This window comes from Aspergillus viridinutans (assembly GCF_018404265.1).
Source record: "Aspergillus viridinutans IFM 47045 DNA, scaffold_9, whole genome shotgun sequence".
Taxonomy (NCBI): Eukaryota; Fungi; Ascomycota; class Eurotiomycetes; order Eurotiales; family Aspergillaceae; genus Aspergillus; species Aspergillus viridinutans.
This window is the reverse complement of record NW_025091225.1, coordinates 9,363-283,549: the sequence shown is the minus strand read 5'-3', so window position 1 is coordinate 283,549 and position 274,187 is coordinate 9,363. Positions and strand designations below refer to the sequence as shown.

Here is a 274,187-nt window from a genome sequence, read left to right as displayed (position 1 = left end):
AGTTAGTATGTAGTACCTTGAACGCATTAAGGTACTTAGTTATTTAGAGAGAGCAGGTGTCTCCTTAGGAGTAGTCTAGTTTATCTCAGTAACTGTATTCTCAGGGACAGTATAAGCCCCTGTAACTGGCTATGTATCTTTTATACTCTTGCGAAGTAGGTCTGGTCAGTTGCAGTGAGATAATCAAGTGCTAATAATATGTACTATAACAACCTCGTCGTACAAGAGGGTGACGGCAGAAACCTCAGGACAGTCTACTGCTACATGACCCCTCTCACCACAAGTCCAACAGGTGAGAGTGCAGCGTGGCATGACGACAAGGAGAAGCTAAAGACGTTTGAGGTAAGGAGGGTAGCCAACCCTGTGAGTGCTGGAAGGGGCGTATGTTCTTTAAGTATGCCTTGGTAAGCGACAAATGACTCCGATTGTGGAAGTCTGTGAGGAGGCAATACCCAACATAGTTCTTCTTGCCATGCCGGACTTCTAGCCTTCTGTCTTAGAATCTCATTCTATTAGACTACTATGTTCTGATGCCTCATCTTACAGCCAGCAGTGTCTGGGGCCTCGGGCTCCGCACTGTTGCAAAGGAGAAAGTGAACCATATCTGGTCAACCTCTCTGCGCTGCCAGGTGGAGAGGAGTACTGCCATATACACTCATTCTTGCATGGATATCAGCACCTGCTTCTAGCAGAGCCTCCACCCTACTAGGCATACCTGAGAGAACAGCACAGTGGATTGGATAGACAAGTTCCAGAGGCAGCTCATCTGCTGCTGCATCAAAAAGCAGCCTATTTTCCTACTGAATAACAAGCGCCACACATTAGCAGGCAAGTTGACATCCATGCCATATTCAATCAGGTCGCGGACCAGAGTGGCATTGTCTTGCCACTCACTGGTTTTGTTTCGTGTGGCCTCCGTGTTTTGATCTGATCATCGGTCGACACCGTGCTCGAGCAGGGACCGAGCTATTGCAGTTTGGCCGGCATAGGCAGCATAGTGTAATGGCGTCCAGCCATGGCTCCCAGACATGTTCACTATAAAGTAGTGATCATTCAGAATCCACCATACGGTATCTACATGACCAGCTTCTGCTGCGTGATGGATAATACAACCATTACTCTTGCTCCAGGCATTGAGATCCACACCAGCTTGTACCGGCGCCTGCACTATAGCCAGAGAACTATGGTACACTGCTTTGTACAGCACAGTTTCCCCGTACCTGTTGCAGAACTCTAGGCTGGGCCCATCAGGGCAGACTCCACTATCCAAAAGCAGGACAACTTCTGCGATGTCATTGCGCTGGGTGGCTTCCACTAGGACGCATTCTTCCTCTGGTCCAACGCGTGACATTGTAGGTGAGTTCAGTGGCATAATGCATGTATCCAGTCCGCCGGGAAGCAGGGCAGGGAAGTGTGGGGACGACAACTGTGGGAGTATTGATTGACTTTGTTATACTCACAGCATCTCTTATGAAAAATAGTACCTAATATCTTAATAAATGGCAGAATGTGGTACACACTCGGAACCTGAATCGCCCTTTAACTTCAGAAAGCGCACCAAATAATAAACTTCCAGACGAGAGCAACAGAGATTGCAAAGCAAGCAATTTTGAAGGGAGATCTCCCATGGTCTCCCTTGCCACCGGGAGAGCTGAGTGGAGAGGTCCGCAAACCAACACTGGATGAGCTGAAATTTCTGTTTGATTTTGAGTATTTGGTTGAGTGCCTTGAATGGCTTGCCAAGGACAATCACCACCTGGCATGATCGCATTGAAAGTCTCGAGCCAGAAGATACAATCCAAGCATGCATTGTGTGGAAGGAGAGCTTGCATGCCGCGTTGTATCGAGGCTTTCTTTCAGGCGTTGATACCAGCAGCATGAGAAGGAGAAATGGGTGGTATTGCACTTCCATCCGCAGTTTGAGTGCCCCCTAAGTCAAGTCAGGAGCAGGCAAAGCGTAGCACAAGTCCAAAATGCTCACACGCGGGATGCTACGGCAAGCTATTGCCCTTCTTTCTCTTTTCATTACTTTTGAATGAGACCTCTGTCTCCCCTGAAGCCCCTTCACACTGGGAATTCGCCCCAGCTCTCCAAAATCCATTGCACACATATACCACTTCCATATGTGAGGAAATCTCGCAAGGCCTTGGCACATCGGCGCTTGCTCAACTCGCTTTTCCTTCTTCGTTGTCGGCTTCTCCTTGAGGTTACTGAATAACATTAACTCCTGTGCAATTATACCGTTGTAGTCATTCCCATCCGGAATTATTGCAAGGCCGAAGCCAACGTCACTTAAGTCGTCTTCCGTAACAGTAGAAGAGCCCGTAGTGGTGGATAGTGTGTTATTGCAGAAGGCGTAGTTGGAATTGTATGTGAGCAGACGCGGATGCAGCAGTAGGAGTATATGTGGAAGCAGTCATAGAAGGCGACTGAGAGACCCGCAAGCAGTCATTGCGCGATCAGTGTCAGTGTGATAAGTCAGTGTATCCCGGACAATTGGCAGCGATGTCTCCACGACGATCATGGCATTTTCTTGCAAGGAATTTGCATAAAGAATGTAAAATAGACGGCTTGCCATCCTGGAGCACAGAATTCGGTCCGGATGAGCCTTTCCGAGATCCACAACGACAATATGAAGAACAATTGTGCGTGTTATTCGTGGCATTGCGTGTTGTCGACTTTGTATGGGTGGAGGTGTGTTTAGGGCGGTTTGCGGCTATGATTATGTCTGCAACTCAAAAGCAGATCAAGTCAAAATAGCTGAAATGCAGACAGGAAAGTTGACTTACATGGACACAGTAGAATAGCATCGATTGAGGCAGAACAGCGTGGTCGAGGCATTGTAGCTGGAAGAAGGAGGGTAAAGCTGAGGCAAACCGCCTGGGAGGGACTGATCGCTATAGACTAACTTATCTAATAAGATAGCCTTTGTGCCTCAGATAGCCTTTCATTTTTCGACTCAATGGTCCCGGCCATCATCCTTTTGATATGGATGAGGAATAGCCGAAATCATCAATCAGTGACACCAGCAGTGAGCATACTGAAGATCCTGTGATTCCTATCCGGATTCCCACGTCTTTGGATTCATTGCCTGGAAACATCCATTCGAGAGGACCACTCCCACATCACCTGGGCTGCTTTGGATTGGCACACGCATATTGTCCGCCGATCGCTTTTTCTCTGCTTCTTGAGAAATGCATCATACAGGCTCCATAGTGTGTAGTATTTTGTAAGACCAGAAGGGCAATTACCCTCATCACATTCATCATGAAGCTACGGACGTTCCCCAAGATGTACAATGTCTATTTCACCACCATGATTGCGACTGAGACTACATTCCTACTTGCTTATGGTAATTTTAAGAGTAATGTCATTCATTAAAACATAGAAGACTGGCTTGGACTAGACTAGACTAGAGTACATCAGGTTTCCTTTATTTCAGTGTTATTCTGATTGTCCTTCGCAGTATGAATCTACTATAGTTAGTATATAGTAACCGTAGAGTCTTGGTATGAGACACTTACCTCTTGAGTGGGAGCAGGAGCCTCCTCGGGAGGAGGTTGGGAGGTATCAGGGACAGTCTGGTTGGTCTCGGGCACAGCAACTGTGTTGTTCTCAGGCGCAGCAACTGTGGTGGTCGCGGTGGCCGCGACGACATGATGGTGCTAAAACATGTCAGTCAACTCAGTTTCATCCTTCATCCAAACAGAGTTATAAACTTACGTGTCCCACCCCACCACCACCACGACCGCCGCGGCCACGAGGGGAACGTCTTCCAAAACCTCTCTGAGTATGCCTTCGTAAGCGACAAATGAAATGCTCTAGTTCAGTCATACATACAGTTGCTATGGCTTGGTACAGAAAGCGGACGTAAAGAACTTCAGGGCAATTCCAGGCAATATGACCACGTTCGCGGCAAATGTAGCAAGTCAGTGTGCATTGAGGAGATATGATAATGAGAGCGAAGGATAATAGTCTTTCCAGTGAGAGTCTTGACAGAAATTTGCATACCACCACGCAGATGAAGGATGAGGTGCTGGAGAAAGAATCTATGATTTAGGGAGGAACGGTGTTTTTATACATTCTTACTTGGATTACCTCACTCATTGAATACTTAATCTGGGGATTATGGTTGGCGTCATGCTGCTGGTAAACCTGATTTGGTCTAGACCAGTAGGTTGACAAAATTGCAGTTGGCGACATTACATCTGAGAGATGGCTCTACTATTCATCCTGCTGTCCATGCATAAACCCTTTCCATCTGATTACAAAATTAGTACCATTTGAGAGCTCTCTTTCTGCTGGTTTTAATGATACTAAAAACACTATAGATATATTATGTTGGTGATACTTAAACTAGGGGAAACCATTTATTTTTACATTACTATTATTGTATATCCTTGGAGATTTAATCTATCAGTGGGTCCTGGATGCTTAGCATCTGTTGAACTGTCAGGGACCATAAGGGCTAACAAGCTTTCCGTTGGGCGACCTTTGTGGGTCTCATTCGTGCATGGTTCGCCCCTGAGTTCTGCGATGATAAGCTTTAGCTTCTATGTGTTTGTTTGCTACTCTGAGGTTACCAGTGTATGCTATCTACTTAGTGAACACCTCAGTATATATTAGAAAATGTAGAAAGTAGGTTTAATTATCCTTGAAGAGATCTCTTTATACAAAATGTCATACTATACTTCTGTAGGATCAGGATACTCTACAATACATACTTCCAACCAGGCCAATTTTGTATACCGTGACTCAAACTTGAGGTTAAGCAAGGGATAGGATAATAGGTATTGGGGATGCTAAGGATCCACTTCCAATATGCTCTTATAAAAAGAAGTCATCTGATTGGATCAACTGCTGTCGCGACGTCAGCTATCTACCTGACTACCTAGCCAGAGTCAGACAACTTGGCATTGACCTTGGCAAACAATAACTAAAACAACAATTGGTGCGGAGTCTAGCTCAGTCAACTTTCGATACCTTAATTTCCAAGCTAGGCTCTCGAAAGATGACTGGGCGAAGGAGGGTGGCGAATATCGTCGGCTCCGTCATTTGACCGATACCTACTGAGGGAATTAGAGCACGTATCCACACCGCAGAAGGTAACTGGCTCAGAGCATAGCTGAGCCCATTTCCAAGCTTCTCGCAAGATAACAGCGCTGAGGAGGGTGGCAATTTTCTCATCTCTATCACAAGGTTATCAACATAATCAGCTGTTACAGCTCAAGTTCGTTGGACCCAATGTATCCAGACTTTGGCTGGCTGAGCCCGCATGTTGAGAGAGATATTTCTTATTAGTCGTAGACATATTTTGGACTAGAACTCCAATCCTGAGTCAACGGACCGGCCCTCAAAAAACTGACAAGGGTGCAGATATGAACCTGGAATCTCTTTCCAAGCCGTCGCTTTGGTGTCGGTGCTGGAGCCTTATGTGTTAACCTATATGAGTTCACTGAGGTAATCACTTTCTAATAATAAATGCATTATACTTGCTAATAGCTTTAATAATTCCTTAGATACACCTTATTCTTAAACTATACAAAAAGCTTAGTAACTCTGCTATAAGCCTTCAGAGCCTGGCTGCCGCGGAGCTTGGGTATTGGACCTTTAGACTGCTAGTTTTCAGATTTAAGCTGGCATCCAGTCACATTAGAAATATATTGCTATATCCATCTAGTTTTCCATGCTTCAGCAATTCTATTACCTAGTTGCTGATCCCTTCTCCACATGATTATCTTAATGATTTAAATAAGATGACCTATAATACAAAAGCACACTTGCTAATTAGCTCACCTCGCAGTCCATTCAGATAAACTGAAGGAGACATTGTGAGATACTGATACTCAGATTTTGTCTTGGAAACATTTGTACAGAATACATTTAGACTATGCTTTCAGCTCTAATGTAGATGTATTTCAATAGCAGCGTGAGTACCATGCTTGATCAGATGAAAATACACTAATAGGATGTGCATTTCAATACTTCCGTCTTCTTTTCTTAGATTCGAACCATAGTATGCTTTCCTCAATATGTAAAAGTCATGCCTGATGATTGATGTATATATGTTCTTTTGGGGGGATATAGAGCGGTACTTAAAAATGATATCCCATGACATGACTGCCCTGTAAATGAAAGCACATTGCACGAGAGAACTATTGAATAGCCACCGGCTTCTACCTGTGCTTGTAGCTGGACAATCACGCCCATCAGTTCCTGAAGATGACTGAGACGCTCCAATCATTGAAAGAAATTTGCTGCTATTTGCCTCTCTGTATCAACTTGGTGACACTTTAAAGACTACATTCTGGAATATCATTTAATATATGTCAACATTCAATTAATGGTCTGTCCCACACCCTAGAGACCGGGACATGCCACCTCTCTCATTTATATCGCATTACATCCATTTCAGACATCTGGATGCTATACAATCCAGGTAAGCTACGGCTGGCTCATGAACAAGTCCAACATCGCCGGATAATTCGGAGTTCCCAACCCCGTCACCGGATCCCATCCCTTCGCAGCCGAGAACCCCTGCGTGCCACAGCCCGGGTTACTCCCCTGCGTGATATCATTGAACACCTCCGGATGCGCATACAGCACAGGGTTCACAAATCCCACCGTCGACTTGCCGACCGCAAGCCGCTCCTCGTTGATCCTAGTCAGAATCGCCGCAAACACCGGCGCAGCGGCAGAGGTGCCGCCAATACGCGTGGGCAAGCCCTTGTTGAAGATGACGACGTTGTCCCCGATGGCCGCGACGTCCGGGTACGCGCGTCCAATCCGGTTATAGATGCCGCCGTTCTCCGCGAAGCTGCTGTTGTCCACGCTCTCGTAGAACGGGTACCCGGGATCTGCGCGGGAGAAGTAGTCCTCGACCGCTTGCTGCTGGTAGTCTGCGCGCTGGTAGATGTTGCTGAAGCCGCCGCCGGAGGGGAACGAGGTCACGGCGACTTCTTCGTCCTTGCGGGGGTCCGCGCCGAGGGGGAGGTAGGTCCCGCCTACGGCGGTGAGGTAGGGACAGGTGGCTGGGAAGTCCGGGGCGAAGACTTTACCGTCCGAGAGACAGTTACTGGGAGTGGGATCTCCGCCCCGGCCTTCGACGCCAGAGTCGCCGGATGCGACGACCACGGAGACGCCCTGCAGACCGAGTTTCATCCACTCGTTGCACTGGCGGCGCTGGTAGGCGATGGGGAGGTCGGCCTCGGCACCGCCGTATGAGATGGAGAGGACCTTGGGGGGTTGGTAGACGCCGCACTGGAGTTGGCCTTTGTAGCCGCCGTCGGCGGGATTGGGGTACGACGGGTCTAGAGGGGAGATCTCGTTGCAGTAGGATCCGTCAATAGCATCGAGAAACGTGTTGAGAAAGCCACTAAAGTTGTAATTCGCCTGATAAAAAGTATCATCCGTCTGAAAGAGGATGGAGTTCTGCGGCCAGATGATCGGGTACGAGATTTGAAAGTCCAAGTCGGATTCGGGGCCGGCGTTGGACACGCTGGCTGGGGCTTGAGCGCCGTCGACGGCCTTCAGGATGGGGTGAGTGCCCTGAGGTATTTGCCTAGACGAGTCAGCGACGAAAGGACACAGCAGGGACAAACATACTGTGCGAAAGTTTCAAAAAACAGGTCGAGATCCTCTTGGCTATAGACATCCCCTAGATCCTCAAAAATGCCCAATTCATTGCCCTTGGTGGCCTTTGTGCCGTCGGTGATATTATATAGAGCTGAAACACAAGCAGGTGTTACTGCGAGATCACATAGGGCCAATTTATCGCTACCAAGCAGCTCGGACAACGGCAGTAGCAGCGGCTCAAGAATTGGTGGCAGCGGGTTTCCCAATGAACGCTTTTCAGTGCTCCTAGCTCTCTTGACTCCTTCCACCTCTAGTAACTTGATGCCAGGTGTGATGTAGTCGATATGCCGTTGCACTGACTGGGGGACATGGTACCTGCATGATTAGCATGCTTATAACTCAGAGAGAAGGCCAACACGTACTCCCGGCAAGCAATGTGCGACTTTCCGGTGCTTTTATGTCCATACAGAAAAAACTCGCTCCGGAGTAACCTCTCAGCTTCCGCTGCGGAGGCATCAAACTGTAGCCACTGATAATTCGCGGCCTGCGAGATGCGGTCGGCGGATATGCCCTCAGACTCAAGCCATGCCCGAACATGATCGACGGTTTCCTGGCTCGGAGCAAAGAGATCGTGAACCTCTTCGACGGAGAAATGTTGTCCATAGCGAGACGAGCGGGGATCGGATCTACCTCTCGTCAACGGCGAACACCAGAGTTTAGTCAAATCACATACACCTGCATCAACAACTCATGGCCACGATCTAGGTTCGACTGTGTGAGACCAATCCTCATAGGCAGCGTAGTGGCCTTGTCCAGCCTCTTCTCCTCCGTCCAGGAGCGAGGTAGGACAGCACGGCGTTCATGCACGACATAGTCGTTCGGGGTGGGACTAGCAAGCACGCCAGCCGCAGCTGCAGCTCCCAGAAGTACGTGTGAGAATCGCATTATTTGAGCGCAAGGCCAGCTTGTGTGTACCCAGCAAGACGACCTGGGAGACCGCTTTATATAATCTCCAGAGCCCATCTCTCCTGATCGACAACCCCCGCACGACTCGCATGTCATGCCCATCACGGATTAGACGCTGATGTTGCCTATCATGATGGAACGTTGCAGTGGGGCATAGCGCTGGCACAGAACGGAGCTAACAGAAGCCAGCACATGCTAAGATTGAGGATCAGCTTCCTTTGTCATATCGATCTGCATCAACCAGGGATTGTGTCCTACCTCCAACCCGTTCATGGCGTTGTACCGCAGCGGGGAAGGAAGGCTAGCTGAAGCTTATTACACCCCGTCCTTCAAATATCCGAGACAGCAAGCAAGACTATAATCGAAGATGCAGTCAGTTACCAGCGCAGCTGCTTCCGTGCCTCGGAGACTTGCCCAAATACTCATGTGAAGAACCCACAACCACGATCTTCATATCTTCAACGAGTTAGAAGACAGGCGATCAGGTTCACCTCTTGCGCACAGACACGAGGCAGGACGCTCTGGTTTGAAAGAAAGTTGTCCGACTTGAATGGGATATGCGGCATTGACCGTCTTCTAAATAGCCTCGGTATACAGCGGCCGCGAAGATAAGCCATGAAGAAGCACGCGCGAAGCGTAAACAAGTTCTCGCCGAGCAACCCAACGCTCCAATTGATGCTGTAGTTCAGGAGGTTCTAACTTCTCGGGTTGAACTAAAGCTCAACCCCACCGCCGATCTAGTCCGCATCCGGGGGCAAATAGGTAAAGATCGACTTGATAATCAGTGACGGTCGAAGCACTACAAGGACGGGCGCTCTGATTTGAGGGAGCAGTGTGTTGGGATGGGATAGGATTGGGGTTTAATGGGGTGCTGCACAGTCGTGTGACACTCGACGAAATACCATAAAAGTCTGGAAAGGTACACTGAGTGGATTAAATGTGGAACAATATTCATCAATTCATGTCACCATTAAATCCATCAATTCGTGCTACATGAATAAAGCCAACTTGTGTAGCGGCTTGATAGACAACGACTCACAGTATCGTGCCAGATGCTATAGAACAATTGCTCGCCAGCCGTACATCCCTGTCTTAAGGATATACTCTCGTTCCATATGTCTCTCTGACTGTTAGTCAGCCGGACAACCCGACAGTCCGACAATTGAATCCATCTCCGAGACGATCCGCCTCATTATGATGAGGGAATGATCAATGGCGAGCCTGTGATCAAAGAGGCAAATAACGAAAGAGTAGAGTGGTCAACGTATGAGGACGTGAAAACCCCGTAGAGGGGCTGATATCCATGTGATGACCCAGAGCCATTACTTTGTGGCGATTGATGAGGCTATGGCGGATGCATTAGCCGAATAGGTCGAAAGCTGACCGAATCTAGGACCTCGCATGGTATGAGCAAGACCCTGCTCACTTGAAAAGAGAGCTAGCGTAAATTGGGCCGATAGGATGGGGCAGCCGATCCCACTCTAAGTTATAAAAGGACACTCAGATCTTGTCCTAATGGGGAAACCACCGGCCAGCGAGGCCAGAGTAATAGCTGCTCACGAACCGAGCCACTTCCACAACAACTGCACAAGCCGCTTGCGATGAACCGGTTTGGCGACGTAATCGTTCATGCCCCTGGCAAGGTACGTCTCCGCGTCTCCCTTGAGCGCATTCCCGGTGAGTGCTATGATCGGCACCTCGCTGTTCACTTCACGAATCTTGGTCGTTGCCTCGAGTCCATTCATAACCGGCATGTTGATGTCCATGAGAATTGCATTGTAGGAGAGAGGTGTTTGCTTCACCTGTCGGACTGCGTCCGCGCCGTCCCAGGCCGTGTCAACACGTTCGAAACCGAGGCTTTTGAGGAGCTTCAGCATGACGATCTGGTTCACCATATTATCTTCCACCAGCAATATGTGCATGTGGGGAGCAATCCGCCTGACCTCGTCTATGGGTTCGTATGTATTTTCGGCGGTAGCAGGGGCGGCGTCCTTATTATGCGCTGGAACGTCGACACCCGACATGCGAGCGGTCAAAAAAAAGCAGCTACCCGTTCCTTCTGGGTTGGGTTTATAACCAACACTGCCATCCATCAGCTCTGCCAAGCTCTTGCAGATGGACAAGCCAAGTCCGGTACCCTGATAGCGCTTGGTGGCCGAATCCGCAAACCGCGTAAACGGGGTAAAAAGGGTGTTTATGGCATCTTCGGGCACTCCGATCCCAGTATCAGTGACTTCTGTAGTGATTATGTAGACATTGGAATCGTGCTCGTCTACTGCGAAGCTATGGGTGACCTTGACTTGTCCTTTCTCGGTAAACTTCATCGCATTTCCCACGAGGTTCTGAATCACTTGCCGATACCGAAGCGGATCGCCCCGGAGCAGTTTTGGGAAGCCCGGGGGCATGACGCAGGTGATCTCCACAGCAGGGTTCAAGGCCTTGCAATTCCGTACCACTGCTCCCACGATATTCTCGACGCTCAGGATATCCGTGTTCAGAGAGAAGGTGCCGGAGGATAATTTGGAATAATCAAGGACGTCGTTGATTACTTGAAGCAAAATCGACATGGAATCCTCGATAATGGAAGTGTATTCACGTTGCTGAGCGTCGAGCTCCGTGCTCCCCAACATGGTCAACGCCAGGTGCATTCCATTCATGGGAGTCCGAATCTCATGACTCATATTGGCCAGGAAGTCGCTCTTCATCTTGGATGATTCCTCAAAGGCTGCGACCATCCGGGCTTCAGCCGCTTTGCGCTCGGTCAAGTCGCGCGTGACTTTGACGAAACCAACGTGCCGACCGAATGAGAAGATGGGTGTAATCATTACGTTGGCCCAAAACCGTGAACCATCCTGACGATACCGCCAGCCTTCATCCTCGACTCTTCCCTCCCGTAGGCACAATTCGAGCTCCTTGCCAGGCTTGTCCGCCAGTCGATCCTCGGGTCCGTAGAAGATCGAGAAATGCCGACCGATGATCTCATTCGCCTTATATCCCTTGATAATCGCGGCGCCCGAATTCCATGTGGCAATGTTGCCCCGCGAGTCCAGCATGAAGATAGCATAATCTCGGACCGTGTCAACCAGGATCTTGTAAGTCTCATTGATGTAGGCATTATGTAGCGACTCGTTATGCGTCCTCGTGACGTTGTGTGCTTCCAAGACCAGGTTCAGCAGGGTATCTCCCTGGAAGATGGGAGCGATTTTCAGTGAAAAATAAGAGCTGATTCTGGGAAGGTGGATAGTTTCGATAACCTGGACAGCCCGGGTCGTAATCGCCACGTGCAAAGCACCGTTCAAAGTCGGAATGTCTGGCGCAGGTATCGTGGCGAGTGGAAGATCGTAGACGGAGGCTCCTAGGATGAAGTCTCGAGACTTCCTGCAGAAAGCAAGGTGGCTCTCCGACACTTCCACCACGCGCAAGGACGAGTCGAGGACGATGGTCGGTACAGGAGTGTAGCGGAAAATTCGACTCAGCGAGGAAGTGTCGTCCTGTGCGACCTCTCCGTGGGCGTCACGCGGAGTGTCACACTGTGGAGATTGCGGCGGTTTAGCTGCATCCTTATCAGTGCGCTGGAGATTGAGCTGCTCTTCATCAGGAGGAGTAGCGACCGTGGAGAGCTTGTAGGGTCGCTGTTCGCCATCCCCGAGATGAAGGTGAAGGAGCTTCTTGTCGAGTGCCATTTCGGCTAGCTGAAATTCCCCCCGCAACTAGGCTAGCGAGGTAACAGCAGAAATAAAGCTAACAGAGAACTCGCTACTGCAGAACACGCATGAGGAGAGTGTTGTTTTTCAGTTTCCCAATTCTGCGCTGTGGCTCTACCTTTTGCCTCCTTCCCCTGTGGCGCAACCGAGGGGGTTCCGAAACAGGATCGAGAACCGGCCGAGCGGACGAAGGTGAGAATTGAAAGCAGGAATTTGGACCAGTCCACTCACCCAGAAGACGGCAGATGATGGTCAGCAGATGGTTGTCAACAGATGCACGTGGAATGTGGAAAGAGATGAATGAGAAAGAGGTAGAGTGGAAATCCACAGTGACTGCCCCTCGTAAAACTAATCAAGTAGTTTTGGTACCTAGTATCCTTAACAGAGCAACTTAGTCAGTTCTGAAAGTCAAGAGGCAAATAATAATACTGATAATGATTGACCCGTGTTTAGTGTGGGTTTGGAATTGGTCAAGGTCATTCCACAGGAACCAGTTTCAGGCCTGCAGGCCAACAGGCCCATAAGTATAATATTATTACATTTACCAGTCGCATAGAGTATAGACTACCACCACCCACGTCATCGCAGGCAGCGAACTGGGAGAAGAGTTCTTACATATCTACCTACGCTTGCACCATTTCTGTCAACTGCCGACACCAAGTGACTGGCTGGAAGGAAGTTCCAGCCGGCTGCGCGGGGTCGCCGGGGGAGGCTAATGTTCCAGATTCGCCCAGAAATGAACGAAAAACAGGTTCCTGTGCCGCTATTCCAGAGTTAATGCTAGGGATCCACAATACCATGATGGGAAAGAGTCTGAAAAGAGTCAAAACAGAAATACTCTTCGCCCCCTACACCCATGGAGAGGCAAACAATTTCTAGATCTCTAGCACTACTGGTTAATTTCCTGTGTCCCCTGAACGTTTGATGCGATTACATCTGGATCATCTAGTCGACTCAAGTCCCGAAACCAGGGAACATCCAAAAAAATCTACCCATGACCATTCCACTAAACCCAATCAAGCAGTCTAGCCGCACATGAACTCGTTGGGTTCGACTACCGGACCCAATAATAATTATTATTAGGTGCTTTTTTCCTTCCCATAGTCCAACAGGCATTTCTCAGTACACTTCAAAAAAGCGGCGATATCACCCCAGCGATCACCGGGAAGCTGACACGCTGATACGGATGGCTCAGCCGATCAAGAGGGCTGACGACATGACGACATATTCTGTGTGACATTCCTTCCATACTGGACTCGGCCGAGACCTTAGAGATGATATGCACACCTGATCTCCCTGAGAACACTCCTGGTCGCCTCGAACTTTTGGTAATTTATACGGGTAGTAACTGTAAGAGAAGTAGAATATGGTCCGTGTATCTGGTTCCGCGCGCCTGGCTACTGGGTGGCTGAGTGCGTGATGGGGTGGATCCAGACTCCTGAAAGGAACATGCCAAAAGCTTGGAAGCGCTGGTTCGAGACGAGTCTGTTCGAATTGGAGTAAATTTCGTTGTTTGAGCCTGAAAAGGTGTCAGGGATCTACAATCGGGAGGACCCGCTGACGCCGAAGATTCGCGAAGAATCGCATCGACAAGGTCAGACCTAACGTGGTCAGCAGGGGTCGAACTGTATCGAACTTAGGTGAAAGCTTAAGTCGCTTGGAAGTCTGGGAGTTCATATCAGTAATCTTACTATCTTAGCCGACCTTTCATTATCGCCGTGCTGTGTGAACACGGCAACAGGATCTAGAATGGTGGGATGGAGAAATTCGGCACACTTTGTAGACTTGCACCCATAGTCGGAGCAATACTAACTACAACCTTATATTGCTCTTTGATTCTTCCTAAAGTGGTGCTCAACGATAACATAGAGATGTTATAGGATCACATTTTCCCTCTCACACTTCTCCAGCATTGTCAACAGCGCTTCCGCTATACCATACGAAAACGCATAGCCGCCTCCTCCGAATCCATAAGCTGATAAGATTGTCCGCTGTCCCAATTGCTCCGAATCCAAGCGAAATCCACCCTGCCGTGACGGTCGGATTCCGATAATATAGCTCAATGACTCTTCGGGGGGATCCGCAGGAACAATCTCTGGGGCGAGACGGTGAGCGCGCGCGATCTCGTCTCGAGCAACGTCCATATCAACCTCTGGAGACCTATATATCGTTAGCTTCCTTCAGAGCTGCATGCACAGGAACGTCACTGACAGGTTATTCGGCTGCTTAACTCCCCCTAACACTACCCCCTCGGATAAAGGACGGGGGATGATATAGGTATACTCTTTCCCATTGCGAAAGTACATTTGTCGGCACTTGTCGGTACGGTAAAAGACATTCTGGCCTCGCTCAGGAAAGCATTTATCATCCTGAACGTCGGTGAGGGTTTTGCTTCCGAGCCCGCTGGCGTTGATGAAGACATTTGACTCGGGGAACATGGCGTATAGTTCCTGGAGGGACTCGACCCGCTTTCGAATGAACTGGCCACCAAGAGCGGTTATCTGCTTTCGAAGATAGGGCATGTGACGTGTCGGATCCGTTACCAATGTTTGGTATGACCACCCGCAGTCGAAGTTAGGAGGGTATTCGCCGGGCTCAAGTTCGCGAAACTACCTCCGTCAGTATGCCGATACACAATGAGCGGGACCGTTCCATTGCCTACGTTTGAGACCACAGTCTTACCCCAGATTGAGGAGTTCTCGGATGGCGCTTCTTCGAGATATTCGCGCGCATCCACAAGGCAAACTCCCGATTCGGGGCTTTCTTGCGCCATCCTGAACAGATGACGATGCGTAACAGCTTGAAGATATCGATCTTCAGGGCTGATACCGCCAGCAGCATGCCATGTTGCTCCAGCCCAGGCTGATGCGTAGAAAATATTCTGGTCACCCGGCAGGAACTCGGCAACAACCACGACGCGAAAGCCATTCAAGAGGAGCTGTCTTGCTGTAGCGCATCCGATAATTCCTGCGCCTAGAATGATGATCGGACGTTGTGAGAAGGGTACAGGAGACGTGTGGAGACTTTGATCGCACTCCCCCATTTTGTGCGCGAAATATTTCTCGCTGATACTTCCGTAGAGGTTTGAGACTCGATTGTTTGTCACAGGAAATGGGGCAGTTCCCAAATATCAATAAGCTGGATCCTCGGAGGAAAAGGATGAGGGTACAAGAAAGCTGCCTGAAGGGAGAAGATCTTGGTCAGTGCGGCCAGGACCTGGTGTATCTGGGAATGAACCTTTAACACAAACCATGCCCCGTCACCGTTCAAATGCATGGCAGCTCATTTCCTTATATCCGCCAGCCACGACTCTCTTAGCAGAAATGGCTCCTGACATCTGCGTTGGAATCGGAGAGCGCTCAGATCCGACTGTCGGCTCTACCCGCTGGTAGAAGACGATCAGTGTTATCAGTACATTGGACTAGAGATAGACTAGAGATAGACTAATCTGCAGCCAAAGCATTGCAAGGCACGTCAACTCACCTGAGGTTTAATGATCCGACCAATATGGAAGAAACTAGCGGCCCATACCGACAGGCCGGTGGATGTTTCTCCCTGAAGACTGCGTTTATCTGAAGACTTTGGCTAAGAATAGGAGCCAATAGTTTGAGATCTACGAAGGATGGCACGGTTCCTTCTGACTCTGCGAGTCATACTGCATATAATGCTGTCTTGCGGGTGGAGGAGTTTTACCGAAACTACTCCGTGTGAAAGCAGAGTAGTTTCACCATTTTGACGGGCCAGTCCAATGATTGATCTGATTTTTCCCAATAAATATATTATCGGCGTCTTTTCCAGACGATTCTTCTCAACAATTCGATCTGGTGTCTCCTTTGACTATATACTGTAGTCTTGGTCGAAATAGCCTTCAAGAACACCTGAAGCCTGAGTAATCACCTGACTTTACACTCCTCGGTGTTGCAGAATTCACTCTGCGGATGCAAACATGATGATTTATCCATCAATCAGTCAATGGAATCCAAACCACCAGCACGCTGACTATCCAGCTTAGAATCTTTACTTGTTTTATTGATTGTGCGTTCCATATGGAGTAACTGTATTCACCTTATGCGTTAGTCTGAAATTGTTGGAAGGGCGACAGCCTAACAACAACAACAGCCATTCGCTGCATTGAACAGTGATAATAGTCAACTCTCATGCATTCTATCCCATTCCCATATACATACATCATCAACTGCATCATCTCTCAAGTCTAGGAAACAAGCTACTTATTGTGGCGTCAGATACCATGCAACTGGGGTTTCACCTACAACAGCCGATGCACCTTTTCTGATTGAACTCCACCAAGCCAGACCCCATTCCGATCAGTCAGAAGAGTCTACTATCGGGACTAGATAGTCTAGGCTGACTCCGAGCATACCCTAGTGGCATTTCCACGTTGCAGCTTAATAGAGCCAAGATATGGCTGGGATCCAGAGTCCTAATGTTGATTCGCCAGAAGATGAAAAGCTCCAATGCAGGGGATCGGTTCAGGTGGGTTTCGCCTTGCAATCCATGTTCTATTGCACACTTCCCTGTCTATATTATTGTCTCCACAGTGTTTTCTTTTCCTTATCAAGTATGACAGCTTCATTACGATCCACCGGCCAACATCTGCCGTTAATATCTACTGGTGATACGATGGGTGCAGGTTTGGTTATTAATGAGAAGTTTTGACTAGGGACCATCTGCAACAGCGCTCCATGAGCATGCCAGCGTCCTCAACGACTACGATGCTCAAAAAATTCTCCCGTATGAAGCAGATGATTCTCCATTTCCTGAGGTCCGCGCCGTGGTGCAGCCAGTTGACGACGTGAGTCTGCCTGTCAACACAGTGCGCGTGTGGATCATCGGCATCATATTCACTATTGTATGTCATACATCTCTTGCAACGAACTGTAGATCAAGTCGCTAATGCATCAGCAGGTGGGAAGCGGGTTGAATCAGTTCTTTAGTCTGCGACAGCCCAGCGTTAGCATCAGTGCTCTGGTTGCGCAGCTCGTGGCGTATCCGGTCGGCTGCGCGTGGGCAAGATGGGTGCCGCTGGGCTGGGCGAATCCCGACCGGCATTTCAATATCAAGGAGCATGCTTTGATCACAATTATGGCCAATGTTTCCTTTGGATCTGCTTCGGCTACCCAGGTGATTGAGGCTGCCGTGAAGTTCTACGGGATGCCTTCACGAGGTGGGTTTCACCTGGTACTCGTTATTACGACCCAGTTACTTGGCTTCGGTCTGGCAGGGATGGCTTCACGCTGGCTCGTTGGTCCTGCTACGATGATTTGGCCTGGGGTGTTATCAAACGCTGCGGTGCTACAGACATTGCATTCACGCAGCAACCTACTCGCGGATGGCTGGATTGTGTCCCGCCTCCGTTTCTTTCTAATAGTGTTCGGTGTCAGCGCTGTTTGGTATTTTGTCCCAGGCTATTTGTTCACCGCGTTGAGCACGTTCAGCTTCGTCTGCTGGATTGTCCCACATAACGTCGTCGTCAATCAGCTGTTCGGTCAAGAGACTGGGCTGGGGATGTCTCTTTTGACCTTTGACTGGGCACAGGTTGTTTTCGCGAATCAGAGCCCGCTCCTCGTTCCTTTCTGGGCGGGACTCAATGTGATGGGGTCGTTTGCCTTCTTTTACTGGATCATCTGTCCCATCATCTATTACACCAACACGTGGTACTCGGCCTACATGCCTATGATGAACTCCGATACGTTTGACAACACCGGCAGGCCATACCGCACCAAGTATGTCATGAATAGGGATGGAACGGTTAACACAGAGGCTTATCGCCGTTATTCACCCATGTTTCTTCCGGCAGGCTATGCATTGACCTATGGGATCGCATTCGCCAATCTTACCGGCATCTTTGTCCACGTTGCGCTGTATAATGGAAAGGATCTGTGGGAGCAGTGGAAAGGCAGGAACAAGAAGGATATCCATGCGCGATTGATTGCTGCCTACGCAGACGTTCCTTGGTGGTGGTTTGCCGGTGTGACGATTCTGATATTCGCGCTCAGCATTGTCGCCAACGAAGTCTGGCACACGGGGCTTCCGTTTTGGGCTGTTGTGATAGCGTTTATCCTTCCTATGATCTACTTCGTTCCAGTTGGGATCATCAAGGCTACGACCAACATCAGCAGCAATCAATTGAACCTGATCACGGAGTTCATTGGAGGGTATGCTTTTCTGGGACGACCTCTGGCAAACATGGTGTTCAAGTTCTATGGCTATGTAGCTGTCTCCCAGGGTCTAGAGTGAGTACGATCCCGTCACCGACCGACAAAGCTGACTGTTTAGATTTGTGGCCGACATGAAGCTCGGCCATTATCTCCACATCGCCCCACGTACACTGTTCATGGCTCAAGGATTAGCCACCCTCGTCGGAGCAATAGTTCAATGCGGTGTCACCGTCTTTATGATCACAAGATTTGACGATATCTGCACCCCAGAGGCGGATGGTGGATTCACCTGTCCTCACGGTCGAGTGACATATTCGGCTTCATTGATATGGGGTAAATGCATCCCTCCCTCTTTGTGATACTCTTACTGACAGACAAGGCGCCCTGGGTCCTGGACGTAACTTTTCTCCCGGTCAAATCTATGGTAATCTCCTCTGGTTCTTCCTCGCTGGGCCTGTAGTAATTGTCATCACCTTTCTCCTTGGACGGCGGTGGAAGTGGTTTAACAAGATCTCATGGCCGGTCGCCTTTGGAGCCATGAGTCTTGTTCCGCCTGCAACAGGGATCAATTTCTCCTCATGGTGGGTGGTCAATGTAATCTTTAATGGAATTATCAAGCGGAGAAAACCTGCATGGTGGTCCAAGTACAGTGAGTCATGTTTGCCTCTATGGTAATGCTTGTACTGACTCGCGCAGATTACGTTCTGTCTGCCGCCCTCGACTCTGGCGTCGCCGTGGCCACCGTCATCATTTTCTTTTGCATCCTGCTTCCTGCCGGCCCATTGAACTGGTGGGGGAATATAGTGTATCGCAAAACCGCGGATGGGTTGGGGACGCCTCTTAAACCCTTGCCATCTTCGGGATATTTTGGGCCACCGAAAGGGACATGGGAATAGATAGATTTCTCCGCATATAACTAATTCATGACCATCCAGCTCGTTTCAAGAACTATCAATTGATAGAAGTACACCAGATCTAAGATCAAACCTTGACAGCACGTCCCCTGACATACACCTTGGCAATATTGCGGTCATCTCCCGTCATCAAGAACTTCTCAAAGATGACCTCAATTGAATCCCCGTCTTCCACCGGCGCCATGACATCCATCTCCACCCCCTCCCCAGTCCGTACCTCCAACGCATCAAACTCCTTGCCGACAGCAAAGTTACCAACCCTCTCGTCCAGCCCACACACCTGCGCACCCCCCAAGGTCGCCAGGAAGAAACCCTCCGCCACCGACAACGCCGGATCCGCACCACGGGTCTCCGTCGCCCGCGCCGTAGACACCACAAACGCCTGCTTCATCACCTCGAGCATGGAAATCGTATGACCCCCGCCACTATCAGTTCCCAAGCCGACCTTGATGCCCCTCCGCAGATACTCCCGCACCGGCGCAACCATAAACGCCTGCATCGTCGTATTGGCAACAGGACAATGCGCCACGCCACAGCGCAGCCGCGCCAGCGTCTCCATCTCCTCCTCCTGCAGGAAGATACAATGCGCCAGGATCGACCGCTCATTCAGCAGCCCAAACCGCGCATACAGCTCCGCCTCATGCCGGAAGTCCGGGAACAGCTGCCTCGTAAACTCCATCTCCTGCTCGGCCTCGTTGAAATGCGTCTGGATGCGCAGGTCCGGGTTCGCGGACGCCAGCGCCCCAAGGCCAGAGAGGACCTCCTCGTCGCAGGAGATCGCGAAGCGGGGCGTGATCACCGCGTTGACGAGCGGCTTGTCGTCGTTTGCGTTGAACTCGCGCATCCACTGGATGAATTCCCTAGTCTCCTTGACTGATACGCCTGCGTTGAGATCGCGGTACCAGCCCGGCGCGTGCCGGTTCATGTTACACCGGCCGACGAGCGCCCGCTGGCCCCTGGCGCGGCATACCTCGGCTAGGATCTTCGTTGCGGCGAGATGCTTCGAGGCGTAGTAGCTTGCTGTAGTGATGCCCTGGCGGAGGAGCCCGTCCACGGCGGCGCTGTACATGCGCTTTGCGTACTCTACGTCTTCGAATTTTGCTTCGTGCGAGAAGGTGACTTTCTCGAGCCAGTCGAGGAGGGAGAGGCTGCGTCCTACGCCGCGCTGTGCCCACTGCGGGGCGTGGTTGTGGGTGTCGACGAAGCCTGGGATCAGGAAGGAGTGTTTGGACAGGTGTTTGACGGGGAAGACGTCGGGTGCGTAGCCATTGTCTGCTATCAACGTGTTGATGGTTGAGGGGTCGGTGTTGGGGACCAGAGCCTGGATGTTGCCGGCGATGTCGACTAGGAGAAAGGTGTTGGGGAGGATTTGGAGGTCTGTGGGGGAGAGAGAGTGGATGATTGTGCCATGGAAGGCGATGGGGAGGCCTGTTGCTGTTGGTGTTTCGTTCATTGTATGGCTGAGAGTAGCTTTGAGGTGATGATAGTATGAACGAAGAGTGTTGACGATGGATGCTTATCAGTGCGGGGCAGCTGCAGGTGACGCAGAGATCAGCGTGCAATGATACCAGACTGCTTTTTGAAGAAAAATCTAGTTGATGTCGAGGATGATTATAACTCTTTAAAATGAATATATATGTGTGCAGTATTAGCAATAACCGAGGCAAACAAAGCCATTGGTTCCGAATGATGCTCGCAGAGAGCCAGAGGTTCGTTCACTTGATACAGTTTGCAGCATGCCTCGTAAGTCCAGCGAGACGGATGTAGACGAGTATTAAGAAAAGTATTGGACTCTGCCTCATTGGCGATAAAATGAGGGATGTTGCGCGCCAAGAGCGCGGATGCAGTGATGATATTGAATATATACAAGAACATAACTATAGACTATAGGGTATAATATGTCGCCATTTCCTCCTGAAACCAATCATAAGAGTAAAACAATTGCTCTGCCAATTGGGGGTCAATCTGCCGGGGTATCCCATCAACCAGCAACACATCATCCAGCATCGGTGCCAGTGGCACCGGCGGCGGTGGGATGGCTGGCAGCGAACACGGTGGTGTAGGGGGAGGTGGCTGTGGTTGGGGATACGCTGTTTCCTGCTGCGGGTGTTGCTGCGGGTGTTGCTGCGGGTGTTGCTGCTGATATGGCATTTGGCTGAAAATCATCGAGCTTTGACACCGAAAGGTCTCCCCGAGTCTATCCACTCCCGGCCGTCGCTTGCCAAACTCCTCCAACAGCACAATCACCGCCTGGATGGCCCGGCGCATCATCTGCTCATCGGGCTGCCATAAGGGCGGCCGTCCATCCCGAAGGGCACGTGAATTTTGTTCTAGACACCAGAGGATGGTAATTCCAGCGAAATACGTCTGGCTCAGCGTCAGCCAGATCCATTTGATCTTGCCCACTGAATAGCTGTCCCAGTACGATCGAATGACCTGAATGCTAGAGTCACCACAGCTAACAATGCTAGTGGCGTCAGGGGTGGGATTGCGCGGACTGGGGCGGTACATCAGAAGTAGAGTGGTGTAGTAGAGATAATCGTAGTAGCTGGTCGAGTACAATAGTGCAGGCGGATACACAGGCGCGGCCGTGCGCCAGTCATCAAGCTCCTGCCGGAATTGAACCAGCATCACCGAAACTTCTTGAGGATCAGGAGGCGGTTGATTGTTATACACTACTTCGTTAGCCAGAACAGTAAACCGCTATGAAAGAACTCACAGTAACGATAGATCCGGGAGAACAGGCGGCGCAGCTTAACCACCTGGACCGGAATAGTCATGGTACTGCCTCCCGGCACTTCGGTCCAGTCATCGTTCAACTCCCGGGGCAGACCCACGCTGATATCCTCATCAGCAATCCCCAACGGTCGCCCCAGTGTTGACGCAATCAACCGGTCGAGATTATACAAACTCCAAAATGTCCGCTTGGCCATTTCCTCCTCCATCAGACTAGCCGAGGACCGCATCTTGTGAAGACCAAGACTGGTCGCCAGTCGCATGGCCGTCCCCAGAACATGCCACACACTAGGGCCGGTGGTCGCAAACATTGTATATAGCGCCAGACTCAGCAATGCCCGTACCGCTGCCAGGTCCTCGTTCTGCAAGGCCAGCGAAAGCGTCTGCTGACTAGCGCGATAGAACTCGCTGATCTGCGTGTCGTCCGCCGATCCGATCAGCAGCGCAATTGCTATCGTAATATGGTACGAGAAGTGATCTTCCGGAGTCGGTACTCCGCCCGCGTAGATGTGTCGCAGAAGCGCCATAAAGTCCGGTCGCGACAAGAAAGGATACTGGTAACCCATACTGTCAAAGTAGTTGCCTGCTATTCGCTCCGCCTCTTCCAAGGACGGTAAACGGACGACGCGCGGGGCCGACACTGTCGGGCGTGCGACCGACGGCCGACGGTGCTCAAGCTGGTCGCGAAAAATCTCCCCTACATTGGGCAACTCTGTTCCAAACCCCGACGTTTCCGACGCTGGCGGACCGGTCGAGGACCCTCGCCCGCTACCGGCAGGACTTGACGTCGTAGCACTCCCCGCACCGATGGAGTGTCGATTGCTGTATCTGGCCATTATGGCGGGCACCTGGTACCACCAGTCCGGATCGCCTTCCCCGTCCACATTGCTCCCCGTTGGTAGCTCAGCCACCGATAGCCCTGTCTTTTGCCGGAGGACATCTTCCAACCATTGTACTCGTTTCTGAAGGTTCTCGAGCTGGTCACGAGGGACGGAGGCGCTGGCGATCTGCGGACCGGGTGGTGGAACAGTACATCGGACCCCGGCGCGAGTACACGCAGAGCAATTGGGATATCGGAAATCGCATTTTTTCTTGCGTTTGCGACAGAAATCACACGCGGTGGAAACGCGTTTGGGGCGGGTGCCGTGAGAAGGCTGCAGCGGGGAAGCGACACTGGCGGTGGTGGAGTTGGGCGGTGGAAAAAGAGGAGGCACGGATCGAGGCTGCAACTGGGACAGCGACGAAGAAGAGGACGAATGGAGAGGAGTAAGCGGAGTAACGACCGACTCGAGACGGAATTTGCCCAACTGATCGCGAAACTCCTTGTCCCTGGCGGTCGAGCCGTTGGCCATGGTGAGGTCAATGGTGTCGGTCGAGATGAAAGGCGGAGAGAACGCTCAGACGAGAGGCCATAGCGATCAGACGCCAAGGAAGATGGTGGAAGTTTAGTGATCAATCATAAGTGACGGAGAGAAAGATTCATGCATTGTCGTACTAATATGTGTTTTGAGGGAGAGATGCTGTTGGCTGGAAGAGGAAATGGAAATGTTGCAGCGGAAACGGAGTACTCGGCGAAAGAGTTGGAACCGAGACTAGGAATGTTGAAAGAAGCAAATACTGCCAGTCAGAGAAAGATAGCAGTGTTACATTGACCTAATAACTATTTGCATTCGTTGGATGTAATTTTTTTCCCTATTGAGAATAGAATTCAATGTCGAGGCGTAGAGAATTTGATTTGGTTGAATTCGACTTCTCTGTGCATACAGACTGTCAATATATTCTCCAGCATCTTCTCCATCAATGATCCGATTCAGGAACGAAGCAAATCCACAGCCAAGACGGCGCCCATTTCTTGTCTTGAACAATCACAAGGGTCTGTGTCTGATCTGAACCAGTCAATGAATCGAAGTCGCAGTAATTTCCAACTATTCAGGCTAATCTGCCGTCAATCTGCCGTTTGATCGACCCGCTCTATCGCTCGTCATTTCGTCAGGCCCTCGAGGCCTCAACTCCTCCCTAGAAGAGTACCTTTAAGCGAGACTTGCAAATCAGGTTCTCCAGACTTTGCACGATGAGACCTCGTCTCCCCTGACTAGTTCGGCTGCCGACGGCGTTCAACAACCGATGCGGAGTTGTCCCTCGTATTCATCCGACGATCTTCTTCACTGGCCGCTATCGACGCAGGAGGTTATCAAGGTAGTATCCCTGGGATCTATTTTGGGGTGATCGACATCGTATTCGCCCTTGAATGCAGCAATACGGGCATGGAAGACGACGAGCAGAATATTCGGCATATCGCCGAGAAGAGGATAAATAGGAGTCTTTGTCCAGCAGACTAAGTCTGATCTGATCACTTTCTCAGACAGACACAATCAATCAACATGATGCTCGATCTGAAGCAGATTGCGGCCGTCCTCCTGGCTTCGGCCTCTGTGGCCCACGCCGCCGTTCAAGGCTTTGATATCTCCCACTACCAGGCCAACGTCAACTTTGCGGCGGCATATAACTCTGGTGCTCGCTCGTCATGATCAAGGTGCGTTTCTTATATACTCACTTCTATACAGATACGGAGTCCCGACCGCTCTAGGCCACCGAGAGCACCACCTACACCGACCCTTCCTTCTCCAGCCACTACACCGGTGCCACAAATGCTGGTTTCATTCGCGGTGGCTACCACTTTGCCGTTCCTAATGACAGCAGCGGCGCCGCCCAGGCCAAGTACTTCCTTGCTCACGGTGGAGGCTGGTCAAACGACGGCATCACCCTTCCCGGTATGCTCGACATCGAGTACAACCCCTATGGCGCCACATGTTACGGACTTAGCGCCTCTCAGATGGCCTCTTGGATTTCCGACTTTGTCAACACCTACAAGAGCAGCACCGGTCGGTATCCGATGATCTATACCACCGCTGACTGGTGGAACACCTGCACGGGCAACAGCAAATCTTTCACTGAGTGTCCCCTGGTGCTGGCTAGGTACTCCAGCTCTGTGGGCACCATTCCGGGCGGATGGCTGTACCAGTCGTTCTGGCAGAACTCGGATAGCTATACCTATGAGAAGGACGCTTTAGTCCATAATGAGGTCCATGGAGTGCATGGGGAGATTGTGCACCTGGCTCAATACTTCGATCTTTCTTATAGTCCTGGAGACAGTCCTAGGTGTTAGCTTTATGTAGCCCCAGACTGCCCATGGTGCACCTTACGTGTTGGATTTGTGGCGAGAGACGGCATACATGAGACACCGCGATTGTCTGATTGGACACGGGACGGTATCGAATGGATTTCTCATCAGTCTCCTCCAGGCAGACTGCCCTCGCTCCGTTGATACGATGAAGTGTGCCTCAGCATGCTGATGATCACTGTAATCCGATCACCAACCGCGCATTGTTAGGATAGTCCCTGATCCTTTGATTGTTTGGTTACAACATTTATTGCGGTAGCCAGTATAGCCAACTTGAATGTGATACGTGAATGAACACTCTCTTGATCAAGACAGACCATCCATGGACATAGGCAGTCCGTGAATGAAACAGAGCATTGTCTATGGCAACTACGTCACTCATGCCTATCTCATTCACGGTCAGCCTACTCTAGTGCAGAATAGCCGAGGTATGTAGACTGCTTCCTCTCTACCTCCCTTCTCTCCTTTGCTCCTTTGCATTCTCTCCATGCATCTACTTGACTCTTCAAACAGGCATATTGGGTTGGTTCTTTGACCGAGAACCCTACAGGCGCACTCTTTGTGGACCTGTTCCAATAACAACCTAGACACATTGATTATCGTCCCTGAGTGTGATCAAGCTAGCGACCATACCGGATGTGTCAGAGTAAGTAAAAAAGGCCCCTGTAACATCTCTCTGGCTAATGTATCAATCAACGAGGGCCCAGCTCCCTGGCTTGGTGTTGTACACCAGCCCAAGCCCACCGCGTATTTCTTATATCGTCTTTGTTTGCGGCTGTCTGACCTGGCATGTTGACATCACACTTCCCAATGCTCAAATTCAAGAGCATGACAATATATTGTCAGTTATTGAAAAGCTCGCATGCACGCGGCTGTTGTTTCCAGGCGTGAACTTGTGCCTGCTCTCAGTGATCCGCAGGGGGATTTCAAGCACACAGATGTCGAAAATGACAATGCACGGTCCAGTTCATTGTCGCTTCATGGGAATACGACCTTGCCAGGTTATGTTGGTTGGATCCTTCCTCTTTTGTCAACCTCATGAAGAACATCTTTGTTTGTCTTTCGGATGCCAGATTTCTGGACTCTAAAGCTCCCTTTGACAATGCCTCATCCTTTTAATAGGGGAATTGGGGAGCTTACTTGTGGGGGGCCTATGGGTCCGGAAACAAAGTAAAACTTCGAAACTCATCAGTCCAAGACGCTAATCTTGATTGAAGTCCCTTTTTCAACTAATTTGATTCTTTTATCCTTTTTCTTTCCTCATTTTTCAAATCAAATTTTCTTTTTTTTTTTCTCTTTCTTTTAAAGATGGTTCAAAAGACCATCAGCAAAGGAAAGAAGGTCGCCGGGGGTCGGTCTCGCACCGATTCCCGTGGAAATGAGGCAGTTGGCTTCAACCAACTATCTATTATCGATGCCTTTAAAAGGCAGAAGGTCCCATACGCCAATTCGACACTGGATACAAGGTACGTTTATTTTCATTACTAGAGTCATTTCTGCGCTTTGTTGGTTCTTTTTCCCCTTTTTCTTCCTGTTTTTCCTTTCTTTTGATGATGACTCGAAAGACCGTCAGCAAAGGAAAGAAGGTCGCCGGGGGTCGGTCTCGCACCGATTCCCGTGGAAAAGGCAGTTGGCTCCAACCAACTGTCTATTATGGAAGCCTTTAAAAGGCAGAGAGGCCCTAATTGTCAGGGACCTTCTCAGCGTTCAGTCTTACAGGACGATAGCTCCGTCTCACTCATTCGAGACAATCATTTGCAAACTTCAAGCCTTGAAACGCGAGAGAGAGAAATATCCCGGATGTCTTCTTCTCAGCTAGCTCGGCGTATGAGAAATGCCCTGGACGCAAAACAAAAGCAGGAGACTCGATGAATAACTGGGCTGTCTGGTATGACCAGCCTTTTTCATCGACCGCATACAAGGTATGTGAGCGTTTATACTCCATGCGCAATATAACAGTCGCCATGTGCTCTGTGAAAGTGTACGTTTCTCAAATTCCGTTTTATGGTTCTTATGGCTGACGAAACGTGGCTAGGTTGCGACAGGATGCTCATTATGTCGATGTGGCGGATTCCCTGGGTTGACGAGCAAGACACTGCTAGACTTCCATCGCTGACTGGTTCAACTTGGCCAGGTGTGGTATGCAACAAACCCGAACCTCAGCATGGCCAGCATGTTAATATCGCCGTCATACTGTACAAAATACCGACGGTCCATTGTCGTTCCTTTTCAGGGCAAGATGCATGCTTGTGGAAGTCTTCAATGCACCACCAGTGGCACTTCGTGAAGAGTACATAGCCACTCTTCCAAATGAACGACAGCCTGGCGTCACCTGGCCAACACAAAAAGCCTTTGAACCCGCAGAATAATCTGCATCGAGGAAGAACCCTCCCGGAAACATCATTCCTTGGGAGCCTCATTACAACTACCATGCCAGAGTTCAATCTGCAGAGGGAGCCCGAATCAAACTGATAAAATCTACCTGTCAGTAGCCCTCGCTTAAGGGTATCAGCGACATTGGATCGCCAAACACCGCTTTTTTGACTACACAAGTTCGCGGAGTTAGGAACTTTTTATCTAGCTCAACGTCGACCTCAATGAATCGGAGCAGGTAGTTTCTACCTCACCACAAGAGAGAAAGTCGGCTTTGCTTCGAATTCCATTCACTCTCAAATAAAATTACGCTTAAGCGTGGAGTTATTGTCTTCTCGGGGGTACAACACCCAACTACCAGCAAAACAGAAGTATCGACGAATCCTTCGTGATACTGGACGTTCGTCGACTTGCGTTCGATACAGTCGAGCACGGAAAACCATACCAAATCTGCACACTCAGCGATTCAAGTGACATTTACAATATATGACACGGTGAGCATCACCGAGTTCAAGGAACTCAAGAGATACCTACTGTTTTTCACATGAGACACAACAACTGCAGCCGCGTTGCTCAGATATCACTTTGTCCAGTGTGCTTCCACCACAGTCTGAGACAATGATAATCGGACCTAATGGAGGCTCTCAATTACCCTGATGATCAACACCCCTTAACCCTTTTGAAATCGAAAAGCCGTCTATAAGGAGTAGGATATTACCAGACAAAGTGCCTAGAATTTGTTACTTTCAGTGAAATGTATGATAATATGCCTAATCACAACTATTATTCAATAATGATTGTGTACAGACTCTTCAATGCAGTTATCTTATCCGAAACAGAAATACAATCTGCTAAAGTACAGCAACCGACTTAGTAAGTTTGATGAGTGATTCATAGCAAACGTGGCACGAGAGGATCCGATGCCTGGCCCCATGACCTTCAGCCTAAGGCAGTCTACCGTATACCATACTTCAAACGAGTGGAATGCATAGCACTGTTTTCATGCACCGACAGGTCCAGACATGCGGCGTCGTTTCAGCTATTGGATGCACTGGTCCGTTTTCTTCGGTCCACCTTTGGCAATTACACCAGGGTTACGAGGAAGCGACGACGAGGGCCTTGCGAGATACCAGGAGGGTACTTTTGTTGCTAGTCAGATGGCATACATGAGATTAGTTTGAGACAATCTAGATTCAGTTATCTAGAATGCCTGTTTACTGAGAATTTTCGTACCTGGCAACGTGCTCTGGCATATACATCGGAGTGGGAAGCTACTATATTGCTTGCGGGCATGTGCCTCCACTGCGACATTAGGAATCATGCCTCGGGCAATAGACCCGGCCAAACCCTTGCAGCTTTAATAGTCCAATTGGCTTGATTGCGTATACGAGTCAATCGGTCTCAGACTTTGGAGGCTATAGCAAGTCCGACACTTTCCCGAAATGGAGCTTGGAGACTCCGTTTGTACTGCTCTATCTGGCTTAGGTTTTGTCTAACGCCCTCAAGACAAGAGCATTTTCCTTGACGACGATTATATTTACTGGGTTGTTGCGATCAAGGGGCAAGAGTATTCTATTTTTTGAGTATGGAATAGTTGATGGGAGACTTGAATTCGATAGCAATGATCAATTGATTGAGTGATAGTCCCGGAACGACGAACGGATGCATCAGCTGCTCTTCATTTTGGCCCAAGGAAGAGGCATCCCATAGGCTCTACTAGTACAGTAGCATGCATCCCGTTCGTCGGCATTCCGAAATCCCATAGTGCGAATCTCGCTATATACGGACTGACGGACGCGAAATATCTACTCAAGCGGACGGAGCCACTCTGCAGAAGCACGGGTAGTCATTGACTAGGCGTTCGTATCATTGACCGAGACTTGTATGACGCCGCGGGGACTACAAGCTGGCTAATTGTGGTGACGACGGCTGTCGGCATCTATGTCTGCTCAGGCGTTTGCAGTAGAAGTGAGTCGGTGTGTTCACTCTTGCGTTGGCGGCTTTCGACAGGATATCCGGCGGATAGATGACGAATACTTCTTGACATCGGCAATAACCAACGGAGTCGTCTGGGTCAAAGTATAAGCCATCAAGTGGTAAATCAAATCAGACATGGAACAGTCCACTCGTGCTTAGCAGGATACCTAAGTTGGTTGGTAGAGGATGCTCTTACTATGTGCACTACCCAGCATTACACCAATTAAGAACAAAATTAGTCTATTGGTACTCGAAAGGTCATCAAACAGACCTCTCTGCCGCAAGCTGGATAGGGGTGGGTGGAACTAAGGCAAACAGGATTGAATCAAGGGAACGTGAAGCAATGACTATTAGCCTCATTCCGTGAATAGTAATTCCAGATACGTGAAGGAATTGCTGAGACGACGTGAATTATTAGGGTGATCTACAGATTCCACGGCGACTGTGACGGATCTTGCATATTATCTGCCGACTAATGATTTATACTCACCCACGCCCTTCTACATCTTATCATCTTTTCCTCTTCTCTCGCTCACCTCCATATCAAGAAACCCACATGATATCAAACCTGTGTCTGTTCTTAAACGAGCGTGGACTTTTTAAATCCATGTATTCTATCCTTCTTGACAAAGTGATGCGCTCCAGACAAGGAAGTACCGAAGCCAAGAGGCAAACCTCCGGGAAGATTGTGGCTTTGATCACCTTTCTCTTTGCCTTTGGCGAGGGACATGTCAATCAGTCACTCTGTTCCATCAAATCTTCAGTTTCATTAAGTCACTGTTCCTGAATCATTCTCCATCGCGAGCGTGGAACCTTCGGTTTTGTGGACATTACCTGAACCGGCCAGTCAACGAAGGTGCTTGGTCCGATTTGTGTACGCTCCGTGAAATTCTAGTTGGCCTCAGCGTGTCTGGAGGAACATACAGGCAAGTGCTCGCATGCTGATCTCTCCGGCCAATATTTTGTGCTTGACGGACGAAGTCGCTGACATTAGACATTTATCAGGATAGACGAAACGCCTCGTTGGCAAGCCAGAACCCTCGGCTCTCGACATCCTCGGATAGATGATCTTCCAAGCTGCCAGCGCTTCTGTGCATCAGCCATCGCTGTTGCGCTTCCACAAAGTGAAAGAATGTTATCCTAAGCTCGTGGATGCAAGGAAGGCCAAAGTGAAGTATAGATTGTACCCTTCATGAGGCTTATGCCTTACTAACATAGCAATAGGTCAAGACCGCGTCCTACAAAGAAGGTTGACGGCAGGAGAAATCCTCTCCACGCCAACTCTCACATTACAGTCATTGTTGCGGTCGAACCAAGGCCGAATCCACGTGAGTCGTTTCTGTTGCTGCCCAGACTGCTGTCCGACTTGCTCAAAGACTGCGCAACGTACAGATTGCAGAATATATGAAGCTGTTAGAGAGCTCGAAGGGCATCGGGTGTCGATTGATGCTCATATCCAGGCGGCTATGTCGCACTTGTGATGGCTCGGGCTTTTTGCTGCACGGCCTCGCTCAAGAGTGATTCAATCAGCTCACACGGAACTGTCAACGAATGTCAGAAATATAAAGACCCTTCTCAGCATGGTCAGGCTGGCAGTCCTGGACCCAGTAAAATTGGCCAATCTTTTCATTCTCTACTACCGTGAGATACTTTCTTCCGTTTCAACAAGCAGGGAGAGCTAACGAACTCAGCTCAATTCGTTTGTTTGAAGGAGTTCGCGCGGCATCGGTCAGTTATTACGGCGACGAATCGACAGTTGAAGGAGGGTGCTGCTCCTCTTTGTGAGCTGAAGAACTCATTTTCAACGGGCTTAGAAGACATCTAGGTACCAAGTCCGAGGATCCTGAAGAAGGGAGAGGCGATTGCTGAGGACCCCTGAAGGGGAGGATCTTGTTTGTTCTGTATGTCCACTCCTTCAATCCAGATACGGCCGTTGTGTGCGAGAATGTCCTAATACCGCAATGAAATGGATTTGCAAGGACAGCCGCAGGGATTCGAATTGAAAAACGAACGTCATCATATGGTCTTCTTCAATACTCCCCCAGCTCAAAATCCCAGACAGACACTTGTCTGCGGCTTGAGTGACAAAAGATGCCATGGGACACTTGTTAGAAATGCCCAGTGAGTTGAAGGTGTCCGGCGGACTTACCGACCCCTTCACTGATTGCTGGTCAGCACAGAAGAGCTGCCCTAGTATCGCTTGTCGATGAACAGAGCATGCTGGCTAGCTCTGGAGCGAAGCGCGCAGATGGGCAGCCCTTGAAACCGAAAATGTCGGTCTCTTGATTCAGATCAGTCGGCCCTCTTCGCAGAAATCCAAGAGGACCTAAACCAGACTGAGGTTCATAAGGCCTATCTTGGGACTATCACTGCCGACGTCCGCATCCTTGACGCCAATGCCTATGAAAACTGAGAAATTGACTGCGACCATGTCGCAGCCCTTATCAAAGGGTTTAGGAGAGGCTGTCGTCGTTACTTCAAAGAAACAAGAATGAAGGCGACGACGTCCTCTGATTACGAGGCTTATCTCCAACACTACGTTGACGGTCAGGCAGAGGGATCTGACCAATACAGACGGAGGAACTCTCACAGACTTTGTCTATCTGAAAGAGTGGCCCTCAAACATAGCGAATGATGCTATGTCCACAGATGACTCTCGATTGAATGACATCCACTCTGTATGACCCCCTCCTATTGGGCATTCCTTTAATGGAAGACACACTAATGGCAGGATAGATACCGACCTTGCCCACTGGCATTGGCCCGAATCAACCATAACCTCATTTTCAGAAGACATTCGTATCGTTATAGGTGAGCCGAATCCTTCAAGATACCTGTTTAACTTTGTCTCTTATATCTAACATATGAGATTAATATTTGAAGTTCTTCTAGGAGTAAATCATCCTCAACGGAGGGAGCGACGAATGCAGCTTGACAGTGTTACCAGCAACTTCGCGGTACACTTGCTCGCCGCTATACATCGACGACCTGACTGAAACTCAGCAGCAAATACTGGAACCTTAGCTTCCCTCCGGACAAAACTCCGAGTTTGTTCTGGCCAAAAGTATTTGGGGCTAACATGTCTCCATTTTGAACCGTTCGACCATTGCAACGAAGGAGAGGAAACCCATGGTCTGGGGCCGGCAAGGCTCCTTATAAGGGCCTCTCCCCCTGAGCCGATTTCGTGATGATTTTCCTGCATGGTCTCATGTCAGATTTGACATGAAAGCAATCACATGACACGTCCTCGACCGGGTTCTCGGTAGAGGTGCAACGGCAGTCCTTCAAAAAATATCCAGTCCGTTCACAATGCGAGTTACTTCCGACACCGAACAAGACCGTCTCGAGCCTGCAAATTCAACATCGATGATGAGTGGAACCAATACGAATGGGATGGCTTTGTGTGACGCTAGGCAACTCATCCATGCCTTCGATGAAATCGGTTGAAGGCTCTACCCTTTTCACAGCCTTAGACTCCCCAGTCACTGTTGAGCGTGCAAAGTCCAGAGTCGAGGCATGGTGCCTGAGAATGAAAATGGCCAAATGGCAGACATATCGCTTTGCCAGCCAATAGCGGGCTCACGACGATTTGCGAACACTTGTATCACGCGCGTTTGAGCACACACCAGCCAGGTAATCCGTCTATATGCCACGATAAGGTCTGTATTTGACGTCAAAATTCACAACAGTCTTCTGTCCTGACCGTCGCCCTTTCAGATGCCGAAAACCCACATAGCAGCAGCCCTCCTAGGCCAGCTCGGCTGGGATGACCCCGGCGTGATGGGCGAGATGAGAAATCTGCGACTTCCTTTACAAGCTGTATTCCAAAACACAGAATGGCTCTCGACGTGAACATGACTCGCTTGTCTGACGATGCCCTCGATTGCCAATGACTACCACTTCCATCTGTTTCCTCTTATCTGTGGTTGCTACGGGGCTCAGTATCGCATGTAATGGTCCTTGATACGGAAGGCGAAGCCACCCCAAACACCGCGCTTATCGTCTTCCTGCAATGTTTCTGACAGGACTAATCACTGGTATGCCGATTAACTGGTCCTCAATAGACCTATTTCACCCGGTACTCGAAAAATGGGCGTTATGATTCAAGTCAACATTCGCCCCTGGAAACACTAGGCCTTTTGGGGATAATGCCGACCTCCTCGAATACTCACGAAATCTTATTCATAAGATTTTCAACGTATGAGACGTTAACAAGTGAGAAATTGCAATCCACTGAGACGCTGGCCACGCTTTCAATTGTGGAGGACAAAAGAAGGAATGAAGGATGCCCGCCAAAGCACGGTCAACCGACTTTGTGATATGGTCAGTGGAGTGTTCTATAACCCCCCAGCTTTCCACTGCGCAATCCCTAGACGCCAGAGTTGGCCAGACCTCGACCATGGTTTCAACTACAACGGTTGAGATCTCCGCAAGGCGGGCCCTCTAACTTTCATCGACGTGCCTGGGGCCAAAGATCACCGCGATTCCTGACAGCGCTCCCGGATCAACTCCGACCTTGCTGCTGTGGTGTATGCTCTCATCTTGGACCTGCTTGATAAGCCACCTGTCACTGCTCTTCTGATTACGAATGTCATCATAATACAGGAGGCGCGAGCTGGTGGGATGGTTAAAAGAATCATCCCACCATGTCCCCGCATTTAATAACCAGTAAGTTATGGAGAGAGAGTCTTGCGAGATTTACGAATCTATACAGATACGCTCTTGTCATTCATAGTCTTTTATTGGTCTTCCGTGACAATGAAGGCAAATATCTCTTCGTCGTCTCGGTACGAGCCACCGCAAAGAGTGAGGAGCCCTCAAAACTCAACGCCCTCGGTCCTTGTGAGTATGTTGATTTCACTAGCATCTGAACAGCCATGTGAGAATATCTGACGTGAAATCACTTCTTTGACTAGGGAAATACCATATTTCTTCTGTTTGTGCTCTGTTTTGTACAATTTGACACCAAGCTGTCTGGATGGGTCACAGACCACACGGCAAAGACCATCCGGACAAAACACCACCACGCCGTGGCAAGGTTGGAGGCGAGACACGGTGGACATGCGGACGGTCATCGCGCCCTCATCGTGGCTGTGATCCTCCTGGTGAGGATTTTGAGAGGCTCCTAGCTGAGATGCAAAAGTTCTACCAGTCTGTGAAATGTCTTGATATTGCATTCCACAATCCGAAGATCCGTGATCGTGAAGATCTCAGTGTCATTGGGTCATTTTATTAAGGTTGGCCTACCATGGCAGCCGAACATCGGAGTTGCGCGAGAGCAATCTCTTGTTCTACAGTCATCAATGTCCCTGAAATCCAACAGACGCATGCAGGCCTATGGGAGCCTTATTTGGACCAAAGCTGTCAATTTTGCCCATGTACACATCCAGCAGTCTGGACGACGGGGCCTATATTACTTATACTGCGCGATGGTGAGATGAATGCGCCCTAATTGACGGTAGACTTGCTGACTGAAGATCTTCCTCCAGTTATTTGGCCAATCGAGTCCAGCAGTCATTCGCATGATACCACGCACGAGGTACTGTACAATATTACAGGCCCTCCTCATTTTTCTCTATATTCCTTGGAGGAGTCGACTTTGGTTTTGAGTGGGAGAGAGCTACTGGCCTAATCAAAGTAATCCCATCGGCTACCCCCGAATCCCTGATCCATGATTTCACCTTGAAGGTTGGCTCTGACCTGAAGGTCCCAATGTTACAACGGATTGCAGCGGGTGAGCTTTCAGAACTGGACAAGCGTCTGTATCGTCGGAAATTTATCAACTTGACTAAAGCTTCAGATGAGGCAATTGCGCGTAATGACTATGCGCCCTTCCGATCTCTTTTCAAGAACATCGATGACCTCTATAAACAGTATGGATTCAATGTCATTGAGGTCAATGCCAATGAAGCCAATGATGAAGAGTCGGATCCATCTATTAGCCCAACTTATGGGGAGCCTGAGGAGTTCAGCGATGAAGATGGCAATGATGGAGTGGAGATGGTAGAGATGGGAATGGTGGTAATTTATTTGGACTCCAAATATGGGCATCCACTGGACGGACCGACAATGGATAGGGACTACTACATACAAGCCAGCCAACAAGGGAAAGCAAGGCGACCAGGCATTCACTTGCACTACGACACAGTCCTTCATCGTTTCTTTAAACATTCCTTCTCCATCAAAGTTCACGAGATGCAAGCCTGTGGACCGAAAATTCTGACAAGACAAAGATGGCGAGGTCGTCAACAAGTCACAGCAGCTTCTGAGCACCCTGGCCCCTGGGCTGTGCAGCCTTCTGGATACGTATTCAGGACCGTCTCACTAATGAGAACGCTCCAGACGGATGCGACTGATACTCTGAATAGCTATCACAGGCCGAAACAAACGTCGATATCTCTGGATACATTTCTATTTCAAAGGGTAGGTATGCACCTGCAAGAAGACTCTCGACAAAGTCGCCTATCATATCGTCCTTCGAATGGCGATTGAATCGATTCAGCAAAAGCATTGGACTCAAACCAAGGAAGTCCTGAAGGTTTCCATGTCCCTTGGCAAGTTCTTGCAATTGGCCAATAGCAATGTGAGTTTAATCGATCTGAACGAATCTGACGATGCATGGCCCGGGGCATTTGCATCTGTAAGACGCCACCAAGAAGCGATTTTGCACGTCGACACGGTGACCCAGAGGAGAAAGGCCAGTCCAGTTTCTGAGACCAGGATATCCAGCCCCGAGCGGCTAAAGCAAACATTGGGCCGCACTATAGCGAAGATTGGCATTCGCAACCCGCTTCCGATTCGCCATACGCGAATAAAATGACAGTCTCGACATCTGCCATAATATTTCTATGTCACCATAGATGCACTGAAGATGGAGACGGGCATGCCGAAAGATACCCTCTAGGAACCTGGTCTATGATGAAATAACTGGGGGCCAGGCGTCGGTCCATGGCAGCACGGAGCCCACTATCATAAGTCAATTCCGACTAGATGATACTACATTCCGGCCAATAGAGGGCACAGCTGGGGAGTCAACATGGCAACCTTGTAGTCTTGTGGACGCTTTCCAGGCTCACGACTCGGTTCCGACCACCATTGTGTACATCACGATCATCCAATGATACTGCAACAGAAGGCTTCCTCGCTGTTTCTTTTGAAGCACAATAGACACATGGCGTTCGGTCTAAAAAGAAAGAAATCCGGAAGGGATCTGGGGTTTGTGACTGGTGTCTCGGTCATTGTCCAGTATTGTTGACTTTACAAGAACGAAGAGGCACCGTATCGCTCAGAGCATGGCTCTCAAAATACTAGGCCACCTGCACAAGTTTCGCAATGGACCCCACAATTCGACACTGGCCGTGCCTAATAACATGGGCGTAGATGCTATGTCATCGTGTCTACTACTCATCCCGGCGGCAAGTTTGTGCTTGCGCTCGTCGGCGATAGGAACTGGCAGAACATGGCGCTTTGCTGAGGGTTCCGGTCATTGTTGGAAACCAACGGATGGGCCAGAGCATACACTCAACGCACGGCTATCTGAGGACGCGAACGACGACCCGCTCCGCGCTTGGTATCCGGGACACCCGAACAAAGTCTTTGGAGACTACCCCAATCAAGAAAATCGTCCGGTCGTAACCCGATCGATGAAGCCAAGCTTTCTCAGCTGGGAGGAGTACGTGACTCTCCTTGGCTACGGGCTGATCTACGAGCACGAGCACGTGGCGGGGCTAATGAAGTCCCTTGCCGACTCGATCGCAACCCTGAAGGTTATTGAGATACCACGGGCGGACACCCGTCAGTATATTGGATTCCTTGAGCTCGCTGATGAGTTCTGACCTACAGCCTGGTGACGCGATGAAGGTGAACTTCAACCTGAAGTGCCAGAATCGCATATCAACTGGCATGCGTCAAAAGGCAGTCACAATCCTCCTGACTCGACCCTGGGACAAGAGAAGCGGGAATGGGTGCGCTTCGACGACGACCTGGAACGCTCGGTAATTACGATCGATGCTTTAGGTCCTATGCAGAACGCCAGGTCTCGGCCCCTGGCGAGAGACTCGCAGCAGGTGGCAGTCAACGTCTTGTTCTCCGACAACCCATTCCACTGACAGATCACTGCCCTACGAGAGCTGCAAAACAAGCGCGTGGAGAAGGTGCCGACTTGGTCGATTGATGAAGAGAGCATCGACACCTACGAGTTCGGAGCAGACAGCACCAGAAGGGGTGAAGTCTCAGAAGAGGAGCTCATGGTGCTGCTCGGACACGAAGCTATCTTGCAGAGACCGCTCTGCTTCGCCCGATGCCGAAGGATTTCGTTTCATAGAAGGACACAAACAAATCGCCGCGTGATGGCAGCACTGGAAATGACTATCACCATTTATACTCATAAATACGAAGGTTTGCACCTGTGACTTTTTGCGGGCGAAGCTGTCCTGACTTCGGCTGACCACTGTTAGCTTGAACCATCTCATACCTGCCCTGCACACTCCGAGGACTTCTACTGTCGACATACCAAGATTGGCAGCTTCAAAAAACACATCAACCTTGCCGAACAATATGTTCACCCTCATTTTCCATGAAGAGACCCATTTCGAACCACCATGGGACTTCGTGCCCGGGGCATGCGCCAACTGAACATCCTCTCAATTATTGAGGTACAGCCAAATCTACGGTACTTCAGCCTAACCGCCGCTCAGAACCAAGAGACCAAGAGACCGCGACAGAACGTTCACTCCGTAGTGGCCTCATTCGCCTGAAGAATGAGCATAATTATGCTAGTTCAAGGTCTCCGTGAGTGGTACAACAAGCTGATTCCACGTGAGTCGTTGCGTACTTGTAATTTCTTATAATTTTGCGAAAAAGCCAGCAGAAGAAGGACTCGCAGGCCAAGCACATCTGCTGTCAATCTCCACGTGAACCAATGGCTGTCGGAGGACGTGATAATGGAGTCGGTTCCTGCCAGCGTCAGGACCGAGTCCGTGACGTCGCATGGCAGGAAAAAGGACACCACAATCTGGGGACAGCTTCGCAAGATCGGCTTTTCCTCCACGGTTGTCCTCAGGGTTTGGATTGCAAGCAAAAGCTAGGAATCATTCTGGTAGGCGAGGACATCAGACTCAAGAGGAAACCAGGAGAAGAACGAGCCTCTTTGTCGGTCCCGTCTGGACTTGATACTTATCATCGCTACAGATGTGGAGAAGACCAGATTCCAACAGTCCCTGAAAGACCCATCATCGCCCGCTTCTCCCGAAGCTTCTGTCTACAAGTGGGATCAGCCTCGTCCTATCCTTCTCAAACGGTAGATCCGCATCTTACGATTTCGAGATGAGGGTCTGACGAAAACAGGCGTCTTGGAAATATTGAAGAGAGCGAAGAAGTCAGCCGGTCAACAAAGATCACTGTTCGACTAGATAGCCTCCTGGCTTATCTGTTGGCGTGAATCAGTCACTGACGACGGGACTGCACGACTGGCAATACAAATCTACACGGAACGAAACGAGGCCTACCATGCAATGGTTGGGACCTAAACCAGACCGAAGTTCACAAGGCCTACATTGGGGCTATCGCCGCCGACGTCCGCATCCTTGACACCAATGCCTATGAAAACCGAGAAATTGACCGCGACCATGTCGCAGCCCTTATCGAAGGGTTCAAGAGCTCGAAGACCTCGGTGTCGTTGATAACACCTGTCGTTCAGTAGGTGTTCGACCACCTACGAACAATAGTTATTACGGAGAAAACGGGGCCCAGACTCGAGCTGGTGGATAAACCATTTCAATGGAGGGGCTAAACTCATCATCCTTAATTGGATCCGCGCTAGTCGCAAGACGATCGAGATCGAAACGTGTGTTCCAGAAGACATACTTGCTGTTAAAATATATAATACCACTATGACTATGGATATGAGACCCTGGACTGATGAGGACCATGTCCGGACGCCTTTTTGGCCTAGTGTATTATAATTCAATACTTGCCCTCCCACCGCTGGGTCATGCGCAAACTCCATTCATTGCGATGAAGTATGCAGAGGAACCAAAGCTAGGTGACAAGACTGAACTGGGCTAAGCGGTTCTGGACTTCACGAAAGCCCTCTCAGCATAAGTTTGCAATGCATGACCACTTTCAAAGTGAGCAAAGGACTATTGAGCGAGGCGCATCTATCAAAATCTGGACTATCACATTCGTTTTCCTGTATATAACATCCAGCAGACCGTGAAGCATTGGATTGAGCACTACTAAGGACTCAAAATGTATATTCTTACCCAGCTAATATCATCTGAATAATTTTGCTTTCGCAAACGATTATCAAAGACTAGTTGAAGTCCCCTGTTATGATCTACAAAGGGATACAAAGAGCGAATTGGCGTAGCTGGGTATAGTCTGCAGATACTCTGACCCATGAAGAAGTCAGTCATGTTGGCCGTTTTTCCCGCGACTAACCAGACGACAAATCTCGAACCTTGCGGAAATACTTGTACATATATTCAGTGTTGGTCAACGGCTGGCAGGCTCAGCAGAAGATGATAATGTCGAATGCACTCAAACCATCGAGCTAAAAATGCGTCAAACAAGCCTTAGAGAACTTCCGTTGGATGCAGAATATAGACTAGAACATTCTGGCGTGCTATAAATACTGCCCCACCCAAAAAGGAAGGCATTCATAGGAAAGATAGCGCGGGGTACTGGGCGGGGCCTAGGCTGTTCCTGGTTAGAGCAAAAGCTTGTGCACCGTGCTGGTAATCCCGCTGCTTAAATCCGGCGATGCGGGGATGCCGAGGTCTCCTCCCTATCATCCATTTTGAAGCTGATTAGAAATCACTTAATGGAAAAGCCGTTGTCTCAATTGGCATTGCATTGTTACACTACCAAGCACAAAGGTTCCACAACCTTGAAAGTTTCGGACACTTTGTAACGCGGTAGTGGTTCGGTGATTGATCGTCATGATGTAATACGTAATAGGGCCCACCCACCTCTACCGTCAATTCTTAAGCATTGGTAAGCGTCACCTCGCAGCATATTCATATAAATTCTTCCATTCTCTGCGACTTTCCTAAGAAGTAGTACACCAGAATCTATAGCAGAATCAAAATGTCCACCCAGAAAGCAGTCATCATCACCGCCCCCAAGCAGGCGAACTTGGTCACCGACCGCCCCATCCCCAAGCTGCGCGATGACTACATCCTCGTCACGACATTGTTGAGGAAGTGGGCAAGGCCGTCAAGAAGCCCTTCAAGAAGGGCGACAGAGTCTGCGGGTTCGTTCACGGCTCCAACGCCGTGCAGCCCGAGGACGGCACGTTTGCCGAGTACATCGTCGCCAAGGGCGATCTGCAAATCCACATCCCCGATAACCTGAGCTTCCAGGAAGCCGCCACGCTGGGCGTCGGTATCACCACTGTCGGCCAATCGCTATTTCAGAGTCTTCAGGTTGCTTGGCCGGACAAGCCGATCAAGGACGCTCAGCCTCTCCTGATCTATGGCGGTTCTTCTGCGACTGGTGCCCTGGCTATCCAGTTTGCCAAGCTGTCCGGCTACCGGGTGCTGACGACGTGCTCGCCGCGCAATTTTGAGCTCGTCAAGAGCCTGGGTGCCGATGCGGTGTATGACTACAACGACCCCAACGCCGCGGCGGGGATCCGCAAGGCCACCGACAACAAGCTCAAGTATGTGATGGACACGATCTCGCTGGAATCGAGCGCCAAGTTCTGCGACGAGGCGCTGAGCACCGAGGGAGGAGAGTACACTGCTCTTCTGACTGTTCCCATTAAGCGCGAGAATGTCAACGATCGCTGGACCCTGGGATACACTTCCGTCGGTGAGAAGTTCAAGTTTGGCGACAAGGAAGTCCCTGCGAAGCCGGAAGATTTTGAGTTTGCGAGCAAATTTTGGTCGGTCGCTGAGAAACTGCTGGCAGAGGGCAAGGTCAAGCCGCACCGTCCCAAGGTTTGTCCGGATGGACTGAAGGGTGTGCTGAATGGCCTGCAGCTGATGAGAGAGGGCAAGGTCAGCGGAGAAAAGTTGGTGTACAATGTTGCTGAGACCCCTTGAATCACGCCTAGTGTATTTATATAATGAAGCACAACAATAATTCACATAATCTCTGCTGTTGCTAGTAAGCACCAAGAAAAAAGTACTTACTGAGAACATCCCCTATCAGCTTCACGTCCTTTTGCTTCTTCTTTCCCATCTCCAAGCACCGAAATCATCAATATAGATCAAGATATGGCAGTAGTCGGCACATATGGGCATATTGATCTCTCCCTTAACATCTTTAGGTTGGCAAAAATGGAAGAAAACAAGGTTCAGCTTTGTAGCAATGGTCTCTGCACTTCCCTTTGCACCAAGCAAACATAAACCAGTGAGTAGATGCATGTTGAAGAGAAAAATGCTTCATCGAACTGATCTGGTGATGTGGGAATGTCAGTGGTAACAGAAGCTTCTTCTTAGCAATACCCAGTAGCAAGGCTCATCGTTTGGCCTGGTGTTGATCTTGGACCTTGGGAGAGACGTGGCCGAGAATATATGTCGCTGTCATCGAGTCTGAAGATAACTTGACGATATGTCTGTTGTGATGCAGACACCATCAAACTATCCGATCTATCTGCCGTCGGGCAATAGGTAGTCAGGCAAAGTCCTCTTCATCGGAATCGGTTACCGAAGTGAGAAGTGAGAGGTGGGAAGTGAAGTGGTGATTGACCCACCCACGCCCTTCGGTTTAACAAGCCGAACATTTTCTGACCCAACAGAGTCGACTTGGACCATTATTCTCTCAACATATCGACAACAAAGTGACAAGATGGAGTCAGATATTCAACTGCGTCTACGCTCAGAAGAACAATCCCTAAGCTCTATTCAGGATCATGACCACGAACATAATCAACAGCTCCCTCCGATGGACGGCGGGAAAGACGCTTGGCTTTTCCTAGCAGCATGTTTCATGATAGAGGCCCTTATATGGGGTAAGCTCCTACTCCTACACAATCGATCACTCCTAGCAGACCTAATTCAGGTTCAGGCTTCTCCTTCGCCTTTGGTATCTTCCAGGACTACTACAGCACCCATGAGCCGTTCCAAGGGTCCAGCAATATCGCCATCATCGGGACATGCGCAATGGTACGTTATTCCCACCAACGTACAACAAAAGACCAGCCGCTAATCACCGCTCCAGGGCGTCAACTACCTCCTTGCCCCCGTTAGCTTTGGCATCCTTCTTGCTTTCCCGCGGTTACGCATCTGGGCCGCTCCCGCGGATTTTGTGACCATGTCACTGGCCCTGGCGCTCAGCTCGTTCTCCACGACCACAACGGAGTTGATCATCTCCCAGGGTGTATTCTACGGACTCGGAGCGAGTGTCGCGTACACGCCGACCATCATCTTCATGGATGAGTGGTTTGCAAGACGGAAGGGGCTGGCTTTTGGGATTATGTGGGTGAGTTTCGTCTCCTGTAGCCTACACTGTGGTCCTTTGTGCTGAAAATGGACAGGCAGGAACAGGTCTCGCGGGAGTCGTGCTTCCAGTTGTACTACAATGGCTCTTGAATACGTACGGCTACCGGGTCGCCCTGCGCGCCTGGGCCGTGATCCTGTTCGTGCTTGCGGCGCCTCTGCTCTACTTTGTGAAACCGCGAGTGCCTATCTCGGCGTCGTCCAGCATGCGCGCGTTCAACCTCTCTTTCGTTCTTGATCGGACGTTTTTGATCTACCAAGCGGGAAATATCATTGAGGCGCTGGGATATTTCCTTCCCACGATCTATCTCCCGACGTATGCGCGCTCACTGGGCGCGAATAACCTCACCGCATCGCTGACGGTCATCCTGCTGAACCTTGCTTCGGTCTTTGGGTGTGTCATCATGGGCTCCCTGGTTGACCGCTGCCATGCAACGACGTGTATACTCATCTCGACTGTTGGAACAGTGTTGGCGACGTTCCTACTGTGGGGCTTCGCGGTTAGTTTGGCGCCATTGTTCGTTTTCTGTGTGGCCTATGGCGTTTTTGCGGGCTCATTCACGTCGACGTGGCCTGCTATTCTGGGAGAGGTGCGGAGGAAGAATGCCTATGCTGATCCGGGCATTGTGTTTGGGTTCTTGTGTTCCGGACGGGGGATCGGGAATGTGGTTAGTGGGCCGTTAAGTGAGGCATTGATGGCGGGGGAGAAGTGGACGGCGGGGTATGGGTACGGCAGTGGATATGGAGGACTGATTGTGTTTACGGGTGTGACAGCTCTTTTGGGCGGGTTGAGCGTGTTGGCGAGGCCGTTAAAGTTGTTGTAGAATTGTGACTATCACCATGTCAACATCCAATGGCCCGAGATCGGAAGAGCTGCGGGGTTGCATGGCTCACGGCTATACTCTTAGCCACCACCACAAACATATCTTCAACACCTCAGTCAGCTTTGTCAAGCACCAATTGATTAAGGAATTAATGAACACACCTGCAAAATGTCCAGAATCAAATTCGCCGTCCTCGATGACTACCAAAACCTCGCCACTAGGCACTTCGCCCACCTCACCTCCCGTGTGGACATCTCCTACTTCCCCAACACCCTCGACCCGCGCGATCCAGCGCAACAACAGAAGCTGATCGACCGCCTACGCCCCTTTGACGCCATTCTCGCCATGAGAGAAAGGACGCCCTTTTCGAAGGAAAGCATCGCCGCCCTCCCCAACCTCAAACTCCTCCTGACAACCGGCAACCGCAATCTATCCCTCGATCTCCCCGCCCTCACCGCGCGCGGGATCCCCGTCGCCGGGACCGTCGGCCGACCCCCAGGCGTCAACTCCACCGTACAACACACCTGGGCGCTGATCCTCGCTCTGGCGCGGCACGTCGCGCGCGACGACGCAGCCGTCAAGGCAGGAAAATGGCAGGGTTCGCTGGGGCTCAATCTATCCGGCAAGACGCTCGCGCTGCTGGGACTCGGCAAGCTGGGCGCGCAGGTCGGGCGGATCGCGGTCCTCGCGTTCGGGATGAAGGTCATCGCGTGGTCGGCGAATCTGACGCAGGATAAGGCCGACGAGCAGGCGACCGCGCAGGGGTTGCCGGCGGGGAGCTTCGAGGCGGTGCCGGAGAAGGGGGAGTTCCTGCGGCGGGCGGACGTGCTCAGCGTGCATTATGTGCTGTCTGAGCGGAGTCGGGGGATCGTCGGGGCGGAGGAGCTGGCTGCGCTGCGGCCGGAGGCCATGATCGTAAACACGTCGCGGGGTCCGCTGATTGATGAGCGGGCACTGCTGGAGACGCTGAACGCGGGTCGGATCCGGGGTGCGGCGCTCGACGTGTTTGATCCGGAGCCGCTACCTGTTGACAGTCCGTGGCGGACGACGGCTTGGGGAGTTGATGGGCGCAGCGAGGTGCTGTTGACGCCGCATATGGGATATGGGGAGGAGGAGCTGATCAATGGGTGGTATAAGGAGGCGGCTGCGAATTTGGAGCGGTGGTTGGATGGCAAGGAGCTGCAAGTCAGACTGAATTGATCATATGAAATAATGTACATAGTGGTATCATGCATCGTTGGGCTGCATGACATGTGGGATATCCATACTCCGTAGATTGCTAACTGCCTATCCTGATGGAGTAAATCACCTGGTATGAAAGTCAATTTGAAACCTGCTAGAGTCGAATTGCATGTGGATGCTCACCGGATGGACCAATTCGTCCTTTCAGATGCCAATCAGACTGTCAGGCTATGCAGAACCTTAATCGAGCCTAATATAGCTGTGGGCAATTGTGTTTTGTAGATGTAGACAGTTGTACCTCGGCATAATAAATAATACTGACCACCGCAAACAGCTCAGTCGGACCCACAGAACCATGTTCCATCTTTCCGCTGCACAGCATTCCTCGGTAGAAGGGAGACATAGACCTATTCGAGTTAGCTAGTGCTTATATTAATGATATTAATGAAGCAAGTAAACAAATGATGCAAACTACGCCATCAGCGACAGGAACAGCGGCAGGAATCGGGCCACCCCACATTCACATTCATCTCTCGTATAAGTAGGCGGGGTACCTCACTTCCGGTTCAGGATTATTTCTGTATACCACTTGACTCCCTTAATAATTGATTCTCTACTTCTTCAATTGACATCCCCAATATCTCATCTGACAATCTCTACAAAAATTGATCCAATTGAACTTCTATATCAACCACAATGGCCCCGATCGCTGTCCAGGAATCCAACCTCACCACCACGACGACAACAACAACAACCCCCCAAGCAACCCATCCTGGCTTGATTCAAGTCAACCGCTCCCCGAAAGCCTTTGGCAGCAGCGCCTCGTCGCTGGTCTCGCTCCCGGCAGGCGCCGTGTTTGCCAAAATCACCACCGCCACGCCCTCCAAGAAGGCCTACACATCCGTCCAGACCGGCGGGGACAGCCACATCGAGTTGAACTCCGACCTGGTGTTTTGCAACCACTCATGCGACCCGAGTTTGAACTTTGATATGCACAAGATGGAGGTGCGGGTTGTGGACGAGCGGCCGTTGAAGGTCGGGGATGCGTTGACGTTCTTCTATCCCAGTTCCGAGTGGGAGATGGACCAGGCGTTCAACTGTAACTGCGGCAGTGAGAAGTGCAAAGGGTGGATCTCTGGGGCGAAGACGATGGGGAGAGAGGAGCTGGAGGGGTACTGGTTGAATCCGCATATCGAGGAGATGTTGAGGGAGAGGGACGGTCAGCTGTGATGATGTGTTTGTAGAATAGAGTAGACTTGATAGACGTTCGGGGTATATATACATTGGGATATTGGTGTACTTAGTACTGCACAGGTCTATGATACGGCTTTGCTCTTGATTGCATTCATCTTCTGATGCAACTCATCGATATGGTCCTTCAGTGATCGAATATCTTCTTCGACAGACGCCTCAGACTGATTCAGCTCCTCGTGGAGACCCTGAGGGCTAAGCCTGGGTATGGAATAGCTGGGTTTCGACGCAGGGAAAACACTATATAATTAGCGCCAGGGATGGAGATTTCTATATACCAGACAACATCCTCATTGTACATATCACATCGACACTCCATTATGCCTGCTGAGCCTTGATCCAAATATCTCTCCCCGCGACTACTGTACTCACCACCATCGCCATGCCCACCACCACCTCACTCACCTGAATCCATCCCAAAAATACCCCAGGAATCAACAGATCACAGCCATCAACCACAATCCGCTTCATTAGGGGACCAGAGCCTCCAACCTTCCTCTCCTTGCTACTCCCGCCCTTCTTCTCATCCTGCTCCTTCTTACCTGCAGAAGCAGAAGTAGAACCAGAATCAAACAGTAGACCCCACAAGGCCCCAACGATCGATAACGCCAACGCGTAGAACCAGAATTTGTAGGCCTCAACGAGAACGGGCTTATTCCAGTACACGGGGTAGACGTTCATCGCGTGTAGCTGTCTCATTAGTCCATCACCGTCGATAAACGAGTAAGACGGAGAAAACTCACGATAGTACAATCCTCCAACACAAAATACAGCCCTAAACACGTCCACCGGCCGAGTTCAAGCAGCGTTGCCGGTAACCTGTCAGCTGCAGAACTGCTACTGCTACTGCCTAGCAGCGCATACACCCGCTCGAAACAATCGAGAAAGTTAAAGAAGCGGAAGAAGCGGCGGGCTAGAGTTAGACGGAGACAGACGCATAAGTACAGATTGGTGCATTGTCTATGATGGAGATACAGGGACTAACTCAGCGCTAGTTGCGACTTGGCGGTTGACCAGGTCGTGACTGTTTCATTGTCGATGCTGGTTTCGATGACGATTGTTGCGAGGGCCTGGATGAGTCGGAGGGTTTTTTCGAGGCCTGCTCCTGTGCGTGTGAAGTTGGAGAATTGTTTGATTGGGGAGGGGGTTGAAGGGGTGGGAGGATGAGGGGCTTTCACTGCCATTGTGATGTTGTTGGCCAGTGTGATAGGATTCAACTGATCAAGATTGAGGGAAATGTTTACAACTTTATGTTGAAGCGTAAGATTTGGCTTTCTGAGCTTATCGGTCCATCTCAGACCGACAATTGTTTTCATGGCGCATCGGCATCTCCACCCCTGAATGCCGACTTGGCGCTCAGTCCACCATCTCAACTACATAACTGCATCCAATATGAAAATGGTAGAAGAACATAAGCACGCGTTTTAGTAAAGTTGGATTCGCGCTTCAGAATAACTATGTCAAATGATCATCTACACATCTTTGGCCAGACAATCGCAGTCAAGCATCTGTACATCACATCAGCAATCTACCGCCCCTTTCCACCAGAAATATCCTGTCCCAGCCGGTACCCTCCAACCTTCTCCCACTCCACCTTCTGCCGGGTAATGGGCAATTGTCTCCGCAGGTTCTTGAACGCGCCCTCCGCCATCTGCACGAACGCACGGTTGAGCTCCTCCTGGTAGTCTCGCTCCGCAGCCGCAATGCGGGAGATGATGCTCTCAGCAGAGATCGACGGAATGGAGATTTTGATGGGCTTGTTCGTGTTGAGAGCCACATTGCCATCCTCATAGTAATGCACGTCCACAAGGATCTTGCCGCTCACGGTGGTCGACTCGGTCACGGGGACTTGATAGATGGAGCGGAAGCGACCGTTCCTACAGCGCGTTCCTCGTTAGCCCATGGACTTTTTGTATTGGTTCGCACACCGACCAGAAGTTGTTTGGCGAGTAGCGATTTGCAACAAGTAGGATCGCGACAGCCGTGTCGTCGTCAGTAGGGTAGACGCCGTAGGAGCAGTTCGGGTAGTGTTCCGCAGCATGTTTAGCGAGCGATTTGAGGAGAGATTTGCTGCACTGGTCAGACCATAATAGAACCTCCAGAGGAACATGGCAACCTACATCAAATCCGCATTTTGCGATTCCAGGACATAGGATTGCGCACCAGACGCTTGCTTTGATCCAATCAGCCTCCACACGCCCCTCATTCCACCAGCAAACCTACCTGTGTTACATGATCCACCTCGAACGACGTCTGACTCTCAACATCAAAGTATCGGTTTCCTTCTAACTTGTTGAATTCACTGACGATGACCTGAGACCGATCACCTTGTTAGAATACGGCCACTTGAGGGTTGTACGCAACGTCGACCCACCTCCTGACTAGCTCCGGGCAGCTTCACGGTTGCCAATTGCTTCTCATTGTACCGTTCGAACGCAGGCGCAAGAGATGGAATAATATCCGGATCGTCCGAGGTAAGTGCCTTGATATCTGTCGTGGACGAAGTGATTCAGTAAGACGATCTGATCGGGATTGAATGCTGCTGGCCTAGGGGATTGCGGGGGAAGTCCTGCGGATAGTGGGCTATGGGAGGTAATACCAGCGACGACATCAGGGAGCTAGAAGTGCCTGATTAGTTTTGCATGCTCGATGAGGGAAACGATCACGTAGGTGTTGAATAGGTGGAATTGGATGCCTACCTCGCCTGGCGGGGCACCCTCGATGAACGAGGATGCGAGGTCAACTGTGGAACCCATCACGGCAATTTCGACTTGAGAATTTGGTGACTCTAGATCTGTGTCTAATATATTTGATTCAGACAAAAATGAACACGAAAGATTCAAGGGGGTACAGCAGCAAGAAGATGTAAACAAGGATAGCGCTGACGACAGCTCAATTGCTTGTCAGCGGAGACGGAGCTCTAGCGCGATAAGCGGCTATCTTGCACGTGGCCTGGAAAAGAGACAGCGGCCATCGTGGACTACAACTGCATCATTGCGAATGCTCTGGGAACCACATCATTTCAATTGACAGGACACTAGGGTAGAATCATATTCAAGCTAAGTACCAGGTTAACGCTAATATTGGTACAAATCCTCTCAACGCCGGGTAAAGGAGTGTCTGCGCCATTTGAAGTACAAAATGCACCACGCTGAAGAGCCAACAAGAAGGTTCAACTAGAGATTATATGGTATATACGAGTCCAGCTCGTGGTTGCAAGAGTCATGAGAATTTACCAGCCCGGATCCAGGCAGAACATTTATTCAATGCTCATATTCATGAAACCATCACTGGCTTCAGTCATACCCTGTAGACCAACGCGCTTTAGAGGCCCAGAGTGCGAGGTATTGGCCGTATTTCTCGTAGGATGCTCTCCGTTCGGTCGATCTGGGAATAGCGAGCCTAAATTAGACTTGGGAGGGGGACCCCAGATGTTGTGACCTGTATCCTTGACCGCGGGCGAATTCGGCATAACAGGACTACTCTGGACACTCATGCTCGGAGACACGGCTCTCCGTTTGAAAAGATTGGGATCAAAGTCATCGTCCCGGCGTCGTTTCCGATTGATCTCGCTCATGGCAGGAAAATTTGCGTGTGGCGTTGAGCTTGTCGATCCCGGTCGATCGTACGGTTTAGCGAATTCGGCTGTGCTAGACCCTAAAGTTGTCGACGGCGTGATATCCATGGCAATATCATCCTCAGACATGGCTGACGGCCCCAATGAACGCATAGAGGGCGGTGGTGTGCGGTAGCGCTCATCAAACGTATTCCAGAACTCTGCCCCCGCAGAGTTACGATGAGCTTCATCACTGAACTTGGGCTCATCCAGGGTAAATGGACCAGGCTTCGTAGATCCCTCTTCCGCGCTCACCCCTGGCACGGAAGGGGTGAGGGACGACAAGGCGTCCAGGCTTGGGGACGTATGCGGAACATCAGGTTCGCTCTCACGGACCTGCCGTATGACCTCCGCCTCACGCTTTGCTTCGCTGTCAATAGGAGCAGACTCCTCCATAAGGGCAGCTCGGATGCGCGCAAATGTCTTTGTTTTAGGCTGGAGATATGGTTAGCTTTGATCATTGCCTCGAGCACTACACTCACGAGTAAGCTTCCACGTCGAGTCACAGCACGCCGAATCACACCCAAAGGCCCGCTGTCTGAAGCGGAACCACCAGCCGAGCTGTGCCCGTGGCGACTCTCCCCCTCATCACTCAGATCGGACAAGCGCAAATCGCGAGTCCCAAGGCTGAGACTCTCGCGACGGGACCCGAGGCCTTGTTTCGATCCGAAATAACCACCGTTAGGATTCTCAATGCTTTTCATCACCGGCGGAGAGAGAGGACCCGGACTCTGCTTCGAGCTATTTCCACTGGCACTGCTGGAGCTGTGTCTGCTACGCCCTTTGCGAAATCGAGCCCGCTGAAAGCTCAGCAGGCTAGCTGCTGCCTGTGAATACCCACCCATCCAATCATTTCCCGGACTAGGGACGTTTCCCGCAGCAAACGGGCTTGGCCCGCCGACCATCTTGTTCGCCTGGGGGGTGCTGGCTATCATGATATCATCCCGATCGCCTATCATCGGTTCATCATCCTCCTCGCTACTGCTTGTATCTGACTCCATCATGTTCACGCTGGACACAGAACTTGAGATCGCGGTTCGGTCGGCCGGGCCCGATGTCGAAAATGGACCCATAGAGGTTGACCCTGGCGAGCCACGCCGTTGCGGGATCGTGACACCTCGGCCGCCGACCGTTGGCGACGAATCAGGAGAAGACTCCGCAATGATCGAGTGGTGTAGATTCGTGCATGCTCGTGAAAAGTCGAGTCCTCGTGAGCGTCGAGGGAGTACCGAGCCCGGGGAGCCGTAGATGTGCGACGGGTCGAGCTTGGGGGAGAGCGGGGCGCGATTTGGTACGGATGAGGACCCTGCTAGCTTCGAAGGTAGGTCCAAAGACAGATTCGAGTAGTGCATGGACGACCGCCGTGGGGTCTCGGGAGTGGAGGTAATGGAGTTGTCATCTTTGCTGGAGGGGCGCGTGTCTCCCGAGACAGACGGCGAGGCGGAGACGGGTTTTGGCGCGTCGGACAGCGAACGAGACTTATGGGAAGGACGCAGTGGCGTTCCGAGGCGACTCGCCCTGTCTCGTGCAGAATCAGTGTCGTTGCTGGATTCACTCTGCTCCTTGCTCTGGGACAACTGCTCGCTCAGTCTGCTCGCAAACGGCGGCACGGGGAGACTGTGCGACAGAGTCAAAGGAGGGGTGGACGACGTCAAATTAGACATTGAGATAGATTCGAATAGGCGTCGAGATCACGCTCGAAGCTCAGATTCGAAGAAACATCATGAAGGTTGAAGTGCTGATAGTAGGTGGTCAGGGAATCGGTCTTATGTTTGTTCGGCTGTGTGGTGTCGTTGCTAGAGTACTGCGCGGTGAGAGGGAGATAGGTCCTGCTATCTTCAAAATCAGTGTAATATCAATTGTGAAGGTCGAGAAGAACGCAATTCGAAGTGCCCGAAGAGAGGAGACGTTGAGGTGATTGTCTCTAAGCGCTGGGCCCTCTTTTCGTCTGGCTGGTCGCGCTGACGTTCCTTGACTGCTCTGGCGAATCACGCGAACTCGTGCCCCGCTTGCGGATCGGCTGCAATTGTTAGCTGAGTTAACACTCTCCAGGCACTAGGATACGAATGCAATTAAAAAGGGTTCAAGCAAGGCATTTTCAGCCAATTGACATGAAGCTCTCATCTCATCGCCTCCATTGTGGGATCGGAATCGATTTGTCCCAGAATATTGATTGTAGAGCAATACTACCCAGAAAGCTATTTGTGAATACCCATATGATGACCCTAGATTACAGAGAAAAGGAAAAGCCAAAAGAAAAGGGGAAAAGAAAGAAAGCAATCAATAGCCGACACGTGTCTCATTGCATCATATCCAGACATAATTCACGCCAGACTCATGGCTGTACTGACTGGGGCAACATACCACTCCCAATCATTGTAGCTCGTGTGATCATTTGCTACTTCCACAGGCGAGCCTTTCAGCATGTCACTATCCCGAGCTTGCCAGACCTTGACAATGACAGCCCTTGTGCGAGCGACATTCGAAACGCTCGATTCAGCCATCGCTGCCAGTGCTCGTAGAACTAGCGACCGTCCATATACCACAGTCTTAGTCATAGGATCAGACCATAGTTCGTCGCGAACTGGGTCCAATTCCACCGCAGCCACAAAGACAGGCCATGTCATGCTCACCAGGGATCGAGAATCGAGTAATTCCGAGACCAGTCGCAGAATGCGTTTCACGTAACCAATGACCAAAGGGGTGGATGGTGAGGAGCCGTACAATGCACAATGAAGATAGAGCACCGCAGCCAATCGTTTGAGCTCCGCAGCTGACTTGAGCATTTCGTCTTCGTCGTCATCGATTTCTTGTACAAGAGTCTCCAGTCTACGCCCCAGAGACGCTGCGCGAAGGGCAAACGCAGCCCGAGCGGAATCGGACGTAAGCTGCCGTCTCGTCCGGCTAAGCTCCGTGATGGATGACAAGATTGACACAAGTTCCGGGCTGCATCCCATCCACAAGTCGATTTTCTGCTCGCTCTCTTCCCAGTAATCTGTCCCGAAAAGGACCTCCTCACCGCATGCAGTCCGGCCCATAACATCCTGGAAAGCGAAGAAGAGCTCAGCAAAGCCAGAGACAGGATCTTGAGATTTCCGAGACCTTGCCAGTGCCCCCTGTTCTTGTCTCCTGGCGCGTATCAACTCCTTTGCGCCTTTCAAGTGTATCGTCCACCGCTGGTCACAATTGTCCACAATCTCGTATAGACAGAGCATCATCATAATAACCAAGACTTCAGGGTCACCCGAACATATCAACGACCCCTCGGTAGCGAGTCTGTGGCGGAGACCTCGCAAAGCTTCAGACTTCAAACGAAGGCCGACAACGCTGTAAGCCGGATCGAAGCGCGACCAATGGCATGCTCCCAGCGCTTGAATAGCTTTGAACAGGGTCGGCGACGCAGACAAGCAGAACGGGAGAATGACGGAGGCAAAAGGTGAGGCAAGTTTCGAACTGGCCGTCGTCCGGGGACACACTTGCTGCAGATAATAATCAAACAAGTGCGTCTGGCTCGACTCTGGAATATTCGGAAACAGCGACAGCGAAGCTGGGGGGCTCGACGCATCTCGCGCAATCCAGCCGTCGTCAGCAACAACCACCGACAAAGGCGATCCGACACCCCCAGACACCAACTCCCTGTCCTTCGCACGGACCAGAATACCATTCAACTCATCACAGGCAACATTCACCTGGCGGGGGTTCTCAAAGGTCGAAACACCACTGTTCAGAAACCCCCAGCTTTCAACAGCAGGATACTCGCACCACTCGTTCTCCTCAACAGACAACGACGCCGACGCCGTCCCTCGAGACTCCGTGCCAGCGGAGCGGGACTTACTCCAAACACCCGCTCGACCAAACGCCAGGCCCCGGCTCAAAAACTCCGACTCCCATTTAAGCACCAGCTCCGTGGAGCACACGAGACCCTTGTCCCGGCATCGGGTGCAAACCGGTTTCTGCGTGTCGCAGCGGACGCGACTCGCGCGGCACTCCTTGCAACCGCTGCGGGTTCGGGTCTTGACCGGACCCACACGGTCTGCAGCCTTTTTACGTGGCATCCGAATTCCGGCGTGATTGATGGGGACCCTTTACATGGCCAGTTTCATGCTGCAGGGACCATTGGTGCGTTTGAAATGAGATGAAGAGGAGTTTGCGGACTTTTCTCGAACCCCAGTGGCAAATTAAATCTCAAGTCTTTTGATCGGATACGAGGTGGTTTGAGCACCGAATAGACTTTGTCAAGGCGGTACGAGTATATACAGTCCGGCAATTCCCTCAAAAGTCCAGTTAGAGCTTAGAGTAGATGGATGATGGATGAAGGATGATGGAGCTTATTGAACATCGCAATCGGAGTCATTATTTCTGGATCGATATGGAAGAATCCGCTTCGACAGGGGATCCGCCAATGAGAGCACGGGATTATCACCCCGCGGCAATTGAGTATGCCTCAGGCATATACATATATTTACAACAGTGGCTGGTTTCAGCGTACATCGCAGACCTCAAGATAGAGCGTAAATTATTGACATGCATCATCATGCTCATGACCAAGTCCTCTCGCCAAATGTCTCATTCAGACCCAATTCTTTCCAGGGTGTTCCCTTTGCGTCAACTGTCCCGCTGTTGACGGTATTTCCCCACCAACTCAAGCTGACTCCGGGAAAGATCAGCGCGAAGAATATCAGGATTGCGGCAACAGCGACACCAGAGTCGAGCGCAGCGGATAGCACGTAGTTGTACTTGGCCCACCAGTGCGGCCTGCGGCCTTTGATCACCTGCCGGCTATTAGTACTTCATGATTTGCATCCATATCCAGAGAGCTGGAAGCTCACCTTATTGAAGATGAAACTGACTGCGAAAGCAGTTGTATAGTTGATGCCGGTCTAGCTCATATCGGTCAGTTAACAAGGACCGTATTTAGGAGACAGATCCATACCGCTGGTGGTAGATTTCCAGTGCCTGCAAAGAAGATCGGCCAGTGAATTGCATCGATGAAGCGTGACTTTGGGAATCTCTTCCGAATAAAGTACGTAATGATAGGAAGCGATGCTCCAATCCAAAACATGTGCAAAAGTCCAGAGTACCTCTGGCCGATGTTATACAGTCTCGTGGGCCCAATCGCTGATTAAACCCGTCAGTCTGTGGATGCATAAAAGAGATCGGCGAAGACGTACCACCCCAGAAAATTGCGCTGTTGTAATTGACTCGGCCTTGCGGGCAGGTAAAGTTGTCAGCCTGATCGCTTGAGCATACATCTTTCACGTTGCCAAGCATCCATATCAGAACACCATCTGGGAGAGAATGTCAACAGCAAGCGTAGAGAAATACTCGTGTCCGAAACTCACTCTGGGTTAGAGTTCCAAGTATACAGGCGACAAGCTGGGCAACAAACAACGTCCGACACGGGATCTTCATGTACAATCCGAGCTGTAGGCGATAGATTAGCAGAGTATTTCAGACGTGAGCGTCATGGGGACAAACCTTCATATCTGCACCATAGTACATTGCTTGACTCAATCCGGTGTATGCATAGAACTAAGAATCATAAGCGAGCGCTAGCAATGAGGAGTGTTGTGTTCGTATTTTACCTTAAAGATAAGAAGCACAAGGGGCTTTCCTTTCAGGGTATAACCCGAGATAATCTCTCCCAGCACGGTCAAAACATTACTGTTCAGATTGGCAACGGCGTACACGGTTCCCACGGGAATCACATAGATTGCCGCAAGGGCAAGAGTAATAAAGAGACCCCAGAATGGAAGCCCTGTGTGCCAGACATACTGAGTCATGATTGCTACCGCCACTACGATGATCTGTCGGGTGTCAGCTTCTCCCGGGAAGATTGCTATAACGCTTGAACTTACAGTCAGGATTCCGAACCACCACCAGGGAACATCGGGGTAGCGGGAAAGCAGTCTTGCGTGGATATCCTTTTTGTTTTCGCCCTTGAATGTGCTAAGGATATCCTTGCTATGGTACAGCAAGACGTGGGTGATCAGACAGCTGAGGACAGCAAAACCGAGTCCATAGCCCAAGGCAAAGGTCACAGGCAGAAAGATCGGACTGTACTCGCGATACTTGGCCTCGTCAATGGCGCCGTTCGCATCGAGAATTCGGCTCGAATTGTAGACATTGCCAGTATTGTCGTACGCATCAGATCCTGTCAAAGGGAGGTATGCAGTGAACCATGTGTTGGTGTAGTAGAGAATTGGGGCAATCACTGCATACACGCAGAACCAGCCGGCGAACACGTTTGCCTGTGCCCAGAACGGCATGACCAAGGGTGAGGTATTGTAAGCAATTTGACTCCAGTCAAAGGTGGTGGGAAGATATCCCAGTCCGGTCGTCATCCCGAACAGATTGTTCAGTACTTTGTTATCTGCAAAGTGACTTGTTAGAGGACATTGAGCTCTTTGGGAGAAACTGAGGACATACTCGGGGCGGCCCAGCAAATGAAAGCGAATGTGCTCAGTCCGGTAAAAATGTAGCCCGGAAGCCAATACCAGCAGAAGCTCCCAATGAAGACATACAAGAAAAAGCGATAACGAGAGATCCTCCATCCGTCAGCGATCGGGTTCGCACCGCTATGAAGTGTCTGAAACAGTGCAGCATTGGCTAAAGTCGAAGGCCAGATCTGGAGGTTGTCAGTCTCGTTCTCCTCTTGTGGTGAGTACTCTCCATACCATCTGCGGAGGCTCAATAATATATCGGTATGACAGACCAGCCAGGCCAAGGCCAAACAGCTGCATAGACAGCGCGAGCAAGATCTGGTAACCAACTGGGGTTGGCATATTGAGGAAGACTTTTTGTGCTTGAATGATAGCACTCGCCTACTCTTTGTCAGATCCGCTCTCTTTGCTCCAAGCTCGGTTATCACTCACCCATGACTGGTTGAAACTGAGATTCGACATAATGGTGATCACAGCATGCTCTTTGATGTTGAAATGGTGATCAGGATTGATGACCAGATCCCACCGATTGAAGAGACGGATCTTCATAATCGGCAGTGCCTTTGCGAAAAAGCACCCTACAGGGTAGCTGACCAGCTGCGCCACGAGGGACGTGATGGTCACACTCGGATAACGCATCGAGAAGAATTGGTTGACCCCCGTACCGATCTGCAAAGATGCCTCAGTCAGCAGGGACAGCATAAATCGATAGCTGATGAAGAACTGTGCTTACCAAGGTGAATACAACCCCCAGGAACCACATTCGGAATGTGTTGATAGGTAGCGTAGGATCATCGGTGTTGGGCACATTGGCTCGGACTTCCAAATAGGGCGAGTTATCCGAATCGATCGTATACTTGACCGTACTGCTTTCTCCGATGGCAATTTCCATGGCCTCTTCAGCCGTTATTGGCTTTTTTGAGACGCCATCATCGCGCAATGATGGGTCCTCAGGGCAAACTTCCACATCGGCACCCTGTGACTGAATTGGAGCCATGGCAGCTGGGTCCAACAGCGATATCGCAAGATAGTATACTTTGCGAAAGCACAATGGTGAGTGAGAGAGAAAAGGATGAAATTACTCGATGAGAATGGTTGGCCTAAATGGTGGCCATTCTGTACATCTTTATACCATGGCCCATCTCGTCAATTTTTCCCGATAGTTATCAGTCAAGATACTATATCGCGGGCGAATTGAGGGGAACCCCAACCTCGATGGAGAAAAAGATAGAAAAACTGGTACACGGAAGGTCCTACCCCAGAACTAGTTGAAGCGTTGATCCCGTCGGCATGAACCGTAGTGTGGGGAAAAGAAGCGACAGACGCCAGAAGTTCCGAGATTGTTGGTGATTGATTAGGTGCGACCAAAACCGGGTTCGACGCCACCGAACCATTCACGAGGAATCAGAAAGTCAGGTAAGGTCCAAGCGAGAGACCAAGACGCCATTTGCCGGGATGTTGGCCAAGATTATCAGCCGGCGCATCCTAAACACTTGGTAGGCTTGTCTAGGCCCTAGCATGCTTAGGTTGTCTTCACAAGTGTTGACGACCATAGATAGGGTTTCAATGGACTGATGGGAACAGTCCGAAATGAGAGCCATATTGTTATCTCTATTTGGATGTTGTATCAGACAGTCCTATCAGTCCATCATCCTTGTCAATCAATTCCAACCACAATCAATATGTGATGGAGGACCTGGTGGAGCAAGATACCATCCTCGGCCGTAATCCGAGGCCAAAACAACGGATAAGCGAATAGTAGTAATAACCATAGCCAACTTCGGGTTCAATTGATTCAGGCTAAAGACAGCTGGATCTTTTACTTAATTGCACTGGGGAGTTAATCCGAGTTATCAAGTCAGAGTGGAGTCTTTTTGGAGTCACCCGGACACTGCACGCGGGGAATTCCACGTACTCAGTGTGATTGGGTAAAGCATTATTGTGTGGTTCCAGACGGTCAGAGCCAGACAACTTAAGACACGCGATAAAGAGTGATATTATCTATAAGACAGCAGATACTTCGCGTGGACCTTCCTGCATGTAGTTCGAATACTCGCAACAGATCAACTGTTCAATGATCATTGCAGGATCTTCCTTTCGGGCGTATAAAGCTGGCCGTCATGGTGTCTGACACCCTCATTCTGCGACTGGATTGAATCAACACAACAGCCGTTTCTTTGACTTTCATAGTGTGATTGATTTCCGCAATAATCTCGTTTTCATACTCGCCAGGACAACGTCATGGCGGTGACCAAGTCATCTTCCCTTTTGATCGTGGGTGCAGGCACCTGGGGCACATCGACCGCTCTCCATCTGGCACGCAGAGGATACACAAATGTGACGGTTCTAGATCCCTACCCTGTTCCCTCGGCCATCTCGGCTGGGAACGACGTGAACAAAATTATCTCCTCAGGTCAATACAGCAACAACAAGGACGAGGTTGAGATTAACGAGATTCTGGCTGAAGAGGCGTTCAATGGCTGGAAAAACGACCCCCTGTTTAAACCATACTATCACGATACTGGACTGCTCATGTCCGCCTGCTCCCAGGAAGGCTTGGAACGCCTTGGAGTCCGTGTCAGGCCCGGTGAGGACCCCAACCTTGTGGAACTGACTCGACCGGAGCAATTCCGCAAATTGGCACCTGAGGGTGTTCTGCAGGGAAATTTCCCCGGCTGGAAGGGCTACTTTGCACGTTCAGGAGCTGGTTGGGCTCATGCTCGCAATGCGCTCGTGGCTGCTGCAAGGGATGCTCAAAAAATGGGCGTGAAATTCGTGACTGGCACTCCTCAGGGCAAAGTAGTCACTCTAATATTTGAGAATAATGATGTCAAAGGTGCCGTTACAGCAGACGGCAAGATCTGGCGTGCAGAGCGCACATTCCTCTGCGCCGGTGCCAGCGCCGGTCAGTTCCTTGATTTCAAGAATCAGCTTCGACCAACGGCATGGACGCTGGTTCATATCACTCTGAAGCCTGAAGAGCGGGCTCTTTACAAGAACATCCCGGTTATTTTCAACATCGAGAGGGGGTTCTTCTTTGAGCCAGACGAGGAGCGTGGTGAAATCAAAATCTGCGACGAACATCCGGGATATACGAATATGGTGCAGTCTGCCGATGGAACGATGATGAGCATCCCTTTTGAAAAGACCCAGATTCCTAAAGAAGCTGAAACGAGGGTTAGAGCTCTGCTTAAAGAGACAATGCCGCAGCTTGCAGACCGCCCATTTAGTTTCGCCAGGATTTGCTGGTGCGCCGACACTGCCAACCGCGAGTTCTTGATCGATCGTCATCCTCAATACCATTCGCTTGTTCTGGGCTGCGGCGCTTCCGGCAGAGGTAAGGCTTTGACCTCAAGAGATGTTAAACGCGGCAAGAGCTGACAGACTAATTTTTTTAAGGATTTAAATACCTGCCTTCAATCGGCAATCTTATCGTCGATGCTATGGAAGGCAAGATTCCTCAAAAGATCCACGATTTGATCAAATGGAACCCGGATATTGCTGCCAATCGCAACTGGAAGGATACTCTAGGGAGATTCGGAGGCCCCAACAGAGTAATGGATTTCCACGACGTCAAGGAGTGGACAAATGTACAATATAGAGATATTTCCAAGCTATAAGTGAGGTAGCAAATCTATGCCAAAAGTTCCTACCGCTTTGCTACATATATGCAAGTAGTCATTGTACATGTGCACATACCGCCAGGGTATGCATGTGCTTGCGAGCAAACAATTGTTAAGGAAAGGTGGGTGGTCGATATTTCATTTTTATGCAGGAGTATCTGAGGAAGAATGATGCAGCCGATCGTGATGAGAAGGCAGATCCTCCAGCTGATATGTTTGAGTTTCCCAGCCGCGTGAGTCTAGCCCTCGTTCTTGGATCTGTTGTTCCTCATCGCCTGGCAATTTAGAAAATCCGTTTGGACCGACGATTTCATAAGCCTCGTGCGGGGCGTCGCAGGCGACAGACCGCAACGGGGGGTAGTAGCGTCGGTAGGAGAAATGTGCGATAATCAGGCCAAGGATTGACCCGCAGGTCACATCATAGACATCGTGCCGATAGTCCTCAAGGCGCGAGATTGCAATCATCAGCGCGCACAACATCGGTATTAAAGCCAGAATGCAGCGCCAGAGATCAGCTCTAGGGCGGAATACATGCATTTGTCCTGAGAAGAACCTACATCGAGTACGAGTTAGCATCGGTAGCTTGGTAACAATCTTGCGACCGAAACTGACATTGACAGGTATCCTAGCCCGCTGAAAGAAAAGCTGCTGTGACCACTGGGGAAACTTCTCCATCCCTCCTGGAGTATGTGGTTGTTCGACTGTGTACAAACCGTCCAGGCCACCAAGGTGTTGGCCGGAGTGCCTTTCTTGGGCATACACCGCGAGATAAGATCGGGTCGGGGTCTTCCAACCGCATTTTTGATGATGTCCGTAATCAGGGATGTCAACATAAGCGCGACAAGCAGCCCGAGAATAGTCACTTGAACCTGGTATGGTTTGGGGCGGAAAATGGCCGCCCAGCAAAGCAGGATCAAAAGTGGGACGACTCCGGCATAGATAATCGACCATACTGGCAATGCATGAGCATACGACAAATCAGTGATAGACTCCGAGCATGCTCACCCACGGGGACTCTTTCTACAATGGCAAATGGATACTGTATAGATCTATTATCGAGAGAAAACATGCGATGGAATGGCTCAACGAAGAGTTGGATCTACGGACGATGAAAGCCGTTAGTAACGCAACCGTATCTCGATCTCAGATGCAGCAAGGAAATACCATAACCCATATCCCTGCTAAGCATGCTAAAGCGATGTAGTCCACTGCTGGATATGAACGTTGGCAAAAGCGAGCCACAGCGTCTGGCAATATAGTCGGCTTCGGCCCAGTACCCATGCCATTGCGACGCATCTCTGCGGTGTTCGGTCGAGTATATTACTCATAAGATAAAAGCTCCCCGCGCATGTCAAATTGCGCATTGAGGAAGGAGAAATAACGGGGAGGTAGTGATAAGTGATAACTTCAAGAAAGCGCCAGTTGGTTGTTCAAAGCACACGAGCAATCTGGCGGTGCTGTCGTCAGTGCTTAAGCACGGGCCACTGCCACCTCGGTCGAATCTCCGCATCCTCTTCAATGACCACAACCCAGCTTTCTGGCCCCGCAAGTTGCTGAGGTTGATTTCAACACGCATCAGGAGTTTCAAGCCTTGCCTTTATTTATTTTAAAAAGTTCATTTGGCGTCAGGCCGTCCTCATGGCTGAAACTGGACAACCAAGACCGCTCACGGCTTTCGCTCCGCCGCCTCCTCTCTGGAAACACTTCACACCGGACAACCTCAAAAGACTAGAGGAGATCAAAAGAGAGGCCTCGAAGGGAGAAGACGGCAAACCGCGAAAGAAGAAGTGGACTCCTGCTGAATTGCGCGCTCTCCATCTTCCACCAGAGCTCCGTTTCCTTGTGCCCCCGGAGATACCGAAGTCGGGACACTACAGCGTCTTTGGAGAATTACAGAGTGTAGGTCCACACATAGAAAGCGCTCAATTGATTCGTTACTTACCATGGGTTTCAGCTATCTACGACCCTGCCGTCTTTGCAGGAGCAGGGTATTGAACAGCTCTATCCCTCAACTCCAACCGAGACGGACCCCGACAAGCTGTCGCAACCATCTCGACCGTTCAACCATGCATACTATCTTTTGAAAATCAGCAAGTCCCTATTATTAAACTTCCTTGAATTTGTCGGTATCCTCTCGATAGCTCCGGAGCAATTCCAATCAAAGGTAGAGGACCTGCGAAACCTCTTTATCAACGCCCACCACCTTCTCAACCTCTATCGACCGCACCAAGCGCGAGAGTCCCTGATTATGATGATGGAGGAACAGCTCAATCGGAGTCGAGAAGAGATACAACAAATGGATAAGATGCACGCCGAGATCAACGGCTTCCTGGAGCAGCTGAAAGCTCAGGGAATCGACGTAGATTCTGCGTCTAAGCCAGTCGAAAATGATAGGACAAAGGGCACTACTAGCGATCAGGATGCCAACAGCTCTCGACTTGTCTGGGACATTCTGGACGGAAGGGATTGAGGCCGACAGTCGCTCCAATATCTTCCTTGTTCGGCATAAAGCACGTGAAATGGCCCAGAGAACGGCTACACGGCCTTCTCCAACTCGCTTTTAAAGTTCAGTTCTCTGGTGTTCTACACTACTGCCCTAGCGCGTGCTTGACGCTCGGGAGAAAACCGTCAACTCTCATAAACGCGCGATTGTAGCGCTGCAATTGCCAATTGAGCGCCAATGCAGACAGTTTCGGCCACCCCATGCTGCAACTCGAGACCAGCCTTGGGAAACGGTATCTCAGTGCGAATACCCCCAGAGTGTAGGCGCAGCTGTCTTCAGGAAATCACTTCATCCGGTTGTCACGTGACGCACCACTTTCTCGAACTTTAAAATCTTCCCGCGGAATTTCACCAGACATTTCCACCTTTTTAAACCATTGCAACTTTGGTCAGCATTGGATGATCGCAGTTTTATTTTATGGAGGTAGAACTGTTGGTCCAGTAATGCCAATTGCTCAAAAGTCGCTTAAGCAACTACTCATGATAAGAATTCGGTAAGCCTCTCTCTTTTCATTTCTTCATGGTCTCAAATGATGAATATGCCAATCTCTTTGTTTCAACCCCATATGAAAGTACAAAGTACTTCTTGATTCCGTCTGTGCATTATAATCTGAAATGATGCTTACGAAAGCTCGCTGTCTATACCACTCAATTTCACTGCTCGACATTGTTGATCAGTTGCTAATGTTGCTTGGTTTAGGTTTCCTGACTTTAGATCTTCAATTAGCAATGAGCGAGCGAATACAATACAAACATCGATATCTTTCCAATCAGTCGCCTTCCATATTGAGAACTACATCCTGCGGATTGTATCTGACTGCGCTGCATATGTCCAGTCTATCTCTTTCCGTTCAAAACCACGTAGCTCCAACCATGTCCATTGTGAGCCGAGTAGAATCATTGTAAACCGTCCGCTCAACCATAATCTATCAAGTCCTTGTAGGCCAGCACAAGTAGGATCTATCACAAGATCTATTCAACCAAGATACGACGGAGTTACGAGCCCTGCCCAGCGCGCTCCTTCCACGCTTTCTCAACAGCGCACGTGGCGAAGGTGTAAAGTTCCGTCACAAAATCTGCAACCATCTTCACGTGGACAACCTCGTCTATGGATATCAATTGGCGCAGGAAGACTCGTTCCATGATGGACGTTGCTGTCCGAAGCAACGCCAGATCCTTGGTGGCTTGGGGGTCCGAGGGATTCTGCAGGATGTTGCAGAAGATTGCAATCAGAGCCGACATTGGGTAGAAGATGAGGGTCCTTGGTCGAGTTAGCCCGGATACACATGGATCTATGAAAACACAGACAATGTGGGACGACTCACCAGAAAACGCCATCGACGAGAACATGCTCAGCCGACTCCAGGTAGAGCAATGTGGAGCGGCTCGCTTCGACAGAGAGAGCCAGGCTCGAACTTACTCCTTCGATCATTCCGCCCTGTCCCTGGACCCATGATTTGCACCGACTGCTGGCTTGGTGGATTATTGTCATGCAGAGGTGGTAGTTCAGCCGCAGCATGACGGAATGCATGCTGACATTTGGATCTGGGGTCTCGTGGGAGAAAGACAGGGTAGGTCTCCATTCCGGCGGGACGGACATCCTCCACCTTTCTAGCTCGTCGTCCAGTTCGCGGATCTCCTTCAGCAGCTCTGCATCTGTCTTCTGGAGCCCCCGGAACGAATATAGAGCGCTATAGGCTCGAGATTTGATGATGCTGAGGCGTAAATCGACTGGGAACATCGGATGTTCCGGCAGTTCTCGGGAATGGTGGTGAATGCCCAAGCTGCTGTACAGTTGCTCTACATAACCAGGGGGGAGCGTCAAGTCGCAGTTTTCGTCGGAGAGAACCTGTGGTTGTCCCGTGCGGAGCGCCACGTCCTTCTCGATTGTATAGCAAAGCCAGAATAGATTCCTGAGGTGCCTTTTCTTCCTGCACTCGAGTTGCTCGGCAGGGGATGCGGAGAATGAGTTCAAGGGGCCGGGGTAAGTATGGCCTCCTAACATATATACTATCCGTGCCGCAACAGAAACATAATAGTTTGCTGTACACAGATTTCCAGTCACTAGTTCGAAGAGCGCCTGTACATCCGTCAGTTCTGTCGGAGGACGATACAATACTCCGTAGAGCCACGCAGCTTGCACGGCGACCCGCGGGATCCAGGCCCAGCATGACGACTCACCATGATGATAAGTGCCTGGAGACCCTCTAAGCTTGCATCCTCCCGGAGAACCTGCGGGATGAGACATTGAGCCTTGAGGGCAAGTCCCTCGCTGTCTATCGGCGGGAGGCCAAGTGGTCGATCCTTGTATTCCGGAACCTGGAGAATAGAACTAAAGGCAAGGAATGATAGAATACAGGCCCTGACGTCTGCTCGACTGGCGCTTAGACTTGAGTGCGAGTACGCGGCTTTGATGGTGTCAGGAAATAGGATAGGATCCACAATCGGAAACACTCGTTGCATCAGAGTCGTGCGGAAGAGGGCTAAATGTACTTCAACCGCATGTCGCTCGGGAAGTTCAAACATGCTCTGAGGCAGCATGTTCGTCAAATGCCGGTTTGAGCTTAATGCTCGCTGTTTCTCCCATGGTGGGCGGGAATAACTGTTGAGTTGATCCTCCGAAATCTGTCGTCCTGTGCGTGCTTGAATCCATTGCCGGCCCTCAGGAAGCAGGAACGGGATCCTTGTCATCGAATTGATGACGCCTAGCTCCCGGCCGGCGAAATGAAACGTTACGGACGAGGAGGACACCTGAGGCTGGCTTGGAGGTGAGGGATGTCGTGAAAAGTCAAGGTCCGAGCTGCCACTTCCCGGTGACAGACTGGCAACTGTCAGGGGTAAGTTACAATATGATATATCGACATGTAGAAGGGGTGCACACAAGATTCTTTCAGTAGATTCTCCGACAGAAGCTTCTCTATCCTGCTTATTCGCTCCGCCAAACGGGAGCCTTTCTGTTGCCTGGAGCAATATTCAGCTATAGAAGCTCAGCCAGACATTAAAAATTCCCTCTACATACGCTGGTTCACTGTTCTCTTTTCGCTTCCTCCGAATCACCCGATCAAAGGTGCAAGGAATATCATGGTGACTGCACCAATTACATTGTGGTACAGCAGCATCACATTTGATCTACATCACCGTCAGTCAATACTCAGCGGAGACGGTTCGGCTTTTTCCGAAGGGAGTAATACCTTCCTCTTGTAACATGAATCGCATGCCCTCGCAGTCCGCCTCCGAGAGGACGGGGCTCCACGATTCTCCTCCTCAGACCCCACACCTGGCATGATAGGAGGATTCATCTGAGATGAGCCTCAGGGCTCTATGGGCGCACGTTAGAGCCAATTTTCTTCAGAATTTAAACATAAAAGCCAAGTCCCGCGCGAGCCGTCGGCGTCGTTTGGTGATCGAACTATTAGAATAGCGGATGAGATAAAGATAGAAAAGTCCGAATCCCGCTGACAAAGAGTCGGGCCGGAATAGAGTATCACCGCTTTAACTCCCATTTTGTTGATGATGTCGTTTGTTTACTTTATATCAACTACGAGTACTCATACTAGATGCTAATGAAATAAAAGCAATGATCCTGTATCTAAGGGTGACTGAGTGTAAAGAAGGGGGAATGGCAAAATCGGTTGTTATCAGGTCATGACCTGACTGGTTTCTCAATGACCACACCAGAAATGACCAGGAGGACGGAATATATCTTAACCAACCGACTGTTGCAGTACCGGATCATATCATTGAACAATCATCCATAAAGAGCTAAATAAAGCAGGATTATATAGGACGATAAGAAGGTGTTATGAAAACCCATGGACTTCTCTGACAACAACCATGGTCCCGATATCGAACCAGAGAACTCAACAGGTACCTTCAAACCACCCTCAAACCAGGATATCATAGAGAATCAAAACGCGCTTCTCCGTAAGTTGTCATGATGACCATTAGGCCAAATCCTGTCTGCGATCAGCAAACATCCATCATCCACGACTTATCCAGAGAATACTGTACATCTACATCACCGTGCAAATGCAGCAATCGCACTCTTCGTCCCCGCAGTCACATCCAAAGCACGGTTTCGAGACGGTCTTGATGGGTTTCTTGATGGACGACCCGGAGGCAGAGGAGGGAAGGGTCCAGTCGATGGGAGAGGAGAAAGACGAGGCGGCCATTTTGCAGTGGACGGTGTAGAGTGCTATGACGTCGCAGGTAAAGTCAGTAAATATGAACGCAGCTGTTGATGGCTCTGAAAGTAAATTTCACAATTGCAGATAGGCTCAGGTTTGCTTACTGTTGTTATTGTGACAGTTTAGCTGAAGAGGGAGAAGGCTGGAGAATCAGAATCCTAACAATGTCTAAGAGTCGGTCTGGGAGTTGGAGACGTCAGGAATAAATACCTCTGACAGGCAGCTAAATTTTGGCACTAAATAAAGATTCAATCAGATGAACAATTCTCCGTACTACTAGAAGGAGTAATTAACTCTGCCTATCAACCCGATAATTCCCAAGCAACAGGCCCGACCAACAATTTCGTCGGTACCTTACCGACCGTTGCGATAACCACTCTCCATGCGTAGAACTAGGTCGAACCATCGAAGTAGCTGTGCGCATGGTCCAGCATCCGATCGTGTCACTTGTTGACGTCCTTCTTCATCTTGCAGATCGCTACCTTATTCTGTCCCACCACAGACGTCATTGGCACCCCAGATACAAAGTACGAAGCACCTACAGTCCGGATGAGAGTTGTACCAGATTGTCTACAAATGATAAATCAAGAACAACTCATGAGGAGGGCGAGGTATATAGTCCTCTGATTAGGATAGATCTTCAAGTCCAACGATATTTACAATGACAAACTTTTCTCTCAATTCATAAATCATCGCACATATCCAAACCATGGTGTCTAATTGATTTTCTTTCCTGCTCAGGGTCTCATCATCTGGAAACAACAAGGGCGCTAACCCTCAATGCGCTCCGGGGTATCGTCTAAGAGTCATCCATAATGTCCTGCTTTTGTGGCGTAGGCTCTATTCATTAAGTATTCGGTAAGTTTGGTTGTGAAGTCATCAAGCCGTTAATATTCAGATGTCGTGCAAGGTGATTACAGCTGCTCGACCCAGGGAGCGGCGCCGGGCTGCATCTGGTTCAGCCACTTGACAAGCTCGATGAGCTCGGCACGGCGCTCGTCCTCAAGCTGGTCCGAATCGCCACAAAGGACAGACTGGAAGATGGGCAAGAACTGCGGAGTGAGTTCCCGGATGTTAGGATCTTCCCACTTGTCTACATGCTAGTCAGTAATGTTCTTGCTCGTTTCGCATGAGGCGGGATCACATACACAGCTGGCAGATCATGCGGTACAGGGGTTCGTTCTCCTCGTAGTCGTTCTTCAGGGGGAGGATGGAGACGAGAACGGGGAGAACCTCCTTGAGAGGGATAGCCTCACGGTGTTTGAGGACCATACGGCTGAGACATCCAGTAGCGTTGTCCTGAAGGCGAGAGACCTTCATCTGCAGACAGGACTCCAACCGGGAAAGGATGGTCGGGTATTCCTTTACGATCTCGGCGTCTGCGGTGGAGTGCTCGACCAGACGGCCAACAGCATAGGCCGCATTGGACTTGGTCTGAGGATCCTCATCGCCCAGGCGGTGGATGAGGAGCTTCAGGAAAGAACGAGTGAACTGAGTGACACCAGCCCCCATACCGTTGATGCACTCGGCAAGGACTCCAACGGCGGTGGCACGCTCCAGAGCCTCCGTGCTACCAGCGTAGCGCAGGATGGTCTTCTCGAATACCTTCCAGAGTTCGGCGAAGCTCTCGCCCAGAGCGGCAGCGAGACCGGAAACAACGTCAAGGGCAGTGTCAACAACAACCCAATCGAACTCAGAAGATTCCTCACCGGCCTCGAGAGACTCCTCTTCGGGGCCAAACTCGAGCTGGCAAGGGTGCTTCTTCGTGATGATGTCGGTGACCATCTGGATGACGTTGTGGAGAGTGGTCTCGTTGGCAATCAGAGAAGGACCGCAGTAGCGCAGGTTCTCAGCCATGTTACGGTTGATATCGGCGACAGTAGCCCTATGTCCAATGGTCAATACCAATCAAAAATTGACATGAAAACATTAAGAGCAGTGAAATCAAGGCCTCAGGTTTCGTTGGAAAGAATCGTGTTTCACATCACGCACGCATTTTGCGCGTCTGAGTGAGCTGGGTAAACGAGTGTGTTCATCATTGGAATCGGCATGCTTGTGCAAAGCAGCCATGCAAAAAGAAAAGAAAGAGAATATACATACCGATCATCTTCCTCAGTCCACATCTTAATGGTAGCGGTCATCAGAATTTCGCCAAACTTCTTGACCTCCTTGGCGGGCTCGACCTGCAGAGGCAGACCAGGCTTCCACTTAGCCATCTGGCCGGTCTCTTCGGCAATAGCGAAAAGCATCGCGTACGAGCGGTGCAGAGTGCTGATGGTGCTGCGACGAACACCCTCGTAAGGGTGCTCAGCCAGAGGCAGGACCTGCTCAATTGTCTTCTCGAAGTAAGGCAGGTAGGCGCTCTTAGTGTGCGTGACGAGATCGCCAATGACCTCAACGGCAATCTCCTTCTCCAGAGACAAGGGGGTGGTGGCGGTGATGTCGTCCCAAGCATCCTCGTCGTCGAGATCAACGTCTTCGATGCCGCCATCCTCTCCGACGGGCTCGTCGTCATCGTCGGCACTTGCAACCTTGACCTTGCGGCCAGCGATGATCACCTCCTGGCCAACAAGGTCCTTGGCGGCCTCACCAAGAGATACGTCCAGGTCAGTCTCGTCTTGCTCAATGCAAGCGAAAAGGCCCTTGACCACACCATCAAGGAAGGGCGCGAAGTGCTCTCCATAAACCTTGGACATGGCTCCCCAGAAGATGTAGGTGCTCTCCTTGAGACGGGAGTGGTCGAGGTGAAGTGCCTCCTCGGTGGCGCGCATGAGGGGCTCGACGTAGGGTTGGTAACGCTCGGCACCGGCGGCAGCGGACATTTCACCCATGGCGTCGGTGACACTAGCGCGCAGGTCCAGTTCCTCCTCACTGTCCTTGACGGCGGCAAACTCCTGTAGGAGGTGCATGGACTCGTCGAAGTAGGGGAGGAAAGACTCGCCGGCGGAGGAGGCAAGGGAGCCCAGAGCTCCGGCAGTCAGGCCCTTGATTCTGAAGTCGGGGTGCTTGAAGAGCTTGTGCAGGATGGGAACAAGCTCGCCCTGGTAAGGAGCGACGTCCTTCTCGTCCAAGCCATCAACAACGGCATCAATGGCACTGATACCGGCCTTCATGATATCGACAGTGGGACCATCCTCTTCACCCTTGTACTCCTGCATAGCGCTGGCCAAGTTCTTGAAGAGCAGAGGCATGAGCTTTTCGTGCTCAGCACTCAGGTCTTCAGCGAGGTCGTCGGCAAGACGAGCCACGGCGTGCAATGAGGCTTGGCGGACCTTGGGTTCGGGATCAGCGAGCAGCTGCAGAACCATGGGGAAGATGTCCTTCATCTGAGTGCTGATGAAATCAGGAGCGCCCTCGACGCACATTCCAAGAGCCATGATACCGGCACGGCGGTAGTCAGGGTTGCTGTTGTTGAAGTACTGACCCAGGGCGTGAAGAAGGGGCACAACAACTTGGCTGGGAGGTAGACTCTGGGCGAGCATATCAAGCAAGCCGAGAGCGGACCGGGCGGGAGTGATATCGTCATCGTCCGAGGAAGTGTCACCGAGCTCGGTGACGATGTGCAGGGCGGTGCGGGTGAGCTGCTCGCCAATACGCATGCCCTGGATCTTGAGCTTACGGTACTGAACGCACTGCATGAGGAAGCTGATCGCCTGAGTACGAGTATCCTCGTCAACCTCGGTGTTGGCAGCAAGCTCGTTCATGAAGATAACAAGGTCCTTAAGGTGGACAGTCAGGAGAGCAGGGTCACAGCCAAGGAGAGTCTGGAAGACCTCAAAGGCCTGCATTACACGGTCCTCCTGCTTCTGGGCGATCGAGTCCTTCAGAACAGCGACCATGGAGGGAACGATATCCTGGAAGGCCTTGACGGGAGCAACATCCTCTTCGGAGTCAAGGTGCATGGCGAGCTTGCTCAGGGCGAGAAGGGTATTGATGCGGACTTCCTCGCTCTCAGGGTCCCGGATGGTCTTGTTGAACAGGGCAAAGAGATCCGAGAACTTCTCCTCGAGGCTCTCACCTAGAGTCTCCAGAATGGTGAACAGAATGTAGATGGCCACGCCACGCTCATCCTTGTTGCCACTGTTACCAGCCTGCACCAGGAAGTTGGGCAGCTCGGCCCACTCGCCATCGTTCAGGTCGACCCGAGCGACGGCAGAGATGATCCGGGCAATGGAGTGACGGACGAGTGAGGAGCCCTCGCTCATCGTGGAGCGTAGCAGCTGCTCACGGATCTGAGGCTTCTGGGCACCCTGGACCGAAACCCAGTGCTTGTTGACCAACGAGCGAGCCTCGACAGCGGCAAGCTGCCTCAGATTGGGATCCTCATGACCGGTAGCGATCTGAATAAGGAGAACGAGAGACTCAGGCTTGTTGTAGAACTCCCGCTGAAGGATACCAGTTGCTTCCTTAACGTTTCCCTGGGCAGCTATTGCGTTCTCGTCAGCATCACATGTATCTTTCCAAAGCCACTCGCCAGGTTAATGGATGCTACTCACGGTTCAAAACAATCTGAAGCTGCTGCAGGAATCTTTGCTGGTCCATGATGGAAACTATGAATAAAACTTTGTGGGAAAAAAAAAATGTATGCCTCTCAAATGTGGTGTCACAACCCTTCTTTAATAGCAAGAAGGGATGCTTGTAGGACTAATTGAGCTGCCTGCACGGAGACAAACAGCTCAAAGGGGTATCACAGAAACAAAAGAAAGGATAGAAACAGCAAGAAAAGGAATGAGGAGTAAAGGAAAGGAGAGATGAGAAGAAGAAGATAAGAAGAGGAAGGAAAAAAAAATGTTCTCACTAAGGGGTGGGCTGTTTGGATAATTTTTCTCATGGTCCCTCCGCTTTTACTTCCTTCAGGCTAGCGGCATTTTCTATCACGTGGTCTGTTCCGCGCTGGTTGATCATAAATGGTGGAAGTACCAACCAACTGGAGTAACAGGGTCGCTGCCCAACTAAGGACCAATAGAATTTAAAATGGGGTTCACATTTCCAGGATGGTCTTGATACAGAAGGTTGTGCGTTGTCTGTCTGCCATAAGGTAGATAGCACAGAGAATGATGCCAGTAAATGTTGTGATTGACTGTCATATTATCATGTCACCATGTGTTCATAGTACTCCACTAAACTATCGTCTATCAGCTACTAGTATATAGTTGAATGAAACTCTAGAGTTTCAGGCTGAAGTATGACGAACCAGCAAGAGGTATCAACAATATTTGAGTAGCAAAAGTCATGAATTGTGGACCAATCCGGCATAATCCTATACTCCATCTTCTCTGAAAGATGCATCGATATTCCTCAAGAGAAATGGCATGGATTCCAAATACAGGGTCAAATTGCGCATAGTACAAAACTATAGGTAAGCCAGCATCATCCATACTGTGAAATCAAGCGAAAGACACGCCATGGGATCATGTAGAGCATCGCTAGAATTCTTCAGAGTCGTAGTCTTCGTCAACAAGCAGGGCGCGATAACCCCTGGATGCAAGGTTTTCTTCCAAACCACCGCCGGATCCAGGATCGGCATAACCTACATTATAGTTAGACAAGCAGGAATTTGGGGAGAACGATTCAAAAGACGCAACCGGAATAAACTTACCTTCGCCACCAAAATAACTGAGCACCACAGGCAGGAAGATGAGGGCATGGGTAGCGGCAAAGATGACCAATGCTAGCCAGACACGGAAATAGTAGATTTCAAAGATCTTGCTGCGGGTGAACGCCAGCACACACACCCCGAGTAATTTGGTGATAGTGATGCCACTGAAGACACTGCCACCCACATTGACCAGCGCAGTCCAGGATCGTGCATCTTTGCCCCGGAACTTGGTTGGGGTCTTGTCCATTATAGTGCGTGAAGGGAACATGAATGCTCGAGCAATATGGGAGCAAAACTCGACACCGATGCCGACGCAAATAACCAGGTTGACCAAGGAGACAGCGTTGAGTGACACCCCAGCAATGGCCATGGAGCCAATAATATCCACAACAATCATCACGACCGTCGCAGTTACTACCGCACCAGTGGCGACAGAGCCTAGGATGAATGACGTGATAGCGAAGATAATGGCAACAGCACAGCCGAGCAAAGTGCCTGTGAGCTGCACAATCGAGACGTACTGGTCGAAGAAGATATATGGTTTGGAATAAGGGAACACGTCTATGCCGTGTTCTTTGGAGATCCCATCCGCGATGCGACGGGCTGAGATGTACGCCTTGATGAAGTCATCCTGACTCCTCAGAGGGGTATGGCTGGTTCTGAAATGGCTCGCATTGGTCATGATGTGCTTTGAATCGATGACAAGCGCGTTACTATATGGAGCTTTGCCGCCGAGAGGGCAAGACGCATCCGTGGGTGCTTCAATCCACTTCTCTACATAGTGGATAAATTCGTTTCCGGTGGGCATGCCGTAGAGAGAGATATTCCATGCAGGAGTCCGGTCCTCAAAGCAGATCTTCTCGTTTTCCTTGCAACATTCTTGCTGGGGATTCAGCCAGTAAAAGAAGTCGTCGATCCAACTTGCGGCTGATCCCGAGATATAAGAGACATTCGGTCGCTTAGACTCCTGCTCCAAGACAAATGACAAGGAAAATTCTTCGCAGGTCGTAAACCGCCCGCAGAGCTGCTGCTGGTGGTTTCTCTCGGTCACGTTGACTTCGCGGGTCACAAAGTAGACTGGAGGACCGGTACCAAAGTAAGCATCTAGGTCATTAAAATATTGTACCAAATACGAATCACTCGGAAGAGCGATACGCTGATCCAATCCGAGAGACACTTCCGGGATCAGAGCCAAGCCAGCAGTAAATATGCCGAGGAAGACAATCACAACAGCAACCTTAATCCTGCGGTCAAGCAGATAGTTTGCATATATTTTGCGAATAAATTGCTGCGTCAGACTTTCACCCTCCTGGTCATTGTAAGGGGGTTCTTCGAACATGCCGGATGAAGTCGCTTTGCGCACTGTGATGCATGGAATGCAATCTGCACGAAGACTCTCCACCCGCCTTTGGTTCAGAGCAAGGACTGAAACAAACATCGTCATTTGTAGAATGGCATTGATGAAGACAGCGCCAGCTGCATAGATGGCAAAGTTCTTGACGGCAGGCATGCCCACAAACACACCGAGCGCAAAGGTGACCGTCTCAGTCAGGGCCGACAGGAAAATGCTGGGACCAATCCTCCCTACGGCACGGGCAACCCGCTCATCAATCTCTTCATCAGGGTGACTGACATTTATCCGCTCAAATTCATGAACGATCAGGAAAATGTTGTCCACACCGACGGCCAATACAAGGAACGGAATGACCTCGGCGATGATCAAGGTCACCCTAATTCCTGCTGCTGAAAACAGTCCTACCGACGCAGACACGGACATTAGGACGATCAAGATTCCCACGATTCCGAGCGTGAATTTCGACTGCACAAAGACGTTGGCAGGGTTGTTCAAGAGAGACTTCCAGGTGACCGTGGCTGAGCCTAGAGCAAGGGACGCATAGATAAACATGATGATATAGCTGATGACGACAATTTTCGCATCGGTGTTGCTGGATTTGTTGAGTTCCTGCTCCAGGCTGACTTCAGTGTTGAATGACACACGAAGACCACGTTCTTTCGCGTCTTCTTGAACGTTATACAACAGCTGTTTGAGATTGTTCTCCCAGTCAATGGCATCGGCCTCGCTCTCCGTACCTTGTGCGTGATTGTTCAGAACCCACGTGGTAATCAACGCTTGAGCGTCGAGGACATTGCCGGACTCTTCGTAACCACCCAGTATCATTTCCGGTCTGAGAGGCTGTTGAAAGTCAGGGAGACAGCTCGGGTCTCCAGGAGAGCTGGCACAGTGCTTAACCCGCTCTTCCCATGTGTCCGGGTGGAGGTTCCATCCTGAGCCACCGAAATAGCCTGTTATTGACTGAACCACACATGCGTCGCCAGTGGGCTTAAAGCAGACGTCATCGAGTAGTAAGCTGCGACCCGGAGAGAACATTCGGCGAATTTGAGATTCAACATCAAACCACCAGCTGAGGGTGTCGTAACTCAGAACCGGTCCATGTTCGTTGACAACAAATACCTGCTCAGCTCGGTAAAAGGGTCCAAAATTGGTATCAAAGTACTCCTTTTCTTGCGCTGCCGCCGATGTAGGGCTCACCCAGAGGCGTACAGGATCTGTCTCGACAGTGAACCGGAGCCACCCCAGACTCAGAAGGCCAACAAGCACTATGCTAGTTGCGATAGTGATGGCTGGGAATCGAGCGCAAGTACCCCCAATGCTATTGAACATTGAGTCGAGCATAGAGTTCAGTTTGTAAACACCAGAAGGTTGCTCCAGCGACCCAGCAGCATGAACAATATCGCCCTCATCTTCATACTCATCGGGAGATGGGTCTTGTAACAGCCGGACCCTCTCGGGCTTGCGATAACGCCGTTCTCTGTACGTGAAGTAACTAGAAAGGGCCACGACGGCTAATAAGAATACGGAGTAAATCAGAATGACCGCGAAGGATAGGCAAGGCAACAGACCGACATGGCAGTATTTGTCTGTTTTCACCTCTGGTAGCTCCGGGCAGACTTCTGGGCAATCAACACAGGAGCAGCGGAATGCCTCGTCAGGGTCATTGCAGACCTTCGGTTTGATAGGCAAGGCTCTCATGCCCTGATCGGGTGACGGGGGCTCTGTTTTGTAGTTGATCTGGAAAGGACTTCCAAGCAGCTTCTTATCACCCAGGAACTTCAGGAATTGTGTGTAATTCTTCGCGCCGCCGCCGATGAAGTCGATCGCTTTGCCACCAGAAGCACCATTTTTGACATTCTTGCAACTATCATAGAATCCGCTCTGGTATTCTTCGGACCAGATATTGTCAAGTTCGGTAACTAATAACTTGCCGGAGCTAGCCTTCTCGGTTTGTGTGACATTGATGAACAGAGATTGGTCCGGAGAACAGGTAAAGGTACAGAAGATGTTGAAGAAATTGTCTTTGCAGGCGGGACATGATGCAATAATGCCCTTTGCAAGCTTCAGGTTCTTGGCGAGTGCATCGATCTAAGCAGGCGAAGCACATGAGAATAGTCTCACTTGAAAGGGTGGCTTGGAACATTAACTCTTACCTGTTCTTTTTCGCAACAAACAGGCCCTTCATTCCATTTGCTACCACACAAGTCCACTAGCTTCTTTCTCACCGGTACCTCGGGATCCCTTGCAGGACCGTTATCTGGACATGGCAGCTCTCCGCCGAAGAACGACTTTTTCCCGCAATGTCCTCGGATCGCACAGCGGCCCTCTTCGTGTACCTCGGTTTCTCCTTCAGCAACGACAAGTGTCTGGGGAAGGAACGAAAGCAGGCCGAGACTCGTGAGGATCGGGGTGAAGCGAAGTCCCCGCATCGTTGGACAAAGGGTTGGTGATGTCTCCGGTGTCAAACACGTAGGTTTTTCGCGGTTTAATCAGAGCATTAGAAGGGCGACTGGTTGGTGTAGGAAGGTGCTGAGAAGCTAGATTTTATGGTGGGCTGGCCGAAGACACAGCCTTTTGAAGCAACAACTCCTCGATCAGGTGGTGTCGTGAGCCGAGGCGACGGTATAATAAAGTTAACAAAGAAAGTGCAATTCTTGAAATTAGCACTGCGCCGATACAAGTAGCAATTAAATAAAGATTAGTCTGGCTATTATCGAATGGTCTAAACGTCAAGGGACAGTGAAGCTCTTGAGAGGCTGGGGAAGAGGCGATGGGGAGATGACGATAAGGAAATCAAGGAACTGGAAGTTGGAGGAACCTCCACTAGCCGACATACGTAAGCGGAGAAAGGCTGCCATCATCCCATGAATATTGGGGTTCATCGGGCGCTAACGTCAGGCACGTCGATCCTAGGATGATCAGGATAGATTAATCCAACCCTCTACATGGTGATCGAGTATTTCATTTCTGTGTCTGTGTGTCGACCAGTTTTGACAAACTAGCTGGAAGCTCAATTCTTATCCAACATATTGAAAGAGATTTTGCTGTAGGCTTCGCAGGGGTAGACAGTAATACAAAGACAGGTAAGGTTGCTTTGTGTGTACCAGTAAATATATAATTTCTCCAATTCTAGGTACTGACTAGAACTGGCAGCTTCTAGTCATAATTCTCGTCTCAGCCATATAATGTTTTAAAACCTCTACAATGTTTTTGACTAGGTGAAAATACACAATCATCTAGCACATTGTTTGCCCTTGTCAGAGTATATGCCTAGAACACCAGACCACCTCCTATACTTCTGTTAGCACCATAATAAAACTTGGACAGCCAGATGGAAGAGATGTACCATCAACGACGATATCAGCTCCATTGATATAGCTCCCCCCAATATCACTGCAAAGAAACACCACCGGTCCCGTCAACTCCTGCGGTGACCCCATCCTACGCATCGGATTCCGATCCGCCCATATCTGCCGCCATGGCGCAAGATCCTCGCCCTCATTGAGCACCGTATCCATATATCCCGGGGAGATGGAATTGACTCGGATTCCGTATTGCGTCCATTCCGCTGCCAAGCTATTCTTCGTATGTAGCACCGCTGCCTTGGAGACGTTGTACGCGATCTGGGGCTGGGGGTAATTCACCCGATGACCGCTGATGGATGCGACGAGGACGATTTTGCCCCCGCGTCCACTGGCAATCATATGTCTGGCTTCTGCGTCAGGGGGCATAGGTCATAGAAGAACATGGTAGATCGTCTTACTTCCCCACTGCCTGTGCAGCGATCCATGATCCTGTCGCATTTACATCAATGATACGGCGCCATTGCTCGATTGCTATGTCCTCGGCTGCCACGCAGTTGACTATACCTGCAAAGCAACAGAGAATGTTAAGCTCTCCCAGCTCGTTCTTTGCCTTTTCAGCGACATCCTGCATGCCTGCCGCGTCTGTGACGTCGCAGTGATGCGTCATAATCTTCGCAGAAGGATAGTCTCTTCGAAGTGCATTTATTTCACTATCTCCCTTTTGGAGAGCCGAGGGAAGATCAAGTAAAGCAATGCCAGACAGTCCATGCTCAAGAAGGGCTCGTGCAGAGGCTAGAGCGAGCATTCCTGCTCCACCAGTAACTGGACAAAAGTAAGATATCACCTAATCTTGACCTGTGGAAATCAAAGGGGGTAGGACCAACACACTGCGTTTCCGCTCACTCTGAATCTCAAAGCTGCTCGCTCCTCCGGCGTGCTGTTCTCTGTAAATGAGGCCGGTGGAGGCATTAAAGTGGTAGCTGGGTCGATTTCTCCGAGCCGTATCCATGGCATCCTTGTCTGTACATGAGGTGTTGGAGGGAGAGGCACTTCTTTCTGAGATGGATTCATGGTCATGGGAACTACTGGCTATACTGTGATTCTGTTAGGCAAGGATTCACAAAGGTCAGAATCACAAAGGAGCTTCAATAGGAATTGCAACCTATCTATAGTCGTGCGGAGAAGAGAGGAGTAGCTTACCCCGCGCATGATCAACTCAGTACACATAAATGCCTTTTCATCTTATTATTTGCTTGATTGTATCTCTATCCTCGGACTTCAGTGCTCCGAATGCGCCCAATCGCTAAGCATTTTGTAATGTGAGTCTAGTACGCAAGTCTGCACAGTGATTGGAGGTACATGACCACTATAGAGTCAACAGCTTCGACGTATATCTCAACCTTCACGTCGACTAGGTAAGTCTACAATGGCATTCTCAGTAGCTACTTATCAAGAACAGATCTACCCGAGCAACGTACACCATCCATCTTCTCGTGTTCACTTCCCATCTACCTTCCTCCTCTTGGCCCCCTTCTTCGGCTCAAACTCCTCAGAATAAGACCGGAAGAAATCTGACGGCTGCTGGGGCTCATCCGAAGTGACATCGCGGAATGCCGTCGTGGCAACATAGTTCGTCTTACCCTCACGGACGAGCGAATAGTATTCGAGTATGAACTGAATCTCACTGTCGTCGGTTTCCGTCTGGTTCCTGAGGACCTTCTTGGCTTCGTATCTGTTTCTGTGAGTCCCAATCTCAATAGAGGATTGAGGGTGACAACTAGCGACATACTCGGAGATATCTTCAAACTTCATATCCGTTCCTAGAGCTTCGCTTGCCGCTCGCGCGAGTTCGTCGCCGTTGAGAAGTGCCGGGCCTGTCGTGTCAATCTCTTTTCAGTTGATAATGATAGCGATGGCGCCGACATACCGGTCAAGGTCATTAGCTGACCACGATGCTTATCGTTGAGTCCATGCTTTCCTTTGCCGGCGAGGACATGAGCCGCTAGTAGTGCGACGTCCTTTGCAGAGGTTTAGCCAGATGTCTTTGTGGGCTGAGAGCCAGACTTACACCTAGCGCTACGGGGGGGAATTTATGCTCGCGTCCGATCGGTATAGGGATGTATCCATCCTCCTTAGCCTGGGGGGCATACGCAAGCAAGTTTTCAGCGTAAAAGCCAGCCCTACAACGGGTATTATTAGACATGCAAAATCGCAATCCCAGGGAAGCAACATACCGGATGACGACGGGACAATGTCCCGTCATTGAGCTCGGATCCCCTTTCGTACTGAGAAACAAAGTCTCGAGATGAATGAACTCCCTCAGACGGGGCTGCTTATCACGCTCAGCCAGATCACATCCCGCAGCACTGAGGAAGACCACATTCGGCACATTGGCGCGCTTGGCGGCCTCGATGAGTTCGGCCGTGATATCGATCTTGTCCCGACTAGCTGGCGGAACCAGGCAGAGAGTGTCAGCTTTGGTGTCTCTGATATCGGCGGCAACGTTCTTCAGACGGCCTGGTCTATGGGGTACGATGGTGGCTCCCAGGGATTGTAGGTCCTTGCACCGCTGGGAATCTGGATTGAGGGTTAGGCCGTGGACGGTGCCGATTTCTTTAGAGAAGTTCTCGTCAGAGAGGAGGAGCTCGGCGATGAGGAAGCCGGTGTTGCCTTCTACGGAGGTGATGCAGACGTTGCGTGACATAGTGAGCTGTGGTGCTTTGGATTGCTGGGGATATGTTATGCAGATATACTGGTGTCATGCTGCGGTGACGCGAAAGTAGTATGGGCTTTTATACAAGGTGACAACCTGCGTCATGGTAATATAATGATTGAAATGTGCTTTCAGGCAGAGATTCGGGATACAGATGCTAGCCAATGGAAAGCTTTTCCGGACAGCTGCGGGCATGACCTAATAGCTGATTGCGGGTTCTCTAAGGAAGACAAGACGAGACCCGCATCGCTGCATGAAACTTCTTAACCGCAGTTCGTAGAGACCTCCCAGCCCAGCCAGGCAAACTGTGAACTATAAATCTACAATCCTGGAAGGCGTGCAGGGACGACCGCTCTGATATCTCCATGGAGACTTGTACGTCAATCCAGCTTCGCCTTCGCTCATGATGATTTATCTTGAGCCGTCATATAGACGAATGCCAAGCTTTGCGCCTCCCAAGGTCGCATAGCCCGTTAATGGCCATGAACCATCGATGGAAAGGCCGTAGGGAACATTTGCTGAGCAGCTTTACGCCTCAGATTGCTTTCAAAGCTCCCAACTTCATGCTCACAGACCGTATCAAACCAGAACTCAGGACATATGCGGAAGATGAGAGATAGAAGCCACAGCCTCTTTGAAAATGTTTCCCCCTTGAATGGGCGACGCATCTACATGATCAGAATCTGGCAAAGGTTGCAGATAAAACCTATGGTCCTCTGTTGCAGAAAACCAGAAGACCCTATCATGAAAAGATTGCCATTAGAATAGAGTATAACACGTGAGGAAGTATTGGAGGATGTAACTCATGGAGATATCATGTCACCAGTATCTGCACAACCACAATCTACGTACGGCCGCCTTCCTTGCCTCGGAACATCAAAATGATGATCTGCGTCGCCAATCTTCCAGTTAGCGATAGGAACGAACAGGCAGAGATAGAAATGATGTCGCAAAACTCAATGTCCAATTGATTTCATCACAAATGGAACATTGGACACTTTGTCGGTGAACAGCCAAACTAGTATGCGTCCTCATCCCCTTGCTGATACACATGGCGTGCCCTGGAGGGATCTTTGCGCATCTGTTGACCAGAGCCGGTAAAGCCCACTATTCAAACACAAATTAGCGAATTACTCTGAAACCTAGAATAATGGTGCCTTACCTCGGGCATTAACCCCCTCTCCTGTCCGAAACATGCTGTCTTTCCGGCCCAGCTTGCCCTTGCTAGCGAAATCCTTCCACTTCATCTTACCGGCCTCAAGCTCGCGAGTGGCCTTGACTTTTCGAGCCACCTTCGAAGGGCGTGCAGAGTCGTCGCCAACCTTGCTAGGTTCTTTGCGCGCCTGATTTGCCAATGCAGGGTTGATATCTGCCGCGGCCGAGATGACGCTGGAATGAAGGGGTTGTGGGGTTGGAGTCTGGGATGAAGAGTAGCCTGAGCTTCCATCAGCCTTACGTTTCCGCGAATCACCGTTGGAGATGGGCTTGATGTCTTTGGCTGTCAGATATTCAGCCGTTCCGTACGACTTGAACGAGACCAAGTAGACAGGGTTGCTAGATGAGCCTGTTATTGAGGTAATGCGCGCAGGATAGAAAGAGTTATCGCCCGAAACCCATCGTGCGAGTACGTGGTCATTGACGGAGAACGTAACCGGCGCGGGGGCCTCCTCCGGAGTTTCGGCAGTGGGCTTGCGATACCCAGACTGATAAGCAGGGTGGTTCTCTTTTGACCATTTCTCCTTCGCTGGCGGGGGAGAAGGTTTGGCAGCAGACGGAGGAGGAGCAAGCGGCTTGAGTTCGGCGATTGATGTTTCCGTGAGATTTATGAGTTCTTCCAGTTCAGTTTTAAGACTCTGCAGTTCCGTGTTGTCTGGATCTACCTGCAAACTCGATTGAACGGTTTCAAGCTGGAATAGAGAGAAAATAAGTCAGATACAGAACCGTCGCACAGTAGCTGATAATATGACATACCTGTAGCTTGAATTCCTTGACTTCTGCCTCAAGAGCTGCAACATCCGCCATGGTCGCTGAACTGAGCGCAGAATGTGATGAGGGAAATAAAATCCTAATAAAAAAGAAGTGTAGAATCTTCCCAGTGTACCACTGTGCTCCCAAAGAGCTTTTATGGGCAGATTAAGATAAATGAATGCAGCTTTCCAGATGGTGGCTCTGAACAGAGGCAAGATAGGTACAGTGCATGAGGTTAGTGGATTCTTTGCAGATAAGGCTCGCACGTGACCAGTCCTTCTTATCAAGCTGTGTGAAGATCGTCATTGTCAAGACTCAGGAGATCTTTTTGAGTGGGACGAGGAGAACAATATGCAGACAGATTTGATACTTTACTACACCTTTATCCTCTGGGCAAGATCTAACAAGTCAGATGAGTAGATACTGTAGTGATTACGGGAAAAGGTCATCACATTAATCATGGCATGAGTTCCAGATGATAGCTGGCACTACCAGTTCTCACCTGGGCCACCTCTTGACCGAAACCTACACGTTACTATCCTCTATCCTTTAATTTTATTGGGAAAAAGACAAAGGAGAAACTAACGTAGCAAGACTGTCAAGGACAAGCCCAGTTTTGGAGTAGATGAGGCCTACGGAGTACAGCATCTAGTCTTTTCCCTGCCTGGTGGTCAAGTCCTAGATAGCACTACTCCGTACCCGCCAACCCAATTTCAATTGCCACTGAAATCTTAATTGGGACTCAAATACGAGGCAGTGAACCATGGGATCGATCTATGGACATCTGTGAGAAGAGTAAGGTACTAGAGACCGCAAAGCCCGGATTCTCTGATGACTCTCTCCAGTGTTCTGGAATAGCTGGAGATCGAGATATTGCCTTCTCCCTGGCAAAGGTCGATCTTACTCTGCACCTGCTTGATGTGATGGCTTCAGACCTCAGCCACTACACCGAGTCACCGACAGTCGGAACGTTGGGATCGTCACAAATAAGGTACTTTTGGTGCAGTAGTATATGCAATGCGGTGGGAAACTGGGAATACGTCCACTCCCGATGCCTGGACTACGAGTCTATGAGTCATCCCTAATAGATTAATTATTAGCTAAGCAAGTAAGTTAAGCCTCCCTGGTAGAAAGAGCGGACGCAGGTGAGGAACACCATCGCGGAAAATAGCCAAACAGCCTCTGATTGAGCATTTCTATGGACTATCAACTGGACTAGCGGGCTGGAACTAAATAAAATGGCGCGTGGAACTCCATCGGCGCGGAGAGAATCAATATCCGGCCTGGCCTGATTTCTAAGCATCGAGTCACTCAGTTTTTCCGCTCTAAAGCAGCGGGAGAAAACAGACAGACCCATTGGCTCCCGTCCACCAACTTTCCATCGTCCAACCAATAAGGACTGTCAATAGCTGACGCCGCCTTTTGTGCCCGTTTGCCTCCCATCGTCCTTTGGAAGCACCCACAGTAAGACTGGCCTAAGGCTTTGATTGATTGTCTTGTGAAGCCGTTCCATCGCCGCCCCCCCATCCTGGAAAGTGGAAAAGATGGGCTTCGGTTTCATCCTCGTACCACCCTCCCCTCTCAGCCACATCTTTCTCACTACACCTACCCTCATCATCAGAATCCCCTGTCTCAATTCCCACTTCGAATCTCTCCATCTCCTCTTCCTGGCCTGAAATCAATCATTCGTATCCGACGACCTACTCTCAATCGGACCCTGATTTGCCTCTTTCGGCAGCCCCTCATCGCCAGCTATCAAGCGGTACCGCTCGATAGACCTGTGGCCGCGCCATTCCACCTTATACGACATCCTTCTATCTGACACTAGGCCACTAGGCCACACTTTCTGGCATAAGCTCTTGGCTCCTGCAACCTCTTGTCCTAATTTCATCACCTTTCCTTACCCTTTCGCTACTTCTCTCTTCCTCATCAGATTTCATCCAGGGGCCGATTCTTTCCTTCATATCTTCATATCTCACTCGACTCCCTTGTAGAGCGTGGAATACACTTTACTGTGTCTTTTCTGGTTCTCTCACACTCCCTTCTACCTTTACGGGAACGGAATTGATGCCTTGTTAAAGCGGGGTGGAATTGTAAGAGCTTTCGCGGCCTTTCCAACTCTATCAGCATTCATAAGCCCAGCACTCTCACATCCACATTACTTGTGCTCTCTATCGAATCGATAAACGGGCGGGAAGCCCGAGCCTTTTCTGGTTGAGGAAACACCAACAAGCTAACGAACTCAACACCGCGTTATATTTGAACAAGCCGTCAGCGGGTCAAAGTATCACTCTCAATTGAACCTGGGTCATCTTACCGTTACTCACAACGATACCCCGCTTCCCTCTCAGCTGCCATGGCGGACTACAATACTCTTTATCAACAAGGCCTTTATCTCTCCCCCGATCAACAGGACCTCCTCCTCGCGGCTCTTTCATCAAACAATCAGACTCAGAAACAACTCACAATAACGGACAACTCCGAAGCTAATCAGAAGCTCAATCACACACCCGGCCATGCTTCGTCTGGCAGCTTCAGTGTCTCTCCCCCCAGTGGTTTGGACGGCTCGGTGAATCAGTCAACTACTTTCGGCTACGAAGATAGCCCTTACCTGGATTTGAATCCCGACTTCGACCTTGACTTTCTGGGCAATGAGAGTTTGATCGGTGATCTACCTCCGAGCCTGCCTTCGACTGAAGAGTATGAACCTGGTGATAAGAGAAAAGATATCGATGGACAGGAAAATGAGAAGGATGAGTCGGGCAAGAAGCGAAGGGAGAGCGACGAGAAAGCAGCCAAGAAGCCTGGTAGAAAGCCGCTGACCTCGGAACCTACCTCGGTATGTTTCTTGTGATCCTTTTTCTTCCTTGCAGGTCATTACGTAAATGATTTGACTTTTGCGGGGGCTAACATTTTCGACAGAAGCGCAAGGCTCAGAATCGCGCAGCTCAGCGGGCCTTCCGTGAGCGCAAAGAAAAGCACCTGAAGGATCTGGAGACCAAGGTGGAGGAGCTACAGAAAGCCTCTGATAATGCCAATCAGGAGAACGGATTTCTGCGCGCTCAGGTGGAGCGTCTGCAAGTAGAGCTCAAGGAGTATCGCAAGCGTCTTTCCTGGGTAACGAGCGGCAGCGGCCTCTCTCCTGTTAATGCCATCCCAGGTGCATACTCCAAAGGCATGTATGGCCTGAACAATAATGATTTCATGTTCGACTTTCCCAAGTTCGGAGATCTACCTGGTTCGCACTTGTTCACCAATGCGCAAGCAAGCAAGTCGAGTCAGGACAAGGCGAAGGACAACCAGATAGCAGCGCCACGCAGCGAAGCTCACGTTCCCGGTGTCCTCAACCGCCACGCTCTGAACAGCTCAGGTCCCAACGGTCTTCCCAATGGACCACCACCCGTCAAGTCTACACCAAACTCGCAACCGTCTACACGACCCATCTCTGGTACATTGAACGGGGCCAATGATAACAATGCAGCTACCAGGGGCTATGCGCGCCAGGTCAATTCCTCGTACAACGCGAATACGAAGCATGCAACCCATGATACCCCTAGCTCAGACTCTCCATCATCCTCTTCAGATTCGCACCATAGCCAGTTGCTCTCTTCCAATGGAACCTCACCTGAGCCATCTTTGCACTCGCCTGCCGTAAAGGCGACCGAGAGTAGCACTCCGCATACATGCACCTATACCACCATCAACGGTGAGGAATCCTTCTGCGCTCAACTTGGTATGGCATGTGGCAACATCAATAATCCCATTCCAGCTGCGAGACAAAATAGCGAAAGCGCGTCGAACACCCCTAGCCATGCCACCAATTCAGACCAGGCACTTGGTTTGGATCTTCTGGCCCAACAGAATGGAGGTCAATTCGATCCTGTGCTGTTCGGTGACTGGCGTGAGCCGCAAGATGCTATCTTGTCCCAAGAATTTGGTACATTTTTCGACGATGCATTCCCTCTCCCCGATCTGGGAAGCCCATCCCACAATCTTAGCGAGGCGACAAAGCAACCAGTGGCGCCAAAGAAGGATCTTATCGCTGAAATCGACAGTAAACTGGACGAAGATGAGGAGGTGGTGCCTGGCGAGGACCAGTCGCAAATGCTCACCTGCAATAAGATATGGTATGCTCATTTTGATCCGTTACCACCCGCCTTTAATCTCTTGCTAACTAATTTTGCCGTAGGGATCGCCTGCAATCCATGGAGAAATTCCGCAATGGCGAGATCGACGTGGACAATCTCTGTTCAGAATTGCGCACCAAAGCCAGATGCTCTGAAGGCGGCGTAGTCGTCAATCAGAAAGATGTCGAGGACATCATGGGTCGTGTTAAATAGACGGCCTATGAGTGAAGTTGATACGACGGTGAAGACAGTCGACATCTTGTACAATTTCCGGCCAACTATATGCACATCCTTTGGCGAATCCGGAGACAGATACCCATATTAAACGACGCTGCAATTGATGTTATCACGAACAATATTTTAGGATTTAAAAGAAAGTTTGGGTGGGTTTCATGGGGGGCTCATTCTAAATACTTTACCAATCTTGAGTAATCGTTGTTACTTTGACCCCCTTCGCTTCCCTACGGCAGCTATTTCTCCTTCCGGTGTTTCCCTTTATCAACTTTCTTTCATTATGAAAATTTTCCTAACCCCGTTCAATGGCGAACTGGAGGCACGGAGTCGGGAATCATTACTGGGGCCTTGGTTTGGAAAGACTGTACATCAGCAACAACCCTCACTTCTGTCGGCCACTCAATCACATCGGGATCGGGAGTATTCTGAGTTTTTTTTTCTGGACTGGAGCTTCGGATTCATGCTTCTTAATGCGGGGGGGATTGAACCGTAACTAGTGTCACTGCTTGTTGCTCAGCTCTTGTTGCTTTGTACAGCCCCAAGCTGCGAGTATCTCAGCTTTATATGACTTGTTCTGTTCATAGCAGTAATACACGAGGAATGCATATTGAGTACTCCTGGCAAATCCTGAAATACAAGCCAATCGATCTACTCTAACCTGCGTGACTGCACAGACAAACTCATGTGCTACACAATTGCATATATAGGAAAAAATCAGGAGACTGAAGCTACAAGGGTATCGATATTGGTGCGTACCAGGAAAGACTTAGAATACACAAAAGGTCGCTGTCGGTGCCCTTTCCTGTCTGCTGTTTTTGTTATTGGTTTTGGTTTTTAATTGTTTCCTTCGTCTCTCTTCTTTCCCAATCGTCATCCGCACCCAAGTCGGCAGCTTCCCCTTTCTTGCGATGGGACACCTTCTGCACCAACAACTTCCCATACTAGCCAGTCGAAGGGGACCGATGATAAGGTCTTCTACTAGAGTGTAAGAAATGTCCATGTGCATCTCGCTCAGAAACGAAGAAATAAGCGAAGAAAAGAAGTTGAAAGGAGAAGGAAGAAAATAAAGGCTTTGCAAATATCACAAGAGAAGAAATTAACAACCATGAGAGACTAATTGAACACAACGTGCCGGGGAAATTGAAAGGTGGCAAGGAAATAACACAGAAGAACAGGCAAAGGCGGAAATGACACATTGCTCAGGACTCTCCGCCAGAGGGAGCGGGCTTTTCACTGGAGGGTGTCGATGTCGAGACCGTAGGAGAGTCCGAGGCGCCTCCCTTGCTGAAGCCGCCACGGCCACCTCTTCCACCACGTCCACCGCGGTCGGTGCCACGGCCACGTCCGCGTCCGCTGAAACCACCACGTCCTCGGCCTCCCTCGCTGTCACTAGCACCCCCGCTCTGGTATCCACGCTGGGATGCGTTGGTGCCTCTGTTGCTGGCTTGCCAGGTGCCGGCATTACCACGGTGGGAGCCGCGATCCTCGAAGAATTTCAGATTAGGTTTGCGAGGTTGACCAGGCGCGCTGGGCTTCTTATGTTCGGCTGGCTGACGGTCAAGCGCGGCCTTGGCTTCCTCAACAGTCGCGAAGGTCACAACATGATTGTACTTGCCCCATTTTTCGACTTTGAGGATCTTTGTTTTATCCTCCTCGGGGAACAAATCGCGAACCGCCTGTTCGTTATCGACATTGGAGACAAATAGTCCGTTGCTCTGCCTTTTCTCACCTCTGGGCAAAGGAGATTCCGAGGGCTTCTCTGGCTGGGCAGTGCCGTTGGACTCGACGGTAGCCGCCTTGTCCGGCGAAGCAGCACTGGGTTGAGGTGCAGCGCCAGAGGGCTGTGGAGTGGCAGGCTTAGGAATGACGGAGACGGGGGATGCGCGAGTGGGGCCCGCAGCAGGACCCTTTGCTTGAGTTTGCTGCTGGGCGGGCGCCGCAGCCCGAGTGGGCGCAGGAGGGGCTTGGCCGAACTGGGGAGGAGTAACGCTAGGGATACGGGTGGTAGTTGCTGGAGAATCTGGAAGACCACTGGCTACTGCCTGTCCGGCAGCAACTTGAGGCTTTCCAGTACGGTGAGCAAAGTTGAAGCCCTGAGCGCGCATCTCCGTCGCAATGCGACCACCCTCAATCTCAAGGACGAGGAAGCCAAATGCAGCGTCTGCAAGGTTGAAGTTCCACATGTTCTTGAAGGCGCTCTCATCGACTTGGCCCGCGGCGTTGCCCGGGGCGGTGGGGCCACCGAACGGATTTCCACCATTGGCGACAGTAGGCATTCTCTGAACAACGTCGAGAGCATTGTCCAAGAGGGTCTTCTGAGCTTCGTTGGAGGAGATAGCGGCTTCGACCTCACCGCGGACAGTCTCCCAAACATCGTTGAAAGAGGCCTTGGAAGCGGCGAGTTTACCGCGGTAGTGGTCCAGAGAGGGATTGACGGAGAACTCGTTGTAGGAGGAACCATAGCGGAAGTGAAGACCAGCTGAAATGGAGAAGTCGGCCTTGAGAGTCACGGACAGCTGGTTCAGCATCCCTTCTCGAGCAGGCGAGGCGTGAGTGACGAAAATGCGGGTCTCCGACGGGTCGTATACGCGGTTGGCTGTATCGATCAGCTCACCCATTTGAAGCAGAGTGGTCCACATGGTGCCCTGGCCACCAGCAATCGTGGTCTTGCCCTCGCCATTGTCAAACAGCTTGTGCATGACAACCGCACCTCCCAGGCCAAGCAGACGAAGCTTCACACCGCCGATATCAAGCAACCGCGAGTTAGCCTCATCAATGATGTGCAGATTGTTGACCTTGTATTCCCCTGAGCGGAATTTCTCCAGCACCCGCACGTCCTCACATGCACCCCAAACGGTGTATACGGGAACATCGAGTGTGAGCCGCTTGTCGAGCAGCATTGGAAGTTCGGAAAGGGGGAGTTGATCGGGAGTGAATCGTTGCTTGATAGACTGCTGAGGAGGAGTCTGGGCGATCGTGCGCTTTACACTTTCGGGCAGCAATGGAGAGTATTGCGCCACATGCTTGAGAGTCCTGTAGTGCGTTTTCGTACCAAATTAGGATTATGCCTGACGTCAAAAAGTCGTGGACAAAACGAAGAGCCCAACTCACTTGTCTGCAATCCGCTCAAGAGAGGTATCATCGTAGAAGCCAAAGTCGCCGGTGTGAATGATATGGTCAGCACGGGCCTGCTTGGCCAGCTCATTCAAAGACTTCAGATTTCCTGCGCAAGATGTACGTCAGTGCTTGATCTTCAGCGACGTTGTCTGCAACTGAAGCTGAAGCTCCTTCATGCGACCTACCTCTGACATCTGCGATACACAACACTCTGACGGGGCCGTTTTGAATCACCCGGCCATTGTTGGGAAGAAGAGGGGCGGCGCCAGGGACAGGACCAGCGGCAGCCGCAGCACCGTTCGGTAGAGAATAGCCTTGGGGAGCAAAGTTGTGTGGAGGACGGGGCTAGAAAAAAACAGTAGGACAAACTCGTTAGCTTGAGATCTTGACAGCGATTGCATGCGAGCGCCCTATTGAACGCGTAGCTCTTGCAGTGAGGAGCTGGATAAGCTAGACAGGGAAAGCAAGACGGGGGGAGAGAAGCACGGCGTGGGGAGGTCGGGAGAACTTACAGAAGCCATGGGTGGGAATCAAATGAAGGAATGAAGGTACGAAGAAAAAGATCAACGGTGCTCGACAAGGACGAAGAGAAGATGAAGGAGGAGGAAGAGAAAAAAAAGCAGGCCGGTGGTTCGTTTGGGGATGCTGGAGTTGGGCAAGTTGAGTCTGTTCCTGTTGCTCGTTGGTTTCGCCCCGAAAAGAAAGCCCGCCGTCACCCCGCTTATGTAAGCGCCATCGCAGGGGCCAGCGCGCCGCAAGGGATTCAGCAGTTGGTCCACATATAAAGACGGTGTTACGCTGCTACTGCACGGATTATTACCCTAAGTCTCCTCAGGAGATTGAAGGCAGTGTGCTGGAGACAAATTGATTTGTTTCGTTCAGTCTGTGTTTCTTTTCTGGTGGCTGGGTGTCCTATTCAGCCATTCTACCACCGCCTTTTCCTGCTGCTCAGTCCATTCACTGCACCTGGTTTCAGGATGCTTCGGATGCATCTTCAAGAAAGAAAAGCAGAGGAAAAAGGAGAAAATAGATCGAAGTCACCAAAAATAGTCTAATAGGAGGCCAAATGTCCATGTTAAGCCCACAAGTCGTCCAACACCTGGTCCGCTCAACGTCACAGCTCTTGCCTTTCTTCTCCCAGAACCTGCTGGCTGTCTTGCTCACTCAGGCTGGAGCTTTCCTCCAGCTCTGGTAGCCCGACCTGAAGGGATTTAGGTCCCTCTAGTGCCAGCAAGGCAAAATGCCCACCCACTGTTGGGCGCGCTCGACACAGCACTGGAACCCCAGGCGTGTTACCTTTCTCTGAGCTCGCGATATATCTATCCGAGAATGGCCAATTATGCTTGCCATTGGTCATGAATGCCCACAGGTCATCCACAAATTCGCTGCGGGTGCTGTTATCAAGTGTGCCTGCCAGCCACATGTTCCAGTCCGACTTGGCCCAGTCTTGCCGGCTGTCCAGAGGGACTCCGTATTCAGCTCTTACTGACTTGAAGAATGCACTGCTCATCTGGTGAACTTCCTTTGGGAAGGTTCCAAGGCTCAACAACACATCTGGGTAGAGGTTATACGGCGTCTTCCACGAGGATGGCTTGTCGGGGTACTGCAGCACGAAATGAGTCTTTTGCTCATCTGTCCCCAGTCCTTGGGTGAAGAATAGGTCGGCTCGTGCCTCTGCAATGTTGGAATATTCGGTCAATCCTGTTAGTTCTCCGAATGCTTTGAGACCAACCGCTGCTTTTATGGCGAGGTTGGTTTCATTCGCCAGCGGACCAGCAGCATCGTTTGAGGAAAGCTGCTCAGCGATGTCGATGCTATTTTCAACCAGATAGTCGGCATATCCTCTGAGGATGTCGAAATACTGGGCTGCCCATGCCTCATCGCCAGTCGCGCGCACATAGGCCAGGGTAAGAATCATGAGGTTGCCGCACTCCTCGATGGGCATCGGTTCCGCCTGTTGATCATCGTGTCCGACGGCGTTGGGATAATGGCTGCCCATATCGTGGATTACATACGGTTTGTGCCAGCGTCCTGCTGCGAGATATCTCATCATCGGCTCTAACAGTAGTCGGATATAGTCCGGATCCATAACCCAATATATGGGAAATGCAGGCATGATGACATCCACTGTGTTGACATTCCCATCGCTAGAGAGCTCCTTGATGAAGGCTAACACTTCGCTGGTATCGAGAGTATCGTTTGGAATTGTCAGATCGATTCCTCCGTACGCTTGCCGAGTTGACAGTGTGACGATGTCCGCGTATTTTTGTCCCGCGACCGATTTTGCTGCGGTAGACAATTTCCGGTCGAGTACTAGGGACTCACTGAGGGCATCTGAATAGTCATCCAAAAAGTATGTGACCGCTTGGTATGTATTGGGATACTCTGCCCTATAATACCCCGTGTATGCATTTCCAAGGTAGTTGATTGCCTTTTCCCGCACATATCCAATGGCAAAAGTGACTGCCCAGTCACCAGTCGCAACCCCAAGGTCATGAGAGAGTGCCACGATGTCCCTAGACTTGCATTGCTGGCCGCCTGCAGCCAGCCTGCCGGTTTTGACGAACTGTGACCGCACTTGGGCTCCATTGCCTGATGCAAAGGAAAGCCTTGAGGAAGCTGTTGGTTGCGATGCAAATATTGCCTCTCCCCACGTAGCCATATCACTACTTTCGGAGTACAGCGTAGCATTCTCGACTTTCAATGAAAACATTGCCGTAGATCCTGCTTTATTAAAATCGCAGACAGTCCCTTCAGACTCACCCGTCCATCTTCCATCAACACTCGAAAATACCTGAACGCTATTCGCATAAGTCCCAGAAACAGACACTGTCAGATAACCTATGACAACACATTAGCTCCCCTCCAGCGATCGCACAAAACACACCCACTAAAAGGAAGAGACTGCCGGAGATAATTCAACGGCGACACCGGCGAGAAGAAATCAAGCGTGACCATCACCGTTCCAGCACTGGCAGTAAACACCGAATGAGTTGCTGTATATTCCGCGCCATACATAACCGCCGGCTGGACGTCATTACCGGGGTCCTTCACGCCCATTAAACTATACGTCTGACCGTCAACACGCACCAGGACGGACCAGCCAAGCTCCTGGCCGGCCCAGAACTGTGGCTCGGCGAATGGTAACATCTGTACCCGGTCGCTCGGCATCCATGCTGAAAGATACGGATTTCTTACTGCCAGCGGGTATGAGGGAGGCAGAGCTGGCTGATGAATGACGCGTCCCCGTTGGCTCGTATAGAGCGAAGACACAATGGTGCAGAGGAAGGTGACAAGCAAAGGTGTAATACCATAATAGAGACGCATTCCGTAGACGATGTCCTGCTGCGTGGAGTTCTCAGGTTCTCAAAGACCGGGCCAGATTGGCAGCAAAGTCGATTGCAAGCAGATAGGGAATTTAGAATATATCAGTATGGGAATTCAGCACGTCAAGGCTAGCTGTGGATACAATCGGCTTGCTTATGAGATTGCGTGGCTGTCAGTACAGGAATGTCGATCTTTCAGCCGTTGATTTCGTCATTGAAATAGGCCGTCTGTTGTTTGACACAACACAATTCACAGAGAGCCGTAGGCTGGCTGTCCACTCTTCCCAGTACGAATAGTTGAAGATAATAAAAGAACTTCCAATTCGATAAAAATAGGTGGGCAACAGAAGAGTGATGGAAGATCAGATAACAGGAGCGCACTGGTGGGAACTGGGGATAGATAATGCGGGGAAAGCCATTGGAGGCGCCAAAGGAGTAAGCCAATATCGATGGAGAGAATGTCCCTGGCCTTGCTAGTTCACCAGCCATGATACCAGGACAGTCAATCTGACCGTAATTTAGCTGTATTCTAGGTCTAAGAGAGAGTACATCGGAATAGACCCTTGCCATTCCAACTAGGACACACACACGCCGGGCAACTTCAAGCTGCTGTCCTCAAGCAAAAACAATGCTGTTTCTCAGAGTTCCAATCCTCAAAATATGGACGTCCATTTGGGTCTGTATCCTCTCAGCGATGACACCCAAGAGCTTCAATCATCGATTTGTCATCAAAGCGATACAGGTACAAACACTCCCCAGAATCCGCATGACGCTGATACGTATACCGTGAGTCGGAAGTTCGGCAGACCCAAGCCATACATGTGGCAAGGTACATTTCAAGCATCCGATATACTTTCCTCGTATCTTGGTTCAATACCTACGAGCAATTGCTAGGCACCGCGATGGAAGTGGAAGACGGTGTGGCTTTGGCGCAGGCTTTGTCAAAGATTGGCTCACGCTCAGAGATCCTAGAAGCACTCTCCACCTTCGAGGCTGTGCGGATCAAAAGAGCTGGTCAGATGCAAGAAGCCAGTCTCTTGAATGGAAGATCTGGCACGTTGCAGATGGTCCTCTGCAGGAGGCACGAGACGAAGATATGCTACCGGAAAGCCTAGGGGTGTCGTTCTCTCATAGCCCCAACCGTGGAGCGATCCAGCGACACAGATGTGGTGTTACAGATACGATACTTAGAAGGGATAGACAATGCATTCGAGCGGACAAAGACTACGACTGGAAAGAGTCATCTCTAGGCAAGTATTTGACTTTGCGGGTCTATGGATGGATCGTAACGCGGACAATTGGCAAATCCAAAATTTTATTAAGATCAAATTGCAATCAAGTAGATGTGCTCAGTCCGAGGACAATTCAGATCTGGGCTCTCTCCACCCGCCTTCCAATTTCGTCAAAGTGAATCTGCTTGCCTGTAACCAGGGCTTCTTGGAGGTATGCACCAATCTCGACAGCTTTGACTGCGTTGCTCAGCTTCATCGGGAGTGGTGTGTTATCCAAGCATGCGGCGGTAAATTCATTGGCCTCCGTCACAAACGCAGGCCCGAAGCGACCTATGAAATTAGAGGGAGCCTCACGAGTAACGCCTCCAGGATGGTAGAAGTTCACCAAGTTACGCTGTGGGTTGCAGTTCACAGACAACTTGCCCTCGGTGCCGATGACCTCTGTGGTGTCTTCTTGGCCATGTGCCATCATGCGAGAGCAGTAGTAGTATGCAATCTTGCCGTTGTGGAATTCGACAATTCCAACGGCGTTGTCATAGTCGTTGAACTTCTTCAGCTCGGGCTGAACAGCGGTTATGCCATATGCAGAGATAGTCTTGGGAACCACGTCATCGCCAAAGAACCACAGAGTAAGATCGATGTCGTGCACAGACATGTCCACGAAGACACCTCCCGACCACGCAGAGTACGCGACATAAAAGCCCGAAGGATCAAGCTTATCGCAGGTCTGGCTCCGAAGGATTGAAGGTCTTCCGATGAGCCCTTGGCTGATCTTGTCGTATACGTCACGGTAGGACTCATCAAATCGTCGAGAGAAGCCGCACATGACCTTAAGATGTGGTTTGGTTCTCGCCTTGTTTACGACAGACTTGCACTAAAAGTCCAGTTTGCAGTTAGTATATGGTAGCATGTCCAGGTTTCTGCCACCCATGGGGGGAGGTAGAACTTACCACTTCAACATCAGTGGATAACGGTTTCTCGCAGAGGACATGCAAGTCGCGGTCGATAGCTTTGATAGTTTCTTCCGCATGGACAGGGGTTGCAGTACCAATAGCCACGGCCATCAGTCCTGGGTGCTCAAGCATCTTATCGTAATTGTCATAAAGGGTGACACCGTACGGCTCAAGATTCTGTCTTCCCCAGGCGATCTCTGCGGGGTCAGGCGAAAATGCAGCAACCAATTCAGCACGGGGAGTGCGGTGCAAGAAGTTGATCGCATGGAGCTTGCCCACTCTACCTAAGCCAGCCATGCCAACCTTAAGCTTCTGTACGGCCATTCTGGTGGTCTGTCTTCGAAATTGAACAATGAGTTTCAGCGGTAAAGAAAATTCACTAGGTAGCTCCTATATTGTTGACGGAAAAGAAGTCTCCAGAGCTTTGCTCATCTCAAGATAGTCGATTGAACAGGGAATTCGGCATCTTTATAGACAGACAACGACTGAGGACCCCATCGTCTCGATATCATCGCAGGCTGGTTGTGAGGGGTAATTTGAGACCAGGCAAGTATCTCCGGAGGTAGAATAATCTGAAATTAATCATTTTACTGGTCAAAGTCTCTTACGTTAATGATTGACAACGTCGAGGTCCGCATGAAGAGTGAAGGTGGAGCGGAACTTCGGAAGACTGGAGCAAACAATCCGGAGAGAGTTTCCCTTTGCAGCCGGAGACACTTGCCCATTCGGAATAATAATAAATAATTATGGCGAGGTCGGGTCCAGGCCTGGGAGTTCCCACTCTTACGCTAGGCCCGAACCCAACCCATACGGGCCATACCTTGGCGGGTCTAGGCTGGACGCGGGAGGGTCCCACAGGCTGGGTCCTTAAATCTACTGCCTAGGTAGGACTCTGTTTATGAGTTCGGATATGAGAGGACCGGTCGACTGGTCTCCCATCACCTGAGCTGTTTATTCCTCCACGTCCGTTCGTCCGTCCCTTGGGAAATCAGAAATTTGAGAACAATTGCATTCAAAGGCGAGTAAATGACATAAAGCACAGTCAACATTATCCGAGTAACTAAAACTTTGCTTCTGCATTTGTCGATCCAGGCTACGCAGGCGGAATTTATTTCTGCCCACGCGACCAGCCGGGCATCCACATATTCGTGAACTGATACTCCGTCACATAGGATACTGCCTGCTGGAAATAAACGCGGATATTCAACCCGCCACCGGTGCCCCAGTTGATGGCAGCAACCGGGCTCCCAGGGATGCTGGACTGAGCGAATCCGCCGTCATACCAACCTGAGTTAGCATCATGGATTTTCTCCAGAATACGATTGTTAGAACCACCATAGTAGACATGAATGCTGTCGTCTTCGGTAGTGATAACGGCGAGAGCAGTCTGAGGGATGGCATTGGGGACTGAGAAGCTGCCAGGACTCCAGCCCGAATTGGCATCGTATGCCATCTCAACCAGGTTGTTCTGAGGGTCCTGGAAGTATACTCTGGGCGACTTTATCAGCGGTCTTGCAAAAGCACGCAGCTAGAATTGGATGCTACCAACCTTATAGCCTGGTCAGGTTGCAGGAAGGACGTTACAGCTATAGCTGTTCCAGGGAGTGCCGCGCCCAGGTTCTGGAAAGTTTGCCATTGATTTGAATTGGCTAGACAGAGAGAACAACGTCATTTAGGGAACACGTTGCATGCCTTGATAAAGCTTACTATCCCATCCGTATTCTTGGATTGAATTATCGGGCAACTGAGCATAGACTCGGAGAGCTTGTGTTCCCGAGGCTCCCGCAAGGTAAGCGGCTCCCACGCTGCTGTTGGCTGCGACTTGGATGTTGCTGTTGGCTGACACACCGGTGTACCAGCCAGTGTTAGCGTCGTGGGCTGCCTCCTGCAGAGTGTTGTAGTTGGAGACAGAGTACACGCGGATCTATAAACGACATTAGGTTTTGTTGTGCAACTGAATGGCTAGCATCTTACACTGCCAAGCGCCAGGGATGTAGCAGCGATGGGAGAACCCAGCTTGCAGTTGGCAATTAATCTGCCGCTGGACCATCCATTTTCATATATACTCTCGCGAATCCCACCGCTTATATCCTGGGTATACACCGTCAGATCATTGCTGTCGTTGACAGCCCCTCCCAGTGCCCGCGTCATAGGTTAGTCTACCTCTTGCAAAGAATATTGAAGGTTGAACTAACGGGAAACGGTGGTCATGTTGGGTATTGCTTGCTAGTTAAGTAGCAAAGTTACCTTAGGGAGGACTGTCGTGGAATGATGGCCAGACGAAAGGAAAGATGGATTTGGGGTGACTGGAAGGAACAGTTAAGGTCCTTATATAGTACAGGCGGCAGTGAGATATCCCCTCTGTTTAGCGGATCAGACAACTTAGTGATTCAAACTATGAGTAGATCTAACAGTGATACCACACCTGCATTATCACAAGTTGCAGTCTCGGCAGAAGATCTTGCTCCTGTGGACGTTTTAGTCTCCGTGTGGATATATCGGCCGGATAGTTCGCCATTGGTGCTGTACTTGTTGGCCTTGGGGCTGGAGCTGACGTCCTGGATATGCTGTGCTCTCATAACGTCATGGCCATATACGAGCTGCAGGTCTTTCAAGGTCGGGAACTGGTATGGATTATTAAAATATCCATCATCAATGTCGTTTGGGAAGAGAGATATGGTGCCAGAAGTATTTCCTGCGGTATTTTCCAGAGCGTATTGAGGTATGTCCATTGCGTTTGCAACTGTAGGAGGAACGCAAAGCCCCGGCAGATTAAGAGAGACTGATTCAGGGATGTAATGGATGGTCTCCAACTCCAACTGGGTTGGATAGAAAGAGCACATGTTCCATAAAATAGTTTATTCGGGATGAAAATGTGAGACTTAAGACAGTAGATACATGAGCGCAAATTTAGTGCATCACTCCAACTAGTTTAAATAGGATCTGTCCTTAAGCTGTTGTGACATACGCGGAATCGTCCTCGATACTCCTACAGAGCGTGGTACTGAACTCGGACTACTGACTGGAGCACTAATCCTGCCATTCAAAGCCCTTTGCGGACTCTGCCGTAGCCTATGATGTAGTATATTTACCTAGCTATGAACAAAGAGCTGCTTGAGAACCATTGGTGCAGGAGACCTTCTATAGTGCTGCCCTCTATTGTTGGAATAATGCTACAAATATCATTTACTTTCCTTTCTCATATTGACTATTCACTGAAAGCCGCAAGCATTGGCAATAACATTCTCAATTGCATTATTCAAGCCTGCAACTGCGCATAGAAGGCGGACGACCTCGCTGTGTATACCACTCTAGATGCCATATCCGCAGACATGACACCGTGGAGATGAGTCCAGAAGCTTAATTCAGCTTCGACCAAAACACAACAAAATGGCCAATTACATTGAAGGTAATTCAACTAGTACCTTCGATACGTTCAGACACTCACATTCATAAAACCCTCAGGAGCTATTGTGAAACTCAACCAGCCAACAGCTGGTATCTTCTCTGCCACGCAGATAAGCGATGCAGAAGCCGCTGCGTCTTCCCTCCAAGTTGCAGCGAAACCTGAAGTCCGTGTCGGTTTTGGGCCGGTCAGCTTTTTTGGAGTCGTCACAGTACGGTTACAACCTTTGTTTTCTACTCTGCAGTAGCAAGCGTCTGATTTCTTCCCGCCAATTAGGTCTCCGGCTATGTTGACACTAGCACATACGAAGCCTCAGTTTCGGTCGCTGTGATTGGAATCAACATTGGCACTCTGACTGGAAACCTTGAGGACGGGATTACCCTCAAAGTTAACCTGATTGCTGCCAAGGGCGAACTCCGGTTCTACCTGAAGAATGGGAAGGAACTGTGGCTGCACGTTGATCTGAACGTAATTTTCGATGGAGATTATAAAGACGATGTCAAGATAATCAGTCTCTAGACAAAAGATTGGTGGGAAATAGCGAGGGACGGGGTCATGGCGTCTGGTCTGTTCTGCATTTGGCAATTACCGGTTTTTGGACGGGCCTCGGTATAGGTTTTTCTCCCTGGTCTGTTAGGTTTTCCCTATACTGTGATGCAAATGCAGAGGCGTGTACAGTTTTTCTGTGCCTGCTAGTATCATATTTGAGGTTATCCCTTGCGTTTATTGGTGTAAACCGTAGCAGGTTTTTTTTTATTGATTTCCTGCTTTATGTACCATGTAGAGCATTGCCTGCCCGGACACTGTCAAGCTTGTCATAGGCTATATCTGTTCCATGTAATCACCAATGCTACCCTAAACAAATAGCCAGATTAGTCTGCCTTAGCAACTAGTTCAATGAACTCTAACACCAATATTTAGCTAGTTCTATTTCTGGATCATAGTGAAAGCCTGAGTATGCATATTGGTGGGTTATCCTCTCCCACTGGGCACATTTAGTACGCAAAACATTTGTCACGGTCACTAATAAGATTTCTCTTCAAGAATGCACCAAAATAGTCTTCCAATGATTGTTTCCTAGACAGCCTCCAAAAGGATGTTTGTATTTATCAAAATCTAGTATCATTAGCCTAAAGATGTGCCAACAATGTACTCAGTCTAGGGTTACATATCCATACGAATAGTTGCTCAGAACCATCTTCTGTATGAAGTTTCCGCCTCGTGCCCTCTTATATATATAATTCTAATTCAGAATCAACCAAGGCCCGTGCTCTAAAGCGCAGGAAACGGAATGGCGAGCCAAATCCCAAAAGAGGTATCCACGGCTACATCCCACTGTCAATGCAGTCACGGCATTCCATGAGGTCTATGACACGGCGCAAAAGTGGGTCTTGGGTCTTCCGGTGACCCGCTGAGCCATGGTTCCGGCCCGGTTAGCGCCCGGCGGGTCAGCCGATCCCTAAACCAATTCCAAATTTCGCATAGTTAAGTATCGTATCATTAGATTCATTACATCAACTGCTCCATCCGGGAAGGTCACAGCATAGTAAGCACCCCAACTGGCCTGGGTCTTTTAAAGTTTGTCGGGGAACGCGGGGCCTTGAATTTCCTTGTCGCTATATTTTACTTTCTTTGTTCTGCGTACCAGCAAATGTTGTTGATCCCTGCTAATTGACTCCCTATGAGGCATATAATCTAGCGAGCAAGGCCTATGTCTAGACGATCCTTCTAACTTAGCCTAGTAGGGAAATGTACTCTGTACAATTATTCCAAATCAGTGGGATAAACCATGGAAGTAATTCACATTCTAATTGCTGCAGTCCAACTTCCGTGGAGTTCACGAAACTTTACTGAAAACAGCAGGAGATTCTTGACAGTAAATATTATTGCGAGTCAGGATTCAGTGCGTCCTCTCGAAGCTGCCGATAAGGACAATGTCTGCATGACGTCCGGAAACGGTTTGAGAAGCCAATGTGCTGACATGCTGTATCCAGCTGAGCTTTGTTTGTGACCTTGAGCTAAGTATATATAGCCACTTCAGGAGATGCATTCTAGCCGTCACTAACGATTCCTGCAAACTAACTAACCTTGAATACTGTCTTCATGCCAAAATGCTTTCCCCAAGTGTACTTTATAGTCTCCTTTTCCCCTCTCTGGACTGGACAATACCTGCCGCAGATACTCATCTCCAACTAAAATAAGATCACAACTTTTTAACATTAAAAATTCACGCAGATGTTACTCCTGGAGTTTTACCTATTTCTCACTATTTTCTGAATATTCTTCCGCTACTTGTGCAGCAAACTTTAACTTGCAATTGTACCAAGGCTCAAAAGTTGTATGATCCAGGGGTATGTCCAGTTCTGGAGCAGACATATACAACTATCATCACTGAATTCTGGGGTTATGACCATCAACCATGCATGACTCAGATATTAAGGTTAATTAAACACGACCGAGTAATCTCACTGGTTTTCTGGCAGTTGACAAGACAAATGAATTGATCGTTCTGTCATTCCGACGTTATGGCAACTGGCAACTTGACATTGATTCCAAGCATGTGCCTATCTATGCCAAGTGCATCGGGTTATTACTAGGCCTGGGTAGAGTTCTCCCAATGTATAATGGCATCTGTTAATTAGCTTGCTGCTCCATTTGCAGACTATAGTGTCGTTGTTGCTGGTCATAGTCTCGGAGGTGCAATAACTACATTCGGAGCAGTACTGGAGGAAACGCCCAATGGATCCATTGGTCTGGTAAGGATTTCAGTGACTGCAAAATAAAAGTCAAGGCTATAGTTAAATCGGTTCAGAGGTCCCAAAAGGTTCGGAGAAGTACTTACATTATACAGAACCTTCTTGGTTCCTATCTGATCCTTCTGCTCATACTCTATTTATAGTGATGATTGCCCTGCCTTTCGGGGTCAGAAATCAGAATAACCATTGTTCCTCTGCCAAACAACGATAAAAAAAGACAATATCTACAGAAATCTAATCCCTCTAGGCCAAAAGGGCATCCGGACAGTATTCTCGTCAGTCCATGGCCTTATATCCATAATATAGACACCAAAGCGTAAGATATGCGCTATTGTTATCTTTCCAATCCCAATGCACGAAGGGAGGTGAACGACCAACAGAGGTTTTTCTGCAGGTTAGATATCGGCTTTGTGTCATGTACAGGCATTCTTCCTTTCTCTTCCATATTATGAGGGGGAATTGAAAGAACAGCCATGACTATATAGTATCTTTAATGTTTCCTGACAGGTATATCAGGTATAGATGAGAAGGGCTCGGACAGATTGTAGGATGGTCTGGGTACAGTTAAGCTCGAAATTGCATTCCCCCAGACAGAATACTAGAATACACACAATCCAACACCTGACTCCCGGGGGCAAAAATTACTCCTAAGCGCCGCACAGCATGTTGCAGACACGTGGACCAACCCAAGCAATGGCCCAAGTGCTCAACCTTCGTCCTTGGAAATGTTCAGCCTTGCACCAGCTCAACAAGGCTTACCTACACCAATGTAAGTATTGTGTTTCTTTTGCGCACTGCCATAGCCATTCGGGTATTAGCCTAGCCTTGTGAGTCCCGCTTAGGTTCCAAGTCAGTCAATCTTCCGATTCTCACGGTCGCTGAGCAGCAAAATCAAACATCGTCAAATGGAAAATGGCCACAAATCAAAGATCCCACACGGATTATACTATCGGATGGATATGCGCGCTGCCGGTGGAGATGGCGGCATGCAAAGTAATGCTAGAGACGATGCATACACGTCTGCCTCAGTCCCCAAACGATCACAATGTCTATACCTTGGGAGAGCTCTATGGTCATAATATAGTGATTGCCTGTCTGCCGCTCGGCATTTATGGCATCTGTTCGGCGACTCTTGTTGCAACCCACATGCTTCACACGTTCCCCGAACTCCGGTTCACCATTTTAGTAGGTATTGGGGGCGGGGTACCGAGCGACAGAGGTCCAGATATCAGACTTGGTGACGTCGTGGTCAGCAAGCCAACAAGTACCTTTGGTGGAGTTGTGCAGTATGACCATGGTAAAGCCATCAGTGGAAATCGACTTCAGCGTACCGGTGCTCTGAACAAACCACCGTCCATTCTACTAGCAGCGATCTCGCATCTGGAAGCAGACCGTATGATCGGCGACGCTCATATTCCGCTCCATCTGGCAGAGATTATGGCGCGGTTTCCCAGAGCCTCTTACCCAGGTTCGGAGTATGACGTTCTTTTTGAACCAGAGTATCAACATATGGGGGATCCAGACGACGCATGCCTTAATTGCAGCAGAGAACACATAGTTCCCCGTCCACCCCGTTCATCAAACAATCCTCGCATCCACTACGGCTTGATCGCCTCAGGAAATCAAGTAATCAAAGACGGCTTGACGAGAGACCGTGTGGTGGGCGATCTGGGTGGTGACATTCTGTGCTTTGAGATGGAGGCGGCAGGACTTATGAACGACTTCAAATGCTTGGTAATACGCGGTATCTGCGACTATGCAGACTCGCATAAGAACAAGCTGTGGCAGCCATATGCAGCAGCGGTAGCAGCTGCCTATGCAAAGGAGTTACTGTCAATGATCCCTGTGGTCCAAATACGGACGAGCCCAAAAGCGCACACCGAGTGAGTTTATTGACCCTATATCCTTATATCAATTTATTGGCTGAATCCAGTCTTAGTGTGCAGAGTGGGAGCTTGGGCGAACTGAGCTTGGAAGATATACTGAAGCTTCCCAGGGTTGGGCCAACGCCATCGCAAAATGATATTATGCAGATAGGGGAAAGTGGACTTATTCGCCGAGCACAATTCCTTGCTCTAGCAGGACCGTGGTATGCCTCCTTGATGTGCACGACCTGCGAGCTTTTGGAAATCGACTTTGATTGCAAAAATATTCTATGGATTTGTTGTCGATGTGGGCTTGGACCACAGAGTCTCAGACTTTGTGACAATTGTGTGCAGTGTGGCCATGCCTTATGTTCTCTCTAGGCACTACTGTGCTGGACGCGGGCTAATTAGCACACCAAGACAGCCAGATAGGAAGTGGTGCCACGATTGTAACGATTGAGCCTTCTTATATATGCTTACCTCATCTGAGGAATCATAAGATGAGGGTCAGGTAGACAGTTGCTAAGCTTTTGCTTCTTTTGATGGAATCAGCCTGGACCGCCAGCTTGTCAGGTACCTCCTCAAGACCTCAAGAATACACAGAGATAGCAGGTAATGAACAAACGAGATATCACAGTGATGGTATAATTTGATTACCAGTAAGCTTCAGAGAAAGTAGCTATTCCATGTCCATTCCAAATACAGCTTAGCCTTAGGTTTCCACAGACTTCCCAGGAGCATAAACCACTATTTTGCAAGCAGCTGAATTAAGAAATGGACATGTACCGTATCTAACATAGATAGGGTCACTTTTCTGCATGATCATATGTGACTAACAGAAGAGAGTGCACATTCTAATCATACTGCTTGATTGATACACCGGCATTTCGAAAGTGTCCTTTGGCACTCTCACTTTTTGCACCAACAGCATCAATGCACTGTTGAAGAAAGGTACCAAACCCTTGGCTAGGCTCTTCCTTATACTTGACCAGTTTCTCCTAATATAACCCTTCAGCTCAGCAAAGAATTCCTCAATTAGACATAGGTCAGTCACTCCTGCGTTGAAGCCATCTGCTTTATTTTGGCTCAGTGGTGAAAAGATATATACTAAGGGCAGATTTTGGTTCTGGCCACTTATGTTCTGTGAAGTACCATTCAACTTCAAGTCACCTTGTAATTGCAGTCCAACCCATATTAACAAAGCCCCATACTAGCTACCTGGTCATTTAGGGTTACAGAATCAAATTGCACGTGCTGGATATGGGATGCAATTTTGAGCTTGGCTGTACAAGAAGGCAGACACAAGGCCTTAGGAGATTGGCCATGAACTGGGGGCATGGAGGAAACGAGCACCTAGATCTTGACCTCTGCTTCACCAGAGTCAACACAACAACTTTGTATTTTTCCACAACCTACCTTAACATTATAATGATCCATCCTAGGAGAGGGCGCCATCAGTCCAGTGCATCCTCAGTTGCCCTGATAAAGGACCTTGAACTCCTCATAGATACTCTTTTTGAAATCCTCAACTGTCCTCTTGGGCTTCCAGCTAAACAGTTCGCGAGCACGGTCCGACTTGGTTCGAGCACTTCATATACACGTTAGCGTGCACCCTCAAGATAAAGCAAAGAGTATCTCACTTGGATGCAAAAGCCAATTCCACAACAGCCTCGTTGAAACCGATTGCCTCAGCTGCGTCTTGCAACGACAGACTCCTCACCTCATCCGTCTCAAAGACACCAAGAGCCTTTCCCTCCTTTCCAATCTCTCTCGAGATATCGAGGAACGTGGTCTCTCCCGTCTCGGAACAGTAGATCCCATTCCTGTTCACTGGGATTTCCGTCGTTTTTGAAACGACTATCTTCTCCAGAATAAGGAGATACAGGTCCACCAAATCTTCAATATGGACGTGTCCCCAAATCCCGTCTCCCTTACCCACCACAATAGCCTGCTTGTGAGCAAGCGACTTCCTGATGAGAAGCGGAATCTGGAACGAGAACTTGTTAAAGTTCCCCAACCCAATGCCATAAATGATGGGATTGAATACGATGTATGCTCTCACATTGAGAGCCTCCGCAGTATTGATGATAGTCAGCTCGGTCGTACGCTGCGCGTTCGGCACCTGCGATTCTCGGCCTTCCTCGTGCGCGTAGATGTCATCCTTGTCGCTGAAGATTTGCGTGTCGGTGAATCTACCGCTGAGAGGCAAGTCCGCGATATTAGAGACTCCGGATGTCTACGCAGTTAGCCCATATGCCACTTATGTCAGACAAACGGAACCGAAGATCTCACATGGATTATATAAGTATCCTTCCCCGTTGCCTTCTTTCTCTCTCCTAACCCTTCCACTAGAGCCTTTCCAAACCCGGGATGGAATCCGAACCCAGCGTTGATGACGACTTGCCGGAAACCGAATGAGCATCCACGCTCACGAAATCGCCATTTCTCCAAAGAAGAGACTCACTGTCATTTCCGCTGGCTGCCTCCCGGACTATCTCCAAATTGTTGTAATCCGGGACTACAATGGGCTGAACGCCCAGTTGCTTGAGTGCGTCGGCTTTGTCCTCCCCTTGACCAGAGCCGATATTTTGATTTTGGAAAAAGCGTCATTCTTCGACTGGAGAAGACCAGTAAGGATCGACCCTCCGCTAGATCAATAAAATTGTATGCATTAGTGACACATTTCGTATCGAGTACAGATATGTCTATGGACAAGAATAATGTTGAGGGTGGCAGGTCGGGCACTTACATATATCCCGTAGCACCGGCAAGGAGCAAATGATATTCAGCCATTGTGGTACTCTGTATTTTAGTGAAGTAGCTTGATAGTGTTGTAGACCAATTGTTGACACAGGATATCTTGCTATATGTCCCTAGGACTTTATATACATACACCTGGCTACCTTCCTCCTCTCCCCACGCAGATCACTAATCACTGTGTCAATCTCCGCAAAGCACCAGGCTGAGCTAATCACCACCATGGGAGAAGCCCAGCAGGTCATTATTTACTAACGCGTACAAATGTAGCTATGATTACAAAGCCTTCTAATTTACTATATCCCTTTTGGCTAGAGTGCTCCATTCTGCGATCTTGTATGATCATTAATCATTCCATCTTGAGGTGAGATTAGTGAACAGCCCGAGATATTGACTGGACAAGACGACAGCCCGAAGGAGCAAACATTTAATGTCCATTTATCTCCTCCATTTCAGCAGCTGTAAGAGTAACAAAGGTCTCTACTACACCTTATATTCCAGATTAGTTTACTTCCTTCTAGCAGGGTAAATACTACATCTCCTTACCATGCAGGCTTGTTATCGAGGGAGACTGGGATGCAAATGTTGACCGTTCCCGAGAGCCATTCCTTTGGGCCGGCGACGTGGCATTTCCTTGTGTCCACGTTGAGATGGCCACCGTGGCTTCGATAATGTGTTTCTTTCTGTATAAAGTTTCAAAGTATTGGTTTTGTGACCCCAGTAACTCAATGAGTGTAATACATTAGTCTCACGCGCTTTTGAAGCCGAATATGTAATATCTTCTCTTAACAAACGACGACGCCTAAGGTTCCTTGACTCATGGTTGGCAGCATTGAGGTGATATATGAAAAGAGTAGCAGCCAGGTGAGCGCTAGAATCAGGCCGCTGGGCAAAGGAAAATGTCTCCTAAGACCATCTGGCGGTTCAAACCCATGACAAAAATTGTTTTCCTCTGTATCTCAGTAACAACTGGATGTTCTAGCTGTATATCATGATCTCATATATATTACCTTATAGGAGGCTATCTCTCATAAATATCGTTTACAGAATATCCTCGATATAAGAAATTAGTCAGCAAAATAGGCAACGGGTACACGGTACACCCGAACCCAGAGCGGGTTTCCACCCTCCATCTCAGTGGAACTCCCGAATGTCCCATCTCTAGCGACATTATAAGAATACCATCAACAACATTGTTTCGGTGTGACTACCTTACCCGACCCAATGTTGTTATTAAACTCTCTCTCTACCCTAGCTGTTCGCTCTTGCGGAAAACGGGCTTGTTTGAAAAGCGCCCTTTATCGCAGGACAAGCACACTGTCAACTGCGGTAGACATTGAGAATTACATTGGCCAGTCTGGTCATAAGTATAAAATCCAACGCGTACTTCAGGAAGAGACGTTCCCCCAACGTCAGGTTTACCTTGCCACGTGGGTTTACCTGATTATTGCTTCTCATGATTGCCTGCTTACTACTTCCCCAGCGCTGGCGACCAAAGATTCATATTGAAGTATATCCACCCAGTTAATTTCGAAGATCTCCAAAATATAAATGATACGCTACGCCGCAACGGTGCCAGCCATGTTCGTCTTGCCCAGGACACCATCCTCAAGAAGTCAATGTTCGTTTTTGAATACTTTGCGGATCATCTTCTACGCCTTGCTCAGAAGGACTTGCCCCTTAAAGTGACAAAGAGGATCCTTAAAGATGCCCTTTATGGAATTGCAGAACTCCATGATCAAGATATTGTCCATACAGGTAGGTCACACTTTCGTGGAACGGTGAGCGGCGACTTACTTTTGGGTAGACATTAAGGCGGACAATGTTTTCGTCAACTGGAAAGATCACCATGATGGAATCGTAATCGAGCGAGTGCTGATTGGGGATCTCGAAGATGCCGCGCATATCCCTCCTGGATGTGATATGATCGGGAAACAGGCAGGGAACTGGATGTGGAGAAGTCCTGAAGCCCATGCCCAAGGACGTGTTAATAAGCCCTCTGACATTTTCTCTTTTGCTCTTCTCGTAAGTTTCTACCTCAATGAGTCCTTGGCTTGTAAGCGGGTCATTCACTTACTATATAGTGCATTTTTGCGCTGCATAAACGCGTCATCTTTGCGGTTGGGGAAGAGGAGTTGGATGAGGGCGTGGATCCATTGGCCATTGTACTTGAGCGCCAGATCTCCTACTTTGCGGATGAAGACGGTCTGACTGGGCTTTTGAGACATCTTGGCGATAGTCCCTGGGTTCGCGTTTTCGAGGTAATTCGGGACGGTTTTACTAAAGAAAACCCGCGCAAACCGTTCGCCCTTTGGAAGGGTATTGATGACGATTTTAAAAGTCTTATTTGCGCCATGACGAATTTTGACCCAGAAAGGAGAATCACGGCCCACGAGGCATTGGCACACAAATGGTTTAAAGGTGTTTAAGATGAGCAGAGAATCGACCTCGTAACAGACAGTCCTATTCAACTTTTGACCTTAACTTCTCCGAAGCCATATACGGCTACTGCACTGTTAAATTAGATTTCTTGGGGCAGCGTAAGAATTTATCAAGCCTTGAAGAGAAAAAAGTCACGAACAAACAGGCAACCTCTTCACAATGGCCTCCGTCAGCGCATCAACATTGTCCACCATTTCAACTCCATATTTCTGGCACACAATCTGCACATTCCCCCTCTTCCAGTATCCCTCGGGACAAACTACAATAGCCTTTCCAGGAACCCGCGCACAGATTCCCAGCTCTAGCAAACTGACGGGTGCCTGAGTAGCGGGGTGGAAGTAAATAATGACAATATCGGCCTTGTGCTGCTTGTCGAGCTCCCACTCCACCTGCTCGCGGTAAGGAGGGAAATTGATGTCGTCGGTCCACGAGCTGTCCCAATCGGGGCGATAAGAATTGTATATTGTAACTGGCAGGTCGGAGAGGGAAGTGGAAAGGGTCTCGCGCCAGTCGCTTGAGTCGACTTTGTTGGTGGAGCCGGCGAGACTTTATGCCGCGGGGAGCCTCCTTTGAAGGTGCGTAGATGACTTGGTTCATTGTTTGGGCTATACTAAAGAACGGAATAAATTCTTACTCCCAGCTTCCCCAACATGTAGAGACAAATATGATAGGATATCTTCGCCTTCCTAATTGTTGGAGTGTTGAAGATACCAGGGAGAACAGTTAGTGTGGGGAAGTTCTGGCCGTGGTGCGGGGACAGCGGGGTAGAAGAATGTGGATGGACAACTTACAGGGCAAGTCTCTCCGTCTCCCCACTTGCTTCCTTCACCAGGCACGAGAAAGTGCAGGGCAATGGCAACCTCGAAGAAAAGACGTCGACTGATTGCTGGCTGGTACGTCCATTGAAGTTATTTTACTCGTGCGATGACGATAACTCGCTGACCACTTGATTCAGTCACAGATGTAGGGGTAAGTGCTCATCAATTCGTGCCGACCAAAGACAAAATAGCTTGCGTATTGTATTTTCGACGTACTGACTGGATTATCGACAGCTCGTCATCTAAAATGTACGTACACCTTCTATAGCAGGGAGGACGGGGCTCATATATCTAGCTTAATAGGCGACACAAAAACACCAGCCTGCGACAACTGCAGAAATGCCGGTGAAGATTGCGAGCGATGTCTCAACATTCGCTTTCGAAATGGCCTAGACTTTGTCAAGGACCAGGATGTGACGTTCCCTGAAACGGCTGCTTGGCCATCTTTGACGGGACCCAGTAAGTCAGTCTCATTGTTTTTGATTCGATTTCTGACTTGCATGGGGAAAAGTCAGATTCCACGATGAGACATGCGAGATTGAAAGTCTTTACGTAGAAAGCAATTCATCACCACCTTCTCAAGAGAGCCATGATACCCCAGGGTCGGAGGCCCACCGTCGAAGCTATCAGATATTTCCCGAAGAGGACCCATCTGGGACACAACAGAGTTCTACTCCTGCCAACAGACCAGCCTATGGTGCGTTTCCTTGCGTCTGACGGATCCTGCTCAAATAGTTCATAGTGTCGACCGTGACTAAAGCAGCTCTGAATATAGGAAGCCCTGTCACTCATCATGGACCTCCGGATGCCGAATGTTCGACAGAGCTGCGTCGCAACTCGGCTAGTTTGAGTGATTTGGCGAGGTCACAAACGCAGACTTCTCTCAGTGCAAGGGAGGCTGTCCTCTTCCGCAATTTCGTTGATAATATGGCCATGTGGGTCAGTCTTCCTAGCGATATTCGGTTCCAACTTTCTGGGCTTTTTATTTTTACGAGAAATGCTAACATACTCATAGACCGATATTACCGACCCTCAAAGACACTTTGAAATGGTGGCTCCAGCGCGAGCCCTCCACGAGCCAGTATTACGCGCGGCTATCCTTGCGTTTTCGTCCCGGCATATCAACAGACAAAGACTGGACGGCGACACAGAGTCATTGAAGTATCACAACCGATGTCTTGAGCTTCTCATTCCAACACTGTCGTGCAATGAAAATGAGATTACCGAGGAATTACTAGCCGCCATTGCAATTCTCCGTCAGAATGAAGAAATGGATCGTAAGTTGTATGCGGGCAATGAGCTACTTCCCATGCTTACGCGCATTAGCTCAGGACAACCAGTTCCATTTAACGGGAACGACACATATATTAAATACGATGTCCTCCTTTGGATCCTCCGGAGGATTAGGTGAAGCAGCCGCCTGGTTGTGCCTTCGCGAGGACATGTACATATCGCTCACGTCACAGTCGCCATTGCGGACAAATCTACAGAGCTTCGAGCGCTCGGATGTCTTTACCAGAACCGACGACTTTGCTTGGTCCAACAGGATGGTCTTTTTGTTAGCCAGAATCCTGAGCTGCGCTTTCAATGAGGGCAACCAGACGAGCCGTTCTTACGCTTCACTTAAGCATCTAGAGACAGAAGTCGACGATTGGAATGCTTCCAAACCGCAGACATTCCAACCTGTCCATTTTGTTCCTCGAGGAAAGGAGTCTGATCGACGATTCCCAAGTATCTGGACCCTATTGCCAGTTCATGGTATGTAAGCGCCCTGATATCTTGCCGTGCTCGCTGACCCAATGCAGTTGTCGGTTTACAATACTACCACATCGCAAAGATTATACTTGCTTTGTCTGGTTGTGCAAGACCGTTTCTCCCATACGAAAGCCTGCAACGATCACGGGATGTTGAAGTATGTCGACATTGATTATTGGCACATGGAAGCAAGGGCTAATTTGAGGCAGAAACTTGTCCGGGACCATCTTCTCAATGTGCTAGGCCTCGCTGCGTCGAACCCTAGAGCTGAAAATACCCTTTTCACTGCACGGCATAGTTTAGTGGCTTGTGAGTTATGCTTGCCATGTTTCCTTCTTTCCTCGCGCTGTCATACGAAACTGACCTTCTAAGGGGGTTGGATACTACGGCATAAACTAGATCAAGAAGCTGCTGAAGAGCTACTGCAATATATGGAGTTGAAGACTGGCTGGAACACGTCACACTTGATAGAGTCACTACAAGAGCAATGGAAAAATGAACTTGTCGATGACTAAATCATACACTTTGCCTTTACGCGCGTGTTGAAGATATTTATAGTAGTCTTGATGCACCTAACTTTCTCGTGACATGACCTCCAGGACCTCTTTTCTAAGAGTGGAGCGTGTGTACGGAAAGCCATCATTATTATAATGTTAAATGCAGAACGTACAAAAGGTTTAGAGAAGATCCCTTTGACTATACTTAATAAAGCATCACCTTTGTCTGTTATGCTAGTTTGTGGGCCTGAGAGGTCAAGGCGACCACAGATTTGATAAAGGCTCGCTTGAGCTCAGCGTGCCATAGAATGTTGTCTGCCTGAAAGACATTGTGTATCATTCCCAACTCACGAGTTTGCTTCTCTGACTTTGGGATCTCTCGTTGCAGCATCGGTCACGGTTGGTGCTTCGTGGTACTCGGCTTCTTGTCCCTTCAAAAAATCCGATATATTCTGCTTCACATGGGACCTCCTCCCACACCTGGAAGCCATTCCCTTTCCAACCACGGCGTAGCTGCATTCTGTAAAGATGATCTTGAACAGTAATTCATGGGCTCTGAACGCACAGTGGCGAGCCGCGCAATTACAATCAAGAGTAGTGCCAAGTGCAGTCTGAGCAGCTGTAGGAGGGATGCGTTATTGACTTACTGCTGTTTGGTGTTTTATCCCTTCGAGTGTCTATCTCTTGTAATATATGTATCTGTCGTCTTCTGTGTGGTTTATTACTTGTTCGCAGATTGGTAGTACGGAGGTGTCTGAGAGATACAAGGCGTACTACGGCGGACTGTTCAGCGCGTAGATGATGTTTACGCTGTGCTGCAGCTTCTGCCAATCACGTCGTTTAGATCCCCTGTGGCCGTTTACCAAGGTCCAAGGCTCCAAGCTACCACTTCATTGACAGCACTGCTTGTCAGCATCTTCTCAGGTGACAATATGAGAATTCGATCCTTGAATAGTTTATTCTCGGTCTCCAGAAGATATTCTTTCGGACCTGTCCACCGTCGATTCAGCGGAAAAATGAATCCTTCCAGGAACTGCCATCAAGCGATGTCCTCCTCTACTTCATTGTACTTACAGAAGAATGATGGCACCGGTGAGAAGCTTCGCTGGGGACCTTTGCTATTGAACATGCTGCTTATCATTGTATTTTACAGTCGTTGAAGCCAGTGAAGAAGATTTTTACCGATATACCACCAAGAGATGGCTGTACGTGTCTGCGAATAAATACTGCTCTTGACTGCTTATTGACTCAACAGCAGATCAAACGATACTCAAGAAGCTTCGGCGAGATATCGAAAATTTAATATCCAGGAGCTTCTTACTGTTGCCGCCCGATCAAGTGGCACAGATGCGAATACATGTACTGCACCCCCCTTTTCTTCAGCGCATAGTTTGTCTAATAACATCTTAAGGCACCCGTGTGATGAAATATCGAGAGGGACAATATAATAAAACCTTTCTGCTTACATTCAAGAATGGATCCGAAGTGGTCGCAAAGCTGCCAAATCCTAATGCAGGACCAAAGGTTCCCACTATCGCCAGTGAAGTGGCAACCATGGACTATGTAAGCGCCGAATTCGCGAAACAGAAATGCCAAGGCTAATATTGGAAGGCACGAGATATTATCGGTCTACCCGTGCCGCGGGTGCTGAGTTGGAGTTGTGACCCGTCGAACCCTGTTGGAAGTGAATACATCATCATGGAAAAGGCAAAAGGGACTCCTCTCGGCGATGTCTGGTATCAGCTCCCCAGTCCATCTAAGCACAAATATATAAGGCAGGTGGTGGAATTGGAAGCGAAGATAGTGTCAGTGCCATTCCCAGGACACGGATGCATATACTACGCACAAGATCTGCCCACAGCATATTCCAAAAGTCAGCTCTCGCTTGGTGGGGACGATTCCAAGAAATTCTGCATCGGTCCAGTGGTAGACCCAGTTTTCTGGTCTGATGGCCGCGCCGAGATGGGGCTGTGTTGGGGTCCTTGTAAGTTTCTCATCTTCCCAAATTTCATTATGTCCCTTCTGACTTTTGTGTTGTATGATAGGGCGTCAGCTTTCCGATTTTGCAACAAGTATAGGTATTAGTGAGAGAGTATGGGCACTGCAGAAGGCACGACCACGCATGAACTATTACCGCAGCAACACTGATCGCGAGATGCCTAGCGAATACATGGACCTCATCGAGAAGTATCTGCTGGTCGTTCCACACTTAACACAATGTGAATCCGAGTCTGCGGACCTTTTGCAACCGACATTGTGGCACAGTGATCTCCATCTCAACAACGTCTACGTCGACCTCAATGCAGAAACTATCACCGACGTCATTGATTGGCAGAATACAGCAGTTGCTCCCCTGGTCTTGCAAGCCAAGGTGCCTCGGATGGTCCAACACGTCAGCCCGCTTCCGCTCGGTTGGGTTATGCCAGAAAACCCCGAGGGTTACGATAACTTACCCGAGAAGGACAGACTGAGGGCAGACAAGCTCTATGAGAGCGCCCTGTGCCATAAATATTATGAAGTGGTTACCGCTAAGAGGAATCCCCGACACTATGCTGCCATAAGTCATAATGATACCTGGAAGTCACCTGTCGTCCAAACGATTAAAGCAATAACGGGGGCTTGGTCATCGAGAGAAGTTTTCAGGCTTCGCTCATCGTTGATGGCTGTGGCAGACCATTGGCTGGAACTGCAATCTGCTGTTGATTGTCCTATTTCATTCACCGAAGAGGAAAAGGAATCGCACGACGAGGAGATGGAGAACCGTGATTACATTGAGCAACTAATGGCAGAGTTCCAGGACGCGGGTATCCTGCCAGTCGACGGAGTCGTCGATCCCGAAGATTATGACATTTTGCAGAAGACCAACTACATGCAAAAGGAAAAGTTCATGTCGTTAGCAGAGAGTGAGGAACAAAGAGAGTGGATGGATAAGATCTGGCCTTACCAGGACCGTCCCGAAGAAGCGTGATTCATCAGTCTATTATCCCTCACACTGATGCCTAGAAAATTATTTTAGCGTGATTCTATGCATCTAAGCTGATTGGTCAGAATATTAATACAGAAGGTAAAATACACAGATTTCTGCCTTATAACCAATCGGCTTAGATGGACAGAATCACACTAAAATAATTTTCTAGGCATTGGTATAAGGGATAAACCTTCATTTTTGAGTTGGCGCGATGAGAACGTCCTCAAGGAATCGCCAGACTGGCTGCGCCTAGCCCATCACTAGTGGCTCATGAGGCATTTGATGATAAAGATCAAGTCCACCAAGGAATGGTTGCTTCCTGGCTGGTGTTTGAGCACTTGAGTGCATGCGCCAATCAACCCCCACGCCCGGCATGCGGTTCAGCAGGGTCTCGAACTATCGCCAAGCCAAGAAAAAGTTCAACACAGAATTTAAGACGTTGATGAGCTCCTCAACTACTAGATACATAATAGTATCAAAAAGTCCCCCTTAACCAGCCTAAAAAAGAGATTCCTTATTTCTAACCCATACCTACCCTTCTCCCTAACCACCGTAATCCCCCTAATGACCCTAATCCTGGGGTTATAAATTTGACAGTTGATTAAAAGTGATCAAAAGTATAGTTAAGACCTTGCTGAACTGCAACCCGAGATTTAGGTAGTAGCTTGGAACCTTAATAAGATGTTCTAGTCTCTAGATAACCTGAGCGGCTGAGCCCTTGCTGAACTGTAAGACGGGTAAAAGCCCCACTTGGCCACGGACCAACGCCAGTTGATAAAAAAAAAGGGGCTGCTCGGAAACTGCCCGATTTCAGAAGCCCAACGAGACAGTTTGACATGCTCAGCTACCAAGGACAAACATGGAAGTCCGGGACCTGATGCGAAAAATCAGCCTATGAGTAGGTGATATACGGAGTACAGTCAGTCAACTTTGGGCTTATACCTTGGAATACAGTGTTTCGCGCACTCATGCAGTGCTTCATTGCGTCGACAGCCAATCCTCACAGCATGAGACTTTTGAAGGAACTAAATCCCTGCTTATTAGCGTGCTATTGGGAATCCAGATTCCGAACGACCAACCTGTAGTGTCCAGTCACGACGATATCGAGTGTGGAGACGCCAAAATACGCTTATCCGGTGGTACACCCGTGGCTTGGGGCCGTGAAACACATTTGCTCTGCAATCAGATCTGGTCTGAGTGAGTGCAAATCGATATGCATGCCTGACAGACTGACAGTCGGATAAGCGATTCGCTCTTAACCACGTGTAGCCATCGGACTTGTTAAGTTTCTCCATGATCTCATTTTATACTCAAAGTGCCGTCTTGTCGGACAACGGCTGAGGAAATGGTATCCTGCAGGCTGCCTTTGCAGGATGCACTAGTGGCCGCCTCATTTCACCCTCGAATGCAAGCAGATTGCAACTGTTGGTTGGTGGCACCTGACTCTTCCTTCGGTAAACCTTGAGGCTGCGCTCAGGAACGCCGACGATCCTGGGCCTTCTTGGCAGCAGCCCATGGGAACGTCGTTCAGAATGGATTTCCTGCATTTTCTACAGTCGAACTCGACCTCTCTTTTCCCTCTCATTTGCAAATGAAAGATCAAACCGGAGTCTCCCCACCAGTTATGGCTCCTTCTTTCCTGAGAAAATTGCGTCTTCACCGCCGTCGCGATGACAACAACATCGTCGAGCCTTCGCAACCGGAAGTCCCAAAAATGCGGGGATCAACAACAGCACTTCCATTGTTGCCCACACACAACAACACGCCCGGAAACAACCAGCATGCAGACGCTTATAAGACAGAGAAGTCTGATGCGGTCTCCGGATTCCACGCTCAGCCTGCCAACGCTTCCAATACCGACACCGACCAATCCCCGCGAGACACTCAAGCCGTTATAGAGCCCAGCGTTGACCCATCAGACCAAGAACCCGCCTTCATCTGGCGGGACATTGAGCCACCGGCGGATCTCAACCCACCACCAGAATTCTTCAACTACGAACTATCACCTACCGAAAAGGACAACCCGCTCTACATGGAGACACAACGGCAGACCTCCGAGGCCGGGAACCCGCTCCCACCATCTAGCCGGCTGCCGAGCGCAGGAACAAATGCTCACTTCTCTGCTGCGCACGAAGAACGAGACGGACAATCCGCTCTGGCGCGTGCAGTTCAAGCGAAACCGCTCGGGATGTCCAGTACTTTACCCGCATACAACGACGTGAGTGGCGCCGTGATCGTGAACGACGAAGGCCTCCCGCACTTTCTGTCGCCGCAGGAGGAGGAGGAACGACAGGTCTTGCTGAGGCGCGCAGTCGAGGAGAGGATGCTGGGGCTTCCGCGCCGGACGAACTTCACCTGGGGGCAATCGCATGGCCCTTCGTAACCGTCTTATTCGCCTGCGAGATACAAATAGTCGACTTGGCTTTATCTCGGACAGACTGGGATTCGGAGTTGAGGGCTTGGGCTTTATTACGTTGACCTTTTTATCTTGCGTTGTACAGCACACCTTGGCGTCTGCATTCTTGTACATACCTTCTTTTGAATTGTGCTCGGTTCAGAGCATTCACGCGTTCGTTTACGAGCCTACGGGCATGTCGGTTGCACCTTGACATGGGAATTCGAGATAATATTTACTCTTAATATGCATTTTAACAGGAGGCTATGGCGGGATGACAATTGCTGACTTGCAAAGCGCTTGCTGGTCCCTGTAGTGAATGGAAAACTATTGACACAACGCCGATATATGTATAAACAATGTCGTACCGCTATATGCAACTTTTGATTGCCCTAGGTATATCCACCAAACTTCACCAAAAAACATCCTAGCTGCGGAACAACCGCAATCCAACCTCCTCGCGGTCCTCATCACTTTCCTCAGCAGCACTGGCATCCTCATCATCCCCCTCCCGCAATAACCCACTCGCCGTCTTCCCAAGCAAGGAGGCAAAGAACTCCTCGCGAGCGGTATTGGTCCACGTGCCGCGGTCCTCAGGCGCCATGAAGTTCTGCAGCTTCTCGTGGACGTCGAACCGCATCTTTCGGCCTTTGGAGGCCCGGGTGTCGACGTCCCGTTTGACCTTGTCCTTGCACATGCCGGTAATAGGGTGGATACCTTGACGGGAAGGCAGCTGGAGGTGTAGGGTGTCGATGCCGTTCGTGATGGCGTCGGACGACGACATGCGCTGTTCGACGAGGTCTCGGAGCAGGGACTGGTAGAAGACGGTGTCGTCGTAGACCGGTTCGGGGTCCTCGTCGGAGGAATTTCTCCGGCGCTTGGCAGCGCGGTCGCCAGTCTCTGAAGCGACCTGCGCGTCGATGACGGCGGTGATGGTTTGTTGACTACTGGCGCTAGCGCCGAGGAGCTTTCCCCGGGCGTTGGGGAGTGAGGCGGTTGAACCGCGGACCTTGAGGGACCACTTGTCGAGCACGGCGCGGCGGTGGGCGACGGCGTCGGACTCGAGATCGGTCATGCGCTTCCACAGGGAATCGGTGGATGTCTCGACGGACACTGCGGAGGGTCGCTTGCGTTTCTTGGAGTCGTCCTGGGTTTGTGCGTCCGCTAGAGCGAGGCGCAGGTCTTCGAGGGTGGACCAAAGGGCGAGCGCGGCGGATTCGGCCGACTTGATGGCTTCGCCGTCGACGTTTGTCTTGTCATCATTTCCCTTTGCGGCGATGGAGAGCTCGTTGATCGCTGTCAAGCCCTTTTGGAATTTGATCCGTGCGTTGAGCAAGGCGTCGAAAGTCGCGCGCTGCTGCTTGACGGCCCGGCCTTTGGCAGCGTCTGCTTTGGCGGCTTGGGAAATGCTGGCTGCGATTGTTTTTTGGTCGGAGGACATGAGTCGGCGCAGTTCCTCGCGATCATCGGATTTGGATGTTTTCTCAAATCGCACTCTTCGGTTGTCCGTTTGCTCGTCCTCGTCGTCGTCTTCATCATTCTCTTCATCATCCTCTTCATCGTCGTCGTCAGAGGGAAATTCTCCGTCCATGTCATCCTCGTCGAATCCATCTTCCGAATCATCCTCGCTCCCTTCAATCTCCTCAGACCCGGCGGTATCCATGCCCTCGCCATCCTCTTCGTCCGACGAAAACTCCAACTCCTTTATCTGCCGCTTGCCATCCTTTCCGGAGCTCCTAGATTTCCGTGGTCGCTCTTCTTCGCTTTCCTCGGATGCGTCCTCGTCCTCGTCGCTTCCTAGCTCGGAATCCTCCTCGTCCTCGTCCTCACTACCATCCTCCTCGTCGCTTGACCGTGCTTTGAAAGGGTCATCGTCGCTCTCGGCTTCAAGCGCGTCGCGGCTGATTTTCGAGCCGGCATATTGTTTTCCGAGGTTTATTGGGTCCTGCTTGCGAAGCCTCGCCTTTCTGGTCGAAGTTAATGCCTTGAAGACAATGATTGCGCGCGGTTGGAAATGTTCGAACTCACCCTACAGCTTGATAATGTTCTCGCCCAGCATTAGGATCAGCAGCTTCGGCACCTTCATCGTCACTGTCTGGCCCAGCGCGCTCCAAGTCTTCGGGGTCGAAATCTGATCGCAGTGTTAACCTTCATTTAAAGAAGACAACCAATTTATCGAGAACCTACCTTTAGGTGTAGGGTCTTCCAGCTCCGCGAGCCGTTCTGCAAGAGTTTTTTGCGCCATTTTTGCGCCTTGGACAAGTCGAAGGTACGAAGGTTGTTGTCAATAAGTTTTGGCCGCGATAATTTTTTATTTTTTCTGCCCGTGATACTTTTTGACAGGCGGAATGCGGTATCCGGACAAACTTCCCATTTCAGGGTTGGAGCTGGTCCGATTGGGAACGTTGCTCCAGGCGGTGTACTTTTCTCTGGCAGTAAATGATGTCGATTGTTGCTCCTCTCTGAAATACTGTATCTGCCATCAACGGCAACTATGTTACAAAAGAGACTATTTTCGGCTCTTCGAGCTCTTCAACATGAGAATCCTTTGGTAAATAGCCCCTTGGGTGACTTGGCTGGCTGTGAATATTAATGTTAGCAGGGTCTTCCGCGATCCGGCACACCACCGTCATTCCCGCGCCGCCGGGGGTTACCAGAAAAGCGCAAGATCCGTGATGTCAAAAAAGTGATTGCGGTATCATCGGCAAAGGGTGGTGTTGGCAAATCTACCATTGCAGGTATGGAATTTTTGTCTTAGGTACCATTCTGATATCTTATATCAGCAGTTGATGAACCTCTATGCGTGATATTTCAGTAGATCTCTGACTTCTCTGCGCCAGTGAATCTCGCTTTATCTTTAGCTCGCCGTGGGATTCGTACAGGTATCTTGGATACCGATATCTTTGGGCCATCGATCCCAACTCTTCTCAACCTGTCTGGTGAACCCCGCTTAGACGAAAGTGAGACTGTCATTTGAGGCACATGCCTTTGGAGCGCAAGAGCTAATGGGTGAACTAGACAACTGCCTCGTCCCTCTGACTAACTATGGCTTGAAATCGATGTCAATGGGCTATCTCCTCCCACAGCCGAAAACTGACCCGTCACAACCTGCGGGCAACATTCCCATGGACACCACTCCTATCTCATGGCGTGGTCTGATGGTCACCAAGGCCATGCACCAACTTCTCCATTCCGTCTCCTGGGGCCCTCTAGATGTGCTGGTCCTGGACTTGCCCCCGGGGACTGGTGACGTACAATTAACAATCGGACAAGAGGTCGTCGTAGACGGCGCCCTGATTGTAACCACACCACAGGATATCGCTCTGCGCGACGCCGTCCGCGGCTTTGGGATGTTCGAGAAAATGAATATTCCCGTTCTCGGGATGGTTCGCAATATGGCCTACTTTGCGTGCCCGCAGTGCGGTCATCAAACGAAGATCTTTTCCCATGGTGAAAGTCATGGCCATGGCTCGGAGGACTCGGGCGTGGTTGCCGAGTGCAAGCGCTTAGGCGTCGAATTCCTCGGGGATATCCCTCTCGACGCTAAAGTCTGCGAGGACGCTGACCGCGGAGTACCTACGGTTGTATCAGAGGAGAGTGACGAGCGCAGCATAAGGCGCAAGGCTTTCCTTGACGTTGCCGAAAAGGTTGCGCGGAAGATTGGTCTGGAGTGGAGTTGATGGTAACTGCCATGTAATCTGTATAATAAATATACCCGAATGTCTTCTTCCTATGAGATATACCGATGACCTGTTTCTTTATATTGTCATAACTAAACGTCAAAACGCCTCGCTGGCTCTTCGTCGTTTCAGCCACGAAAATATATCGATTCTGGCGCTCGAAAGTAATTACTGACGTTGACTCTCTTTAGTTCAGCTCAATCTTCACCATGCCGAACCCTACCAAGTTCCTGACTTGTCTAACCACTTATGCATAACTCTTTCCTCATCCTATGCCGTTCAGTAAACCACTCTAGGACTCATCGCCATGCTCCCTATCCCGCTCTACTGGCACCCTACAGGGCTAACCGGGGAAGTTTGCAACCGCTCGAAGATTGGACTTTCTGTGAACTTTGTCAACCGACGCCAAAAGAAGCCTTACATGAGGCCAGGCCGATCCTCCCATTGAGCATCCAACAACGGCATCACCCTCTTCGAGCGGGGTGCAATTCAAGGTATAACCACCAGAAGTGCAAAAACAGAGGAAGAACAGCAGCCTTGATAACTGGGGTTGCTATAGACAGGATCAGAAACATACAATGGATGTATATGCTGCTCACCCCTCCTAGCATCTATTCTCTTGACACCTTCCTGCCTAAGCTTTGGGCCTCTAGGTGAAGGTTCAGGTGCCTGAATATTCTCCACTTAAGCTACTAAGAAGTTACACTTTGACATATGGGCGAATAATAGTCTTAGATGGGAATCAGTCATCTAAATCTCATAATGTGTCAGTCGTACTCTTCTTCTCTCTTTCATACTCAAAGTAACTAAGATGATATAGCATCTGCTGTGCTTGTGATACAAATCTAAGACACCTTATTAGGCCAGTGTGATATGCATTGCACTCCATGGGAGAGTAGATTATCAATCCGGGAAAGGGAATATCAGGGGTACTTTTTCGCCTCTATAGACTTTTGCAACTGCAGCTCCAGTAACTTCCACTATATGCTTGTGGCTGCCATGGGAATGATTTGTTTTGTTCTTATAAGCCTCTTTCGTTATCTGCATTGCCACAAAAGTTCCTTTGAAGGAGAAATACCATACATGACTTGTGGTTCTTCGAACTGCCTGGCCTTTTCAAAGTCAACGCGAATATTAGATAAAGCCCACTTTCGAATCCATATATTACTGGCTGTAGTCTAGACCGTGTCAAAGCAGGGAGCTACGGCATTTATGATCACCTTCTGGTAAGTATCGCAAACCCCAGGCAAATCTGGAGAGTTGCACCAAACTCGATCAGATGTATCACCTGGCCTTACGCCAGGTAATTGGCAACAGTGGCTCTCATCCATAAAGCGGCAAGTCTTACGGGGCGCATATTACTTCTGGCCGCGTTGACAATACTGGCTTAAGTGCTGCCGAACGGACGGGAAGCCCTGTTTTCCACACCCTATGGTCATATGTGCTGGTTTGACTGACAATAGAGATTCATATGGGAATCCAAAGAAGTATGTAGATAGCATTGTCAACCATCGGAGTGATGCTTGCTCGAACGATTCAGGCTAATGGTATTGACTATCTGTTAATAGACGGTCCCGACTGTTAGGTGCTGCACCTAAGAAAGTCATCAATCCCCCCTTTCCTGTTGTCCTATCTGTTTTCACCTCAGTAACAGGAAATAATGATATCCCAACGAAAAGTCGATAGTCAGATATGCGTATGGTAGTTGGAACCTGAGACATCTGTTATTCGGGACTCGTCTGACCCTAGAAAACCTTTCCGGAGGAATTCATTAACCCACACCTTTGGACCTTCGCCAACCGTGGGTAGATCGGACGGCTTCTCAGGGCGAGCATGCCTCGGCCTGGAATCTCCTCGGCTTGCGTATTTGTGACAACAACTCAAGATCCGTGAAAGACGAGGACAAAGCAGTACGCGCTGTATGTTTGGATGATGATGTAGTGGTGTGGTGAATTTAGAAATATCAAAGGTGCATGTTTCGTCTCCTGATCTTAATCACTCTGCGAGGCATCCTGTCCGTGGAGTATGTTCCTTAAAAACGTAGTAACAACCGACAAAAGGGGGGGCCAGTGATGTGTCCATAGTCTGATTTGAACTGGTGAGACGGTCGAGAAGCAGGATGAAAGGCAGACTCATTATATCGTCTTCTTGCTAGAGATTATCCCATCCAGAACTCGGATTCAGCACTCTTACCTCAGTCTGAAAGGCTTTATCTTTGAGCTGTGACGGTCCACAGGCAAGTCAACAAGCTTTGGTGAACCATTTATGCTTCTTGGCGGTATTGAATTCAATGCAGCCAGGAAATTGAGATTGATTCTTTGGTTTTCTCCAGAGTTTGGCGCAGACTTCGACTGAGAACATAGTTGCAACGCCGCGACCGAATTGGCAACGAAAATTTGCCAGGGGAAGCATAGTAGAAAGTGTATTGGTTACATCCTATCGAAGTGGACTTTGGCTCTGCCAATGGGCTGTATGGCACCAAAGGACATTCTTTGAGGTTGAAAAATGAGCGCGTATTCCCGAGGCTGTGATACCAAGGTTGGACTCCGAGTCTTAGCCTTTTGAAATGGCTATATGATTGATGCCTGTTCTTAGAATAGGAGGTTTTAATGTAGTAGTCTATAAGGAGGAGTGTCTCTCCGTTGGTGTACTTATCTCATAGCAAGCCCTGCTGAACACAGTATGTTTACTATCCACCTGTGACCTTCTGCTCATGGACCGCCTAAAGCCAGATCATATAAGCCAAGAGCACATAACTCCTATTCAATGTCCATGATAGAACAACGCCAAGCAATGTGAGACGATACTCAGTAGGTGTGATACACAAACGAAATACACCATCCCCCTTAATTATAAGGTAGTTGTGACTTTCCGCCCACCATCTGTCCGTTGTCGAATTGCAGCGCAAGGATATCACGGTCTGCTGTGTCAAACAAGCTAGACACCAGGTAGCAGACTTGTGTCCTCTGATATGGAAGCAATCCACGGACAGGTCGCCCTGTCCATCTACGCGTTGGTGGATAAGGCTCAAAAGCCGATTCCACAGCTCTGTGACTCCCTCCTGCTCCTCTCCTGCAGACTGCTGTTTTGAACCCTGGTACTCAACCACAACGTGGAACTCGTCCATAAATCCCTTGCCGCGAGGATTAGGTCGAAGTACCGATCCCAGACTTGGCGAGGATCCTCGTCAATGAGCATGAGGACGACAGTCTCATCTTCTATGACAACGTCAGTGTCCAACGAGGGGAGTCCATGACTGAGCTCCTGGACCATCCTCCATAATTGATTGGGCGGGGTGTCTGGCGGAGTAGGGTAAACTTGCGCCTGGCTAACGGCGTGTAGCCTGTTGGGGAGCTGGGCCAGGTCAAAATAGGACAAAATCAATACCCCCTGAGGTTAGTAGGCCATAGCCGCTGAGGATAGAAGATATCCGCTACTACCCTACCGGTACCCTTTAACTAACCATGGGCATTTCTAAAGTATTATTCCCGTCGATGCGGTCACGAATCTGCAGCCTACAAAAATCAGCCAATTGGCTGTTTCAAACCTTCTGTGCAAACTGTAAGTAGACAAAAGCTGTATACAATCAATGCAGCCGAGGCCCAACTTCGGCCACAGTTCCTCGGCAGTTCAAACATTATATCATCTTCAATGATACTACATACACCTTCTCTTTGTCCCTTACATTCTCTCTCCCACGCCTTGCTCTTGACTCCTTACTTCTTACTCTTATCTTCATCAAAATGCCAGCCTCGTCTCACATACCTCTCATCGTTCAGCCCTTCGTCAGCGACCGGGCCAAACATACCCTCGATTTGGTATTCTTCCATCTATTTCACCCACTTTACAATATAATAACTCAATCAGGTCGAACAATTTGTCGATAATGACTGTATCCCAGCCGAACCCCTCTTTCAGGCCCAACTCGGGCAGGGCGAGCGACGATGGACCACCAACCCAGTCATCATGGACTCTCTCAAAGCCAAGGCGCGCTCCCTCGGCCTGTGGAACATGTTTCTGCCCAAGAACCGCTTCTCTGAGGGCGCTGGGTTCACCAATCTCGAATATGGATTGATGGCTGAATACCTCGGCAAGAGCAAATTGGCCTCTGAGGTCGGTCATTCTCATCAGCCCTTTCTCTGAGAACTCGGACCAAGACTAACCATCAGGTCAGGCCACGAATAATGCTGCCCCCGATACTGGTAACATGGAGGTACTGGCCAAGTACGGCAACGAAGCCCAGAAGCGCGAATGGTTGGTGCCTTTGCTGGAGGGCAAGATCCGCTCAGCCTTCCTCATGACTGAACCAGAGGTCGCATCTAGTGACGCCACCAACATCCAATTAAGCATCCGCCGGGAGGGCAACGAATATGTGCTGAATGGATCGGTAATTTTCTTTATCCTATACCCGCATATAGATGTAGACCTGTACTAATGGAAATTGAAGAAATGGTGGTCCTCAGGCGCAGGTGACCCCCGCTGCCAGATCTACCTCGTGATGGGTAGATCTGATCCCTCCCAGCAGGATCCATATCGTCAGCAGTCTGTCATCCTCGTTCCAGCCAACACTGCCGGCATCACCGTGCATCGCATGTTGTCTGTCTATGGTTATGAGGATGCTCCGCACGGCCACGGCCAGATCACATTTGAGAATGTGCGTGTCCCAGTGTCCGCCATGGTGCTTGGCGAGGGCCGTGGCTTTGAGATTATCCAGGGCCGCCTAGGCCCTGGTCGCATCCACATCGCCATGCGAACTATTGGTGCCTCAGAAAGGGCTCTTGAGTGGCTGATTGCCCGCATCAACGACGACAGGAGGAAGACCTTCGGTCAGAACCTCTCTGCCCACGGTGTCATCCTTGAGTGGGTTGCCCGTTCGCGTATTGAGATTGACGCTGCTCGCCTCATCGTCCTCAACGCCGCTATTAAGATTGACCAGGGCGATGCTAAGTCTGCTCTCAAGGAGATCGCGCAGGCCAAGGTCCTTGTGCCCCAAACTGCCCTGGCCGTCATTGACCGTGCTATCCAGGCCTATGGAGCCGCTGGTGTCTGCCAGGATACTCCCCTTGCTCATATGTGGGCTATGAGCCGTGCCCTGCGGATTGCTGATGGGCCGGACGAGGTCCATCTGCTGCAGCTCGGCCGTCGCGAGAATCGTGCTCGCAAGGACGCCATCATCGCAAAGATGGACTGGCAACGCACCGAGGCACAGCGCTTGTTGGTGGTCGCCGGGTTTTCCCCGACCAAGAGCCATCTGTAGGATACTCTATTCTAGATATATTATGGAGAAATGGGTTTACATTGGTCAATCGAATTTAGGAGCTTATAGCCTATACGAATTCTGGTCAGGTCCAGTAAAACATAATACCAACTCCTAGCACACTTTATAAGCATATGTAGGGTCCAATAATTGTCCACTTAGATTGATTGGTTAATATACTGGTGTTCTGGTCGAACAAATTATTTGTAAAGTAATATATCGGTAGGTAGCAGGGGTAGCCACTCGCTGGAATCGATCGGGATTCGGGACACACCTTTTGCAATAAAAGTAAGAGTGTCCCCCTATCAATTCCCGCCACTGGCTTGGAAATTACGTTATCACTTCCCGCCACGGAGCAGGAATTAGTAATATCAGCCTGACTTCCAGCATGCTTCGGGGAACCCCCCACACTCTCTTCTTCATCTGGAGAGGATCCTATAACAGAGCTCGCACAATTTTGTCTGGGCAGTACAATCATGCCGAAGAGACTAAACCCCGCGGCTGAGAAAATAAACAGCCAAAATGCCGGCCGATGCCGAGTGTCACGTCACCGGCCGCCAATATCTGAACGCAGGCGCGAGCAAAACCGAATAGCGCAGAGGACCTATCGTTAGTTCTCCTTTAAATAGACGAGCTGATTGACTCTTGTCTACCCCTTACTTTCTATGCACTGGTGTGACTGATGTATTGTCAGGAGACAAGAAAAAGAGGTACCTGCAGCGACTTGAAGTTATTGCTATGAGAGCGGGGACCGCTCCTACGCCGCCGTCCTCGCATAATGACGAATCACCGGGACAGAGATATCCGAGGAATGATCACAGTTCTAGGAGGAGTCCGGCGTTCAATAATGATATATGTGCGGAAGGTGGTCACCATGACCTAAGCCCTCAGCCCTGTTCCCTTGTCAATCATGAAGTTGGAAACGAGCTGGATCTTCCTAGCTGTCCATCTGGGTTTCCACGATATGATCAGACAATGGGTGAATCAGTTAATGAATTTGAACGTGGCGTAAATTTCTTGGGTGAAAATCCGGTATTTCCACCCCCGGCCGATCTCACTCTAGCGCTTGACTTGGACAACATTTCCGGTTGGAGACCGAGCAACACAGGTCATTACATTAGTGGAACTTCAGAGGATGAATCCGCAGGGAACCATGAGAACAACCAGCAAGCTCTGGCACGGTCTGCCGTTCAAGCTCCTTTCGGCTCCAGCAGATTGAGCGATGTTTTGTTGTCTGAGGATCGTGTGAGCCAAAAGTACACCCTTGAAGATATCATGATCGCGGGAATACACGCCCTCTCGGAGAGAGAAAACCAGCCAATGAGTGACACACGGCCTAATAGCCCGTCAACAACGGTCGCGGGAAATGACACTCGACAGAACCTAGTCCCAACGGCAGATGTGGAACACTGCTACATCCCGGACATACATCTGAACACGATTCAACTCACCGCCATGTCATTTGTCGCAGCATGCTTTGCCAACGCGGCTATGCTTGGGCTATCACCGGAGACTTTGTGGAGCAGAACGTCGCAGTCACCCTTTTACCAGGCGCAGATGGACAATTGTCCATTCGGAACAGTGAATACGGGACAATTTGCCCATCTCAAGCCCCTGCTTCGACCCTCTAGCACGCAACTGACCCACCCTCATCATCCATATCTCGACATTCTCCCATTTCCTGCTTTCCGAAATCGAATTATTCAGCTCCTTCAGGTTCAGCCCCCGCCCATTGACTCTGAGAGGCTCTGTCAGGATTTGCAAAGCGATGGACTCATTTGTTGGGGTTCGACGAAGAGAGATGGACGGGATACAGTAGGTTCAGGAGCACCCTGGGACATCCGAAGTTGGGAGATAAAACCGTGGTTTCTGAAAAAGTGGTGGTTATTGTTCGATGGGCCTGATGGTGAAATGTATCAACACAGTCGGTGGTGGTCTGAGCTGAGGGGTGAAAAGTCCTCATACCCTTGGTAAGAGGATATGTTCAGATAATCCGACTAAAAGATAGGATGAATAGTGGCTTTATCGTCCTTATGGATACGATGCCTCGCATACGGTCGTATATCACTCACTATTCATGATCCCTTGGTCCTCTTGCTTCGCATGTTGATGTATATACGGTTGGTTATATACTTTGTGAACGCAGTGCTAAGTGGTGGTTGACAAAATTATATACCCAGTTGACACTCATAGTTGCCATAGAATCCTGTGTAGTCCCATGAAGCAAATCAGCGGAATTCCACGCAATAGTTCGGGCCAAAGTGAAAAACCACGTTATATGCATTTAGCAGTCGTTTTGATAAAGATATCTTCTTCAATTGCTGCCAATTTATGGCTGTTTTTGCGAAGAATCGAGCTTCTGATCGTGGATGGATTCCTTTGAGCCGATCAACAAGGGTAGATTTAGGCACTGCAGCAAGCCTTGATCGAAATTATTAACAATTTTTGGTTGTAAGTAACCATGGGTTTCTTGCGAAGGTGCTTTTCCACAAAAGAGACAAGCCAACAACAGTGTACAATAACTAAAAATCAAAGATCCTTGACGGTGAGTACTGTACTGACTAGTTTTGGCACTTGAGTCTACTTTATACCTGTACAATCACTGAGCGTACAGGGTTACATTAACAACCAAACGTATAATAAATCAGAGTGGCATATGTAATTGGTTGGAAATCTCCATTGAAAGTAGTCAGGTGAAAAGGGAGCTTTTCCATCGAGCAGGCTTAGTAGTCGGCCCACTGTCATCCTTTGATCAGGAAGAAATGTCCGTCTGATGGGCTCTCAAGTAGAAAACCAGCTCTTTCATTGTTGGTTTTCACAGCTCTGGTGTATCAGCAAATGATTCATCCCACCTATTGCATCAAATTTATTAGTGCGAAAAGGAAGAACATTTCGAATGTCAGGGACTCAGGGAACTCACGCAGCATGATATCTTCCGCCAGAGACACCGGCAGCTTCGACAACATCTCGGATCTTTTTGTTTTGTTCCGGAGTAAGGGTAACGGATAAGGCCAGGATATTGGTATCCAAATTTCTCGGCTTCGTCGTGCCAGGAATTGGGATAATATCATCGCCTTGAGCTAAAAGCCATGCAAGAGCCAAAGTGCTAGTACTGATATCCATGGACTTGGCGATCTCCTCCAAAGCTTCCACAATCTTTAGGTTCTTAGGGAAATTCTCAGGCGAAAACCTCGGTAGGAAACGACGGATATCCCCTTCAGGGAAATCATTCGAGGATTTCAGTTGTCCTGTCAGGAAACCCCGTCCAAGAGGTGCATAGCAGACTACTGCCACACCGAGTTCGCGACATGCGGCCAGCAGGCCGTTTTGTTCAATGTCGAGACTGAAGGGGTTGTATTCTACCTGGACAGCGGCGATGTGGTGGATCTTGCACCTGTGGTTCCCACAACATTATTAGTGTTGAACGTTGAATTCGCAGTAATTGGTGTAAATTGTAATGGTTCACTTACGCGCGACGCAGGGTGTTCGCAGAACATTCAGACAACCCCAAGTACTTGATCTTCCCCTCGTTCTTCAGCTCAACCATAGCAGCGACTGTCTTCTCAATCGGAGTGACCTTATCCAAGCGATGAATGTAATACAGGTCAACACATTCAAGACCCAGTCTGTTCAGACTCCGTTCACAAGCACCTTTGATGTATTCAGGGTCGCTCCTGACCAGAGGATTCCCTGCGTCATCAACGCCACTACCACCCTTAGTAGCGAGGAAAATGTCATTCCGTTTTCCAGTTTTGGCGAACCATTTCCCAAGCAGGTCCTCGCTGTCTCCATACACATCGGAAGTATCCCAGTTAAGTATGCCACTGCTGTGGACATAATCCAAAAATTGAAGACGCTCTTCATCGGATGCAGCCGGCGCGTAGTACGCTGAAAGCCCCATGGCACCGTATCCTAGGGCTGTGACTTGGGGGCCATTTCGGCCAAGCTGGCGGGTGGGGAGTTTGGGAGCCATGTTGTCTTTGTGGCAATGAAAGAGGGAAGAGGGAAGATGGTGGAATATTAAGAACTACCTGCACTATAAATATTCGTCACGCTCACTTAGTGTGATTTAACTAATTCAATAGCCTTGTTGCAAGGGGACCTTTAGTCTAGGATGGAGGTCACATAAGCACCATATCTGTGCCATGGTTAATGTCTTCATTTCATCAGCAGGGCTAATAAAGGTGTGGTCAAGGTCAGTGAACCATGGGTTCATGTACCCCTGTCCTAGGATTATGTCTAGGTGTAGATAGTAGCTTACGTGAGAACATATGATGATTACAGGGGTGCTTACTTCAGCACCTTTTGCTTATGGCTGATACAAGTATAAGCAGGCAGGAAAAAAGAGTCATCCAATAGTAGGTGATGTATCTTCAAATAGGGTCACCTATCAATTCCTGCATTCCCATAACTAACATTCAATGCTGACGGCATCATATCTGCTTACATGCAGGTCAATTCTCAGCATTTTGGATGATATCATCGGACCAGAGGATTCATGTTAATAGTTATCTCCTAATTAACATGAAAGTATTAAACAGTCCAATCCTTTCTGAATAAATCCTTCTTCAGATTCGTTAGGTTCACTTGAAATTTACATATGGCCTTCTCATTCTCCCACGTACAAACAACAAAATGACCAATTTAGACGATCTGCCTGACGACTACTATGTCAAACAATCCGCATTCACAAAAGCCCTACACCGAGATATATACCATGCTATCGATCCTCTGAATGAGAAGCTCTCGCAGAAGGGAAAGGTCGTTGTGATTACAGGCGCAAGCCAGGGCATTGGTCAGAAGGTATATAGGCTTCCCGGACTCTGTGTAGCTATTATGTCCAATCCCTGACCCAATAGTTCCACAGGCATTCGCTGCTTCATTTGCAAAAGCAGGTTCAAAGACCTTATACCTCACAGGCCGAAGTGTGGCAAATTTGGAGGAGACGAAGAAATTGGTGTATGGTCTCAATCCGAATGTTGAAGTGGTAGTTAAGGCTGTCGACGTCCAAAATGAGTCCCAAGTCGCAGAGCTTTTCCACCAGATCAAAGCCAACCATGGTAAGGCTGATGTCTTGATTAACAATGCGGGGTGCAATAAAGGAGGCCCGATTGGGAGTACCTCGATCGACGGTATTTGGACGGATTTTGTGAGACTCGCTCTGTTACTGAAGGGAGTATGCTACTACCCGTTGTACTGACTGAATCAAACAGGAAGTAATGGTGAAAGGCACCCTCATGGTAACTCAACACTTCCTTAAGCTTCTTGGGGGGAAGTCATTTGGGTATATCATCAACATCACTAGTGCAGGCGGAGTCTTTTTCACACCCGGGCCGGATAGCTATGGCATGTGCAAGCTGCTGGAACTGCAAATGCAGAGGTACATCGCGGCATTGAACCCGAATGTTCTTGCAACGGCCCTTCACCCTGGTTCAATTCTGACCGAAATCACTGCACCTGCATTTATCCGGATGTCCAAGGATACCTTTGACTTGGCTGGCGGGACTGCGCTTTGGCTGGCCACTGAAGAAGCTCGATTCATGAACAGCCGGTATATGAGCGTGAATTGGGATGTGGAGGAGCTGGTGGAACGCCAGAAAGAGATTGTTGAGAAGAACTTGTTGACGATGGAATTGAAGGGTCACTTTGGAGGCTTAATTTGAGGATGTGGAGGCGAAGAAAGTGGTGTGAACAATTCAGTATATTTCCAGGAAAGCAGAAAAAAATAGGGAACCAGTGCATTTGAGGTGACAATCTATAATTTCCCAGAATGAGCCAGCAGTATGTTCATCTTGACAGAGCAGCATCTTCTTAGATAATCTGCTTCAATAAATAATCAGATATTCCTCTATATTAAGATTTAACTACTAGGGCCAGTGGTGTGTAATGAGCCAGAGTAAGCTGTCTGTTTGGGCTGACGAGAGCATAGAGAAGTTAACTTAGAAGTATACTTGTTAATAATCAAAGCCCTAACTTATGTTACCATATTACGTGAATGTCCAAAACAGTCTATAAGCAGGTATTATATTAGGTTCATTTGTCAAACTATATAATCGTCAAATCCAATTGCATTTTGAGTTTTGATAAGTACCAGCTCGTCTGAATCTTCTTGGTGGTTGTATTATACCTGCAGTATACGGAAGTTGCCTAGTAGGTATATCCTGATATGAATGTTCGAGTTCTTGTTGCTAATAAGATCCCAGCATTTGGTCCCATTACTAAAGTGCAACTGAATTGTCCAGCATGGTCACCGTTGCAGTGGCCGGTGGGGGGAGCGGAATAGGATTAGACATTGTCCAAGCCGTCCTTGACGCAAAGAAACACGACGTGATTGTTCTTTCACGGTCAGACCAGCCACACCTGTCATCTCAAGGAGCTGATGTCCGCGTTGTTGGTTATGGATCGGCCGAAGATGTCAGGGAATCACTGAGAGGAGTGCACACAGTGATCAGCTGCATTGCTGCATATGGAAGTAACTCGACCACCTCTGAGCTGGCCCTCTTGGAAGCTGCGAAACAAGCGGGTGTGGCTCGTTTTGTGCCGTCGGAATGGAATAGTGACTGCTATGATGTTGTCGATCTCTACTCTGGCAAGGGTATTGTTTGGAAAGCCGTCCAGTCTTCAGGGCTAGAATATACTCGGTTTATTAATGGTCTCTGGATGAACGTATTCGGGCCCGGCTGCGTCAGGGATGAAGAGGAAGCTCTTGGGGCTTATAAAGGGCGCCCACCATTTGCTATTGACTTGAAAGCGGGCACGGCGATAATTACAGGCGATGCGTCTCAGATGGTGGTAATCTCAAAAACGCAAGATATTGGCCGGTTTGTGGCTGCTGCCCTTGATCTACCTAAATGGGAACCTGAGAGCAGGATTGTTGGTGACAGAATCACGTTTACTGAGGTTGCTGAGCTGGCGAAATCGAGATGTGGAAGAGACATTCAAATTAAGGTCATGCCGACTGAGAATCTTAAAGGACTTCTGCGAGGTAACATGAGCAGTGATGAAAGATTCTATTATCAACTCCTTTTGGCAATTGCCACTGGCCGGATGGACTTTTAGCCTACTTTGAATGACCTCTGTCCCCATATCAAACCTGTTTCTATCAAGGAGTATCTCAGAAGGCATTGGACCAGTGATTAGCGATCTGTGTGCGGGGAACAGAGACATGGCTTTTCGGTAAAGCCAGAATAGCATATGGTCACTACATTCTTAACTAGATTCTAATGGGTTGAAAACCATAATCCGGTGGCCTGATTGTGTTTCTTCGTGACAAATGACGGGCAAAGTTGGGAATTCAACCAGTAAGTAGCCCCTATTCTTGCAATGTATGCTACCAAGCCACTCGTTCTACCGCAGGTCCCCAGAGATGGGCCATTACCGGCACCGAATGCTGCTGTGGTTGTTCGAGTTACCCTTTTCCATATCCCCGCACTGGGAAAAACGGCAGTCGAGATCTTCGTCCTTTCTCTCACCCATCCTGGAATGATGTTCCTTCTGCTCTTTGAGTAGAGATATATCCAGCGGGTTACGCTGGACTAGCAGTCTTTTCGCCGCGAAATCCGTCCACCAGGAATCATCGTGATCGCGTCTATGCGGAAGTAAATGCCAGTCAGACATACTCCTCATTTCCTCGGGGCTCAGGTCTAGCCACGCGTACAGATCCTGACGCGCAGTCGAACGCTGCTCTCGCTTTAGAAAATCCGAAGCAAGTCTTCTAGACCAAGCCCCGTCTTTGCCTCTAACGAATTCAAAATCTGAGGGCCACTCAGATACCGTCGCTCTCAGATATGTCCCCACCCAGCAGGAGTAGGAGGACGGGGCATCTCCGTACCGCGCCTGATGCCACCATTTATATAACGTAGAGTCGTCACAGCCGAAACCGTAGCAGATAAGAACAGTTGAAAGAACCATAATCACCACCACGTATAGTTGGGTTGCTAACTGAGCCATACCCAGTGTGACGATATGTACGCAAAATGCAACCCATCCCACCCATTGCGCCAACCGATAAACCCAAGGTGACGATGGGGTGGTGTCTGTCACAAATACTGGACGGATGAGGTGCTCTGGCATAAACATCGTCACGAGTCTAGAGTCGGGCAAGTCGATAAGAACTTTGACGAGTTCCGGTCGCCATTTTCTTGAATCCTTTTCCGGCTTAGGAGCGCTGCGGTCGTTCTTGATGTTCTTTTCCCATTCTTCCAAGGCCCCCGCGAATGTGGTAGGAAGCGGTCGCGCTGCTTTCACTTCTCTATCAATCGCATTTCGATGCGATTGTAGTAAATAGGACCGGACAGCTGTCAAAAAGACCAGCGCTGTAGCATTGGCAAACCCATACCAGTCGCTCGCAAGTATAGTCATCGCAATAAGTAGGCCAGTCACGGCGAAGGATATAATAACGGCGACGATGAAATTTCCCCAGGATTTTCGTGGAATCGCCTGGACTTCCCAATACACCAGGCTCCGTGACCTTTCAAAGTCCTGCGTTTGCATCCACCTCGTGAACCAGGAAGCGATGTTCCCTGTGACAATTCCGCTGGAGACATTGTATAAAGTGAAAGACGCTTGTTTGGACCTAAAACGGTCACCTGCGAAAACGAATCCTGCAAGTAATGGCATAAACTCCATCCAGTAACTCGGTGCTAATCGGCCGACAGAGGTGTTGACTTCGTCTGCACCGAGTAGCGTTACCAGGCCTAGCGCATCGATCTTGAAGGGGGCCCATGAGGACAGCACTTTCCACGGATATATCATGATGTGTGTCTTGAAACAGTAAATTATATGTAAAACAACAGAGAAGATCACTGATTAAGGGAGTTGTCAGGATCAAAATTTCTGCGAGATTGTCGTGCGGCTGTGTTCTTTTGAGGCATGAAGGTGAGGGGCTGAGCAGGCACCCAGGCTGATTCTTTATTACATAAGAATACATGTCTATTGTAAAATGTTGAGTTGCAGAATTTCTGTGAACACAATTATTGAGAAAATCCATTGATCGAGGCGATTAAAAGGCGATATCAGAACCAGTCATGAGGGAATTCCAAAGCCTGAGTGTCGTACTGAGAGGTTATGTGATGAATATCTTAAGTTGTACTGGTTTACCCACCAAAACTATTGTAGAGAATGCATACTCAAATAGACAAATCAGCCTGACCACTACAGTATACCTCAAATGCACACATTGTCATTCCGGCCGGGCAAACAAGGCATAGATAAATAAATCAACGAAAAAGAAATGAAGCATTATATGTTTTAGCATGGGATTGAAGTGATGATGTTTTCTCAGGCATGTTCAGCCTGATGCTATGAATTATCAACAGCAGCATATTGATGGGACAGTCATGCATAGCCTTCATAAGAAAGTTCTGCCAGGCTCATAGGCCCTTATTCATAAACCACAAGATCCACCTTGCTACGTGGTTGCTGCAGGCTGCTTATTAGGTTTATTATGTTGGTTAAATATGCGGGGGTGTCATATGGGGAACTCACTAGCAGCCTTGTGGCAGTGTCTAGAAGGTTATTCCATAATTTCTGCTTAACACTAAACAAAATCACAATAAATTCTTTGGTATAGTGAAGACAGCAATGGTGAAAATAAAATGCTGTAATCACTGTGTGATGCATAATACAAAAATAAACAATCTTGACAGACTGCTACTTCTGAGCGGCTGCTGGATTACACAAAGATGGAGGGGATCCTCAGCTGAGAGGATAGCAAACTGCATATGCAGATGACTGGCGCGTTTTGGTTTGGATGGATGTGATTTTACATCATTGGGCACTTGAGAACCCACTGGCAAGGCTGATCGCAAGTAAAGCACATGTCGCATGTGCGGGATCTTTCTCGGGATCCTTCCGTTCATATATACCTTCCATCTAGCGAAGTACATATTGTATTTTATTTCAGTCCTATATCATGTCAAACTTCGATCAGATCGCCCAAGGTACCCATACCAAGAGCCGAGAGCAATTTCTTTCCACAAAATAACTTCGTACGAGGTTCGAAAAGGGCCAGTGTCAGGGCCAAACAGTGGTATATCGGATTAGATAATGGCAAACGCTTCGAAATCCTCTCGCTTTGTGCCTCGCCCTTGATCACGCTCAGCTTGTAAATATTCTCCGTCCATAATGCCATGTACATAGCTATTGGAGGTAAAGGTTAGAATGTAGAGCTGGGAAGTGAAGACTAAGGAGGCAAACCTTTGGCCAATGAGGAGATGGCCCTCATCATACTCCCGGAGTACAAGTGGAACTGCGGCACCCAGGAGAAGAGCCACTTTATCACCAGGACGCATATTTGGGTGACCGACTCCAATGTAACCTTTGACGGTTCTGAACAGACTGAGGTTGACACAGTGGAGGTTGATGTTGGTGAAGCTCCCCATCTCAGTAGCCTCATGGCGGAGGAAGTAAATCAGCCCAAGCTCGTCTTCGGATGTCTCGGGAGGAAAGCCACATGTAATCCCTGCGGGACCAAAGATATTGTTAGCCTCCTCATCCCCCACTTGAACTGGAATTCGAGTAACGCGGTAGACGCGCTCGTGTGTGTGGGTAGAGCGGTATCGGTCTAGGAAGAGTGTGCGCCAAAAAGCCTCACTGCGAGATTGCTGGGTGAAAGAGTACTGTCCTTCAACATTGAGTCGGGCAATAGTCTTCCACTGTTCAATGATAGCTACCTGAGCATCGTGGGCGTTTTGGTTTGAATTTCCGGGATCTGCAGGATTATGGGTCTTAAGCGCCGCCATGGCTAGGTCCCAGGGCTTGCCGACCTCCTCAACCGTGTCGACAGTCACGCCATGCGCGTGAAGTATCTCTCCATGTCCTGAGAACTCGAATGGGAAGGGCGACGGATTTTGCAAGCTGGCATTGAAGACCTGTAGGCTCTCTTCGGGGAGAGTGCCTGAATCAACAGACTCGAGGCCTGGTTCATGCTCACTAATGCGGGTTTTTGTATACCAATTTAGAGTCTTGAACTGGGAGAATTTGCTGATCCAGATTGAATTCAAGTACCAGAGTTGGGGTAGCTTCCAATTCGGAACCCACGAGGGACAATCGAGATCCCAGTCTGGGGAGTGAGATCTGGACTTTGGGACCAAGTAAGAAGGCAGAGATGGCCTTGCCGTCACGACGTCTAATCTGCGGTCTGTCTCAAGGAAGCTCTTGGCTACATTGATGAAGAGCTGCTTCACATTGATAGAATAATCGGGTTTGAACTGGACCCGTTCGGGGCTGTTTTCCGGGAGTAGGCCGATCAGAGCAAATACTTTATCGCGAGGATCCGTGGCATCAAAATTCGAGGTAAGAGAGAGTAGATCGGCCATGGAAAGTCCCCGAAGCTGCTTCGTAGCTAGCAATGAACTTTGCAAGAAGAAGAAAGCAAACGTACTGTTGGCCAAGAAAAGCAACTGGGCCTGGGCTCGAGCCCTTCGTGCTTCTGTGGTGAGCCCACCAGTGTGGTGTATTCTCGATCTTTTCCCCTGACGAACGAGCGTGTAGAGAATGCCTTGGAATATTGGCCAATCCATAGATCTGGGTCCGCAATGTAACGTGATTTTCTTGGCCAATATGGCCTCTTGCAATACCCAGACTCTCCTCCACCATGGCCGTCTGAGAAGTGTAACAAAGGCCTCGATATCTTCGGTGTGTTCATTCTTCCACTGCTGTGGAATAAGAGTAGGGTCCTGCGCAGCTCTTGTATATCTATCGGCGACGCTCTCAGTAAGGTAGGTACCGACGAGCTGAGAGGGTATCTTGTGAGGGACCCCATCGCATAGAGGGCAGTAGTCCTCGGGCTGGAATGGGAAGTCGAGGAAGTGTTCGGAGCGTAACAGGCTGTCCAGCTGCTTGGAATTCTTGAGAGTTAATTCCGATTTGTCGAACAGCCTTGCGCTTGTATTGGATTCCCGCCCAATCCAGACGACAACCCCGGCGGCATTGCGATAGGTCGTGTCCATCCGCTTGACCTGATCGGTCCGCTCTTCTACATTGGATTGATCGATGCAGATACCGTCAATCCACAGGGTACGAGGGTCCTCTCGTCGTCGCAGTTCTCTCAATGCTGCCTCGAGGTTTTCCCGGATGGGAATCATTTTCCCATTCAGCAAGATGTTCCGCGTCGACCCGGGGGCGCCCCAAACATACGAGAGTGCCTCATATTCCGGCGCAGAGGTACGGTCTACCTCAAAGAGTGTGCATTTGATCAGTGCGTTGTAGTCATCGCTCGCTTGTAGCGTGATGAGTCGTATGTTCTTAGGATCTGCGAGAGAGGAATAAATGTCGAGCTTGATGAACCAGGGTATTTGTTCATTTCGCTCCTTGTAGTAATGAAGGTCTCCCAGGATGATTAAAGTACGCCACTGCTTTGGCAACTTCCTGACAAAGTGATCAATGAACTTTCGCCTTTGGACCTGCGCAGGCTCTGTGCAGTCTTTCGACTGCCTGTTCAGGAACATTTGGTGCACCACCTTGGAGAAAATAATCGCTTCATATGACACTCTTTCCTGGCGACGCATGTCACCTTGCTGAATCACTACCAGACATTGCGGTGCGTGGTGTGGTCGAGGCTCAACGCGACAGCGAGAGCCCGAGGGCGCGACGAACATGCCCTTAGGATCGCGAACTGCCGACCAGTTGCTGGCGAAATCATCCGTGAAAACTAACGGAAAGACACGATTCCGCCACATCTGCTCGACGTCCTCATCTCTGGGTTCAGGGCCCAGTTCGCTCAAAAAGGGCAGCGAGTAATCGTTCGACATTCTCGGGGGCACACAGGGTGTGAATTCCCGAGATGGAATGAGGTAGAAAATCTACTCAGGTCTATCCCGGTGACAGTGAGGGTTTTGTGTGTCTGGCTGAGAGCTGTAGTGAAATCGACCTGTGTCGTAAGCTGCGTCTACTACATTGGTCGCATCTGACTTGATATGGTCTGTTAAGCCTTGCATCGCCCCCTTGACAAGCTTGCTATGACCCAGGCAAGGTGACTAAGAAAGCCAATCAATAACTAGAGATCTTGGCTTGCCTCAATTTTTGCGGCCTAGTCAACGTTTGGGCGCTGGAGGACACGGCCTGGCTGTGCATGCAGCCGGGCTGCTAGGCCAATCGCCCGGGCACAGCCCACAGGGATGTGATATGACCAGGTCCAATCGCCATACCCGGGTGAATTCGAGGTGAATTCCAGGAAATTTTCATCGTCGATCATTAAAACAGAAGACTTATAAGGCCAGACGGACTGTCTCTGTCTCTCTGGTCGCTTGCTTCTCACACATCAAGGTTGATATTCGTTCCATAACTCGTCGATTCAACCATGTCATCCCAGGCTAGCAGCGACAGCTTCATAGACGATCTCGGAATTCCTTCTGATACAGGTTCAGCGTCACTCTCTAACGTCCTGAATACCCTACGACCTGTGGAGAAACGCGACTCGGGATCTACGGTTCCTAGGACCACGGAGCAACAGTCGTCCGAAGGCTCTGAATGCGCCATACAGGTATTGTACGAGGGCCCTCCCAAATGCCAGTGCTGCAAGAATTGGGTCGAGGAGTATCCCGATGATCTGCGCCGGCAAGTCGAAGATCAAGCTGCGATCAAACAGAAAGCCTTCATCAAACGCATGCGAAAAAATCACGATGATGGTAAGCCGCTGGTTCTCGACTCCATCGTGGTGCAGAGCTCGTCTCTGAAGAAGACGCTGGGCGAAGTGTTTGATGGATACAAGGGTATCACACCATCTTTGAAGAAGGTGGTTTTCAAGTCGCCGTTCCATCCTTTCTACCATCGCTGGGGACTCTTTACAGAAATCGTAGAGCGCCAAAAACGCGAAGACACGGCGAGTGCTGCTTATTCTGTACTACTTTACAACGAGCTACAAAAGGAGCTGGGCGATGTGATGTCTGAAATTCATGATCATATTCACCACGGTGTCATCACGTATCAGTTGCTCTGGGCACTCTTCGAACCCGGCGAGCTCATTGTCGCATCCAAAGGTGGACACGAACGATTTTATGTTGTCCAAGGCTGCAAATACAACGCCAAGGATGGCTATCTTGCCGTCACTGCCAACTTTGTCGATTGGGATGGACGGCGCTTCGGATACGCGAAAGAAACCCTTGCGATCTGTGAGTATCCCGGGACCCAAGCTATCACCAGTTTGAGTGCATACCCTGCAGACCTTCACCCTTCCCAAGATGAGGCGCGAGTAAAAGCCATCAATCGGGGACAAAAATTCAGGGATCTTCGTGGTTTCCAATACAAGGCATACTCAGGATTGGTATGGTTTGAATACTGTGGAAGGGAGTTAGAGTGCAATGTATGAGCGTCATGTTCCCGCATCTCAGTAGACTGCTAACAGGGGCTCTGTGAAGATTGACGGACGTATCGTTGTGGACGCTTCATCCTATTTCCATGCCAATCCCGACGAACAGGAAACTCTCGGTGACCTCGACTCCGAATCAATTGCGCCGCAAATGAATGTCATGGAAGAGACGCATGTGGATGATGATGATGATGACTATGGAGGCTGGAGATGCGGTACAGGTCGAAGGCGCGAAAGCCGACGTCGAGAGAGGCTTAAGCAGAGGAAGATTGAAAACGGAGAAATATCGGAGGAGCGAGAGCCCGACCCTGGTAAGTGATGAGAATATAAATCACTTGGCCCTTTCTCGCTCGGCGCCGCGCAGGCTAAGTCTTTACCTTCAGTATATGATCTCACGGACGAGCAACTGTTGCTTTGCAGCACACGCGTACGGGGTTACTCGTTGAAGCTCAAGCGCTGGGTTTTGTTCGACTTGAAAAACATCAGTGATATCGCGTGGAACGATGGCGCCTTTCCAAAGCTCATGCTCCCCAACGGCTACCAAAATTTGATCTTATCATTTGTGGAGGCCCAAAGCGACAAAAAGCTTGCATTTGACGATATCATCGAGGGAAAGGGAATGGGAGTCATTATGTTGCTTGTTGGTCAGCCTGGCACAGGCAAAACCTTGACCGCTGAAGCCGTCGCCGACAAGGTCCGAAAGCCTCTTTACATGCTTAGTGCAGGAGAACTGGGTCAGGATGCTCAAAGTGTCGAGGATCGTCTGCGCACCGTTCTGGAACTTACCGAAAAGTGGGATGCCGTTCTGCTATTCGATGAGTGCGACGTTTTCCTGCAAGAGCGATCAATTGACAACATGGCGCACAATGAGATCGTTGCCGTCTTTCTGAGGTTAGTACACCCCCTTGCCTACCTATCCTATCTCCCTCTACAGGCATTCTGACTGGGTCAACTTAGATTGCTCGAGTATTACCGTGGCATCATGCTCATGACAACCAACCGCGCGAATGCAATCGACCGCGCTTTCCAAAGCAGGATTCACCTCACCCTACATTACCCAGAGCTTAACTCAGTTGCAAAAGAGCATATCTGGAAGCAATTTACCTCTCAACTAGAGCAGGATAGCACATTGACGGACGATGTATACAGTCGGCTTGCTCAGCTACCCATGAACGGACGGCAAATCAAAAATACTGTGAAGATAGCAGCGCTTTTAGCTCACAAGGAAAAGGCCGAGCTCAGCATTGAGCATGTTCGCACCGTACTGCACGCAACATCTGAGGCACATGGGGAGATTATCTAGCCTTTGGTTCGGGGGTGCGCTGCCCGTGATATGGTCAGTCAGGGGGACCGGGTTGAATGGAATAGGAGTGAAGTTTCCAAAGCCCCAACTATATTTGCCGAGTGAAAGAGTCTTTTGCGTACTCAACTTCGCCTTTTTACGCTGAAGGCGTAGTATATTTTGGTAATGGCCCAGTCTCGAACCTTCTTAGTAGGCGCACTGGGTAAGTTGAGTGAAACCAAGATTCTACCCCCAGCTTGGGAGCTCTTTTATCAAGAGCTTCACAAGACCTTGATTCGCCGTTATGATACCGCTGGAGACATTATACAATGTGAATGCTGGCTTTTTAGCGCGGAATTGATCACCAGCAAAGACATACCCAGCCAGTAAGGGCATGTATTTAAGCCAGTAGCTAGGGCCTAAGCGACCCAGAGAGATATCCACCTCGTTCGCATCTAGCAACGTCTGCAGTCCAAGGGATTGATTTTAAAAGGGGTCTATGCTCAAAGAATCTTCCAGGAAGAGAACATGGACACTTCAGGGAAATCAAGTATGAATATGAAAGTGGAGGAAACTTGTGGCGATGAGGGGGTAGACAAGAGAGGCAATGAAGATCGACAGTCGGACTAGCCAGACTTCGAGCGCATTAAGACAAGGCTGAGCAAGGCGGAATATCCTCTGTATTTAATCGTCCAGGTTCCGGTCCGTGTCAGTTGGGCATTGACGAGAAGAGCAGCTGTCATCCAATGAAAAACGAGGCTTAGAGCAGATACATTGCTGTCTTAGGCTTTCGAAAAGATATGGAACATGTCCAGGCTGTCACTTGATTCTTAAAGCTGAAGTGTGCCCTCAGTCGTGTTCAGGAGTTACTGGACGAATTATGTGCCCAAGAAGGTGGGGGCTTTAGGTTGCCCATGTGCGAATTGAGGGCAGCCTCTCGCGCTGGCTTGGGTTGATGGCTTCCTTCTGCCTCTTACGGTGCCCCGCATCTGAGGGCAGTGATGTGATCAAGATGCAGCAAGGCCGCGTCTCTTGGCGAGAAAAGGATGATATTGCGCAAATCCCCAGGCAAACAGCTGGACAAGGAAACCCATGTGAGCAGTCATTTCAAATAGCCAAGGGTACCCTGATCGGCGTCTAGCTCTAGCGTTCGGCCGGCTCGATACATTCTTGTTTCTGCAAAATGATGAGCTGTACAGACTACAGACTATGAGGCTCTGCTGCTCTCCGTCTCCCCAAGTCGAAACTCATTTGATGTGCCTGGACCTTGGCATAAGAGCACGAGTGTGCCATTCGCTCTCCATCTTCTGAGGTCCAATCAACCTATCCGTCGAACGATCGCTCCATCGCGCCGTTACTTGGCAAACGACCATGATGGTCGTATTTCGGCCGGTTTTCGTGCAAGCCCGAACCTTCGTCAGGGCCAGCTCAACAAAATACCAACCCGCCGCTTACAGGTTTAAGTCTCAGCCCTTGCCAAATGTCCCAGTAACATCGAAAGCCTACAGCATCGCCTTGGTAGGCCTCGGATACCGGGGGTACAGAACCCATTTCCTCAGTCTCCTGGGTAGCCCATCCTTTTCAATTATCGCCGTTTGTGATACCAACCTTGCGGCACTGGAGACTTTTTCCGTCAAACACCCAGGCGTTCCCACCTATCAGTCCCTATCCCAGCTCCTGCAGAGCCACACGCCGGACTTTGCTGTTGTATCTGTGCCTCATGGCGCCCACGTGGAATGCATCACCGCTCTAGCAGCGAAGGCCGTTTCTATCCTAAAAGAAAAGCCTGTTGCGGAGTCAATGGTCGAGTATAACTGGATGAGAAACCTGCCTGTGAGAATTGGAGTTACCTTTCAGAAGCGCTTCGAGCCACACTTTCTGCATTTCAAAAGCCTGCTCGCACTTGTTGGCGATGCTGCCGCAGTCGAGGCTAACCTCGCATTGAACATCACAAACCTGGAGGAAACATGGCGTGCCGACTCTGGGGTCGGAGTCACAGTAGGTGAAGGCCCGCCCATGCAGCGAACAGTATGGAAGATTGACTTTAAAGCACAAATAGGAAGACCTGGGATGCCACATGCTCGACCTTCTCGTGTGGCTATTTGGTCCTCCTACCTCTGTGATGGCGCATCAGGTCTCCTCCGTGCGACCTTTGCAAAGATACGGTGGTGACGATATCTCCGACATCATGATGGAATGGGGTCCTAAGAATTGTATAGGCCATATACGCTTATCACGCGTCGCTCATAGAAATGCTCAATCTATTACCGTGACTGGAACCAATGGTACCCTAAGTCTTGATGGACACGATATCACTCACCATGACACTCGAGGTCGAGAGACGTTGAATATCAAGCATCAGCCGAACGAGAACCAAGTCATTCAGTCGATGGCTCAAGAATTCGGCGACTGGGTTTCTGGCCGTCAGCCCGACTTTGCAACCTCTTTGGCAAACGTGCTGCACACGGTTTCGGTTGTCGACGCCATAAAATCGTCCTTTGCAAGTAGACAGGTCCAACGCCCTTTCTTACCATTGTCGACCGGGGTTTCGGGTGCTGCAAAGAACCGGTCCTTGTCAAAAGCATTCACTAGTCGAGTAGCCGTCGCCTCTTTTTGCACCCCCTCTTTTCCCAATAACAGGCACAAACTCTTTCGCCTCAATACAGGAGCTTCAATTCCCGCCGTTGGTCTGGGCACTCGCAGAGCAGAGCGACCCGGGCAGGTTTACGAGGCTGTTCGTATAGCATTGGGAGTCGGATATCGTCATATTGATACGGCACAGTCTTCCGGCAATGAGCATGAGATTGGACAAGCCATTAAGGACTCTGGTGTTCCCCGAAACCAGGTTTGGATCACCACCAAACTGGACAATAGGTGGCATACCCGCGTTGAGGAAGCTCTGGAGCTGTCTCTCGGTGCGTTAGGCACGGATTATGTTGACCTCTATCTCATGGTATGAGGGTTTGACTAGAAACCTGTGAGGAGTAACGGCTGACTTCATAAGCATTGGCCTGTATCGACAAGCCCCAATGATTCTGCTACCCAGCTTAACAATTGGAACTTCATCAACACATGGTACGGCATTGTATGAGCAATAATGGGATCATATCTCTGATTTGTACAGGGAGGAAATGCAAAAGGTGCGAACGCACAAAGTGCACAACATTGGGGTTTCGAACTTTGGCATCACTCATCTCCAGCGACTGTTGAGCCATCAGTCATGCAAAGTGGTGCCTGCAGTCAATCAAATTGAGGTACCTGCTACGTTTTTTCGACTTGACTCGGTCCTTCTAACATGCTATAGCTTCACCCCTACTGTCCCTCTCGGAGGATTCTCATTTATTGCAACAACCGTGGCATCCACTGCACAGCGTATTCTTGTCTGGGGTCCGCGGATTCTCCGCTATTCGAAGACCCGGTGGTGCTTGACCTCTCCCAACGTAAGGGGAAATCACCGCAGCAAATCTTGTACGCAATATCTCTATGGTTATATAGCAATCCTTGTACTAACGTCTAAAGAATTATGTGGGGCATCCAGCGCAGCACCAGTGTAGTACCCAAAACCGTAAATCCAGTGCGGATCAAGGAGAATATAGAATTGGATGGCTGGGGCTTGAGTGGCCATGACATGGACTTGTTGAATGGGTGCACTATTCGGTTCAAATCTTGTAACGACAACTGGTTGCCTGGAAGGGTTTTCTTCGGCGATAATGACTGAGAGAGAATGGCAACCTATATGACGGGACCTATATAGTTTGAGACCTGTTCTAAGTTAGGTAGCAGCAGCATCTGCATCCAATCCCCTCAACGTCGATCATCTGCCTTCGTCCAAGATCAGGCACCGAGGAGGGTTATGGGATCCTGTGCTCTTTCCTTCGCATACTTTTCCTTCCAGGCCTCTTCTACGGCTTCCCATTCTCGCCCTTCACTGGGCCTCAGTTGGTCGGGAAACAAGTCACGCAGCATATTTCGCCCAATACGATGGTACCTTCTCTCGACCTCAAGCAAGGTGGACATTACTTTCGGCTCCCCGATAACGCATTCGAACTCTAGAGGGATCCCGTAATTCTCCGGCCTACGGTACCATCTAGGCATATAGCTCTTGTGGATCATCCCGACAGATCCAATGGCTAGTAGAAACCACGAGTTCGTCTTGAGCGCAGACGCGGTTATGAGCAGCAAGACCCAAGAGACCGCCAGCAAAAACATTGCAACCGTTGTGCCGAGGCCCTGGATGACTTCCATATCATTACCCCCACCTACGGCCAGATCCTCCAGATTCAGCCCGTGGCCATTCCCCAGAATGATGATGGCATGCTGATTTCCATACCCGCCTGTCAAGATATAGCCGTCCTCGGAATCACGGCGGCAGGGCCATTTTTCGCGTGCCCATGCGGGAAGGGACCCGGTGATTAAGGACAGGATGATTCCGACCGCGGTGATCATGAGGATTCCCCAGTCACCGAAAAGACCACATGGGATGGCAGCAATGAACAGCTGCAGGGTGAGAACAACGGCCCCACTCCAGTAAAGGCCGTCTCGCACAGGGATCCCCGGCGGTTGGGTTTCGCTAGGCTTGTATACACTCACAACAAGCCCCGCGAATTTCGGGACACGAGCATCTGGGTTTCGCTGTCTCATCGCCCTCCACTTATAGTCTATAAGAGTGTGGAGTTTGTCAAGAGTTTGTCGGTCCTTCCAGAATTCGAAATCCCGCATGATGCGGCCCAGAACCCAGCTGGTGTTGTCTCGCGTCACTCCGGTCCTGGCGTTGATGACCCGGCACGGCGTATCCGCATCCTGCAGCATGAGGCGGTCCTGCCCAAGTGCTGAAATCGCATAGGTAACCCAACCTGTTTCATGAGTACCGATAACGACCACCTATTGATTCCCAGGGGGGGCCATACCAAAGGAAAAAGCAACAGGAGTGAATCCACCGCCAGCCAACTGCGCCAGGGCCCTCGCAACAACGTCACCACCCAAGATAAGCAAAATACTGAATACATCCGACGGTGTAGTCCACTGGGTTTTCAACTGGTCCGCAATAAGAGACGGGTCGAACATTGTGTTCCTGCTGACCAGCGTTTCCAGAATCGGCGCCATGAGCCGGAAACCGGGAAATACATAGAAAACAATGGATGACTGCCCTCTCGGATGCCCGTGGGCCCGTGGCATATTTATTTTCTGTTCACCAAGGCGCTTCCTTCCGTTCTGCGAGTGAGATGTCAGCCAGCCAGCCACCACTCGCGGTTCTTGCAGAGACCACTGGCAGGTTCAAGTTGAGAGCGCTAAGCGCATGCAGTCAGCACCAGTCACACCCCTCCTGACATGTCGGACGGAATTATTAGGAGGAACTCCTGTTAGTTCACAGACGAGGGGATCACTTCCTAAGGATCGGCATCCCCGATCTTAGGGCACTCTTAATCTAGCCAGATATCAGTTACTGTAAACTGGTAGGCAAGCCATTAATCCTGTACACCCTCCTTCCGAGGGGATTTGGCCTCAGTAGTTGTCCTAATGAGCCAGCACGGATCACCTTTCAAAGCATCATACTCTTCGTTAATGGAGATGCTGGCTTGCCCTGTCTTTAATTCGGGGAAAAAAAAGGGAAGAAAATATACAGAATGATTCCTAACTAATCTGCCAACATCTCACATTTTGTGAGACACCAAAGTAGCCTTGCATGACAACCAGTTGCGTCAGATCTTGTGACCATCATATGGTATCTCCAATCCCATGCAGAGAGACTTTGCTCTGTATGGTGCTGAATCTGGTCAATGTGTCTGAGGACAAGGTGATAACGACAGGGGAAGTTCACCAATAGGTAGTATACACGAGCAAACTGCCGGAGTACTCGTGCGCCACGCATGGGTAATGTCGTTTCAAACAAGAGCCAATCAGGACGCCACGGAGAGGCGAACCTTGGGCGGGGTGTTTGGACAGTCAGACATATAAGTACAGGTCAGGGCTAGGAAGAAGTTTCAAAATCATCTGGCATACAGTACCACAGCACTTTTTCTAACTAGACTGCCAGTCTACATCCCAGATCGATAACTCCGTTACACCACCTGCGCGACTCCCAGAATGGAAGACGGCGCACTCCTGTATGCCGCCCGCGACGGCAATGAAGGCGAGGTCCGGGAGTTGCTGGACAGCGGAGCTGACGTCCATCAACGAGACGAGGAAGGACAGACCCCCTTACTCCTAGCAGCCACTCGGGGCCATCGAGAATTGGTCCGAATCCTGCTAGAGGAAGATGCCGATATCGAGGCGGCAGACAACGCCGGAAATACAGCCCTACTGTGGGCAACCAGAGGCCGACACACAAACGTCGTGCGCCTGTTGCTCCGGAAAGAAGCGGACATTGATACTCCTGATGACACTGGGGATACTGCTCTTCACGTCGCGACGAGAATGGGCGATGTCGCACTGGTCAAGATGCTGATAAAGTGGGGTGCTGATAGGGATGCGCTGAATGATGAGGGGAATACACCATTCATGTTAGCCAAGGATGCGGGCTATCACAAGTTGTTGAAGGAACTAGAAGATGATTCATCAAAGGAAGAGGACCTGTCCGAAGATGATCGGAGGGCCGACGCAGCGAAGAGGAAGGCTAAAGAAGAGAGAAAAGCTGAAGAAGAAAGGAAGGCTGAAGAAGAGAGAAAGGCTGAAGAAGAGAGAAAGGCTGAAGAAGAAAGAAAGGCTGAAGAAGAGAGAAAGGCTGAAGAAGAAAGAAAGGCTGAAGAAGAGAGAAAGGCTGAAGAAGAAAGGAAGGCTGAAGATGAGAGAAAGGTTGAAGAAGAAAGAAAGGCTGCGGCAGAGGAAATTACGAGTCGCTGTCGTACTCTCGAGCTAGATGAGGGTAATCCTGGCACGGTTTGGGATATAGCATTCTCGCCAAATGGTAAAGAACTGGCATCCGCATCTGAGGACGGTACCGTCAGGCTCTGGACACTCAAGAGGGGCATTGAGCGTACCATCGGAAAGCATCAGGGCTATGCATTTGCTGTTGCATTTTCGCCCGATGGCAGAGTGTTGGCATCTGGAGGGGGTGGTAACTGGCATTACCGAGAACAGGTCGTCAGAACCTGGGATCCTGTCTCCGGGGCTGCGCTCCGGACGCTCGACACCTACCAGAGGACAACTGGCGATCATGTCTGGTCCCTGGCATTCTCGTCGGACGGTCGAGTGTTAGCCACTGGGGGTAGAGGTGCACTCAGGCTCTGGGAGCCTGCCACAGGAACCATCCGCCTCACGCTCGATAACATGTTCAGCAGCCACCTCGCTCTATCACCGGATGGTGGGCTATTGGCAGCCACGTCAGCGATACATAATTTTTACTCGATCAAGCTCTTCAATCCTAGCACAGGAATCGAACAGCGCACGCTCGCGGGTCATCTGAAGGATGTCCACTGTGTGGCGTTCTCGCCGAACGGTCATCTGTTGGCGTCTGGGTCTGATGATACAACCGTCATACTTTGGAACCCTGCTACGGGAGTGCAGTGCCGCACGCTCGAGGGACATTCGGAGGCAGTTCGCTCGGTGACATTCTCGCCAGATGGCAAACTATTGGCATCAGGGTCTCATGACCAAACGGTTAAACTCTGGGACCCTGCAACAGGAGAATTGCAGCGCACCCTCAAAAATAATTCAGCCGGGGTTCATTGTGTGGCATTCTCGCTGGACGGCAAACTTTTGGCAACTGGGAATATGAATGGCATTATCGAGATTTGGGAGGTCTAGCACGAATGCAACTTCCCTGTGAAACCTAGACCTTCGCGGTGGTGCTTTTTTGACCTGAATCCAAAGTAAGGAGGAAGGTAATTTACCAAATAATTGGCTGAGCTAAACCCCGTTACATGCAAAGTTGTATGAGCCACATACAATTGGAACTATATAAAGATAATTTAGTGCAGTAAAACTAAGGTTTGGTAATTGTCTCTAAATCAGTCTGGGCGGCCTCTGCAATACTTCGATCTCCAACTACGATCTGTGGTTCGGAGCATTCTCTGTTTTTGAAATGAGATACACTTGTAAGGTTTCGATATGACTAGGAATCTATATGCAAGTTCGAAATCAAATGAAGGTCTGATTCTTTTCAACGAGGGACTATTTAGGCCAAATCGCAAGGGCGGCTCCCATCTGGACAGCGAAATCCGATTAGTCAGTCGACCTGGATCCTTCAGCTGCGAGCCTGCAAGTTCCCTCGCCGTTGAATGGAGGAATATCTGGGGGACACTTACACCCAAATGTGCCAGACAGACGAATCAGGGCTGCTGCCGGTGCCACTAAAAGTCCATCAACCGCTATGGATCGCGAGGATCGGGCACCAGGTCATGAGTGGCCAAATGGTGTCTGCGGATCTGATAAGTATGTAGGACCTACTCAGCAGAATAGTACAATCATCTGTTTGAAAGCTGGGTGTCTTCTATGGTGCCTAGGTTAAGGGCCGGAGTATGCTACATTGAGTCTGCTACCTGACTATGGGGAAGTGCACGGACAGAGATTGTAGATATTACAATATAACTATGTGCTTCTTATATGGCCTGACTTTGAGGATGATACCGGCCATATCTATAAGGGTCACTTTGAACTTGTGTATCACCTAGCAGGTCTAGAAGATTTAGGTTGGAGTAATATAGCTTTATACTATGCTTTAAGATGTGGAGGGACACATGGGTCAGATTAGGCTACTATACTTATAATTAGCTATAATACTGCTAGTCTTAGGATCACCCTTAACACTCTGATAATCTGATTAATATCAGAGATGCAGGCTTGCCATAGCCTTTATGGCTTATTAAGGATGGCGACCACACAGTGGAATTACTCTAAAAGACCCTGTAAAATACTGGCCTGAAGTTCGGGACCTGCTGTAGATAGTAAGTAGAAATAAGACTGTTGATTACCTTCTTCTTCTAGGTTCCTATACATGTGATCCTGGCTTATTTCTGGCTGTTGAGGATGTCTTAGAGGGTTAACTAGATATTAATCTATCTATTCTAGACTGCCATAATCCAGCTATTCCCCATGAGAATCAGGATGAAGATAAGCTGCTGTAACGACCATTGGTGCCACCCTGTGCAACTGCTCTGCCATTCCTTTCCGTCTATAATGATACATCTGAGTCGTAGGCTGCCAAACCATCTAAACACTTCATCGCTTCAGGATATATAGGTCGGGGAGGCTCTGGTACGTAGTTCTCTGGTATATAGTGAACAACCTCCATGAATTCAACATGCAGCGATTCGTACCCGATCATCCTGAGATCTTTCAGCTTGTCGAAGAAATTCACCATAACGTCCCAGGGTGGCCTTCCGCGTGGATTAGACCTCACCTTTTCTTTATAGATTCATTCTCCTTCCTCATTAGTGAACTCAATGAAATAAGCTAACCGCCTTGCAGCTTGCCTCTGGTACTCACAAGTCCCCTCTATCCATGCAGGAATCTGGGACTTGAGCGCCGCCGAGGGATATTCAGCTGGGTCTTCACCATCAATGTGCCAGCATGGTAGCCCTGTAAACATTTCAATGGAGTAGATAGCTTCCTGATCTAAGTCTGCAGGGAAATAGATTGTCAGGACCTCATAAAGCCTCTGTGGAGGGAAAAGCGGGTTTGCGCGTATGATCATCCCACCATCACGGATCGGCCAGGCCACTTCTTGGCTCCATGAGCGATGTGCAAGGGCTTCATTCAATCTGAGGAAAAGCTCTGAGGTAAGAAACTCCTCCCTGTCTCCGCTGCTTCTCCACTCTAGTAGTTGGTTAATTATTGGATATCTAGGAGACGGCATAGCATCTTCTTACATCGAAAGGTTAATGCTGCTTACCGATAATCAACCACTCAATCTCGCTTAGTTCACGTGGACGGCCTCGAGCGATAACGATGCATTCTTTGAGTTTGTGTATCTCTTGGAGGGTCGCAAAAAGTCCGTCGCTATTTGGGATGACACCATTGGGTGGATCTTTGAGTGATATCCATTCTACCAATCTGCGGCTCTGAGGTGGCCTTTCCGCTGGAGATGGATCTTTGGCGTTTGTTTTAATGGTAGTGTTACTGATAGCATGCAAGTCATTCTGTTGCTTTGAAGCGTGTTTCGTTGTAGTCTTCTCAGCATTCATTCCATGGAGTGGGTTGGTTGCACTTTGGCACGCCGAGTGGAAGCACCAGAGGAATTCGGTCGACGCTGGGAGGAATTCTGGCCGGAAAGAACGGAATGAAGCGAGCGAAAACAGTATATTCAGTATCAGAGCAGAGAGACGTAGATTGATCGAGAAGTAAACACAGGACTTTGCGTCTCATTGCAGATTAATGCCTAGATTGTCAGGCCGGTTGCACTAGACTAAGTCGAGTAATAGTCCTGGTGATCAGGTGGGGATGCCTGAGGAGTCAGCGCCCACCGCCCTGGGAGATATCGTTTCCTTTCTGGGAGACCACTCTTGGTCCATACACTCATCTGCATCCGCTCCTCTCCTTCTAGTGGTCTCTCGCTTCCAGATCCCGCTGTTTTTCTCGCCCTCCTCTGAGCTCAGCTTGCCGATCACAATGTCTTCGAACCACTACAATGATATTCGTCGCGATGGGTTCGTCTCAGAGTTTGGCCGCTTCATGGCAGACCCTGGTCGTATGGATCGAATCGAAGGTTCTCGACTTCGGAGCATGTTTTTGCCAAAGCTCTCCCGCGAAGGGCAGAAGGCATTAAGAGATAACCCCCACTTCGTCCGTGCTCAGTTGAAACACTATGGGGTGCAGTTCGAAGAACGTGAATTCACTGGCCAGGGAACTGCATTAATGAAGGCAGCCCTCCAAGCTGGGAAGTGCGATCAGGTCCCTGACCGCATTATGACGCTGCAAAAGCAGATGCATGCAGAATGGATCAGCCAACGTACCCCTGAGCAACTCTCTTCCGAGCCTGACTGGGTCATGCAAAAGTATTTCTTATCTGATGATCAACCTGATCGTACGAAAACGACCACTGTGGTTGGCATACCCCTTGATCGATACAGCCAATATCGTTCCGGGCAGATGATTGAAGCTGCCAGCAAGATCACTGGTCTACACCATATGAGAGCCTTTGGACCGAAGACTCAGGTCATTTTCATGGGTTGGGATAGAGCGTCCGTGGAAAAGGCAGCCAATCAGTACCCTGCCGAGGAGGCAAGGCGATTACAGAACGAGGAAGACGAGCGGGAGAATGAGCGAGAAAAAATGCATAGGGACTATCTCAACAGCCGTAGCCAGCAGACAGAGGATGTCACCCCCGTCGGCACCTACATTGTCGACTGTGAGACTATTGAGAGGGGGTGGCCAGACATGGCAGGTGATCTCAGCCTTGACATCCATCGGACCGATACACCTGGAGTTTTCCAAGCCGACTTTGATTTCGGGGTTCTTCAAGGGGTTATGATTATCTGTTCCGAGAAGTCTGCCCTGGATGAATACTGTGCTCAAGCCAGTCGCGACGATGAATCCGACTGGAACGATTCTATGGATGAAGAGGGATCTGAAGAGGAAACTGATGACGAGGATAGTGTTCCAGCCAAGGAGAACGTCAAGCTAGGCGCTAAGAGAAATCCACCGGCTTCTAAACCTATGACGAGGCCAAAGAAGTATAAGGCAGAGCAAGGTCAGCCTCGCAAATATCTACTCAAGCTCAAATGCCGCGAGATGGGCGAAGGCATGATCCACTTCGAGGAAAGCAACGGCACTATCAACTTCAAGGATAAAAACTTCGCTAGCTTTGAAGGAGTCGCGGATTTCCCCGATGTGGGCGAGGGGGTATCTTTTTTTGCACGCAAGATTTCTGATTTGCCTTGTCCATCTGGAAACGATTGGAGCGACTATTCGGAGCGACAATATGAGATAGAACGGGTCAACAGATGGCACTAAATCTCATCGCTCAGTGTGCAATGGGAAACCCGAAGGAGCCTTGGCTATTTTGCTAGAACCAGAGCCTTCGAAAATAAATAAAAGCGAATTCGCTTCTCGCTTGGTTAAAGCTTCCGAGAGATGTCCACGGGTTACTCCCGCAAGTACCCAAGTATCTGAAAACGAGTATCACTCTAGGTCCGCTGCCTATGGAAATCCCTGCTCTTGGGCCCTGGCATACCGTGACCTCAACTTTAAGGCAGCGGTGTTCACCCCTTCTCAAGGACTCTCGCACATCCCTCTAAACCTTTCTAGGAAGGGAGTCCTAAGGCCTCAAAAGCTTTTCTAAATGTGTAATGTATGTCCCTCTTCCCCTCCTCACCTTGCCCCGCCCAGTACACCAGAGACCTGCCCCTGTTATATGTAGCTTTGCCCTATCATTGACAGTTGGTGTGACTCAACTATGTAGACAGCAGTTCGAGCCACTGTAAAGCGTGACTTGGTGATTTGGCTCACATCACCGGTTACATCCACACCATAATTCTCATTTTTCAGCAAGTCCTCGTATGTACTTTTGCTTCTATCGATGGAATAGCCAGACCGACCTTGGCGTCGGATCGAGCAGCATCTCCGGCGAAAGGAAAGCGGATGGGACTGACTGAAAGCTAATGCGCAGTGGGCGGAGGCGAAAGGGAAGGGCAACAATGAGTGCAAGATAGAGGAGATGGAGGGAGGGAGGAAGGAAGGATAAAAAGAGATCGAAAGGGCAAGGTCAGCGCCTTTTTTGTCGCAGCATCGAGGCGGAGGTTACGCGACGGTGTATTGGGTGCCAACCCAGAAACAGCAAAACTACTGCATGTAGTAATTCACAGGTCCCAAAGACTCCCAATATTACAATTTCTACATTCAAGGATAAGATAATTTCTCTAATTCTACTCGCCAAGCCGCTCAGTCACTCAGTAGCAGGTAATCTCAGCTTGTAAGAAGCATATGGCGAAAGAAGAAAGAAAATATGCTCAAGTCACATATCTATCACGCAAAGCTAGAGTCTCTTACAAGTAAGAAACTAGGATGCAGAAAGTAACCTACAACCAAACCCCCACATCCCAATTACCAAGGGTGTAGTCCATAACTTGAACGGTTGAACCTGCTCCAGAGTCCAGCCTCACAGACCAGGGAACCCAGCGCGCAAGTTGGCATACTTGCTGGTGGGATAGTTGAGGTTGTTCTTTCTCTTCTCCAGCCCGTCAGCACCGCCAAAGGCTTCGATAGTCGTCGTGATCAGACTTAAATCCTCTTGAAACAAATCCAATAAGGTAATTTTGGTCCCCGACTCCATTCCTGGTTACAGAAGGCTAAGGAGAGGTTATCTAATATGCTCTTAGACATTCGTATGTCACCGCTCTTTAGTAGCATCTAGTGGAGCATGAGGCATAAGGCAGTAGGCAGTAAAGTGATGGAGATGTGAATGGACAAGTCATGGAATTGTACGGAGTAGGTCTCATCCTATTATGAGTTCTAAACGTTAAATTCAATAGCACATAACTCACCATTTAAGTGCTCTATGGTATCTTTAGAAGAGAGCAGAATCAGGGTTGGCATGACATTCAGGCTTCCTGCCCGACTCTCATCCTCTAAACTTAAGCCATAAGTGTCTGGGTGCCTTTTCAGGCTACTGTTAAAGAATAAAAACTATTCATCCTCGTTGTTGACAGTTACAATTAAACAGCAAACATTGCTTCCAACTCCTCGTCACCCCTGATCCCCAGACCCAAAAGCTCGTTATCCACCTTCTTATACTCGGACGGATATTTCCCGCCGAAGACCGCGGCCTTGAGCAACCCCAGAACCAGAGGCATTTCCATCCCCTTCTCGGAAATTTGATTAAGAAGGTCAGCAAGTTCGGCTTCAGCATTGACGCTCGATTCGGTCCAGGCCTCCGCAGGCGGAGTGTACTTTTTCGCCAACGTCAAAACCTTCCTCTGCGTCAAAACCATGTCGTGTACACGAAGCACGCGATTCCTCGTGGCGTCGGCATTCTTCAACGCACCAACTACGGCCTTCCCAATACTAGCGACGCTAGTCGTGCTGAATGGATGCTCGCCGCCGTCATACAGCACAGCCGTCCGGTTCACTGAGTCAACCACAGTGGGCCTGGAGACCACATAGTCTAGGAACACGCCCACGGCAAAAATGGTGTACTCCAACTCTCCCGAATGGGCCTTTTCCTTGAGATAGTTCTGGATTTCCACGGAGCGAGCATGCACAGGGAGATCCTGGGCCTCTGGGGCGGTGGACAGGGCTCCAAAGCCTGCTGGGATTTCTCATTACCATTTTGCAGGCGTTGATGAAGTTGACTGATAAGATGACTGTAGTTAGTAACTGGTCCTCGCAAATGGGCAGATTATATGGGGAGGATTTTGGGGTTGTGAAGGAACTGGTTATGATGCGTCTTTGTTAGGGTATATATAATCCACATGGGTTGGATTAGACATGGTGTGGATCAACCCATATCCAACCCACTACCAGTCTAGTGGTGATATTTCAGGAAAAGCATTCATTTTCACGGCCAGAATTCGAAGAGACAAGCAGATCACTAATTTATTCAATAGCAAGAGAGGCACTGGACCATTGACCCATTTCCACAAATCAGGCATTCGAATCATCAGGCTTGAGCGCTAGAATCAACCGAGTCCGAGCGGCAAACTCCTCACTCGTCAGCTTCCCACAATCCATTAGAGATTTGAGCTCTTCAATTTGGTCGACTTCCATGTCGTATCGGGTTAAGTCAAGCTCCTTGCCTTGTGCAATTACTTTAGCCTCCTCTAGGTTTTCAAACTTTTTCACGGAATCCAGCCACCACCGCAAGCCGTAATGTCTTTGCAACTGACCGCATGGGAACGACTGACAGTCAAAAAAGCCCGCAGATAGTATCATATGGAGCCACATGGCTCCCATGGTTTTGGACCATTCAACGAGGGTTGAGAGCTCCTTCTTTTCGTGCCCTGGGATCTTTACCTCTTCTTCTTTAAGCACCGATGTGAAGATTTCGAGATACCTCATATACCTGCTGGCAACTTGAGGAGGTTCTCCGTTGTAAAAATCCCATGCTTCATTGATTGGCCTATCGCCTAGAAGCCACCATGGCCCCGAAGCAAATAACTGTGCTGGACCTGCGTATACCCACTCGAGGTCCACCACCCCGACAACGGCTAGGTCATCGCGACTCCTCACAATCAAGTTTCCAAGGCCAAAATCATCGCAGATAAGCTTGAAAGGGCCGTAGTTATAATTTGGCTCAACGAGGTCCGGTAATAAGGACTTTAAGACCTCCAGAGATGCGTGTGCTTCACAGGCGCTATGCCACCCAAGGGCTGAATTTGGCTGGTCTTTGAGCTGCTGGTGATCTTGACATAGAAGATAATGAAAATAATCGGTGACTGAGGTGAATCCTTTATGCCGATCGCCTGTAACTGATTAGTCCATTGGACATCTGTATAGGCTTCATAAACATACCGAATACATCGACCCCCCCTTCATGGAGAATACCATGAGCTTTCCATGTCAAAGGACGTATCGGCGCAGGAAATCCGGTTTGCAGCGTTGGAATGCTGCCAATATTGTCGAAGTTGATTTGGAAGAGCTCCAACATGAACCTGGCCATTTGTCTATAGACACGCTCTATGTCGTCGTCACGAAGATTCTCTTTCAGCAGGCCGGATTGATCATCGGCGAACACGTTGTTAAGACTTATGCCACTGATAAAGTCCATGAGTAGAAAAGGGCCTAGCCCTAGCGGATTGTCTTTTGAGGATCCCCAGGCCTTGACGACTGGAACAGGTATAGACGTCCTCTCTCGAATCAAATGAAGAGCCTCTGCCTCCATCATAATCTTCTCATCGGCGTGTCCCGGGCTCACGCTTGAGACTCGCGGCAGGCGCAACACCCACGACGTTCCATCATCGAATATAAATCTTTGACATAAATTGTATGATCCATTCAAGAAGCCTCCTTCTATACGGCATGGGAGTTTGCAAGGGTGTAAAGTTGATACCCAAGAGCAAAGGTGACCGTTGAGCCGAGCTTCATTCACTTTGTCAACCCATTTGGACTCTAATGCCTGGTGAAGGTAGAGAAGACCTGCGTGAGGATACATGGTACAACCAGTTCAGCAAAGATCGGATGGGTATACGTGAGAGTTATCGGTTAGAGCACACAATAGCCCGTCTGCAAGGAAAGATCTACCGTTGAAGGCAATGAGGCTGTATGATAATGAGGGATCGATATCGGTAAGCAATCATCTGCATTCCAGTCCTCTCCCGCATCTAACTCATATTTCTGTCAGCACAATTCGAGCGGCTGAGAGTTTGGGTATCTTTGTTATGGCTGGCACGTCGATTTCAGACCGATGAGCGAAGTTCGCTTGCCCCGTGCGAGCTTCGCCTGTTCAGGTCGAAGCCTCCTGCGCGCCAAGCCCATCCACGTAGGGATCTATTATTGGTAAGCTACTATTGGAACGACAAGGGGACCCTGCGCGGCATGCGTATCGAGTAAGTATTGGCTATCGGCACTAATCCATGCAAGAATACTATCCACGCCATAAGGATCTAGCGCGTGAGATGTGCTTTCACGCATGGGCTCCAGCGCGACTGTCCAACATGGATGGCTCAGCTCCCTCTCCTCTTCAACAAACCGCAGCTCATCAAATAACCTACATTGACACCCAGGACGCGTTACCGACAGAGTAAGTGCAACCTTCATGTATATGGAAGCGAGATCGTCAGTATCCCATCTGGCTTTGTTAACCTAGACCTTCTCTGACGGCCACAGGGTCATGTGCTGGGACAGGAAAAAAACACCAGCTAGTTTCCCTCACTGCACAGGGAAAGCAAAAGGCGATTGTATCAAATTTGATCCCGTCGAAGACCACATCCAATGGTGTATTCCAGCAGTACAGCGGGGAGCCGTTTGTGAGGTTTTGATCCCTACAACCCAGACGAGCTCTACCAGACGTCGCACGAACTGTCCGAAGCATCGTGAGCAAAGCAACCCGGCCAGCGGCAGCAAAGACCCAGAAGGGGACTCCGGTGGCAATAGGGGTGGGGGAATCATTACTGGGGGAGGTTTGAAGGTTGGGGCCTGATAAACTTGACAGTGTATGCTCGAACAAGTACATCAAGAGCCTCCGTCCGGTTATTTGGGGGGATCATAGAAGCCTAGGGGAAGCAAGAATTGGAAGTTTGCGGATATTAAAATTCCTAGGAAAGACACAAATTAGACAGTTGCAGCTGATCGCTATGCCTCCTAAGAGCCAGGACATATATACTTTGTTCTGGTCACTCGCTAGCAACGTTTTGACCAGCGATGAACAATCGCGAAAATCCCGAACACAGCGCCAAGGGCAAAAAGTGGACTTTGAAAGGCTTTACTGATTCGGGAGATCTGGATGTGTGGAGGGTCTTGTTCTCTCGATATGGCATCGGTCTCGCCGTTGACATTGACCATGCTCAGTTCTTGCAACAAACAGTCCGTATTTTTAAACCCTCCTTCAGTCCAGCACTTTTCAATGACAGAACCAAGCCAAATCCCGTCAGTGCTTGGTAGAGAGGTGCGTTTAGGCCAGGTGGCTCGGCCATCATCACGATCATCTTCGAAGAGGTTAAACGAACACTTTTCGCCTGTTATGACCTCGTACATCACCGCACCAAGCTGACCAATATCCGTTTGCACGGAAAAGCCGTCGTCATCGGCAAGGTCCATTGGTGTCCCTAATGGAAACATAGATGCCTCACTAAAGTCGCAGATTTTGATAGACAGATCCCAATCGAGAAGAAGATTGCGAGTAGCAATGTCAGCAACGACAACGCGTTTATCGTGGATCTGCTGAAGCGACCGGGCAATCTGACGGAACCATGAAATCTGCTGTAGGCGTGTTGAGGTGTGCTTGCCTAAGTAAGCACGCAAGTCCCCATTCTTCATATAGGCGAGGTGGGTTGCGTCTGGATATAATCCCATACAAGGAACAACACCATCAATTTGATCCGGTTCGAAAGAACGAAAACGCTGAAAGACTTCTTGCTCGTGTCGGAGTATCCTCTGATTCGATTGTACGTCGGCGTTGCTACTCCAGGGATGTCGTAAAGGGAGTTTGATAGCAGCCGGGCTTGGGTTTTCAGAATAAACCACGACACCTGATCTTCCATATCCTAGAACCTGACTGTCAGGAATAGGCTGGCCCTGAAGGTCTATGAACAGCGACGAGGCCATTCTTGGGTGTGGAGAGAATGAGGATATGTTTGATTACTGACATGAGCATGTCCTGCGGAAGTTAACACGTGACTTTAAACGTGGGACACACGTGACATGAATCGATTCCTTCTACGATTGTTGACACCAGCCCTCTGGTGTCAAGGGAAATGACGACTGATCTTGAAAAAGATGAGCGAATCCGACACAGAGGCCTCGACAGGTGAACTGTCTGCCTGGAGATGTTCCAAGTGAACTATCTAAAAACCAAATTAACTTATTGATGACCTTGAACGCGCTGTGGGGACAAAAACCTAGGTTAAGCTATAAAGAAACTAGATAACTAAATAAATATGTATAAATATGTCTGTGGAAGATATAAATATAATAATAGATATAGAGGCTATCTTGAATATAATTATAAAGAAAATTAGAACCTAAGATACTAACCTTTAGAAGCTATATCTATTACTTTAGACTAAAGATAGGGAGTAGAAAAGGGTATTAGAGGAATAGGAAAAGTTAGAGTTGCATAACCAAACTGCTAAAATCGAATCTGACCCTCACTGAACTCACAGTGGTGAGGGTTCAGTGCCTAGCCTAGGGAATCGCACTAGTTTCAGTTGCCCTAGGGTGAAAAACGCTCAAATCCAATGTTATTTTGGTGGATACTCTAGTTCGGAACATCTGGTTGAGCCTACCCGCGTATCATCTCTCTCTCACTTCTAGATAGCTACGAATCCATGCAGTTACATCTTTCAGTTCAGATTAACTCAGATGATTGAGATGCCCGATAGCCCATCGTGAATCAAGCCCATCAATTTTCACCTATCTAATCACCAGACAGGCACTTCAGCAGCCTCAGCCCAGACGTCCAATTGCCCATTCTTCTTCCATTCCCGAATCTGTTCCACGGTCGATGTGCAAGCCTTGCGCGCCAGCTCGGGATATTCCGCCTGAATGCGCATCGCCTCGGGACTGCCAGGCTCAATCCCGGCCAGCTTCAACTCATAAATCACGGCAAAGCTGATATCCGTCGAGTCGGGGCTGATGGTTGCCGTGTCGTGGTAGGATAGCAGGAAGGTGGTCTTTGCGCCAGTATCCTTGGTTCTTGCTTCCACCTGGGCAGGTCAGCCATTGCACATGGATAAAGTCTCGGAAGTGCTAGCCACCAGTAAACGGTCTGCAATCCACACGTCTTGATACATAATCTCCCCGTCGCTTTTGTGGACCGCCCCGTTTGCCATGGTCAGTTTCCGCTCCAGGCCGTGGCCGTTGCGCGAGAGCACCTCGCACCTGGATACGTAGGGCGCATATTCCTGGGGTGTATCTGCCACCCGGGCGATGCCGGTCCAGAGATCCTTCGCCGTGAGCTTGGGCTCACACGACGGCGGGTTGGCTGGGGTGGTGAAGGAGATGTTGTATTCGAAGAGGGGGGGGTGGAGTTCGCCATGGTAATAGTTGCTGTCATTGAGGACTTGTCCGCATTCTCTGGGTATTATATTATCTCATCCGGGGCCTCTATCCTAGTAATGCCGCAGTTTCGGTCGCCGATTTGGTACCGCCGGGGTGATATGAAGCTATCCACGGCGAGCAATTTCAACATAAGTCTCAGATCACCACCGTGGACCTGAGCGACTCTTTCTTTGCGTCTTTCATTCTCGTCTAATTTGTTACGAATCTCTTACAGGCGGATAGCTCACGAGCCTTCAACTATTGGCAGGAACAAGGCAAGTCACTTGGTTTGATTGACCCTCACGAAGCTAGAAATTAGAAACTATGTACAACGTTATAACCTGCTCCTACAGTTCCCGATCGAGACGAAACTCGGGCAATGGCTGAGCCTGCAGCTGAGCCACCAGACCTCCAGCAGCCAAAGATCCCATCGCCACCGCAGGGGTGACGGCCTTCAACGGCGTGGCGCAATCCCCCACTGCAAATACCCCGGGCACACTGGTCTCATGGAAAGGAGGCGTGGTCTGGATATCCCCTCCTTCTGTCATTTTCAAGGCGAGCTGCTTGGCAAACGGTCCGTTCACCTCTGTTTGGGGGTTGTACACCTGCAGCGGTTAACGTGATATCTCTTCCTCAGGTTTACGGTTACCTACCAAAAAGCCTTCTGTTTTCGACTCGCCGCTCTCGCCGAAATGAACAATGACGGTCTTGGCGACATCGCCCTTTTCGAATCGTGTGATGGGTCGTGCATCAAATTCCAGCCACGAGGCGCCGGCAGGAGACGCCCCTGCAGCCTCCTGGATCTCCTTCGCCAGCTGCTCATTGCCGTTGGTGTAGACAGTGACCGACTCGGAGAGCCGCTTGGCCATGCGAGCCAAATGCAGAGCGCGCGGAGGGTTCGCGATAGGGCCCAGAGCAAGCACCCCGGCAGTCTCCTGGCCGCGCTCCTCGTAGCCATCACAGAAGAGACAGTGGTAGATGCCGTTCGCCCAGCACTCCGAGTATCCCTCAATGTCCAGCGGGATGTCTCGGACGCCGGTCGCCAGCACGACCTTGCGACCATACCAGCGGTGCCCTTCAGTGTCTCGCGCCTCAAACAGCTGGTGTGTCTCAATCTGCCTGATTGCCTCGATGGTGCTGTTCTGGAATTGGATGGTGGAGTAGCGGTTGGTCAAGTCGGCGCGACCTGCGGCTCGCAGCTCGGCGGGGTTTCGGTGGTCCCATCCGAGGACATTGTGCATGATTTGGGTCTTTGCATTGCGGTACACGCCAGAGTCGAAGACTACTGCTGTGTGTAGCTGACGAGCCAGGCCGGTGGCCGTCGAGAGGCCAGCCGGACCTGCGCCGATGATGAGCACGTCGACGAGGAGGGCTCCGTTGGACAGTAGCTTGCCGATCGACATGTCTGTGGTATTATGAGATAGTCAGTGTATAAAAGAGATCACCCAGAGAAAAGAATTAAAAGAAAATTCAAAATCTTTGGGATCGACGGTGAGGTTGCCTGTCTATTTATTCACACTTCCAGAGTTCGGGGACTTTCCTCGGCAGCCGAAAAATGTTTCCGCGGGATGGGCCAATCGCCATGCAAGTGGTGTATAAGACGCATGTCGCGCCATATCGGAAAGAATCAAATGAAATTACATATAGCTCATGGAGAACTGATCATAGAATTGAATTGAGCCTCGCTTGAAGCAAAGAAAGACGAGATCTGAAGCACACGCCATGGACACCGTCTACCTCCACCAGCCCCTGCGAACTGCAGTCGCAGTCTCGTTTGGAGTTGGTCTGCTATACTGGGTATATCGACTAATTTTGCAAAAGACAAAGAGTCTAAAGGCGCTGGATTTGCCGGTTCTGCAAAGTGTTGGTGATCAAGGCATTGTGAAAGCGCTGGAGGAGGGTCATGCCAAGGTACTCCCATCCTTTTCTCTTTTCCTATAGACCTATAGAATGCTGACAGTACCAGTATCCAGACAGTCCGTTCGCACTGGGAGTGCCAGGGCAACAAGTAGTTGTCGTTCCCGTCTCTGAAATCGACACCGTCAAGGCGCTGCCGGAGAACCAGCTGTCCATCAAGAAGCACCATTACAACCAATTCCTCGGCGAATATTCGTACATGGGCACCAAGGCCGACGAATTCGACGACGCGATGAGATATGTGCTGGTCCGCAACACTCCGGCAGTGTTAGCCTCGTTCACAGCCGAGATCGACTACGCCATGTTGACCGTGCTCCAGCTCCCGCCCAACACCTGGACCCGAGTGAAGCCGCGATCGATCATGCCCAAGGTGGCCACGATCCTGTCAGGCCGCGCCTTTGTCGGGCTGCCACTCAGTCGAGAACCAGACTGGATCGAGTCCAACGTCAACTACACCCAGGACGTCTCGCGCGCCTGGATGGTCCTGCGCTTCTACCCGCACTGGATCCGGCCGCTGGTGGCGCCGTTCCTGCGCGATGTCAAGACCCTAGAGAAGAATAAGGCGCTGATCGGGCGCAAGATTGCAAAGCTCCTTGCCGATCAAGAAGCGCAGAAGCTGTCGCCCGCAAAGGAGAAGATCCCCGGCGGCGATATGATCGACTGGTTCAAGTCGCGGTACCAGGCCCAGGGGAAGACGGCCACGGCACAACAGCTCACGCGCGATCAACTGCTGGCCACTTTTGCCTCGATCTACAACCTGTCTAATGCCCTGACATATGTCATTTTCGATCTGGCGGCGTATCCGGCCGTCGTGGACGAGCTACGCGAGGAACTCGACCAGGTCCTCGGCCCTAACGTCGGCGCCGAGAGCATTGACAAGACCACCCTCCCGCGACTGATCAAGATGGACAGCTTCGTGCGTGAATCGCAACGTCTGAGTCCCACCTCGTTGGTCAATATCCCCCGAATCGTCACCGATCCAAACGGGCTCCGACTGAAGACCGGCCATGTGATTCCACCCGGATACCTGGTGATGGTGCGCGCACAGCCGATCAACCAGAATGCCACTCTGTATCCGAATCCGGAGCGGTTTGACGCCTTCCGCTTCGCTCGTCTGCGCCAATAGGGAGGGGCCAACGAGAATCGCTGGCAACACACCTCCACGGGGGCCGACAACATCAATTTTGGCCATGGGCTCTGGGCGTGTCCGGGGCGGTTCTTTGCCAGTGCGGAGATTAAGGTGGTTGTGGCCTATGTGATTCGTCACTACGATCTACGGCTGGTCGAGGGACGGCCTCGTCCGACTCCTAAGTATGGTGGATTGGCTATTTTCCCTGATGCTGAGGCAGAGGTCGAATTCCGGCCGAGATTGTAGGAGGTGGTTTGTAGGATCTTGTGGTGGTTGAGATTACTTGATTTGCTTAAAATTGAGGTTACAGTGCTACCTTACCGTGAGATGTATCGAACCATATGAAATTAGAACAAAATGTGTCCGGAGTATCCTTTGAAGCAGGCTTTGATATCAGATGTGTCATGATTCATTTCTACTGTAAGCATGGTCCTAGTCTACAGATTCATCTGCCGAGATGAGACCCCGGTGCCACTACGCTGATCGTAAGATCGAATGCATTCACAAATGACATGAGCGAGCCGTGACCCATACGGTCATTGAGATTCAATTTCGGTCTCCGAAATAGGCTGACTGATGAATCTATCCGTGGACTATATATACATGGTCTATCTCTATCGAGTCCAGCATCAAACGGATCCAACACTCATCGTCGTCCTTCACCAGAAAACTGCAATCTGCCACCATGACTGTCCCCGACTCTGAAAACGGCTACCTCCTCAACTACGAGGACCAGGAGCGGAGACGCATGAACATGCAACATGACCTGATCAAGACCTACATGGGCAAGCTAATCCTGGCTCCTCTGCCTTTTGACAAACCCAATCTCCGAGTCCTCGACAGCGGGACCTTCAACGGTAAGTCCAACCTACTGCTTCTATATTGTATCGTCTCGAGACTAATACTGCGCAGGCCTCTGGCTAAAAGACGCCTCGACCCTCCTCGAATCCCCTACTCTAATCGGCACCGACGTCTCCCCAACCGCCTTCCCAGCCAACCCCCCAGCCAACACAGAGTTCCAAATCCAATCCATCTCCGACCCCTGGCCAACCGAATGGCGCAACTCCTTCGACCTCGTCCACCAGAAACTTGTGATTGCCTGCCTCCCCCCAGACGAAGGCCGCCAGGCACTCTACCGTCTCATTGAACTCGCCAAACCAGGCACCGGCTGGGTTCAATTCACCGAAGGCAGCCTGGAGCATCTGACCCCCGAGCAGCGCAAGCAATACCCCGTTCTAGCCCGTTTCCAGACCCTGGTTGCTGAAATGCTGCCTCATTTCCGCTGGAATCCGCGGCCGGGGAAGCTGGTGCGCCAGTGGTTGGAGGGGTACGGGCTGCAGGAAGTGCAGGAGAAGGTCATGGAGATTCCGATCAGGGCGGGTAATAAGGATCCTAAGTTAGGAGAGATGGCGAAGCAGAATATGCTGGAGGTGGTGGCTAATTTCCGGACGGCTGCGACGCGTAAGTTCCTTCCCTTGCTTTTGTCTTTGCTTTGCCTGGATGGGGTTAACGTGTGCAGGCCTTCCGGATGGCACGGGTATTGGCGCCGAGGACTTTGATCCGATTCTGAGGGATATCAAGGTTGAGTTTGAGACGGTTGGGGGGATCCTCCGGTTTAACACTGTCTGGGGTCGTCGGCCATAGACGGACTGCTCTCGCTGTTGGTGAAGCACATTACTAGGATATCAATTATGCTAGAAGAAATCTATAAAAAATAGTTCCAGACTCGTAAATATTGACATTTCTTAAGATGTTTCCTTTCAGTGGTTTGATAATCCTTGGAGTTTGGTGTGTGTCCCTTTGTGAAATGTACATGAGGCAGCTCATTTGAATGGAGGCTGCACTTGAATTGAAGAGTCACCTCAAATACTCTCATAGTCTATTATCTCTAGCTAGTAGGAGATGTGGCGGCAGGAAGACAACGTAGCAGGGACACTATAAATATCCATTGCCGTAACAAAGCCTTAGATGATACACCTGTCGAAGTCGCAACTCAAAAATCACAAGTACACAACAACTGGCATGCAAGACGCTATTTATCATCCTTCATCATCAAGAACCAAGCAGAGACGTGTCCACTGAAAATACCCATCAAGGCTGAGCCTTGGCCTCCCCCTTCTTGCTCTTCACACTCTTCCAGCCCGAACCAAAAGACAACAAGGTAGCAATACCAGCCAAGACAGTCGACACAATAAACGCATCCTGCAGACCGGCCACATACGCCTCGACAATGACCTGTAGCTCATGGCCATGGAACGTGGATTGCAGCTCGGTAGCACCCGTCGACGTGACGAGGGCCGCACTGATGTTAGGCAGGTGGGGCTGCACCTCCTGGACCAGCTTGTTGGTGAAGGCGGCCTGGCCAGCCTGTACGAAGATAGCCCCGCCCATGCACTGGAAGAAGAGGATCATGGCCGAGACCGTAGAAAGATCCTCGACGCCGACGACGGCCTGGCTGGTCATCATGGGCACTTGGATGGCGAGACCGACCCCGATGCCCGCCATGGCCTGGTATCCGATCCATTCGTTGGAGCCGGAGTGCAGATCCAGAGTGTAGAGCAAGCCGCTGGCTACGGTGGTGAGCACGCCGCCGAGAGTCAGCAGGGGCATGTAGTAGCCGATGATGCCGAGCGCGGCGCCCGAGAGAGTCGCGAAGAGACCATCGCCCAGGACCAGTGGCAGGGTGTGCACGCCTGAGTCCGAGGCCGACGCGCCCTTGACAGACTGGAAATAGGTCGGCAGGTAGTACAGCAGAAGGTAAAACGATCCCGAGAAGAAAAAGGTGAAGAGACAGGAGAAGAGAATGGTCTGGCCCTTGAGCAAGCGCGGCGGGATCATGGCCTTCTCCTGCAGCCAGAGTTCATTGATTGTAAACGCGATCAGCAGCAGGCCAAACCCGACCAGGGTTCCCACGACATCGGCGCTTCCCCAGGCTTTGGCCGATCCTCCCCACTGCAGGGCCAGCAGGAAGCAGAGGATGGCGCCGAGCAGCAGGACGATACCGGATGGGTCCATCTGCAGCAGGATCTCCTTGTACGGGACGTTTTTTCGCACGAGCCTGCGGCGGTGCCTTGAAGAAGATGGCGATCAGGCCGGCGGAAACGCCACCAATCGGCAGATTGATCCAGAAACACCACCGCCAGGTTGTGTTTGACGTAAAAGCACCCCCGATGAGCGGGCCAGCGACCGCAGCCACGGCAAAGCTGGCCCCGATGGCTCCCGTCATGGCCGCGCGGCGACTTGGATGGACAGAAAAGGCGAGGATGGTGTAAGAACCAGAGGAGATGCCTGCAGCCCCAATGCCGGCAATTGCTCGGCCGACGATGAGGGTCACGGAGTTCTGGGCGACGGCGCAGATCATCGATCCGACCTCAAAGAGGAGCACGGCAGCGGTAAAACTCAGCTTCAGGGGGAAATAGCGGTAGATCTTGCCCCAGGTGCCTTGGAAGGAGGCGAGCGTCAGGAAGAAGGCCGATCCATACCACCCGATATCCGCGACGGTGTGGAACTCGTCGGTGATTCTGGGAATCGCGGTGGAGACAATGGTGGTGTCGAGGGAGATGAGGAAGATGGCAGCCACCAGGCCGGCCATGATGACACTGAGGGCAAAGCCAGACGGATAATGCATCTCTTCCTCTGGGGCTGGGTCATGGCCCGTGATGGAACCGTTGGGAGAGCTGTCCAGCTCTCGCTTGGACTCTTCGATAGAAGGATTAGACATGATGATTGATGTCACTAGAGATGTTCAATTGACTTGAAGATAGATTGTAAACATGAACGAGCAGCGGAGTAGCCAGAGACGCGCATCTATATCTACAAAGACATCGGAGACATGGAGACTTTCATGCATCTAGCGTTGGCCATATTAGCTAAGAAGCCCTTCTAGACTCGCTCACTTGTCATCAGTTCCCATTTTCAATGCCGACACTTGGCTAATGCAGATCCCTGCTAAATTTGAAAGAAATCTGCTCATCTCGGACTGTTTGCAGCATCATCCCATCTGATTTGGCGTGGCGGCAAAGTCTCCGTTAAGTCTCCGAACAACCTCAACTAGGGCAAGGGACACCCATCAGCCAATCAGCACGTAATTTAGTACGTTCTCTCCTTTTTATGATACTATTGCTATTGCTATATGGTAACAGGATGAAGCGTAGATGTATCTGTTGAGTTCTACAAGGTACTCACTCGTTCCTCATGCTTCCATTCTCCGTATGATTTCTCCCGAAACTGCAATAAAATAGATATATTCACTATGGCTATAGCCTATTGCCTAACCGACCTTAGCAGTTTTTCCCCCTGTAGTCTCTTCAAAATGTAATTTCCGGCCATCGCCTCGCCCCCAGATCCTCGAGTGGATATTATCATGATATGACCACATCAGCCCGTAAAAGGTCAGAATAATCCAACCGAGCCACGCTGGACAATGTCCGTCGCTGTCGGTATGCACCCTGATCAGTCGAATCAGCATATTACGCGGCGGGCGCCAAAACAGCAGGAAAAGAAGACCTCCCAACTTCGCGTGGAAGGATGTCGGAGGCTCGTACGACGGTAAGGAGTCGATATAGGCGCTGTACGCCGTGAGCCGCTTATTCTGTTTGCATCCCGTGGAGATCAAGCCCTGCTACAAATCAGTATACTGTACTATAAATCCCGTTCTTGGACAAGCTCACCAGGTAGCGCGTACTGGGCGCACCGTTGGGTCTCCAGGGATACTTTGCTTGCAAGGTTCGAGCGATCAAAATACTCCTTGGGTCCGGTTTGCCATCCTCCGCGAGGATCGTGACATGAACCTCGACCTCATCGTAGGCCACTCCGCCACCTTCGCTGATTACCAGCTGCCGGTAATCCTTGGGATTCAGAAGATACGCGAGACCCTGGGCAGGAGGAACATCACGGGAGGGTGAATCGCCCAGTCGTAGGGTGGTTCTCTTGTCTGGTGCAAAAGGGGCAATGCTGGCAAACGAAGGCTCAACATACGGGATGCCGAAGATGTCAAACGTCAGGTAGTGCGAGGGGACAACGACTGCCTTGATATCCAGGGCCTTGATGCCTCGGTTTTCAAGCACAGATAGGCGTATGTTAGAGCCGTAGGCAAAGTACCAGATTCCCCCGTGGGGGTATTGCAACGTCGCTTTCGCCATGTTATTTGCTCTTTGCGTTCAGAAAGAAGGGTGACGAGGGAATTATCTCTCTGTCCATTTTGCCTCTATCTCCACCCACCGACGGCGTCCGAAAATTCGGATGGCGTGTGGGGTGGCTACAAGAGGTGGTTGCTGCAGATATAGGATAGCCAGAGGACGGCTGATAACGTTGCTGCCACTACCCTTGCTAGACTACCACACCCTATTTTCAATTCTCTAATCGTTCTATACCCGTGAAAATGACCGAACGCCCGTCGAATCTTGTGGTAAACCGGCTGGTGCTTTTCGTGGTGAAAGGTGAGCCGAGTCAACGCATCTCAAGCCCTCCCACTCATGGAGTGACTGCAGGCACTGCCACGTCCACCCACAACACCGTCAAACCGTTGATTCTACTCGAAGAGCTCGGAGTGCCTCATGACATCTAGGTCGTCGAAAAGGTGTCTGCCCCCTGGTTAAGCGAGATCAATCCTCACAAGATGGTGCCCGCCATCCTGGACCGCTCGCCCGACAGCCAGGGCACCGTCCGCGCCTGGGAATCGACCTCGACCCTGATGTACATTGCCGATGCATACGACAAGGACGGAACCTTTGGCGGACGCAACGTGCAGGAGAGGGCTAAAATCAATAACTGGTTGACTCTGCACACGGCAGCTCTGGGGCCCACGGCCAAGTACTGGCTGTATTTTTATAAGCTGCACCCGGAGAAGCTGCCCAAAACTATTGAAAAGTAACCTCCTGCCTTTCGTGTTTGTCTCTTAGTTACCTAGCTAACATGGGCGACAGACTGCGCAGCAACATTACGGTCCAGTATGATATTCTGGAACGTCGCCTCAATGAACCCGGCCAGCAATACCTGGCTCTGACAGACCGACCGACCATTGCGGATATTGCCACCTTGCCCTTTGCCATGAAATCCACGGCGGAACTGTTTGGTCTGGAGTTTGAGAGATGGCCAAAACTGCAGGAATGGTCGATTCGCATGAGTGAGCGAGAGGCCGTCAAACGGGCATGGCAGCGCGTTGCCGGCTTTGGCCATGGCAAGAAGGAGTACGGAATGTTAGAGGCGTGATTCTTACTCTCCCACTGTCTATAGAGTAGTCCAGCTTTATGCAATACAGTTATACCGAAGAATATATCCCTTTAATCGTAGGTTGATTCTAGGCTGAATGACTGATTACTAGCTAGCGGATGTCTTGGCCCTGGGGTTGACCAGCCATACGGTCCTACCTCGACTAAGTATCCCTGTATTTCGCGCCTATGGAAGATTCTGGATCATGTCAATCATTCAGTATCTCTATTTGATGGATATATACGGTTTGTCGCCGAATAGAATCATGATTATAGTTCGGCGACCGAAAAGGAGATATGTCTCCGACAATGTCGAGTATATGTATCCGAGTGCTCGCAATCAACGAGTGTGCTGTGCTGTCCTACACATGAAGCACAATAAAGAACGAGATAACCATGGCACCCAGCTTACTTGAAAGCGAGACCCTCAACGGCAATGCCACGCCACGCAAGGAATTCAAAGCCATCGTGAACGAGCTGCGCGAGTTACAGGCACATGTGCAGCGTGTCCAATCCGCTATCGAGTCACCCGAGGTTCAGTCATGGCTGAATGAGCAGCTTCATCATCCTGATCAGCTCCCCGATAAGGAGCTGGAGCAGCTCGCATTGGAGCTGGTGGACAGTATGGACAAGCTTCACCTGCAGCTCGTCCCATCGGTCTCGTTGCTAACTGATGGTTTCTTCGGTAAGCAGCAGAGTCGTACAAGTACATTTCCTCACATACTGACAAATGATTTACCAGGATACCTCAACAGCAAGGCGCTCTGGACCGTTGTGGAAGCCCAAGTGGCGGACCGACTGGCCGAAAATGGTCCCCAGCCTGTATCAACCCTCGGTCTGCGATGCGGCATTCAGCCCGAGCGGCTTGCACAACTGCTCGACACGCTCGTCAACAATGGCATATTTGCCTACAATGCCGCCGACGATACCTACAGCAACAACCGTGCATCCCTCCTTCTCTGCCACGACCACTGGACCCAGTGGCACCTCTGGGCCGATCTGTACCCGAACGAGTTCTTCGACGTCAGCCGCGCCATGCCACAGGCCGTCAAGCTAGGCGAGAGCCGCACCGCCGCCCAGATCGCATACGGCACCGAGCTAGATCTCTTCGAGTACCTCGCCAAAGAGCAGAAACTCGCCAAGTTCCAAAAGACGCTTGGTGCGGGCGCCGTTGCGCAAGCCCGCGGCCTGACCGTCGACTATCCCTGGGAGGAGATTGGCTCCGAACCCATCCTGGACATCGGCGGCGGGTCCGGCGCGTTCCTGGCGTCGCTACTGCGAGCGCATCCCAACCTCCAGAGAAGTCTCATGGATATCAAGTCTGTCATCGAGCTGATCACGCCGGAATTCCGCGAGCCGTACGGTCGATTCAGCGATATCGGGTCTCGTGTCCAGCAGCTCGTTGTTGGCGATTTCACCAAGCAGATCCCCCCGTCCTCGGTGTATACCATGAAATGGTGTCTGCATGACTGGGTCGACGACGATGTGCTGACTATCCTGAAGAACGTACGTCGGAGTATCGTGCCGTCGCCTGTCAGTCGCTTCCTGGTCGTCGAGTCGATCAAGTCGCCTGGTCGATCGGGCCGTCTGCCTCGGTACGGCGATCTGATCATGATGATTACCTGCAATGGTAAGGAACGGTCCCTTGAGGACTGGAAGCGGCTGGGACAGTTGGCCGGTTGGCAGATTCACCAGGTGCATCGTGTGCGTCGCGCGTGGCCTTGTATCATCGACTTTCGGCCTATGTGGAATTGATTGTGTACATAGACTTCTATCTGCAGTGAACTACGTTGACTTGACCCCGCTGAGCTGAGTACTTGTAGGTATTAAAACATGTGGTTTGATTTTAACAAGTCTCAAGGTTTACAGGGTGATCTAGGCTGATTGTGACATCCGAAGCTGATTCACTTGAATCGACTCCATGCTACCGCGCTTTACGCACGGAATCCGTATCGTGCAACTGACGGTAAGACAAAGTGAAATAGAGGGCTTGCAGAACCAGGTGATAAGCACGAGCACAGATCAAGAAACTATTCCATTTTGCTATTGTACGACTATTCTAATCCTTCTCGACCTCTCATCTTACCGGCACGCACTGAATCCGTGTCGCAGGCAATCCCACCCAGCTTTCCTCCTGCATGGCATTCTTCTCCGACGCGCTGTCTGCTGAGATGGAGACGACATACTGGCGAACGATCTCAGCGACAATGGCCTTGAGCATCCGCTCGCCACTATGCTTGCCGAGGCATTGCCGGGGGCCAAATCCGAAGCGCCACATATTATGGCGGACCTACGAAGTCAGTCAGCTGGGGAACGTCCGACCTAAATGCTGGCCAAGAATCACATACATCTGACTTGTTGAGAGTGAAGAAACGTCGAGGATTGTATTGGGTTCCGTTCACCCAGAAAGGGTTATCGATGTTGATCGCCTGCGAGTCCACAATAACATTGGTCTGGAAGATATCAACGGCGTGCTCTGGACATTACAGAGGGATAAATACATACATTCGCCGGGATGAGGTAGCCATCCACGTATAGGTCCTCGGGCGCCGATTCAGGATTGGAAAATGCTGTCCAGGTGCATCAGTGAACGTTCATCCCATTTGGCATATGGTGTACTCACGCAGTATTGGGCGCAACCGGGCAGACTCCAGCACACAAGCAGCAAGGAACGTGTCGTCTCGGTCAATGTATCGTTCGTACGCTTCGCTGGCCTCGTTTTGCAGTGCGAACAGGACCTCCTGGCGCGGTTCAGTCTGGGCCTCGATATTCTCTGCCAGCAACAAGACATTCCAGGAGAGGGCATGCGTGGTGACGTCCAGATTGGCGTAGAGCGATTCATCGAGAGTTTGCAGGCACTAATGCAGTCAGGAATCTATACGACCTGCTGGAGTTGCAAGCACGAGAGCACTTCCACTTACTTCACGTTTGCTGATGGACCCCGCCTGATAGGACTCCCACAGACCGATGACCAGCGGCCTGGGGGATTGATTGCGCTTTACGGCTGCGTGGTAGGCGGCTTCGACAAATTGCTCCCATTGCGTCTGGAATTCATTCAAGAGACGCACTCCCCGCGACTGGAACCAAGGCGCGATGGGCAATCGATTGATGCCGCCGCGAATGACCTCCTTGAACAATTCCTCCCTTAAAGGAGCCAGTGTGGTCAGCTGGCTACGCTGCATCGGGCTTAAGCGTCCGAACAAGATCTGAGCCACCGACAGAAAGGGATAGAACTGCAGGGTCTTGGCTGGCTCGACTTGAATGATTCCTTTTGTTTCCAGGCTTTGTTCGGATGACGCTAACAGGGTAGTTTGAAGATATTCGCGGGCCAGAGTGACCAGGTCAGCCGTATATCGAGTGGCGGCGGGACGTGAAAAGCCGTCTTCGACCTGCTGCCGGACCCGTTTCCAGTCGGGGCCACTGAGCAGGCCGACGCAGACGCCAAGCACTTCACCGAACAGCCAGCCCGAGTCATTGTTTACTGCTTTGGTGTGACGATGCGAGTTGCAGAAGAATTGGGCGGCGTGGGTAGGAGTGGTCAGCACACTATCATCGTCAGCATTAGCAGTTAGGAACGTGCCGTGAGGGTAGAGCTCAAACTGACATTTCAGGACACCAGCCAGACCAAATCTGATATATCGGACCCCATTGCTGTCGCCACTTTTTGGCAGCAGAACGCCCATTGAAGAACTTTTCTGTGCCTTGACCATTGGGCCATGTATAACGAGCACGCGACATGGGTTTAACACCCGGGTGATGGGGAAGTGGGTATTTCCATCTTAGAAAAGGCTATATGCCATAAGTCAGTATTCTTCAGAATTAGCATCAGAAACCCGTACATCTACGACGACAGAGAGAACCCAGTAGAGAGCCGGTCGAGCCACCACGAGGGCTAGGGCCAGACAGGGGAGGAGGACAGTAAATGCATATGCCATGGTGACAGAGTTGGTAAGGGTCAGCAGAATGGTCGGTACAGTAGTGTAGGGGCTTGTCGATACCTTAACTGCAAGAGACCCCTGCTGCAGGGCCTGCCTCTCACTGCAACCCCTACTCGGAGGCCGACTTTTCGGAGGCCAAACCACCCCCGGCAACTGGGATGTAGCCTATAGTGGCAATACTGTATGCCGATAGGGACTCTACGTTTGGTCCAAAGGAAATACGTCCCCACTATAGTGCGGCGATCCATCCCCGGACCTCTCCGAGAAATAGGGATATGAAGCATCGAACTGCCTCGAGCTGAACCTACATCAAAACTTCTCTCAACAGAAAAGAGTCAGGCATGTCTTCTCCTTTTTGAATATCTACTGTATTGTTTTGGCTCAACCCTACGCTCTTCATCATGCCATCAGTAGTAGCCTCCGACCTCTGCCAGCTTTTTGCACGGTCCGTCGCCCGGACACCACACCAGCTGGCAGTCGACCATGAGAGCGGCTCGCTCACATACGCAGAACTAGACGTCGCCTCATCGAACCTGGCACGAAAGCTACAGCAAGAAGGAGTAGTACCTGGCGAAGCGGTACTATTACTCACGGAGCACGGCACCCGGAATATTGTCGCACTGCTTTCCATCCTCAAGGCTCAGGCCTGTTATGTCCCTCTGGACCGCAGCTCGTGGTCGTCAGAGCGAATCCAAGCCGTCCTGGACGGAACGGACAGCCGCCTTCTCATCAACACAACCGTCGAACCGTTTGAAAGCTCGCGGCACAAAGTCATCCATCTGACCAGTGCCGATGTGGCCGCTCTATCGGCAGACCGCAGCAGCACCAAGGTCGTTCCCGACGTCGCTCCCGAGGACCTCGCCTGTCTGATCTTTACGAGTGGTAGCACGGGAGTGCCCAAGGGTGTCATGATCCCGCACCGTGCGGTCGCCAATTATGCCCACACCAGTCCATTCAACATGGATGTGCAGCCGGGAGACCGAGTACTCAATATCCTGTCGGTATCTTTTGAATGTAGGCATCCCTACTGGGCTTGTATGACCAAACGCTCACTGTATGGCCTCAACGGGGATGCTCTTTTCCATTCTAGGCGGCTCGGGCATTGTGGTCCCTGCGACGATGGATACCCTCTTCGACAAAGCGCAGACCTGCTCGATCCTCGCATCAACCCCCTCGATCCTGGCCACGCTGCCGCTCCCAACGGTATTACCAGACAGCTACCCATATGTGCATACAATTCTGTTGGGCGGGGAGTCGCCACCAGCCCCGCTGTTGTCCAACTGGCTTGAAATCGGCGTCCGCATCCTCAACGCCTACGGTCCCACGGAAACCACCTGTGCCTCATTGATGCAGGAAGTAGAGGTCTGCCAGGAGACAGGAATGATCAACCGAGGTATCATCGGTTGTCCGATGCCCAATGGACCGGTATACTTGCTGCAGTCGGACACTCTTGTGCCCGTCGAAGAGGAAGGCGAAGAAGGCGAGATTGCGATTGCAGGTGTCGGGCTGGCCCACGGTTACTACCGGAACGCCGCCCTTACAGCTGAGAAGTTTATCGACTGGCACGGCAAGCGAGTCTACCGGACCGGCGATCAAGGACGCTGGACCCGTCGTAACGATGGCCAGCGCGTGGTCGAATTCCGCGGCCGCAGTGATCGAACCGTCAAGAATCGCGGCTTTCTCGTCAATCTGCCGGCCGATGTGGAGGAACCGCTGCGCCAGATGGGCTTCGGAGTCACTGATGTCTATGCCTCATTGATCAACGGTCTTTTGGTTGTGCTGGTGACCCCGGCCACTGCAGATCTGGACGGCCTGCAGAGCGAGGCCCAGCGTCGACTCTCTTCATTCCATCAGCCGGGACGATACCTGGCTGTCGATCAATTTCCGCTGTCGGCCAATGGAAAGATTGACACCAAGGCGATCGAGAACATGATCAAAGAATACCAAGCGCGTCTTTGCGAGGGCACGGAAGATGAAGAGGCGACTGGGGCAGAACGTCCAACGGAGCGCGAGCAACTCATAGCCGAATGCATGTACACTGCTTTGGGACTAGAACTCCCGTTTGCGTCGACGCCCAAGGATATCAATTTCTTCGCCATGGGGGTTAACTCTCTGGCCGCTCTTCGATTCACCTCCTTGTGCCGGGAACGGGGCATCCTTCTCACTAACCTGCATCCGACGGTCAGAGGCATTGTCCCGTATGCTCGTGACCTGCCTCGGTCTGGTCAGTCAGTATCCGACAAGGAGGAGCAAATCAACCACCGACTGTCTCTCAAGGTCGAGGTCGCTGCTGCACTTCCCCTCTTGGACGGCATGGTTCCATCAGACATTGAGATCGCTCCGTTGACACCCCTTCAGCTGGAGCTGAGCGCTCCCATCTTTCAAAGCGATGGGACCAACACAAATCAGCTGCGGCAGACATACCCCTTAGCCACCGCCGATCGCATTTGTAATGCATGGCGGCAGGTCTGTCTCAGCGAGCCCGTCTTCCGGACACAGATCGCGCTGGATATCGGGCCTGGCGTGCAGATCGTTCACTCTCAGCCACGGTGCCAGCCGCAGGAAATAATCTTTCATCGCCGGGAGGACTACAACGCTGCCTTGACCGATCCTTCGCGCCTGGCTGTGGGACTCGGTATGCGGTTGGATTTTATGAAATTCATTCCCAATGACCACGATGCCGAGGAGGGTGAGGTTACCATTGTCTGGACGGCCCACCACAGCCTGATCGACGGCTACTCGTTGGGACTGATTCTGGCGCGGGTGCAGCAGGCGACCCAAGGGGTCACACCATCCCGCCTCTCATCCTTTGTGGACGCAGCGTGGAACCTGCAGAGGATCCAGAATCGGCGAGACGGCGAAGCACGGCGGTTCTGGGAGCAGTATCTCCAGCCGGTGCAGCCACTCATGAGAACAGAGGCAATAACAACACCGATAGCACAGCCGTACCTCGCACAGGAGGTCCTGTTCAAGCATGTCGGCGGCGTGGACGAGCTACACTTACTTGCATCCAGCTGCAGTGTGACCCTGGCAGCCGTCTACTACACCGCGTGGGCCTTGACCCTGGCTCGGACGACCAAGTCCAACCTCGTAACTCTGGGAGTGGTCTTCGCCGGTCGAGAGGTCCTGCCGGACGATGCGCACGCCGTCGGGCCAATGATGGCCACCCTGCATCTGGTATGCCGCGTCGAGACAAACGCATCCGTTGCCCGCCAGCTGCAGACCACGCTTGAGGGTCTGGCAATAATTAGCGCCTACTCCTGGTCTGCCCCTGATCAGATCGGATACCGGGTGGACTCTCTACTGGCGACGCAGTATGACTTTCCGGCCTATGATCAACCCATCCCTCCTCAAAAGGAGCAGTTTTTTGAGAATACGACCTTTGTGTTGAGTCTACTGGTCGAAGCGGATGCTCGTTTCCGCTTGGTATACAATCCTTCCGTGCACTGTGAACAGACCGTGCAGCAGTATGCCGACACCTTCCAACAAGCGCTCAAGGCGCTGGTGCATGATTCGACTCTGGAGGCACGGCTCACCGCGCCGATAAAGGAACCCCCCGCGGTTGACCAGCCTCAATCTGATCCTGAACGAGACAATGTACCCAATGTAGCGGCGGCGTTCTATGCGTCGGTCGACCTCCACGAGGATTTGATAGCCGTGGACGGGCCTGGAGGCTCGTTGTCCTATCGGACACTGGATCAAAAGTCCAACGCGGTGGCATCGCATATTGCAAAGCACTTTCCCGGCGCTCAAGTCATCGCCATTCATGCAGATGGAACCCTCAACTGGGTGGTGGGGATCTTGGGTATCCTGAAAGCCGGTTGTGCATACTGTCCGCTCGACCCTGCGTATCCGATGGCGAGACGGGTCGCCGTCTACGAGCAAAGCGGTGCCAGCGCACTCTTGATCCCTAATGCCTGCTCGTCGAGCGCGGCCATCCTGCCAATAACTGACCTCCGCGTCTTTACGGTTCAAGAATGCGAGACAGGGGACACGAGCAGGCAACCGTCGCTCCTCGACAACGCAAACGAGGATGCCCTCATCGTGTTCACCTCCGGTATGACCGGTCGCCCCAAGGGGGTCCCCATCAGCCATAGGGGCCTTCTGGCTTTGCAGTCGAATCCCGAAGCTACCATGTTCAGCCGTCCCGGCCATTGTATTGCTCAGTTCATGTCGCCTGCGTTCGACTACTGTTCTAACGAGATTTTTTCTGCGCTGCTCCATGGCGGCACGCTGGTGCTTCGTGACCCGTCCGACCCTCTGGCGCATCTGGCCAAGGTCGATGTGTCAACAATCACTCCTTCTGTTCTCAGCGTGTTGGATCCAGACGACTATCCTAACCTTGACATGGTATATGCGACAGGAGAACCCGTCACTCCGGGCTTGCTCGCTCGGTGGGGCGAGGGCCGAACATTTTACAACGCCTATGGTCCTGCAGAGGTAGGTTCGAATTCTGCATCAAAGGTTTCTGTACTAGACTAATATTCTTAGTGCTCTATTTGTACGTCGTTTACACGCCTAGTGCCCGGCCAGCAGGTCACCATCGGAAACGCCATTCGCACCGCGCGCATGTACATCTTGGACCCCGATCTACAGCCCGTGTCGGACGGCCAGACCGGCGAGATCTTCCTGGCCGGACAACAGGTGATGCGAGGCTATGTGGGAGACGACGCCAAGACTGCTTACAGCGTGCTGCCGGATCCTTGGCATTTAGGTGAACGGATGTATCGCACAGGCGACTACGGCTATTGGAACGCGGACAGGCAGATTGTATACATCGGACGGCTGGACCGGCAGGTCAAAATCCGCGGCTTCCGCGTCGAGCTCGCGGCTGTCGAGCAGAAGATGTATCAGGAGGAGCCACGTCTAACTCAGGCGGCCGCTCTCGTTGTCAATGATACCCTGGTCGCCTTTGTCATGCCGCACGACGTGGATGTTAGCCGACTGGAGCAGCGATTGCGCGAATCGCTCCAGCCCAGCTGGGTGCCCCAAGTGATTACTGCGCTCGAAGAGTTCCCCTGGACGGCGAACCGCAAGGTGGATTATCGCAAGCTGGCGGAGAGAGCCACCCTGACCAGGCCGGAGGACGCAGTGCCGCAGCAAAAGACGAGTGCAGGGACGATGGCAAAAGATGCTTCCATCGCAGACGGAATCGCAACCCTGTGGAAGAACGTGTTGCGTCTGCAGGTGGGCGGCAGCTCTCGCAAACTCTGTGACGAGGATGACTTTCGTGCGCTGGGCGGCCATTCTGTTCTGCAGATGATGCTGGCGGCTCGCCTCGGTAGTACTTTTGGCATCTCCGTGTCGATGCGCGATGTGATTGAACATCCCACCCTGGCCGAGCAGGTCGAGCTGGTACGTCGCAAACGGCAGACCTCGACGGCCAAACCACGAACCATCTGCGACGCGTTTCCTGATCATTGCCTGTCGCCGGTAGAGCGGCAGACGTGGTTCCAATACCTGATCGCCTCTGATGTGCGCATGTTCAACATCCCCGTCCTCCTGCATCTCGGCGGGACCTTTGATCGCGATCGTCTCCTAGACTCATTCAACGCCGTGTTGGCCTCGCGCAAGATCTTCCGCACCAACTTTGTCGAGACCTCGCTCGGACCATGTCGAATCTTCCGTGACACGCCGCCACGAGTCCTGGTGTGCGACGGCGCCCTCGACATAGCCAGGGAGGTCGACCGCGGCTTTGACCTTGCACGTGATGAGCTCATCCGAGTCTTCCTGGACCGTCGCACCCTGCTCGTGGTCACTAGCCACGCCGTCGCCGACCTCAACAGCGTGCAGAATCTGCTGCAGGAGGTCTCGGCCGTGTACGCGGGAAGAATGACCTTGACAGCGGACCGATGGCACTATCCCCGGGCCCCAGCTTGGTCGCGCCAGCTCACAGAGCAGGAACGGAAGTTCTGGTCCAAGTACCTCGAGGGCGCTCCCCGGCACCTGGACATCCCGCGGTATCCAGGCCAGATGACCTTTGAAGGCCGTTCCCGAGTGTCCGAGTTCAAGGGAGACCTCGTGCGACGCGTCGTCGCCTTGGCCAAAGAATATGGCATGAGCCAGCACCAGCTGGTATGCGCCGCAGTGGCGCAAACACTTCAGTGGCTCGCCGGCTCGAACGACGTCGTGCTCGGTTCTCCGTGGGCCAACCGCGGCCACGCGATAGAGCAAGAGTCGATGGGCCTGTTCCTCGATCGCCTACCTCTTCGCTTCAAAACACCTGTCAATGCAGACTGCGCTACTATCCTGCAATCTACTCGGGAAGCAAGCCAAGCGGCCGTCTGCAATGCCATTTCCTTCGAGCAGGCCCTGAACCTCCTCCACCTGCCGCGGACCATTCGGCAACACCCGCTCTTCGAAGCCATGGTCACCTTCCATCTCAAAGGCGCAGTGGAAGATTGTCTCGCGATCGAGGGGCTAGAGGTAAAACGCGAGATGTGCTTTGCGTCAGGGGCCAAGTTCCTGCTCATGTTCGAATGGACGGAGATCCAGACGGATCACTGGACTCTGCGCATCGAGTACGACGATGGCCAGCTGGACGACGCGACCATCACCACGATCGAGGAAAGTATCCTGTGTGTCCTTGAGGGGCTGGCCGATCGCCTGTCTCGAGCCGCCATCCACGAGCGCCTGAATGCGATGAACAGCACGGCCAAGACAAAAGTCGATTGGAACCTCTACCGCCGTCTGGTTGGAATCCTGCGTCGCGAGATGGCCTCCTGCCTGGGTATCTCGCTGGATGAGTTTCCCTGCTCCGTGTCCTTCTTTGAGGCAGGCGCTGATTCGATTCATGCCTGGCGGTTAAGCCGTCAGTTGAAACGGGTTGGGCTGGAGGTGCCCATTTGCACCATCTTCGATCATCCGACAGCGCATCTGGCTCAGCGTCTTTATCGTCAGGTACTTTAGCTTTATCAGGCAGCTTAGATTGTAGATATTGCTTTAGTTTGTTTATTTGTCATTAACCTTGTATTTACATATACTCTTGTCACCTACCATAGTAACCTAGCAGGCTCCTATATAGGGTGTTTATAGAACCAAAAAAGCTCCGAAGATCCAAAACCTAAGTGATGAGCCGTGCTTTTTTTCTTTTCTTTGTTACAGTCATTCGATGACAACCCAAATAATTAGTTGCATCTCTACCCACTGCCTCATGTGGCTGGCTGCCTTTAACAGAAGGCGGACAGGGGCTTAAAGTCACGCCTGAAGCCTCTCCTCTACTCTCCTTTACCACTTCACTCCCGACTCTACTTAATCCATCCATTATCGCAACTTCCCAGAAGAAATTCCACATTTGAACATGGAGGTTGTACAAAAGTATGAGGCCTTCCAAAGAATTGATGGCAAGATGAGATTTTCTTACGTCCAGATCTTTGCCCAGCGGGATGGCATGTTATATTCTGGGAAATGGCCAAACCGACTTGATTCTCCGACTACGCTCGAAGAACTCGAGGAACTTGAGCAAATACCGACTGAGGACAGGGGCCCGGAGATGAAAAAAAGCTGGTCTGCAGTGTTTGTGAAGACGCCAAGTCTTCTGGCATATGTCGATGGAAACCTCAAAAAGCGAATCACTCGCGAAGTTGAAACTTGCGAGATCCTTCGGAAGAATCCTCATCCAAACGTCGCGACTTACTACGGTTGCAATCAAGATCACGGTCGAGTCTCTGGCTTATGCTTCAAGCGGTATACGTCCACATTACTTCAGGCGGTCAATCCTCAATGCCTTAACAAGGCCGCTTTCCTTTCGAGTGGGCGCGAGCTAGTGACTGGAAGTATCAAGAGTGGCCTCCAAGGGGTTCTAGCAGCCATCAAACATCTTCACTCGCTCGGACTTGTCCATAATGACATTAACCCCGCCAACATTATGCTTGATGAGGACGGAACCCTTATTTTCATAGACTTTGACAGCTGTCGATGCATTGGAGAGTCCCTGCGCAGCACCGAAACAAAAAGAACCAGGCACTGGCATGACCCCAACGTCGACATTTCAACTGAAAAAAATGATCTGGATGCGTTCAAAGATCTACAAACTTGGCTGACGGGGTCAACGATTGAAGATTTCATTTGGAAAGACACTTGAATGGACTCCAGCTCTGGACGGAAGCTGGCGCCGAAAATCTCTTTGGAACGTCCAACCAAGCATTTTCTAGTCTTCCGTTTGTCTCGTGGTTGGTATCCTTGGGGCTAACACACCTTGTAGAAATAGGAAAGAAACTGAGAAACGTTCTTATTGTCTGTTGCAGAAGACGTCCTAGGACAGGGAGAAGTTCCCTCCCGGCTAGACTGGTTTACCCAATCCATAAATCCATATCCAACCCACCCAATCTGTAGTTTGGGTTGGATCAGGTCTACCCTGATCTAAACCATGTGGATATGGGTTGAACCTACCTAATCCATATGGATATAGGTTAAACCCATGGGTGCATATGACGGTGTGACCTAGGGCTATCTGCCTTAGTTAGATAGCTTTGTAGCATCTCTCTCTTCTAGATACCTACATAATTCCAGCAGCCTCATCGTTCACTTCCCTTAAGATATCATGAATTCAATTCTATTGCATCTTGAGAATGCCTACTCCATCTCTTTAGGCAACAACTTCCTCACACGTTCTCGCTCCCGCGTCAACTGCCCCTTGATATCCTCATTCCACCCTCGTCCAACTCATCGCACAGACATTCTCCCCCGGCCCCTTGAAGCTCGGCAGCAACACGCTCCACCTCCTCCAGCACGCGAATGACATTCAATCCCATCACCCGTTTGACATCCTCCTCGGATACTCCGCGCTCAAGCAACCCGGCCACCAAGGCAGGGTAGCACGAGACATCATGCAGCCCGTCCGGACCGCGGAGCATCCCGTCAAAGCCGGACCCAATGCCGACGTGCTCGTACCCGATCCGCGTGCCGGCGTAGATGATATGGTCGATGACATGACTGAGCGCGGCCTGGTCAGCCTCGGCTGCGAGCAGCTCGCGCAGGAAACAGATCATGATTACGCCTCCGTTGCGTTGCAGCAGGTGCAGGTTGTCGTCGGTGACGTTGCGAGCGTGTGCGCAGAGACTATATCTTTAGTCCCCGTCCGTGGGTGTTAGTAGACCCTACGTTTAACTGGATAGTCTGGTTCTTACATGGAGGAATGAGAGTAGATGACGGGTGCCCGAGAAAGTCGCAGCGCTTGGGTTTGAGCCTTGTGTGACGTGTGCGAGAGGTCAATAATCCTAGTACAATGAGCTGCCGTATACCAGTTGCAGGGCCAATACATACATTCCCATTCGATTCGGCTCTCGAATCAGCCGTTCTCCTTTGCGGGATAATCCGCCGTGGATCTCAGGGGATACTGTCGCCGCATCCGCAAAGGAATTGTGACAGTTGTGCGTCAGCGTCACATAGCGAACTCCCAGTCGATACAACCTGCGCAGGGCGCTGACGCTGTCAGCGATCTGATGCAGGCCTTCTACCCCGATCAGACTCGCGACGCGGCCGGCGCGAAAGCTGCTCCAGATACTGGCGGCTGAGTCGGCGAACTGCAGTACTGTCGGGTGCGTCTCGATCAATCGGTGGATTACATCGAGCTGTTGAAGCGTCTGGCGGAGGGCTTCTAAACCGCCAGCCTCCTTGTTTGGGTTCTTTGGGCTGAATCGAGGTTAGTACCTGGGTCTTCATGTGCGCGAGAACGGAAGAGTAAGGTGGATAGTCTTACCAGGGCACATATGCGCTCCAGAACTGGCCACCCAACAGCCCCTTCTCTAGACGCTGGAGATCAGTCTGGCCGATTGGCATATCATACAGGTGGGCATTCTGGCCGTTCATGTCATTGCGAAACCATCCGCGTATCATGTACGGAAAGTCATTGTGATCAGAGGCACCTCTTTCAGAAGCCTCCGGGCCTGTTCTTCCATCGCGCTCGGAGTCATTCTACCTATGCGTGGTATAATTCTTAGCTAAGTTTGGTATTCTGCCTAGCATGGTAGTCTGATATTCCATATATTGAGGCGTACGAACGGGCCCTCCGTCAGGCCCCCTGCCGCATCAAAGCAATACTCGTGTGTAACCCCCACAACCCATGCGGTCATATCTACCCCACGAAGGTAATCCAGGCCCTGCTCCAATTCGCCGGACAGCACGATCTGTACTACATCTCCGACGAGATCTACGCCCTCTCCACGCTCGACGAGCGGACGCCTTTCACCTCGGTCCTTAACATCGATGTGTCCGCCCTGGGGTAGATCTAGCGCGTGTGTTCACGCTATACAGTATCAGCAAAGATCTAGGAAGTAGCGGGCTGCGCCTGGTATCTACGCCACATATCCCCCTTTATCAAGAATTCTCAATACTAATACTGTTGCAGGGCTTCGGCATCACCCAAGCACACCCGGACCTGCGGCTCTCCCTCGCCATCTCGAACCATTCCCGCGTCTCGACATTCACCTCGCTGGTCATCACTGCGCTGCTCCGCGACCCCGCGGACATCGATACAATCTTGCATCAGAATCGAGTCGCGCTGCAGCGTAGCGCCCGGCTGATTTGCGACTTTCTCACTTTCCACCAGATTCCCTTTGTGCCGCCGGCCGCTGGGGTGTATATCTGGGCGCGACTTGGATGCAGATCGTCTTCACGGCCGGGTAGTGAGCCAAGCTGGGAGGACGAGGCCCGTCTGAATGATCGATTCGAGGCGGTGGGCGTGTCGGTAGGTGCGGGACAAGGGTATTGTGCTAGCGAGCCGGGATGGTTTCGGATTACGTTTGCTCTTCCCCGGGAAGAACTTGTGAAGGGCTGCAGCGGATCGAAGAGGTGGTTGGAATGGAGGGGAGGAGATGGACGGATTCCAAGGCCGCTTGATGGTGTGTTGATATAGATTTCAGCTGCTCTGTGTGTTCAGACGCTGTAATTTTCATTTATACACATTGGTGCATTGAAGCATTCTATCCATGTCATCACTCCTAGACCGTGCAAATATGCAATTACTCATTCAAGTAGGGTTGATATTTAGTCTGCGATAGGTGCCTATACTATAGAATTAGTAAAAGTTCACTGTATTCATTTGAACGTTCAGTCCGTGGTAGAAATGCTAGAAAGATACCACCTTCTCAATTCTGGGTTGACAATCAGACTACTGACTCCATAGTTCAACAAGATTGCAGATATTTCACATAGTTTATACTCTCCTTACTGATATTGATGCCCTGTTTAGAAGTATAAGGTGAGATAGACAGATTGCCAGATCAGACCTTCATCCTATACATCCCACATATATATATTTACCCATTAGAACAAGAAGACTGCCATTTCGCTGACACATATCATAATGATTCATGAGAATTCCCACTCTATCAATACACAGGCAACCGAACAACATGCGATTTGCCCTTAACACCCTTTTTTGTGCTTTTTTTTCTTTTCTTTTTCTTTTTGTTCGTCTTATCCCAGAAGGCCTCATCTCCAGTGAGACCTTGATCGCACTCTCTAAGTGGATTATCTTCCTGGTCTTTGCCAGAAGAAGTTTCTCTTCTTGAGGGAAGAATGGAAGAAGAAAGTTGGGGTAATTACCATCATTCATACATCTGCCTCCAGTCACACTTGGTGTGGTTGTAGGGGTGGCAAAAGAAGTTGGGAAGCCTAGAGGCTGGGCTGGCGTTCACGCCAGCAAATTGCACAGTCGAGCCGGTATCTGGACCAGCGTGCTCCGAAACTGGGCAGTTTCGGCCGAGCATGAAAGATCAAAGAGTTGGTTATTGTCGGGGGCGAATGAGAAGGAGGAAGAGGAGGACGAAGAAGAGGAAGACGAGTCAAGGGGATCAAAGACATGCCCGCGGCCGTCGCGGGAAGCGGGACCACGGAGCAGATCCCAGATCTGCCAGCAGACGGCCAATAAGCGGCGCACCGCGGACCGAATCAAGATGTTCAGAATCTCACTATGCTCCTCCGCGTCGGGTTCTCCCGGAAGAGGGGCGATTTGGTAGCTTCCCAGCTGGGTCAAGGAATTGGTGGCACTGCTGTTGCTCGACGGCGGGAAGAGATCGGAGCTTGGCGTGAGCAGGTCCATCAAAGTCGGCAGAGGCCATGCCTGAGCAGCCTGACTTGAAGACAGCAGCTTCGGTCCCTGTGTTGGTGGTCTTTTCAAGGGCCGTCGTTGCCAGCAGCAGCGCGGTCACTGCCATGCTGATACTGCCGGCATCTTTCGGGCAGTGTGAACAACGATAGAAGGCGGAAAATGCGCGAGCAAAGTTCCGGACAAAGACAAACGTGGCATCGAATCGACGGATATCTCGAGAGGTTAGGTTTCTGAGGGTCTGGAGGCATTTGCAGGAGCGCAGCAGGTTGGCTCGAGGATCCAGCAGCTCCTTGCTCGCCGGCTGGCACTCAGGCTCGGCGATCGTGCTCCAGAAAAGGGAGTCATTGGGGTCAGGGTCGGGGCCTAAACTTGACTCTAATAACGGAAATGAAAGGTCGGAATCGGATATGGACGGCAGAGGAGGGATCCAGTCCGTCGAAAACGCTGTAACCCCGGTATTCTCACCGCAGCTGGAGAAAATCGGGGTCAATTCCTCCTCGTCGTCGAACAGACTCGTCCATGCGAGGAGACGCGACCGCGGACGTGGTGGCGCCAGTTGCGCCAGTTGCGGCAGCCGCGGAGTCGGTGGCTGGACACGGGGCGGGAGTGGCTGTCGCGGTGGCTGAGGCGGCGGCTGGACGGGACGGAAGCGGATTCCCCGCCATCCGAGCGGACTCTGCCGCTGCCGCCGCCACCCGCTGCTCCCGCTCCAGAGTTTTGCGGCTACGGGCCCCCTTGGGTTTACCGCAGCGGGAGGAATAGCTGTAGGTACATGGGCTCATATACTCGTGGCATCGGGTACAAGGGTTGCCGCCCGAGCATCGAGTCTTGGATCGGTGACAGGCATCGCAGGCCGACCGTAGCTTGCGAGGCTTGTCTGGCTTGGGGGTGGGAGAAGTAGTCATTGTGGACGTCGGAGACGACATGAAAGATGGCGACACATCCTGCATTGCTGTCGCCATCGCTGACGAGTAGTTGGCATTGCGCAGGCCCAGGGAGGGGGTAGACTACCGGCCTTAAATAGTAGCAGCAACGCCTCGGAGAAGAGAAAGCGTTTAACCTCCCATCGCTTTGCAGCACCGCTGGCAGGGGGGTATTCTGACACCTGAATGTCTCCGCGCAGGCCGATTACACTTTGCAGTGCATTATCTGGCCTGTCAAAGAGCAAGGAGAGTTTCTGTCACAACTTGATCCGCACTCCAATCAAACGGCCTCGATTTAGTCGACGTTGACAATGTCATCCAGTCCGTCCTGAACCAGGACCACTAGCAGGGGGTTTTCTTGCACCTCGAAATCCTTCGCGCATGCAGATTACACTTTTGGGCCGCCTCTGGCGATGCGGATCCGCCTGTCAGACGGCAAAGCACGGAGGCGAGATGTCTCGGCACTTGGTCCCGTAATGCAACTCAATTGACTCGATTCATGTCAAGTTGATATTGACAAAGCCCTCACAGTCCTCATCCATCTAGGATCTGAGGCTCTTTACATCACAGCCCAGTGCGTAACGAGGCACAACTGAATCTTGCAGCCAGATGGAACGTGCTTGTGCAACATGGTGAAGGAAGTGATCTCTGCGTCGACTTCTGCACGGTTCCCCCCACGCCCACTGATTGGTCCAACCGAAACAGCCAAGCAACCAAGAATCGCCTGCTGAGGATGTGTCAGTAGTCAGTAAGCTGCAGTTCAGAGGGACGATCACCAACAACACAACTCAACAGCGAGGATGTGGTTGGCTGCTTATGTGCATGCTGACGACCTTGGTAGATCAACGTGGTTGGGGGCGGGAAGCCCGAGTCAAACGCCTGACGGAATGGGCCGGGATCTTTGCTGTTTCGAGGCAAATACGCACAGCGGAGGATAGGAAATCAATCGGCTATCTAGTAAATGCCACGGCCTGGATAGTGGACCCGTTAAATCACCAAAAGCTGGCACCCATAGGAGCGGTGGGTGAGCTCGTAATCGAAGGGCCCAGTCTCGCGCAGGGCTACCGGGGCGATGCAGAAAGGACAACGTCCGTGTTTATCCAGCGCCCGCCGTGGCTGGTGTTGCCGGCTTTGGCCAAGGGGGACGGCAGCGCGCCTCGAGTTTACAAAACAGGGGATCTGGTCCGGTATGCCGAGGACGGTTCCCTGGTATACGTGCGGCGGAAGGACAATCAAGTAAAGATTCACGGGCAACGGCTGGAGATCGGTGAGGTCGAGTATCATGTCAGACAACTCTTCCCCCAGGCCAAGACGGTGATAGTCATGATTCATGAACACCCCGACGCGGGCAGTCACCAGCGAAATCTCATTGCTCTCACTCTCCATCCGGCTAAGAACGGCCACACTGGCTTTTCGCGGGGGGAAGTAGGGTTTATGGCGGGAGACCAGGAGTACCAATCGCAGGTGGAACATGTCAAAGACGGCCTACGATCTCGCTTACCAGCCTTTATGATTCCCCAGCTCTTTCTTCCGCTCAGCCAGATTCCCACCACTATTACTGGCAAAGCTGACCGCCGGTCCCTATGCCGCGACGTCAACAAGCTGTCCTACGCTCAGCTTCATGGCCTTACTACTCAGGGGGTAAGGACTAGAGCAGCACGGGGCAAGGCGGAAGAAGCAATCCATGCAGCCGTGTGTGATGTTTTGGGTCTGGCGTCGGAGCGCTTCGGCATGCACGACGATTTCTTTCATCTTGGTGGCAATTCGGCTTCTGCCATGAAGCTTACCATGTCTGTTCGACGGCGAGGGCTGCGATTGATGATACGTGACGTCTTCAATCATCCAGTGTTAGCTGACCTCGCGTCTGCTGCAAGCCTAAGCAATGGGTGTGAGGGCCCAGCGGTCCGAACCATGCAATTGCTGGAGCCAGAATCAGTCTCTGAACTAAAGCAGCTGGCAGTCTCGCAGTGCTGTATTGATGAAGACGTTGTCGAAGACATTTATCCGTCTACGGCCCTGCAAGAAGGCCTTATCGCTATGACTGCACGGGACGCTTCACTTTATAAGGCGAGGGTGATCTGCAAACTGCGCTCTAATGTTGGCATTGGCTCTCTTAAAGCAGCGTGGGAGCGTGTGGTACAGCTGAACGACATCCTACGCACTCGATTCATCGTGTCTCCGTCGCATGGGACGTTCCAGGTGGTTTGCAAAGCCCCCTTCTCGTGGGCACAGGCCCAGAATCTGCAGGACCGCATACAACAATCAGATGAACTTACGCACCGCGCTGGAGACAACCTCGTGCATGCCTACATCATTCCCGACGAGGAGGACAGAGACTCAGCATCTGCCTTTGTATTCGTTGCGCATCACGCTCTCTGCGATCAATGGTCCATTCGCTTGTTACTGGACCAGCTGACAGCTGCATATGGACACTGCAAACTACCGAGCAACCGATTCAGCGCGTTCATCAGATATCTGTCGAAGAGGAAATCTGAATTCAAAGAATACTGGATTAGGCAGTTCCAAGGCCTCGAGGCGGTTGTGTTCCCTCCTCTGCCCTCTCCCTCCTATACTCCTGGGGCTAGCGAGCAGGTCGACTATGTAATGAACCTTCTCGAAAAATCAAACACGCAGATCACTACGGCAAGCTACATCAAGCTCGCATGGGCTGTTGTCATCTCCTGCAATACTGGTGTCAACGATACTGTCTTTGGCATTACAGTCAACGGCCGAGGTGCTGCTGTCGACGGGGTCGGTGAAATGACGGGCCCAACCATCGCCACTATTCCACAGCGGATCAAGCTGTTGCCGGAGCAGACCGTCAAGGGTACACTTGCAGAGATCCAGGCTCACTCTTTGGAGGTCATTCCTTATGAGCAGGCCGGTCTACAGAATATTCAAAAGTACTCGCCCGAGGCAAAGTCAGCCAGTATGTTCCAAAGCCAACTGATCATCCAACCCTGTCCTCCAAGCCCCCCGGATCTCTTCAAGAACTGCGACTTTTCGGCAAGTCAAACGGGAGGATTCTCAGCTTACGGCCTCTCACTCGAATGTCAGATGACGCACGACGATCGGCATTGCGAAGTGACTGCCACCTTTGATCCGGGCATGATCAGTCGAGAGCGTGTGCAGAGGTTGCTCCAACATCTAGAACTAGTCTTGCAAGTGGCCATGTCAGATCCCACACGGAAAGTGGGCGACTTGCCGCGGATGAGTCGGCAAGATTGGGATCAGATACAGCGGTGGAATGGCAATTTGCCCTCGACCTCGAGGCAGTGCGTGCATGATATTGTCCACGAACGTTATCTAAAGTATCCCAATGCCTGTGCGTAACTGCTCCCGACGGAGACCTCTCCTACGCCGAGCTGATACAGTCCGCAAACGACGTGGCAGCCCAATTGGTGACCCACGGCGTCGAGCCCGGCAGTTACATCCCAGTGCTGTTCGAGAAGTGCAAGTGGTCGCCAGTGGCCATGTTGGGTGTTTTGAAAGCAGGCGCCGCATTTGTCCTCCTTGACCCCTCGTATCCTCCCCAGCGTCTCCATGCAATTTGCGATGGCCTGAAATGCGAGATCGTACTGTGCTCAAAGAATATGCGCGAAAGGGCGGCCTCGCTCACTTCCTCGGCTATAGCAATTTACGATAATGCCGAATGCCTGGCGGATGTTCCCAGCGCCACGCTCCCCGTTGTCAGTTCCGGGGACCCAGCATATGTTGTGTTTACGTCTGGGTCAACGGGGACTCCCAAAGGAGCGACTATAGACCATCAATCTTATTGCTCCAGCGCCGTCGCCCACAACCGCGCGCACTGCCTGGATCGCGACTCGAGAGTGCTGCAGTATGCTTCCTACGCATTCGATGTGAGCATCATGGAGACGCTCAGTACTCTCATGGCTGGCGGATGTGTCTGCATACTCTCCGACTCGGAGCGCCATGATCACTTCGCCGAATCCATTCAGAGGTTAGCGGTTACACATGCGTTTTTGACTCCTTCTACGGCCCGACTGCTCATGCAGCGAGAGCTCCCATCGCTACGCGTGCTCGTCATGGGTGGCGAGGCGATGTCACCGGCTGACTGCAGCTACTGGATGAAACGTGTTCGGCTGATGAATGAATACGGTATTGCCGAATGCGCTGTGGCGTCTACCATCAGGGAGATCTCAGATGTCGGGCAGAGGGATATTGGGTTCCCGATGGGCGTCGTGGCTTGGATTGTAGATCAGAACGATCACGAAACTCCAGTGGCAATTGGAGCCACTGGGGAGCTCTTGATCGAAGGGCCGTCGGTCGGTCGAGGATACTTTGATAACCTGGAAGCCACCCGGCGGGCGTTCATCGAACAGCCGGGCTGGCTGCGAGCCGTGCGCGATGGGAAGCCAAGTCGGGTGTACAAGACCGGTGACCTGGTGCAGTACAACGAGGATGGCTCGTTGAATTTCATAGGCCGGAAGGACTCGCAGATCAAGATCCGTGGGCAGAGGTTCGAGTTGGAGGAGGTGGAGCACCACCTTCGCCAGATCGACGAGATCCAGGAAGCAACGGCAGTGGTTGCGCCGCCGTCGGATAGACAGAAACAACCGTATCTGGTTGCGTTCATTGTCCCGAGAGGCCGCAAATCCTTCTGTGTCCACTCTGCAAACGCACTGATTACGCATCCTACAGAGGAATTCCGCCACTTGGCTGGAGCCATTCAGTCGAAACTGCGCTCGATCCTCCCAGCCCACATGGTGCCATCGGTGTATCTTCCAGTCAGCCGGATGCCAAAGACCAGCAGCGATAAAGTCGACCGCTGCAGACTGAAGGAGGAAGTCGGGAAATGGTCATGGTCAGATCTCCAGTCGTTTAGTGTCTCGAACACGGCACGCAGGGCTCCCTCCACTAGGGTCGAGCAGGATTTACAGCGGGTATGGTCGCAGATCCTCGGGATCCCTCTGGACAGCATTGGCGTGGAGGACAGCTTCTTCCACCTCGGAGGTGACTCCATCACTGCCATGCAAGTTGTTGCAAAGGCACGGTCTTGCGGCCTTGAACACTCCATCCAAGATATTAACCAACTCAAATCTATCGAAGCAATTGCCAGAAAAGTCGGAGTGCTTCCTTCCGACATCGCACAGCCCGTTGTAAAGGATGAGGTGACGGATGAGCTGTTTGGCTTGACGCCGATTCAAGAATTCTTCTTCGAAATGTACCCTGAGGGAACCCGCCGGTTCAACCAGAACATCCTCGTCCATTTCCAAAGGCAGGTTGCAGACAGCGACGTGGAGAGGGCGGCAATCACGTTGGTCCAAAACCACGCAATACTCCGTTCTCGCTATGCCCGGCAGAAGGACGGGTCGTGGAAGCAGTTTCTCGCGGGCTACACCAAGCAATGCTTCCATTTCAGAATGCACAAGGTCAATTCAATACAGGAGATGCGTCATATAATCGGCCAGAGTCAGACATCGCTGGACCCGGAACACGGCCCAGTCTTCACCGTGGATCTGTTCGACCATGACGGACAGCAGTCCCTTTTCATGATCGGGCATCACTTGGTGCTTGATCTTGCTTCCTGGCGCATTATTCTAGCTGATATGGAGGCGATGATTCTTGACCCTCAACATGAGCCCCAGCTCACAATGTCTTTCCAAACGTGGGCTCGTCTGCAGGCCGAGTACGGCGCACATCAACTGGAACCGCCACCCGTTCATCAGCTCTGCAGGATAGACGAGCTCTCGATGCGCAAGTTCTGGGGAGCGGAGAACAACGCAAACACAGGGGGAGACTCCAAGACGAGGCTGATCCGCCTGAACGAGCAAATCACCAACAAGCTCTTTGGCCCTTCCAGCCAAGCTCTGGACGTCGAACCGGTTGAGCTCCTCCACGCAGCCATCCTCCTCTCCTTTGTCCGGACCTTTCCCCACCGCCCTGCTCCCTGCATCTTCGGTGAAGCTCACGGCCGCGAGACATGGGATGCCTCGATCGACGTCACCCAGACGGTCGGATGGTTCACCACTCTCTGGCCTGTGCTCGCACAGGTGAGCCCGTCCGATAGTCTCGTGACGGCTGTGCGTACCGTGCGGCAAGCTCGACGGGCAATGGAGATGCACGGATGGAAGCATTTCACATCGATATACCACAACACCACGCAGGAGAGATGCAGCGCCGGGACGCACCTGATGGAGATCACCTTCAACTACGCGGGAAAGTTCCAGCAGGTCGAGCAGGCCGGTGGTCTCTTCCGCATGGAGCCCATGGCAAAGCAGAATCTGTTTGATGGGGCGGGCGAGCTGGGCCGGTGGGCCATGCTCGAGATCAATTCGGTTATTCTTAACGGCATGTTGGAGTTTCATGTTACCTACAATCGGGGGACTGATGAGGCTCGTGTCCTGACTCCGTGGATGGATAATCTTGTCAAGTGCCTTGAAGACCTTGCGAGCACTTATGCTTAGATGGTTTATTTGGAGAGTTATATCATAGAATAGTTGCCTTGGACGATGAAAACAAGCAGGGGAATCTACTGAGACTGAGATGCCATGTGAGTAGTTGTTCTGATCACGTAAAACTTAACAATGATGAGGTGATGAGCAGAAAACAGCATTAGTATGGGTAATAGCAGAGGTCACTCCTCTCCGACCTCATGTGTCAGGTCTCTTAATCCACGAGCATCGATCCACGTCTGAGTCCTACGACATACTCCAGCGTGCTGTGAAAAGAACTGAGCATTGTTTGGATTCCCGCTTAATCTCATCCTCTTGCCAGTATTAGTCTGAGTCACGAGCCAAGGTGAGGTTCCAATTCTGCACCATATTCCAACAGCATGTCCACCATCTCTTTTTCAAGAGTACCCCTCCCCCAATAGAGTGGTGAACGATCATTCCTATCTCTTGCATTAACATCCGCGCCGTGCCGAAGAAGCATCTCCAAAACCTTTGGGCTCCCCATCTTTGCAGCGTGAATGAGAGGTGTTGCTGCAGCGACATCTCGGCATTCAATATCCTCACCCCGTTCCAGCAGCAAGCTGACAACGTCTGGATGGTCCCCATCCACGGCGCAGAAGATGAGCGGCAGACGAGGACGGAACCTGGCGTATTTGACACTTGTACGCGCACCAGCATCCAGAAACATCCTCACCATCTGAATGTTACCATGTTCCGCTGCGTATGCAAGAGCTATGTCCCATGATATACTGCTCTGATCGGGGTCAAACTGCAGTAATAATCTCACAGCAGCCGTATGATCCCACCTCGCAGTCCGCTCCAGTGCTGTTGATCCTCGGCCATCACGCTGGATGCTGGCATCCGCACCACCTGCGAGCAAAAGTTCCATCACCTTCGTATGGCCTGCGCTAGCTGCAGCCATCAGCGGGGTGAGACAATCCAAGCCTGTCATATCAACTGCAGCACCATGTTGCAGGAGAGTTTCGACAAGCTCCGCATACCCCACACTGGATGCTACAACAAGTGGTGTAGCCAGCCCTTCAACCAGATAAAAGTTCCCGGGGAGGTCAGCATCATTCATTAATGAGAAGAGGAGTTCCTTTAAGCACCACAACTTAAACCCATCAGGAAGAAGGGGACCCCCTATAGGCGCGGTGGTATTCACATTAGCGCCATATTGCAAGGCCTTTTTTGCGGTGTCTGTACGGCCATGAATGGCAGCCCACTGCAGTACATCACTGTTGTGCTGTTGGATGTAACATGTTATTATACTGCTACACCTTAGTCTAGTCCTTTAATGGTTGACACTTGAATTAAGCTCTCCATCTTCTGCATAGCGACCAGACACTGACAATAATGAAGTAGATCCCAGTTGAGATCTTGCAAGAGAGAGAGGCTGCGCACTGAAAACTATAGCGGAAACTGACTGTCATCTTTGATCCAACCCATGCAGACTATGGGTTGAACCACCTTATCCACGTATATCCATAATACTAAGGTAATAGTCTAATTACACATATTTTGTAGTATTCTAGCCACACTACTAGGACATGTATATATTTTATTTAATAATATAATAATTCACTGTATATAAATATTATAAGGTGAAATAGCCCTATATAAAGGAGTAGGGGTGGCCTCTAAGGTTAGGATGAAAAGAAGTGCGGAGATGTACGGATATATATCTTTCTACCATCATGATCACCATTATCAAAAATCTAAAACCCACTATAACTCTAACTTTCTTCATAAATCCAAGATTTTATTTTATATATAGATAGGCATGACTGTCCTCTATCTATAGATATAAAAATGTACCCCTATCTAGGCATAGGTATAGTTAGATAAGCTTACCAGTTCTACTTCTACAGCCTACAGGATTGGGTATGGTCAACCCATTTAGTTGCGGGTTAGAATAGGGCTACTGGATCCAATCCAAAGTGCAGATTGGTGGTTGGATGTGGATTGGGTCAGCCAGTCTAGCTGGAACCACGTAAAGCTGTATGCAGGGTTCTGCAGTTGACAGAATGTTTGTCTGGGGCAGGCCCGGTAGACCTCACAAAGTACACTAATAGCTTTATAGGCTTTCCCACCTCGACCCCACTGGTACACGTTTGATTTCAACTCTCTCACATCTTTGCTCTGTAGGGTCTCACTGCTTCTGAAAACCACGCATGGCTTCCGCAAAACCTCCAGCTGAAAGTCTCCAAACCATCCCAACTACAGTTACACTTTCACAACACGGACGCCAAGTCGCCAAGGACGGACACGAGGGCGTGGACGCCTGGCTGCAGGCGTTAGGTGCCTTTCTCGTTTACACAGCAACATGGTGAGTCGGTGCGTAAGTCTCCTATAGTGCTCAACTTGTATTGCTCATCGTTTCTTTATTGTAGGGGTCTGTTGAGTGCCTACGGATCGTACGAAAGTTTCTATGAAACAACCCTGTTGTCTTCCACGCCCTCGACCACAATTGCTTGGGTGGGCACGCTACAGGGTGTCATTCTCATCTGTAAGTCACCACACTTCTAGGAGGCAAAGATACTACCAGGTCGAAGGAAGAAGACCCGCCGATTAACCGGGGACCTTGATTTACAGTGGGGGGCGTCGTAACGGGGCCGATCTTCGATCGTGGATATATCAGGGAGCTCCTAATTATAGGCACAATAACCACAGTATCCGGCGTCATGATGTTGAGCTTAGCGCGCGAGTACTACCAGATCCTCCTGACACAGTGCGTTTGTGTCGGTATCGGAAGTGCAATCCTATATGTGCCCAGCATCAGTCTCGTTGCATCGAGGTTTCAACAACGTCGCCCCTTGGCCATGTTCATTGCCACCTCCGGCACCGCAGTTGGTTTGTCCTCCATGTCTTCCCCCTCTTCCTGCCGATATCCTCGCTAACTAGGCACACATGGAGGTGGGATAATCTATCCCATCATATTCTCGAGACTCCAGCCCAAGCTCGGCTTCCCGTGGGCAACTCGAGTTCTCGGCTTCGTGACGCTGGGTGAACTAATGATAGCGATGGCAATCATGTTACCCAACACCCAGAGCAAGGCTCCCCATAATGTCCGCTCCCTTCTGGATCCACCGCATTCCGCGACCCAGCGTTCATGGCCTTCTGCGCGGCTCTATTCCTCATGTGGATCGCCTACTGGGTCCCCTTCTTTCTACTCCCCACCTTTGCCCAGTTCAAAGCCGGCGCAAGCTCAAATCTAGCCTTCAATGTCCTAGTCATCTGTAATACATCAACCATTCCTGGTCGGTACCTGGCGGTGCCACTTTCAAACCGATTGGGGCCCGCGCTCACCATGGGCGGCTTCGCGCTGGCATCCAGTGTCCTCCTCTTCGGCTTGGATCGCTGTTAAATCAGTGGGTTCCACTATCGTCTGGGCGGTGCTCATTGCTTTGTTCATGGGGCCACTGGCAGTTCTATATCCGATTATTGTGCCTCAGCTTTCGCCGGAAAAAGACCTCGTCGGGACAAGGATTGGTATATCATCGGCTGCGGCGGCGCTGGGGACTTTGGTCGGCTTTCCGGTTACATCTGCCTTGAATGACATGGAACGGAGGTATTCTGGAAGAGCCAGTGTTTGAATGGTTGTTGCATGTTTGGTGGCGCTGTTCTGATGATATACGTCTATTATAAGATGCCCAGAACTGACCATTAGGCACACTGGTCTTTCGCTTATTTTCTCAATACAGGGGACAGGACTCGGACATAGAGCACAGAAATAGAGAGGCGTGGACTTTCCATTCACGAAAAGAACTTGTAGGCATGAGCTATAGCCGGGACCTGGCTGTAGGACTTGCGCAGACCACACACCGACTATAGTGGAAACCCATCATGTCATGGATGGTGGAATTGTGTTACTCAAGGGGAGTTTCGCAAGTTGAATGTCCATTTCAGGTCATGTCTCGAAGTCAGCTTGCCCTTTCCATGTCTTTGGATCGTTTCCCGTTAATCAGTATCCAGTGTACTGGGCCGAACTAGAAACGAAGACGAGTGTATTGCTCTCTGGATGTAGAAGTCTAGCGTAGAGCAACTGATAGTAGCCTTCTGTATGTAATAGATTAATCTTTCTTCTGCTAGGTGTTTGAGCTATACTATTGGTACGGGCCTTCTCTTTGCAGATGCTTCAATCAAGGCGGCGATATCCAAATGACCAAGTTCATTCGCATACATCATCGCATTCTTGCCAGTGTGATCCCTGATCGCAGCCTCAATCATAGGATGACTCAAAAGAGCTTCCACAACAGCTCGCTGACCCTTTTTCGCCGCAAAGAAAAGCGCCGTCCAGCCCTTATGCTCCTGAGCATTGACGTCCGTACGCGGATCGTCCAAGAATAGTCGCACAAGACTCGCAGATCCGTTAAACGCTGCCCGGGCCAGAGGTGTCCAGCCAGCGTTATCCTTGCAATTGATGTCAATATCGTCTCGGGCTATCAGGAGCTTCAGCACACCATCATGACCATCCCATGACGCACAATGAAGCGGCGCGGTGCCAATGAAGCTCGCATGCCCGGGGGTTGTACGGTCATCTTCGACGAGTACGCGGACAACGGCCTCATGACCGCCCTGCGCAGCCCAGTGAAGAGGCACCCAGCCTCGACTATCTGCCACAGTCGGATCGGCACCGTGCCGAAGGAGCATGCGTGCCATGCTTTCGCGGCCAAGATCCACCGCCATGACAAGTGCCGTCCGACCCAAGTGATCCCGGTGGTTCACGGCCGTACCGCTATCGATCAATAGCTGAACGATCGCCCAGCAGTCGTCTTTGACAGCGTACGAGAGCGCCCTCTTGCCCTCGGAGTCATCTGCGTCGATATTGCATGTCATATTGACCAGCAGCTTTGCGATCATCTCGTGGCCGTTCAGACCCGCTACCATCAGCGCCGGCCGGGAGTCCTCCGTGCGGTGGTTCAGATCGATCCTTTCGTCCTCGGACAGCGCTTGCACCACGGCAGTGTGTCCTGCACCGGTTGCGCAAATCAGCGGCGTCGTGCCATCGTGTCGTTGGCGGTTAATGTCGACATCTGGTCTTCGAAGCAGTCCTGCCACGACCGCCTGGTGGCCATTACAGCAGGCCCATCAGAGCGCTGTCTGCCCGCATGTATCGGGCAGGTCGGGGAGGGTCTCGGGGTGATCCAGTAGCAGCTCGACGATGTCGAGCGCGCCGGTCTGCGCTGCGACGCTGAGGGCTGTTTCATGGTAGATGTTCGTCGCGTTCGGGTTCGCTCCTTTGGAGAGAAGTAGCTGGACGATCGCGCAGTGCTCCTTCTCGGAGGCAAGCATGAGCGGCGTCCCGCCGTTGTGGTTGAGGGATTTGATGTTGATGTCAGCGCCGCCGAGGTCGAGGCCGTACAGGGCTGTGGCTAGATTCCCGGTTTCGGATACCCATACCAGCGCGCTGCTTCGGTTGTGCAGTGCATTCTGGCGGTAGAGGCACCGGTTGCCAAGGGCGTGTAGCCTGTGATTTGTCTGGGAGAAGGCGTTGATACCGCGTTCGGAGCGGACATGTTGGGTGAGGATCTCTAGGAGGATGTCATCGGGGAGGGCGCACAGGGTGATCATTATGCAGATTGATTCTATTCGAGTATTTTCTGTTGTTTTGTGCGAGGGTTGTCTCTAATGTGACCTCACTCATGGATTGTGCTGTTGCTTGACGAATACGAGAATAGCCCTTAGGGCGCAGTCTAACTGGCATCGCCGATGATTGGAGTCATTGGACTAAGCTAGACATTCCGATCATAATACTGACAAGACCACTCGTGTGGTAGTTAACTACTCCAAAGCTACCGGCAGCCCGCAAAAGTCTTTAACCGGCTGTCTACATTCCAACTGCCTAGCTTCAAACGTCAGACAGGAGACTGGAGAAGGGCGCCGGAAACAGCCATATCTCGGCATGATCGATCCAATCAGCAGCAGAAACAAAGAGATCATCTCGTCTCCGCATGACGTCGATCACTTAGTCTCACGGATATCCCAATGAAGCAAGGGATGGATAACGCGGGGTATAAGTACGTTGCCACCCGAGGACGTAGATTCTTTGTCTAACTCTCTACCGCAGCGCATATTGAGCAGATGACAGCATGCAGATGAGAGGTAAGTCTGCACTATTGATATAGATCAATCTGACGATAACGACAAGCTCCCACCGGCCTCAACGGCCTCATTGAGAAATACCGACCAGACCTGACCCCGTTCGAGAAAACCTACCGACATATCCACCACTCCCCCGAACTCTCCGGCCAAGAGGAACAAACCTCTGCAACCGCCGCCTCACACCTTAAAAATCTCGGCTTCGACGTCCACACACACATCGGCGGGTATGGCGTCGCAGGGGTGCTGCACAATGGACCAGGTCCGACAGTCCTCCTCCGCGCCGACATGGACGCCCTCCCCGTCGAAGAGAAAACCGGCCTGCCCTACGCAAGCACGAAAACCGCCAAAGACCCCGACGGGGAGACCGTCCCCGTGATGCACGCCTGCGGCCACGATACCCACGTCGTCAGTCTCATGGCGAGCGCGAGCCTGCTGCACGCGGCGCGGGAGCACTGGTCCGGAACACTGATCTGTCTCTTCCAGCCGGCGGAGGAGAATGTTAGCGGCGCGCGGGCGATGATCGAGGACGGGCTGTACGATAAAGTCCCCAAGCCGGATGTTGTACTTGGGCAGCATTTGGTCCGGATGAAGACGGGGACGGTGAGTGTCCGGGCTGGGCGGCTGTTGACGGCCGCGGATTCGATCGAAGTGCGGGTGTATGGGCGCGGCGGGCACGGCTCGGCGCCGCAGTCTTGCATCGATCCGATTGTTATTGGGGCGGCGATTGTGACGAGGTTGCAGAGTGTTGTGAGTCGGGAGGTGACGCCGGGCGAGTTGGCGGTCGTGACCTGTGGGAGTATCCACGCGGGCCACAAGGCGAATATCATTCCGGATCAGCTGGATCTAAAGCTCAGTGTGCGGACCTATGATAAAGCCACGCGCGAGCGAGTCATCGCGGGCATTAAGCGGATTGTTGAGGCCGAATGTGCGGCGGCTGGTGTCGTGGAGAAACCATCTGTTGATATCGTCGAGTCCACGCCGGCCACCATCAACGACGAGCCCACTGTGCGTGCGCTCAAGAAGACCTTTGGCGCCTACTTCCAGGAGAATCTGGTCGAGTCGGAGCCTATTGCGGCGAGTGAGGATTTCTCACTGCTGGCGAGGGCGCTTGGGGTCCCGTACGTGATGTGGACGTATGGCGGCGTCGACGAGAAGACATGGGAGGACGCCGTGGCCAAGGGGACGGTGAACGAGCTGCCGAGTAACCATTCGCCCTTCTTTGCGCCGTGTATCCAGCCGACTCTGCGGACTGCCGTCGATGCGATGAGCCTTGGGGCGCTTACTTTTCTCCGGCAATAGGCATACTCAAGTAGATGAATGCATTACTTTGGATGTCAGACTAGCGTAGCTTACTCTCCTCAAGTAGAAACATGAATGATAATCTTCCCTCTTGCTCTCCCGGACCTCAACTTCTCAAAGGCCTTGACCGCATCCTCCAGCTCATACGTGCTGTCGACCTCCACCCGCAACTTCCCCTGCTGCATCCACTCCCCCAGCGTCGCAATATCAGTCTTGTTGCTCTTCAGCATAAAAATCACATACTTCCTCTTCCCACCCCCCAGAAACCCAGGCCACGCCACCCGCCGCACAAACGTAAGCATCGACGCCGCACCAACCTGCACAAACGCCTTCCCCGGAAGCAAGAACGCGTCCGACTGCGAGTATAGCTCGTCAGGCAAGCCGATATGATCGACAACATGCGCATACACGGGCCCCTGGGCACGGAGGATACCCAGCACATCTTCCTGGGTATAGTCAATCACCTCGTCGGCCCCTAAATCCCGACAGAACTGCACATTGCGCGTCGAACAGGTCGTCGTGACAGTACAACCCAGCGCCTTGGCAACCTGGATCGCGAAGATCCCGCACCCGCCCGAACCCCCGTTGATGAACACCTTGTCGCCGGGGGAGACATACGGTGCGATAGACTGGTACGCCGTCTGCGCGGCGACGCCTACCGTGGCCGCGTGGTCGGGCGCCACCCCGTCCGGCAGGAGAGCTACATTCGCCGTCTTGCAGAGGAGGTACTCGCCCAGCGAGCCGAACTGCGTGGGGGCAGCGGTGGTGCCGTAGACGAGCTGGCCTGGTTGGAAGGCTGTGGCGCCGGGGCCGGCGGTTACTACCTGCCCGCAAAAGTCCATTCCCGGGGTGGCGGGGTAAGCGACAAAAAACCGGGGTACGACGGGCATTTCGGGGACTTTGTAGTCGGCTGGGTTGATGGAGGCTGAGAGCACCTTGATGAGCAGTTGGTCGTGGCCGGGTGGGCCGGGGGTGCGGGCGGAGGTGCTGAGCTGGAGGTTTTTCTCGAGGCCTCCAGTGGTGCTCGTGTAGAGCCAGGCTTTCATTGTCGAGGGGCGATCCATTTGATCCACTTTCTGATCTACTGATGAGGCTGTTGGTAAGGTAGTAGAGAATAACAAGACGATATGTTGTGGTGGTGCTTAAATATGACGTTCCACGTCGTCATGTGTCCATTAGTATTTGCTCGGATGGACCATCTTACTAATTTCCTAATATGGAAACAGGGGTATAACCAGCAAAGTAAGGAACTGTCTCTTGTACTTTTACTCCGGATATACATATACACTGTTACAATCATTATTGACAGAAATAAAAGACAGGCCACTGCATCGACAACATTGACTCCGCCTCCCCAACACGTCAAAAGAAGTGCGTTGCTCCAATTGCTTCGTCGTAGCGCCAGCACATTATATATGCGTCTACAGGTATGCAGACTACACACTTATTCCAACCAGGCCCTTAATGTAGAGTAAAATCGAGAAATCCACTCCCCTGGAACCCCTCCGCAGTCACCATCTAAAAGACCGGATTCCCCGGCTGCAGCCCCAGCTGCTTCCAGCGATTGAAATGCGCCGTGACGTCGACCGTGCCGGTGGTGCGATGGGACCGACGGACCGACCACAGCTGGTTGAAGTTCGTGGTACCGTAGATCTCCGGCACGTTACGGTAGGGGAGCATGTAGACATCATAGACACCATCGTTAGCGTACAGCTGGCAGAGGATATGGCCGTTGCCCGGGGTGCCCGTGCCGTGCGCCTCGACAATGTACCACTCGGTGACGGGGTTGGTGGTCCAGCCGTAGACGGCGAGGGTGTAGTCGCCCTTGGCGGAGAAGTGACCGTCCCAGGCGGGGGTACTGTTGAATATTAGTTATAAAAGGAAAGACTGATAGAGGGCATAGCTGCTTACCGGGTGCTGCCACCACGGAAGCCCTTTCCACCGAGGAACTCGCTGCGGGAAGGCAGGTTCCAGCCGAGCTTGAAGTGGCCGCTGTTGGGGTCCTCGGTGTAGCCGGCGCCGGCGTGGTTGTCGTTGTACAGGGAGTAGTAGTAGCCGGCGGCGTTTACGCCGTCTTTGCTGGTGCTGAATGTGGTGTCGCGCCGCGCGAGGTTTCCGTCTGTGGCGTTGAAGATGATTTCTCCCATGTGCTGGAGGAAGTCAAAGGACTTGTTGGCCTCGATGGCGGGCTGGATTGTGGGATCTGAGGGCACGCCCAGTGCCCCGAGAACAGGGAGGAAGAGCAAAAGTCGGCTGAAAGTGACCATTTTGGGAACGATGATGCGAGTGTGTCTTTCCAGCGCTTTCCTCGGCAAATTAGCATGCTTAAATAGTTGTCACTTGGACTGCTGCCACGAAATCTGTCATTCTGTCCCTGAAATGAAAGACCCTTAATTGTGGATAGACAGCGCGGGTCTCATCTACAGGTAACAGGAGCCTGGGAAAGAGATGCCTGCGCTTTTCTCTAATTACGGCATCTTGTGAGAGCTGAGTGCCGACATTCATCAGGCCACAGCTCACCATGTCCACTTTTTAGGGCCATCAGGGACCATGGCTAAGACTAGCGGTTTCACTTTGCTACAACGGCAGGATAAAGCTAAGCGGGCCAGGGTCTCCAGTGGATCCTTCCTATGACCCTACCGGACCCTTAGAGGAGGACACGGGAATGTTCCGAAATACATGCGAAGTAAGACCGGAGCCGCTAAATATCTTCTGTATTGCTTGATTTATCCCTCAGGTATGTGATTTCGGATGGACATTTGTGAAAGAAATCTGAACCAGTAGTCTATAGGCGAAACAATAACGCTCAATTCCAGTCGTCAAGAAGGAGTCACAGAGCCATAAGCTAGACCCACGATGAGAAGACAAGGAACGAAATCACTAGAGAGCTGACTGCCATAAGCAATAGAATCCGTCGGTAATATAGTGTTTCTATTCTGGACCGGTTGATCAAAATCAATTAGACAGCCTCGAGCCTGATTGATACAGATCCTGCGAGAAATCTTTCCACTACCCATGCCGAAGTGTAGAGTCTTGAATTACATACACTAACTTCTGCCAAATCGAAAGTCGGTACTATCTAGTTTGGGCCTTGCTTCTAACATCTGTATACGCAACAATTTTTGATTGAAAGGGCAGAGAAAGATGACACAATGAAACCACTTGTCAAAAAAGGCGAGCAGAAGGTCACACATTGCCACAATGCTAAGCGCGAAGGAAAACTGCCCAGACTAAACACACTGATGATAGTAAGGGTAGTACTGGTGGCAGGTAGTGCCGGTCTCACAAGAGCCAGAACCAGTCCAGTTCAGTCCACCGCACTGAGCATATTTCTTGAGGACTCCAGCAGGGGCTCCAGCGGACGAGGAAACGGAGCTACCACAACCCGTACCCGCACCAGCAGTGGGTTTGGCGGAGGATTTGGTGAGTCTCGCCATGTTGGGAGTGGCCGAGGCAGCATTGTTATTGACAGCCGGCACAGTAGCACTGACAGCAGGAGAAGCGCCGGCACCGACGCTTCCCGCCGAGCCGCCAGTCCAGACAGACGGGCCAGGGAGGTCGTAAGCCGTAGGAGTAGGATAGTAGATGTTGAAGTGGATGTTCGGATCATTAGGCTTGTACACGCCGGGAACCTTGACGACAGGACTAGGCGATCCCGACCCAGAACCCGTCACCTCGATCTGGGCGCAGGTGAAGTAGAACTCGGCATTGCCGCTGAACCCTCGGTGCAGGCCGATATGCTCTACCCGAACAAGATACTGCCCGGCCGGGGTGTCCTCGGGGATCTTGAAGGACGCGGTATCCTTGCCCCATGTGCACCAGTCCTCGTCCATAATCCCCTTGGAGGGGTCAGCGCAGAGACCTTCCTGGTAGACCTTGAACCAGTCGCCGGAGCCGTCGTACGATTTGACATCACCGGGAGCCTTGGACATGTAGACCTGCAGAGGACCCGGGTGCTTCATTTGGGCGCCGTACGCAAGCTGAAAGCCGAGCTCTGTGCCTGGGGCCACCGTATACACCTTGGTACTGGCGGCGGACTCCATCGAGCCCTGGTTACAGCGGAAGTCATTGCTGAGGATGTCGGAGGGGAGGGTGGGCATGTAGCCGTTGGTGTTTCTGCGAATGTACTCAAAGTCCTGGGTGGCTTTGCCGTCGACAATGAGCTTGGAGAAAACATAGTGACCCGAGACCAGCGGGGTGACGCTCGCAAGCTAGAAAAGAATGAACGAAGTGAGCTTCATTTTTGTAGAAAAGCGCCAGCAATCTAGTTTACTAAGAGAATGGAATCAAGAAAATAAGAAGTGAAAGACTGATATCAATGAAGAATGAACAAGTTTGACCTGCCAGAGAAAAGGTGACGGCACTGACGATTAACTTATATACTCCGTCATCAGAGCTATCAGCTCAGTTGACACCGAATAAACACGGAACCAAATGTTTCACACTTCCAGACGCTTTCTCAGACCAGAATAGGCTGAAGTCATCCAATGGATGACCTGGGAGGTCTTTTAAGGGTCTTATCGAGGCTAGTGCCCTAAGACGCTCCACACATGTAAGCCTAGCTCTGGCTAGAGGAGGAAATAGATACAAGACCCTGACAAACGAGTCATGCACCTGTCTACGCCCTCGGCGAATATCAATCAGGCTCAGACCAAGCTCGAAATAGCCCTTCCTACTTCTATGGAGGAGAGAAGGTGGAGAATCAATGGCAATATGGGATACGAATTTCAGGGTCTGACGGTCCCTGAAAGAGGCGGGCTATGTTTCAGATACAGGGCTCTTCACCATATTCGGCCACATCCTTGAATCTTGGCCGTTTTCTAAGCTCAAGTTTTTATGTCTCCGGCAATAAATCAGTCGACCAGAGCCGAGATGGCTCCGTCCGCGGTGTGGCCGAATACACACCGAGTCCAGATTAGCCATTGCATGCCGACGTTCGCGAGAAGCCAAGCCCAGATACCCCTTCTATCGCGGCTAAAACCTGCGACACGTCGACCGAGGTGGTCACTGTAGGTTAAACGGACGTATGAAGGAACAGTGCCTGCCGGTCCCAGGCTGGCGTGCAAAAGCCCAAGGGCAATGCATTGCCTGATACCCATCTTATCTAGCAATGTAGTCACAGCAGCACAGCAGCGATGATTTGTAATTGTTTTTTCGTCATCGAGGCAGAGATGGCCACCGTATAAGGCCTTCGTGTCCCTTGGCAGGGCTCCCCATGTAGCTCAGGAGAGAAATACGAATGTAGGTTTTCAAGCTTGGTCCTGACTCTAGAATACAATGTACGAATGCGACCGAAGAGACAAAGGATTTATCTTGTACTTTATAGGGTGCACTGGGCAACCGGTGAGTCACCTGTCTAGGCACAGAATGTTCAATCTCATGGATGGTACCTCGTAAACTCCATTGGCATATAAAGAATCGATGCCGCATTGTAGCCGTACAATGACATTATGAAGCTCCCAAGAGGTTATACAGAGATCGTCAATGTGTTTTATTCCAAACCAAGACCCAAAGGACTCCCTCGAGCTCTGCCTTATACTCCCACAGGCGCAACTCGATCCTTTGCGTAGATAAGATGCTCATGGGGATGGTACGAGGTGCGAAGACCACGGCCGATGCTCATGTGGACATGGCATTGCTGTTCATATTAGCCTCGACCCAAACAATACAGACGCGAAAAGGGATCAACTTACTCCGACCTCCCATGGCCTCCATCCGACGCCCAGACAGTTGCTGTTGGGAGCACAGTCCTTCTCCAGGCACTCCAGAAGCGACGAGCGGTGGTAGACCTGTACTTCCCGTCCCAGGACAGTCCGCACGAAGCATTTCTTCTTGAACACGACTCCAGCAAGGGTGAAGGTCTCCTCCTGGCACACACCGCCACACATGTTCTGCCAGCTGTTGTCCCGGCACCTGGGGTCCTGAGCTTCAGTCGTGTCGGTAGGCTTCGTCGGCTGCTGTTTGTCCTGGCAGGTCTTCAGCTGCTGCTGTAGTCCCGCCTTGTCGCTCTCGCACTGTTTTGCTGCACCGGTGCCTTGCTGGCGGAGCTGTTCCTTCTCCGCCTCACAGTCCGACTTGCACTTCTGCAATGCGTCGTCACGTTCCTGGCGCAGTTGAGACTTGTCTCTCTCGCATTGCTCGCGCTCTTTCTGCGCTGCTCCCTCTGCCTGTTTGCGCAGCTCGTCCTTCTCCTTCTCACACTGCGTCTTGGACTCTGTTACAGCGGCATCCTTCTGCTTCTGGCACTCACGCAAAGCCTCTTCTCCCTCTTGTCGGAGCTTATTCTTCTCCGCGGCACATTGGGCCTCGCCCTCTTTCTTCCCGGCTTCAACCAGATCCTGGCAGTCTTTTGCACGATCCGGTTTCTCCGGCTCCTCGGGCGCCTTCTCGAGAATGAGGAACCCGGGGTTGGGGGTATACCGGGTGTACCCTTTGCTCGAGAGCAGGAAGCATTGAGATATACCGCTCCCCCACGAGCTGCCCTGGCAGCCCGAGTCGTCGGCACATAGCTGGGCACATTCCCTCGCGCTGAAGACTCCCCGGTGGGTTGTGCCATAGTCATTGCCTTTCTTGAGGAATGTTTTGCAGGTATACTGGAATATGACCCCGCCTACAGTGCCTTTACCATTGTCCTGGTTCGCACAACATGCTTTATAGCCGGCTTCGCCTCTGGCGTCGGGCGAGAAACATGCGGAGGGCTCCGAGGCCCAGGCAACCTCCAGAGCACAGAGGAGGGAAAAGATGGAGTGTTTTAATAGCATGTCTGTTTCCTGATCCGAAAGGAATGTGGATTCCCAGAAGAAAGAGCTAAGATTTGCGTGGACGACCGGGGCTCCAGAAGGATTATAAGCACTGAGTCTGGCAACACCTTGGGGTCAAGTCTCTCCGAACGAGAATGCGGTGGAAGCCAGTCAATGAAAGTAAGACTTAACACATTGGGTCAATGGTCTGCTCGTCAGCACCGACGATCCGCAGCGCTGTGAGGGGCCGAGATATCCACGAGAGGTTCAGCTTGGGGATCCGTCTGTCTGTGACCTGTCTCATTCCCGCAGTGGCGCTGCATGGGGAGCTGACTTCCAGGTGATATCGAGTGCATCACACTTAGTAGACACTTAGCTGCAGCTCAAGACGGTGTCCACACAGTTCCAGCTGAGCAGTATGCATATCGCCAAGGACTCGACTCCAGGTTGAGATTTGGTTCAATGCGGAAAAGATTGCCGAATACATTACCTGCTTTTGGTCTTTCGCGGGGCCTCTTTATTCAGTAATCCGTATCCTTACTCCCCGTGGGGAATCACTCGGCTCATTTTTATCCTAGTACGGTTATATCACATCTCAGGCCAGGCTTGCGTGGTTACGTGGATGCGAGATGACGACTCTGTTCAGTAGTTACCCAAAGAGATCTACATGAGACAAGCCACCCCAGCCAGCCACGTCAACAGTATCTCGTCTATAGGCACTCACCAGCAGTGCCCAGACATCCCAAATTGACTCTCCACAATGGTAAGATGGCATACTTGGCAGTTTACTCGAATTAAGTTTCTCTGTGCATGGCGCAGGTTTCACCAGGTTACACTGCTGGAGGCGAGCTCACCATGCATTGACCAATTCAGAGGATACCGCTGATCATTGCCGGAAGCACCAGCAAATGAAGACCTCTTTCATTCAGCTATATTAAGCAGGCGAGGGATATCTGCAGCCTCGAGCCAGCTAGAAACATAGCTGGGATCGACGACCCACTGTCATGAAGTATTGGAACAAGATCGACCGTGGAGGTTCCAGCTACTCTATTTAAGATCTACGATTGGACAGCCATGTGAGACATGGCGAACCATCGGTCAATGCTGCAGATCTGAGGTCTGCAACTACACCGATTCCAGCTAAACATCGCGGATCGCGGGAATCGGCGGCCTGGCCCGGAGTAGGATATTACGAGACTAAATGATGTTGATACTTGGATATCGCTCTAATTTACAGTACTTCTGTGTTGATTAGACAGCCGGTGACGACAGGTATGAATATCTTTGCCATAAACGTGGAGAAAAAGCAAACATAAAGTCTATCGATCCACGCTATGAAACAACCCTGCTAATCCACGGCCAATGGCAAAGCTGGAATTGATTAAGCTAAGATCTATCTTGCTAGATGATGCAGACTAGCAAATGGGCGTCCCAGGATTCAGCTGAGCTGCACTAGACCAGGTCGTCTCTCCAAGTCCTCTCGATCCACAGTCCCCTCCTCTGATAAGTGTGACCGTGGCTCAATCATGCAGAAATCCAGTGGTCTATTCGTACTCTTAACTCCATGCAGCCGTAGCGATATCCCTCATTGGGAGACCTACATCAGTGGCGCCAGCGCGTGGAAACTGGACTCTGTGGCCATCGAAGACACCGCAATCGCCGCGATGATCTTAGGTACTCCGCACTGAGACGCATAGTCAGTGGATGATCCATTCGATGAGCTGAACGCTGAGTTGTAATACCAAGTTTGATACTCAGAGATGCGGTCGACATCTCAGTCCCTGTGAGCTGCTATAAAGAGCGGCAATTCACAGCTTCATCAGTTTCTCGACCATCATCCCTCTCATCCTTCTATCTTTATCTTCTTTCTGCACTGAACACCCGTCATGGTAAAAGCAAAGGCCCTCTGGGCGCTCGTCCTGGCACTCTCTGTCCAAACACAAGCCAATCAGTCCCCCCTCAGAAAGTCCAAGTACACCCTCGATGATATTCGTCCATTGACCGATCCCTCTTCCGGCCTGGTCAAGTGTTGCCCCGAGGGAACAGAATTCGATGGCAAGGCGTGCGTCCTCGGTGTACCGACTTGTCCTGAATCCTTCATCCGCAAAGAAGACAAGTGCGTGTCCACGGTGAAGCCCATCTGTCCGGACGGCAGCGAGTACGACGGCAAAGTCTGTATTTCCACCTCAGAGCCAGCTTGTCCACCCTCGACCGTATGGAAGGGCAAGTCATGCGTGACTGGGCCTCCCACCTGTCCGTCTAATCTCGAGTATAACGGCAAAGTGTGCCAGTCAAAGGAGAGTCCCAGATGTCCCGAAAACTACACCTTCAATGGCAAGACCTGTGTCAGCGTCAAAAAGCCCCAATGTCCCGAAGGATTGGCATTCCATGAAGGTCACTGCATCAGCGATCGTCCCCCAGTCTGTCCCGCAGGCACAGAATACCGTGAGGCACTCAAGGTGTGTGTCTCCGTCTCCGGACCGTCCTGCGAGGAAGGCAGCCGCGTCAAGGACGGGATGTGCGTATCCGACATCAAGCCCTCCTGTCCTGAGGGCAGCACGTTCCAACCCACCACGGGCAAATGCACCACGACCGCCAAACCCGCCTGTCCACCAAGCTCCGAGCTGGATCCTGTCACCAAGAAATGTGTGCTGACTGAGCCAGCCAGCTGCCCGTCCGGAAGCGATCTCTCGCTCGACGTGGCCCATGGCACCGCCCGCTGCTGTCCCGCTGGGATGACGTGGAATGGCGAGGTATGCGTGATGGGCGTTGACGAGAACGGCAAATGCCCGCCCGGAATGACGCTCGTAGGCAAGCTCTGCCAGAAGCAGTCCATCAAGGTCGCAACCTGCCCGCCCCGTTCCCGCCTCGAAGGCAGCCGCTGTGTTTCAACCGAACCCCCCGAATGCCCGCCCAGCTACATCCTGGACGGCTCCACCTGCACCATGATCGAGAAACCCCAATGTCCACCTGGCCTGATCCTTTCCGGCGAGAACTGCATCTCCTCCGTCCATGTCAGCTGCCCGCCCGATACCAAATTCGAAGCCGGCCTCTGCGTCAGCCTCTCCCGCCCCCAGTGCGAAGAGGGCTTCACCTTCGACGGCACCAACTGCATCTCCACCACCCACAACCCCAAGTGTGACGACGACGACTCCACCTTCAACGGCGAGGACTGCACCTCCGGCCACTTCCCCCGCTGCCCGGAGGACACCATCTTCGACGGCACCCGCTGCGTCTCCACCATCACCCCGTCCTGCCCCGCCAACTCGGTCCCCAACGGCGACGGCGACTGCGTCACCAGCTTCATCCCCGCCTGCGCGCCCGGCTCCACCCTCGTCGCCGGCGGCTGCATCGTCGGCGCCCCCACCTGTATCAAGGGCACCGTCTTCGACGGCAAGCAGTGCGTCAGCCCCAAGGACCCAGAGTGCCCGCCCGACCACAAGTGGACAAACGGACGCTGCATCAGCCTCGTCACCACGGAGTGCGAGCCAGGCTACACCCTGCTCAACGGGGAGTGCGTCTCGGACCGCAAGCCCGAGTGTCCGGCCGACACGCACTTCGACGGCCAGAACTGCGTCGGCTCGGTACCTGAGTGCGAACCCGGACTGGAGTTCGACGGCGAGGACTGCGCACACCCCGAGGAGCCGACCTGTCCGCCTGGGATGCGCTTCAACGGCAAGAAATGTGTCGCGGAGAACGACCCCGTTTGCCAGCCTGGCACCGTCTATAGCAAGAAGGCCAAGGAGTGTCTTTCTGTTGAGCGGCCTGCTTGTCCCCCCGGCCAGGTCTTCAACGGCAAGCAGTGTGCTCTGGCGTCGGGTGATTGCATGAACTTTGAGTATTGTCCTCCGACGGGAATTCCCGAATGCTCGTCTGGTTCGGTGTTTGATAAGCATACGGGCATGTGTGCGGATTGGTAGACTGTCGTTTGAGTTTATTGCAGATTAGTTCAGAGTCAGCCAAATAGCATTGGACAGTCAGTTGTCAACCCTTTAATAATTGAAATGGAGAATATTCTATGGCTAGGTTCCGCTGTAGGCATGCAGTGAAGGAATACCAGCCACCCATGTCATGTGATCCAGTCTTACCCTAACTGTTGCAGCGACATGGCTGAGGTTGTGTATGGTTGCCAAAACAGCACTTCACTAAGCTATCTGGACGGTCATTCTTCAATATGGTACTTAGGCATATTATTTTATTTTTATTTTTTTTACCCGAGCGTTTGGAAAGTCTATACAAGTCCAAGCAAGTCAGGTCATCGAAAACCATCGCCGTATCAGTTGGCGCCTCAACTATACATGGAGAGTTGTCGCAAGCGGACAGACTTTCCGGAAGTCAGGATCTCCAGGCTCTGGATTCATGAGGCTGTTGGTAGGTTGGTAGGGCTGACACTCGTCAAAGATCCTGGCAAACCCACGTCGAATGCTCGTGTATAAGTGGTCTGTTATGCCCGCTAACGGTACATTTCTTTCAGGATATGTCGATTTATCCCTGGGTGGTGTGTGTGCTCGGATCCAGTCGAAAGGATGATCAGACCTGACATCAGGGGAAAATATTGCTCAGGGTGCCTCCATATAATGGCCCTGCTGTGTCGCAGACGGGCTTTGTCGGTGCAGGTGATGATGTCTGGTAAGATCTGATCCAGCTGCGGAGCCATAATCGAATCAGCTTAACTGGACAAACATAGTTCAGCGATTGATCTGCAAGTGAGACAGTGCAATTTTGCCTCATTGCATCATAGTAAAGGGCCAGATGGGTATCAGCTGGTATGAACGGTATTGTCTGATTGTTAAACCAACTCAAAGGAAGACCATGCCGTGCAATTTATTTCTGCCCCACTGCTGTGTCATGCAGTATCGGTTCAACTATCTTCCAGTTCTTGTCGTTGTCTGGTTTCCCCGCCCTGTCGGCGTAGCTCCCTGGTTGGAAGCAGTTGGGACATGCGTTGTCCATGTGCTTGGTTTCATTAGCCAGGTTATTGCAGTGGCGGCTATTGTGATCGGGTAGAATGTCTGTGGATTGAGATTGGGACTGGATCAGCATCTGTATCTTTCTTCAGTCAAGTCAGCATATACATACCGGAATAAGAAGGCCAGTGAGGGTGTGAAACACATGCCATGACTTCTCAACTGACGACCAGCTTCTGGTAAGGCAACTAATAGCCTTAACCCTCATTCATTTCAGCATCATTGTAGTCAGCCCTGAAGTGGGTTAGCAGCTGGCCCAACATTCTCCTGAATCCTGGCACAGTGAACGATCTCTAAGCTGGTCAGAAAACGCCGTTGTAATGGAAATAGATTTGTTCGTTGGGAACTAACCCATATAGGCGATAAGCTGCCCACGGCCTGATGTATCTCCATATCGTTTTGCTTCCAACACGATCAGGTTGCTGGACTCCTTGGCGGCGTCTCTATACCGTACGGTATAGTCTGCAATGCCGACGAGGGTTCGCCGTTTTCCGTTGAAGGTAATCATAAACGCCAGTTTTTTTTTTCGCACTGGAGGATCATGTCTTGCGAGTCTTCAGATCTCATGCCATTGTTGATGAGTTTGCATCATGGCAGTGCTCACCGAACTACTCTAGTTAGTTATACTCGTTCTTGCAAATCCCATGAGTCACTTACACCCTCTGCCATACCAGTAGAGCACATGGCCAATTCTTGCTGAGATGATAGAGCACCCTGCAGACTTGCCGCTCCATAGACAATTGGCCAGAAACCGGAGAACAAGGCACGACCTTGCCGTTCAGGCGACACGACATACTCCCATCACCAGAGCTGAGGACATCTCTGGCCAAACTTGTAGGGTGCTGGCCGTTTAGCACCGCTCCAAACAGTGCGGACGTAGCTTGACATCTGCTTTGATCATCGGAATTCCATTGTTTATTCCGATCTGGGTAAAATTCGCACGTCGAACCCTTTCCGTGCCAAAGACAGTTGGCGCAGGCACCCTGAAACAATTGTAGTACCATTCGAGTCATATTCGGGGGAGCGGTACATTTTCGGTAGGTTCTCCGATCCTGTAAAGGTTGGATTTTAGCAGCGTAGAAGGGGATATATTGTCGCAACCATCCTGTCATGCCAATGTAGGTACCAAGGTCGGCTAGGGATTGCACATTGCTTACAACCGCTCGATATTTTTGACCTCAGGAGACCACCTAGCCAGTCGGCGAGTGTTCCGCGACGAGGGCCCGAAGCCTCCAAAAGAAGAACACCGGCCCCCAGGTCACAGAAAAGAGGAATAAACGGATCACCCGGTGGCTTCGCTAGTTTGACCACTGGAGGGATCCTCAACGGCACTGCTACCCACCCTGTCTCGGAGCAGGTCAACGAATCCACTTCAGACTGGCAAGATAGCAAAGCCTCCTGTCGAAGCAGCCTGCCGCCGCGTGCATCCTGTCCTCCTCCAGATAATCGCCCACGAGCTGAGTCGCGTTGATGGTATCTATCATCTCTCCAGCTCTCGCTCCAGTGCTGGCCCTCCGCCGAGCTGACCCCAGTATCTTCGTTTGCACTTGCACAGAATCTGAGGTTGATCTTGTTCACAAGATGCGTTATTAGCAGGATGCGATTGGCTGCATGGTGCCTGTGGCTCCTCCTAGTGGGCCAGTGTAGACCACATGGAGAGCACAAGATCATGACAAGTTTGAACACAATCGCCAACATGATAGACCAATGCGTCTTCTCGCAGCGAAATCCGCTTGTGAGCACCAAAAAGGACAGCAATCGGACGAACTTAATGCGAGTAGATGGAATCCGCAAGAACCACGATACTTGCTGCCGGGACTGACGCTCCTTTAGACTCACTGGATGTCGAGTATCATCAACAACTCCTCGGATCATAAAGATACCTCCTGCTTCCTTACTCTGAGCCATGAGCGTCAGACAGGCTGGCAAAAATAGCCAGGAAGGAAAAATCACAGATTTCACCCGTGTAGTGTTCCAGGTATTCACGAATAGCCCACCAGTTAAGCCCAGGACCTTGTAGGTTACCGGTAATCGGACCACGTCAACTGCGCTATCAGTTAGTTGTGATCAATTAATTGAATCAAGAGGAGAGTTCATAGTTTACCCACGTCCCAGTCCTGCCTGGGGACGCCATGACGATCGATATGTGACCAGGTCGATCGAGGAAGGGTATTTGGCCACTGTTCGGCGGAGCTCTCTTGTCTCTACGGTTCCTTTGATTCTGCTGTATGATAATGCGGACCATTTAAGCAGTATTACTAGGACGACGGACGCATTGCCTTTCAGCCAAAAAAGTTCAGCGTGTGTCGTCTTCAGAATTGCGTCGTGGTCAAGAAACAGAACACTGCATTAGTTTGACTCAGTGTATCAAGAGACAAGGCAGAGAGTAACTTGCATTGATGCTATCCATGAGCAGGAGAGAAGAACAGAGAGAATGAAGGTGGGGAACAGCGGGAGCAAGAGAGAGAAGATCGGGAGGGGGGAGAAAGACAGCGTTGAGTCAGGGCAGTGAATCTATCTGGAGAGAGCTGAGACATAGTGAATGACTATAGTGAATAAGCCTACTGATCTAAGGCTATAGAAGCAGCAATATCCAGAGATATTCACTATTGTCAACAGAAGTACTACTGCATATGAATGTAGCCTTTTTCAGAATGCTCATGTTGAATATCTGTATTGGGAATCTCAGAGCTATCAAAAATCTACCAACTCATGGAACACTAGAACAGTGTTGTACAACAGGATGGTGATATAAAACACAATGTTACAAGGCCATATATTAGAATCAAATATGTTCATCTGCAGTTCTAAACACCTCCCGATCAGGCATATCCGGGCGAGCACTGACAGAATGAGCATCGCCCTCCGAGTTCGCATTGACCGAATAGAAGGACTCCAGATCCCCAGACGGCCTAGTCGCAGACAACGTCTCGACAGAACCATTGGTCGATTTCTTATCGTTGACCACGCCGACTACTCCAGTGGAATTACGGACGGCCCGGGTACTCGCATTGTCGAGCGCGGTTATCGTGGTCACGGCTAGTGACCTCGCATCATCGATGGTACTGGCATCTTCTCGGTCGGCGGTCATGGCGCTGCGAATCGTCCCGGAACCGGCCTGGGAGACAGGCCGCGGCTGTTCCGATCGAGCGGGAATGGTTCCAGCAGCATGTAGCAAAGTCGTCGTGCTGGCATTATCTGCGTTGAACTGCCTGCTTTCATAATCGGGCAAGACGATCATAGGACTGGTGTACTTTCCCCAATTCGACGATGCCGGACGCGAAACTCCAGATTGGTTGGTGTCGCGTTCAGCACCGTTAGATGATTCCTGGTCTTCTCGCAGACCTTCATGTGCTTTCCCTCCGTTGACTTGTGTGTCCTTGTTAGACTGCTCAGTCGGAAATGACTCGACATGATCTGGAGATCTCGGTCTATCCATGGACGCCCATGCTGGTCCAGCATCAACACTCGTCAGCCTCGAACGACCCTCTTCCATCTGCCTGTGCTGTTCTCTTGCGAGGGTCTTCTTGTCATGCTTGCTAGCCATCCGACTCCACATCGTCATCTGGTAGCTCTTCCGCTCCTTTCCGCCCTTTTGAGGCAACACGCCCGGAGCCTGTCTCCTTGCCGCCAAGGAGCTTGCAGGAGGAGTATCCCCCTCAAAGTCCTGGAATCCGTGGACCAATTCTTCCATCCGCTGCTTCTGCACTCGCAGCTTGTCCTTGGCAAATTTGATATCCCACTCCTCCTTTCCGGCCATCCATTTCCGGACCAGTTCCGGGTTCGCTACGCCGATCTTATCCCGCGGGAATTGCAGGACCGAATAGGAGGATGGGGGATCGAGCGGATATATGCGGCCTCTTTTGTCGACTCTTTGACGGATCATATGATCTTTAAATGCGGGCAGTGGATCACCAGCCCTCCCGACGGACGCAACGGACGGTCTTGTGCTACCCTTGTTCTCGCCCTTGGCCGCTGCTTCGCGACTGTCTGTTTCACTGGAGGAGGTGATGGGGGAGATGTCATGGTCGTCGAGGATGGCAATCTCAGAAGTCTGAGAACATGCAAGAGCCCAGGCACCGAATTGAGCAATCGATCGGTACATGTACTTGGCCGGACGTGTAAAACTAAGGGTCGGGGCAACGTGGCAGAGATCGTCCCATACTTGCAACTGAACATGCGTGCCAGGATATTTGTGTAAGATTTCACGTTTCGCATCATACTCGTCAAGTGTCTTGTCACTGGGTGGATATGCTGTCGGATTGGCGGCCTTGTGAGCAGTGTAAAACTGCTCGTCCCTTAACCGCTCGCCTCCCCCGACGAGGATCTGGAGTGGGGGTAGACCGCCAAGCGACGGTTGGAGTACCGGAGAGACGAGTGGGTGAGAGATGATGTGATTCGGTGCGTACATTTGGATCTGGTCTTTGAGTTCGACTGTCTGACCGTCAATAGGTATTGCGATGACCTTGGTCTCGTCATCCTCTGCATGTTTATGAGCCGCCGGAGTAGGTTCTGTCCGACCTGACCCCTCCTTCTCGACTGTGTACCCCTTCACTGCTGTCTCTTGAGCTTGGGTGTCCTCTTTTGGCACGGCTTCTTCCACGGCGCTTTCTGGGGACTTCTGCTTGGCGGGTTTGATCGCGCGAATTTCATCCACGTTTGGAGGCGGCCAGGCTGCGGAGGGCTTATATCGGAACCCATTAGGTGGGATGTAGTCACCCGGACAGTCCGATAGCACACTGGGGAAAGAATGTGTAAGATCCACCCAGGGCGAGATCAGGATCGCTCCGGCGGGCAAAGGTAGTCCTTGGTCGCGTATGGTGACCAACATCCTGCCCAAATTAGTGCATCTTCAGAGCAATAGGTATGGCACTTACGAAAGGACCATTCCACCACCTGCGGAGTCTCCCGCAAAGATGATCTCTGTCGGATCATGTTCGTTGAGAAGGAACAAATAAGCTGCCAAGCAGTCCTGTAGGGCGCAGGGAAAGGGAAACTGCGGTGCCAGACGATATTCCGCTATTCGTAGGTTTTAGCTGTGTATTCTACCTTCTGTGACTGGGCGTAACTCACTACGCAATTAGCATATTGTTAAATAGAAGAGGGGCCGTCCGTCGTACCGTGCAAATACTCGTCCCTTGAGCTTTCTAGCATGACGCTGCAATTGATACCGATGGGTCTCCACACTTCCAAAAAAGTAGGCACCGCCGTGGAGATACAACATGATGCGCTTCCCGCTCGGATGGTTGTTTGAGCGGTTCCTCTCCTGGTAGTCCGACTTCATCTCGATCCACTCTCCTTTGAGATCTTCCGACGGTCCACGCCATTGCCACCATTTCTCTCCCCCCACGAGCGCTATACCTTTGGGACCAAGCTGGTTGATAAGAGCGGTCGCAGCAGAGGAGAGGTACTGCTCTGGAATGAGGACCTTGGTTGTCTTTACCCAATGAGGGGCGGGAACTCGTTGAGCTGTGAACGCCTGGATATCCTCAACCGTGTGTTTGGCAGCATAGTTGAGGAATTGACGAATGACATGGATTGCCTCGTCGTAGGAGATGTGGACGGTGGGTTTGGTGCGACGGGATTTCCGATGCAGATACTATCAACTCAGGCTGTCAGTGAACGGTGGAGAAGGTGCTGTGCGATACCTACATGAGAGACCAAGGTCGCGACGACGGTAGGCGTAAGGGAAACACCCAATGCGACCGTATTCAATGTCATGACGTGACTAGCGGTAGATAAAAGGTTGCGATATTCAGAGTCGTTGTGTTTGGGGTGTATATCGGGAACCGGAACCGAGGTTGGGCGGTCCGCGGTTGAGCCTAAGGGGCGAAGATAACGAATGCAGAGGGAAGAATGTCTGATGATATCAACTGCATCCCATGTTGGGTACTTTGAATGGCCCGACTGTACTTCTTATAGCATGGATAACTATAGGGAGCGATGTCCACAAGAGATAAGACACTGAGCGCGAGAGAGAGAGATAGGAAGACAGGGGAGAGAGAGAGAGAGGAAGATGAGAGAGAGAGCAAGGTGGAAGCAGCTGATGATGTCATCGCCTGATTGGGCACAGACGATGCGCTAGTCCTCTTTTGGTTTTAAAGTTGAGATCGTCAGAAACAAGAACCTGATTAAATACAGTACGTTAACTATTGACCTTGGCTCAAGCATTTAGAAGGAGCAGCTTCCTTTAATCTAGTTGCTATAGCCTACACCTGCAATCCAATGACTATCGACGTAGTGGTAGCATGGAGATGGTTGAGATGGTTGGATTCCCTAGCTAGGAAGCCGAACTATGCACGGAATAGGGGCAGCTCGCTAAGCTGTGGGCTGACTAACCGTAGGAGTCAGGTGACCCTACAACAACTATCTCTAATATAGGGCGTAAATCTGATGCTAGCTCGCGGGAATGGTTTGCCCCAAATAACGCTAATCATCTGAATATTTATATGTATCTGATCTCTACTGACCTACCAGATTCATTGTTTGCTTAATTGAAACTCTTTGGCTGATAATGCTGATTCAACACTAAGCAAAGTAAGCATGCTACAAAAGCATTCTTGCAGACAAAGTCCTCGTTTATCATCCTTAGTTTATTAATAATCACTATCTAGGGCTGATGTGTCCACCTAGGCGGCCATACTGTCAATTACTTAAGCTGGTGTGTTTCGCTTAGGCCTCGCACAAATCTTCGTTATTAGCCAGAGCCCGCGCCGTCCGCCGCCTGCCCAAGTAACTGGGTTCCAGTGGTAGCAAGTGGTGGCAGAATAAGGATCTGCAGCCGGCTACCTTTAATTACCTCCACCTTGAGTCCACTGGACAGGCCAGTCATGTCCTTTTACTGCTGTATTGCTCCAACTTTACTGCGGTGGGTTGGCTATGCTCACAATCCAGGCTACTCAGAGAGGAGGTGAGAACATCAGCTTGGCCTAGGCCCTACGGAATGTCTGACCACGTGATGAACTCTAACCTAACATGAGTTAATTGACCAACCACACGTCGCAAATGAGAGAAATAAACCTTAAAGCTAGATCCAATCATCCAACTCTATTAACATTAAGTGCTACTAAGGTAGTTGGCTCCAACAGACCATACGCCGTAAGAGAAGATAACCATGGAATCTGTAATACATTAATCACCGCAAGCGGATAGCTGTATCACCCCTACTCGGCCGCATAGGCAGCACTAGGAGGAGGGGAGAGAATCACGTCACTCATATGTACATATTGCGATGTTAATGTGACGTTCTACATCTATCACCTAGATGTCCCTCAGATTACCTGAGGGCTATGAGAGTAGAGCAAGAGGGAATAATAAGGTTTTCGAAATTCTCTAACAAGCCTATGCTGTAGTAGTGGCTTCATAATCTTTATGGCAAGCAAGGAATAGGTATTTTATTTAAGGTTAGTCCTTGTCCTAAATCTAATCGATTAATTCCTTTTCCTATTTAATAGGAAGAATCAGTTTACTGCTGTGTATGGAATGCAGATTTCCAGGCTTTCCAACCAGTACTTCTTTTAGGCAAGACTGTTAAGGTCACTATCTCCCAGCCACTATCTCCCTTTCAATATGAGCTCTGTCAATGCTCAACCACCTGTCACTATGGAGCACATTAGCCATCCCATCACGTCATCACTGCCAGCGGTAGAGCCAGACGATGGCACACCTCTTAGTCTGCCTGATTTCCAGGCCCTGTTAGGGACCGACGGCAGTACAGCCAGAGGTAGTACAACCCCAAAAAGAATGTGCTCCTGGGTGCCAAGGTGGATGCAAACAGACTATCGTGAGCTGCAAGATACCATGGCTATGTACCCAAAGATCCTCAGGGAAGAGAAAACGGCATTGCGACAGCTATATGCTTTTGATATACTTATATATGCATGCCTGGCTCTTCAGCTAGCAGTATCCTCGACTCTGGTGATTCTGTCCGCAATCAGCGGAGATCACCATATTGTTGTTGCAGTCCTAGGCGCCGTCACTGTACTCATCACCGGTGTGCTGTCCCTGGTCAAGGGGCAGGGGCAACCTATGCGGTTGCTCCAGTACGCTGATAGCCTCAAGAGAGTGCGAGATGATATTGAATTCTGTGAGAGTGGACTGAAAGCACATGCCACTTCTGTGACCTACCAGAAGGTTCTGGATATCTGGAATTCATATATTTCTGCGAGAGAAAGCCAGATGAAGAATCGTCCTGATGTATGGGCTCCTCATGAGAGGAATACCACAACCACTCAACTTAACTCAACTGAGGTGTGACATCTAGCACAGGAATTTAACAAGGATTCTATCAGCAAAATGCAATGCCGTCAATGACCCCTAAACTATAGCTTATATGACCTTCTTACTACACCCTAGTACATAATTTTAAGCTCTATAGACCATATTAATGTGTTTCGGCTTCCTTCCACTCTTGGTATGGCACTCTATGGACGCAGAAAGGAGTTGCTGGTACGACTACAACGCCACTACCACAGTGTGCAAGAGGCAGCTCTACTCCCATCTAGATGATAACGCAACTATCATAAAGATTTTTATTGATTTGGATCACATATCATCCCTAACTCTTCTATTTCTAGCATATACAACCATAGGGTGTGGAGAACAGGGCTTCCCATCTGCTTAGCTATACTTAAGCTATATATTAAATGTAGTAAATTCTTAAAAAGCCTTCCTCCCCTAAAAAAGTAACTATATAATTTTAGCATAGGTACTAGTAATATAAGTAAGGACTTTATTACTTCTTATTACTACTTTAGAAAATAGCTTATAAGTAGTAATAAGACGTAGTAATAAGGGTTTATAAATAGTAAGAAAGGACACCTTTACTAAGTAAAATATATACTATACTACTAATCTAGCTACTATTAAATAGGCTAAGAGCCTTATTATTTAAAATAAAGTTTTTTAATTCCTATCTTATTTAATCTTTACTAAATTATCTACTAGCACCCCTAAGCTTTACACCTATATATAATATTATATAACTATATTTTTAGAAATTAATAAAGAGTATCTAGAGAAAGTAGTTAGAGAGTAGTAAAAATTTATTAAGTTATATAGTTTTACTCTTAACTATTAACTTTAGTAGGAATAGAAGGAGAATATTATTTATTATCTAAGACTAGTACTAGGCTACTAGGTACTAATAAAAAGTATAACTAAGTAGTATTTAATTAGGTAGTATAAGTTATTACTACTATTTTAAATTTAATATTAAAAACTATTACACTAATACTAGTTATAGATAGAGACTTTCCTATAATAAAAGTATAATAAAATTTCTCTAAGAATAAACCTAATCCCTTCTTATAAATCCTTAAACTCTTTGCAGAAGAATTTATTATTATATAAAAAAGAGGATTACTATATTAGAAGATAGCCTGCTATAATTTTACTAGTTTTATCTTAAAATAGAAGTATAAGACCTCTTAGACTCTCTTTAGATAGATAAAAGAAGATATCCTTAATATATAGCCCCTTTAGGAAGGCTATTTTATTATAATAATCTAGATACTAATAAATATTTAGTTTATTAAAAATAATTTAACTAAAAAATAGGAACTTCTAATAAAACTATATAAGGTTTTCTTAGTAATAGCTAAGGATATTAAATACTTACTTTACTATTTATTTAGAGATAAATTAGATAATCCTTATAACTATATATATAAGTAGGCATAGATATAAACTAGAAGTAGTCTTATACTTTTTATAGGCTTAGGGGCTAGAGCTAGTACTATTATAGAGTTAAGCTTCTATAAAAATATAAATAAGTATCTTTACTAGAGTTGCATTTGGTGCAGGTTTGGGTGAGTTCAACCTTAGGTGGCACTGAACTACTGTGGTTTTAGGTTGAAATTTTAGAACTTATAACCAAATCAAACCTGGTGTGATTTAGTTACAGATTCACTGTAAAAACCCACTGCTAGGCCTAGCTAGGCCTAGCTATGCCTATCTTTACTAACCATGGTTAGATTCGGGTTGGTTTCAGGTTGGTTAAACCGCGAATTTTAACCATTTTAACCTTACCATTCCCCCCAGGGGGGCCCTTGGCCCACTAGTTAATATATCCCAGAGCTATACTGTGTTATTACTAGAGCTAGATACCAGCAGCTACCTATTAGGTAAGAAGGCTACTGACTAAACAAAGCCTGAATAGCCCTTAAGAGTCTGCTATGGGTTACTAGTTAATATATCCTAGAGCTATACTATACAAGGTGTAGCCGGCAGGAACCGCCTAAGGCAGCGGAGCGAAGTGGGAGGCAGATATTTAACTAAGAAGCTTCAAATTTCAACTAATTACCAGGTGGTCCAGTTGGTAAAGCCTGTGCAAGATATCTAGATACCTAGTGAATAATTAAATAAACCCTTGCTAGCACGCCTAGGCGTTACACACCCATAATGACCTGATATACTAATATAACACCTCTTAAAGGTACATAGATATCTATACTTTTTTGTATGGTAAGCGATGTACCTAGGGGGGAGGCTTAGCACAGAGGGATCTAGCTCTAGAACAGAAAAAGATTTTTTCTAAATAGGTCTGGCTGGGTTTGAACCAGAGGCCTCCAGATATTAATATTTTCTATAGAGGTACCTGGCTGGTGATAGTCCCTGGCCTAATTATGCCTGGATATATTACTAAGGCATAGCAGGGTGATGTATCTATAGAAAAATAAAGGAATCTAGATACAGAGGATGCCTGTGTAGTAGCTATTCACCTAAGTATTATATACTATTCTAATCTATTTAGCTATATAAACACAACCATGATGAAGCTAAGATAATCTAGTATCTATAGAGTATTAAAAATAGACCACTCCATAGTGGTAAAAGAATAATAGAAGGGTAATAGCTAGATAGGGAGGGGAGAGGAGAATATCTATAGAGGAGAACTAGGGAAATTTAGTATATAATTATATAGTAGAGGTGAACTAGGAGGAGGGATATAACTATACTATAATTAGAAGGCTCTGATTAGATCTTTATATAGGAATCAGGGATATAGAAAGGCATATATACTCTATCTCTTAATACTTAATATCCTATATCTACATCTATATTATATCCAGCATTCTAGGCTTAAACTATTTAAAATTAAATAGTTCCTCAAAGAGGATGCCCCAGAGGGACTTAACTCTAGAAACCACTATATAGGTCAGGCCTAGACTAAAATCCTAAGTAGATATATTAAGAATAGCCTAAGAGATAGTAATCCCTTATAATTTATAGATAGTTATAGCATAAGCCACTATAATAGGGAACTATATCTATATATAGGAGATATTTCCCCTAGTAAATTCTCTCTTAGACTAGAAGACTAGTATAATCTTATAGCTATTAAGTTCTTAATAAGCAGGCCTATTATATTAGTTAAAGTAGATAAGCAGTATATATAGTAGTTCCTACTTTAGGTCTAATCCCTCTATCTATATAATATCATAGATAGTACTAAAGGCACTGTTTACTAAGCTATATTTAGTCTATATATTCTTAGTTAGTATAACCTAATAGCTAAGGGAAAGTAGTAACTCTCTATATAGGTTTCCTCCTATATCTATAGAGATAGTCTCTGCATAGAKACTAGTATATATAGCTTTAATACTAAGCACAGGATGACTAGAGTCTCTTAGCTTATTATAGTTATAAGCATGCACATTCTCTTTTATAGGATATATCTAAATAATATTATAGAATTAAGTAAATTCCCCTAGGCATTAAGTAAGGACATATATAGATAGTAATTCCTAGTTATCTTAAGTAATATAATCTTTATAGAGATAGTCTAGAGTATATTAGAAATAGATAGCCTTATTAGTGCCAGCCTCTTAATAATAGACTATATTTAGCTTAATAGTTATACTAAAAGCATAATAGAACATGCATGCCTGGATCTTCTTAGGAGAGGAGAGTCTCCTAGATGTAAATAGTAGCTACTGCATAACTAGAGGTAATTAGAAGAAGTTACCTACTAGGACTATATTTAAGCTACTTTTGAATTTCAATCCTATGATTAGGAATAGTTGATATATCCTTTATTTTAGACCTAGTTAATGGTCTATTTTGATTAGGGCTAGCTACTGTAGACTCCCTAATAGAATTATTATTCTTATTAGGGGTAGCTAAGCTAGACTCCTTTATAAGGCTACTATCAGCCTTTATATCAATATAATCATATTGATTAGAATCCTTAGATATAGAGGTATTTTGATTTAGCTTAGGGTCTAGAAAACTATTCTTAAGGATAGTAACATCCCTAGACCATATAGCCTTATTTTTATTTAGATCCTATAGTTTATAGTAATTATATTAGCTATAGCTAATAATAATTACTTTCTCCTTTCTAGGGGATAATTTATCCTTAGGCATATTACTATGATAGTATGTTATAGATCCCTAGGTTCTAATATTTAGAATATATGGCTTTTCCTTATAGAATATTTCATAAGGGGTTTTGAATCCTAAGGCCTTATGGGGGGTTTTATTATATAGATAAACACTAGCTAGTAGTGCTTCACCCCATAGGTATTTAGGAGCATTTGCTATTATCAGAAGGGATCTAACTTTATTTAATAAAGTTAGGTTAATCCTTTCTATTAAGCCATTAGGCTCTTTAGTATAGATAGGGGTAGTATAGTGAATAATACTATAGTTATTTAATGCCTTTTGAAAGGATTTACTGGTATATTCAGATCTATTATTAGAAAAGAATTCTCTTATTCTCTTCTTATTATTATTATTCTCTGCTTATTTAATATAATTTATAAAGGTCTAAAAAGCTTCATCTTTATGCCTTAGCAGGAATAACCATAAATACCTAGAATTCTTATCTAGGAAGGTTATATAGTACCTATATTTATTATAGGTAGGTGATAAGGGGCCTCCTATATCACTATAGATCCTTTCTAGGATGTTATATTCCTTTTTATTAAGGGATTCTTTATTAATATACCTTTTATCCTTAGCAAGGATATAGGTAGGGCATGGATTACTTTTAAAATCTTCTAAGTCATGCTTAGATATATTTATTCCCATATTACTTAATAGTAATCCTAGGGGAATAGCATTTATATGCCCTAGCCTTATATGCCATTTCCTAAATTTAGATAATTCTGAATTATCTAGGCAGGCATTAATATATTCTTTAGGATAGAATATAGTAAGTGGAATATGATAAAGGTTATTAGTTTTATATCTAGCTATAATAGGCTGGTTATTAAGATATAGAGATACTATATCTTTAGTAAAGATAGTAGTTATTCCTAATACCTTAGATATTCTATCCACACTAAGAAGATTAATTCCTAGTTTAGGGATATAATAGACATCTTTTATTATAGTTATAGGTCCTGAAGGATATTTTATAAGAATATCACCCTAATATTTAGTCTTTAGGCTTTTAGCTTTACCCCATAATATTATTTTATTTATTTCTTTATACCTAAAGAAATAGTCTATACTAATAATAGTATTTATAGTAGCAGTACTATCAATAATAAAATCCACTTTTAATCTATTCTAAGGAAATAAGTAATTCCTAGTAACTAGATAATCTAGTTCACTATTATTATTAGTAACTGCCCTAGTATTAGGGGTTATTAGAGGTAAATATACCTCATTTCTAGCTATATCAAATAGCTTATCATTAGGGATATCATTCATAGTTAATGGATCAGGGTCCATAATATAAAGAGTATAAATTTCAGGATCCTTAGTCATATCTTAATCTAAATAATCAGATTGATGACTATTAGGAGAATCATAATTAGGATCATGATTAGGATTCATATTAGAAGAATTATATAAGACATCAGGATCTAGACTAGATAGGACTGCTGCCAGGCCATCCTTATCCTTTAGTCCTTTCTGATTCTTTTGATTCTTCTGATTCTTATGAATCTTTGAATCCTTCTGATTATTATTCTTATTTCCCTTTTTCTAACCTTTAGGGGCCTTATTAGGGAATAAGAAATAGTAATTACTAGTATTATGACTAGTAAGCTTATAATATTAGTAATATTTACCTAGGGAAGCCCTTTTATAGGATTTACCCTTAGTATATAGTAGTCTATAACTATTATTTTCCCTTCCTCTTGCCTCATCAGCAAGGCTAGAAAATAGGGATTTAATAGTATAGGCTTTAGGGTCATTCCTTAGGGCCTGGGTTATATTAGATATAAACCCTTCATAATCATTACCTAGGCTATTCAAAACCCAGGCTATAATAACCTAATTAGGTAAGATAATATCCTTTCCTTTTAGATTATCTACTAAAGCCTTAACCTTATTAAGATATTCTTCTATTAATTAGAATTCATCCAATGTAGTATTAAAGAAATCCTTTAAGGTAAGATATTTAGTAGTAAATCCCTTAGGATTATATAGATCTTAAAGCCTTAGCCAGGCCTCATTAGCCTTAGCTATATCTTTTATATAAAGAAGGGGTCCATCTTCACATAATAGTTTTATAATAGCTAATACCTTATCATTCTTCTTACCAGAGGAATCTTCCTCTATAGTAGAAGATAGATCTTCCTTTATAAGGGTAGCCTTAGTCCTAATAGACTAGGTTATATAGTTATCAGAGCCTTTCAGCTTTTACAAGCTAATCTTATCAATAGATGCCATATTAAATATAGCTTCTATAGGCTTAGGATATAATATATTTATACCTAATATATAGGTATAGAGGAATATTAATTAGTATATAATTAATAGTATAGGTTGCTAGGTTAAACCTAGTATAAAGTATAGCCTTAGAGCAAGACCAGGCTCATAACCTGTGAAAAAGAATAAGAATACTAGTGAGTTATATATATATAGATAATAAAGGAAATTCACTAGTATAAAGGGGAATAGATAGCTTAGTAGAATATTAGAATGAATAGTATAAGATAAATTATAATCAGTTGATTAAGAATTTGATAAGGATGATAGAGAGGATATCAAGGGTATATTTATAGGTAATCCCTCCTAGGCCTAGACTATTCTATATTTTGAATAATCTTACCACTGGCCTTATATTTGCCACTGACCTTATAGTGATCTAACTAGTGATTCATAGTTAGATCATAGGCCTATGATGATCCATGGTTATGGTCAAAGGTTATCCATGGTTATAGGTAATGGTCAACCATGGTAGGGATCTACCATAGTAAGTTGACCCATGGATATGACTAGGGATGAACCATAGTATAACTCCTTTTCCAACACTACTAAAAGCCTCTACCTATTACTAAGGGTAGATCTCCCTATAGTACTAATTAATCCAGAATAGCTGCTGCAATCTAATCATTAATTTCTTATTAATTATTAGATAGTAAATAGGATGAAAGCAGGCCTGCAAAGACTCTAGATTTATCTAGGAAAGCTTAATATAGCTACTATTAGATTTTATTAGCAGACAGAACAGTGCATGTAGTATTCTACTATTAATTCTAAATATAACTACACCCATAGGAGCTACATAGATAATAGGGCTAGTATTAAAACTAGCTTCTACTGCTATTATATCTAGAGTTACTAATATCAGTATGATTATATAGGACTTTCCTATCCCAGCCTTGCTATTAAGATTAATAAAAAATTACAGAGGGCATTCCCCATCCAGCACCTAATAGTAGTGGTTAACTATAATATTAAATAGCTAGTATTACTTAACCTCTAGACCCTTAGCTGTGGCTGACAAGCATATAGTTATATCTAGAGGATGCATTATTTTCAGAGACTACTAGTATTCTAAATATAGAGTAATTACAGAGTATTAGCCCACATAGAGGCTCTAGTTATAATACTAATCTAGATTATATTCTCTAAGTACATCAGGGTCTTCCATCCAGGTGGCATTATCATAATTTAGATATTAATAAGCTAGAGCCTCCTATGACTAAGTAATATTAGGTTTATCTTCTAAGTTATCTAGATCTTTAAATTTATTATTATCCACCTCAATCTTATCACCATAGCCATCATGCAGGTGTAGATAGGAGTACTAATAGTATAGCTAGGCATCCTTAAAGGATTTAAAATCATTATTATCTATAGTTTAGAGGTCCTTAATAAGATAGAATAGATAATATAATATAAGCTTAACCCTTATAAAGTCATCAGGCTGCTCCTCCCTCTTATATATAGGGAAATAATTAAGGATATAGGTAGATATATTAGACTAGATTTAAATCTTATTAGCTCTGCTAAAGTTATAGTAGCAGAGGAATTCTAGATATAATATACTCTCTAAAGCTTTAGGATATTCCCTATACTTCTAGAGAGATGATTTACCACACTTAATAGATTAAGCACTATTATTATTAATTATATATAGGACATCCTGTGTGGCCTTAGGATAACAGTCCATATTAATAACCTAATAGGAGCCCTATTAAAGAGGTAGATCTAGTAATAGATAATAAACCTCTATAGCTAACCAATCTCTTTCACTAATTAATTAGTTCATGAGCTTTATAACTATGGATAGTAGAGGGTTATATATATTTAAGCATAGAAGCATATATTATATTAACTCCTAATATAACTCTATTTTCTTCTCCTCTTTAGTTATATACTTAGCTAGATAGTTAAGTATAGCTTTCTTACCGGTGCATGGATTAATATTAGTATTAGCTAACTATGCCATGGAGACTAAATAGTTATAATAATTTAATATAGGATCATTCTGTTGCCTAAAAAGCTAGTAGTATAAGTAATTTAGTGGCTAGAGGAGTTCTGTATCTACATATAATTCTATAGAGAAATAGAAACAGCAGGAAACCTCTCCTGTATTCTTATTATATCTTATACAGTATGCAGCTATACACTTATACATCTATATATGGTTTATAATATAGGAGAGATAACTAATTATATTTTCCTACTACTCCCTAGGAAGCTAGATAGCTAGCTATATATCTTCTCTTACAGCTCCTAGCTATAGATTAATAGTGCCTATATAGACACCCTAATAGGTTATAAAGAACTAACAGGTAGGCTCTAATAGTTTAAGCTTATCTAGGTCTAGAGCCTTATTAACCTAATATATACTATAGTTATAAGTAGATCCATGGCCTTACTATTTATAATAGTGCTATTTATTAATAATCTTAAACCTCTTAAAAAGTACTTCTTCCTTGAAGAGGGTGAAGCAGAGGTGAAATTATTAAGTAATAATATATAGATTATTATGTAGATTCTCCCTTATAAGCCTGATCTATATCCTATCATCCCCATGCTACTAGGTCTTATAGTTTAGTAGATAGACTATTAGATCTACCTAGTGCAGATCTATAGCTAACAGAGTTAGGAATAGATTAGTAGAGCCTAGATTCTATATAAAAGCTTCTAGTTACCTTTAACAGCCCCCCTAAAAGGGGCGGGTGCTGTGTAAGTTTCTAGAAAAGTATATAATTAAGTTAACTAAAGCCTTAGCCTCTAGAGTATCCTTATTAAAGGCTATACATAGTTTATTAATAGTAAGCCCATCTTCAGGATGTGTGCTATTCTGGTGTATATAGAATCTAGTATTTAAGTCTAATTATTATCTTATAAGGATATTAAAGGTAATGTAGTGAAACTAGGGATAATAACTAAATCTACTATCCTTATACTTTAATAGATACTTAATATATTTAGTAAACTTAACTATGCAGATCTATAGCATCACAAACTCTACTTTTCCATACAGGAAAAGTGTTAGGAAGGCCTAGGAGAGTAAAGCCTAGGAATAGTTAAATTCTAAGATAGGTATAGCATAGAAGGCTAGTATCTTTATTTATAATAAGGGGGCAGGGAAGACTATTTAATATAAAGGGAATACCAGCTTTAGGTAAAGTTAATCCTAAATAGCATCTATCTCTTCTTAATATATAAGGAAATCTAGTATAGCAGTACATTCTAGGTTTCCTATATTAATATTCTTATCCCTAATTACCAGGATATACTCTGCTTCAACTAACTCTATTAGAATCTAGTCTTTAACTGAACTATTATACAGGAGGAGATCCAGGGCCTCTTATAAAATAATAATATTCTAGTAACTAGGATGATTTATATAGAGAAAGTATAGCCACTAGTGGACTACATCTTATTAGACTTAGAAATTATTTATAAACTAGTATTACATGCCTAGGTCATTACTTCTATTTACTAGATAAAGTATAATCACCTCTAGATATTCTAGTAGTAGGGGAAGCTAGTTATATACATAGCTAGTGTTATATAGAAAGCTTATAATATAATTACTATATTAGTATTACTAGCCCCAGATCTAATAGACCTTAATAAAGACATGAATACAGGCTACTAATATCTCCTTAGTCTATATTAGTTTAGGTAGGTTAGGTAACTTATCTAGATCTATCTTATTACCTTCCCTAAAAAGGAATATACTATGCTTATTATCTCTTTGCTAGCACTAGTTATAAACACCTTATTAGTTTAGCTATATATTAAACCACTTTTCATAGCACTAGATATATAACTCTATAACTTGCCTTTATAACGCACTGTAGAAGTCCTTAATTAAGGCCTAATCTTAATTAGTAAGTACAGGATGTAGGAGAATATAGGGATCTATAGGGTCTAGGGGAGGGTATTCTTAAGTATGCATGGGTTCTAAGGAAGGGTATTTAAAGCTAGAAGATGCATCTAATAAGGGGTCCTCACCATGGGAAGAGGTTAATAAAGGGAAGGTAATATTATCTATAGATAGCTTATTTAGCTAGGGCAGGAGACTGTGTAGGGATAGTATAGGAACTAGTTCTAGTTCAGCTAGTGTATTATTTAGATAGGGCAGGAGACCATATAGGGATAGTATAAGGACTAGTTCTAGCTTAGCTAGTGTATTATTTAGATAGGGTAAGAGAGTACATAGAGATAGTGTAGGGACTAGTTCTAGTTTAGCTAGTATATTATTTAGATAGGGTAGGAGAGTATATAGAGATAGTATAAGGACTAGTTCTTTACCTACTTATTATTTAGCATAGTTTTCTTAATAAATAGCAGTTTACTACTTCTGTATATCTATAAGTTATAAGTTATCAGAGCTATGTAGGCCTTGCTAGTGGTAATTAGGGGATTTTAATTAATTAGGCTTAGGAAGAAGGGAACATAGCTAATAAGAAGGAGATAACAGTCCTTAATCTAGCACTAGTTAAGGATGTTCTAGAGTAAAAGCAGCATTACTACTTATCCTTTTAGAGGCCTAATAGGAATAGTTAGTTAGTTAGAGAAGACCTTAAGGAGGTATTAAATACTATATTAATAATATTTTAATATCCTAGATATATAGCTACTATATGATTGCCCCTTTTGGTATGAAACTATATAATAGGCTTAATATATCTATAGTAGATATATATAGCTATATCTAAGTTAGCTTTTATAGCAGCTTAGTTACTAGAAAGAGTATAATATTTTAATTTTAAAGCTATTAAAAAAGCTTCAGGGAGTATATAAGTAAGGTAGGTAGTTAGTTACCTAGTAATAGTAGCCTTAACACCCTCTAACCTATTTATACTAGAGATTAGAAATATAAATACTATAGATTATATATAAATTATTATATAATTATATATCTTTAGGGGGGTAGCGCCCCCCAGACCCCCCTCTTTAAATATAATATCTATTGTAGGTTGTAAATTACATGGATAAATATAACTAATCTTTACAGAGATTAATATTGAATTTCCTAGCCTCTGATTAGCTAGTTAGCTATAGAATTACTTAGCTTTATATAGCGCGGTGCCGGCCTACGCGTTCTAGGTGAATATCTAATATTTAAATCATGGAGGGAGTAATTTAATCCTATATATTATATAGGATTTTAACTTGGTATAGCTATATAGTATGGAATTATAGTCCTCACTAGATATTTAATAGTTGAGAGGAATGTAGGTATAATCTTTCTAATATAGTTTTCCATCACTAAGGGAGAAGGCTCCCTAAAAGCAGAGATGTATAATATATTTTATGTAATTAAGGACTAATACTCTCTTTAGTTAGCTAATTAGGCTAATATAGAGTATATAGGCAGTTCTTATATAATAATATAAGCTAGTGAAGTTCCTTAGTAGGGTAGTACTAATTAGCTAGTAAAGTTCCTTAGGTCTCTGGTGGTGGCACTGCCCTACTAAGATATTAGGAAGAGAAGGAATAAGAGTTTATAGATAGTAGGAAGCCTCCTTTTATAGTCTGGCCTAGTACTAGGTCAGCTAATTATGCCTATATAGGGTATATAGGCAGTTCTCATATATTCTAAGTATAGGATCATTCTAGAAAAGGTACACTATGACCTTGCACTATGGCCCTGTGATTCTTCTATTAAGTTATATATATTTAAAGGCTTAGTTACTGCTCCAGGCCAGCAACTAAGCCTTAGTTAGGGAGAGAAAGAAGAAAGGTTTATAGATAGTAAGATATCTCCTTTTATAGTCAGGCCTGGTGCTAGGGTTAGCTAATTCTAATTCTATAGTTAAATATAATTAGATTAAGGGCTGCAACATACCTAATAGAGCATTAGAGATCACTTAGCCTATGTATAGCATATATAATCTACTAAGATAGTATAGAAGTTATAGCTGCACCATCTTAGTAGATTATAGCTTTGGTTAGGGAGAGAAGGAAGGAAGGTTTATAGATAGTAAGATATATCCTTTTATAGTCAGGCCTAGCGCTAGTGCTGGCTAATTAGTTGATTACTCTAAATAGAAGGAAATAATGCTATTAGATGCTATATAAATAGAAGGTAGGAAGATATTAGTCACATAAAGCTTACTAAGTATATAAAAGGTATGTAATATTAAGTTTTAATAGCTAATCAGAGAGTCAGTAAGTAGACTAATAAGAAGACCAGAATCCTATTTTTTAGACTAATCAGAAGACTAGAATCCCATTTTTTAGACTAATCAGATTGAGCACCAAGACAGAAAGCTGAAAGGGTATGTAATAAGACATGCTTCACTTCGCTCCGCAATTAATATCTATACTATTATTAAGGAGGTCCTTAAAAACCCTCTAGATAATAACTAGAGGAAGGTAGTTACTAGCCTCTTGTAAGATCGCCTACTAAGGGTCAATATCAACTGGTAAGATCAGCATGAAGGGAGTAAATATCCATATATTACCTAAGTAAGGAGAACTAATTACTAAGTTATAGAATACTTAGCTAATTATAGAGATATATATAGTAGATTATATAATCTACTAGGTCTAAACCCTCTATACTATTAGTATTAGCTATATATAGTAGCTTTATAGTTTACTATAGCCCTTAATAATTACCTCCTTTTTTTATAGGCTTTACCCTTAAAGCTATAATACTTCTTAATTTAGAAATATAAAGGGCTTTACCTTCCTAGGTTAATATTATCTTTCTATAATTATTTAAAGTACAGGAGTAAATCTCTTCTTAGTAAATAATATATTCTATTATTATTATAGATTATAGTATTTATTTTAGCTCTATTATAGATAAATAATTAATAGTAATTATTATAGATCTATAAAGATATATTATATTTCCTATAGTATAAATAGATTTATAGATCTCTAGAGAACTTCTCCTTCTTCTCTTCTTTTATTAGTACTATTAAAATACCTACTTAGTAAGATCTCCTAATTAGTTTAGTAATATAGATTCTTCTTTATCTTTTATAGCTTTCTTACTCTATTTATTACTCTCTAGCCTGTATCTAGTAGCTAAATAATTAATTTTAGATAGTAAGTTTTATATTAAGTAATTAGTTTAATAGATTAGGCTAATAATAATTTAGATTTATAGGTCTTACTTCTCTTTATTAAATAGTTTCTTATATATATTTAGTAATTCTTTATCTAAATTAAATAGCTTTATTAATATCTTTTTTTATTTATAATTCTATTATTCTTATAATTTAATATTCCCTCTATCTTATAATTCTATTATCTTATAACTTATTATTTTTTTTATCTTATAATTCTATTATCTTAGTGTAACTTATTATTTTCCTTTATCTTATAATTCTATTATTTTATAGTTAAGATTATCTAAAGTTTATTAGATATAGATTCTTTATATTATATAATAGTAATTTTACTTATTAATATATTTCTCTTCCCTATTATAAAAGGGAGGAAGTCTGTAAGAGAGAGAATTAATATTATTAATATTAGTAAGACCCTAGCTTTATAGAATTATATACTAATAATATCTTATAGAGTTTCCTATATTTTATATCTTTAGGTAAAGCTCTATAACCCCTAGTACTACTATTATAACTATTTTATAGTGAATAGCTATATATAGAAGGCCTATAATTACTATACTCTAAAAAAGTATAAGTATATCTATATAAGTATCCCCTTCTTCTATATTACTACTAATCTAGCTATATTTTATTAGTATTTAGTCTATTTATAGTCTATTATTATAGATTTCTTTTATATTATAATTATATTTTATAGATTTTAATAGAATCTACTCTTTCTTTAGTAATTCTAAGTTAAATTTAACTTTTTCTCTTAGATTTTAGGATTATATAATTCCCCTTTTTATAGATTTTACTAATAGTTTATAGGTACCTTTAGATAAATAATATTATATTTATATAGTATTTTATATCTACCCCCTCCTCTAAAGAAGAGTAATTATTAATATCTTAAATTATATCCTAGTAATACTAGCTATATAGGCTATACTAGTAGTCTAGATTATTATATCTATAGCCCTAGCCCTTACTCTACCTCCTCTAGCCCTAGCTTCTTTACTATTTTCTTCTTTAGAGTAATTTATTACTCTATCTTTATAGACTATATTACCCCCCTCTACTCTAGGATCCTCTATAGTTTACTATATAATTAGTTAGCTTAGTTTTTAAGTAGTATATAGACTAGATAGATAGAAGGGTATATTTATATAGCCTATATATTATTTTTCTATTTTTTTATATATATAGTAATTAAATTAAGACTTTTTTCTATACTATTTAGGTTATCTTATAGTAGTACTCCTAGATTATAGAGTTTTAGATATAAGGTAGTGCTTAAGAGCTTCTATATCTATAATATACTCTTCTAGCTCCTATATATTATTAGAATCTAGCTATCTAGTCTACTTAACTAGATATTAGTATTTTCTATAGTATAATTAGTTATCTAAGATCTTTTCTACCTATTATTCTTAGTATCTATTAAGCTTAACTAATCTAGGCTTTAGATCTATATTAGAGTCCCCTTAGAATAGTTTAAGTAGTAAAATATAGAATATTAGATATAGCTTATAGAATTATAGTAGAAGCTTTAACTTATAGGCTTATTTATTAGTAGATTTACTAATCTAGAATAGATCTATTTATTAATAGTCTAGCTTCTTACTAGGTCTGCCTATATTAATATTTTTTATATATAGTATAACCTATTCACTAATATAGAATATTATATTAAGATAATTCTAGTTATAGTAATACTTCATAGCTTTTTTTACTATATTTAATTAACTTAATAGGAATTCTCTTATAGCTTAGAGATCTTCTATATATATAATAGTATTTAGGTTAAGATTATTAGTTATTTATAGAATATTAATCTATAGTTCTAATTTATAGCTTATAAGTACTTATGCTAGTGGAATTCCTAGTACTAAATATTTAGAATTATTATAGATAAACTAGGTATATAATAGCTATCTTATCTAATTATCCTAATAGTAGTTTATATAGGTATAGAGGTAGTATTCTAATATTTAGCTTTACCTTTCTATCTAACTATTAGTTTATAGATAAAATACTATAGATAAGTAGTGCTTAATAGCTAGTAGGAAGTATAGGCTAGACTAAAATACTAATATAATTAGGGATCCCTAGTCACTAATAAGGTTTTATAGCATTCTAAAGTATAATATAAATCTTATATAGATTAGTTTAGTAAGGTTTTCTATAGTTATATCCTTTCTAGAGGGGTAATAGACTATATATTTAGTATATATATCTACTATAACTAGAATTAAATTATAAACTTTATTTTCCTACTATAATAGTAGTAAATCTATAATAAAATCTATACTAACCTAGTTTATTAGCTTTTCTAGGACTAGTAAGGGTTATAAAAGTCTATATAGCTTATATCTATATACTATAATTTACTAGTAGACTATATATTATTAGATATATTCCTTAATATCTATAGTAATACCATACCACTAATATTAGCTTTAGATAGTATTTAAGATATAATTCTCTCTAAAATATCTACCTTATAGATTACTATAGTTTTAATAGAGAATCTCTTATTAAATTATAGGTACCTTTAATATAAATATATAATTCCTAACCTAGAGAAGTCTATCTTTAGATCTTAACTAGAGTAAGCTAGCTTACTACTCTAGAGTTATTTCTACTATTTTATATAGCACCTTAATATATCTTAGGTATTTAGCCTATACCCTATATAGTAGGTCTACTATAGTTAGTTCTAATTCTAAAGTATAAGCAGCCTCATGCTATATAGTAGCTTTAGCTATAGTATATAATATTAGAATATCTAGAATATTTATATCATTATTAGTATAGCTCTGGGGGGTGTTAACTATTAGATCTATTATTAACTTCTAATTCTATACTAGTATTCTAATCTATATTAGTTTCTCTTCTTAGATTAATAGGCTATCCTATATTTTAGCTTATAGTTTCTCTAGTAGTAAGTCTGCTGTATATTCTTTAGGATGAATAGTATAGTCTAGATAATAGCTAGGTATATCTATAGGATTATTCTTCCTAGGGCAGTATTTAATTTAGATATTAAATATATATAAGAATTCTACCTATCTTATATAATACCTATTAAGTATTTTTATTATTAGAAAAGCCTATAGATTAGCATAGTTAATAAGAATTTTAATAGTATTATTATTACCTTTAATATAGTAGCACTATTACTTAATATATTCTACTATAGTAAGTATTTCTCTATTATATATATTATATTAGGTTTTAATATCTTATATTTTCTATAACTAGTATACTACTAGATACTATTATCTATTATCTTAAAGCTAGCTAAAGATACTAGTAATTATAGTCTTTAAGATATTAGGTTTAATATAGCTTTTCTTCTTTAGATTAAAATAGTATAGTACTAAAGTAGAAGTAAATCTCTATTTTAGTTCTTTAAATATCTCTCTAGCTTCTATAGTAAGAAATTTCCCTTCCTTCTTTAGAGATTCTTAAGTATATTATTTTCTACTCTTTATTATATACCCCTTAGTTAGGGTACTTAAAGGTATAGTAATCTTAGAGTAATACTTAATAAATCTCTAGTAGAAGTTAGTAAAGCCTAGGAATTACTATACTTTATAGATATTTTAGGGTTTAGGCTATTCTATAATAGTAGTAATATAGCTAGGTTCTATCTTAATACTCTCTATACTAATATTAAACCCTAGGAAATTAATTTCTATAGTATAGAATTTATATTTACTATATTTAGTATAAAGTCTATATTTATAAAGTCTAGTTAGGACCTCCTAGACCTACTAGATATATTCTTCCTTAGTGTTAGAATAAATAATAATATTATCTAGATATATAATATAGTAAGTATCTAATAGATTACTTATAGCCTAGTTAATATATAATTAGAATATAGCTAGTGTATTTACTAGGCTGAATAGCATAACTATATATTTAAAATATCTATATCTTATATAGAATACTATTTTCTATTCATCACCTTTTTAAATTTAGATTTAGTAGTAAGTATCTTAGAGATCTAGCTTTATATAGATCTTAGTACTAGATAATCAGTCTATTAGCCTACTTATAAGTAGTAGTAGGTAATAGTTTTTTACTATAATTTTATTTAGGCCTTAATAATTAATATAGAATTATAGACTATTATCTTTCTTTAGTATAAATAATATTAGGGTATCTATAGAACTCTTAGATAGCCTAATTTATCCTCTCTATAGGTATTCCTTAATATAATTCTAAAGGACTTAGAGTTCTTTCTATAATAGTAGGTATAGTAGCTTATAAGGTAGCTAAGTTCCCTCTTTAAGTTCTATTATATAATTATATATAGTATTCTTAGGTAGGATACTAGCTTACTCTTTACTAAAGATATCTATAAATTCTATATATTCTAGAGATAGAGATAGTATATCTCTAATACTATTTATAATAGCCTATAGGTAGGTAATTTTTTCTATCCTAATAGATATAGTAATTATATAAAATAATACTTTACAGGCTTATAGTTCTTTTATAGTTATAGTAGTAGATATTAACTTAATATTTAGCTTCTTATTACTATTAGAGGATCCTAGATGGTAATACTAAGTAAGGTTTTTCTAGTTAATATCTAGATTAATAGCTTTTAGCTAGTCTATTCCTAGAATTAGATTATATTCTACTATATTAACTACCTTAGTAGCTAGTTAGTAGATTCTGATATTTCCTATAGAGTTAGTAATTTTAATTTCTAGATCTTATTATCTATAAGATATTACCTTATAACTATTAATTACCTATACTAGTTATAGTAGACTTTCTATATTAGATAGGAACTCTTTTACCTATTACTAGTTAATAAATATTTATTTAGCTCTATAGTTAATTAATATTTAATATTAGTAGTAGCTTTCCTTAATAAGAATATTTATTAGATAAGCTAGTGCCTAGCTACTATTAGAATTTCTTCTAATATCTAATACTATAGCAGTGCATAGCATAGGCTAGCTTAGTTTTTTAAATACTTAGGAATCTATAATTTAGTATAGTATTTTAGCTAATAGCTATATTCTCTATATCTATTATAGTATAGCCTAGGGTATTTCTAGTATAGAGAGTAGAAGTATTTTTACTTTCTAAATTCTAACCTATAATTATTATTAGAATATCTATTACCTCTAGGCTGATAGTCCTTAGTATAGCCTAACTAGTTACTATAGGGTTTAGAATTCTGCTAGTTATTATATTAAATATTATATTATTTCTATAGGGTATCCTATTATAATAGGATTCTATCTTTAATAGTAGCTAGGTAAGAGATATACACCTCTAATAGTTTTAGTAGGTTAGTAAATCTAGTAGCTTTACTTTAGATAATTAGTAGAATATAGGTATAGAGGAAGTCTTTATAAATAAAATCTAGTAGTAGTTAAGCTAGTTAACTATAGATTCTATTAATAAATATAGAGAATTCCTATATACTTTAGTATTCTAGCTAAATAATAAAGAAATATTATACTACTACTTCCTTATAGAGTTATTCTAGTACAGAAACTAGATATAAGTAGAAGTCTTAAAAGTCTAATTATCTAGATATTTTAGTAAGTTTAGCCTTATAAGTCTACTATTTATTATAGTATATATCTATAAGCTAGGCTAAAGCTATATAGATATAGTTTTCTTTATTCTTAAACTAGTCTAGATATTCTTTAAAGTATGCCTCTAGGTAGTTAAAGAAGGTAATATATTCTTATATAGAATATATARTAAATTACTTAATATTTACTAGCTTCTATAGTCTTTCTAGTCTAGTAATCTTTACCTTAATCTCTATAGTTAGTTCTAGTAGTAGTCTAGTATTCCCTACTTCTTATCTAATAAGGTTATCTACCTCCTAGTATAGTATAGGTATAGAATCTTTATTATAGTTTTCCTATAGTTTAGTTTCTATCTTCTAAATATACCTTCTAATTTCTACTTATCTAAGCTTTTACTTAAGTTAGTATTCTCTTTCTAGAAGCTTATAAATAATCTTATTATTATTATTAGAGATAATATTTATTAGTTACTTCCCCTTTTCTATATACTAGGCTTCTAATTCTATAGGGGTATTTACCCTTTCTACCCTTTTAGGGGTAGGTTAGTTATTTATATATAGTAGGTAAATACTATTATAACTATTATCTAATTATTTAGTTATAGATTCTATAAGATTAGTTAATTCTTTATAGATTAGAATTATCCTTTCTACTATAGGTGTAGATTCACTGTGTAGGTTTAGAGTTCTAGAGGAAGATCTAGTATTAACTATTATCTTATAGTATTCTAATAGGCTAATTAGATTTTTAAGAGTAATTAGAACTATAAGATTACCTACTAAGGGTTAATATTAACTAGTAAGATTAGTATAAAGGGAGTAAATATCTATATATTACCTAAGTAAGAAGAACTAATTACTAAGTTATAGAATACTTAGCTAATTACAGAGATATATATAGTAGATCATATGATCTGCTAGGTCTAAACCCTCTATACTATTAGTATTGGCTGCGTATGGCGGCTTTATGGTTTGCTGTAGCCCTTAACACCTCTATAAGATTACTCTTAATATTAAAAAGAATACTACCTCTATCTAGTATATTTTAACTACTTAATCTATCTCTATATCTACTAAAATTTAGTTATATATAGCTACTACTATAGGGGCACCACCCCTAGGCTATATAATCTTTTTCTATAGTTTATTAAGTAGTCCTAGGGCCACCCCCTTAGAGCTAAGTAAGGATTATAAGATTATTATTAAACTATTAGATACTAGAGCTGTGAGCACCTTCTAGTATCTAAGGATAGTAGAAATAAAGAATAGGGCTAAGAAGGCCTATATAAAGACCTTAAAGAAGGCTATAGTAGCTATCCTTATATTTATTAAATTTATAGCTATCTACTAACTAAAGTTAGGTAACTTAAGCCTTAGTCTATAGACTACCTAGTAGGCTAAGATTATATACTACTACCCTAGATAGGCTAAATTATTTTACTAGAGAGCTATTATTTACCTGCTAACCTAGAGTATAGTAGTTTATAATATCTAGGTTAAGTTAATTAGTAACCTAAATAACCCCTAGAAAGTTAAGTATATGAGTAATTAGATTCTAGCTAAGAACTATTTCTTCTAGAGAGAGGCTAAGATTATCTATATTATCTAGCTTATAAACTAGCCTATTAATAAGAAGTCTTCTACCCTAGTAATTAAGTTTTCTACCCCCTAGGCCACTAATAAAGCTATTAATAAGGGAACTATCTAGGATTCTACTATTCTAACTATAGTCTTATATAACTAATCTACTTATATCTGCTAGCACTTTAACTATTAGTAATATAGCTATATAGGAAATATCTATTCTAATAAAACTATTTATAGTCTCTATATAGGTAGCTATAAGATCTATAACTACCTACTATAGCAGGCTACTACTGGCTAGAAGCTATAAAAGTATACTAACTATAGGGGTATATATACTGCCTAGTCTAAAGAATATAAGCAGTATATAGAGAAGATAGATAAGGTATAGATAGCTTTCTACTATTATTAATAATATTACTATATTCTACCCTACTTATAAGACTTCTAAAGGGATCCTAAGAGTAGTAGCTTAGATTCTACTACTATACTAAGTACCTCTCTTCTAGTATCTACCCTAGATACCTTAGTAGAGGGCTCCCCTATATAAATAAAGAAATCTAAGGGTATTAAGGGTGCTACTATAGTAAAAAAGACTACTAGACTATCTAAGGGGTCTAAGAAGGTAAGATTAGAGCTATCTTATAAGTAGCTACCCTATGGTTAGGTGCCTATCTTAATATTATCCCTAATATCTATATTATATTAGGATATTAATAGTATCTTATTTACCCCCCTAGAGCTATACCCTAAAGCCCTAATAGTGCTTGGAAAGGCCTTAATAAATTAAACTAGCTCTATTAATTAAACTAGCTCTATTACCTCCTACTACTCTGCTTAAATTATAGACTACCTAAATAATATTAATCTACTAAACCTAATTAATAAGAATAATAACCACCTCCCTAAGCTACTATAGAACTAATAGACTACTACTATGCATAGGTCCTGCCTTAATATATACTAGGATAATAATACTACTATTAATAATAAGAATAGCCTTACTAAGCTCCCTAATGCCCCTAAGAATGACTAGTAGCCTAGCTTAGTCCTATAAGATAAGGATACTAACACTAACTCTAGCACCTAGGCTAAGAAGAAGAAGAAGTAGAAATAAAGGGTTAATAGTCTCTTATAGCTAGAGAAGGATCCCTAGGTTAACTTCTCTATAGGGATACCCTAGTTTATTAGTAGCTATTAAAAGAGTATATAGAATACTCTATACTATATCTATAAATAGAATATTCTAAATTCTGTAATATAATATGCACCACTCTAAGAATATAGTAATAGCTTAGTTCTTATATAACCTAGAGGTCCTAAGGGTAGATATTATTACTATATAAAAACCCTAGAGTAATCTATTCTAGGATACTATCTACTATCCTACTAAGGTAACTTACTAGCTACTATACCCTAAAGTAATAGAGACTAGAGGCTATACCTATATATACCTCTATATCTCCTATAAGATAGACCCTACTAAATAGAAATATACTACCTACTTATAGGACTATTAGGAGCTTAAGCTATACTATAATATAGGGATACTCTACCTATATAATATATATAATCTCTACCTAGATACTAATATCTAAACTAATACTCTTAACCTCCTAGAGCAGGTTCTAGATTAATAAGATAGCTACTTACTCCTAGAAGACTTCAACCTTTATTACCTAGCCTAGGGCAGTAATTATATCTACTATACTAATCTTAGGTCTAATAGACTACTTAAGCTAACTAATATCTAGCTTCTAGACCTCTGGATAGAGCTAGGTACTATTACTAGGAATAAATAAGGCTACTAATTAACTATTAACCTAATATTTAGATCTATAGACCTAATAGCCTATCTTATAGCCTGTGAGATAGCTACTAATATCTATACTAATTCTAACTACCTACTAATCTGCCTACTTCTTAATATCTTAACACCACTACCACAGGCCCTGAAGCACTGTAATTAGAAGGCTATAGATACTAAGAAGCTCTATAAATTTATAGCTACTAACCTTAACTTAAATAGGTAGTCTGGCAAGCACCCCTATACTCTTAATATATCTAACTAAATTAAATATACTACTAATCTTTTTATTAAGATTATCTAGTAAGCCATTACCTACTCTATACTATAGGCCTACCTATCTAAGTAAGCTAGCCCTAACTAGATACCTAAATATACTAAGATAATTAAACTAACCTACCTCTACTAATAAGCCTATACTAATATATACACTAATAATAATTAGATTATATATATAAAGGTCTATAACTATAAGGGGAAGATTATATCCCACTCCCTATAGTAGGGTTACTATAAATATATCTAATAGATAGTAGATTAAGGCCCCTGAGGCATATAGCATATTACTAAGTAGGCCTAGAACTACTAGGGAGGTAGCTAGGCAGGAATTATATCTATACTCTACCTAGGAGACTAAATAGTAGAGATACTAGAATAGAAGGCTAATCTATTCTAAGAGGCCTTCTTCCTATCACCCCTAGCTACTAACCTCTTAGATATTAAAGATAGGATATATAACTAATCATATAATATTATCTTCCTAGAGATTAATAATTAGGAAATTATTAAAGCTATTAGGTAGGTATCTTCTAAGAAGGCACCTAGACTAGATACTATCTCTAATAAGGTTTAGTATACTCTAATAGTAATCCTAATATTTATCTAAGTACTTAAGACCCTCTTTAATATCTATATCTATACTAGCTATAACCCCTAATACTTCTAGATATCTACTATAGTTATCCTTTATAAGGGGGCCCCCTAGGACTTCTACCTTCTAAAGTCCTACTACCCTATTACCCTACTTAGTATTCTAGGTAAGATCCTAGAGTTAATAATTATACTCTATATCTCCTAGGCTCTAGAAGAGTATAGCCTGCTCCTAAAGGGCTACTTAGGTAGCTAGAAGGGTGTCTCTATTAACTATATTATCTAACTAATTATTAATATAATCTACTACACCTAGGGGTATAGCTAGAAGGTTAGTATACTACTACTAGATATCTCTAGTACCTTTAATAATATCTCCCTCTAATATCTACTATATAATCTCTAAACTATATAGCTAGGCTAGATTACTAACTAGCTATAATCCTTCTTATTAGACTACTATACCTGCCTATAGCTATCTAGATACCTTAGTAAGCTATTTATAATACTTATAGAGATCTTATAGGGCAGCCCCCTCTTATCTATCCTTTTTCTAATTTTTAATACCCTACTAATCTGAACACTGGTCTACTAGATTAGTAATATAAAGATAATATTAATTAGCTAGATAGATAACTCTTATATACTTACTATTAGCCAGACCTATACTTAGAATATTATAGTCCTAGAGAAGTGCCTTAAGAAGGCAGACTATTAGGCTAGTAGATATACTACTAGATTTACCCTTAATAAATTTAAACTAATCTACTTCACTAATCTAAAGGAACTAGAACTAGAACTAGAACTAGAACTAGGATCCTTACTTAGGCTAGCTCTAAGAAGCTCTACTAATATCTAGGAACTAGGTAAATATAAAGGCTATAACTAGATATCTATCTACTATAGAGAAACCACTATTTAACCTACTAAGTTAGCTAGATATCTTAGTATCTAGCTTAATAAAACCCTCTTCTTTAATACTCACTGTACCAAGGTGCTTAACTATATAAATAGTAGCCTAGAAGTACTATATAGCTATCCTAATTAGTAGTACCTTCTAGGGGACTACTATAGCTATACTTAATATAGAACTATACCTACTACTAATCTGCCTGTAGATATAGTAGATTATTAAGGAAACTACTATTTAAATCTAGATAGGACCAAGCTTTACCTACCCCTAGGGACTTATAGAGAAGCTATAACTAACTAGAGAGATATAGTAGAGTAGTCTTACTCTACTAGAAGTACTTAGGAAGAGGGATAGCCTACTAGCCTCTACCCTAAAATACCTAGAAGAATAGGAAATATAAAAAATATATATACTCTCTCCCTAGGAGACCCCCCTCTATTATATAATTAAAGATTATAAAGCTGTACTGAAGATATATAATAAAATATATAAGAATAATAACTAACTAGTTATCTATATTAATAGCAGCAGCTACTAGAGCTATATTAATACCTTAGTTATCTATCTCTATAACTAGTAGATCTACCAGAACTACCTAGGCATGGAGGTAGACTTAATAGTATATACTACTAAGCTAGATAGTATTTATATAGTAATAGATACTACTAGGGAACTAAGCCCCTATTTACTTACCCTCTTCACTAATAGCTAGACTACTATCTAGGCTATCTAGAACCTATATCACCTCTCTAGCCAATATATCCTAGACATAATATATAGGAATATATAGGCCCTAGGGGCATATAGACTACCCCTAGAAAATATTAAGATATACTAGATCCCCGCCCATGTAGGTATGGCAGGGAATAAGGTAGTAGATAAGATAGTAAAGAAGGCTGCTATATAAGGTAGTAAGATTTAATTAAGCCTAGTAGGGCAGTCTAGTTAGCTAGAATAACTAATTATCTAGCTTACTATAGTAGTGAAGTGAGCTATCTACTAATAAATCTAGTAATACTAGAAGAAATAGTAGGAGATAGAGAAGGGGGCTAAGCTAATATAGTAGCTAATTAAGGCCCCCTATAAGAAGAATCTAGGGCTGTATAAGGGCCTACTAAAGCTATATATATTAATTATTACCTAGATATAGACTATATAGATTAGTCTATAATATTTCTTTTTTAAGATTAAGGTCTATAATATAGACTAGTATAACTATAGAGAGGGGTCCTAGACCCCTAAGTATATACTTCTATAGTATTTACTATATATAGAGGCCTATAGGAAGATAATAGCTAAGCTATATAATATAGAGGGAATCTAGGGGAAATTATTAGACTATAATATACTTATATCTAACCTATAGGTAATCTACTATATTACTGAATTTATATATTAAATAGGCCTACTTAGCTAGTTCTACTATGCAGAACTAGGGGAGCTATTAGAGCAGGACTAGGAATATAGAAGCCTCCTATAAGGCTCTAGAATAGATATAGAAGATAATAGTTAGATAGACTAAATAGCTACCTAGGAAGGGTCTTCCTAGGTGCAGAATTACGCTATATTTAGAATAACTATATAGAATAAGATAGGATAGGTATTATGCTAGATAGTATAAAAGAGATATATAGCTAAGTAGCAGGCTGCTTTAGTTATAATTTCTATATTTTTTTTAATATTTCTTATATCTTTATCTGTATTTATAGGTTATAGGATAGGTATTTAGATACTAGATTCCTACTTTATCTAGTAAAGCACCTATATAGCTAGTTACTTCTATAGACAGGCTCTAACAGGTTAATAGAATCTTAATTAATTAATTAATTAATTAAATATATTTCTTAACAGTTACTTAGTATACTTATATAGACTAAATACCACCATAGTATCCTTAAGTAACATAAATTTCTAGATACTTTTAACTAGTTCCTGCACACTTAATTTACATCTAGAATGAAGGATTTATAAGAAGGTTTTAAGCAGACTCTTATAGTATTCAGTTATGTCTTGATTTTTCTGCCTATAGACCTTACATCTTTAGTCATTACTAGTGTATATTATCTTTCTATCTAAGTATGCTTCACATGATATACACCTAGTATACTTTAATAGTTTTAGTCACTACCTTAACCTTAACCTTAGCTATAAACCTTTATCTACTTATTTTTGCACATAGTATAAGCTACTAAGACTCACTTCCTAACTTTATTTTCTAGGTAGGAAGCTTAGATAACTAAGGAATCTATATTTCCCTTTTCTACTTTGGAAGGTGCAGGTAAAATTGGGCGCATCTTGGTTAGCTAACCAAGGTCTTAAATAGAAGGATGATATTCAAAATATAAGTAAAAAACAAAGATATAGATTTTCTAAGGTGCTCACTATATAATCCAAGATATTCCTTCAGCCTTTTATCTCTACTAATAGAGGCTGACATTATTTATGTGCTTCTTCCATCAAACAAAGCATCCTGGGCACGAACAAAGAATCCTAGTCTTGGCGATGTTGGATTCTAGGAAAGTGATTTATCAGGCCATGGCAGATAGTCACCGCATGTATGTGGCGCAGTCTACTTCAGACTCTCACAAAGGCGCTAGTATCATTGGTGGTTTTGGGTATCTGCGCATTCATTCAACCAGAAGTAACAATCAGTGGCTCAGCTTTAACTAATTAACAAAGAGGTACTGTTTGTTGCCCATCTTCTGCAATGGCAAGTTCCCTGCAAGAAAACTGAGTATGGGAAGGACAGATTACCATGAATGGCACAGTAATCCAATAGATATCAATTTAATGCACATATCAGGATTTCTCCAAAGGGATAGTGCACATCGCTTCCAGTCACCTGCATCTCCACTTGTATGATTCTGAAAAGAGGCGTTGATCGACGAGGTTATCGGATGCTCTTTATCCGGCATCCAGAACGAAGAGGCTAGTCGTTAAGCACGGCTCACAGAGGCCAGGGGGACATATTACGGTTTCCGACCCGAAACGAAAGTACTGTATCACCAGTCAGTACTCGATGCTCAGCGCAATATTTTATATAGTATACAAGGGGACTCACTATTCTTGGTAAGCATGGATTATGGGATTGCGTAATCCCTGTCTCATCTTCATGAGATATAGCTCAACTTCTACGCGGCTCCACTGTAGAAAGTGTCAGCAAGGTGAGTACATATCTCAGGTGCTCAGTCAATGCTTTCCCTGAGGACTTTTGTCAACAGCTTCATTGCCCACCCCTCAATTCCTTCCTCCCAGTGCAGCCTGTTATACCGGCCCAGCTCTTTCAAATGCGGGTCCTTGGCCCACGGCCCGATGGGAACTTTGAAACGACGCTCAACAACATCTACAAACCCAGCCGCGATCATTTTCGCTTTCGCTTCATCGACGATCCTTAGGGTTTTTCCAAAAGCGTCGCCCGCTTGTAGGAACACATTTCCCCATTCTTCAAATATTGTGCTGTCAGTACTTCCATCTTCGGACTTCGGTACCATCGATTGTTCTGCTTGTTCGAGGTAGGCGCCTGGCCTTAAATGCCTAGAGCGAAGCCACCACATGTTTTAGTTTTGCGGATTCTCTATAGCGTCATGTGGTCTGGCTACACCTACCGAAGCGCTTTTTTGTAGAATAACACCCAATCCGCGACACACCCGTATAGACCGCGGACGTGGATAAAATCAAAACTATTGGCCGGGAATGTCCACTCATCACAACAGTCGTCCACTTCAAACTGAACATTTGGCGGCACCAAATTTGGTTGAATCGGGGAGAGGTCAGTACCAGTTACTCTCGCAGAGGGGTGGCGATCGGCGAAGTCACTAGGCGATGGAGTGAGTGGATTATATGCATAAATTCATGAAGACCCGGTGGAGCGAACATTGCCCATATGCCAGTTCCTGTCCCAATATCCAACACTTCCTATATCGAGTTTGAAATCAGGTATGGGATCATCTGTGCCAGGAAAAAAGTGACCTGGTTTCCTGCTACATACTTGAGGATTTTTCGATATTGGTGCTAAGTATAATTCCCCGCGGAGAATGAGGGTGTATAAATGATGGCTGAGGATTCTGTCACCATCTGTGCAAGCAATTTTGCTCCAAAGTTGAACTGGCGGCACGTACCCTAAATCAAGATGATCCATTGCGCGCTCATCATTTGGACCCCTATAGTCATCTCAGTCTGAGAATATCTTTCGTGTTATGGATTTCGTATTGCATACCAATAAGCACCAGAGTGATATGCATGATACCGCCGTCCATTCTCATAGTGATAGTCAAGAATACTACTGCGAAGAGATGTCGTTTCTCTAGCCAACATAAAAGATCGGTTAGTGATCCTGACCTGGAACATGACATGTGAGCACATACGACTGGACACTTTCGCAGTACGCTGAGTCGGCTTCCGGTTCCGGATCCTGGTGTTATTTAGCATAGTCTTGAAAGGAAGCTGACTGACGGATATGCACTTAGTCATGACTGAGATATGCTTACCGTGTAGATCCGACGATGATTATTAGCCATTGTTGCTCGCAGATATATATCTCCTGCGATAGTAATAAATGCTTAAAAGAGTTCACACCCGCTATCAAAAGTTATTGCGTTGAGGCGCTTAGATCTTTATTACTGAGCTTGATCAGGAAGATTTGAGGAAGCATAGAGGGGGATACGGGACGGATACGTCGAGGTCCGGGATGCTGACTAAGAGGGCTGAACCGAGCTAACTACCCTGGGGAGCAGGGCTTGACCCAGTCCCAACGGTTGTGGTGCAAAAGTCATCAGCAGTCAGTGAAATACTACATACAACTCCTGAATGTGGATTGGCTATAGCTATGTGGGTCTGTCAATGACTTTTGCAGCACACCGAAAAAGATTTCCCAATGATGTGACAGCACCAATGTTGTCCTCTGTATGTGCCAGAGCGGCACGGAAGGCTAGGATTCCTTTCCGCAGCAAATCAAATCAAGAACGTCTTCTAGTCCATCCTAATCCAGCAAAAGCAATGAGTTGGCCAATGGAACTGGTTTTGTCTTGCGAATCTGTCTGGGATCGCATAGGCCTTATTGTCCCATGAACATGCTGATGGACGTAACAAAATCACGCGGAGATTCTCCTGCCCCTGGCGCTTTTCCAGATAGTCTTTATCACACACAAGCGATTTTACGATTTGATACCTCAAGTCGTAGAAACATACAGTAGCCAACAAGTACACTATGCTCAATATCGACGCCGAGCTCCCCACTAGTGTTATACGGCTGGTTCCTAATTATTTAGAACATCCCAATCTCACGTACCCAATTGACTGAAAGTCGGTAACTCATGCCCGGGAATTTAAGTGTTAAAGTAGAAAGTTGTGAGCCATATGCAGCGTTGGTCTTCTTTTAGGTGACAAGCTATAATTATCTCAACCCCAGATATCACACTGTAGCATGTAGGTGAAATGCGGACATACCTTTACGGTATAGAATCTCTGGGTTCATAATTAGTTTTATCGTACCCACCAGCGCATTAATCTCCATTATCTACAGACAAGGGGATTCGACTGCTAGATTTTGACAAATTTTATAAGCATACGCGCCAGGAAGAGCGGAGGGATTCTTGGGTTTGTAAATATTTAGCTCGGAGGGGCGCAGAAGATCTAAATCGGGCCAAGCGCATACAGCGGCCGACGCAAGAGTTCGTTTCTCATCTACTGCTATGTGCTGATATTCACACCGAATCGAACCAGCTCAAATGAACTGACAGGGCAGGTATGGAGCTCTTGCAGTAAATGCGCGCCATCCGTCTCACACCCGGCCATTAAAAGCGCATGAGCGACGGAGCAACGCACGAGACCAGTATTGAAACTCTTATCCTGGCCAAGGTGCTGCAAGGCTGATAACAGTGGGGTGCAAAAAGTATTCAAGATGAAAAGGTAAAGTGGGTCATGGTCAGGCCCAAATATGGGGTTTAGTGTCTTACTGTGACTGAAACACTCTGCATGTGGATCATAGTTTCTCACCGCTGCTTAGGTTTAGACAAGGACCAAAGTTCTCTAACGCCACGGATTTCAGGGGCCATATATGCCCTTAACCATGGAATTTTCAGTGCAAGCCATGTAAATATAGCTCTCAGTACGGAGGTATGCACCAAAAGTGTTGACTACCACTAGTAAGCTTGGCTGTATCCTGCTGACGCAGCCCCCTAGTAATTTGTATGGTAACACATCTAGAAGGAAAAAAAATATTTAAATAAATCTATCTATAATAGTGATATAAAGCTATTCAAATTATTAGATGCAGCGAACCTATACATAGCTAAACTATGGGGGTCATGTATATAGCACATGACCCATAGAGATATTATTAACTACTAAGGTGCAAGCATCTTGCACCTTAGTAATTAGTTTTACTATAAAGGTATTACTACTGTAGCAGGCAGGGCCCGCTGAGTGCTCCAGCCTACTAGGCACTCGCGATCTGCCTCAGGCACTAATGAACTCTTGTCCAGCAAGGACACCAGCAGTCACGTGACCCTTATAGTAATTAATATAGTAATTAATCTAGTCATATAATCTCATCTACTATTTACACACTCCTTTTTATGTTTGGCTATCACAGCCCTAGTTAGAACCCTTCAGCAATTTCTTACTATCTAAATCTAGGTTATAGATTTATAAGGCTTCTAGCCTATAATATTAGAAATCACTCACTACTAGATAGTCAGACAGAACTAGACAAACCAGATGAACCAGACAAACCAGATAAACTAGATGAACCAGATGAACCAGACAAACTAGATAGTTAGATAGAACCAGTAAGAGACAGCTAAACCATAGAACTAGCTAAGCAGAATTAGATAAAATAGTTAGATATCTATAATAGCTAAAATAGATAATATAGATAATATAGATAGTATAAACTATAATGATGCATTATTACAGATATTAATATTACTAGAAGGACTAAGTAAAGGATATATATAGTAATAGAATACTATATAGATAGACCCTATAGCCTAAATAGCCTAATAGTTATAAAAGATTATAGATTAAATAGCTTAGATAGAGATATAGTAGATAGCTACTACTCTCTAGATAGATACTACTTCTATAATAGTAATACCTACTACTTAGATAACTCCTATAGTACCTACTCCCACTACTATACCTATAAATAAACTAGTAAGAAGGCCTAAACTAATTCTACCTAATCTTAACTAATTTAATAGTATTAATAAGGCTATATATAATATCTTCTATTCTAACTTACTATAGAAGCTAGAAGTTAACTACTTTATATTTAGTAGTTACTATAACTATATATAGTATACCTTTACTAGGCTTAAGGACCAGGCTATAACTATAATAAGTCCTTAGATAGACTAGTATATCTAGAACTATACTATAATAGGAGCTAATCTAGATTATATAATTAGCTAGCTTAACCTTATATTCTAGGATAGAAATTATCCTAAGAAAGCTATAGAAGAACTATACTACTTATAATAGGATAATCATCCCTTTTATAATATACTAGTAGACTTTAACTAGCTACTAATAGAAGCAGGAGGTTATAGTTAGACTAATAATATAAAGTAAACCTTTATTAATAGCACCCTAAATATAGAAATATAAATATAACTCTTCAGCATAGCTAAGGAAGTAAGTTTTAAAGAATATTACTAGTAGCTATAAATAATTATAAACTAAATTAAAGCTTTCTATGCACAGGGAGTAGCTTAAGCTAAATAGTATAAAAGAAATATATAGACTATAAATTATAGCTATATTACTTATATTTCTATACTCTTAATAAACCTAGTCTTAAGTGCACCAGGCCCTAGTAATTCTATAGATTAGGAACTAACTACTATAACTCTAGCTTACTAGCATTAATACATAAAATAAGTTAATAAAGCTAAATAATCTTATTATTAAACTAAGAATAGATACTTACACTATAGGGCCTTTAACTATATAATTAAGAGATACTAGTACCTTAGGGCTATCCCTCTATAAAATAAAGGGGGGAACTAGCCCTATACTACTTAGGCTATAGGGCCTATGCTTAAAGATAAAGAAGATAAATAGTCCCTAGGGCCTACTAATAAAGATAGTAAGCTAGAAAACTAGTTACTCCTGTAAAAAGACTCTTATAGAGGCCTATTAAATAGTTAATATAACTAAAAAGCTAGCATTACCTATACCCTAAAGAAGATATACTTACTAATTATAGAAAGTTTTAATAGACTATTAGATTTAATACTCCTAAATTTATTATATCTAGAATTATTAATAAAGAATATAATTATAGAATTCTACCTAATACTAAATATATATCTTATATAGTTATAGCTGAACACTTCACCTAGAAGTTATAACTAAAGTAGATTAAGATTAAACCTATTTATCTTAAGAACTATACTAGTATAATAGGAAGTATTATCTTAACTATTACCTACTTCTTACTAGATATTAGTAGTAACTATTAACACATTATCTATATATATATAGTGCTAAAGTTAGGAGACAGAACTAACCTAATCTTAGGGACCCTATAGATAGTAGACTAGAGAGTAGTTATTAAAGTAGAGAGACCCTAGTTATAATTTACTAATAGCTTTACTATTAAAAGTATTAAGAATAAGCTAAAACTAGTAGTAAAGTAGATTAGTATATAAGGGTTTATAGTCTATAACTAGTAGTATAAGAAAGATAAGACTATATAGATCTTTACTACTAGTATTAAGGATATTAAGAAGGCCTTATAGATTAAGAAGTATACTAATCTAGCTATAAAGCTCCTAGCTTACTACTATAAGTTCCTAGAAGTATTTAATAGGGAGAAGGCTAATAAGCTATTATTATACTATCTAGAAGTAGACTATTAAATTAAGCTAGTTAAGGATAAGAAGAATAAGATAATAAAGCTCCTATAGAGATCTCTATATAGTATATCTTATAGAGAACTACTAGTACTATAGAAGATATTAATAGAGCTATTTAAGAAGGGCTTTATCTATATAAGTAGCTTAGCTACTACTGCACCTATACTATTTATCTATAAGCTAGGGGGTGGACTATAATTCTATATTAATTATTATATACTAAATATAATTACTAAGAAAGACTATTATCTACTTCTATTAATTAATAAGACCCTGGAGCATATCTCTAAGGCTAAGTAGTTTACTAAGCTAGATATAATTACTATATTTTATAAGATTTATATCACCCCTAGGGATAAGTAGCTAATAGTATTCTATATATAATTTAGCCTATTTAAATAGCTTATTACCCTCTTTAGTATAGTAAACATACTAAGCACCTTCTAATAATATATAAACTAGACCCTCTAAAACTTCCTAAATAAATTCACCTCTATATATATAGATAATATACTGATCTTTACTAATAGCTTATTAACTAAGTATTAATAGTATATCTAGTAGGTGCTAAAGTATTTAAAGAATATAGGGCTATAACTAGATATTAATAAGTATAAATTTAAGGTAAAAAGTATAAAGTATCTTAGATTTATTATTAAAGCTAGTAAGGGAGTATAGATAGACCCTATTAAGATAAAGACTATACTAGAATAGTAGGTACTAACCTTAGTATATAGTATATAATTATTCTTAGACTTTATAAACTTCTATTAATAGTTTATATAGGACTTCTTAGATATAGTATAACTATTAATAGTATTAATATACAAGGGGGCCCCTTTCCTATAGAGAGATAAGTAAGTAAAGGCCTTTAAGCTATTTAAGAAGATATTTACTATAGCCCTAATCCTTATATAGTTTAACCCTAATAGAAGAATAATAGTAGAGATAGATATATTAAACTAGGTAACCAGAGCTACTATATCCTAGTATAATAATAATAGTATACTAAGGCTAGTTACCTATATCTCTAAGAAGAATATACTAGCAGAGTATAACTATAAGATCTATAATAAGAAGTTACTAGCTATTATTAATACTCTTAAGAAGTAGGAGTTAGAATTAATTAGCTTACTATAATTTAAGCTTATTATAGACTACCATAATCTTAAGTACTTTAAGATAGTCTATAGACTTAATAAATAGTAGATATATTAGTTATATACCTTAAGCTAATTTAACTATAAGATATACTACTAGCTTAGGAAGCTAGCTACTTAGCCTAACACCCTCTTACAGAGGGAGTAAGATATACTATAGAATAAGGATAATAATAGGCTTAAGATATATAACTACTACTTAGTTCTATTAAAGGTTATTACTAGCTAGATATAGGTGAAAGTATTTTATACCTATAAAATAGTATCTAGTCTAGATATAAGGTCACTAGGTAAATATAATAATTAATATACTAAGTAGTCCTATTATATAATCTCTAGTATAATATCTATAGGTGGAGCACCCTTGCCCCTAGAGGAATACTAGAAGAAGGCTATACTAAATAATATAAATCTATAAGAGATATATCAGGTAGTAGAGGAAGGGACTATATAATTTCTAAAAGAGTTATATATTTAAGTATTAATTACTAAATATTTAATATTACTAGATAGTTACCTACTATACTAGAACTATAAATAGATCCCTAATTCAGAGCCTTTATAAATAAGGATCCTATAAGAGATATATAATTTAGTATTAATAGGCTACCCTAGGAAGAATATACTATACTTAATAATTACCTAGAACTTCTACTAGCCAGAGCTCTCTATAGATATTTAATAATTTATATAGAACTATAATAAGTGCAGTACTAACTATATATAGTATAAATAGTATTAGGGATTACTTAAGCTATTACTAATCCTAGATTATAAGTAGTATAAGATTACTATTAACTTTATTATAAAGCTACCCACTTCTAACAGCTATAAGAATATTATAGTAATTAGTAATAGGCTTAGGAAGGGCATAATCTTAGTGCCCTATAAATAAATAGACTCTAAGATAGTTACCTAACTATTAATTAATTAGTTTATTAGATATTATAGCATTCCTAGTATGATTATATTAGACTATAGTCTATAATTTATTAGTCAGTTCTAGGACTACTTCTATAAATAACTAGGCATCTAATAATGCCTCTTAACAGCCTTCTATCTATAGATAGACAGGTAGATTAAGTAAATAAATATAATATTAGAGACCTACCTTAGGAACTTCTATAACTATACTTAGACTAATTAGAAATTATTACTACTAATAACCTAATTAGTAATTAATAGCTAAGATACTATAAGTATAGGAGTTAGCCTATTCTTCCTAGACTATAGATATAATATTAAGCTACTAAAGATTAAAGAGCTAGACTATAAGGTAGCTACTACCTATATAGCCTATTTACTAAAGATAAAAGCTAAAGTAATTATAATAAAGATAAGGGAAGCTACTAATATAGTATAGTTAGAATTAGCTATAGTCTAGTAGTATTAGGAAGAGTATTTAAACTACTCCTACTTAGTAGCCCTATAATATACTATAAAATTAAAAGTATAGTTAAACCTATAGAATATTTAAATAGATTACCTAAGCTAGAAGCTTAATATATAATATATAAAGTTTACAGTGCTTAAAGCTATTAGGTTATATACTTACTAATTAGATATACTACTAGGTGTATATAATATATTCTATATTAGTCTACTATACCTTACTACTAGTAATCTATTCCTAAGCTAGTTAAACAGTAATTATCAGCCACTAGCAACCCTAGTAAATAGTAAATTAGAGTATATAGTTAAGGAGATCTTACAGAAATATAAGAAATAGGTTAGCTAAGGCTATTATAAAGAGTATCTTATTAAATAGGTAGACTATAAGCAGCCTATATAGGAACTAGCTATTAACCTTACTAATATAATAGTACTTAATATATAGAAGAGCTGCTAACCTCCTTTAGGAGGGGAGGAGGGTAGTATAGTAGATAGAGCCTACTAAGTACTTAAGCCTACTAGGCACTTATAATCTACCTTAGGTACTAATAAACTCTTATTTAGTAAGGATACTAGCAGTTACATAACCCTCATAGTAATTAATATAGTAATTAATCTAGTTATATAATCTTATCCACTATTTATACACTCCTTTTTATATTCAGCCATCACAGCCCTAGTTAGAACCCTTCAGTGATTTCTTACCATCCAAATCTAGGTCATAGATTTATAAGGCTTCTAGCCCGTGACAACTACTACTATATTATCTACTATTTAATAGGGAGTACTCTATAGGTTCTCTTATAGTTCTAATTACTCTACTATATTAAGATAACCTAGTAGGAGTACTTTTATATATTTTATTAAAGTAAGATAGTTTCTACTAGAAGCACCCCTAATATAGGATAACTATAATCTAATAATATAAATATATATATAAATTAATATAGAGGTAGTACCCTAACTACTCTAAAATATAATAATATTACTAGATAGGGATCTCCTTAATTCTTAAGAGAAGATTTCCTAGCTATATAAAGATAGATTACTAAACTAGAGTAGATTAAATATAATAATAAGATACTTAAAAAGCTTAGTAAAACTAATATATATATATAGTAAACCTAGGGTATATAGGACTAGACTATTACTCTATCTATATAAATTATTTAGGGTAAACCTAAGTAAAATATACTTAATAAATTAATAACTATAARTAATAAGATATAGATACCCCTTAGAACTAGATCTATATTATCTATAGTATATATAAATAATAATAATACTAAACTACCTACCTATAATAATAATAARTAAGATAATTTATTAGATATAGGTCCTAAATTAGTACTAAAGGCTCTATTTACTATAGATTTCTAATTTAAAAATATATATAACTATATAAAATTTATTAATAGTATAAAAATATATTTTAAGTAATATTCTTAATACTATACTAAAGATTATTAAAAGATTAAAATAATAGTTCTACTACTTATTAATAAAATATTTAACTAGTAGATAAGGTATTATAAGTTATTATTTATAAAGTAGATATAAGAATAACTTATTTAATTTCTATTAAAATAAGTTAATAATCTAAAGACCTTAATATATAATACTATATAGAAATATATAGATACTAGGTAATTAGAGTTATAGATAGTAGCTAACTTTATAATATACTTAAAGTAATAGAAATCTTAGCTTAGTATTAGCTACTTATATAAGTAAAGAAAGATCTAGCTCTAGATAAAATTATATACTAGTATATAAAATAAGATTCTATAATACTAGATTATAGAGGACCTCTTATATAGTAGTTATATTAATAAAGTTATATTTATTAAGAGCTAAATAATAGAATATAAAGAGAGCTTATTAAGAAGAGTAGATATATCTAGTTATAAAGATTACTAAAGATAAGATAGAGGTCTAGAATTAAAGAAATATAGTTTTTATAATTAAAAGAAGTATTAATCTAGGGAAGATAAAGGCCTAATTAGATATTATAGCTATAATAGTAAAGGCTATATTATAATTAGATATCTAAAGTATACTAAGGGTAATATAGAGTTAAAAAACTAGATAGTCTAATAATATATATAGTAGTAGTGCTAAGCCTAGGTAAGAGAACTATAAATACTATATCCTTAATACTAAATATAAAAGTAGTTATAAATAAACTAACTAATAATATAGCTAGAAAGGATATTAGCTTACTCCTAGATATAGATATATAGGGGAACTTTATTAATTAATATTAGATAAAAGAAAACCTACTACTATAAGCAAGGGGTATACCTTACTAAATTAAGGCTATTAATAGCTAAAAGATAATATTATATAGAAGATATTATCTATATATTGTCACGGGCTAGGAGCCATATGAATCTATAACCTAGATTCGGATGGTAAGAAATCACTGAAAGGTTCTAACACCCCCCCTCTTATATTAGGGCTGGCACACTTCCTAAGCATTAAGCACTACTATATTAATAAAGTTAATAGCTAGCTCCTATATAGGTTATTTATAACCTACCTATTTAATAAGGTACTCCTTCTAGTAGCCTCTTCTAACCTATTTCTTATACTCTTATAAGATTTCTTTAACTAGGTACTTAGCTTCACTGTTAACTAGTGTAGCTAGCAGCTGGTAGTTACTATTTAACTAACTTAGGAATAGATTATTAGCAGTAGGACACAGGAGGCTGATATAGAATATATTATAGATACTAGGAGGTATATCTAATTAGTATATATATAATCTAATAGCCTTAAGTACTATAAATTTTACATGCTATGTATTAAGCTTTTAGCTTAGGTAGTCTATTTAGATATTCTATAAGTCTAACTAGATCTTTAATTTTATAGTATACTATAGGGCTGCTATATAAAAGTAGTTTAAATACTCTTCCTAGTATTACTAGATAGTAGCTAGTTCTAATTAGGCTATCTCTATAGCCTCCCTTATCTTTATTATAATTACTTTAGCTCTATCTTTTAGTAAATAGGCTATGCTAGCAGTAGTAGCTTTATAATTTAGTTCCTCTATCTCTAGTAGCTTAATATTATATCTATAATCTAAGAAGAATAGGCTAACTCCTATACTTATAGCATCTCTGCTATTAATAGTAAGTTAGGCTATTAGTAGTAATAACTTCTAGTTACTTTAAGTATAGTTATAAAAGTTCTATAGGTAAGCCTCTAATATTATATTTATCTATTTAATCTAATTATCTATCTATAGATAAAATACTATTAAGAGTTATTATTAAATACTTAGCCTCTTGCAAAAGTGCTCCCAAAACTAGCTAATAAACTATAGGCTATGATCTGATATGATTATACTAGGAATACTATAGTATCTAATAAACTAGTTAATTAGTAGCTAAGCTACTATCTTAGTATTTATTTACTTATAGGATACTAAAATAATACCTTTCTCTAGCCTATTACTAATAACTATAATATCTTCACAGCTATTAGAAGTGGGTAGTTTTATAATAAAGTTAATAGTAATCTTATACTATTTATAATCTAGGATTAGTAGGGGTTTTAATAATCCCTGCTATTATTTATACTAGACTTAGTTAGTACTATACTTATTATAGTTCTATATAAATTATTTAATGTCTGTAGACAGCTCTAGCTAATAAAAGTTCTAAGTAATTATAATATATAGTATATTCTTCCTAGGGTGGCTAGTAAATACTAAGTTATAGGTCTCCTATAGTATTCTTATTTATAGTAGTTCTAAGTTAGGGACCTATTTATAGCCTTAGTAAAGTAGGTGGCTATCTAGTAATATTAAATATTTAGTAATTAATACTTATATATATAACTTACTAGGGAACTATATAACTCCCTCTTCTATAGCCTATTATATTTTACTTAATATAGTATTATCTAGTTAAGCCTCCTACTAGTATTCTTCTAGTAATAAGGGTATTTTGCCTATGGATGTTATATATAAGATTATATAATAAATTTAATTATTATATTAATTACTATATTTACTTAGTAATCTTATATCTGGGTTAGATACTACTTTATAATTATAAAATACTTATACATACACCTGGCTAGTAATAACCTTAAGTAGTACTAAGTAATAATTATATACCTTAAGTCTATTATTATCTATACCCTATAGTATATCTTACTCCCTATATAAAAGGGTATCTAAGCAGGCAGTTAGCTTCCCTAGCTAATAATATATTTTATAGTTAAATCTACTTAGCATGTATAACTAGTATATCTATTATTTATTAAGTCTTTAGATAGTCTTAAAGTACTTAAGATTATAATAGTCTATAATAAGCTTAAATTATAGTAAACTAATTAACTCTAATTCCTATTCTTTAAGGGTATTAATAATAGCTAGTAGCTCCTTATTATAGATCTTATAGTTATATTCTGCTAGTGTATTCTTCTTAGAGATATAGATAACTAGTCTTAGTATACTATTATTATTATACTATAATATAGTAGCTCTAGTTACCTAGTTAGATATATCTATCTCTACTACTATTATCCTATTAGGATTAAACTATATAAGAATTAGGGCTATAGTAAATATCTTCTTTAATAATTTAAAAGTCTTTACTTATTTATCTCCCTATATAAAGGAGACACCCTTATAGGTTAGAGCTATTAATAGTTATACTATCTCTAAAAAATCCTATATAAATTATTAGTAGAAGTTCATAAAACTAAGAAATAATTATATACTATAGGCTAATATAGGGGCTTATTATTCTAATATAGCTTTTACCTTATCTAGATTTATTTATACTCCCTTACTAGCTTTAATAATAAAACTAAGGTATTTTATGCTCTTTACTTTAAACTTATACTTATTAATATCTAATTATAACCTAGTATTCTTTAGATATTTAAGCACCTAGTGAACATATTACTAGTGCTTTATTAATAATCTATTAGTAAAGATTAGTATATTATTAATATATATAGAGGTAAACTTATCTAGGAAGTCCTAAAGTATCTAGTTAATATATCTTTAGAAGGTGCTTAGTATATTTACTATACTAAAGAGGATAACTAGCTATTTAAATAGGCTAAAGTATATATAGAATACTATTAACTACTTATCTCTAGGAGTAATATAAATCTTATAAAATATTATAATTATATCTAACTTAGCAAACTACTTTACCTTAGAGATATACTCTAGAGTTTTATTAATTAATAGAAGTAGGTAATAGTCCTTCTTAGTAATTATATTTAGTATATAGTAGTTAATATAGAATTATAGTCTACCTTCTAGCTTATAGGTAAATAGCATAGGTGTAATAGCAGCTAAGCTACTTATATAGATAAAATCTTTCTTAAGTAGCTCTATTAATATCTTCTATAGTACTAGTAGTTCTCTATAAGATATATTATATAGTAGCCCCTATAGGGGCTCTATTATCTTCCCTTTCTTATTCTTAACTAGCTTAATCTAGTAGTCTACCTCTAGGTAGTATAGTAGTAGCTTATTAGCCTTCTTCTAATTAAATATATCTAGAAAGTTATAATAATATATTAGTAGCTTTATAGCTAGATTAGTATGCTTCTTAACCTATAGGGCCTTCTTAATATCCTTAATATTAGTAGTAAAGATCTATATTATCTTATCCTTCTTTTACTACTAATTATAAACTATAAATCCTTAGGTACTAATTTACTTTACTACTAGCTTTAGCTTATTCTCTATACTTTTAACTATAGTTCTATCTATAAATCTTAATTAAGGCCCTTTAGCCTCTACTATAGCCCCTTAATCTCTTATCTATAGGGTCCCTAGGATTAAATTAGTCTTATTACCTAGCTTTAGCACTATATATACATAGACTAAATATTAGTAGTTACCACTAATATCTAGAGTAAAATAGGTAATTATTAAAATAATACTTCCTATTATACTAGTATAATTTTCTAGATTAATAGGCTTAATCTTAATCTACTCTAGTTATAGCTTCTAGGCAAAGTATTTAGCTATGATTATATAAGATATATATTCTATATTAGGTAGGATTCTATAATTATATTCCTTATTAATTATACTAGATATAATAAATTTAGGAATATTAAATCTAATAGCCTTTTAAAATTATCTATAATTAGTAAGTATATCTTCTTCCTTAAGATATAGGTAATACTAGCTTTTTAGTTATATTAATTATTTAACTAGCCCCTATAAGAGTCTTTTTATAGGAGTAGCTAGTTTTCTAACTTACTAGCTTTATCTATAGATTCTAGAGTCTATAGGTTTATTTTATTCTCTTTAAGTATAGGTCTAATAGTTTATAAGGTATATAGTAGCTTTATTTCTCTACTTAGAGAAGGGGTGGTGCCTAGGTATTAATAGCTTTTAATTATATAATCTAAAGCTCTATATTATAGGCATCTTCCTTCTATATAGTAATAAGATTATTTAGCTTTATTAACCTATTTCATGTATTAATATTAGCAGGCTAGGGTTATAGATAAAGGCTCCTAGTCTATAGTATTACTAGGACTTAGTATATTTAGGGCTAGGTTTACTAGGATTATAGGAATATAGATAATATAACTATAGTTTATAGCCTATATATTTCTTCTATGCTATTTAGCCTAAGCTATTCCCTATGCATAGAAGGCTTTAATTTAGTCTATAATTATCTATAGCTACTAATAATACCCTTTAAAGCTAGCTTCCTTAGGTATACTAAAGAGTTATATTTATATCTTTATATTTAAGGTACTATTAATAAAGATTTACTTTATATTATTAGTCTAACTATAACTACTAGCTTCTATTAGCAGCTAGTTAAAGTCTGCTAGTATATTATAGAAGAGGTGATTACCTTATTATAAATAATATAGTTCTTCTATAGCTTTTTCTATATAATTCCTATCTTAGAATATAAGATTAAGCTAGCTAACTATATAATCTAAGTTAGTCCCTGTTACAGTATAATTCTAAGTATATTAATCTATCTAAGGGCTTATTATAGTAGTAGCTTAGTCCTTAAGTCTAGTAAAGGCATACTATATATAATTATAGTAATTACTAAATATAAAGTAGTTAACTTCTAGCTTCTATAGTAGATTAGAATAGAAAATATTATATATAGCTTTATTAATACTATTATATTAGTTAGGGTCTAGTAGAATTAGTTTAGGCCTTCTTACTAGTTCCTTAATAGAGGTGATAACAGGGGTGGGTGCTATAGATATTACCTAAGAGGTAGATATTACTATTATAAGGGTAGTATCTATCTAAGAGATAGTAGTAGCTTATTATACTTTAATTTAGGCTATTTAATCTATAATCTCCTATAACTACTAGGCTATCTAGGCTATAGGGTCTACTTATATAGCATCCTATTATAATAGGTATTTATTAGGTCCCTCTAGGGATGTTAACATCTATAATAATATATTATTATAATTTATACTATCTATATTATCTAGCTAGTTTAGCTATCTCTTGCTGGTTCATCTAGTTCATCTAGTTTATCTAGTCTATCTGGTTCATCTAGTTTGTCTAGTTCGTCTAGTTCATCTGGTTTGTCTGGTTCATCTGGTTTATCTAGTTTGTCTGGTTTGTCTGGTTCATCTAATCTATTTATAAGTAAGTGATTTCTAATATCATAGGCTAGGAGCTATATAAATCTATAACCTAGATTTAGATAGTAAGAAATTACTAAAAGGTTCTAACTAGGGCCGCAATAGCTGAACATAAAAAGGGGTGTATAAATAGTTAATGAGATTATGTAACAGGGTTAATTATTATATTAATTACTATAAGGTCACATGACTACTGGCATCCTTGTTAGACATGAGTTTGCTAGTGCCTGAGGCAGATTGCAAGTGCCTGACAAGCTTGAGCATTCAGTGGGCCCTGCCCGCTACATATATTACTACTATAGATATATAGGGAACACCCTAAAGTATTAAGATAGAATTTTATATAGTAGATATAATAGGGTATAACTTTATCCTAGGGTGGCTATAGTTAGTAGTAGTAAATCTAATAATTAATTTTATATAATATATATAGGAATATTAGGTAGATAAAGATCTAGTTAATATATCTAGAGTAGAAGTTATATTACTAGAGGAATATATAAAGGGTATCCTAGCTAGTAATATAATATTTATTATCTATCTATAGGAGATAGTAGAAGGAGAAGTACTCTTATTCTTTATCTTAATAATARAAGAACTAATACTTCTAGGGTAATACTTAGAGTTTATARATATCTTTTCTAATAAGGAAGCTAATATACTTACTCTAAATATAGAGTATAACTATACTATTAAGCTAGAATTAGGGAAGTAGTCTCTATTTAGACTAATATATAATCTCTCTATTATAGAGCTATAAGTCTTAAAGAAATATATTAAGAATATACTAGAAAAAGGGTAGATAAGATAATCTAAGAGCTCTATAGGAGTACTAATCTTTTTTACTCTAAAGAAAGATAGTAGTCTATAATTATATATTAATTATTAAGGTCTAAATACTATAATAATTAAAAACTACTATCCCCTGCCCCTAATTAGTAAGATACTAGATAGGCTATTAGAAGTAAAGATCTTTATATAGCTAGACCTATATAATATATACTACTAGATCTAAATTAAACCTAGTAATAAGTAGAAGACTATATTTAGAATATAGTATAGATATTATAAATATTAAGTAATACTATTTAGACTAGTTAATATACTAGTCACCTTCTAGATATATATTAATAGTATACTAAGTAATCTACTTAATAATTATTATATTATCTATCTAGATAATATATTAATCTACTCCTAGAATAAAGAGGAATATAAGAAGTATATCTAAGTAGTATTATATTAATTATAGAAAGTAAAGCTATATACTAAGCTTAGTAAATATATATTCTATATTAAAGAAGTAGATTTCCTTAGCTTTATAATTAGAATCTATAATATATATATAGAACCTAAGTAAGTTAAAACTATTATAGAATAGCTAATACTATATAGTATTAGGGAGATATAGGTCTTCCTAGGGTTTATAAACTTCTACTATTAATTTATTAAGAAATACTTAAAGATTACTACACCCTTATCTAAATTAATAAAGAAAGATAATAAAACTATATAATTTATACTAATATAGGAGGTATTAGAAATATTTAAAGATCTAAAGTAATACTTTATAACTATACTAGTACTATAATACTTTAACCTAGAACTATAAATCTATCTATAAATAGATATATTAAAATAGATAATAGCTAGAGTGCTTACTTAGCTATTTAGAATAGAATAATATTTAATAGTATTTTAGTTAAGGAAGCTTATTATAATAGAGAAGAACTACTAAATATATAACTCTAAATTACTAGTAATAGTAAAATACTTTAAGTAATAGAGGTACTATCTAGAAGAGAGTAAATTCTCTATTTTAGTACTATCTAACTATACTAATTTATACTACTTTATAATAATCAAGAAGCTAAATCTATATTAAATAAGATAGATAGAATACTTATCTATATTTAACTTCTTAATTAAATACTACCTAGGGACTAGCAACCCTACTAATATATCTAGTTATTATCTAGATTATACTAATAAGACTAAAATTAATAATATAGACCTATTATAGCTACCTATACTATAAAATAAGCTATATATAGGGCTTCTATAATTAGATAATTATCTCTTATAAAATAAGATAAGAGCATGCATAGCATAGCTTAGAGAGATATAAGAGATAAGCTAGAAGTATCTTATAGATATCTAAATAAAAGCTACTATCTATAGATAGAATATACTAATAGATAAGAGAGATACTACTAATAATATAGAAACTCTAGATCTCTTAGTACTATAGAGTAATATATATAAGATACTTATCTCTAAAATAGCCTATACTATAGAAATCCTAGTAGCTATAATAGACCTACTATACATAATTTAAGATATTAATATATTTATATAGTAGAAACTACTAGATATAGCTATAGAAGATATAGATAAGCTAAGTCTCTTAAATATAGAAGGTTATAGATAGACTTCTATAATATAGAAACTATATCTATATACTAAAATCCATAGTGCTATATATAAAGATTATAAAAATAAACTATAATAATCTATAGGGGGGTCATTACTAATATAGATATACCCTAGAAAATATTAAATATAGATACTATTAGCATGAGTTAATATAAGATATTAAGAGGTATATAGATAAGTATAATATCTACTAGAGAATTATAGTATACTAGTATAAGCCTTATAATAAGCTAGAACCACTACCTACTCCTATAAAGCTAGTATAGTAGATAAGTATAGACTTTATTATAGGCCTCCTATCCTTAAAATAGCAGGGGAAGATATATAATATAGTACTAATTATTATTAATCTATTTACTAAATACTTACTATATATCCTTATAAGGAAGGATATTAATATAATATAGCTAGTAGAAATATTCTATAAGAAGGCTATACTACTATTTAGTATATTAATAAACCTTATATTAGATAGAGGTAGCTTATTTACTAATATATTCTAGTCTACTCTCTACTACTACCTAGGAATATATAGAAGGCTATTAATAGTATTCTATCTATAAATTAATAGGTAAACTAAATATATAAATTAGGTACTAGAGTACTACCTATAAGTATATATTAGCTAGATATAAGATAACTAGGCTAGTTAGTTACTAATAGCATAGTTTATCTATAATAATACTATATATAGTATACTAGGTATATTACTATAAAATATACTTATAGGCTTTAAGGCTAGCCTATAGATTAATATCTAAATCCTAGAGGAATATACTAAGGTATTAGCTATAATTAATAAAGTAGTAGAGCTAAATAAGAACTATATAAAACTATATATACTACTTATAAGATTAAAAGAGTAGATAAAGAAGTAGTATAATAGAAAGTATACTAAAATATTATTAAATATTAAGAACTATATAATACTATAAGTAAAGAATATTACTATCTCTAGGCTAAACTAGAAGCTAGTAAGTAGAATGCTTAGGCTATTTAAAATTATTAAGAAATAGGGAAAGTAAGTATAGAGACTATATTTACTAGACTTATAGAGAAGAATATATAATATATTCTATATCTCTCTACTTAAACTATATAAGAGAGATGCTAAGTAAGCACCTTACTTAGGGCCTATAATTATTATAGTAGAGAAATGTAGTGTTATTTTAACTGATTACTCATGCCTACCTCAGGGTGTAACCCTCAGGGTAGATAACCAGGATAATAATAATATTATTACTAAAGATAGGGGGGGGGATCTCTTTCTAACTATATTATTCTTTAGTTATAATTATAATTACTAATTATAAATAAGATAAGATTACCCTCTTTATAATTTACTCCTTCTTCTAATAAAACTAATATCTACTTTAGATATAACTTAGTTTATAACTTCTAATTATAGTAAGGCTTAACCTACTCTTTAGAGTACTGTATATTATCCCTTATTTATTTAGTAACCTATACAGGATATATTCTATAGTAATAATAAGGAGTTATCTAAAAGAAGGTTATAAGCTAAGTATTATAAAATATAGAAAGTCTATTTAACCCTAAGAGTTAGCTAAGTAGATTAAGGAAAGAAGAAGTAGGAGTATCTAGATAGAAAGAGTAGAATAATACTAAAGTTTAAGAAGATATTAAGATAGATAAGTAAGTATATAGTTAGACTAAAGAGAAGAAATAAGGGAGTAGACCTAGCTTCTTATTATAAAATAAAAATATCTAAGGAATAAGTAATAATAATAAGAATATTACTAGAGAATAGAGAAATTTAGTACTAAGAGAATACTAAAAAAGAAAATTATAGAAATAATTAGGTAAGAAAAAGAGAAGATAAGAAAAAGATAATATTACTTCTTTTAGCTCTTTATAACTAGCTTTAAGAACTCTAGAAAAGTTATTAGATCTCTTTAAATAAGTAATAAAATTTACTACTAGTATTCTAAGTGCCTATTATAATATCTATTAATATAAAGAAGATATTTAAGAATCTTATCCTATTAGGAGAGAGCTTTATAACTTCTAGCTCTAGGATCTCTATAGATAATCTTAGAATAGAATAGTCTCCTAGAAGAGTAGTTAATCTAGGAGATAAAAGAGTAGCTTATTAGAAGTAATTCTTATAGATTAATATATCTATCTTTAGAATAGCTAGAGCTCCCTAATTTAGTAGTAATAATATAATAGATTTTTTATAAATTATAGATAACCTATTCTAGAGATACCTTATCTCTAAAGATAAAGAGAAGCTATTATATATATTAGATTACTATAGTAATACTATTTCTATATAGATAATAAGTCTTCCTAAATATAAAAGAAATAATTATTATATAGTGAAATAGTTACTAAAGAAAGAATATATAAGATTTAATAAAGCTTAAAAGATCTTTAATATCTAGTAGCTTAAAAATTTTATAAGTATTAAATAGAAAGAATCTAATATAGATAGTTTTATTTATTAGTTCTATTTAGTATTAGAAAGACTAGAGAAAGAAGATTATCTTAATACTTATAGTTATATATTAATATTTATTTATAGTCTCCCTACTTCTATATAAGAGGAGTTATTTTAAAAGGAGGGATTTAATATAAAAAAGCTAAATATTATATTCTATTCTAAAGTAAAAGAAGTAGTTAAAAGACTATTTTAAGTAAATATAGTATTATAAAGAGTAGCTAATCTTAGAGCTATAGAAAATAGCTAGACTTTATTATAGAAATTTAAAGAGATAGACTCTAAAGAAAGCTTAATTTTAATAAAGCCTAATAGAGAGTATCTAGCTAGGAAAGTTAAGATAGTAAAATTAGAATCTATTTAAGCTAGTTAAATAGTAATATAGAATATAAAGCTAATAAAATTAGATATTAATAATCTTAGTAAGTAACTTTAAGGGCTATAATTAAATTAAATAAAGTTTATAAAGTATCTAGAAATAAAGAATATATTATTACTATATTTAAATTAAGGATAAGGATATTTAAATATAAGTACTAGATAATCTAAATTTATTCTACTTAATCTAAATTAATATTAATTTTATTTAATACTAGATAAATATACTTAGGTAACTTATCCTACTTATTAAAAGTTATTAAAGAAAGGGGTTATTTATCTTAATTATAAAGAAAAGATCTACTAGGGATTAGCTAGATTAGGAGAAGCTTTATTATTTTTATTCTAAAATAGTAAATATAGAAATAAATTAAAGAGTATTTATATATAGTTACTAAAGTAGAGTAGAAGGTAGTTAGATATAGTACTAGTTTTCTATTATATAATATTAAGAATAGCTCTAATAGTTCTAAAGAGAAGATTTTAGATACTAATATAGAATATTATAATTAAGTAGTAGAGGTAGGCTCTAATAAAGAAAATAGCTATAAATTAACTATTATAAAGAGAGCTTATAATATACTTATTAAGGATACTTATATAGAAGAAGACCTACTGTCTATAAAGATAGTAAGGATAGGATAATATTATAGGACTAACTTTAAGAAGAAGATCTAATAGAAGGAGATACTATAGAAGATCTAAAGATTTAAAGAAGAGAAGTAGAAGAGAAAGCTAAAGTTAGTAGACTTCTTAAAAAAAAAGATTTTAATACCTCTATAATTATAAATTAAATCTTAGCTAGGAAAGTAGAACTCTTAGTTAATAAGTTAATAAAGATATTATCTATAGTTTATAAAACTTTCTTATCTTCTATAAAGAAATAATAAGTATCTATAATAGCTTATAATATAAATAAATAGTTTTAATCTTAGATAAATTATATTACTACTAATATCTCTTTAGTTAAGAAGGAATTAGAAGAGGAAAAGTAAGTAGAAGAGATATTATATATTATTATAACTCTAAGAGTAGTAGTAATTATTAGTAAAGAGGATCTATTCTTTAGCTTAAGGATTATAATTAATAGTAGAGCTAAAATTAATATTATATATTATTTACTTATAGCTAAGCTATAATTACCTATTATATTATTAAATAATAGATTTATATAGAGCACTAATAGTAGATTAATAAAGTTCTTTAGTATTTATAAATATATATCTATTATAATTAGAGATTTTTTATATTAAGTTCTATTCTTTATTATAGATGCTCCTCTTTCTAATAATTATATTTTAGATTAATGGTTAAATATTAAGTAAGGTTATATTATATCACCCTAAAGGATAGATTAGTAGAGACTATTATTATATTACTAGATAGAAAATAAAAAGCTTTAATTCTAGTTTTCTCTCCTTCTAATCTATAAAATAAGGATTAGAGAGGGGTGTTTAAAGATAAAGAAGATAACTAGATATTACTATCTAAGAATAAGGAAAACTAAAGGCTAAGATTATTAGTAAATTAGACTTTAGTTAATAGAGAGACCTATAGAAGGATTTTAGAGTAGATAGAAATTTAATAATTAATATAATAGAAAACTTATATCTAAGATAGACAAGAGCTTAACTTAAGACTAAAGAAGATAGGGAACTAATATCTAGGGAGAATACTAGTTTAGGGTAAAAAATAGATAAAGAAGAAGTAGTATCTAAATAGGATATAAATTTATTAAATAAGAATAATAGATAACTTTAATATTTCTAGCTATATAATAAATAAAAGCTATAAAGATAGATATATAAAATAGTTATATAAATATCTTAAAAAGTAGATTATAAGATACTTTACTAATAATATTTTACTAATACTATATATAAATATAAGGCTCTGAAAGTTTAGCTAATAAATATAATAGTACTAATAGGTATAGAACTACTTAGAAAAAGAAACTAGAAAGAAGCTACTCTTAGAATATTAGTAAGAGATAGTATAAAGAAGATTAACTTACTAGATATATAATACTAATAATTTATTAAGCTAAAGATATCTAGAATTATAAGAGGCTTAAGACTTATACTAGAATAGTTAGCTTAGTTAAAGATTAGGCTAGATATTATACTATTAAAAAGAGACTTTCTTATTAAAATCCTATATACTAGGGAAGTAGTGTTAGCTTAGAACTTTAAAGAAAAAGAGATAGTAATTCCTAAAGTAATTCTACTAATTAAAATTTAGACTATTCTATATAAACTATAGTAGGAGAAAAATATTCTAATTCTAAAGATATTAAAGCTAGTTATAATTTAAATCCTTAAAGAATAATTAAAAATAAAGGTTTTAGAACCTAGAAGAGAACTATATAGAAATAAATAGTTCCTTATACTAAAAAGTACTTTATCTTATTAGCTTATTAATATAGCTTTTAAACTTAATATAATCTTATATTAAGATATAAATTTACCCCTAAATATAGATAAGTTTTTAGAGGACTTTATAGATATAGTAATAGTATCTATAGTTAATCTCTTCTCTAGGTATAATAGGATACTATTAGCACTATAATTATATAATCTTATAGGCTTTATAATACTATTAGATTTACTTTAAATAACTACTCTATCTTAAGAGTAGATAAACTTAGTGCTAATCTTCTAGTATATAATAGAAAAAATACTAAAAGATAATACTCTAATATATTATAGCCTCTTTTTAGATAATATAGGAGTAAAAGAACTAAAAATAAGATATAATAAGAAGAAGATACTTTCTAGAGTTTATTAATTTATTTTTAAATATTTACTTAATCTAGATTAAATACTCTATAGTATTAAACTCTTAGGGTTTACTATTTCTAGAGTAAAGTCTTAATTTTTAGTATTAGCTCTTAAGATTATAGGTTATATTTATAATTATAATAGAAGGTATCTAGAGAAAATAAAGATTATTAAGATTATAGATTAGCCACCCTGTCAGAGCATATATAAAGCTAGATTATTTATTAGTATTATAGTATATTATTAGATATAGATTAAAGATTTTATCTTTATTATAGAGCCTATCTATACTCTCTTCTAAAAAGATATAATCTTTATCTAGAGGAAAACTAAATAGCTAGCTATAAATTAGCTTAAGATAGCCCTTATATTAGCTCTAGCCCTTAAGCCTTTAGAATACCTAGAAAAGCTTAAGGATAGATTAATAATAAAGATAGAGGAAGTTATTCTTATTTATAATACTAGTAAAGAAGATTAGGGAGGGAATTTAATATAATATAAGACTAGAATTAATAAGAGGTATCTAATTTATTTTAAAAGTAGTATCTAGATAGGTATAGAGATAAATTATAATACTAGAAAAAAAGAGTACTAGATAGTACTAAAATCTCTTAAGAAGTTTTATATCTAGCTCTATAGGTACTATTTTATATTAGAAGTAGATGCTATAATACTAGTAGTATAACTAAATTATATAGTAACTAACCTTCTAGGGACTATAGTAGTAAGATAGATTATATAAATCTAACTCTTTAGCTTTACTATTTATTATATTCTAGGTATAAAGAATACTACAGCTAATAGCTTATCTTAAAGACTAGCTATAAAAGTAGATATTTAGGAAGTAAAAAATAATAATACTAAAGAGTTTTTAGATACTTAGTTTAGTATAATATTCTATATTTTACTATTAGACTCTTAAGAGGAGGATATTTTATTCCTAAATAAATTAGAAATATAGATAGAGGAGTTATACTAAATTATAAAGTAGTTATTAATCCTAGAAAGACCTAATAAGATAGATATAAATTAGTTTTAATAATTTAAGAAGAAAGCTATAAAGTTCCTTATCTAAGATTATATCTTATTTAGGAGATCTGTAAAGTTTAAGCTAGTTTATAGAGTAGTAGATAATAAAGAATAATAGTAGAGGATTCTATCTACTATATATAATAAACTAGGATATTAAGGAAGAGAAGGTACTTACTATAAGATTATTATTAGATATTAGTAGTCTAGGTTATAAAAGAATATATTTAATTAGTATAAAACTTATAATAAATATTAGAGAGTAGTAGAATTATAATTAAAAAAGAAGATAATTTTTACTAAATCTAGTAGATTACTTTAAAAATAGTATATAGATATTATTTATATTATCTAAAGAAGTATAGGTCCTTATTACTTAGCTATAGTTTAAGAGTCCTTATTAGGATAGATAGAAGCTTAAGTAATAATAGCTCTAATAATAATAACTATAATTAAGTTTATCTTTAAAGATATTTTTATAAGATAGGATTATATAGAAATCCTAGTTTTAGATAATAATCCTAAGATAAAGAAGGTTATTAAGGTTCTCTATAAAAGATATAAAGCCTACTATATTTAGATTTTATTATATAATTATTAGGCTAATAGGTTTATAGAGATTAGTTATAAGCTAATTATTAAAGTACTAAGAGTAATAATAACTAGAATTAGTATCTAATAGTAATAGCACCTTCCTATAGTTCTCTAGGTAGATTAAAATACTATTAGAGGTATAATAGATATAATATCTTTTAGATTAATTATAGGTTAGGAAGCTATTTTACTAGTTAAGTTAGAAGTTCCTATATAGTAAATACTATCTTAGGATAAGATTAGAGATACTAGGGATCTAATTATAATAAGAGTAAGGTAGATTAAATAGTAGGATAAGGATACTACTAAAGTTATTATAAGGGTTTAATAAAAAAGAGAAGAAGGAGGTAAAGTATTTAATAACTAAAACTAGCTCTAAAGAGAAATATTAGAGAAAGATAACTTTATTCTTTTTTATAATAATAAGCTAGAAACCTTATATTTAGATAAGATAGTATTTAGATGGCTAGGACTATATTAAATTTATTAAGCTTTTATAAATAGATTATATTTATTAAAAGAACTTAATAGTACTATATTCTAAATAATAGTTTATAGAAATTAATTAAAATAATTCTTTACTACTAGATAGCCTAATAAGGTAACTCTAAGCAGAACTAAGGCTTTAGATAATATAGATTTAGCCTTTATACCTTAGGAAATAGATATAGCTAAAAGAGAATTAAATTAAAGACCTATATCTAATAATAACTTTATTCTTAATAATATACTATTTATAGTAATTATCTCTTTACTATCTTTAGAATAGCTTTTATTATTTATTTTATCTCTAGGTCAGGTGCATACTCTATCTTTATATATATATTAATATCTTTTCCTTAATAYTATATTTTCTTTACTATTTTCTTTATTAGAATTTAAATTATTAATAAGTAATACCTAAACCTATATCCTTAGGGGATATTATCTATATTTTACTTATTTTTTA

The 274,187-nt window shown here is 46.3% G+C and overlaps 84 protein-coding genes across 84 annotated transcripts; 39 read left to right on the top strand and 45 right to left on the bottom strand.

Annotated features, from left to right (window-relative positions):
* Positions 1–3,422: 3,422 nt before the first annotated feature.
* Aspvir_009725 (uncharacterized protein) lies at positions 3,423–3,834 on the bottom strand (the record flags this gene model as incomplete). Its single annotated transcript, XM_043272863.1, has 3 exons — positions 3,423–3,473; positions 3,525–3,665; positions 3,724–3,834. The coding sequence occupies 3 exons, from the start codon at positions 3,832–3,834 to the stop codon at positions 3,423–3,425; spliced, it is 303 nt and encodes a 100-aa protein (XP_043128798.1).
* A 2,610-nt stretch (positions 3,835–6,444) lies between these two features.
* Positions 6,445–8,520, bottom strand: Aspvir_009724 (S53 family peptidase; the record flags this gene model as incomplete). Its single annotated transcript, XM_043272862.1, has 4 exons — positions 6,445–7,561; positions 7,606–7,950; positions 7,998–8,261; positions 8,309–8,520. 4 exons carry the CDS (start codon positions 8,518–8,520, stop codon positions 6,445–6,447), a joined length of 1,938 nt encoding a protein of 645 aa, XP_043128797.1.
* Positions 8,521–10,097: 1,577 nt separating this feature from the next.
* Positions 10,098–12,224, bottom strand: fos-1 (sensor histidine kinase/response regulator Fos-1/TcsA; the record flags this gene model as incomplete). Its single annotated transcript, XM_043272861.1, has 1 exon — positions 10,098–12,224. One exon carries the CDS (start codon positions 12,222–12,224, stop codon positions 10,098–10,100), a length of 2,127 nt encoding a protein of 708 aa, XP_043128796.1.
* A 1,895-nt stretch (positions 12,225–14,119) lies between these two features.
* Aspvir_009722 (FAD-dependent oxidoreductase) lies at positions 14,120–15,288 on the bottom strand (the record flags this gene model as incomplete). The annotated part of the gene is made up of 3 exons (XM_043272860.1): positions 14,120–14,405; positions 14,457–14,854; positions 14,908–15,288. 3 exons carry the CDS (start codon positions 15,286–15,288, stop codon positions 14,120–14,122), a joined length of 1,065 nt encoding a protein of 354 aa, XP_043128795.1.
* A 1,379-nt stretch (positions 15,289–16,667) lies between these two features.
* On the top strand, positions 16,668–19,320 carry optF (small oligopeptide transporter, OPT family; the record flags this gene model as incomplete). Its single annotated transcript, XM_043272859.1, has 6 exons — positions 16,668–16,739; positions 16,927–17,115; positions 17,172–18,499; positions 18,543–18,757; positions 18,804–19,073; positions 19,121–19,320. The coding sequence occupies 6 exons, from the start codon at positions 16,668–16,670 to the stop codon at positions 19,318–19,320; spliced, it is 2,274 nt and encodes a 757-aa protein (XP_043128794.1).
* An 85-nt stretch (positions 19,321–19,405) lies between these two features.
* Aspvir_009720 (putative guanine deaminase) lies at positions 19,406–20,791 on the bottom strand (the record flags this gene model as incomplete). Its single annotated transcript, XM_043272858.1, has 1 exon — positions 19,406–20,791. The coding sequence occupies one exon, from the start codon at positions 20,789–20,791 to the stop codon at positions 19,406–19,408; it is 1,386 nt and encodes a 461-aa protein (XP_043128793.1).
* A 431-nt stretch (positions 20,792–21,222) lies between these two features.
* Positions 21,223–23,426, bottom strand: Aspvir_009719 (putative C6 transcription factor; the record flags this gene model as incomplete). Its single annotated transcript, XM_043272857.1, has 2 exons — positions 21,223–22,013; positions 22,058–23,426. The coding sequence occupies 2 exons, from the start codon at positions 23,424–23,426 to the stop codon at positions 21,223–21,225; spliced, it is 2,160 nt and encodes a 719-aa protein (XP_043128792.1).
* Positions 23,427–24,455: 1,029 nt separating this feature from the next.
* Aspvir_009718 (uncharacterized protein) lies at positions 24,456–25,240 on the top strand (the record flags this gene model as incomplete). Its single annotated transcript, XM_043272856.1, has 2 exons — positions 24,456–24,557; positions 24,662–25,240. The coding sequence occupies 2 exons, from the start codon at positions 24,456–24,458 to the stop codon at positions 25,238–25,240; spliced, it is 681 nt and encodes a 226-aa protein (XP_043128791.1).
* A 9,343-nt stretch (positions 25,241–34,583) lies between these two features.
* Aspvir_009717 (uncharacterized protein) lies at positions 34,584–36,425 on the top strand (the record flags this gene model as incomplete). Its single annotated transcript, XM_043272855.1, has 3 exons — positions 34,584–34,828; positions 35,164–35,626; positions 36,033–36,425. 3 exons carry the CDS (start codon positions 34,584–34,586, stop codon positions 36,423–36,425), a joined length of 1,101 nt encoding a protein of 366 aa, XP_043128790.1.
* A 472-nt stretch (positions 36,426–36,897) lies between these two features.
* Aspvir_009716 (uncharacterized protein) lies at positions 36,898–38,016 on the top strand (the record flags this gene model as incomplete). Its single annotated transcript, XM_043272854.1, has 3 exons — positions 36,898–37,399; positions 37,466–37,671; positions 37,717–38,016. 3 exons carry the CDS (start codon positions 36,898–36,900, stop codon positions 38,014–38,016), a joined length of 1,008 nt encoding a protein of 335 aa, XP_043128789.1.
* Positions 38,017–38,547: 531 nt separating this feature from the next.
* Aspvir_009715 (uncharacterized protein) lies at positions 38,548–39,305 on the top strand (the record flags this gene model as incomplete). The annotated part of the gene is made up of 4 exons (XM_043272853.1): positions 38,548–38,667; positions 38,737–38,903; positions 38,951–39,005; positions 39,138–39,305. 4 exons carry the CDS (start codon positions 38,548–38,550, stop codon positions 39,303–39,305), a joined length of 510 nt encoding a protein of 169 aa, XP_043128788.1.
* Positions 39,306–40,693: 1,388 nt separating this feature from the next.
* On the top strand, positions 40,694–41,652 carry Aspvir_009714 (zinc-binding alcohol dehydrogenase family protein; the record flags this gene model as incomplete). Its single annotated transcript, XM_043272852.1, is given in 2 exon segments — positions 40,694–40,789; positions 40,807–41,652. 2 exon segments carry the CDS (start codon positions 40,694–40,696, stop codon positions 41,650–41,652), a joined length of 942 nt encoding a protein of 313 aa, XP_043128787.1.
* A 748-nt stretch (positions 41,653–42,400) lies between these two features.
* Aspvir_009713 (putative MFS monocarboxylate transporter) lies at positions 42,401–43,874 on the top strand (the record flags this gene model as incomplete). Its single annotated transcript, XM_043272851.1, has 4 exons — positions 42,401–42,563; positions 42,620–42,717; positions 42,773–43,033; positions 43,089–43,874. The coding sequence occupies 4 exons, from the start codon at positions 42,401–42,403 to the stop codon at positions 43,872–43,874; spliced, it is 1,308 nt and encodes a 435-aa protein (XP_043128786.1).
* Positions 43,875–44,042: 168 nt separating this feature from the next.
* On the top strand, positions 44,043–45,074 carry Aspvir_009712 (D-2-hydroxyacid dehydrogenase family protein; the record flags this gene model as incomplete). Its single annotated transcript, XM_043272850.1, has 1 exon — positions 44,043–45,074. One exon carries the CDS (start codon positions 44,043–44,045, stop codon positions 45,072–45,074), a length of 1,032 nt encoding a protein of 343 aa, XP_043128785.1.
* A 678-nt stretch (positions 45,075–45,752) lies between these two features.
* Aspvir_009711 (uncharacterized protein) lies at positions 45,753–46,286 on the top strand (the record flags this gene model as incomplete). Its single annotated transcript, XM_043272849.1, has 1 exon — positions 45,753–46,286. The coding sequence occupies one exon, from the start codon at positions 45,753–45,755 to the stop codon at positions 46,284–46,286; it is 534 nt and encodes a 177-aa protein (XP_043128784.1).
* Positions 46,287–46,372: 86 nt separating this feature from the next.
* Aspvir_009710 (PEX11 domain protein) lies at positions 46,373–47,491 on the bottom strand (the record flags this gene model as incomplete). Its single annotated transcript, XM_043272848.1, has 4 exons — positions 46,373–46,495; positions 46,680–46,997; positions 47,051–47,220; positions 47,293–47,491. The coding sequence occupies 4 exons, from the start codon at positions 47,489–47,491 to the stop codon at positions 46,373–46,375; spliced, it is 810 nt and encodes a 269-aa protein (XP_043128783.1).
* Positions 47,492–47,835: 344 nt separating this feature from the next.
* On the bottom strand, positions 47,836–49,063 carry Aspvir_009709 (F-actin-capping protein subunit alpha; the record flags this gene model as incomplete). Its single annotated transcript, XM_043272847.1, has 6 exons — positions 47,836–48,184; positions 48,240–48,377; positions 48,428–48,480; positions 48,531–48,620; positions 48,682–48,789; positions 49,007–49,063. The coding sequence occupies 6 exons, from the start codon at positions 49,061–49,063 to the stop codon at positions 47,836–47,838; spliced, it is 795 nt and encodes a 264-aa protein (XP_043128782.1).
* Positions 49,064–49,566: 503 nt separating this feature from the next.
* Aspvir_009708 (uncharacterized protein) lies at positions 49,567–51,587 on the bottom strand (the record flags this gene model as incomplete). The annotated part of the gene is made up of 2 exons (XM_043272846.1): positions 49,567–50,358; positions 50,406–51,587. The coding sequence occupies 2 exons, from the start codon at positions 51,585–51,587 to the stop codon at positions 49,567–49,569; spliced, it is 1,974 nt and encodes a 657-aa protein (XP_043128781.1).
* A 660-nt stretch (positions 51,588–52,247) lies between these two features.
* Aspvir_009707 (Zn(II)2Cys6 transcription factor) lies at positions 52,248–53,978 on the bottom strand (the record flags this gene model as incomplete). Its single annotated transcript, XM_043272845.1, has 1 exon — positions 52,248–53,978. One exon carries the CDS (start codon positions 53,976–53,978, stop codon positions 52,248–52,250), a length of 1,731 nt encoding a protein of 576 aa, XP_043128780.1.
* Positions 53,979–54,461: 483 nt separating this feature from the next.
* optE (small oligopeptide transporter, OPT family) lies at positions 54,462–57,363 on the bottom strand (the record flags this gene model as incomplete). The annotated part of the gene is made up of 12 exons (XM_043272844.1): positions 54,462–54,695; positions 54,753–54,803; positions 54,857–55,041; positions 55,095–55,211; positions 55,266–55,347; positions 55,402–55,455; positions 55,509–55,730; positions 55,782–56,296; positions 56,353–56,551; positions 56,601–56,747; positions 56,799–57,035; positions 57,100–57,363. 12 exons carry the CDS (start codon positions 57,361–57,363, stop codon positions 54,462–54,464), a joined length of 2,307 nt encoding a protein of 768 aa, XP_043128779.1.
* A 1,244-nt stretch (positions 57,364–58,607) lies between these two features.
* Positions 58,608–59,986, top strand: Aspvir_009705 (NAD(P)/FAD-dependent oxidoreductase; the record flags this gene model as incomplete). Its single annotated transcript, XM_043272843.1, has 2 exons — positions 58,608–59,703; positions 59,766–59,986. 2 exons carry the CDS (start codon positions 58,608–58,610, stop codon positions 59,984–59,986), a joined length of 1,317 nt encoding a protein of 438 aa, XP_043128778.1.
* A 147-nt stretch (positions 59,987–60,133) lies between these two features.
* Positions 60,134–61,285, bottom strand: Aspvir_009704 (phosphatase PAP2 family protein; the record flags this gene model as incomplete). Its single annotated transcript, XM_043272842.1, has 4 exons — positions 60,134–60,542; positions 60,602–60,941; positions 60,995–61,088; positions 61,154–61,285. 4 exons carry the CDS (start codon positions 61,283–61,285, stop codon positions 60,134–60,136), a joined length of 975 nt encoding a protein of 324 aa, XP_043128777.1.
* A 342-nt stretch (positions 61,286–61,627) lies between these two features.
* med7 (mediator complex subunit MED7) lies at positions 61,628–62,459 on the top strand (the record flags this gene model as incomplete). The annotated part of the gene is made up of 2 exons (XM_043272841.1): positions 61,628–61,888; positions 61,944–62,459. The coding sequence occupies 2 exons, from the start codon at positions 61,628–61,630 to the stop codon at positions 62,457–62,459; spliced, it is 777 nt and encodes a 258-aa protein (XP_043128776.1).
* Positions 62,460–63,487: 1,028 nt separating this feature from the next.
* On the bottom strand, positions 63,488–65,775 carry Aspvir_009702 (putative C6 transcription factor; the record flags this gene model as incomplete). The annotated part of the gene is made up of 6 exons (XM_043272840.1): positions 63,488–63,752; positions 63,817–64,571; positions 64,673–65,319; positions 65,373–65,452; positions 65,511–65,620; positions 65,683–65,775. 6 exons carry the CDS (start codon positions 65,773–65,775, stop codon positions 63,488–63,490), a joined length of 1,950 nt encoding a protein of 649 aa, XP_043128775.1.
* A 1,817-nt stretch (positions 65,776–67,592) lies between these two features.
* Aspvir_009701 (putative importin beta-4 subunit) lies at positions 67,593–71,220 on the bottom strand (the record flags this gene model as incomplete). Its single annotated transcript, XM_043272839.1, has 4 exons — positions 67,593–67,771; positions 67,827–68,563; positions 68,779–71,104; positions 71,175–71,220. The coding sequence occupies 4 exons, from the start codon at positions 71,218–71,220 to the stop codon at positions 67,593–67,595; spliced, it is 3,288 nt and encodes a 1,095-aa protein (XP_043128774.1).
* Positions 71,221–72,104: 884 nt separating this feature from the next.
* Positions 72,105–76,060, bottom strand: ncr1 (sphingolipid transporter NCR1; the record flags this gene model as incomplete). Its single annotated transcript, XM_043272838.1, has 3 exons — positions 72,105–72,208; positions 72,278–75,719; positions 75,785–76,060. 3 exons carry the CDS (start codon positions 76,058–76,060, stop codon positions 72,105–72,107), a joined length of 3,822 nt encoding a protein of 1,273 aa, XP_043128773.1.
* An 841-nt stretch (positions 76,061–76,901) lies between these two features.
* Aspvir_009699 (oxidoreductase, short chain dehydrogenase/reductase family) lies at positions 76,902–77,945 on the bottom strand (the record flags this gene model as incomplete). Its single annotated transcript, XM_043272837.1, has 4 exons — positions 76,902–76,921; positions 76,978–77,339; positions 77,395–77,758; positions 77,825–77,945. 4 exons carry the CDS (start codon positions 77,943–77,945, stop codon positions 76,902–76,904), a joined length of 867 nt encoding a protein of 288 aa, XP_043128772.1.
* A 488-nt stretch (positions 77,946–78,433) lies between these two features.
* Positions 78,434–79,640, bottom strand: Aspvir_009698 (uncharacterized protein; the record flags this gene model as incomplete). Its single annotated transcript, XM_043272836.1, has 5 exons — positions 78,434–78,668; positions 78,726–78,810; positions 78,864–78,954; positions 79,005–79,116; positions 79,171–79,640. 5 exons carry the CDS (start codon positions 79,638–79,640, stop codon positions 78,434–78,436), a joined length of 993 nt encoding a protein of 330 aa, XP_043128771.1.
* A 1,027-nt stretch (positions 79,641–80,667) lies between these two features.
* Positions 80,668–81,671, bottom strand: Aspvir_009697 (tudor domain-containing protein; the record flags this gene model as incomplete). Its single annotated transcript, XM_043272835.1, has 3 exons — positions 80,668–80,756; positions 80,812–81,556; positions 81,621–81,671. The coding sequence occupies 3 exons, from the start codon at positions 81,669–81,671 to the stop codon at positions 80,668–80,670; spliced, it is 885 nt and encodes a 294-aa protein (XP_043128770.1).
* A 2,302-nt stretch (positions 81,672–83,973) lies between these two features.
* On the top strand, positions 83,974–85,957 carry yap1 (putative bZIP transcription factor AP-1/Yap1; the record flags this gene model as incomplete). Its single annotated transcript, XM_043272834.1, has 3 exons — positions 83,974–84,456; positions 84,540–85,744; positions 85,807–85,957. The coding sequence occupies 3 exons, from the start codon at positions 83,974–83,976 to the stop codon at positions 85,955–85,957; spliced, it is 1,839 nt and encodes a 612-aa protein (XP_043128769.1).
* Positions 85,958–87,177: 1,220 nt separating this feature from the next.
* On the bottom strand, positions 87,178–89,616 carry Aspvir_009695 (uncharacterized protein; the record flags this gene model as incomplete). The annotated part of the gene is made up of 4 exons (XM_043272833.1): positions 87,178–89,011; positions 89,090–89,201; positions 89,281–89,440; positions 89,608–89,616. The coding sequence occupies 4 exons, from the start codon at positions 89,614–89,616 to the stop codon at positions 87,178–87,180; spliced, it is 2,115 nt and encodes a 704-aa protein (XP_043128768.1).
* Positions 89,617–90,209: 593 nt separating this feature from the next.
* Positions 90,210–92,422, bottom strand: Aspvir_009694 (putative glutaminase; the record flags this gene model as incomplete). Its single annotated transcript, XM_043272832.1, has 2 exons — positions 90,210–91,936; positions 91,987–92,422. 2 exons carry the CDS (start codon positions 92,420–92,422, stop codon positions 90,210–90,212), a joined length of 2,163 nt encoding a protein of 720 aa, XP_043128767.1.
* Positions 92,423–93,786: 1,364 nt separating this feature from the next.
* Positions 93,787–94,930, bottom strand: Aspvir_009693 (putative NAD binding Rossmann fold oxidoreductase; the record flags this gene model as incomplete). The annotated part of the gene is made up of 2 exons (XM_043272831.1): positions 93,787–94,527; positions 94,604–94,930. 2 exons carry the CDS (start codon positions 94,928–94,930, stop codon positions 93,787–93,789), a joined length of 1,068 nt encoding a protein of 355 aa, XP_043128766.1.
* Positions 94,931–95,714: 784 nt separating this feature from the next.
* On the bottom strand, positions 95,715–96,817 carry Aspvir_009692 (uncharacterized protein; the record flags this gene model as incomplete). The annotated part of the gene is made up of 5 exons (XM_043272830.1): positions 95,715–96,096; positions 96,156–96,255; positions 96,314–96,530; positions 96,581–96,738; positions 96,802–96,817. The coding sequence occupies 5 exons, from the start codon at positions 96,815–96,817 to the stop codon at positions 95,715–95,717; spliced, it is 873 nt and encodes a 290-aa protein (XP_043128765.1).
* Positions 96,818–97,996: 1,179 nt separating this feature from the next.
* Aspvir_009691 (uncharacterized protein) lies at positions 97,997–98,531 on the top strand (the record flags this gene model as incomplete). Its single annotated transcript, XM_043272829.1, has 3 exons — positions 97,997–98,015; positions 98,072–98,223; positions 98,289–98,531. 3 exons carry the CDS (start codon positions 97,997–97,999, stop codon positions 98,529–98,531), a joined length of 414 nt encoding a protein of 137 aa, XP_043128764.1.
* A 3,149-nt stretch (positions 98,532–101,680) lies between these two features.
* Positions 101,681–102,655, top strand: Aspvir_009690 (5'-methylthioadenosine/S-adenosylhomocysteine nucleosidase family protein; the record flags this gene model as incomplete). Its single annotated transcript, XM_043272828.1, has 1 exon — positions 101,681–102,655. One exon carries the CDS (start codon positions 101,681–101,683, stop codon positions 102,653–102,655), a length of 975 nt encoding a protein of 324 aa, XP_043128763.1.
* A 1,448-nt stretch (positions 102,656–104,103) lies between these two features.
* On the bottom strand, positions 104,104–105,426 carry Aspvir_009689 (uncharacterized protein; the record flags this gene model as incomplete). Its single annotated transcript, XM_043272827.1, has 6 exons — positions 104,104–104,221; positions 104,274–104,869; positions 104,926–105,032; positions 105,098–105,202; positions 105,331–105,338; positions 105,383–105,426. 6 exons carry the CDS (start codon positions 105,424–105,426, stop codon positions 104,104–104,106), a joined length of 978 nt encoding a protein of 325 aa, XP_043128762.1.
* Positions 105,427–106,614: 1,188 nt separating this feature from the next.
* Positions 106,615–107,819, top strand: Aspvir_009688 (uncharacterized protein; the record flags this gene model as incomplete). Its single annotated transcript, XM_043272826.1, has 4 exons — positions 106,615–106,820; positions 106,874–107,148; positions 107,198–107,415; positions 107,475–107,819. 4 exons carry the CDS (start codon positions 106,615–106,617, stop codon positions 107,817–107,819), a joined length of 1,044 nt encoding a protein of 347 aa, XP_043128761.1.
* A 1,170-nt stretch (positions 107,820–108,989) lies between these two features.
* On the top strand, positions 108,990–110,416 carry Aspvir_009687 (uncharacterized protein; the record flags this gene model as incomplete). Its single annotated transcript, XM_043272825.1, has 6 exons — positions 108,990–108,995; positions 109,055–109,109; positions 109,162–109,347; positions 109,426–109,589; positions 109,666–109,927; positions 109,977–110,416. The coding sequence occupies 6 exons, from the start codon at positions 108,990–108,992 to the stop codon at positions 110,414–110,416; spliced, it is 1,113 nt and encodes a 370-aa protein (XP_043128760.1).
* A 2,040-nt stretch (positions 110,417–112,456) lies between these two features.
* Positions 112,457–113,870, top strand: Aspvir_009686 (phosphotransferase family protein; the record flags this gene model as incomplete). The annotated part of the gene is made up of 3 exons (XM_043272824.1): positions 112,457–112,465; positions 112,514–112,886; positions 112,948–113,870. 3 exons carry the CDS (start codon positions 112,457–112,459, stop codon positions 113,868–113,870), a joined length of 1,305 nt encoding a protein of 434 aa, XP_043128759.1.
* Positions 113,871–115,494: 1,624 nt separating this feature from the next.
* On the top strand, positions 115,495–116,253 carry Aspvir_009685 (uncharacterized protein; the record flags this gene model as incomplete). Its single annotated transcript, XM_043272823.1, has 1 exon — positions 115,495–116,253. One exon carries the CDS (start codon positions 115,495–115,497, stop codon positions 116,251–116,253), a length of 759 nt encoding a protein of 252 aa, XP_043128758.1.
* A 439-nt stretch (positions 116,254–116,692) lies between these two features.
* On the bottom strand, positions 116,693–118,510 carry Aspvir_009684 (AATF family protein; the record flags this gene model as incomplete). Its single annotated transcript, XM_043272822.1, has 3 exons — positions 116,693–118,232; positions 118,294–118,396; positions 118,453–118,510. 3 exons carry the CDS (start codon positions 118,508–118,510, stop codon positions 116,693–116,695), a joined length of 1,701 nt encoding a protein of 566 aa, XP_043128757.1.
* A 249-nt stretch (positions 118,511–118,759) lies between these two features.
* Positions 118,760–119,945, top strand: Aspvir_009683 (Mrp/NBP35 family ATP-binding protein; the record flags this gene model as incomplete). Its single annotated transcript, XM_043272821.1, has 4 exons — positions 118,760–118,816; positions 118,868–119,003; positions 119,106–119,225; positions 119,284–119,945. The coding sequence occupies 4 exons, from the start codon at positions 118,760–118,762 to the stop codon at positions 119,943–119,945; spliced, it is 975 nt and encodes a 324-aa protein (XP_043128756.1).
* A 3,743-nt stretch (positions 119,946–123,688) lies between these two features.
* Aspvir_009682 (uncharacterized protein) lies at positions 123,689–125,202 on the top strand (the record flags this gene model as incomplete). The annotated part of the gene is made up of 4 exons (XM_043272820.1): positions 123,689–123,763; positions 123,813–124,058; positions 124,120–124,332; positions 124,393–125,202. The coding sequence occupies 4 exons, from the start codon at positions 123,689–123,691 to the stop codon at positions 125,200–125,202; spliced, it is 1,344 nt and encodes a 447-aa protein (XP_043128755.1).
* Positions 125,203–126,177: 975 nt separating this feature from the next.
* Aspvir_009681 (DUF3425 domain-containing protein) lies at positions 126,178–127,176 on the top strand (the record flags this gene model as incomplete). The annotated part of the gene is made up of 1 exon (XM_043272819.1): positions 126,178–127,176. One exon carries the CDS (start codon positions 126,178–126,180, stop codon positions 127,174–127,176), a length of 999 nt encoding a protein of 332 aa, XP_043128754.1.
* An 841-nt stretch (positions 127,177–128,017) lies between these two features.
* On the bottom strand, positions 128,018–129,175 carry Aspvir_009680 (uncharacterized protein; the record flags this gene model as incomplete). Its single annotated transcript, XM_043272818.1, has 3 exons — positions 128,018–128,054; positions 128,123–128,596; positions 128,673–129,175. 3 exons carry the CDS (start codon positions 129,173–129,175, stop codon positions 128,018–128,020), a joined length of 1,014 nt encoding a protein of 337 aa, XP_043128753.1.
* A 662-nt stretch (positions 129,176–129,837) lies between these two features.
* Aspvir_009679 (SDR family NAD(P)-dependent oxidoreductase) lies at positions 129,838–130,865 on the top strand (the record flags this gene model as incomplete). Its single annotated transcript, XM_043272817.1, has 3 exons — positions 129,838–130,005; positions 130,070–130,378; positions 130,416–130,865. The coding sequence occupies 3 exons, from the start codon at positions 129,838–129,840 to the stop codon at positions 130,863–130,865; spliced, it is 927 nt and encodes a 308-aa protein (XP_043128752.1).
* A 580-nt stretch (positions 130,866–131,445) lies between these two features.
* Aspvir_009678 (uncharacterized protein) lies at positions 131,446–132,261 on the top strand (the record flags this gene model as incomplete). Its single annotated transcript, XM_043272816.1, has 1 exon — positions 131,446–132,261. The coding sequence occupies one exon, from the start codon at positions 131,446–131,448 to the stop codon at positions 132,259–132,261; it is 816 nt and encodes a 271-aa protein (XP_043128751.1).
* A 315-nt stretch (positions 132,262–132,576) lies between these two features.
* On the bottom strand, positions 132,577–133,956 carry Aspvir_009677 (uncharacterized protein; the record flags this gene model as incomplete). The annotated part of the gene is made up of 1 exon (XM_043272815.1): positions 132,577–133,956. One exon carries the CDS (start codon positions 133,954–133,956, stop codon positions 132,577–132,579), a length of 1,380 nt encoding a protein of 459 aa, XP_043128750.1.
* Positions 133,957–135,242: 1,286 nt separating this feature from the next.
* Positions 135,243–137,954, bottom strand: Aspvir_009676 (HET domain-containing protein; the record flags this gene model as incomplete). Its single annotated transcript, XM_043272814.1, has 1 exon — positions 135,243–137,954. The coding sequence occupies one exon, from the start codon at positions 137,952–137,954 to the stop codon at positions 135,243–135,245; it is 2,712 nt and encodes a 903-aa protein (XP_043128749.1).
* A 548-nt stretch (positions 137,955–138,502) lies between these two features.
* Positions 138,503–140,813, top strand: Aspvir_009675 (ATP-binding protein; the record flags this gene model as incomplete). The annotated part of the gene is made up of 4 exons (XM_043272813.1): positions 138,503–139,465; positions 139,536–139,821; positions 139,894–140,401; positions 140,468–140,813. 4 exons carry the CDS (start codon positions 138,503–138,505, stop codon positions 140,811–140,813), a joined length of 2,103 nt encoding a protein of 700 aa, XP_043128748.1.
* A 1,350-nt stretch (positions 140,814–142,163) lies between these two features.
* Positions 142,164–144,510, top strand: Aspvir_009674 (uncharacterized protein; the record flags this gene model as incomplete). The annotated part of the gene is made up of 6 exons (XM_043272812.1): positions 142,164–142,790; positions 142,852–143,745; positions 143,797–143,867; positions 143,917–144,046; positions 144,097–144,260; positions 144,312–144,510. The coding sequence occupies 6 exons, from the start codon at positions 142,164–142,166 to the stop codon at positions 144,508–144,510; spliced, it is 2,085 nt and encodes a 694-aa protein (XP_043128747.1).
* A 116-nt stretch (positions 144,511–144,626) lies between these two features.
* On the bottom strand, positions 144,627–145,856 carry Aspvir_009673 (uncharacterized protein; the record flags this gene model as incomplete). The annotated part of the gene is made up of 2 exons (XM_043272811.1): positions 144,627–145,645; positions 145,700–145,856. 2 exons carry the CDS (start codon positions 145,854–145,856, stop codon positions 144,627–144,629), a joined length of 1,176 nt encoding a protein of 391 aa, XP_043128746.1.
* A 1,020-nt stretch (positions 145,857–146,876) lies between these two features.
* Aspvir_009672 (uncharacterized protein) lies at positions 146,877–148,535 on the top strand (the record flags this gene model as incomplete). The annotated part of the gene is made up of 1 exon (XM_043272810.1): positions 146,877–148,535. One exon carries the CDS (start codon positions 146,877–146,879, stop codon positions 148,533–148,535), a length of 1,659 nt encoding a protein of 552 aa, XP_043128745.1.
* Positions 148,536–151,337: 2,802 nt separating this feature from the next.
* On the top strand, positions 151,338–152,681 carry Aspvir_009671 (uncharacterized protein; the record flags this gene model as incomplete). Its single annotated transcript, XM_043272809.1, has 1 exon — positions 151,338–152,681. One exon carries the CDS (start codon positions 151,338–151,340, stop codon positions 152,679–152,681), a length of 1,344 nt encoding a protein of 447 aa, XP_043128744.1.
* Positions 152,682–154,381: 1,700 nt separating this feature from the next.
* Aspvir_009670 (uncharacterized protein) lies at positions 154,382–155,172 on the bottom strand (the record flags this gene model as incomplete). The annotated part of the gene is made up of 2 exons (XM_043272808.1): positions 154,382–154,971; positions 155,169–155,172. 2 exons carry the CDS (start codon positions 155,170–155,172, stop codon positions 154,382–154,384), a joined length of 594 nt encoding a protein of 197 aa, XP_043128743.1.
* Positions 155,173–155,309: 137 nt separating this feature from the next.
* Positions 155,310–156,432, bottom strand: Aspvir_009669 (uncharacterized protein; the record flags this gene model as incomplete). The annotated part of the gene is made up of 2 exons (XM_043272807.1): positions 155,310–156,127; positions 156,177–156,432. 2 exons carry the CDS (start codon positions 156,430–156,432, stop codon positions 155,310–155,312), a joined length of 1,074 nt encoding a protein of 357 aa, XP_043128742.1.
* A 1,571-nt stretch (positions 156,433–158,003) lies between these two features.
* Aspvir_009668 (uncharacterized protein) lies at positions 158,004–158,927 on the bottom strand (the record flags this gene model as incomplete). The annotated part of the gene is made up of 1 exon (XM_043272806.1): positions 158,004–158,927. The coding sequence occupies one exon, from the start codon at positions 158,925–158,927 to the stop codon at positions 158,004–158,006; it is 924 nt and encodes a 307-aa protein (XP_043128741.1).
* Positions 158,928–159,742: 815 nt separating this feature from the next.
* On the bottom strand, positions 159,743–161,764 carry gliT (thioredoxin reductase gliT; the record flags this gene model as incomplete). Its single annotated transcript, XM_043272805.1, has 4 exons — positions 159,743–160,027; positions 160,079–160,397; positions 160,713–160,966; positions 161,015–161,764. The coding sequence occupies 4 exons, from the start codon at positions 161,762–161,764 to the stop codon at positions 159,743–159,745; spliced, it is 1,608 nt and encodes a 535-aa protein (XP_043128740.1).
* A 319-nt stretch (positions 161,765–162,083) lies between these two features.
* gliF (cytochrome P450 monooxygenase gliF) lies at positions 162,084–163,653 on the top strand (the record flags this gene model as incomplete). The annotated part of the gene is made up of 3 exons (XM_043272804.1): positions 162,084–162,272; positions 162,322–163,314; positions 163,405–163,653. 3 exons carry the CDS (start codon positions 162,084–162,086, stop codon positions 163,651–163,653), a joined length of 1,431 nt encoding a protein of 476 aa, XP_043128739.1.
* A 439-nt stretch (positions 163,654–164,092) lies between these two features.
* Positions 164,093–165,051, top strand: gliN (N-methyltransferase gliN; the record flags this gene model as incomplete). The annotated part of the gene is made up of 3 exons (XM_043272803.1): positions 164,093–164,264; positions 164,320–164,868; positions 164,927–165,051. The coding sequence occupies 3 exons, from the start codon at positions 164,093–164,095 to the stop codon at positions 165,049–165,051; spliced, it is 846 nt and encodes a 281-aa protein (XP_043128738.1).
* A 447-nt stretch (positions 165,052–165,498) lies between these two features.
* Positions 165,499–167,128, bottom strand: gliA (MFS-type gliotoxin efflux transporter gliA; the record flags this gene model as incomplete). Its single annotated transcript, XM_043272802.1, has 2 exons — positions 165,499–166,477; positions 166,542–167,128. The coding sequence occupies 2 exons, from the start codon at positions 167,126–167,128 to the stop codon at positions 165,499–165,501; spliced, it is 1,566 nt and encodes a 521-aa protein (XP_043128737.1).
* Positions 167,129–167,677: 549 nt separating this feature from the next.
* On the bottom strand, positions 167,678–168,548 carry gliK (gamma-glutamyl cyclotransferase gliK; the record flags this gene model as incomplete). Its single annotated transcript, XM_043272801.1, has 2 exons — positions 167,678–168,025; positions 168,078–168,548. The coding sequence occupies 2 exons, from the start codon at positions 168,546–168,548 to the stop codon at positions 167,678–167,680; spliced, it is 819 nt and encodes a 272-aa protein (XP_043128736.1).
* A 239-nt stretch (positions 168,549–168,787) lies between these two features.
* gliG (glutathione S-transferase gliG) lies at positions 168,788–169,617 on the top strand (the record flags this gene model as incomplete). Its single annotated transcript, XM_043272800.1, has 4 exons — positions 168,788–168,845; positions 168,897–168,922; positions 168,974–169,275; positions 169,332–169,617. 4 exons carry the CDS (start codon positions 168,788–168,790, stop codon positions 169,615–169,617), a joined length of 672 nt encoding a protein of 223 aa, XP_043128735.1.
* A 395-nt stretch (positions 169,618–170,012) lies between these two features.
* gliM (O-methyltransferase gliM) lies at positions 170,013–171,371 on the top strand (the record flags this gene model as incomplete). The annotated part of the gene is made up of 2 exons (XM_043272799.1): positions 170,013–170,301; positions 170,359–171,371. The coding sequence occupies 2 exons, from the start codon at positions 170,013–170,015 to the stop codon at positions 171,369–171,371; spliced, it is 1,302 nt and encodes a 433-aa protein (XP_043128734.1).
* Positions 171,372–171,693: 322 nt separating this feature from the next.
* On the bottom strand, positions 171,694–173,551 carry gliC (cytochrome P450 monooxygenase gliC; the record flags this gene model as incomplete). The annotated part of the gene is made up of 7 exons (XM_043272798.1): positions 171,694–171,906; positions 171,965–172,069; positions 172,122–172,186; positions 172,240–172,474; positions 172,538–173,162; positions 173,221–173,405; positions 173,456–173,551. 7 exons carry the CDS (start codon positions 173,549–173,551, stop codon positions 171,694–171,696), a joined length of 1,524 nt encoding a protein of 507 aa, XP_043128733.1.
* Positions 173,552–173,955: 404 nt separating this feature from the next.
* On the top strand, positions 173,956–180,463 carry gliP (nonribosomal peptide synthetase gliP; the record flags this gene model as incomplete). The annotated part of the gene is made up of 3 exons (XM_043272797.1): positions 173,956–174,568; positions 174,645–177,994; positions 178,046–180,463. 3 exons carry the CDS (start codon positions 173,956–173,958, stop codon positions 180,461–180,463), a joined length of 6,381 nt encoding a protein of 2,126 aa, XP_043128732.1.
* Positions 180,464–180,854: 391 nt separating this feature from the next.
* On the top strand, positions 180,855–181,637 carry Aspvir_009658 (uncharacterized protein; the record flags this gene model as incomplete). Its single annotated transcript, XM_043272796.1, has 1 exon — positions 180,855–181,637. The coding sequence occupies one exon, from the start codon at positions 180,855–180,857 to the stop codon at positions 181,635–181,637; it is 783 nt and encodes a 260-aa protein (XP_043128731.1).
* A 541-nt stretch (positions 181,638–182,178) lies between these two features.
* On the bottom strand, positions 182,179–183,364 carry gliJ (dipeptidase gliJ; the record flags this gene model as incomplete). The annotated part of the gene is made up of 4 exons (XM_043272795.1): positions 182,179–182,614; positions 182,683–182,772; positions 182,819–183,187; positions 183,255–183,364. 4 exons carry the CDS (start codon positions 183,362–183,364, stop codon positions 182,179–182,181), a joined length of 1,005 nt encoding a protein of 334 aa, XP_043128730.1.
* Positions 183,365–183,518: 154 nt separating this feature from the next.
* Positions 183,519–184,409, top strand: Aspvir_009656 (pyridoxal phosphate-dependent aminotransferase; the record flags this gene model as incomplete). The annotated part of the gene is made up of 4 exons (XM_043272794.1): positions 183,519–183,521; positions 183,571–183,776; positions 183,809–183,845; positions 183,903–184,409. The coding sequence occupies 4 exons, from the start codon at positions 183,519–183,521 to the stop codon at positions 184,407–184,409; spliced, it is 753 nt and encodes a 250-aa protein (XP_043128729.1).
* Positions 184,410–185,189: 780 nt separating this feature from the next.
* On the bottom strand, positions 185,190–186,511 carry gliZ (Zn(II)2Cys6 domain-containing transcription factor gliZ; the record flags this gene model as incomplete). The annotated part of the gene is made up of 3 exons (XM_043272793.1): positions 185,190–185,577; positions 185,633–186,076; positions 186,120–186,511. 3 exons carry the CDS (start codon positions 186,509–186,511, stop codon positions 185,190–185,192), a joined length of 1,224 nt encoding a protein of 407 aa, XP_043128728.1.
* A 751-nt stretch (positions 186,512–187,262) lies between these two features.
* On the top strand, positions 187,263–192,957 carry nrps9 (putative nonribosomal peptide synthase; the record flags this gene model as incomplete). The annotated part of the gene is given in 3 exon segments (XM_043272792.1): positions 187,263–187,266; positions 187,371–189,830; positions 189,842–192,957. 3 exon segments carry the CDS (start codon positions 187,263–187,265, stop codon positions 192,955–192,957), a joined length of 5,580 nt encoding a protein of 1,859 aa, XP_043128727.1.
* Positions 192,958–193,279: 322 nt separating this feature from the next.
* On the bottom strand, positions 193,280–194,026 carry Aspvir_009653 (ankyrin repeat domain-containing protein; the record flags this gene model as incomplete). Its single annotated transcript, XM_043272791.1, has 1 exon — positions 193,280–194,026. The coding sequence occupies one exon, from the start codon at positions 194,024–194,026 to the stop codon at positions 193,280–193,282; it is 747 nt and encodes a 248-aa protein (XP_043128726.1).
* A 2,031-nt stretch (positions 194,027–196,057) lies between these two features.
* Positions 196,058–196,312, top strand: Aspvir_009652 (uncharacterized protein; the record flags this gene model as incomplete). The annotated part of the gene is made up of 1 exon (XM_043272790.1): positions 196,058–196,312. One exon carries the CDS (start codon positions 196,058–196,060, stop codon positions 196,310–196,312), a length of 255 nt encoding a protein of 84 aa, XP_043128725.1.
* Positions 196,313–197,046: 734 nt separating this feature from the next.
* Aspvir_009651 (ankyrin repeat domain-containing protein) lies at positions 197,047–198,519 on the bottom strand (the record flags this gene model as incomplete). Its single annotated transcript, XM_043272789.1, has 2 exons — positions 197,047–198,012; positions 198,109–198,519. 2 exons carry the CDS (start codon positions 198,517–198,519, stop codon positions 197,047–197,049), a joined length of 1,377 nt encoding a protein of 458 aa, XP_043128724.1.
* Positions 198,520–199,037: 518 nt separating this feature from the next.
* Positions 199,038–200,349, top strand: Aspvir_009650 (putative zinc metallopeptidase; the record flags this gene model as incomplete). The annotated part of the gene is made up of 2 exons (XM_043272788.1): positions 199,038–199,050; positions 199,097–200,349. 2 exons carry the CDS (start codon positions 199,038–199,040, stop codon positions 200,347–200,349), a joined length of 1,266 nt encoding a protein of 421 aa, XP_043128723.1.
* Positions 200,350–200,408: 59 nt separating this feature from the next.
* On the bottom strand, positions 200,409–201,395 carry Aspvir_009649 (NAD(P)-dependent alcohol dehydrogenase; the record flags this gene model as incomplete). Its single annotated transcript, XM_043272787.1, has 1 exon — positions 200,409–201,395. The coding sequence occupies one exon, from the start codon at positions 201,393–201,395 to the stop codon at positions 200,409–200,411; it is 987 nt and encodes a 328-aa protein (XP_043128722.1).
* Positions 201,396–201,867: 472 nt separating this feature from the next.
* Positions 201,868–202,616, bottom strand: Aspvir_009648 (glycoside hydrolase family 11 protein; the record flags this gene model as incomplete). The annotated part of the gene is made up of 2 exons (XM_043272786.1): positions 201,868–202,207; positions 202,261–202,616. The coding sequence occupies 2 exons, from the start codon at positions 202,614–202,616 to the stop codon at positions 201,868–201,870; spliced, it is 696 nt and encodes a 231-aa protein (XP_043128721.1).
* Positions 202,617–203,579: 963 nt separating this feature from the next.
* Aspvir_009647 (lignocellulolytic auxiliary activity family 9 protein) lies at positions 203,580–207,110 on the bottom strand (the record flags this gene model as incomplete). Its single annotated transcript, XM_043272785.1, has 3 exons — positions 203,580–204,560; positions 205,889–205,987; positions 206,043–207,110. The coding sequence occupies 3 exons, from the start codon at positions 207,108–207,110 to the stop codon at positions 203,580–203,582; spliced, it is 2,148 nt and encodes a 715-aa protein (XP_043128720.1).
* A 1,865-nt stretch (positions 207,111–208,975) lies between these two features.
* Positions 208,976–211,009, top strand: Aspvir_009646 (uncharacterized protein; the record flags this gene model as incomplete). Its single annotated transcript, XM_043272784.1, has 1 exon — positions 208,976–211,009. The coding sequence occupies one exon, from the start codon at positions 208,976–208,978 to the stop codon at positions 211,007–211,009; it is 2,034 nt and encodes a 677-aa protein (XP_043128719.1).
* Positions 211,010–214,841: 3,832 nt separating this feature from the next.
* Positions 214,842–217,777, bottom strand: Aspvir_009645 (lipase/esterase family protein; the record flags this gene model as incomplete). The annotated part of the gene is made up of 5 exons (XM_043272783.1): positions 214,842–216,888; positions 216,934–217,075; positions 217,106–217,128; positions 217,177–217,655; positions 217,709–217,777. 5 exons carry the CDS (start codon positions 217,775–217,777, stop codon positions 214,842–214,844), a joined length of 2,760 nt encoding a protein of 919 aa, XP_043128718.1.
* A 1,848-nt stretch (positions 217,778–219,625) lies between these two features.
* On the top strand, positions 219,626–220,312 carry Aspvir_009644 (uncharacterized protein; the record flags this gene model as incomplete). Its single annotated transcript, XM_043272782.1, has 1 exon — positions 219,626–220,312. One exon carries the CDS (start codon positions 219,626–219,628, stop codon positions 220,310–220,312), a length of 687 nt encoding a protein of 228 aa, XP_043128717.1.
* A 27,397-nt stretch (positions 220,313–247,709) lies between these two features.
* Aspvir_009643 (uncharacterized protein) lies at positions 247,710–248,078 on the bottom strand (the record flags this gene model as incomplete). The annotated part of the gene is given in 2 exon segments (XM_043272781.1): positions 247,710–248,058; positions 248,074–248,078. 2 exon segments carry the CDS (start codon positions 248,076–248,078, stop codon positions 247,710–247,712), a joined length of 354 nt encoding a protein of 117 aa, XP_043128716.1.
* A 51-nt stretch (positions 248,079–248,129) lies between these two features.
* On the bottom strand, positions 248,130–249,041 carry Aspvir_009642 (class I SAM-dependent methyltransferase; the record flags this gene model as incomplete). Its single annotated transcript, XM_043272780.1, has 5 exons — positions 248,130–248,339; positions 248,643–248,684; positions 248,741–248,827; positions 248,889–248,935; positions 249,012–249,041. Coding segments are annotated over 5 exons (416 nt in total), but the record flags the coding sequence as incomplete, so codon positions are not given.
* Between the last annotated feature and the right edge of the window lie 25,146 nt (positions 249,042–274,187).